The following is a 273,793-nucleotide window of genomic DNA, read 5'->3' as shown; positions in this document are numbered from 1 at the left end:
ACAGGGAACTCATTACCTCTTAAGAGTTCATCCCCTGAATGAGTTGCAGCTGCAAGAACAATTTTATGCTGGACTGAGATCTGTTTCCACACACAGATCCTGCTTCTATTTTCTGGAGCCTCCTAGAGCAAGCCTACACATCCTCCCCCACAGAAGTCATTTCAGTGTTGGAAAGTGTCAGCCCAGGTCTCCCCTTCTCCGGACTAACCACTTCAGTTTCTTTAACAGTTTATGTGTGGCTAGAAAGGGTGTCTCATGGAAGACACCAGCATCTTGCTGTGATTTGCTGAGCAGTTGCTGCCCTCTGCAGCCACGGTCATTTGGGGAGAAGGATGGAGAGGTGGTGGGTAGGGTGAAGATGTAGGAATTGGGAGTCCACATCCAGCAAAATCCCTCACGATAATAACCCCACACTCATCTAATGCTTCACAGTCTATAAGTGCTTCTACAATTGCACTCATTGGCCCCATTTTACTGACAAAGAAATTACACAACTTGGGGGAGGACTGGGGGCAGCTAAGGGCAGAGTTGACCTTGAATTTCTGTCTTCCAGCTCCAAAGATGTTGCCTTTAATGCAAACTGGGCTAGAGAATAGTTTGTCCAACAAATAAGGGTGTGAGCCCTATTAGGTGCAGGCAGTCCCATGGGAAGAAATCCATCAGCCAAACTTCTCTTTCCGTGCAGGGATTGACAGGAAAATATTCTTTCCTTTGGATGTGGATTTTGTTCTGAAACTGTTGATTAATGGAATAGGTATTGATGTGATTGGTCATCAATTAACACCTCACTGCCAGCCACATTGCTTGACTTTCTTAGCAGAGGCTCCAAGGGACAACTTCACCCCATCACTTAAGTTAAGCCAAAAAGGAAAAAAAAAAAAAAATTGAAAGAGGGTGAGGGGCCTCTGGGGGAGGTGAACATATAGTGGCAGGTTTAAAAACCCCATGTCCCCTTCTCAAGTGGAAAACATATGAATGTGGTGAAAATTTTAAGATAAATTATCTCTGATCACATTTCTCAATTGTACACTGGGTAAACATTTACAGTAAATCGTTTGTAAATTTCACCCCTGGAAAAACGACAATGCAATCATGTTCGTTATTTCCTGGCTTCTAATACAGTCTTTGGTGGCAGACTTATATTTCTCATATTACCTTGTTCCAAATGTGAGCTGGGGCAGCTGGCTCTTTTTCTTTCCCTACATTTTCATGATTTATATAAATACTTTTGCCGCTGTATTGTATTTTATTTTTATCCTTTGCATTTTATTGGTACCAAACTACTCGTTCATTTCCAGGGCTCCCATGCGAATATTCCTATTTATTCCATGATTATTTATTGAAAGCTATCTCATGCTCGGTTACTTTGCCACTTTCTTTTGCTTTAAACATTAAACAGATGCAGTCTGTTTTCAAATAATTTAAACAATACTTGATGAGTGAATTTTCCCTTTTGCCCCAGCAGGATTTTGTTTCTTCTGGTCAAAATTGTAACATCTCTGTCTTTGCTGTCAGGTTGGTTGCAGATTACAGAAACGCTCCCATCTCCCACTTGGCTGGTGCTGATGAAATGAGCTCTGTTTTTGACCCAAAGGAAGTTTTTGTACCTGGAGAAAAAGGCAGAGCTGAGAGGAGGGCTCAGATTGTCCAATAGAACTTTCTGAGGTGATGGAAACCCTGTGGTGTCCGATACAGCAGGCACCAGCCATAGTAGCTGGTACAACTGCGGAACAAAATTTTTAACGATTTATTTTAATCACATGTCGCCACACGTGACAGTGTCCATCATGTTGACAGCACTGATCTAGATGGCCCTGCTGAGCGGCTTGTTTGGCTCTGGGAGTGGCTTGCTGAGGAAAATGAACTTCTCACGCACATTGAAGGGCCAAGGTGGCTCTGCTGGTGCAGGGGGCATTGGGGCCATTGCCAGCCCCACCCTCTGCCAGCTCAGTGACCACAAGTAAGTCAAGGAAGCTCTTGGAACCCTAATTTCCTCATCAGTAAAATAGTCATAATAATGACAAATTCACAAGGTACCAAGAGGATGAAATAAGATTAACACAAGTGAAAGTACTTCAGAACAGAGATAACAAAATATATAGAACACTTAGTGGGTAGTTTACATGGATGATCCAATTTAATCGTTATGGTGACCCTTTGACAATATTAGGACTGCAATAATTGTTATCACCGGTCCCATTTTAGAGACAGAGACACTGAGGTTCTATGAGGCCAAGGATGTTCCCGGTCTCCCCCCGGCTAGGAAGTAGCGGTGCTGTTCCTTGGCCCGTGTGCTTTGCCACTGTGCCAAATGACCTCAGCTGCAAACCCTTTACATGTCAGAAATGATTAATCACAACAGTCATTTCCAGTTGCCATAGTGCCTTTTGTCTTGAGGGAGACAGGGGCCAAAATCCGCCGCTGGGGAATGCTGTAGCTTCTGGAGCGAAGAGGCCTGATCACGACATCACTGGCCCCGTGAAGAAGCCGGGGCAGGGCAGCCCCACAGCGAAACCCCCACCCCAGAGTCCTTCCCGGCTGGTCCATCTCCCCTTCTGCTGGGAGAAATCACTTCTTGCCAGCAGCGTCTAAGTCTCTCTTGTTAGGCTCCGGTCTTATTTCGACAACGATGTTGCTGTAAACTGCCTGGCCCCCCATGGTGTCCAGCAGGACTATGGTCTACATTCTCTCGCTGTCTCTGGTGGTCCCCAGGCCCGTGGAGTGGCATCCGAAGTGGTCTCTGGTAAGTTGTGTCATTCTCCACACAAGACTTATCATTCTTCACATCAAAGAATAACAAGTGGCACGTGCAGCAGGGGGAAGGCAAAGATGTGTAGAATCTGCTCATGGTGGCGAGGTCCAAAGCCCCAGAGCCACTCCAAGTGGCAGGTAAGGGGTACCCACTGATGGCGAGGCTGGCCCTGGCCCGTCTGCAGTGACCCCTTCCTTTAGGGACAATAGCCCTGTCAATACACACATGTATATTTAAGCCTCAAATGAGTCTATGACGTCCGAGGCCACCAATAAATCCACGTGGGCTGAGAATTTCATGGCGCGTTAAGAACGAGCCTCCTGCCCATGTCCCCACTTGGGTATTAGATTACTTGCAGTGTGGAAACTGAGCTTCTGCCTTCTTGCTCAAATAGGGGCCAGGCTCAGATTTAAGGAATAAGGAGACACTCATAGAATTAGCCGTTTAAAGATGTTCCCCAACCAAATCTCTATTTATACTTCCAAACTGTTTGTGTACTGAAGGCTGATTCTGCGATTATTTTATAAAAGATTTCACCAAAATCATTTGTGGTTGATTTCCAGGAATCATCCGTCATGTGACCAAATTTTACCTTTAAGTGAAAACAAAGAAGGTTGACTGTGCAGGTGGTGGCTCCAGGCCCCGTGCACTGGGCTTTTCTGAAATACCCATTTCACAGGTCTCCAGTCACCAGCAAGGAGGGTGAAAACAAGGAGTGAAAATAGAGACCTCAGGACATTTGATCTTGGGGCCCCAGAACAGTGGGGCTCCTGAGATGGTAGGAGGTGTGTTGGGGTGTCAGGCAGAGGGCAGGACAGAGGGCCAGTGGTGGAGGCCCCCTTGCTTAGCCGGTGGGCACCAGGCCTTCAGTTCCTCCAGTCCATCCTCCAGGGAGGCTGGGGCTTTGAGTAGCATATCCAGCCCTTCTAGTTTGTAAAGCAGGTTTATTTGCATCATCTCACTGGATGCCCACAGCTATCCGGGGAGGTATGTGTTGTTATTATGATCACATTTTACAGATAAGGAAACCAAAGCTCTAGAAAAATGACTCATCCAAGGTCACACTGCTGGTTAAGAAGCAGAGTCAGGACTCAAATGTAGGCTTCCTGACCCCAACCCACCCATGTGGAGTCATTTCCTGCTGCCTCCTGGGGGACAGTGAAAAGAGGGCATTGGCTGGGACCGAAAAAAGGTAGCTCTGAAGATAGACTCTGAAGCTGCCCGTTTTGTTGCTTTTATGCAAGGTTTGCATCTTCTCAGTGCAGTTCTGTTTGTGCTTAATTTAATTATTTGTAATGAAGCATTTTCACAGCCCTAGTGAAAATACGTGTAATTACGATGTGTAATGATGTAAGAATCCCTGAAGATCCTCACGGCAGCCCCTTCCGTGGGAACACGAGGCTTCCTGCAGCCCACTGCTTCTTTACCAAAACATCCCCCATAATTAGGTCGCATTAAGGACGCAGTGCCCGTAAAATTGGATTGTTTAAAAATAATGAAACTTTAAGCAGAAAAAAAACGAATTTTAACAATTAAAGATTTTCAGAGGGTGATTAAGGGCGATTTTCTCCAGTTCGAACTGATTAAAACGTCACCGAGGGAATCGGGTGCTGGGAAGAAATGAAAGGGGCACCTTCATCCCTATGATGCTGGAGAGACCGTGGTGAGTTCCAGCTCCAAGAAGGGGGCAGCCATGGTGAGCTGCACAGATGGAGTCTCGGAGGCTTAGGGGCTGTGAGGCCAGTTACGGTGTGATTGTGGGTTGAAATATGGCTGCTGTTTTTTGAAAGAAGCCCAACTGTATGCCTTTTGAGCTTTGATTTAAACACTGGGGAAAATCAATTAAGTCCGCCCAAGATGCCCAGTCTGGGTCCATCTCTCCCACCACCATTCCTGTGGCCCTGTCTGACCCCCAGGCACAGCCACCATCCTAACCCACCTTGTTTACAGAGGTATCTGCTCAGTCTCTGTGCCCCTAGACTTCAAGTCTGGGGTCAGAGAGAGGTCAGAAATCTTCCTCACTCCTCCCCTGGAAGCTTCCAGAAAGCTCTCTAGAGGTTCCTGGAAACCAGCCCAACAAGCTGAATTAGGAGGAATGGGGCATGTCTACTTGCTCAGGGAGGGGCTGCTCCTTCTGGCTGAGGTTGCACCCTGATTTGGGGGCCCCCACCTTGCCTTCTGTGGAAGATTATTCTGAGTCCTGAGCACCCCACTCACTGGTCCACTCACTCCTTCATGCAGCGTGATTGAGGGGGTGGGCGCTCTGCCTGCTGTGTGCCCTTATCAGGAGAGGCAGACAGTAAATGAGGGGATAATACATAAAAAAATACTTGAGGATGCCAAGAAAGTGAGCAAGGATGATGTGGGTGAAGGTGGGAGCCAGGTTACAGAGGCCGGAGGCGGGGAACCAGGAGGCAGGAGAGGACCCCAGGAGGGTTTGCAGCCCACGAGCAGGTGTGTCCGAGTTTCCTTCACCGGCTTACAGAACCTGCCCTTTCCTGAGTCAAGAATCGCTCCCAGGGCTTGTGGTGAGCAGGGTCCCCAGCAACCTGCTCCCTTGTGTGGGAGCTGCCTGGAGGGATCCTCTCAAGGATGAGGCCTCCCACCTCCTGGCAGGTCCCCCAAATGCATTCCGCTTGCCTTTCCCTCCCAGTGCCCCAGGCCCTCACATGTGGGCACCCTAGGCTGGAGAGACCAATTCCTCCTGACAGCAGTGTCTCTTGTCACTGTGGATGGGACGAAGGGGCAGGGTCCTCCAGCTGACAGCTCGGTCAAGGAGTGGAGGGGAAGCACCATTACCTTTCTTTCCTCCTGCCTCAGTCCTTTCTGGGCCAGTGTTCCTGGGGCCTCCATGTTTATTATCAAACCAAATGCAAAAAATAAGAAAGTCCAGGTGAATACTGGTGCTCTGGACCACCCAGCCTCTCAGGAAACAGAGCCAGCTTAAGATCGGGCCACAGCTCCCAGGCCTAGCTGCACTGCTGCGGGTGCCCCTTGATTCTGATTTACAAGACCTTTTCAGAACTGTCTGAGCCTCAAAGATGGGGTTGGTTATCATCCCACAGCACAGAGTGGAAACTGAGGCTCCCCGAGAGCACAAAGGTGCTGGCAGATGCCTAGCAGGTGTCAGGGCTGGGCCTGGAGCCCCTGCCTGCCTCTCTGAGACCTGGGGCTGCCGTAACACATTACCCAGACTTGGTGGTTTAAAACAACAGAATTTGTTCTCTGATATTTCTGGAGGCCGGAAGTTTGAAATCAGTATTTCTGGGCCAAAGTCAAGGTGTTGTCAGGGCCGTGCTCCAGGCTCTAGTGGAGAATCTGTTCCTTTTCCTTCCAGCTTCTGGAGGCTGCTGGCCCTCCTTGGCTGTGGCCATGTGGCTCCCACCTTCAAGGCTAGCGTCTTCCATCTTCATGCTGCCTTCTCCTCTGGGTGTATATAATCTCCCTCGGCCTCCCTCTCATAGGATTACATGTAATTGCATTTAGGGCCAGCTGGGATAACCCAGGATAATCTCTCCCTCTCAAGGTCATATCTGCCAAGATTCTTTTTCCTTATAAGGACATTCTACAGGCTCCAGGGATTAGAACCTGATGTCTCTGGGGCCACTATTCAGCCTAGCACACTCTCCAAACCACGGAGGCTGCAACGTCAGTGAAGAGCTTCCAAAACGTCTTCCAGCTTGAGTTCGACTTTGAGTTTAGATCGATTTCTTCAGCAGCTATCCAGTCACGTTGGATTAGGGTCCACCTCAATGACCTCATTTTAAGTTAATTACCTCTCGAGAGACCCTATTTCCAAATACAGTTACATTTGGAGGTACTGAGGGTCGGGACATAAACACACGGGTTTGAGGGGACACAGTTCAGCCCATCGTGTGCCCTTCTCTTTCCCATGTGGCACTTTCCCACATGTCCTTCAAGTCTCAGCTACACTGGGGCACCTCCTCGGTGAAGCCTTCCTGGCATTCCTTTCCTCTCATTAGAGGCCTTCCCTGCAGAACGGTGTTCGCTTTGCTCACACAGTCCTGACAGGGCGTCTCACAACTGCTCACATACCTGTGTGTTCTCCCTCTTAAGCTCAGGGACTAGGGCCACTTCACCTTGGCTTTGCCTCAGTGCCTCTGGCCCAGGGTTTGGCCCAGAGGTCATGCTCACTAGACATCTACATTTGCCAAAAGAAATTAAGTGGCAGAACCCTCTTTTCTAAACTCCGGGCTCTGAAGGCTTTCTGCTTCTTGCCTGTGGTTCCAGGTGGGAGTCTGACAGCTTCCAGCCTCTGGTGTGGCTCTGAGACCCCCAGCATGAGCTTGGGTCATGGGCGATCTAAGAGGCCAAAAGGAGCAGAACATTTCTGGCAACCCATCCTCTTGTCTATCACCTGCTTCTGTATCTGGGATTCTGATTTACTAATAACCCTCCTGCACTGAGAGTTAATTGCCACGGGCGCTTCGGTCTAATTGTCTGCAAGAGGGGAAACAGTAACATTCCCTTAAGTGGAATAAAGCACCAGCCAGACCCAAAGCCCAATAACATGATGATTCAGAAAGTTCTTCAGGGCTCCAGGGATTAGATGTCTGATGCCTTCAGGGCCACCGTGATGCTCCCTGGACTTCACTGAGGCCAAGATGAGTTAGCATCCATGACAACAGGCATGACTGGCAGGTAGGATGCCAGGCAAGTCTCATCTCCCTGCAGGGTTGGACTTTCTACCCACCCCCTCCTTCTGTTTCTTCTCCCCACAGTTCGTGGGGACAGTGATCTGGCTCTGCTCCTGTGTCCCGAGTGACCTCAGGCCAGCCTAGCCTCTCTGCTCAGAACAGCTTCCCAAGGAAGATCATCAAACTTGCCCCGAGCCTTTCCTGGGCTTCTCCAGAGGGTCTAATGAGCCAACACATGCAAAAGAGTGTTGAAAACTGTTGTTTAAGTATGCCATTAAAAATCGTCATGACTGTTAAAAAGCCCCACATAGGATGAGCCATGTGGCTGAGAAAAAGAGACTGGTCCGTGCCAACATCCCAAAGACCCACAGGCTGTGGGAGCGAATCCTGCCCTCTGAGCAGGGGACCAGGCTGCAGGAAGACACTTCCGGTCAAAGCCTCCCTGGCCACTGTGCTCAGTCAGTCCCCAGACAAGGGCTGGGCCAGAGAGCTGGGACCAACTGCCACTTGCCCGCAGGCCTGGAGCCCGGCTCTTGGGTCAGGCCATCTGCATGCAAGCCGAGGACAGATAAGACATTGAAATTTTACCAGCTCTCAGTTATGTGCTTGACATAGAGAAATGGCTGCAATTCTTTTTATCAGCTGAGAGGACAGGCATTAAATGACAAAATATTAGCTGGGGCCTAGATTCACAAAACCGACAAGTTCTGAAGCAGCTTCAAGAAATGTCAACTTGAGAGAGTGGGAAGGGCCTCCTTTTCAGGCAGGCTCTTCCAGCCCCTTGTCCAGGCTTGTATTTATTGTTTCCCCCAATCACTTTATTCATCTGTCTGTTTATCTCTGTCAACCCATTTTTAAAAGATTTTAATTCTTATTTATAGACTGACCTTAATAAACTCTATTCAAGTATTGCAGGTTTGTCACTGTCACGGATGAAAACATTATTAATGGCAGGCTGTTTGACCAGCGACAGCGGCTGCCCTTTAAACCCCTTGCAGCTGACCAGCCTGCAGAAACCCGGCCGGGGAGAGGGGCCGCGGTCGATGAGGTGGGGGTCCCGTCATTAACGCCCTTTCCCATCATCACAGCGACCACGCCTGCAGGTGGAGCGGTCTGCTCCTGCACTCATGAGCAGTCCCAGCTCTCAAATGCACCGGAAAATCCCCAGCAGTGATCCTGGCCTATTTGCTTAAAATTAAGACAGATAAATGGGAGATGGAGGCAGCCAGTGAAGGAGAGTGTGTCTGACATTGCCCAGGGGCAGGGAGCCACTGGGAAGTGTGGGGAGCAACGTGGGCGAGGCTGGGGGAAGTGGGATGCCGGTCCCCTAAGCTCCTCCAATGAGTGGCCATGGCCAGGCTGCCTTGTCCTTAAAAGAAAGCCGCTCCTGGAGAAAGATTTGAAGCTTGGATCCCGCAACCCAGGTCAGGGCCGATGTACCCATCAGGCACAGTGCCTAGGGCTCAAAGAAATGTTTTAATTTTCATTTTTTCTTAAATCAGAAGCAAAAAAATTAATATAACAGGAAAGACTGTATAATAATGAACCCAGCTCAGCTGTTATTTGTCTTAATACCAATGCTGTCATAAAATATAATTTTAAATGTATAAATATATGGCATATCTTTCTATACATGTTAATATATTTTTAAAATTTTTAAGTTACATGTTTTTTAAATTATTATTTTTTTAATGGCGGAAGGGACCCACAAAGGCAAAAGCATCTAGGACCCATGAAATTTCGAATGCAGTCCAGCCACTGACCCAGGCTCCCAGGTGGTTTTAAATTGGGTCAGACATTCTTCCCATAATTTCATTGACAGGTATGCCCCAGTGTTGCCTTCTCTTGTTCCCCAAGATAACAAACATTCCAAAGATGCTGGCTTTACAGGGTAGAAAAACATTGGGTCAAATTGTAAATCAAGGCTGCTCCCAGTTGCCTTAAAATTAGACACTTCTACGTGAACACTTGGACGTTGGACATGCCCTTAACAGACCACAGTCACCAGCCTGACCGGGAAACAGGCTGAGTCCTCTTTGTCACTGGAGGACTAACCTGCTTGAAATAGATGTTTTTTTTCCTAGTGACTTAAAACAGGCTTAACCATTATTTGGCCCCATCTCTCACACCCCACTTATTTTCGTCTCGGGAGAGGCCTGTCTTGTTTGGTGATGTGGTTTGGGTATTGAAGGCGGAGCTGAAGGGCTGAGACACGACGGCTTCCCCAAGCACGTGGCCACGCGGATGTGGGGAGTCCTCCCCGGCCACGGGGCCCAGAGCCGGCGAGGTAAATCATGCCACGTCCCCATTAACGTCTCCTGTTGTTGCAGAGTGGTAATTTTGACAGCAAAAAAAGCCACAAAACTGCATATGCTATTGGGTGACATGCAATTTTAACTTCATTCAGGAGCGAGACCTTTGAGACATTGTTACCTGCGGGAGCAAGCCATAAAACAAGGATGTACAGGGATGTGTCAAATAGAGGCCCTTCCTAAATTACGCCGGGAGGCCCAGATTAATACATTTAATATATTCTGGTCATGAGTGAAGTGCTCACAGCAGAACAACTGCTCCTTCAGCGATATCATTCATGGGAATGAACTACAGTCTCACTGACAGCCTGGAAAAATGCCCCCACTTTTCAAACTGTACAAATGGTGGTTGGACACAGTAACTCAAAACTGGACACTTCATTTCAAGTTTAAAGCTAGTGGCCCAGCCACAAACTATTACTACATCTTCTTTATTTGTGGTCCATGGTTTTGTACTCTTTAAGAATCAAATAAATACTGGTGTAATGGTTAGCAACTGCCAGTTCAACGAAAAATACTGCTAAATTCACCAATAAGTCTTTTTTCCACCCACACAAATTTATGCCCCAAGAACAGAGCCCATTCCTGCCACAGGGTCTGGATAGTTTTTTAATGTAGAGGGAGACTCACTTTAGTGATAAGAGTTTAAACCCTTCCTCCTTTTTCCTTTCTTCTGGCTCATAGATCTAGCGCTGTGAACAGAGGGAGGTAAACGATCAATATATGTAAGTGGAGGCGCATTAACTCCAGCCTTTCACAGTTCGGGGGAACCGGGCAGGACTCCTTCCCACCCCGTTCCAGCTGGACTTGCCTTCTGGAATTCCAGTCCATGCTGCGAATCTTCTAGGTTGGCTGCCTGGGCGTCCACCATGCACTGAGTCCTAGCCAGCGTCATCTTCTTGTAATATTGTTGCTGTGGATAAAAATATCTCCTGTTTTCAGAAGGTCATTTTTTTTAAAAAAAGTTTTAAAACAGCTTTATCCAGAAATTATTCACTTATCACATGATTCACCCATTTAAAGTGTCCAGTTCGATGGGGATTAATAGATCAGCAGATCTGGGCAACCATCAGCACAGTCAGTTTTAGAACATTTTTATCACCCCGAAAAGAGGCCCCAGACTCATTAGCAGTCACTTCCCATTTTCCCTCATCCCCCCAGGCCTTGGCAACCACGAGTCTACTTTTTGTCTCTGTAGATTTGCCCATTCTGGATATTTAAGTTAGTGGAATCAAACAGTATGTGGTCCTTTGTAACTGGTCTCTTTCACTACGCATGACATTTCCAAGGTTCATCCATGTGGCAGCGTGGGTCAGTACGTCATTCCTGCTTATGGCTGCGGAATACACCAGTGCATGGATAGAACAGATTTCATTCATTGGTTGATGGACTAGAGTGCCCCCGAGCATGTAGAGCGCAGCACAGCGTGTATTCATCCACATCTCTGAGGTCTTGTGATACACCCTGAGCACTGTACCCGGGGCTGTTAGTTTCTGGTTAGCTGATGGCCCAACTGTCTTACCTGGGACAACAGCTCAGAATGTGGCTTTCTGCTCAAGGATCTTCCTTCTACACAGATGGATACACCCTTTACGGGGTCGTAACCCTGGGAAAAGCCCCTCTCAGCGAGGGAGGGAAGTTGCTGAGCTGTGCGTTCTTTAGAGATGTCGCCTCGGGATCCCCAGGGTTCAGCAGCCTCATGAAGACCACATGGTGGGGGTGGGGACAAGCTGCAGAATGCAGAGGTCTGAGCTTCAGCAGGGCTCCTCTCAGTACCTGCCCTTGGGTGAGGGCTTGGCTGTGACTTAGCACCATTCCCAGGGTAGAAATCCCATCAGGAGGCAGGTGTGAGTCCAGGAGGGCTGGTTTCACCCAGAAGCCAAAGCAGAGATTCGGGCATGGCAGCCTCTGTTTCTGTGTGTTCCGTGCAGAGACAGTGAAGGCATCACGCCCTGGGCAGAAGCTCCAAGTTCCCGCCTGATGTCGTTCTCCCCCTTCTTCCTTATTGGCATAACCTGCGTTACCTCCAGGCATTCGTATGCCCAGTTCAAGGACTTCATTCCCCAGACTCCCTCTCTACAAGGGCTGGCCAATGGGAAGAAAGTAACAGTTGTTGGGCAAGGATTATGGGAAATCTCTCCTTTAGAAGAAACAAACTTTTTATTAAGAAAGTTTTCAGACACAAAAAAAGGGTAGAGTGACAAGGGTAATGGACACCCATATATATACCTATACTCAGGTTTAATAGTTGTTAACATACCACATTTGCTTCTCCACCCCCCCCCCCCGTATATTAACCAGCCCGTGTTTGAAGTTAGGAAATCTCTTTAAAAGAAACTGACTCAAATGGGAGACAAGTGTCCTTTATCCCTCCTCCCTTTATCTTCTGCTTTCCTAAATCACAAACATGAAGGCTGGAGCCCCAGCAGCCATCTTATGACTCTGAAGCCACCAAAAGGATAGAAGCCAGGGATAAGTATGGTAGAGTGGAAAGAGGGAAGGGTAGGTTGCTGGATTAGGGAGGAAAAAAACAAACTTAACAAAATAAGATATGAAAGAAAGAAGGAAAGAAGAGAGAAAGAAAGAAAGAGAGAAAGAAAGAAAGAGAGAAAGAAAGAAAGAGAGAAAGAAAGAAAGAGAGAAAGAAAGAAAGAGAGAAAGAAAGAGAGAAAGAAAGAGAGAAAGAAAGAAAGAAAGAAAGAAAGAAAGAAAGAAAGAAAGAAAGAAAGAAAGAAAGAAAGAAAGAAAGGAAGGAAGGAAGGAAGGAAGGAAGGAAGGAAGGAAGGAAGGAAGGAAGGAGGAAGGAAGGAAGGAAGGAAGGAAGAAGGAAAGAAAGAAAAAAGGAAAGAAACAAAGGAAAAAAAAATCCCCAAACACCAGTTTACTTTGAATTTCAGATAAACAATGAATGATTGGTTTCATATGTCTCATGCAATATCTGGGACATATTTACATTTAAAAAATTATTTGCGGTTCATCTGAAATTCACATTTAACTGGGCATCCTGCATTTTGTATGGCAATCCTATAATGGGCCTGGGTCTCTGGAGTTATGGAACTGCCAGACAAGCACTGGAGGACTGTCTATCTTCTAGCCCACCCATTTTATCTAATTAATTCATTTAATGAGCAAACATTTAGGCACCTATTATGTGCTTATTCTTGGGCAAGGCCCTGAGAACACAGTCACACGGGCACAAGGGATTCACAGTCTAGTGCATAATATGACTCTTAAGGCAAATACCCAACTACCAGTGAGATGAGTAATAAAAAGGGGGCATGGTTCTTCCCTCCCCTACACTTGTCTGTACTGATTTTTCCCAGGTCCCTGAACACTGGGCTGTTTCCCACCACTCGCCTTTCCCTCATTGCCTCTCATCCTGGAACGCCCTCATCTAACACATCTGCTCATTTCACTTCTTCCACTCATTTGTTCATTCATTCATTCATTCATTCATTCATTCAGCAAACTCTAGTTAAGCATCTGCTCTGCCAGGTACTGGGGGACAAAAGGCCCTGCTCTCCAGGTGCTTACAGACTCACCGATGAAGTCTTCCATGTGCCCCATAGAGGCAGAACTGTGTGATGATGGTGGTGCAGGCACAAGAGGTGAGGAGGAAGGGGAAGGGCAGGCCAACAACAGACTGGGTTCCTGAGGGATTTGTAGGAGCTCACTAAGCACATGAGGTGTGAACACATCAGTGAATGGATGGATGAGTGAATGAAGCTGACCATACAGATGAGGTCATCCCATGTCATGACTGGCCCCTGCCTCTCCTATCTCCTCCGAGAGGAACAAGCCAGATCCAGGGAGCCTTCAGGGTCCCCGCAGGGTGGACAGAGCACTTCTTGGGAGCCAGATAGCATTCCCCTGCCTCTGGCTATGCAGTCATATCCTGAGCCTGTCCTGGCGTAAGAAGCTGGAGTCAGGGCATTTGGGCCACAGCTTTCTCTGCCCAAAACTTAACACTCTGCACAATGAAGCTGGAAGGTCCCTGGGTTGGCACTTTCCCCAGTCCCCTCCAGCATTTCTGGTGCCCTCTAGATCAAGGCTGGAAGACTTCTTAGCCTCTATCCGGTCCAACCACCCACTTAACTGATGAATAAACTCAGTCCCAGAGAAGGGAAAGAATTTGCCCAAGGTCACATTCCATAGCCTAGATGGGCGCAGCTCTGCTGGACCCTCATTCCCTGGCCTTCCAGTCCTACACAGGGTCTTCCTGTGAATCAACAACAGAAATTGTACCCAGCAAAAGTTACTTTTTCTTACTGAAGTATAGTTGGTTTACAATGTTGTACTAATTTCTGGTGTACAGCATGGTGATTCAGTTATATATATATATATATATATATATTCCTTTTCATATTTTTTCATTATAGGTTATTACAAGGTATTGAATATAGTTCCCTGTTCTGTACAGCAGGACCTTGTCATTTATCTATTATATATATAATTGTTAGTATCTGCAAATCCCAAACTCCCAGTTTATCTCTCTCCCTCTTCCCCTTCGGTAACCGTAAATTCACTTTCTATGTCTATGAGTCAGCCTCTGTTTTTTAAAAAAGTTCATTTGTGTCATTTTTTTAGGCTCCACATATAAGTGATTATCATATGGTATTTTTCTCTCTCTGGCTTACTTCACTTAGTATGACAATCTCCAGGTCCGTCCATTTTGCCACAAATGGCATTATTTTATTATTTTTTAATGGCTGAGTCATAGTTCATTGTATACATATTTATCACCCCAGCAAAAGTTATGAATACTACCTTGTGACCAATTGTTTGGGGCCCCCCAGCAGTGGTGTGATCCCCTTACACACAGACCGCAGCACTCTCAGGCTGTAAGCCCCCGGCAGCAGAGCTTGGCGGCCCCCTCCAAACACCAGCCACCTTATGGGATACAGGCCGCCGCTCCAGCAGCCATCCATCCTCCCGGAGATGGCCGGGGCATGCTGGGGACCCTGTTACAGGGGCACAGGGAGGATTCCTCTTCCAGCCTCAGGTTCCTTTCCTCCCTCTGGGGACTCTGACCTCCAATCCAGCCTGCAGTGCTGCGGCCACAAGCAAACGTAGGGAGGAAGCCATGGCCAATTATTCCTGCTGAGGAAAGTGGGGAGGCTGCCTGGACTGAGCAGATTTGGGGTTGCAGCCTGCTAGGGCCAGCATATCCAATTATGTGCTTTGGGAGCCATGACAGAGCCTGGAGGTCGGGAAGTGGCTGGTTCCCCTGGACTTTGGGGGAAAGTGAGGGCAGGGCTGGAAACGCCTTCCAGAGAGGGTAGCCCTGGACTGGGTCTTAGACGATCATTAAGATCTGCCAGGCTAATCCTTGAGCTACTAATGAGGCCAGAGAGGACAACTTCGCAGACAGTGCTCAGGGACAGCGAGAGGCCAGGACGCCAAACCTAGAGGTCCCCTTGGGGTCCACCTTCACCCTAAACCCTCAATAGATGCCAGCTCCTCCAGATGCGGATGTGGCCCAGGTGGCCCACTGAGGATGCTCCAGGGTCCCGTGATGTGGCCGTCCTAGGTGAGAGTGTCTTCTCAGGAGTGCGGGGCATTACCCTTCATGGACTCAAAGGTTAGCTGCCGATTCCACCTTGCCGCCAGTAATGAAGAGCACGGAAGACAGATGGAGGCTGCGCCACTCACAGTATGCTAATTCCGCTAACCAGTGGACCAGGAAATGGCCAGTCATTTGCGCCGCCATCAAGAGTCAGAGATGCTGCCTCAAATCTCACTTGTCTTTAATGCTGTCCCCCTGTTGAGGATCCTCAGAGCGATCACTCCAGCTAATTTCCAGAGATTCAGGCAGCAGGAAGATGGGACCAGTGATGGATTGCGGGCCTTGGACGAAGCCCTCCAGCAGCACTCAGACAGCCCTGGGTCCCAGCAGCGACTGGGTGCCCTTAGGCCAGTCCCAGCACCTCCACCCCTGTTTCTGTGCCCACGAGGCATCCATCTCAGGACTGCGGCCAGGACCAAGAGGCAGGCGGGCTGCTTCGAGGGTCATAAGGCTCCTGTAAAAGAACAGAATCGCTATGGTGGCCAACGGGCTTTTCTGAACTCTCTGCCGGTTCTCAGCCCCCAGGTGGCCCCTCTCCTTGCTCCTGTGGTTAGTGGATGAGGGTAGGGTCAGAACACTGCCTGGTGTGTGCAGAGCTGTTTTCAGATTCTGTGACATGCCTGAGGCCAATCCGGGGGCTGTCTTCTTGGCTGCCATTCAATCCCTCGGGTGTCCAAGCCCTAAGCCCCAGTACTTCAGGCTTGAATCTGGTCCTCCTGGGCCCCTTTCCTTCCAACCACCAGTGGTCCTTTGCTGTGGGGAAGTTACCCATACTGGGAAAGCCCTCCCTGCCAAGATAACACAGACCTGGAGAGGCTGGGCCCCCCTGGACCGTGGGGGTGAAAGCTCTGGGGAACTGATTCATCTGTGTGTGTCTGTGTTTCACTCTCACTGGCAAAGGTATGTAAGCAACGGAGCTTTGAAGCTCTGAGCCCATAATATAAAAATGTACGCCTTTGACCTGGTGATCCTGAGATCTCACCTGGGGTATACAAGGTCCATTCATCCCAGGAGAAGAGATGCTAGCAAAGGTCCACTTTAAATGGATCTGTGTTAGACAAGGATCTCCTTTTAGTAAGTGGTGAAAACTAAAGAAGCTTGATGTAGAATTTATTAAACTTAAATTTGTCTTAAAACTTATAATTTGTATTACAATGTATTAAAGTTAATTTACCTTGTTTTTTTTTAAGCTAAGGCCATTTCTGCATCTGTAATCTTTTGAGCAAAGAATGAATTGAATGTTGATTTGGGGGTATAAATTTTTCAGCACACAAATCATGAGATGGCTCACTCTGTAGTCATTCTTTGTGGTTGATTTGCATGGTCTTACCAAGTGTCATTTTTGCAAAGTTATCCAAAGGCGTCATGCATTTTCACAGAGGCACATCTTAATCCATGGCACTCAAATCATTCCCTTTAGAGAGCCTGCCATGTCATCACCCTTGCACTTTTTTCCCCTTCAAATCAAGAATCCTCATTTGTCAATGGCTTTGCATAGAATTCGAATGCTGCTTCAGCATTGTTTTCACTTCAAGAAATCCTGTAACTTCAGGCACAATTTGCATATTCACTTCACAATCAATTTATACTTTGCAATCAATTTACACGGGTTTTGCATAGGTGAGAAAAGATGGATGCTGGAGTTTAGGGGAAGGGGGCGCTGGGTGGGCATCACATTTATATAGGTGGTCAGGTCTTTAGCGAACGATGTTACGATGACTCACTTCCCTAAGGAAGCTACGTGACTGGGGGACTCAGGTACTGAATCGTAGAATAACGAGGACCCATGTGTGACGCTTCTCCTTCTGTGGTTCCAGATCCTTCTCCTGACAAGGAGTCGTGGGGGACACATGCTTCATCTGCCTGGTCTCCTCTGGTTCTTCCGGGACCACACCTGAGACATCCTGGTAGGGGACATGAGCTTCTGAAAAGGACCGGCCAACTCTTAACACAGCAGAGATCTATCAAAAAGAGCTCCAGATTTAACTGTAACCTCCTTAATTTGGGTTCCAGCAGCCTTCTCATTCCTGGACAGGGTGTAGGATTCAATCTAAGATGACACTTCCCTGCCATTTTCCCTGGGGGCAACAGGCTGCAAGACCCAAGGAAGTGGTGAGAGGTACTTTGGGACATCCCTCTTTTTAAACACCAGTGGTCTTCCAGATCTTAAATCATAATAGTAACAAGTAAAATGTATCAAGTTCTTACTGTGTGCCAGGTATTGCTGTGAACACATCACGGGTATTATCTTATTTAATTCTGAACACCCTTTTAGTGTTCCCCCCATTTTACACCTGAGGAAATAAAGATATAGAAAGCTGATTTTCCCCCACCCCCAGGCTATACAAATGATAAATTGCAAGTCAAGATTTGAACCCAGGCAGTCTGACCCTAAACCTCATACTTGTAACTAATATTGTGTTGGAAACTAACCTGGGTTTTTCTTCTGGGTTTGAATAACGCTGGGGAGAGTGGGGACAGAACTGAGGTGTTATAGGATCATGCGGTCCCATCCCACGTTTGATAAGGGAAGAAAACTTGCCAAGTGCAGCCCCTAAAATCAACAACAAAGTGCACTATGAATCCAGGGTTTCCGAAACTATCAAGCATCCTTTATGTTTAGTCATGAATCCATTTTGAAAATTCTATGTGAAATTCAAGAAGCTGCCTTTTAGGAAAGTCATCCCCGGAAAAGCTGTTGTCCCTCAGCAAGGGAAGTATTTTCTCAAAGACGCCTCATTTCTTGAAACTAATAAAATAATTGGGTTGAACATGTTCAATGCAGACTTTCCCCCACCAGTGAGCTCTTTTATAGCCACTGAAAAGTCACTTTTTGGGGGGCTCATTATCCCTCAAGATCCCGTGCTGCTCATTTGCATATGAAAGAGGAAGTTCATAAAAGCCCTTTCTTATTTTCTAACATGAGTTCAAATCAGGGGCCATTATCACCCTATAGAAAGACCCAAATGGCATATGGATCATTCTGGAGAAGGGGGTGAGTGCCTTTTAAGAGAATTGTTTTAGTTTTTGCAGGAAATTAATCAGAGGGATGGGCTTTGTGGAGCGGGGAGCAAATCTAATCTGTCCTTTATTCGAATTTGCCTTGCTCCAATTCCTAGCAATTGTAGACAACATGCTCTTTTGTTCGGGAGACACTTGTTACATGCATAATTAGAGACTGCAGTAGCTGTGTTTAAAGAAGAACTGTTTTCCAATGTAATGTGTGATCTTGATAATAGTATTTTCATCAAAGGTAGCAATTACATTCATTAAGCTGGGACTGGCGTGGCGGCAAGGAAATTAAGTGGAAAGTGAATAAAAAGCTCCCCTCCCCCCCCATGTTATCTCCTTCTCTTTATAAGTTTCAATGCACCATGGTGAGCTGGAACTGGGAAATACACAGTGCATATAAAAAAATAAAGTCCTCCTTAACCTTTCTGAATAATGACCCTGCGGATGTCCTAGGGACAGCAGCTATAGATGCACTTTTCAAATTATAGGGCTTTATTCTCCCTTAATTTCCTATGCAAGTTTTAAACGAGCTCAACATACGATTCAGGTCTTTAAAGGCTGCAGGGCTCTTTAGGATTAATTCACTGATCTTCGCACACATAAATTAATAGTTTTGTGTTCTCAAAAAAAAAAAAAAAACCACAACAAGGCATAAATCAACCAGTTTAGGAGAGAAATAAAGCCATTTGCCTATTTTTAAGTATCCCTAACTACTCATTTTGGCTTCCTTATACTTTAATTTTAAAGATCCTGTACATGAAGTCCACACATGGGGGTGGAAACACAGGACAGGAAAAGAGCCCCCCAGTTTCTTGAATTTCACTGTGATGCTGTGAGAAATTTATTCTGGAAAAGAAAAAAAAATCCCACACATATGTGTGTGTGTGTGTGTGTGTGTGTGTGTGTATTTCCTCCAGGCAGATGCTCTATGTCCCCCCTTCCCTCACAACACCACCCTGGATTAAAAGTCCTGCTTGAAAAATGTCCTTGCAATGCCTCAAAGGGCTTGATGATTTCAATTTTATTCAACAGAGCACAATGATAGGCAGGCATTTCTGGGCAAAAGCAGATGGAAACATGCCACCTCCTATCAGCACCCTTGCTCCAGCCAATGTTTGACCTGAAAAGCTTTCTGAGAAAATGAAACCAGTCCACAAAAATCAATTGGGGACCCCTATTTCTTGTGATTGGACATGCACGGCTCTGCGGCAAGAATCATTATCTCTGAATTGATTGACCCAAATGTCATGCAGATCATCTTGGAGTGGGAAGCCAGAGAGCTTGAACGGCCTCCGCATTTTCTGCTGGCTGCACAGCCAGATGCGGCAGCGGCCTTGATGGCCCACCTCTACACAGGCGGGTCAGGGTGTTGTACCCTTGGCTAAGGGAGTTGCTACGATTTGAGAAAAAGAGAGACTTTAGAAGTTTTTCAACTTTACTTTCTGACCCACTCATTAGCAGTTGATTTGACCTTATGAGACAAGGGGATTGAATGAGGAGCCGGGAGACCCTCTTGTGGTCCCAGCTGGTAAGAAGAGCTGATGTTTGTTGAGTGGCTTAGTGTCTGCCAGGTCCTCTGCTGGGGGCTCACACGCATTGGATACCTCCCAGCGAGACTTCAAGGGGAGCGTTAGTTATTATTTCCATTTTATAGTCAAGAAAACAAAACGTTAGAGAGGGCCAGTGAGCCACCTCGGGCTGTCCAGCTAAGAAGTGGGGGTGTGGACATCCTGCAGTCGGGGATCGAAGACCAACCCTTGGTCATCAACGGGGTGATCATGGGAGCAGGAGCTGCTGCCTCTGGTCTCAGGTTCCCTGGACATAAATAAGTGGGTAGCTGACAAAGCCCTAGAGTCCCAAGCAGCTCGCCAAGATTTTTCAGAACTTCCAAGTTATCTTGTCAAAACATCTAGTTGCTTGGTGGGGGAGCCTCCTTTGAAAAGCCATAGGTAGCCCCCAGAGCAGAGAGAGCAGAGAGAGGACAGAGCCAGGTGCCCAAGGATCCCAGGCAGCTGAAGATCCCAGGAGGTGGCGCAAGGACAGGTGGTGGCTGTGGATCTCGGTCCCCCAGCTCGGGTGAGCAAGAAGCAAACAGCACACTGAGTCACAACGTTTGGGGGTGTTTCCTAACAGTCACCCCCAATTCCCCTCTACCCCGGCCCTCTCTCCTGCGAGGGGGTCGCTCTTCTGGCAGCAGTAGATCTCAGCTCAGTATGACAGCTTCAGAGTTGCTTTTGGTTCACAGAACAGCTTAGGTTCTTAAGACTTGGCCCTGTTCGCTTCAGCACTGCAGCTCCATGTCCGTTTTGAAGCTCCTGGGTCCTGACTCCCAGCAGTGCCGGCTCTCCCTTGGCTTCTTCCTGTTTCCCTCTGCTGTTGGGGTTGGCTGTGGGTTGGGAATAGAGGAGGGGGAGACTGCTGCCTCCTACGGTGGCTGGGCAGGTGCTGTCCCCTCCCTGACTTTGTTTTCTAGCTCCTTCTCTATGTGCATGTTATGCACGAGGGTTGGCTGTCAGGAGACTTGCTTCCTGGGCCTTGGCCGGCGGGGGGGGGGGGGGGGGGGGGGCTTTTGCAAAAGGGGCTGCATTTTAGCAGGGGCTCTTTTGCATTCTCCCTCCAGGCATACCTCTTTGTCTGCAAGGTAAAAATTCTATAGAAAGATCGTACAACACCATCTCACCTAACCCCCTGTGCCAACTCTCAGGCCTGGGGGCACAAGCAGGATCCATCTGCCTTAACTTCTCAGAACCAGGAGCTCAAGATGGGGTGGTCTTGGCCCTATCTCTGGGTGCTGTCCTTGTAGGGTCCTCAACTTTGGCCCTGGGGAGGTAAAGCCCCCTCCCCTCCACTCTAGTGGGCGGTGGTGAACTTCCTCTCTCAGCCTGTCCACCCATCACACGGAAGATGGTTTACTGAACTGATGCCTCTCTGAGACCTGGGAGGTGGCTGGTCCCACTCCTGGGGGTTTGCTGAACTCAGTATATGAGGTGCTTATGTATGGTGACCTTATAATTTATTCCCCAAATTAGAAGGCCTTTTGAAAGTGAAAGATGGCACTGTTAGTAATCCTTCTGAGACAACAGGCATAAACTGGGACTGTCCAGGGAAACTGAAATACGAGATGCCTGATCCTCGAGCACCTTTGGGCAAGCTCCTGTTCTGGAAAAGGGAAAAATCACACCCCACACCCTCCATTCCATCAATCAGTGCGACATCAGCCCTGAGCCCCATCAAGCAAGGTGATAGGATACGCAACTTTGTTCAGGGCTCTTCGCCCTGGGAGTTCTGTTTGGGTTTGGGGCTTACGCAGGGCCAAAGCGCCTCCGGCTTGTACCACACCGCCCGTCTCCACCAGGGAGGTCTGTTCTCCTAGCCCCAGGCACTTCCTTCGGGTCAGCTCCTCTGCCTCGTCTGCGACCCGCTTGTGGTTCAGCATCCTTTGTGAGGCCAGGGGGCTCTGCCCAGCATCCAGCCTCCTGGTGGCCTCTGTGTCTTCTCTGACACATATTCCCAGGGTGCTGGTCTAGCCATCCATGTGTGGGACACGCAGGCCTCTCCCTATACTCCCAACCTGGGGACATCCCTCTTTAATTTGGGGCAAATTCATTTGGGGCAACTCTCTTCAAGCCTCATTCTCCACATTGGACTTAGGTTTCTCCTTTCCTTCAAATCCTGTTTTCCGCTGAAAACAGGGACGTCAGTCAGGAAGCGCTGCTACCAGCCTTGTGGGAGGCACGGAGTGCAGAGACTGTGTGAGCAGGGGGAAGAGGGGAAACTACCAAAAAGACCGCCCCGCCCCCGAAAAAACACAACCCTCCTGAAGTTGATCTTCCCACGCTGCTTCAAAGCTGGAAGTTCTTGGAGACCAGTAACGTTTGCTTGGCGAGATGCTCTGGGCTCATCCTGCTCTTTTGAGGGAGCAGCTGCTAGGCTTCTGGAGCAGCACGGATCTATGGAACTTTCTGCCGTAACTGAAATGCCCTATATCCGCCCGGCCCAGTATGGCAGCCACTAGCCAAACGTGGCTAATGAGCACTCGAAACAACTGAGGAATTGGAAGTTTTAATTTAATTTTAAATAATTTAAATAGCCACGTGTGGCTAGTGGCTATCCTATTGGACAGCACGGTTCTAGAGAAATCACTAAAGGGGAGGGAAAATAACCCAACTTTTAATGTAAGGTTGTCTCAGGCTGCTAGATGGAAAATGGCTTGGATACGGGGGAGAGTGGATGTTAGAAGCCAATTAGGAGGTGACTGCGCTGTTCCCGGAGAGAGATCATGCTTTAGATTGGACTAAGATGCTGGTAGAGATGGACAGATGTACACACATTAAGAATTATTTTGGAAGTCGTACTGGTGAAGGAGGCCCACTGGTTACTGGGCTTCCGCACCCCTCTGAAGACCACATTTGTAGTTAAAAGGACCCACTCTCGATGGAACTCATTGCTGAGCCATTCATTAGTCATCCTGGAGCCCCTTGACAGCGGACACGTCTTCTTTCAGAGGTGGATGCCACCGGTTACCGTATGTACTGGGTTAAATAGTGTCTCCTAAAATTCATGTCCACCCGCAACCTATGAATGTGACCTTACTTGGAAATAAGATCTTTGCAGGTGTAATCAAATTCAGGTGAGGTCGCACTGGACTAAGGTGGGCCCTAAATCTGTTATGACTGGGGTCCTTAGAAAAAGAGGAAATTTTGGAAACAGACATTCACATAGAGGAAGGAAGGCCATGCAACAATGAAGGCAGAGATTGGAGTTGTGCTGCCAGAAGCCAAGGAAACCCAAGGATTGCCGGTGACCTCCAGAAGCTGGAAGAGGCAAGCAGGATTCTTCCCTAGCACCTCTGGAGGGAGGCTGGATCTGCCGACACCTCGACTTCAGACTTCCAGTCACTAGAACTGTGAGAGAATGCATTTCTGTCGTTTTAAGACACTCAGTTTAGGGTATTTTTTTATGACAGCTCTGGGAAACAGATCCACAGAGCCAGCATCCCTGATTCCTTCCTAGTCACTAGACTTTGTCCTGGTAAATACCCCTCCTCCTGTAAAGCCGTGTACCTGAGGAAGCTGACCTTTCCGGAGTGGGTGCTGTTGACCTAAAAGTAATCCTACCTTCTTGCCACGGATGCTTTTGGAATGGGTATGTGACCTCTAAATTGACCAGGAGGAGAAGAAGTCTGTGGAGGGCTCTGCTTCCATCATTCCTGAGAAGCTCTTCTGCCCTTGGACACTGTTGTGTCTGCGGTGACGTCTGCAGCTGCAGCAGCCTCCTGGCTATGCAGGTTGACGATGAGGATGGTGTCCACGGAAGGATGGAAGAACCGGGGCCCAATGACCCTGCTGAGCTGCTGAATCAAACAGCCTGAGGCCCCCGGACTCTGGGGTTTCAAGCTACACGAGGTAACTGAGACAAGGGTCCTATCTTCTCCATCCAGGTGGTTTATTAAACTTCAGACCCAGGGAGAGTAGTATTGGCAAATGCCACTGTCCCTTATCTGGTTGATTTTCCAAATGATATGTTAGTGCTCCCAGCAACTCCCAGCTGGCCCCCACTCGAATGAAGACAGTAGTAAAAGAAAGGAAACACGTTTGCTAAGCTGCTATTCTCTTAAGAAAAAAGCACTAAGTAATGCTTCCTATCTGGCCATCCATCCTACAGACGTGTTTTCTCAGCACTTGGTCTCAGCTCTTCTGGAGGCTGGGACAAGTGGGTGTCTTAGTTTGTTCAGGCTAAATTGGGTGGCTTAGAAACAACAAACAACAAACACTTCTCTTGGGCTGGAAAGTCCAAGATTATGGCGCATCGGAGCGGGTGTCTGGTGAGTACCTGCTCCCTCACTGGCAGCCGTGTTCTCACTGCGAGCTCACGTGGCGGCAGGGGGCAAGGCTCTCTCCCTTTTGATAAGGGCACTAATCCTACTCACCCTCACCTCCTAGAGGCCCCACCGCCTAATACTTTAACCCACTTTGGGAATTAAGATTTCAACATACTAATTTAGAGAAACACAAACATTCAGTCCACAGCATATGGGAAAGATTCTTTCTCTCACCCCAAATTTGGTGATTCTACCAAAAGCTTTTCAGGGTTCTGGGTTCTCCCTTTTGTCCCTGACTATCTCAAAAGTTTCTCTCATCCAGTAAAAAAAAAGTGCATCTCCTAATTTCAGAAGTCCTCACAACCGACCTTTTTATTTTTAACTTTTTTTGGGGGGTGGGTAATTAGGTTTATTTTTTTTTTTAATGGAGGTACTGGGGATTGAACCTAGGACCTTGTGCATGCTAAGCATGTGCTCTGCCACTGAGCTATAACCTCCCTCCACCCTGACTTTTAATTCCCCAAACTTATTTCCATATATTTCTTGTCCCTTTCTCCTAATACTTTGTCCTCCTTGGGTCTAAATGTACTCAGTGCTGATGAACTCAGGCTCAGCTGCAGGCAAACCTTCAGATCACCGCCTGGAGTCTCTCATAGCCCTTGCTCCAGGCCCAGTGGGCTTCTCCAGGGCCAGGACTGTGGGAGGCCTTCCCTCTGAATGTTCTTCTCGCTTCCCTCTCCCCAGTCCCCACAGGTGGCATCACTGGGCATTTCCAGACTCTTGCTTGCTTCCTGAGGTTGCCTCCTTGATTGTTCTTATGATTTTGGCTCCCTTTTATCCCACATCTGAAAGCCAGAACCTAACAGTCCTTGGCTCCTGGCTTCCTCTTATCCTTCCCTCATCAAGAGTAAAACAAATTGGACTCCTTTCCTCAGCGTACCTTCACCCCTACTACCCAAAATGTATCAGCTGCTTTTAGGGTAAAGCTGGATGGGAAAAGGGGGTGGAGCCTCCACCTCCTCTTTGGTCTTGAACCTGACCTCAGTCAAGGCAGAGAAGCAGACGCATGCCTCTCTGCTGCAGACCCCACATGCCTGCTTCACACACTGGGAAGGGCCAGGCCAATATCCAGCTGTTTTCCTTGTGTCAGGAACCAAATCTTAAATCAGAACTGATAACCTATATGAAGATGTGGCAACAGCAGCAGTTTTAAAACTAGATAAAAGATTAGAGCTTAACTTATTTCATTACAGCTCCAAGATTTGGGCGAGGTGGCACAAGCATTTCAGAATGATGGATTCTGCAAGTATGGCTAGGACTATTCTTGATGCTTGAACCACACTCAGACCTGGGCAAGAGGGGCTGCTGCCTGGAGGCCTGCATTTCATAAACACACATTAGTACCTGTGTTCACTGGGATTCGGCACTCATGCTGGCCCAGTGTGATCTGAGCCCTGACTGTGCACTCTCATGACTAACACCTTTTAAGCCAAGGAAGGCGTCTCCATCTCCTCTGCCCTAATGCCTGAAACCCTTTTAAAGGAGCCTGCATCCTGACATGGACAGCATCAGAGAAAGACAGCATCAGAGCAAGATGCTGCTTTAGAGGTGAGGAGGATTTGCTTAGGGAAAAGATAAATTCCCTAGCTCGTCCAATCCTTCCTCTTGGGTAACAAGAATGCAGCAGATTTGCATTGATCATTTGCAATGACTAAGTCAATTTGCAATTAATCAAATGCAATGATCATTTCCCAAAGCACCGAACTTCCCTTTGCTGGCTCTTCTTTGCATTCCAATGGGCAGTTCCAATCGGCAGTTCCAGAAGTTTCCATGAATTGGCAGAGCTTTCCAACAGTTTTACATGATGGCTGACATTTTGTCCTATTAATAATTCACATGTCTTTTAACTTGGATTATGTCTGTAGGTCTGGATGTAACATGCATGGCATGTGACACCAATTCATTATGTCAGCTAATGGACACGGAATGCTAGACTTGTGAGCAGTCTCTTTTATTAAGAAGTACTTAATAACTATTCCAAATCTCAAAAGTTAAAAATTGAGTTTAAATAACTTTAATGTTCAAAATTTATAGTTAGAATTTTATTTTGCCTTTTAACATTAATAATTTTGCATATTTTAAAAGAAAAACAACTTTTAAAAACAGAAGAATTAAATCTTAAATTTTTGTATTGACTTCAATTAACTTTTTTATAAAAATGCATTCTTATGTACATTTCAAATAAAATTTTTTTTTTAAATTTTGTGGATTATAGTGATTACACATAAGCTCATGTAGAAGGTACAGAAGTAGAGATTAGCAAACAGAAAAGCTAGAAACAAGAAATAGAAAATCTTCAGAGAGGTGGTCCGTTTAAATTTTTAAAACTCCATGGTATCAAATGAGCACAAAAAAGACACTATACAGGGCGAAGGGTGTAGCTCAGTGGCAGAGCACATGCTTAGCATGCACGAGGTCCTGGGTTCAATCTCCAGTACCTCCATTAAAAAAAAAAAAAAGACAAGACATTACACATTATTTAATGAAGATTTAATTACAGATCAAAACAATGAAAATGTGTATGAAAACCATTCTCATCAAATCCATAGCATGAGAAAGTTTAAATCCCTGCAATTTCACCCTTTTTATGAATCAAACAAGCAGTTACTGGTTAAAACAATAGGACCACAGCTGGGCCTCCAGTGGCAGGCTGAGCCCAGGCCCAGGGACTTCGGGGCCCGGCTGGCTCGCCTTCAGGGGATGTTTGCAGAGTTGCTGGCGGGGCTGGTGTTCCCTCCTACACAGGACATGCTGAAACTACCATAAACAAGCCACCAACTCGGGAAGTGGAGATAGAGGAACTAGGGACCAAGAAATGTTACACATTAAGGGCACAGGACATTTTCAAGACAAGGGAAATGAGTCTTCAGAGAAATAAAAGCCTGAAAACCAAACTGGCCAACCAACTAACCCACCCACCCACTTTCTTCTGGACGTTAACAAGGAGGCATGAGGATTTCCTTTGAAGAGATATTCCTTTCACGTGCCTGTGGAATATTCTGACTTTTGCACTATCACGTGTAACTCTTTCCTCTGAGGGGCCGGTGCCGAGCACTGTGGTATTTGATCTGGACTCAGCTTCTCCATCATCTGTATTAGCAGTCAGAGATGATGAAGTAAACTGGTTTTGGAATTTTTCTTCTTCTGAAAGCTGCCCTGGATTGTGGAGGCCCGGGAGAAACTTCAGACCTGGAAGTCTGCTGGAATGAGGCCCACATTTGCATAAACTGAGGGTCAGCTGAGGTGAGACGTGCTATCCGAGACAGCATGGATGCCCACACCACATGGCGTCTTATCTTGTGAGAACCTGACAGTAGAGGAACAGAGCCTACATTTTTAACGTAGTGTTAAAAAAAAAATATCCAGGCCTTTCTATGTCTGGCCACTGTTTTAACATTGGCACTTATCCATCTGAGCAATCCCAAGACTTCTTGCCCATTGGACAAGGGTTGTTTCAGTCTCAATACGCCCTTTATTACAAAATACACTTAAAATGAGCTCTGCAGCAATCAATAAGCATATCCTTAGCTTTTGTCTACTTGGAAAAATCAATTGGGCTGAAAAGACGGATTATTAATGTGCAAAGGAACTGTACGTACATTATACGATAGGTTTCTGCCGTATGACCCTGTGCAAATAAAGCAAGACTCAGCGACCAACCACTCAACCAGATGTGCTCCCTTCGCACTCCCCAACCCTCCTTACAACTCTGGTACTACTTTATTGTGTTTAAGGCTTCAAGGTGTTGGGGGTACTCAGAAATTATTAGATTTTAAAACACCGGATCTAAAGGGATTTATCTTTGCAGCAGTATCTTCATTAAGTCTCTCACTAATAAAGGTAAAATCTCATTCACATGAGACCCACCGGGCCTCCTATTTTGGGGAGGACTGCAACGAACACTTTGCCCTGAATAGCTTTTGGTTCCGCAGAACCAGGTGCATTAAGCTGGTGCAGAGCCAGCCCCTCAACAGCACCTCAGCAGAGTGACTGGGTCACCTGTGATGAGCGAGGCACCCCTGGACTTGGTAGGAGGTAGAGGAAGGTGCCCACCCCTCTCTTTCGGCTCCCCCCTGTATTAGGTGGGTGTTTGGGGAGTTCAGGGTTGGTGAGTTGGTCCTGCTATACTGGGGCGCTGGGGACACTGAAAAGGAACATGGACTTTGGGGCTGGAAGCATCTGAACACTCAAGTTTCCATGTGTGATGAAAATGCTCTGGGGGATTTTGACACAGACAGAGTCCAGGCCCCAGGCCCAGTCATCCGGCTGGTAAATCAGGAAATCTGCAAGGACCTCAGGTAACTGGGGACAGAAGGCCCAGGAGAAGGCTGTTCCAGTCTTCCCGAGACCTCCACCTGTCTTTAAGTCCCCAGTAACTACGTGAGACTCCCAGGTCTCCACCCCTCACCTTAATCCTCCTGCATTTTAGACAAAAATTTCCAAGAGCCTGCGGGGCATCCTGCCGGGCAGATCTGAAAATAAACGACTAGGCATTCTGGGGGTGGTATTCCAGTGTCTGCACTTAGTTACAGCTCTCAAAGTTATTTTAAAGCACAGTGAGGACACTAGTATAGAGGACAGAAGGGGGCAATGGTGGAATCTTGATAAATGGTAGAATTTCCACTTAAGGGAAAAGAAACCCGAAGGGTCAGCCAAAGGTAGGAGGTATTTGGCCAAAAAGCAAAGGAAGCAAGAGGGCCTTAGAAGAAGGGTATCTGAAATTCCAGGATGCCTGGAATGGATATAATCAGTCACCAATTAAGGGTGAAACAGTAACTTTTAAGAACACTGTTTACATCCACTGACAAAAGTGAATGCCAAATAAAGAGAGATTAAAGCAGCAGCCTGAGGACGAGGGGTTGCTGGGGAGGTAGCGCTGTGGAGCAGAGGCTCATTCTTTAAGGTTGGGGAGATGAACACTTCTGCAGATTGAAGGAGGAAGCCAATCGGGTAGACAGGCGACACACAAAACTAAGAGAGAATAATGACCAAGTTCCTAGAGGAGATCCTCTCTTGTTTTTTTAGTGTGATACACAAACAGACTGACTTACCAACTTCAGTGAAATCTGATTTAAGAAGCAGTAATTTAATCAAGGGTAGGCAAACTTCCCAAAAGGGCCAGATCATAAATATTTTAGGCTTTGTGGGCAAGAGGCACAATTATGTACATATTTATGTACCATTTAAAGTGTAAAAAAAAAATCCTTACTTTGCAGATCATAACAGCAACAGGCAGTGGGTCGGATCTGGCCCACAGGCCCCAGTTTTGCCCACCCAATTTAAACCTGGGTCCTTGGACCTGAGTAGAGGTTTTGAACTTTCTTCTTTCCTGTCCAAGAAAATACTATGTTTGAATAACTCACGCCAAATCCCGTAAAATCAAATCACAACTAAAGACAAGATGCTAATCTCAAGGCCATGCAGATGGTCCAGCCTGTACCCAAGTGTGAAAGCACCCACTCGGCAAAGCAAGACGTTACACCGCTTTGTGTGGGCAGGTATTTCAACGTGGTCAGTGCTATTTATCCACAGAGGTCAAACCTTCAAGGGATCAGGTGTCAGATCCCTTTTTGGTCCTCTCTGTGCGGGAGTCTAGTCTCTCGTGTGACTGAACGGAGCTGCCTACATGGCTGTGGCTATTTGAGAAAAGCAAAAAAAAAAAAATCAGTTAAAGGGAAAGTGATGCACAAAAGGGAAATTTTTCAGTAACCCTACATGTAGCTTTTATTTTATGACAATTACATAATATTGTAAAATTATAAAAATTCAAACACTGTGGATGATGCCAATGGCCTCACCTCCGTGGCTGCCTTCTGACCCCCAGTCCCAGGCCTCCAGGGCACTCATCAGTGTGACCATCCTTTCCAAGTTTATTCTAAGAATTTATACACATGCTTAGACTTACAGAAATATATAGATCTGTGCTGCTCTGCACAGATATTATGTGATTTGTTATTTTCTTAAACAATATAACTTGGTGATGATTTAATCTCAGAGCATGGTTCTTCTTCTTTTGAACTGCCGCGTGGGATAGTGTAACGTGTATGCCCCTGACTTATTTATCCTCCTACCTGGCCATTTCTAATTTTTCACTACTACAAACTAAGCTGCCCTGAGAACCCCTGACATGCCTTCCTGTCCATCCTCCCAGAGGCGCTGGCCAGACAGTCGAGTTTCCCACACTTTTGCCGACAATTTGTAATTTATATTTTTCTAATTAACTAAGGTTATTTAAAGTTACGGTTAGCTTTTTGCATCCTATCTTTTTGTTATTTACTTATCATTGTGTAAGGTGAATACTGCCTGTAAGTCTGTCTTTTTGGAATTGTAGAACTTTCCTTTGTGGCAAAATTCTAAATCAGACAATTCATTTGCATTTGAAAAGAAAACGTTTTCTCTCTGTATGTATCAAATGTGTTAATTATGCTGCCCAAATCCTGTCCGTTCTTACCATTTCCTCCGGGACTTGCTGATTTCTAGGTCAGAGGCTGTGATTACAGCTTTGTCACTGTTTCTCACTGCATTTCTATTATTTGTTTTGCTGTATATAGTTCCCACCTGTTAGGGACATAAACTTCATGAATATTGGAACTTCTTGGTGAAGTCTTCCTGTTTCATTATGAGATACCCTTTTTTGTCCTTTAAAATTCTTTCTGCCTTTAATTCAGTTTGATATTAACATTGCTACTCCTGCTTTCCTTTTAGTAGCATTTGTGTGGGTTTTTCCTTCTCTTTCCTGTGTTGCTTTTTTAGGTGTTTCCAACTTTATGTAGCTGGAACTTAAATTTTCCTTTTGTTTCCATCTTAATATCCTTTTTATTTTTAATAGATGAGTTTAACCCATTTATATCTCTAAGTACTACAGTGTTTGGCTATATTCCTACCTTATTGTATTTGATTTACCATTTCTTTAAAGAAAAAAAAAAAGACAAACTCCCATGCAGGTAGGTTTTTTCCTTTATACGGTGAGCTGCCTGTTGGATGCACCAATGAGAACTGAATAAAGACACCTGACAAAATACATTTTGATAAGCATCTGGTCTTACTCATCTTCGCATAGCAGCCTGGAGCCCACAGCATCTTGGACCGCTGGTCACAGTGACTGCTCAGCACATGTCACTGAATGACAAACAGAAACAGGGACTGATACCTAGTTTTCTAAAAGAATGTAGGAAATAAGGGGGAACAGATGGGCTGCAATCTCTTATGACGTCAGATGATAGCATTATCACTGAACAAAAGGTGCAACAATATAAAATTTCCCAAAGTCCTACCATAAGGCACAGGCGTAACAATCAGCTAGGTAACAGCTACACCGTGAAGATGTGCTCAAAAGAGGGGACCTCTCGAGTGAAGAGATGCTTATTTTGCTTAAAAGAAAAAAAAAAGAGGGTCCTCTGGTAAAACTTTATTTAGCATCAAGAATTTAAACTTGGTCTACATTATAACACTGCTTCCCTGAAAACGAAGAAAATTGGCTTACCTGAGAGGCAAGCCGCCAGCCTGGTAAACAAAGCTGCTGTATCTACCTTGCAGGAGGAGCCCATGACTTTTCTACTTCTTCTGTACGTATAACAAATACTTCTGCTTTGTCAGAGTAGCAAAAGTCTCCAGTTACTGCTTTATTTTTTTATTCTTCACAGAATACTGACTCTGTAACGCTGATTAGTCTGATATGTGCCATCACAACAAAAGATTCACTTTATGAAAGTTCAGCAAAAATAGGTCAGCAAGGACATAACTAGTATATTTATTAAAACACATCATACCCATAAAGCCAAATGATCAAACAATCTTTACATCTGACACACGAGCTTCATCCTAGGAGAGCTAGTGTATTTGGCAGGTGATTAATATATGTAAGTAATGACACTGATCAATCTTAACACTTCTGAAATGTTAATTCTTTCTCAGCTAAACCTAAAATAAATCGGTAGGAGTACTGAAATATAACAAGGATGAAATCCAAAATTTGTTGAACAGAGACATTAAATAGTAGGAAGCGCACTGAATCGGGAGCCAGCACACTTGGATCCTTGTCTTCTCCTTGTCCCTGGATGGATGACCTTGGGCAAGCAGTGTGGCTACATAAATCCTTCACTTCTAAAATGAGAGAGTTGGCTGGGTGGTTCTCTACAGTCTTTCTAGATTTAACTTTCCATTATTCTAAAATCTTTGGCACTGACTCATTTTTGTGTTGTAAAATGAAATTTCTAACAATACTAACTGGGCAGTTGAGTCCAGCTCTGACGACACAAATACGACTTGGTGCTTGTGTTCAAGTCTCTTCCTTCTGAGCTTGTGGCAGCCCTGTCCTCAAACTGACAGACAATAATGACAGGCTTCCAGAGGTAAACAAGCTTGTCCTCCACTAGACACGAACTCCAGAGAGTTTTTACAGACTCCCAGAGTCATGGTTATTAAGAGAAGCTATGATGGAAGAACTACAGGGAAAACTCGCATCCTCTTTGGTAAATGGTACAATAACACTACTCATTAACAGGAGAACTTTTATTAATTTTCAACTGTTATTATGAACATGAATAAAAAATATAAACACAATTAGAACTGTATCAATGTGAATATAAATTCAAGGTCCAGATGTGCATGGGAGCCTCCTTCACGCTGCTCATCTGAACACGAGGTTTGCTGTGGTCTCACATGTTTGCAACTGCAGGGGAGGAAGCTGGGGTTCTTTTTACTAAAGTTGGCTTCCACTTCATTATCTGAAAAGTTCACCTAATTCTCACATAATCACAGAAATTAAAGATGTCCAAGCCCTGCTTTAGGGCATTTCATCTATCCCCTACTTTCCTTATTGGATTACTGTCTTTTTGTTCTGAAAGACTGAATGAGTGGTTTCCATCAGCTCCCTACCTGAGAGTCAAGCAGACTTTATCTCTTCTGATGCAAGGTCTGAATTTGTCCATATTTCTTCTTAATATTTTAAAGTAATTCCTTTTTCAATTGCATTTACACAATTCTGAATATCTAACTATGATTTGCATTATAGAAATTAACCCAATTCAATAAACATGAATGTGCAAAGCAAAATTACTTTGAAAATGTCAAGTTTTTTAATAAACATTACCCTTTCATTAAAGTACTAACATGCTTCCTATTCAACAGTAGTGATGACTTTAAGCAACTGTATGAGCCTAAACACATTATTCAATGTCTCTAACCTGTGCCCCCTTTTTAGAAAATTTATTGTCCACCTCCGTCCAGACGGGACTCAGGGCCAGTACCCTGTGGGTTCTTTTCTTCTGATTGCGAATCCCCCATACTGAAGAAATGGCATCACCAGCTATATATTTTGCTGAGCTTTGCCCTTCTACAATTTGACTGAAAAACCACAGATTTATTTTTGTCATTTCTATATTACCAAATATCCTTTTCAAACTGCACAACCCCCCCAGCCCCCATTCCTTACAAGATTTCCATATACTTCTTTATGGGGGCAAGACACTTCCTCTTGAGAATCAATGAACCAAAATATAATTTCTGAATTACTATTCATGATAGAGCCCAATAACTAAGTTTGAGAAAACAGTATTCCATTTAAATATAGAAACTGTATCGTTGATAAAATGAATATTACAATATTGAATATATTTTGATTATTAAACCAAAATATTTAAACTTTATACTTGAAAATTAATATAGAGAGACTTGTTTTTAAAATGATCTGTTGAAACCATGAAACACATCTTTCATACAGGTCAATTATAGTAACAAATTATATCGCTTTCCTTTTGTAAAATAATGTTTTCTTCAATTATATGAACCACAGAGTTATACCCTCATTTTCTGCTCATTCTCCAAAATTTAGAACTAAAACTTCTAGATTTTTCTAAATAAATTTTTATCAGTTTCTACCCAGTATAACAACTTAGAATTGACTCTGTCCTATAGAACCGCCAACCACCACAAACATCTGACTGATGCACAACGGTGGGAATATAACACGGCCATGTCTGTAACACTGACACAGAGCGAAGCTTCCGTGCACCCTGAAGCTAGAATGACAATGCATATAGAATTTTAAAAAGTTTTAGAGAAAACACGGATGTATTTCTTCCCAAATTCTAAAAATGACTGCCTGTGCCTAAGTTAAGCAGATGAGAAAGAAAAAACAGAAAAGGTCTACCTCAAGATCCAAGATGGAGGGGCCTAAATAAAGTCGTTCACTGTCACGGAGGCGTCCACCCCCAGCAAGGCACAGTACTTAACACTTTACACCAGAGACATGGGGGGGGGGGCGCCCGCATGGCTGTCAGTATTCTCTGTCGATACACTTTGCAATGGTGTTCAGCTGGATATTTGAAGCCCCTTCATATATTGTACCTTAAACAAAAGGGAGGAAAGAAACAATTAGGAGTGGAGCCATAGCTAAGGATCTATATAAGGAACAGCTCCACAAACATGACCTCTGCCTTTACTGTAACTGTTACCAGGACCATTGTCCAGTGTCCCCCGAATATGGTGCTATTTGACAGAGTAATTTTGCCTGAGAAATAACAATTTTCTATTTGGTTTACAGATTTCCAAGGTCAGTATTAAACAGCTGAAGTATTTCCGTTCCTAAACTATCAATGCACAAGCCGGGATGGCTCCGCAGGACAGGGCCCTCTCACCACTGCTGTGTTTCTCTCCTCCCACCTGGTGGTGGTGCAGCGGGACTTGATTAGGCTCTCAGCTTCTAAAATTAGAGCTGACCTTCACAGAACAGCATTAAACTGATCAAAATATTAACATTATGTAAATCAACTATACTTCAGTTTAAAAAAATCTTTGAAAAAAATGAACATTTTTAGTAAAAGAAAAATTAAGACAGATTTTGCTGTGGTCTTACTGAAAAGCCTTTAAAAGGCCTTTAAGCATTTAAGAAGGCAATTTTAACTTTTTTAAAATAAAAATCTATTTTTTTGAAGGAAGAAGTTGGGGAAAAACCCAACCACAAGAAGAGGAGAGCCAATAAGCATAGTAACTGAAGAGATTAAAGCTGCCTTTGCTTGGGCACCAGTAATAAAAAAAAAAATCAAATACAACAGCCTAAAACATCCACAGAGTCAAATAAAAGAAAACAAATGTAAAGAAAATCTATTTACCAATCTTTGCATCTCGGAAGTATTTTTCCACGGGGTAAGTTTTGATGTAGCCCACTCCTCCCATCCACTCGATGCATTTATTAGTTACCAGGCCTGCAATCTACCAAAAACAAGCAGCAAGTCACACGCTGAAACCACGTAACTCATGTATTACAAACACTCTTGTGGAATATTCTTAGTTACATGGATTCACTGTTATTGGCAATTGGAAGGATTGAAGTTATTCTATAAATTAGCATCTTTAGTCCCATTCTCTACATCATTTATGTCAAATATGCCATTAACTCACAAAATTCTTATTTTCTTAAGAAAATTAGGATATTTGTTTAGACTCATAAATTTGTTGACAGGTATCATTTATTCAGCAAATATTAACCAAGGGCTTTCTTACACCACCCACTCTGCCAGCCACTGGGCACACAATAGTGGGGGGTGGCCAGTCACTGCCCTTTGGGTCCTGGTGGTTATTCAGAAGAGACAGACATTGAACCACAGTCACAGAAACTGAAAACCTCTATGGGGCAAAAAGAGCTTGCTAGGAAAGCTGACATGATTTACATGGGGGCTAAGGGAGGAAATTTCAGCTTAGCTGAGAACTAAAGGGTGAGTTAGGGGACATTTTAAGCTGAGGATTGACATGTGGAAAGGCTTCAAGGGGATTCTGGGTTCATCAACCTCACGGGCCCGAGGGCCGATGGGCGGGGATTAGGGTGAGCTGTGAAAGGGGAACGTAGGGACAGGTGGGCTGCATGTGACTGTGGGCAGTTTGAATAATGTACTGGTGCCCAAAGGGGACCCCAGGATAATCCCCAGAAAGTAAAAATCTTTGTTACTTCACAGCACAGGGGTTTGCAGATGTGACTGAGTTATGGACCTTGAGATGGGGAGATGCTCCTGGACTATGTGGGCAGGTCCCCTGTAATCACAAGGTCCTCATAAGGGAAAGAGGGAGGCAGAGAAGGGATGTGACCAAGGAAACAGGAAGCAGTCAGATCTGAACACACTGCACTGTTGGCTCTGATGATGGAGGAGGGGCTATAAGTCAAAGTAAGTAAGTAGGCTCTAGAAGCTGGTAAAGAAAAGGAAATGGATTCTCCCCTAGAGCCTCCAGAAAGGCAGCTCCGCTGACACTTTAATGTTATCCCAGTGAGACTCACTTCAGACCTCTGACCTCCAGCACTGTGAGATACAGAATTGTACTGTTTCAGGCCACTAAAATTTTGGCAATTTGTTAAAAGCAGCAATAAGAAACTAATAAAAAGGTCCCGTGTGCTATGAGAAGCTGCTGAAGGGTTTAAGGCTGGAGAATGGCATGGCCTCATGGACACCCTGAAAAGGGACATTGGATTGGAAGAAGAGACAGGGACCAACAAGAGATTAGAAGGTGGCTGCAGTGGTTTGGTAAAGAGACTATGCAGCTTGGACTAGACAGGCAGTAGTACCAAGGGAGAGGAAAACTTAAATTCAGGAAACATTTAGGGGTCGGATCGTGGGGCCCGAGGGAACGGAGGGCACTGGGAGGACTCTGGTCCGTGACTGGTGCAGTGGGGTGAGGAGCACAGCAGAAACCGGATCTCTTGGCCTGGAACTCAGGAGGGAGGCTGCGGCAGAGGATGAAATCTGGGCACTGAAGAGGTTAAATGAGTATCTGAAGCCACGGAATGAGCAAGATACACTGCCGAGGCTGGGAAACAGCAGCCCCAGGATGAGGCCAAGTTTCAGCCAAAGTCCAAAGTGTCACATACAGAATGTACAAGTATGAGCAGGAAGCACTAAACGCACAGACAGCCTCATCCTGGTGTGTTTTATTTCACATTATCTCCACAGCACTCACTGCCCCAACTTGAAATCATGGCTACAACGCTGTCGTTCAGATGAGGCTCGTGCAGGGATTCAGGGTGGCTGTTTGACCTGAGCTGGAGACTTGGTTTCCACTTAAGATCACATGAAAACACAGATCTCACAGAATTAAAGCATCTTCCTACGGCAGCCTTACTTTTTTGCATTTCTGGTGTAGGAACTGGAAGGTCCATGTTATTTTACTTGAAAAACAAATGCTCAACCAACACTCCTAAATCAAAAGGTTAATAAATATCTTAAAAAAGAGACTGAATTACTTTTTTTTTTTTTTTTTTTTTTACCTCTGATGCATAGTATTTGGCCATAGATGCTTCTTTAATGAATGGCCTTCCAGCTTCCAAAAGCCTAGCAGCATTGTACGTTAGCAATCTTGCTGCTTCCAGCTGGGTGGCCATATGAGCCACTTGGTGTTGGAGCCCCTGTAATATTCAGGCCCAAGTTAGAAAATTATGGTTTCCCAAAACACAGCTCATCATCAAAGTCCTGCCTGGATATGGAACACTACTGACAGATTCGAAATATATCCACCCCACCAAATTCACATTCATTTTGTAAAAATGGTTTAAAATCTGCAATCTAAAATAAAATGATAGTACATGTATTCCTTCTTAGAAAATTTTCAAATTCATGTTTATAACTGTCAAGATTTAAAAAATAAATGATCACAAAAATGATCACAAAATCAGGCTTAGAAATTAACTGCTATACTTAATAATTATCAGCCTGTTTTACGATCAAAATTAAGCTTGAACTAAATCCCAGCAAAGCAAAAATTCAAAGATATTTCTTATTTGCTTTAATTAAGAAAACCTTAATTCTGCACACAGCCTCAAGGCATTAAAATTGTAAGCTGCAAAGTAATGAAGGGATATTGGACATTTCAGTTTTCTTTAGCTTTATTAAAGTGACTCCACTGCAATTTCTATGAACAGGTAGCAGTTTCTTTAGGGTTGTAGAAGACACAAGAATAACTGTTTAAAAGAAAAAACTCAAGAAACAGTTGCCATTTTGAAATTTTAGATGGTGATTAGGCACACATTAAATGTTAGAAAAAAATGAGTGAATTGGTGAGAATATGAATATTAACAGTTTATAGTTATAAACAATTTCCTGGAAATACAGGCATAACTAAGTGTATTATAACCTAAAATGTGTCTACATATCCATCTCCCTGGATATTTACTGAGTTCCTACTATACGCCAGGTGCTGGCTTGAGTAATGGAGACACCACATTGAAACTCACAGTCAGAGTTCCTTGTTCTCATGGCTTATCTAGTCCAGCAGGGAGAACAGACTGTTAAATAATTATGATGTTGTGTGATGAATGCTAAGTCAGGGTACCTCAAGGCAATTACTCAGTAATCTCAGAGATGGCCTTCTCTAAACAAAAAGAGGGATAAGCTGGAGAAAAACAGATTGCTCGCAAATATCCTAATAGGACTCTCCACTTTTTGCAGTATTCGATACACACAAAAAAGATGATGCTACATGTATATAGGTTATGAAGCAAAATAATAAACTGAATACCCACTAACCCATATGTAGAGCAAACTCCGTCCTCCTTATGATTTGTCTGTTTACTTTATGGCATCATTTGAGGAAAAGAAAGTTGGTAACCAAATTCACCAATCTTACTATCTTTTATGATTAGTCCTTTCTGGCTGTTGTTTTCAAAATCCTTGCCTAAACATGAGGTCATAAAGACATTCCCCTATATTTTCTCCTAAAACTTAAAATTTTGCTTTTTACATTATACCTTTAAAACTTATGAAATCTATTTTCTGTGTATGGCATGAGGTAGGGATCCAATTTCATTTTTTCCACAAGGAGAGAAAATTTCCACTCTGTGATCTGCAACACCATCATTGTTATACATTACACATCAAACTGCCATCTACACATGAGTCTAATCCTGGTCTTTCTGTCAATTTGTCTATTTCAAGAATAGACAATCACTGTTCTAGAACAGAATACGCCCCATCAGTTAATTTGTCTATTTCAAGAACAATCACTGTTCTAAAACACAGTATCACCATTCTAGAAATTGTTTATGACTTCTTATGTGGAATGCAGAAGTTCTAATTATTTTCAAAAAGTACGTTCTTTTGAATTAAACTGACAGTTACCATCTGTCATTTAGTCTACTTACAATACTAGGCACCAGGAGAGGGAGAAAAGTGACTCTGGCACGTCTGGCCCTACGAGGACTCACCATTTCTGAATAAAGATTTCCTAACTAGGTTATAAACACAAGGCCTGACACAAGAACACACTTGATACAGCTATGCGAATAAAAAACGAACAATCAAACACAAAGCAAAAACCAAATCACTCTAATGCAATAAAGTAGTTAGGAAAAATTCTACTAACTTTCATCAAAGCTTCACATAGATACATAAAAGTAATAGTTTTCTTTTAATTACCCACCCTAGGCATCCTGATAAGTGTCATAATCATACCTATTCATGCACCTGATCCCTCTTCCCTCACTCCCAACCCCCGACCCCGTACATACAGGGAAACACTGGTTCCCTTGTACAAAGGAGATCAGAAGCCTCCCTCAAAACCTCAAGGCCTAAAGCTGGTAAGACAAGAAGCAGGATTTGAACTCAGGCAGTCGGACTGCAGACCCCATGCCCTGGAACTTGGAAGCAGTGAGAAGGCAGCGCCCAAGTGCTCAGCATGATACTCTGAATCATAACATAGCCCGGCCTCAAGGACAACTGTTCTGCCCGTGGAGAAAGTCAAGGAAGTCACAGGTACACACCCTGAGGCCTATTCCTTCCTCTCCCATTAAAATCCCCAAGGGGATTCTTTCCACAGCTTTATAACAAAACTCTTCATTAACAGGAAGGTGGGAGAATACAGCACAGTAGAAAGATGCTAATAATTCCATACCTGAAAATCAAATATTCTTTGGCCAAATTGTACCCTTTCTTTAATATATGGAATAGTGTAGTCAAAACATCCTTGAGCCAGTCCCAGCATCTGTTAAAAAAAATTAGAATTTCTTATTTGTTATAAGTTTATACTTTCTAATTATTCAAGTCATACATTCTTTTTACAGGCAAACCAAAAAGTTGAGGTAGAGAAAGAACAGAGATACCAACAAAGTGAGGTGTATGTTAATGACCTTCACTCACTGCATTTATAGAACCTAACTTCTAGTAATTGGGAGAAAATTAGTGATTTCCTATGAAGATGAGGATATTTGATTGCAGCTTGGAGGTACCTCTCCTGGCATGGCTGTGCTTACAAGCACACTTTTTAGAACTCTTCTCCTTTAAGCTTGATTCTCCAGGCACAAAGCGAGCCTTGGAAATTTTGCTCAGAACTGGCCTCAAAGACTGTCAGGTAGGTCCCTCTAGTCCTTCTAGAAGTCAAGTGTGGAAGGTCACTTCTTAACCTTCTACCTTCCTGCCCATTTGCATATGATCAGGATTAATAAGAACTTTGGTGGACAGGGCATCAGAACATAAAAGAGCAGTGTTTCTCAATCCTGGCAGCACATTAGAATTATCTGGGGAACTCAATAAAAAAAATGCCAATGTGGGGGTCTAAGAATTGAATCCAAACCTTCAGCACGGGGGGCTGGGTATGTATGTGTGTAGGGGGGTGAGTGTGTCCTAAGAATCAGCATTCTAACAACTCCTTAATGATTTAACGCACAGCTAGAGTTGAAAACAACTGATACAGAGCATCTGGTAAAAACAACACTTTATACATTTGAAGAACAAATCAGGATGTGGTGACAATTTCAGCTGGACTGTCACATTGTTAACCAACTCCGTATCTATTGAATTAGTCAAGCTCAGAAATTGTTTCTAAATTTCAACATTAGGTAGCTATTAAATCACTATCTAATCATGTCAAACCATGTAGATTTTAGGAAAAGAAAAACAAAATCAGTAGTTAAAGCTTTGGGGGGGGTAATACCCACAAACTTATCAATATTTCTTTAGTGTTCAACTTCTTCTTTAGCCTTCTATTTTGAACTTTCTGGAGAAGAGAATATTATGCTAAAAATTAAAGGACAAAAACTCAAACTAAAACAAAACAAAACCCAAAAAGCAAATACAAGTGAGGCAGGGACTCCCTGCACTTTTGGCTATGAGGGAAGGTGATGTCACTATACCCTTATAACTACAGTTAATAATATGGAGTATTGACATGAAAATTGAAATTATCAGTTGTCAACCAAAAACAGGCTTCTCCATCCCTGTAAAATGTTTTCAGTATAAATACAGAAAAACTAACTTCTTTTCAACTATAGTTTCAAGGACAGATGCCTTCAGTTCACACTTATATGTGCCTCTTTTTCTAAAAGGTATCCACAGTATTAATCAAGAAATAATAACTATCAAACCTTCACTTTTTTAAACTTTATTTTCTGACCTTAACTTTTAATTGGGTTATCAGACAACCTGGAGTAACTGAAGTCTAGACTATGTATTTACTGCTAGAACATCTATAGTATTTATATGTCTGGGAAGAAGGAGGTTTTGGCACTGTAATTTTTAATGCTGCATCTGACCTAATTGAATCATAGAAAACTTTAAAAAGAAGAGACAAGCCAATTCTCTTCACCTAGCATTGTGGAAAACCTTTTTGTTTTGTTTTATTTCTAGCTTTGTGGAAAACATGGGTTCAGTTTTGATTGAAGAGTATTTTGTTAGCAAATTAACAGGAGTAAGAAAAATCTAGAGTAAAACTATAATTTAACTATTCCAATAGCTAATATATGCAACATTCTCAAAAATCTATTAAGTCTTTGAATTTTGGATACTCACTGATTAAAAACAAACATACATCTACCAGTGTATGTAGACATATGCATCTACAAAAATGACATAGTCCATAAAAAAACCCAAAGAACTTACTCATTTTTTTAATGTAGAAAATAACAGTTAATACCTAATAGAAAATTTTAATATACTATATAAAGGGCAAATTTGGTATAAAACTAAATAGTTCTCATGTTATGTAACTATCACTATTTCGAGTGTCACAATTGTCTGATTTTCACATGCCAAACACTAAGCAGCAAATCTTTCATTATCTATAGACTTACTACATAGTAGAACATTATTCATTCTTAATTTTAAAAATTTCAAAATGAACTATATGCTTTGAAAAGTTGATTTAAAAAACACAACATTTAATTTATAATATATTTTAGAAGTTTTTGATCCAGGGATTAGATAATACTTTAATGGTCTCAAAGCAAAAACCTGTTACCACTAAGCCATTGTTTGGTTCTCAGGACAGCATATAACCAACCAAAGTGGAATTTTAAAAAAATCACAGCCAGAAGCTATTCTTTTACCTCCTGGAAGGGAAGGATGCCATCTTGTGTTTGCAAGCTTCCAAACACCCGCTGGTTTCACTGCATTTTTTTTTCCTTTTTACATTTTAATTGACTCACACTGTGGAAGAATCAAGTTAAAGGGCTGAATGTGACTAACCTGTGCAGCAATTCCTATCCTGCCCTCATTAAGACTCCCTATGGCATACTTATAGCCTTGGCCAACTTGTCCCAGGATATTGGCTTCTGGAACCTGAAAAGGAAAATGTGCAGTTATTTCTCAATTTAATTTGATACAATTCACTTTGATTGTATATTTTTAAATGCACATATAGCCCTAATTTGTGTGACATTACTCCAGCATAGTGTTTATTAAGTTCTGAGGAAATTGTCTGCTATTTCTCTGTCTCCCTCTAAACCGTTTCCCACATGCTCTCCGAGGGATAGGTTCACCACGGCATCCTCCAGAGCCCAGCACAGACATGTGCCGAATGAATGAATGAATCTAGAAAAAGGGACTCTCATACAGTTAGTCACATAAACAAATAACACCCACCCACCCAACTCTTATTTGTATACTATAATGTGAGATAAGATATTAGGAATTACAGAAAATACGTAAGTACTTGCTAAAGCAAGGGTAGTAAACCTTCCTTCTGTTGAGACTATTACCCACACAGAAATCAGCTGAGGCGTGTGGGGGTACATATGCATGTGTGCACAAGGGAGGAGAGAGGAGGAGAGAAGAAATACGTTAAAATGTTCATTCATACTTTAAAAAAAATCTAGACTAGAAATAATAAAAAAAATACTTAGCTTTATAATGTGGGCAGTTGGGAGGGAGAATGGGTAGAATGGAGAAAGAAAAAGGAAAACGGGAAGAGAGACAGACAGTGGGGGTGAAGTAGTGGGGCTCACATGATGTCCATAAGGACACCCCATGAGCACACACACAATCACCAATAAGTGAAAAGATCACGTTCCACTGGGTGATAGAAAATCCATCACATCCTGTCCTGTCTATGTAAAGTGTAAAGGCCTAAAGTATAAGCCTTCTGGTTTTAACATAACCTCGTTTTGTTGTTTTTTTTTTAACATTCTCAGCCCTAAACTGGATGCGGCTGGTCGTCTTCCACTCTCGCTAAGCAACGTCGCCACCTTGTGGCCTCAGTGTGCCAACCTCACACTTCCTCCTCAGAAGCAGAGTCTGGTGCACAAGCATCAAGTTTATAAATTATGAGATTAATTCTCAGAGTGGCTCTTGAGGCCAGCTGCTGGGCAGAAAGGTTACTAGACTTTGCCTAAACTCTTGTGGCCAAACTTTGGTCATGACCCAACCTAAGAACATTGTTCAGGAGTTTTACAAAGTACTCTCCTAGGCACGCCTAATACTTTCTCACACACCTGTAGTTCCAGGCAAAGCCTATTTGACATCAGTCTTTTCCTGGAAATTCTAAGATACTTACCTTGACATTTTCAAACGTTAAAGGACAGGTAGAAGACGCTCTGATTCCCATTTTGTTCTCCGATTTCCCGATATGAAAGCCCTCAGTATCACGATCTACCAAGAAGCAGGTAATTCCTCTATACCCCTGAAATGAAGATTTTAAATTCTATCACCACTTGGACTGACAAGATCCCTGTTTCCAAAGACGTCAAAGTAAATAGAAAACTAAAAATGGACTTTAGCAGTAAATATTAATGAACTCAGAACTGCAACATGTGTACTATGAAGTAAGAATGATGGGAGGGGCTTAAATTCAAAATCCAGAAACTAATGATTTATTTTATTTTTTCAGAAACCGTTGTGGCTATTAACGTTATTAAGTGACACTAAAGTATACCTGGTAATAAGAATTTCATGTTTTTAATCTAATTTAATCACGTATTTTAAAGCTTCAAATTTTAATTCATTAAATGTTACACTAGTGAAAAGACAAAAGGTGTCTTTACCATTTTGTTATACAACTAAGTATTCTTAAAAATGTATTAAATAGGCAATTATGTTCTTCATTATTAAACAGAAAATCTGAAATTCTATAAAATTCAAGGCTAGCTTCCTATATAACAGATTAGGAGATTAATTAATGGTCTTCCATGTAACGAATAATTATGTCAGCAATATTTGTTTTAGGCGATTAGTAAATAAGAACATAGAAAGATGTCAGTGGTCTAATCTTCGTAGTGCTGAGGACAATGAAGAATTTAAGACTAAGTCCTAAAAAGGAAATGGAAGTAGGAAAAAGAAATGAAGAGAAAAGATGAGGGAAATGGGAAGCAGCTTTTTTTTTTTCAAACTTACAAGGGAAGGGTCCACATTTGCCATCACCAGGAAGAGTCCAGCATCCTCGGCATTGCTAATCCACATCTTTGACCCATTGATGACATAATAATTTCCCTTTTTATCAGCTCTGGTCTTCAAAGCAAATGAATCACTACCCGCTCCAGCCTCTGACAGGCAGAAACTTCCTACCTGCATGTGCAGGGAAAAAATTCCAAACTATCACTATATTTATACTCTGCATAACAAATACTCACAGCAAAACAAACATTTGTAAATCAAGCCTTTAGCTACTTCCAAAAGTCTGTACTTATCACAATAGTGATGGTATTCTGACAGTCTTATTCTCCAAAATATACCCTACTATTCGTCTAAGGCAGATTTAAAGACCTAGGCAGTAGAAAGACATCTCAATGTAAATGAAACAACCAACGAAGGTATTAGAATATATAATTGGCACAAAAAAAGAAACAATTTTATTGTCTGATGATTATTCTCTAAATTCTCGAGTTGCAAATGAGACGCAGAACATTAATTCTAGCAGCATTAATTTATTGAGCATGGCTTGAGTAATTAATGGTGCTGTGCTGTGGTCCTGGATAGAACAGCCAACAATGCAGCTGCTTTTCTCCTGAAAACACCCTAAATTTAGAAAAGATCAGATCCATTTCAACAACTCATCTCTACTCACTTGTTCCGTAACTAGCTTGGGCAAATAGGTAGCCTTCTGCTCTTCTGTTCCAAGTTTTCCAATCATCATGTTAATTAACGAGTTCTGGATGTCACACATCAGAGCTACAGACGCGTCAACTTTGGCTAACTCCTCGATCACCAGCATACAGGAAAAAAAGGAAGCTCCTGTTCCTCCATATTTTGTGTCAACTCCAATACCCATCAGCTACAGGAAAAACAAGGAAACGTAGGTGAAGAAAGCTATTTTTATGTGGGAAACTTTCCTGCAAGAAGTTAAGAAACAATCTGTAACCACATACGTTCTTAATTTTTAAATTGTTTGTATATCTTATTTTAATTTGGTACAGCTCTTTTCCTTTTATAGGTAACAACAAAATCTATAACAGAAACTAAATTTGGAAAGGATAAAAGTACATGCTAGAACTATCATTTGTTTCCTTTTGGGATCTAAAAAATAAAAACGAGAGGTAAAATGTTTTGAAGGATGACGGAATGGAATAATGAGAAAATATGTAATAAGGAAACTGAAGAAAGCAGTGGGATGTCCAATTTCATTTGGCACAATCTCTTCTACTCAACTCAGGCTCCTCTACCTTGACCCTTTCAGTGCAGATAATAGCTGAATGACCTCTTCTTTGGGGCCATTTTAGCAAGTCCAGATGGTCAGCAGACCACATTTTGTGGTGTTTCCTAGAATCACAATAGGCCAAGGCCCAAAGTGTCGGGTGAACATGGCCAAATTCTGGCAAGCCTTTCCAGTAACTGTCTGACTGTTCAGTAATTAGCCCTAAGTCTGGAACGTGAAATGTCCACAATACTCCATTTTTAAGTATCCTCATTTCATAAAAAAGCACATGTGTACATGTAATTCAAGACCCAAAACTGTTATTGGATAAAAGCATACTATTTCTATTCTCTCCAGACACTATGGAATCCCACTGTGCTGAAGCCTGGGTGTGGCAGCTATGTTTTAAAAGCTGATGGGAAGCTGCGCTGCTATGAAGGTGGAACCACAAAGGAGGAGGACTGAAATGCTGAGAGAACCAGAAATGAATGATGTTCTACGAGGAAGAATTCAAGGGTAGGGGTGTGCCTGAAGACTGAGAAAGCCCTGACAACATCTGACTGTAACATCTTTAGTAGTCATCTGAAGACACTGCTTCCCGAAAAAAGGCATCAACTTCTCCCACATTGGATACACTGTCTTTGTCAGCTATTACGGAAGGCGACCTCCACAGAAGTGGGACAACAGAGGTCAGGAATCACACGTGGTTGATACAGGATGTGCAGGATGTGCAATAAAGCAGATTCTCTCGGGGACGCTCCATCCCAGCAGGAGCAGGGGGTGGAACTGGCCGGCAACTCGCTGCTGCAGATGACCCCCACTGCGAGCACTACCCCCTTAGGAGAACGGTATTCAAACTGGGGTACCCCAAGACCTCTCAGGGAAGCCTGGGGGTTCTGCACACAGAGAAGATGAAACCTGGCTGAGAAGTGGACTCAGAAATGCTGTGTGACCCACTGTGGGTCCACGTAAGATTCCATTTCCCCAAGAGTTTTCTTGTTGAGAAGGTTGGAAAAATCACGACTATACGTGGTATGTTTAAAAAGCTGGGCTCTTTAAAACAGTAAGAAATGAAACATTTAAATCGAAAAAGCTACTTTTCAAACAAGGACAAGATTTAAGCCAATGCCTCTGAACAGGAGCTATTAGTTCTGGGATATCCCTAGGATTACAAATAAAAATTAAGCATCACTTCACACGTACAGAGAGGGGGGAGATGGGAGAGCACAGTGATTTTGAAATGCTCTCCTTGGAGCTCCTATGCTGATGACCTCTCCCTCTACCCACAGCCAGAACATTCCTACTTTTATCCACTTTATATATATCGTGCTTCCATTAAAGGGCTTTTAAAAAGTTGGAAATCGGTTGCCCTGGTTAACGTGGAATTCAGATACTGCCTTTTGCTTCTGAGATGTCCACATACATAGGTATCAGATTAGATGCTCTAGTGCGAAGTCTTACTAAGGTGGGGTTTCTTAACCTTGGCGTTACTAAGGTGGGTAATTCTGTCTTGGTAGGCTGTCCTGGGCACTGCAGGGTGTTCAGCAACATTCCCCACCTCTACCCCACTAGATGCCAATAGCACATCCAGTTTAGACAACCAACGTTTCCAGACATTACCAAATGTCCCATGGGAGACAAAACAGCCCCTGGTTTGATACCACTGCTCTCAGGAAATCACTCTTGCTTCTAACCTTTTACTTAAAAAGCACAGTATTTCTAATTTAACATACTAATTCAATTTAAAAAATCTTTAACAAGGATCTCAATCTAAAAGAGAATATAGATTATTTTGACTAGGAAATGAAGAGTTAATTATAGGCCTAAATATAAATTTCTAAATTTAAAAGTATTCATACATTTTAACACTGGAAAGTATTTATAAAAGTTTGAAATTGGAAGAAGCATTAATTACATACCCCTTGTTGAAATAATCCTTGTATTATCGATTTTTCCATTTTTCCTTTTTCATCCATTTTTGAAACCAAAGGAGCAATTTGTTCCTGGGCAAATTTTTTAACTGTGGGGGAAAAATACGAATAAGTCTTTCTTTTATTAATATGACATGTATTAGTTTTTCAAAAAAATGTTTTAAAATTAATGTCAAAAATTCCATTCACAAACTTCGATGAACACAGCCACCACTCATGTCACACGGCATGGGATTTCATATGACCTAAGTCATGACCAGAGGACTGATGAGGCGAAACTGAGAAGATTACCCACCTGTGTCCTTGATCATTATCTCCTCATCTGTAAATGTTTGCAGGGGAGTGTAGGACAGTTTATCGTTTGTCGTTCTGAGTAGAGCTTCTGACTGGGAAGATTTTAGGACACGGGGAGGATTTTTCCAAGACAGGCAAGTTGGGAAGTTTCTTCTTAGCTGTGAACAGTCCCCAGTGAATAGGGAACACATACACATAAGGTAAGTAAAGTACTGAAACATCAGACTCCTTGGGAATAACTATAACCCATTCTTATAACTTCTTTCACCAAAACAAGAGATTAAAGCGGCACATTTTAAAATTCACTATCTTGTGATCAAAAATACAAATTGACTTGTTGCAGGGAGGGTATAGCTCAGTGGTAGAGCAATGCTTAGCATGCACTGGGTTCAACCCCCAATACCTCCATTAAAAACAAAAACCAAAACAAGTTGGCTTGTTAATATCTATCTCCTGTATCCGGCAATGAGCTGTTCTAAATAAACAAATTTCTCAGATAATTTACTTTTACCTTCAAGGAAGTACAAACTTTCTAGGTGGAACTCGTTCTTAAAATGTCCCATTTCTCCGCTTTCTTGGTAGGGAAACCTGACAACAACAGGGCTGACTGACCACCGTGAGGGGCGTTCTGCCGTGGGGCAGGCTGCAGAGCGCCCTGCCTGCCCGGAGTGGCTGCAAGCAGCTGTGCTTTTGTTTTTTTCAGCTTCTCATTAGTAAGAGACAGGGCAGCACACGGGTTAAGAAAAGAGTCCGAAAGAACTAGTTAGTTTCAAACCCTAGCATCTGGTATCTATTGACTATGTGATCTTGGGCAAGTGGTTTTTAACCTCTCAGGTAAAATCTCTCAGACTTAGTTTCCTTCCCTGTAAAATGTGAATAATAACCTTTTGGAGTTTTCTAAGGCTTAATCAAGCAATTCACATAAAGGGTTCAGCCAGTGCCCACCACAGAGTAAGAGCTCAATAAAGGGTAATGACTATCACTACTCTGACCCCTAAGAATACGGTAGTAGTGATTGTAACAGAAGCAGTCGCAGCTGTAATGTAGTTAAATTGCAAAGCTAACTATTCTTGTCATTAGTGTGTCTCCTTATTGGAGTGTCCCAAATCCTCAACTTGACAATTCAAATCAGCAATGGATTTGCTACAATTTTGTTGAAAAGAGAAATCACCCAATTTCAAAAGCTTGTTACCAATTTTATTTTGTAGAATTCTAGTACAAGGGAAACAAATGAAGAATTAAGTCTTTTCCTGAACATAAACCAAAACCAAAAAAAAAAAAAACTGCTAAGTGAAAGAAGTTGGCCACAAAAGACCATATATTGTATGAAACTGTTTATTCGAAATTTCCAGTACCGACAAGTCCACAGAGACAGAAAGCACAGCAGTGGCTGCAGGCGCTGAGAGTGAGAGTGAGGAGTGACTGCAAAAGGGTACCAGGATCTTTTTGGGGTGATGGAAATGTTCCAAAACGACGGTGGTGGTGGTTGCACCTCTCTGCAAATTTACTGAAAACCACTGTATTATAGTCTCAAAAAGAATGAACTGTATTGGTATGTAAATTATACCTCAATAAACTTGTTCAAGAAATTAGTGCTTTCCTTTTACCCCCCAAAAATTAACAGAATATACTGAGCATCTGCCAAATGCCTGAGAGCATGTGCAGGGACAAAGTTCAGCTCCTGAGAAGCTGATGGTATATATACAAGGCCTAAGTCATGGAACAGGCAAGAAACAAAGCCAAGTTTTGCAGGATTAAAAAGCAAATGGAGTAATACACTGCAGTACATTTTCTCAATAGTCCTGAGAGTACACAGAAAAGTTTATGGATAAAAAGAGGAAAAAAGAAACAAGAGTCACCACGTTTGAAACCACCGTTAATCTCTCCTATGTATCAGTCAATCTTTGCAGTTTTGTGCCTAAGAGTAGATGTATTCTGCTCCTGATTCACCTGAGAAAAAGAAACACTGGCCAGTCAGAAGAAAACGTGTATTATCTCATTTTTTCTAGTTGATTTTGTTTTGAGAATTAGGAGACAGTTCAGCGCAAATTTGCATGGAACACTTTTTTCTCATTAAAAGACAGCTGGGACGTGAAAACTTTAGACTGGAAAGGAGGAAGGGGAGACACGAAGTACTGTCTTCTTCCTGATGAGACAGACAGCAAGAATTAAAAAGAAGGACAAAGAGCAGAGGGGTAAGAAACCCAAGCGTGAAGGGGCTGGGGGCGGCAGGTGTAGCTAAGAAACCACAGGGGAGAGAGTGATCCGGAGCAGCAAGAACAAAGAAAGAATGGGAAGAGGAATGGAGTTCTGGAGAAGGAAGAGAAGTGTGGGTGTGATTTTCCTCCCTGGCTGGTGATGGAGTCTTGGATGAGGCCCTTTATATAGGTAGATAGATAAACAGGTAGGTAGGTAGGTAGGTAGGTAGATAGATAATCTGAATGAATGAAAGAGCGGGTTAACCAATCTCCACAAAAGCTCACAAAACTTGTCTATTACATTTCAAAAGCTGCAATACACTGCCCACATTTCTTACTTCTAGGGGAGATTTACTTCACTAAACCCACTGCAGAATGCTTTGTGTCTCTTAGTCGATGTAACACCTTTGTACCGAAGTTTATCTTTAGCAGAACGCCCACCACTGAGAAACTTAAGAAGCCAGTGGGTCTTACAATACCCATTTTCCCCTGCTGACACAACTGTGACCTCCTTAGTCTCAGTCATACACTGACAAAGTGTATGACTGTTCAACACACAGCAGTTACTTTAGACACAAGATAACAGGCAGATGTCCTTTACACAGTACGACGTGGAACACAAGCGTGGGGTGAGCCTAGGGAAGATGCTCATCGTAAAACACAGTGGCTATCTATGCTAAGTGAATGGAATCCACTTTTAACCAAAGCATTGAAAGACAGCACCTATTCTTTTTGGCAGAAAAATAATTTCCCTTTAACATGACAGTTTTTAATAAAGGAAATGTTTCCTTGCCTTGCCTTTAACCACCCAGACCAAGGTTTCAATGATTTTCAACTGTCCCCTGCCCTTCAGTGTTGACCTCAGCCTCTGCAGCTTTGGTGCCCACTCCATCAAAATGATTTTCCACAGTTATAACCCATTGCACCACATCATCACATTTTTTTGTATAGAGCAGCAATTGCTACTTGAATGGAATAATGGTTATTTATGCCTTGCCAAATACTTTTCGAAGTTTGAGTCTGATCCGTTTCTTACTCAACTGCCCAGAGTTCTGTTGCACTTAGAAGTACTGACGATCAAACCTGGGGTCTGCAGACCCTTGTGGATAAAACAGCAAAAGTTCATGAATCTGGATGAGGGGGAAATATATTTTTATTTCACTGGCCTCTGACTGAAACATGGCATTCCCTCCAGTTATGCATGTAGGGAACAAGTGACAGCGGTGTTGAAAGAAATCACAGCAATCATCAAACGACAGCTGAAATAGTGCTGGTGCTCATCGCTACTTCCAAATTACAGCCACTATTCCAGCTCCTGCCAAGTCTTACTTCAGAAGCACATATTCCTATAGCACAATTTAAAATATTTTTATAACTTTTATGGTAACTGATTTCCTTTGTAGTCCTATACATTTTACCTTACACATTTTAAAACTTGAGAAAAGGTCTATAAACTTGTCTAGATTGCTGTCTACTTTTCACCCACGGCACAAAAAAAGGTTCAGCATGCCTGACTACTGAGCGTTCTGGTGAATCTTCTGCCAAACTCATCAAGCCTAGCCGTTATATTCATCATAACCCTTCTCTGTTCTGTTCCAGCTAATGTTGCTCCAAACATTCTTAAAGTGCTTCAAATCGAGAAGCTTTCATATGTATGAATGAATGAATAAATAAATAAATAGAAAAGGGGGGAAAAACCAAAACAACAACAAAAAACGAAAACAAAAAAAAGGAAAAAAAAAAACCTATGTATGAAAGGTAAAAAGGAAGACACAGGAGAGAAGTTGTACTAAACTGCAAAAACCTACCCTGGCTTTTCTAGAGGACACGTTCTGACAGAACACAAGGGCTTCATACCACATCCTGATTTGCATTGGTTCCCACCACGTGTGCCCCGCTGGCTCTTCCCATTGTGTGGGTCTGTGAATGTGGTTTGTTTTTTCATGGTTTGACTCCATTCCAGCACCAGAGTTCACAGGGCTCATTCTAGCTGACTTTTCTTATTGGTAACTTCTGACAATGAGAAGCCTGGCTATGACTCACCGTCTAAGGTGAACTTACTTTTTGAAACTTAGTACACATATACATACCTCTGTGAGACTCAGATCCATCAGAGCACAGTGCTTGTGTCCAATCCTGCCTTTAGCCTTACGGCGCTCAGTCAAAACACTGTTTCTGAAAGTTCTTCCTTCCCCACGCAGCTTCTCAGTGTGGCTGGGTGATTCACTGGTAATGATTCTGTGGCCAAGTCCAACAAGGGAGGATCTTCCCCACACCAACAAGCAACTTTCCAGCACCACCTGGGCGTCCTACAGTCCAACTCAATTCTGACACTATCTACCTGGAGACAGCTCCAGACCCGACTGGTTAAGGACTCAGCTTCACAAGACTGCCTACACACCAGACCCCCTCATACCAACGGCAAGCCCAGGTTGTCACCTGTGCTTCAGACCCACTGGCTATAGATCAAAAGTTCCCAGAAACTTCTCCTTGGGTTCATTTAATTTGGTAGAGAAGCTCACAGAACTTAGGACATTTTACTTTGGGGATTATTGCTTTGTTACAAAAGGATATGCCAACTAAAAATTGGCACTTGCCATCTGCTTCTATAAGGATTAGGTCATGAGCTGCTGCGGCTGCCGAACTTCAACACGCCCTGAAGGAGTTCAGGGTAGAGATCAGGAACTAGGCGTTCCGTGCTCTGGAAAACCTGGTAGGTCAGGTCTTCACATAGAGATTTTCAGATTTTTTATGAGCCCAGATTTTTGCGACTCTTCACTAGAAAAGCACTGAAATTATTAACGATGACATCTGCTCCTGTGACTAGCAGCAAGCGTCTGCCTAAATGCGTGCTTGACTGCACATGCCCCCTCGACTAAAATCATATATAATACTGACATTTCACCCGCCCCCACCTCTTCGGAGCAGTCATGCAGAGCTATCTGAAATGCTGTCTCCTGGGCTATAGTCCACATTTTGCCCCAAATAAAACTTAACTCACAACTCTCACGTTGCGTGATTTTATTTCAGTCGACAGATACTACTCAGGAACAGCCAGACTGTCAGCAGACAAGATGGGGGACCCTGGAGAGAAAGAACCAGGCGTGGCTTTCTTGACATAAGAAAAGCCATTTTGACCTAAGCCATTCTGTGATCTAAGGCTGGCTACAGTGCTTACCCTAGAACAGGTCTCAGTAATTAATGATCTTAACGGAAGTGAGGGAGTGCAGGAGCAAAGGAAAAGGAGTCAAGAAACCACAGCTCGGTGATAACACAGTCCTAGATTCTCCTCAAGGGATGTACATAACAATCTGACCCACATCTTTGAGTTGTTCTGCAGGAACTAAGGTCCAGACCCAGGTGGAGGAAGCTGCTGACCTTTTCTGACCCCCGTGACTCCAGTCAACTAAAGCTTGGACTTCTGCCCCGATTCTATGCTGAATTCTCCTCTGCTCAAGCCCCTTCCTGAATATACACATACCCTTAGTTTAAAACTTCCCCAATTTTGCTTCTGGGCAGACATCACTTTGGGAAAGATCCCTGGAGTTCTCCTTACTTACAGCAAATAATAAATCTTTTCTTCTCCAGATCCAGGTTGTTTTTTTTTGTCTTGACACTCACCAAGAGGCACACTCAGTTTTTTGGGTAACAAGGTGAAGAGATGTGTAGGGCAAGATATGGGGACAGGGCTCAAAGCTTCCTTGTTCTTTCCAAGAAAACCACTCTCACAGCACCTCAATGTGTTCACCAACTGGGGAGCTCTGAACTCTGTCCTTTTAGATTTTTCTGGGGGCTTCATTACATAGGCATGGATTGATTAAATTGCTGGCCAGTGACCAGATTCAACCTCCAGCTCCCCTCCCCTCCAGGAGGTTGGGGGGAGGGGGTGGGACTCAAAGTTCTAGCTCTCCAATCACATGGTTCATTCCCCTGGCAACCAGGCCCCATTCTCAGGTGCTTCCAAAAGTCCCCACATTAACAGAAACTCAGGGTGGTTGAAAGGGGCTTGCTGTGAATGACAAAACACCCACTTAATCTTTATGGCTCTGAAGTGATTTCAGAAACTGAGGACCAGAGACCAAATATTACAACAGAAGATGCTCCCATTGCTCTTATTGCTTAGGAAATTCCAAAGTTTTAGGAACTGTGAGTCAGGAACTGTGGAGAAAGACCAAAATATATATTTATTGCTGAAGAGAAAAACCACAGGTCCAAAATGGCATCACTTGTGCTAAAGTGCATGACACCAAATCTAGAACAAATACTGACCTAACTGCAGTTCTGATCCTCCTGGCTTGTTGTTGGAATCTTAGTCAACCAGTTTTGGCATTTTCTGGTCAGCACTAAAGGGATAATCTGACACGTGGGCCCTCTCCACCCCAACCCAACAAAGATGCAAAGTGCCAGATAAAAAAACTGGTGACAACTTCCTCCTCCCAGACCTCCTGGCCTCAAACGGCCCTTTCTTCTCCTAATCACTTCCTTGCCCAACCCTCTTGCTTTTAAAAAACTTTCCATTTTGTCCAACTCCTAGGAATGACCTTCTGTTTACTAGACTGCCCAATGGATAATAAAGCCAGTTAGATCTTCAAATTTACTCAGCTGAATTTTGTGTTTTTTAACATCATTATATATCACAACATTAGAACTTTGTGGGGCCAATTTGAGACAAGAGGGAAGGGGGCAGGGCACCGCCACTCAAGGAATGACAGCAACCAAAATGGTGGAAGATTCACCTCCCAGTTGGCCTTGAGGATTAAGAGGTTTAATTTCTAGTAGACCTTGAGCTTCATTATATGCTCGTTGTAACACTGTGATCAAATAACACACCCACAGATGCCATGACAGCCCCAAGGCTAACCACACCCTAGCCATGAAAGAGCCCACCGAGCCCAAGGCTTTTCTCCCCTTGATCTTTTCTCATTCTCTCCTCTATCGCTCTATCTCTTCTATCTCTTCGGACTCGAGAAGATCCACCAAGGCGACCACTCAGACATCCAAATTAAGACCACGTGGCAAGTAACCGGCAATCTGATTGGGTGAGCTTCCCCTCCATGGCTCTTTGAGCCCAATTCCACCTCTCTACCTGGTGTTGGTCTGGTTCCAGGATGTTGGAACTGCAAAAGGGGGCCCAAATTAGGGGACTCCGGGAGTTCCCCTTTAAAAATTTGCAGCCTGGCCCTCCCTGATTGCCCTCAGGGCACATGGCCTCATTGCATCCATAGGAGGGAATGGCGGGCGGCACTCCCTTTTCAGATCACGGGTTTTGCACCCCTGAACAAGAGTTACCAGTGAGTGCTCTGTTCACAGGTCGCAGGTTTTTTGTACCCCTTGGTGGGGTTGCAGGTTTTCTCACCCTTTGGTGGGGACCAAATAAAGAAGACCTGTTTGCCTTCTGTATGACGTTGGCCAACTCAGCAAGTTCTTTCCCAAACTATCAGTAAACAAAAAATAAAACCAGAGACTAAATTCCCTCTGTTTCCAGAGAAACCTTAAAAGATGAGATTATTAATGAATTTACTACTTTTTCAATTGTGCTAATTACCTGGGTCCAACACATCACCAGGTACTGGGAATTTCTCTGACTCACCCCCCTTTTCAGGGAAATCAGATTGGTAGCAGAAAGAACAGTTAAAATAGAAGTCAGGACACCTAGTTCCAGACCAGGATTTGCATATTCCAATGCCTGCAGGGGCCAGGTGAAGGGAGCACTGGAACATAATGCAGTTCCCCACTGTTAAATGGACGGTGGACTGAGTCTACACCATCCATCAGTTTACAATCCAGTATCTCCATAAACTGGCCCAGGCTTACTGGGCTGTATCTTGCACTTCTCAAAAACACGTGCCTCTGCTTTCCTTGGGTTGTTCCCTTTACTCTACATGGCACAAACTCTGCTTGTACTTTTTTTCTGACTGGACTTAAACATCGCTTCCCTTCTTTTGCCCCAATTCTGAATAAAGCATGTTTGTCATGAAGTCTCCTGTGATATCCTCCACTTATTCTCCTGTTGCTTTGCCTTCACTCAGCATTCACCCAGAATGTTCTGTAATGTGCTCTAAAGGCTGAGACTTGCACTCTCTTGTACCTTCACTCCCTCAGGTGTCCCATTCTCATTTGTGGCTTTGGCGATCACCTGTATCTCTAGTTCTTATTCTTCTGCTGGTTTCCAGATCATCTTCCTGCCCGGCTTCCAAAACTCTCCAGTAGTAAGTTTTACTGACACTTTTTAAAGTCTAAAGTCTAAAACAAAATTAATAATTTTCCTTCTGTCCCCCCTAAACTGCTTTTCCTCCAGACATTCCCATCTTTGCCCATCACTGACCCAGTCAGTGGAAATGAAAATGTGGAGTCCATGTAATTCCTCCACCTCAAGGTAATTACCAACTCTTCTCAAATCTTCCTTTATTAGTACATCATCCTCTCTAACCATCAGCGGTATCACCCTAGCTGAGGGCCTTGTCACCCCACAGGTGAACTTCTGAAATGGTCTAAGTGGGATCTGTGCTTTTGAGTTCTTTCTGCAAGCTACTGACTATTTATCTTGTAAAGCCCTTTGGCAAACAGCACCTCAGAATCTCAATGACTCCTGGGGGAATCCTGAAGATCAGTTTCTACAGTCAACAAATTGGATGTGGCAAATAGGTTGAGAGAGCGTTTTCTACCAGGTTGTAAGGAGAACGGGCACCTTTTCCCAGCCTCCTGGAGCACACATCAGTACAGGTCTACACCAGCGGTACTCAACTGGGCCAATTTTGCCTCAAGGGGACATTCGACAATGTCTGGGAAACTCTTGGTTGTCACAAATCGGGGTGCCAAACATCCTACAATGCACAAGACAGTCTCCCACAGCTGTGAATTATTTGGCCTCCAATGTCAGTAGTGCCAAAATTGAGAAACCCTGGTCTAGCACTTAGGAAAAAAGTAATCAAGACAGTGTGATTTAAGGGCTAGTATTTAAGGATCCTGAAAGAAGAAAAAATCTTAAGGCTGCCAGAGAAGATCTTCACAGCTGGTCTTCCAGGTACCAGAGGGAAAGAAGGATGGTAAACAGATAAATTTGCATTTGCAAAGAAATGCTGTCATTTCTGTACTGATGAGTGATAATGAGAGAGGAAGATAAGAGCACAGCCTTTTCGGAAAAGGACGGTGAATGGTAAGGCGCTGGGGCCTGAGTCCAGGAGGATAAAAACAGGTTCGCAGGAATAAATAATTCATTTTACCTCTGTTACACTAAGGGGTCCACTTATTTGCACAAGACTAGAAGCTCTACTATAAATTTAACCCTGTCTGCTCCTGTGCTTTCTTGCAAAAACTTCTCCTACCTTTCTTTTCCCTCACAGAAACACTCCCTATTCCCAGGAGCCTCCATGGAGCCACCTGCTGATCAAAGTTTGATGATTTCTAGAAATGATCAGTGATCCTGAGACAAACCCTTTGGTCCTTTTGTTATAAAAGCAACTCACCCCTTCTTCTTGGAGAGCTGGCACTCCCCCCCCCCACCCCGCCTTCTCCCTTGTGCACAAGGTATCTCTTTTAATAAAAAGCTTTGCTTGCTCAAGAGTCTTGTGGACACTTTCTACAGTACTGCTGTTCAAGAATCTGCAAGGGGCTTGGTAACGAAAGTGTTATAAATGCTTGTATTTAGTAAACAAAAAGGGCTCTTATCCGTGACTGTGGGCAACTCTGTTTGGGCTACACTCACTGCTACAGGAAAAAGCAAAGACCTAAGGTCTTGCCAATTGTATTCCTTCCATGCCTCTGCAAACTCACCTCATCAGCTATCCTGGCATAAATATTCCTAAAACAAGCAGCGTATATTCCTAACTCTACACCTTTGCTCACACATCTCTTCGGCCTGGAATCTACACCCCTCTGCTGCTTTACCTCAACCTAAGCCGTTCAGTTCAAACCCCACCTCCTATATAAGAGCATCTGTCCAAGCTATTTATTTAGCGTTGGCAATACCTCAGGCACAACTTCACGACAGCTGAGTCTATGCTGGGCACTATTTTAAGTGCCTCACACGGATATACGAATTAATTTAATCCTCACAACAACCCTGTGGTATAGATATTCTTATTCTCCCCATTTTACAGATCAAGAAACTGAGACCCAAAGTGGTTAAGTAACCAGCCTAAGAGTGTAAGACTAGGAAGTGTCAGAGCCTGGGATCAAACCCGAGCAATCGTCTACAGAACCCACGTTCTAAATCACCATGCTACAGGCAACATTCTGTGGATCTCATTTGCTAACTTATGTAAAAGAGCTCTAAAAATTACTTGCAGGATGGAAAGCCATAATAAAACCAACAAATCCAAACAAAATAGGTCTGCGAGATCTCTGAGGAAGGGGAGGCAGTAGTGCATAAAGGTTACGTTTTAGACTCAGACCAGAGTTAGAACACCAGCTCTATCACCTTCTAGGCGAGTGACTTGGAGTAAGTCACTTCATCTTTTTCAGCATCAGCCTCTGCATCTGAAAGATTAAACTACTTTTTACGATGGCTGTGAGACTTAAAGGAGATGGTACAGTAGAGCAAAAGGATCACACCTGCCACACAGTGTGTGGTGAATAAATGCTGGCTCTAAAAGCAAAGACTCAAATTGTGAAATGCGGTGAACTTTGCTAAATCCTTACACAGCAATTATGAAATAGTGTTAAGCAATAACCATAAAAATCTATTTCTTCGGGCTAATACACTATTATAATTTTACAAATTCCCTTAATACCCCAAGATTGTACAACAACCAAATAACATTAATTATCTCTAATGAAACAAAAAGAGCCCTGCCTCTGGGCATCAGACTGAAGCAGCTGCGAACCTTTAACTCATTTAAGACAAATGTCAAGAAATATAAAAAGTAAACAGCCAGCAGTGGGAAAGTTCCCAACAAAGTGTATCAACAAACGGGAGTGTATCCAAATCTGTGGAGTTCTAGAAAGAGCAAGGGGTGAATGTTCGATGTAATGAAAACCTGACTCAAGAGCTGGCCAAGAATCAACAGGTTGTGTAGGTAAGGAGAGCAAAACTAAGTACAACTTCTGGATACTCCTGGCAAGCAGGTTTCAGTTCAAGTTCTAGGAAGTGGAATAGGAATGGGTTCCCCTGTGCCGTGGTGAGCCTGTCCACGCAAGATGCTCAAATCCCAGCCATGAGATAAGGCGCGGAGGAAACCCTCTTTCCCGCGGCTAAGTCCTACCAACTCCGAAGTCCCTTCCTAACTTTGGAGAAGGGTCGCAAAAGGGAGGCCAGGGAAACACTGCGCAGAGTAAGACTGTTTTAACAATCTTTTGGAGGGGCGGCTGGGCGGTGAAATGTAATCATTGGGGAAAGACAGTATGGGAGAGGTGACATCTCTCGCTACAAAATGCCTCCAGATTCGAGACTCGGTGGCTCCTAGGGCCCAACGGCCTGTAAAGGGTATCTTGCAGCTGTGGCTCTGCACGGAAGGTGACTGACTTCTCCACCAAAAAAGCTTCTAGACCAGCCCCCAGCTCCCTGCTCACCAGCTGCCACGCCACTCCCAGGCCTCCATACAGAAACTAAGGCCGGTTAGGCCAGAGACCTGTAGACAGGTCGGGATCGTGGCCCGTCCGCGGTGAAGGGTCTAAGAGCGATCCGACGGAGGGAAGTAAGCGCCTGCCAGGACGTGGAGCGGACGCCCGGGTCTCGTTAGGAAAAGACTCCTCCGCCGGGGCCAAGGTCGTCCGGCACCCCCAGGACGCCCTCCGCGAACGCACTCACCAGCACGCTGCAGCGCAGCAGCCGAACCGCAGGTCCCTCCATTAGCGCCCCAGAACAGGTGTCGCCACAGACGCCGCGCTCTTGTTACTGGAAGCCTCTGGGCCGCAGGCCAAAGCCTGAGAAGCGACGGGGCGGGGCGGGGCGGGGCGAGATGACAGCCCCGCCCACTCCACCTCCACCCCACAAAACACCCCCCTTGTCCCGCCCCCTCGTACCTACGGAACCCCAAGAGAGACATGCAGCCCGCTCCCCGCTTTCGCCTTACGCCCTGCTCACGCGAGAGTTGGGAAAGGCAGTGGGGCGGGAAGGGAGCAGGAGACACAACAAACATGGCGGCGGCGGCGGTGACGAAGGCGGCCACGGCGACGGCTACAGCAGCGGCGTTGAACAAGGCGGTGGGGGTTACTCGGTGCGGCTGTCAGGTGGTAAGTCGCAAGTTACCCGCTCGGATGGCGGTGACACGGCTGAGCAGAGGGTTTAAGAAGGAGCGGCGGGAGGTGAGAGCCGGGTGTTCGCGACGGGCCGGCTGACTCCGCCCGGGACTCAGCCCTAGCGGAGGGTCGGGCGTGGTCGGTCGGTCGGCAGGGTCATGACCCAGGACCTTCCTGGCCAGAGCGCGGAGGGTACGGTGTCCGGCCACGGGAACCCTGAGGGAGCGGTGCCTGCGGGGGCGTCGCCGTCGGGGAGGTCCTAGGAGGCTCCCTGGTAGGGAGTTGCCTTTCGCTCTGACAGGTGGTTGTGAGAGGGGTCCCCGAGCTTTGCGTCTTCATCTGGGCCCGGAGCCAGGGGATCAGGCTAGGCGAGGGTCTCCTAGGTGTTCCGAATCTTGGTGAGGAATGTCTCCAAATCCTGTTGAGAATGCCGCCCCGACGCCAGTTCCGGACTGCTCATTGGGAGGACTTTTAAAACCTCTGGCTTTTATCTAACAATCCTTCCTGGATCCGTTTGTACTGCTTGTGCAGTCTTAATTTGGGGGAGATGTGAGGTTTCGGGGGGGTACTTTGCAGCCAAGAACTGTTCAGATTCGTGAAGGATTTAAGTCTTTTAATAAACTGTCCGGAGTGTGAGTAGCCAAGCGACGCACCCAGTAAGTGCTCGTTAACTGTGAATCTGAATTGAAGTGAAACCAGTTCCAGCTGCCACTAACCACGTGGCCCGTTTAGTGTCCGCTTAGTGTGCCGTTCAGACCCAAAAGAAGAGTGATAAGTGGGGGAAGAAATAAAAGAGCTTTACATTGTGAGATCTAAACAATTTCAGTTTAGAAGAAACACAACTTCTTTAGAGCAACTTTTTAAACGTCTGGACTAACAATTTTTAAAATTCCCTTTAATTTTAACTTATGTCGTGCATTTATCCTAGCTACAGGGTAATATAATCTTGGGAACTCGTTACAGCGAATTGAGACGTTTGGTGGTTTTGGTCTCTAGGGGCCCAACGTGTTTCCCAGAAAACCCTGAGTGTTTTGGGTTGCGATAGAGAGCATAATAAAGATAGGGATCAGATGCGCCCGTACTGGGCGTGCGTGGTGGGTTTTCTTTTTTAAACCCTTTCCCACAAATGTTTCCCTTTGGGGATAGGCTCAACATTGTTTTTATGCAACTATTGCTGTTCAGCAATACTAAGCCTGAGCCATTTAGAAGTGTACTATGGACACTTGAAATTAATAACTTGAATTTAGAAAGACATTAAAATTTTTGCCAAAAATGAAATCTTAAGAAATCCACCTGGGTGGGGGGAAGATAGTCACACCAGTGTGTGTTACTCTTTGGTGATTATTTTAGGAGCTTTTGCTGAAGTGAACCTGCTGCTTTGTTCACTGATTATCTGTTAGCATAATTTTCTTTCCTGTTAATGGTAAGATTGGCGCAAGTTGGTTTATTAGCTTGTTAAACTTGTAGATGCTAATTTTTTGTCACAAAGCTTTTGATTCGTGGTGTGTTTTTCTTTGCAGACTGCTGTATGGCTTTTCAATTTTAGTTGAAATTCCCTCCATGGCCTTTTGGAGCCCCTTGGTGTGTCTCCAGAGTAAATTTTTATTACTCTACATTTCATCAATGTTGGAGTGGCAAGAAAAAGGAGGAACTGATTTGGGGTGAAAAGGTTAGATTGTGTAACTCCTCATTTATTTCTTCTAACTTGTATTTATTTATGTTGTTTTACTTTTATATTATGTTTTCTGACTTCTCCAAGCCTCATAATGTTGCTTTTTGCCTTCAAAGAATTTGGTTTTTGACAGTCCTGTAATCAGAGGAAATGTGTTCTAATTCTTTTTGAAGGTGCTTGTTATTCTCTGTACAAACCAAGCTGTATTTATCAGACTTCTCCATTGATATGTGTTCTGTGGCTAAGTAAATCATTTAGTGACCATAATTATGCTATAAAAGTAAACACATCTATTGAACTGCAATCACTTTATGTGTGTAGGACTGCCGAAACCCCAAGCTAACTAACTGTATAATGAAGTTAGTTGCTAAGTCAACTACTTGATGTTTAATAACCCTTCTCAGAAATGGTAGGTGAATAAAGTAGATCCTACTATTCCCTAATCATGTTGGTCTCAAAATCTCCCATACCTTATAAAAAAGATAAACTTAGGGAGGAAGGTAGCTTAAAGAGCCTCTTCTGGTTCTTATAGTACCTCTGTTTCATAGATATGGTTGTCTTCTAATTTGCATCATGATGCCTCTATTTTAAGTTGTTAGCTCCTGGTTAAGAGAGGGGGTGTATGTATTCATCAGCCACTTCCCATTTATGAGACTACAGAAGATCCGAGGACTTGAATATCAGAAACCAAGGAAGGTTGAAGATAAAGAGGTTTTTGTATCCTTTTCGGATATCAGAGCTTATTTCTCAAGTGATGCTTTCCTTCATTTGCATGGGTAGCCTCTGATTGTTTTGAAAGAACCTAATTTGTGAGCTTTGTAATGGATAATTTGGGAGAGCTGTTGGCATAAAAATAATTTAGGTGCATTCTAGCCAGTTTCTGTATAGACATGTATATATACCCCGTGGAATACCATACTAAACCAAGCTCAACTTTAATCAGAGTAATCACAGGGAGGGCTCAGAAATTCTGCTGTATCATAAAAAGTGATAATCATAAAGTATGGAAATGAGAGCATTATAGTTGGCTGCTTCCTAAAGTAGATTTTTATGTTAAATTTAAAAACTTTTGCAGAATATATCAGTGTCTCAGTGGCATCTCCAGAAGTCAGTTAATTTGTGGAGTTCTTAGATTGAACGTTCAGTCCTGAGGCTGATTACTTTATTAAAGACAGGAAGATGGTTTGGATACAGAATCTTAATTTTTTTATATTGAGAAGTCTTCTGTGGTTTCCGAGTTAATTATTTTTCTGTTTATTGTCCTTAGAAATACTGACTTGAGATGGAGAAAGCTGGGTTTTGAACCAGAGACTCCATTCAGATTTAGGCATCTTTCATTCATGCTCATCTGTTCTGTAGACTAGAGCTCTGCAAGGGCCTGTAATGCTATGTGTGGAAGTGGGGGAATGGGGGTAGGACAGAGGTGATGTAGGTGAAGTGGACATAAAAATGCTTAGGGATGGAATGACAATTTTTAAATCATTGCAGAATGTTTGCAGTTATAAACCATACCAATATATTTAAAACTCTAAGAATAGAATTTCTCTCATGTTTACAGTGTTATCTTTTCTTTTTTCATTGGCATCGTTTGTTTTTTTTCAAGTCCATCACGCGTTATGATTGAAAATCAACACAAAATTTATAGCAGAGAACACAGTGAAATTTATAATGTGACAGTGTGATAACAGCCAAGACTGTCAAAATATGCCAGTCGTCCTCTGTGATTAGGTTCATTTGTGTTCTTAAAACTTGAGATGCATGTATAAAAATACCAGTTTCTTCTGCTTAATGGTAATCTTGTGAATTTTTTTCTGCTTAGTCACATGTACTGTAGCAGTGTTTTGCTTTCTAATCAGGATTTGGTAAGATTTATCTTGCTTATTGAAGCCTATCGAAGTATATTCAGATATTTTACAGTGACAATGTCAGTTTTCATTTGAACTGATTAAGTGATGCTCAGTTGCAATGAAATACCAGGACTTCTTTCTAAATTACAGCTTTTAGAACACAGATAGTCTGTAGGGCCTTACAGCTTTTATAATTTAAAAAACAACTTCCCAGATCCTACTTTTTTTTTTTCTATATCTCCCAATCCTTTTACCTTTTATTACTTTTTTCCTTTTTATATTATAGGTGGGACGTCTACCTGCAATACTGTGTTGAATAGCATTTTTGTCTTGATTCTAAAGGGAATGCATCTAAATTTTCTCCATTGTGATGTAGATTTTTGGAAGCTATCCTTTACCCAAACATTCTAAGTTTGAATAAATAATTACTCTGTTGTTTTCTTGCAGCCGGTGTTGCCACTGATACTCGTTACTTGATTGTTTTTCTAATGTGAGTGGGTTGGCTTTTCTCTCTAGAAAGTTTTATATTATCCTCTGTCTTTGAGATTGTTAAATTTCACAGTAATATGTCTAAGTTTATTTTTATTATTATATATTCTATTTTGCACTCTGTGATCCCTTACAGACTAGATTGAAAGGGATCTTTAATTCTAGAAATTTCTTGATCACTTTTTTAAAAAAGCATTTCTCTTCTTTGTTTTCCTCTGTCTTCCTGGAGTACATTCTACATCTTTATCGGCTGTATTTCTTGCCTTTTTATGTATTCTTATATGTTGCTCCCCATCCCTGTATGTTTTGAGGGTTTGGGGGGATTTTTTTTTTTTTTTTTTTTTTTGGTTTAAAATATAATGTTATAGATTGTTCTTGATTTTTTTATTTTATTCTTGATAATTGCTGATTGGCTCACTTTTTTCCTAACCAAAGAGCATATTTTAAAGGACAAACAGCAGAATCAACTACACAAGTCACAAAACAAATATTAATACAATGATTAGGAAGCATAGAGAAGCACTTCAAGTAAATATGGTAAAATGGGAAAAAACAACTGAAACAAACTTGTTTAGAAACCAGCAATAATTTTTAAAATTGAGAAAGCTGAGCCAGGCTAGACCAAGTGATTTAAAGAGGAATTCTAAAAGAGTAAAATAAGAGATGAATTTGGGAAATCACAAATTGATTTGGGAAATTGCAGATTGGGATACATGAATGAGACTAAGGTGGATCATGTTCCTTTCATTGCAACTAAGGAACAGCTACATAAAATGACATAAGGTGTTCAGTCAGTGATAGAAAAAAGGAAAAACCTTAGAATCTGGGACACTGAGGAGTTTCACAATCCCAGTTATAACCACTTTTAGCTGCAGAAATAGCTACCCTTATCTGAGAACATACCGTAAGCCATATATATCTCTATCAGTCTGGGACCAGCAAACCAGGGAAACCAGCACCAGCCCTGCGCTCCTTCTGAGCTCCTCAGGCTCTTGCTGCATTACGTAGTACAACAATTTATAGTAGCTACACGGTCAAGGGTTGGTCTATTTCCATTAGATTTCTAGGAAAGTCAATTAAAGTAGAAGTTTGGGTTCTTAAAACATTGATCAAGCTTATGTTAATTGGAAAATGTGCTTTCCTCTCATTTCCACAACCCCACAGTTCTTGCCACTGAAAAATTTAGGTTGAAAAGGACCCAAAGTAGTCTAAACATTCTTGAAGAAGAAAAACATAACTGGCAGGATTAGATTACTGAGATACTAAGATTTTTATTATTGACACTGGTGGTGTTAGTGTGAGGATGCACGAAAGTAGACCATTGAAACAGAACAGACAATCCAGAAATAGAATCACATATATAATCACCTGATTTAGAAAGGTGATAGAAAGTCTGGTGGAAAAGGTCTGGTTTATCAAATGCATATTGCTTGGACAGTTAGCTATCTCCTTGGAAAAAAGTATATTTTAACTCTTAACTCACCATACACAAAGCTCAATTTCAGATAAAAATATGGAAGATTAAAAAATTATAAAGCTTTTAGAAGAAAATACAGGAGAACGTCTTCTAGTAAGATAGGCAAGGACACGGACAACTCTAAATGTGAGGGGGAAAATGGGTAAATTTTTATTAAGAAATTCTGTTCATCAGAATTTACCATTACAAAAGTGAAAAGGCAGCTAAAGAGTGGGAGAAGATACTTAAAATACACATAGCTGATAAAGAACTTATATCCAGAATATTTATAAAGAACTTTTATATTAATTGGAACATGATGGACAACGTAATAGAAAAATGAGCAGAAGACTTGAACAGATACATCACTGGGTATGAAATGGAGGGTATGTAAGTGGCTAATTAACATTAAAAGTACACAGCTTAATTAGTTATTAAGAAATACAAACTAAAACCAGTATGATACCACCATCACCCACCAGGATGGCTGAAATGGAAAAGGCAAAAAAATACCTGAGTGTTGGTGAGGATGTGGAGCAACAGAGCTCTTGTTCACCAACTGGTGGAAGTGTAGATTGGTATAATCACTTTGAAAAACTCTTTGGCATTATCTAAAGCTGACTGTGTGCATACCCTGTGGCCCAGCAGTTTCGGAAGTCAGGGTTGTGAAGCCCTCACGAGTACACATTTAAATATTATTGTTCACCAGTTTATGTATGTCGTCTTTAATTCACCAGGAAAATTATAAGATATTTAAAGGCAGGGACCGTGTCCCCTTGTAGTGCCTGGCACATAATAATCTTTGTCATGTTGTTTTAATACGTACTGTATTTTCCTAAATAGTGTAAAATAATTTCATTTTTTCCACTGTAGGCATAACGAACTGTAAACTCTGAAAAAAACAAAACAAAAAAAAAATAAAAAACAAAGATGGGTGAAAAGAAACCAGAACCTTTGGACTTTGTGAAGGATTTCCAGGAGTACCTGACTCAGCAGACGCATCACGTGAACATGATTTCCGGATCAGTTAGTGGGGACAAAGAAGCAGAGGCTCTTCAGGGAGGTAGACTCAACTTAATACTGTTAAATAATCAACTTTTTATAAATGCATTAATGTTTGTGTTTAATTATCCATAGTGTGAAGCTCACTATTCACTAATGTGAATCGTACCATTTTTCCTAGAAAGATACGGGCAGTTTTTTTTCTCTTTAAAACATGCCAGGCTTTTGCTGAGGGAGAGTAAAGCTCCCTAAGGGCCTCACGTGGTCCAGAGAGGCATTGTGGTCTTGTGGGAAGGTTAGGGATTCTAAACACCCTTCCTGTCCTCCAGATTCTGTTAGCTAATGGTAGACACAAGGATCCCAAAGTGGGTCCAGCTTTATCACACCAGGGATTTGGCCTTTAGGATCTGAATTAGATCTGAGACAAAACAGGGCTTTTTGTTTCCTTTCTTCTTTTAAAATGCAGAGGGCTGACCATGTTTACTCACCTAGGGAGAGAAACTAGAATAGAGAAAAGCAGTGACCTACTTGAGCCTGCTGCAGACAGACTGTCTAGTTTGCTTACCACATGCAGGCTGGAATCTGTTCCTGAACTTAGGAAGCAAACTGCAGCCCACAGACCCCATCTAGACTGCTGTTTTTATATGACCTGCAAACAAAGAGTCATTTCTACATTTAAAAATGGTTGGGAAAACACCAAAAGAAGGATGTCATTGACACATGGAGATTACATGAAATCCAGATTTCCACATCCATAAATAAAGTTTTATTAAAATAGCCATGTGTATTTCCCTTTTTCCCATAGCTGTTTCTGAATGACAGCAGCAGAGTTGAGTAGCTGTTATACAGACCACGTGGCCCACAAAGCCTCTCAGACCCTTAAAGGAAAAGTTTGCTAACTCTTGACCTAGCTGATCTAAGACCTTATACTCCTTGTAAGCCTACACTGCTACCTCCTGAGGATGGAGTAGAAGTGCTTTTCCCATCAAACTGTAGGAATAAAAATTTCCCTCCAAATACTCTGGTATGCAGATTCCTGGACTGAGATTCAAGAGGCCAGGGCTGTAGTCCCCACCATCTGTTGGTTTTCCAGGTCATGAGTACTTGCCTCTTCAGTTTCTTTATCTACACAAAGACAGAGTGGATTAGATTAAAAGCAAACAGCCAAACATTTTTGTGCTCTGAAATTCTTACAGTTCTAGCATTCAGAGGTATCAGATACAATATTCTCCTTTATGTGCTTAATTAGAATTTTAAGATCCTAAATGCAACCCAGAATCCGGAACATGTGTAAGCTGAGTGGAATAGTACAAAACTCAACAATAATTGCTTTAGATTAAATAGAGTTAGGATTTGGGAAGATTATCATGATTGCCCATTATATTTGTAGAAGTGGCTGGAATCTTAAATAAGTGTGTCTGCCATCACTATTTTTTCCCCTTTGTCTCCTTACCTGTCAAATAAAGATAAGATCCTGTTTTCTTCCTCAAAAGCATGTTAAGGAGTGATATAATTTATATGCTAGTAATTTGAGATCCCCCTATAAAAGGCTTTGAAAAACAGAATATAATGCTGTGTTTTTATAAAATTAAGCTCAGTTCGGAAAGTCTGTAATTTTATGAATTTAACTTTTGTGCTAAGTGAACTGTCAATTTATGAAAGATTTTCTACCATTCAAGACTAAATTGCTAAATTGAGTTGACTCTGAGATGCATAATTTCTTTTGCTATACTTTGTTTATAGCTGGAACAGATGGTGATCAAAATGGACTTGATCACCCATCTGTTGAAGTTTCCCTGGATGAAAACTCAGGAATGTTAGTAGACGGGTTTGAAAGGACCTTTGATGGGAAGCTCAAGTGTCGGTACTGCAACTATGCCAGCAAAGGAACCGCCCGGCTCATTGAACACATTAGAATCCACACAGGTAACAGAGAGGCGGCTGGAGAAGGCATTTCTTTGTGGGCAGGAAAGGGGCCAAGGAGGGCAAGTAATATAAATAGTTGTGATAATTTAAAAGTGAAGATTGGTGTTAAGGTTTGACTAAATGGACAAGTGACTCCACTTTTACAAAGCAGTAGCACAACAGCATACAAGGAATTGGGGCCCCTTGTAGAGCTTCCCCTTCCTTAGCCATCTTCCTTCTTGATCTAAATAATCTCGACATCTGTCTGCTTCTCGGGTTGGGTAAGTCAATGCTGAAGACAGTATGAAGCGATAAAATGTTTTTATCTTTATCCTTACTGAGTATGTTTTAGTTGCAGACCAGGGAATTTTTCTATACAGTTGCAGACTACGCTGCTAACCCTCAGATCTCACCTTAGCCATTCCTCTGCAACCTTCCTAACTACGCCCTGCCCTGGCCCAAGGCCAGGTCAGGTGTCCCTCCTGCCTGCCGCACAGCTTCCTGTGCTGCCTCGTCACAGTGCTTCCCGTGCTGTGTTCTGGTGACCTGAAAACCTTGAGGACAGGGATTGTGTCAGGGCCATCTGTGCCCCCAGAGCCTAGCAGAGCATCTGACACATAGTAGGTACTCAGTACTTATTTGTTGAATGAATGAATGAATGACTCCAAATCTCATATTCCCATTGTTTATTTTACATATTTGGGCCATCTCCAACTGAGTGCACTAAAATTGTCCCTCTGGCAACTGAAGAGGAGAGGAGGAAGGCAGAAGTGAAGTACTGGCCATTGTGAGAGGACATTTTGCATAACTTATACTTGAACTAGGAAGCCTGTTTCAACTTTGAGCTTTCTGTCTAATATAAGGACTTTTTTTAAAAAAAGGGTTTTTGTATTTTTTTTCCTGAGAAGTATTTGTGTGCTTGTGAATAAGTGTTCATGTGTAGATGTGTACGTGACCATATAACTCTGGGGTATAACTTTGATAATACCATTACGTAGGGAGTATTATTGTCAGTTGTGCTGTATCTTCTTTCTCCAAATTCCAGTTGAAGCCATAACAGTTTTTATACTGTATTGACTAATGGAATATATCTGTACATCTCAGAATGTTCCTGATGAGTTCTTAAGCTTTAAGTTTGCAAGTTTCTTAACAAAGTTTAATAATCGTTTGTGCAAACATGCATTTCGGAAAAGCATTTTATTTTGATCAACTTCTAAATCTAATGAATGGACAAAACATGAAACCTTTCATAAATGAGCAACTCTTGAAGTTTCTCCCCCATTTTTCTTTTGAAACAGGTGAGAAACCTCATAGATGTCACTTATGTCCATTTGCATCTGCTTATGAGCGTCATCTGGAAGCCCATATGCGTTCCCATACAGGAGAAAAACCATACAAATGTGAACTGTGTTCCTTCCGCTGCAGTGACCGAAGTAACCTGTCCCACCATCGAAGGCGCAAGCATAAAATGGTACCAATTAAAGGTACTAGGTCTTCCTTAAGCAGCAAGAAAATGTGGGGGGTTTTGCAGAAAAAAACCAGCAATCTGGGCTACAGCAGAAGAGCGCTGATCAACCTCAGCCCGCCTTCCATGGTGGTTCAGAAGCCAGACTACCTGAACGATTTTACCCATGAAATCCCGAATATCCAGACGGACTCCTACGAAAGCATGGCAAAAACCACACCAGCGGGTGGCCTGCCAAGGGACCCCCAGGAACTCATGGTTGAAAACCCTCTAAACCAGCTCTCAACTCTAGCAGGACAGCTGTCCAGTTTGCCACCTGAAAACCAAAACCCCGCGTCGCCTGATGTAGTTCCCTGCCCTGATGAGAAGCCCTTCATGATGCAGCAGCCCTCTGCCCAGGCAGTCGTTTCCGCCGTGTCTACAAGTATTCCTCAGAGCTCCTCTCCCACAAGCCCTGAACCTCGGCCATCACACAGTCAGAGGAACTATAGTCCGGTGGCAGGTCCAAGCAGTGAGCCCAGTGCCCACACAAGTACTCCTAGCATAGGAAACAGCCAGCCAAGCACTCCAGCTCCAACCCTGCCAGTCCAGGACCCGCAGCTTCTGCACCACTGCCAGCACTGTGACATGTACTTTGCCGACAATATCCTTTACACTATTCATATGGGATGTCATGGGTATGAAAATCCTTTTCAGTGTAACATATGTGGATGCAAATGTAAAAACAAGTATGATTTTGCCTGTCATTTTGCAAGAGGGCAGCATAACCAACACTGATTGAAAACAATCACATTTAGCTTTACTTGGTTTTGCCTTTTTGTGTTTTGTAGTTTACCGTTGTTTTTCTGGGGGAGAGGGGTGGGGGACTCATCCTTAATAAGGTGTCTGCTAATTTGAAGTTTATACATTATAGAGTATAAATTTGACAGTGGAAACAAAATTTCTTTTTCCCCATAAAAGCCTGGTCAAGGTCATTTATGTATTAGAACAGTTGGACCCATTGGTGTCTTTTTTTCCTTTCATTTAGACATTTGAGAATTGGAGTGCAGTCATAATTTTGCATTTATGATCCATGAAAACTTCCAGACCGATAGATACTCTTGGTATTTCATATTTCAGTATCTACATTGCAGCTAGATGTTATTTTTGCCATAATTTCAAAATGGTAGAATAAATTACTTTCTCTTACAAAAAAATCTGTTACAGCTTATTTCAGTGTTTAGTAGAATTGCTTTTAAAATTGCCCTTAATGGAAAACTATTTAGTTAACATAGCTTAGCTGAATCAGTAGTTTAATTTCAACTGATAACAGTAGAGCAATTTCAGTATAGTAAATCTTTCTTTTTTCCACAAGGGGAAATGGAGAACATTTAATTCTTTTAAAATTAAAGTTATAAAAATATGAGTTAGAAGTTCTGAAAAAAAACTTAAGACTTTAAATTGAAAGTGGAATTTAAAATACCTGCTTATTCAATTTCTAGTTTAAAGACACATCAGTTTTCTTTTAGATTCTTTTTATTATACTTGTAATTTATTTTAAAAACCACAGGTAAATATGTGAGAACTCTAGAACTATTAGGATTATCTATGAAGATGCCTTTTTTCTTTTACTTTGAATCTTTCATCTGAATCTTCATTCTGTGTAACACATGAGGTTGATAACTATGGAGAATCTTATTTCTTCTATTCCTTTGATGACCAAAGAGGTACAGTGGAAGTCATCCATCCTAGCAAATGTAGTCTTTACAAAAAAATCTGAGGCTTCCTTTTCCTGCCTTCTATCCCATTTATTGCCCATAACTTTCAAGAAAAGATAGCTATAGAAATACATGGGAAAAGGTGACGGTGAAGTAGCATTTACAAAAATGAGAACATATGTCCAAATGAATTCTGGTCTCCTCTTCAAAACTGGCTATTTAAAATATTTTCTGTGAATTCAAGTTGTAATGCCTATTTGCAGTTTTACTAGCCTTTCATGTATAACAAGGAAACTGTATGGAAACTGATTGGATCATCGCCTTAGTAGAAGAGGATAAAAAGCATAAAAACAGATATAAAAATGCAGTTAAACATGATATATAATTTGTTTAAAAAAATAAAACTTGCTATATAAATCTAGATAAATAATTTTGACTAGGAGGCTGTTTTTATATTGTGTAATAACTAGCTTACTCCGAGGACAGCTTGGTCAAACAATAAAATATATTGTTACTAACTGTTGGTTTCTGTGTACTTTGCAAAAATTTTGTTTTTTTAATTTGGTTCAAATCTTGAAAGTGTTACTAATTGGCTTTTTAAAAGAGAATAGTCTAACCATTAAGCATTAACTAAGAAGGACCTCTGCACTTACAGTAAATGAAAGGGAAATACTGATGGTAAATGTCCACAAAAACCCCCAAGTGCCAAGTTAGTGGAACTTCTGCCCTCCCTTCCAAATGCTAGAAAGCCATTAAAATGAATTCTTGTGGTTTAATATCCAGTCTAAACTGGCCTCCACTGCATTGTTCAAAGAGCAGCATCAAGGAGTTTCTCCAAACAACTACAACCCTCTCCTAGTGGGTCTGAGGTTGTGAATGTAAAGCCTGCAGTCTGTTCTGCTCTGTCGCCTAGAGTGCTTGCTGCTCAGGTTAGTTTTACTGCAGCCATTTCCAAATGTGTAATTTGGTCCAAGTGTATATTTATTGCCAGACAGAAACAGGCTGCTGTCATTTGGAAGCTTTTGCAGTTATTTTTTTTCTTCTATTTTATTCAAATAAAAGCAATACCACAAAATAGAAAACGAAGGTTTTCATTAAACAAAAAGGAAGAACTCTCATGTTAAAATCAGTTTATTAGCTGTATATTCTGGGCCAAATAGTGACAAATACATTTTTTCCCAACAACTAAAGATAGGTGTTTTGAAAGTGCATTTTAGTTTAAATAATTTTGTAATTACAGACTAGAATGTATAATTTTAAAATTCCTATGACTTAAAAGAGCACAGTTGGTATTCCAAAGGTATCAGTGCTTGAAAGCTACAGTTAATTCTAAATGCACTAAAGTTTTTGAAGCAAATCTACCTTAAAAACTTTTTTAGTGTTCTATTTTTAAAAATATTTAGGATTTTATTTAAATTTTCTGTGAGTTAAATTCTGTATTGGAAAGATGTTAGTTATCTTCCATTAAGTATTGAGTATGTTTCTCCCATTTTATTTTTAATCAAATATTTTATAGAAATGAGTTGATAAAAGTTTAACATGTACTATTTATAATACTTTGTTGTTAACAGGCAATGTTCTGAAACTAAATTTATTTTTGTTCAGTGAACATAAGTTTAGATTTTTAAAGTTGGTAGATAATTTATCTCCACTAATATTTTTTTAAGAAACTGTGAAGAGATTAACAGGGAATAATTTTATTTCAGATTTTACTAATATAGTATGGAGCTACAACTTCTTGAAGTTTAAGTAAAGGCTAGACTTTTACTTTGAAAAAAATTTCACTGGATATATTCCAGTGCTATTTCATTTTAGAAATGTGTTTGCCATTCATCTGCAGAATTGTCTGACAAAGGGAATATTACTTTAAAAAAAAATGTTCAGAGATAAACCTCATTTAAGTTCTACAAAAATATTTATCAAATGGATGTACTATTTTTTAAAAAATTCCCTGCTAAGGACTTTTCATTAAATAGTCTTAGAGGGTATATGATTTCTAGAACTTGTTTTTGTTAATATGTACTTTGATGTAAAGAACATATTTTGTATGTAAAACATAAAACTTGAGTATGGTTGCAAAACACACTATATTGTTTAGGGATTCCAGAAAGCAGTTCAATGCTGAAATAACTAGTATGTAGATCATATTGTGAATGAAGCTTTGCTTTTGTAATATGTGAATAAAAAATAACACTTTCTAATGATCTCGATTTTTTTTTTAAAACTAGGATCCAATTAGTTTTATATATATATATTTTTTTTTAATTGAAGTATAATCAGTTTACAATGTGTCAATTTCTGGGGTACAACACAATACTTCAGTCATATAGAAACATACGTATGTTTGTTTTCATATTCTTTTTCACCATAAGTTACAAGATATTGAATATGGGTCCCTGTGCTATACAGTATAAACTCGTTTATCCATTTTATATATACTAGTATCTGCAAATCTTGAATTCTCACCCCCTTCCTCCCCTCCCCCCCGTAACCATAAGTTTGTTTTCTATGTCTGTGAGTCTGTTTCTATTTTGTAAATAAGTTCGTCTTTTTTTTTTTTTTTTAAAGATTTCACATATAAGTGATTTCTTTCTCTTTCTGGCCCACTTCACTTAGAATGACATTGTCCAGGTTCATCCATGTTGCTGCAAATGGCATTACTTTATTATTTTTTATGGCTGAGTAGTATCCCATTGTATAAATATACCACAGCTTCTTTATCCAGTCATGTGTCGATGGACATTTAGGTTGTTTCCATGTCTTGGCTATTGTACATAGTGCTGCTATGAACGTTGGGGTGCATGTGTCTTTTTGAATTAAGGTTCCCTCTGGATATATACCCAGGAATGGGATTGCTGGATCATATGGTAAGTCTATACTGAGTTTTTTAGTAATTTTCCAGTTTGTAAGATACTAATTTTTTTAAAAAGGTCTTATGGCTACATTGGTTTGGATTTGTGGAATGCCTCACTCATGAGATCTGTTGCATAGTTAAAAACAAAAACAGTTCCATTATCAGCATCTTGTCTCCTTCCTAGCTGCTTCTCTTTATTTAGGATGTGACCCCTGCCCCGCACCCACCCTCCAGGTGTTCTGGCACATAAATGAGGAAGGCTGCTTCTGATGCTTAATTATGCATGTCACATCTGACAAGTGACTGACTGAAGTAATTTCTGTTATGACAAATGGATCTTTTGGAATAATTTTTTTTTTAAATAGGTCTTGGCAATTCACTTCATTGGCCTAGCAAACATCCAGTGCTACAGCATTGTTCTCATTAGTTTGCAAAATCTTAACCAAAATATGTATTTGATTGGAAATTCAGAAGTTTTAATGCTGCTTTGAAAAATATTTCTGTACAATGTTATCTTTTTCATAATGAAAAAAAGAAATAACATCTGATAAGTCAATGGTTTCACGAAAGCACAGGTACTTTTTGTTTCCTTGTCTTAGGTCTTCCAAAAACTCCGCTTTCAGCTTGTTAAGTTCTTCTGCTAGAAGCTTCAACTTGTAAGGAAGCAGTTGTTCATCTAAAATAAAGATATTCCCAAATTATTTGTGTAAATTAAATCAAGCTGGACTGTCTGATAACACCAGGAAATTAATCTGATTACTTCAGACAAATCATAATCAATCACAATTGAGTTGGTGTAATAAGTGAGCAGAAAAGACAAACTGGAAAGGGATTTTTTTGTTGACATAAAATAGTTGACTTAACAATCTTATTGAATTAACAGGCTGTCAGGCAAAAAAGCAGTGCTAGAAAATGATAGTTTGGATTTGAAGCTGAAGTTAGAACAGTTGTCCAGCATTACTTTCTACAATGATGGAAATGTTCTATATCTGCCCCATTTAATCCAGCAGTCACTAGCCATGTGGGTTGTGTGACTGAGAACCAAGTTTTTTTGTTGAACACTTAGAGAATTCACATTATATACAATTTATCTGTTTCAAAAACAATTCAGTGGTTTCAGTATATTCACAGATATTCTCAATGATTACCACAATTTTAGAACATTTTTATCATCTCAAAAACCTGTACCCTTTAGCTATCACCTGCTCCATTCCCCCTCTCCCTGCCCCAGTCCCTACGCAACCACTGATCTATTTTGTGTCTCCTAGATTCCCCTGTTCTGGACATTTCACATGACTGGACTCATGACATATGGCCTTTCATGCCTGGCTTCTTTCACTTTGCATGTGTTTTCAAGGTTCATCCACACAGTACTTTGTTTCTATGGCTGAATAATCCATTGTATGGATAGACCACATTTTGTTTTTATCCATTTGTCAGCTGATAGACATTTGGGTTGCTTCTACTTTTTGGCTACTAGGAATAATTGCTATAAGCATTTTTGTACAAATTTTTATATGAATATGTATTTTTATTTCTAGGTCTCAAAGTAACTATAGTTAATCATCTGAGGAACTGCTAAGGCTGTTTTGCAAGGCAACTGCGCTGTTTTACATCCCCGTCAGCAGTGCATGTGGGTTCTGATTTCTGCACATCCTCACTAACACTTGGACTTTCTGGGTTCTAGCTGGCCTAGTGGGTGCGCAAGGGTATTTCACTGTAGTTTACATTTGCGTTCCCTGGATGACTAATGATGCCAACCATGTTTTCATGTGGTGATTGGCCATTTGTATATCTCCCCTGGAGATACTCCAGATTCTTTGCCCACTTTTAAAATTGGGTTATTTGTCTTTATTATTGATGGTGAGAGTCCTTTATATATTTTGGATACAGGTCCCTTATGAGATACATGGCTTGCGAGTATCTTCCATTCTGCAGGTTGTTGTTGCACTTCCTTGATGGAAGGAGAACAGAATTTTTAATTTAAGTGCAGTTCTAGAATCTAGTATCACCTCCACTCAAAAAATTTTTTTTAATGGGTAGGAAGAGTCAAGAGCGATTTGAGCAGAGCTCTCTTCCCTTTTCCTTTCATGTTTCCTACACCTATTTTTAAAATTCTGATTATGAAACCATTTTTGTTCCAATCCTATTCTTCAGGCTATAGATTGTAACTCATAAGGGAATCGCAAGTTGCAACCAGTGTTTTTCTAAGATGGGATCACAGAGAACACAGTAGAGTTCATTAAACACGTGGGAGTTTTGCACAACTTGTTTCTGTGCACGATTACGTTCAAGTACTGGGCTACACGTTAGGTTACAGAACAAAATCTATTTACAGATCATGGTAAAGGTTGAAAAGCACAATATGGTTAGGGCATTGTTTCTTTTCCTGATGTTCGAAGTTTTTGAAAAGGTAGCAATAATAAATATTGGTGATGCTGGGGAGCACAACAGAAAGCACAGACTAGAATCAGACTTAAGTCTGAGCCCCAAGTATTTAGCAGCTGTTCAGCCTGGGGCAAGTTACTTGATTCCCTCCATTTTCCCATCTGTAAAATTACACTTACCTTGTAGGATTCTAAAGAATATAAACAATATTTACAAGGCATTGAGCATATAAAAGGAGTTCAAGAAATGTTAAGCTGTTATTTTTTGAATCAAATTTTAAATATAGCAAGGAGTTCAATGTTTAAAACTTAAATTGTTTTATAAAACTCTAATTACCACATCCAAGTTCAGACGGGCAGTGCGCTGTGCTTGTTCAGACGCCCTGCTGCATTTACATCTGGCCTCTGACTGCCTCTCACACTCCTTACTTTACCCCCCCAGACTCACTGGCTTCTTTTCTGTTCTAGAACATACCAGACAACTTTACCTGTGGGCTTTTGCACTTGATGTGTCCATGGCCTGGAGTGACCCTCCAGACAGCAGCATGGCTTGCTGTTTCATTTCATTTAACATCTCTGCTTAAATGGCATTTCCTCTGAGAAGTCTTCCTGATTGCCCTTTAACAAATAAGCCCTCCCATCACTCTACACTGCCCTCCCCTGCTTCATTCTTCTTCAGGGCAACAGCATATGTCCACATGTTTATTTATTTGTCTGTTTCCTCACTATGACGTTCTACTCCCTCCCCGCTCCCCAGTATCTAGAATAAAGACTAGTACAGAGTAGCCACTCAATAAAAACCTACTGAATAGATGAATACCTGGTTCCAGAGGTAGAAGTTCTAGTGCTATATAACCAAGTTGCAATATTTTAACTGAAAACCTAATGTAAATTTTATGAGTGAAAGCAAATAAACAACCCGCGTCCCAGGAACAAGAGTAGCAGTGAACAGAATCTTAACTACCCACCATACCTTTTGCTTCCTTCATTGTCTGAGAGACAGCTCTTCGGAGTGTCTGATCGACTTGATGAAGAATATTAGTTGAACAAATAATTCTGTCTGTTTCCTAGGTAATAGACATGGTTATTGGAACAGTTACCTATTTTATAAAAGAAATGGCTAAAGTGTAGGTGATGCATATGTGAAGAGACTAAAAGAAAAGTGAAAGTGGCTTTTCTGTTTCAGTTATTCTTCTCTGGGAGATGGTCCAAATAAAATACATCCTGTTGTAACTTGGGTTCCACGTAGGCAGTATGCTGGCAAATGTCTAAGAATGGGCTCTCAGAGAAAAACAAAATTCGATACCTATCTATAGTGCTTGCCAATTTCTACAGTGTAAATATTCCCATCCTTGCCCACTACAAGCTGCCAACATAATGTCAACAGGCTCTCCAACACTTCCTAAAATTTAGCAATCGGCTTTAACCAGCCAGTGCAAGCTGCCACCGAGCACCACTGCATCCAGGGTAGAGGCTGAATGCTGGTGAGACGTCGAGGCAGTGACAAAGCATCTCTCATATGTTACTCATATTTTACACTCAGCTCAAAAAGATCTTCTACAGAAAGTTCCTTCTCATTTATACTACATCTAAACTGGATGACTTACCTTTTGTTCCACATTGTCCTCCACATATTTTATTGGATTTTCCAAAGCAGTAAGCAATAAATCAGTCAACTTCAGGCTACAAGAGAAGGTAGGATAAAATAAATCCTAATATTACACATTTGTTTTTAAAGAATTTGTGTTTATGAATATAATTCTAGAGGAATAAAAGTGTTATATCCAGAATCCTAAACAGAAGGGGAAAAACAAAGTGACTTGGAAGCCACCTTCTACTTGCAAAATTCAAGTGTAAAAGCTCAAAACAAATAATAAGCCCCTCAAAAATCCCCTCATGGAAGAAATATTCATTTCCTCAGACTCATATCAGTAAGCTTTGAAAAGACATCCTCTCTCTTCCCTCAGTAAGTGCTGAACTTCAGCCTCCTAGAACTTTATGTTCCCTAAAGGACGCTCAGTCTTTATCTTCTGGCTTCTGCTCATTTACTGGATGTGAATTTACAACATTCCCCACTGGACAAGGGGTCATCGAGGGTTGAGGTGGAATTCATTCATTCATTTAACAAATATTTACTGCATATCTTCATATGTGTAAAATATTGCACAACTATGTACGTGCAACTGTGTGCTAAGCTGGGGGTGTAGCAAGATCCCTATCCTCTCTAAGCCTGATCATGTAATGGAAAGAGACAGAGAATTAATCAAATAAGCAAAGAAGAATAATTTCAGACAGCGACAAGTAGATTGGTGAGTGAAGACAGTAAACAAAATGATGACATAAGAGAGTGACAGGGCAGTCTAGTTAACATTCTTCACTTGAGTCAGGACAGTCAGGAAGCCAGCCAGGCTTAAATATGTGGGAAGGTAGAGCGGGCAGCAAACACAAGGGCCCTGAGACAAGAAACAGCTTCTTGTGTTCAGGGAACAGAGGAGGCCAGTCTGGTTGAAAAGGAGCAAGGAGAGAGTGGTGGGATGTGAGGCTGGGGGGGTTCATCAGGGTAGACTGTGTAAGCTGTGTTAAGGAGTTAGAATTTCACACAGAATACAGGCGGTAGCCCTGAAAAAAATTAAAGCCAGTGAACTCACTGAGTTGACTCTCAACCTTAAGATGATTTTTCTCACACAGAAAAGAGCCCAGGTTCTAGAGTGAGGCAGGCTGCCCTGGGTCCAAATCTTGGCTCTGCCACTTACTACCTGGATTTGTTACTTGACTTACCTGGGCCTCCGGTATCCTATCATAAAAGGGGGGTAATTCTATCTCCCCTCAGAGGATTGTTGCGAGGACTGAATGAGGTTATAAAGTGTTCAGAACATGCCCAGGACATATTATCTGCTCAGCAGCTGCTGCCAGTAGTAGCCGCAGCGGTTGCAGCGGTAGCGGCAGCAGCCATGGTGCCGGTGGTGTTAGCAGCATTACTTCACGGAAGCTGGGAAGGGTATATTTGTCACATCATCTTTCAACTTCCAACACGGGGCCACCAGACTTCAGACTACCCCTTCACTGTTATGCTGTGACTGTTTGGATATGGGAGGACAGGTGACCAAGTCCTTAAGACCCAAGACAAAACTGCAGATTATGCTCAGGGTCGGCACTGGCAAAGCTCACACCCGAGGCTCCCTGCAAGCGCTGGCCCTCACTGGTCTGAAGGCTTTGATGAGAACCTTATGTGGCTCCCGTGGAGGATCTCAATGCCTCAACCAGCCATTCACTTCCACAGCCAAACATGTTAAGTATTCCAGAAAGAGCAGCAATCAGTTGGCTGCGTACCTGCCTGCTCAAAGTTTCAAGATATTATGAGAAGTTACAATTAGAAACCTCAGCAGTAGCTTCCTTCCTATACCCTATAAACAATAGTTATTTCAATTTGTTTCTTTTTTTTCTTTAGTATGTTAAAGTACCTCTTATAAGATGCATGGAACCTGTATCCTGGGAACTAAACATTTTGAGGAATGAACTTAAAAAATTAGCCTTTTAAAAACTGCTGATCCCTTCTGAACAACAGTTAGGCAGGAACCAAGGAACTGTGGGGCAATTGCTCTAGAATGGCACTGTCCTCTACGGCATCCACTAGCCACATGCGGCTATGTAAGTAATTTAAATAAGATTTAAAACTCAGGTCGGTGGTAAGTTGCGCTGGCTATATTTCAAGTGCTCGAGGATCAGTCACATGTGGCTAACAGCTACCATACCGGGTGGTGCAAACAGAACACATCCATCATCAGTGAGATTTCTATTAGAAATGTGCTGAGGTGGGGGGAGGGTATAGCTCAGTGGTAGAATGTGTGTCTAGCACGCACAAGGTCCTGGGTTCAATCCCCAGTATCACCATCAAATAAATAAGCCTAATTACTCCCTCTCCTCACAAAAAAGACCAAAAAACAAAAAATAAATGTGCTGAACTAGAACTTTCCAGAACTCCAGAACTCTCAAGACCTATTTCATGAATGAAATGCATTAGACCCCATAGCCACAAGCCCATGGCTACAAGCAGGGTAACCAGAGCGAAGTTTAAGGCAAAGTTAGGACTTGGTCCCAACTCTATAGCTTTCCCTTCTACAAGAAAGTTACTGGGCAACCTATTTGGACAACGCTCCTTTAGCAAGAGTACCAGAGATGTGTCCTACTCTGAACTCCCTGCTCCAACCTCTGGGAAACAGAAGAATTTTAACAACAGTACACATTTGCAAACAAACCTAGGTTCACATCTCATCTGTCACTTACAGTCCCACTGACTCTGGGCAAACTAAACTTCCTCGCTCAGTTTCCTCTTCTATACAAGGGGAAATAGTAATCTCTCTCCAGGGCTGGTGTGAAGGTCAACCAAGTGGACACAGGTAAAGCATTCGGCACAGCACCTGGCGCAGCCAGGAACCCGGTGAAAGACACCTTGAGTAGGATACCTGGCCTCTGAAGAACAGGCTGGACTCTGAAGTGTGAGGCTGTTGTGTTCCCAAGCGTTTTTCTCAGGGTTGGGCCTTTCTATCTTACTTCCCATCAGGTGGATGGTCTCGGCAGGCAGTGGCTGGGGTCTCTGGCCATTCCTCTGTAAACAGGTCTCCAGAGAACAGTCTAAAAAGACCTGGCAAAAACCTAATGAATCTGAAAACAATTCAAAACCAAAAATGAGTAGCGAACTATTTTTCCCAAAATGTGAAATAAACATATTAGACAAATTATCCCGCCTGGAGCAGGAAAGACCATTCGTAATACTGAACATGTAGCTCTGAACATTAAGTAAATCCACATAAACCTCCTACTCCAATTAAATTCTCACTAAAGACAGTAGTGATTTTGGTATGTGAACAAATGTCTCCATGTATAAGAAAAAAAATGTTTTGATTACATTTCCGAGCCAGCTGATAGACTTCATATCTCATACTTTGATAATAAAAGTTGTCATCTAAAATCAGAAACAAAGGTCTGGAAACAGCAGTCTTCGTTAAGAGGTAGTGTGACGGGGCCTCAGGTGCTGCAGAAGATATGAGATCTTGATCCTTCAAGGAGGTTATAAAATCTTCCCACATGGCTTCAGTCCTGTTGGGTGGGGCAGACATCTGACACCCGTTAATGACGGCCAGCAAGAAGTTCTCCAGGTACTTTAACAGTTCCTGTCGAAGCAATTTCCACTGGGATGGCTGCAAAAGATCACAGAACTGCACTTTATATTTGGCTTTGGCCAGTAGGGTGGTCATGGCTAACTGCCACCCTGCCCAATATGATAGTTTCAGAACCATTTGGAGTTCTCTAGACACAACTTGTTTCCTCCTCCTCCATGTCTTTGTATACACCATTCCCTCTGCCTGGAAAGCTGCTCAGTGATGTCAGTCCTCTGTGAACTCTTCTCAGACTCAACCATGCAGAAAGCAGCTCAGATCCTCCCTTGTCTATCATGACATCCTGTTCTGTGAATATTGGGCCTCCACTCTACCAGGGTTTACATTGTTTAGGCATCTCTATGTTCTCACTAGATCAACAGTCTCTTGTATACCCAGTCTGCAGCAGGGGGTCTGGCACCTAATAGTTACTCCAGGAACGTTTATGAAATGACTGAGTAAGTGAATAGATGAAAGAATGAAAAGCTGTTACCATCCAGGAGAAAGGAGAAACCAAAGTCAATATCCTGCCAAAACAAAATAGTCTGGCTAAGATACAGCAATGCTCATTTGCCCTTGAAATGAGAAAAGTTGTGGACAGAAAGAGTATAAGTGGACAGAAAGAGGATCAGCGGACAGGGCCCTGGGTCAACAACAGGATTGGAACGGGATAGGGAAAGATAGAGGAAGCAGGTGGAGGGGAAGAGAATAAATAGCTTGAAATTACAAGTAATCTCGCATTGCTCAAGGGCTGTGGAGAACACTAATACAGTTATGAGGTCAAGGTTGGAGAGAAAACACAAGGACAGGCGATCAGGACCCCTGTCCTTCCTGTCCATGCCTCAATACATAACTGAGATTACAGCACATACAACAAATACAATAACAAAACCCCCTCAAAAGGAAACACAGATAACTTCCTAAAAGGTGAGATATCCTACTAAGAGTGATCGGATGGATCCCATGGCCTTGGTCTGTAGGGGGAGAGTGGAAAAAATATAGTAAGAAAAGTGAGGGGAAAAGCCAGCAAGTACAACAATCCCTATCAACCACTTCCAGCTTTCTCCAGGGTGGTGAAAATACTATCACCCAAGTAAAGCCGGTGCCACCAGGACCCTCACCATTTACTAAGAATGGGGAAATACATAACTTTGCTGGCAAAGTTCAAAATTTTTCCACACACCAAATGTACTGTATTTTTGCATATGTACTTATAGAATGGAATCACATATTTGTATTTTATTTATGTGAATTCATCTATATTTGGCACTAAATGACAAAAATAACTAAAACTTTCAGAATACATCAATCAAAGAGTATTTTCTCTAGAGTGAGCATGAGATGGGCAACGTGAATCTATTCTTCCCCCAGAAGTCTGTTTTCACTAGCTTCTCCAAGGGGATGCATCTCACTCCACTGAGGGTGATCTGGGGGCTTAAAGAGAAGTATGTACTTGGAACGCCAAGTGGATCCCTCAGTCAAAGCCTATTTACCTTATCTGGTGGTCTACTGAGAAACAGCCATCTTTTCCTTTGCTGGCAGAGGCAGGTTTACCCTGAGATGAATGAACATAAGCTTCAGAGGCCAAGCCCTTCATTTGTACAGGATCTATTGTCATGGGAGGGACCCTAGTAAGTACTCTGCTACTTACAGTTTTGTATCCTTTTTTTGGGGGGGGGGGCGGTGGGGGTAGGTAAGTAGGTTTATTTACTTATTTTTTTCAAAATGGAGATACTGGGAATTGAACCCAGGACCTCGTACTTGGTAAACATACGCTCTACCATTGAGCTGTATCTCCCCGCGCCCTATATTCTTTTTCTTAAAAAGGGTCCCCTAAACCGCATGACTTAAAGCTCCACAAAACCTAGATTCGTCTGGCTGGATGTTTAACTGACTGTTTAGGAATTTTTGAAGATTCTGCCCCTCTTTTCAGAACAATCTTCCCAAAGGACTTTTAAGAGGATATTTGACTGGAGGCGGGGGGAGGGGGGGTTCCACTTTGCACGCTGACTTCAGAACGGAACCCTATACTGGTGGTTGTTTGTACTTGTTTTATATTTCTAATCGACTCATTCTGCGTTAAACCAGCTCCACTCTCCTCGAACAGCTGTCTCTCCTCGATCAGGGACCCACGTCCCACACTGGGTGTTATTCAGCGCTTCTACAGCGGAGCTGGCACGTTTCCCTTTGCGCCTACAATCTAGGCCCCGCCCCCTCCGCACTGACCAATGGGTTCGCCTCCTCGAAGAACGCGTCCGGCATGACGTCATCATAGGCGACGAGGCCCACGGCCCAGCCCAGCTCCTGCCGTAACCGGTGGCTGAGGGCACGCGCCAAGGTGGATTTTCCTGCTGCGGGCAGTCCACAGAGGACGCAGAGGCCCAGCTTCCGCGGCCCCTCGCTGCGAACTCCTCTGGCGTCCTCGCCGGCCTTCATGCCGCTGAGGGAGACACGCGACGGCTGGGAACGGTGTCTCCGGAACTGTCCGCCTGTGGCGCACGCGCAGAATCTCCCACCGCTCTGTTGCGCCGCCTGGTGCCGCAATGGAGGAATGGGGGAGAGTCTTCCAATCCAAAAACCTGGCGTGGTCGCGGTTTCTGAGGTCGTCCCCTTGGTCACCAGAACCGCTGATGCTGAGCTTCCTATGAGACGAGTCCTCTAGGCTGGGGAGTCCACGGCGATGCGTTTCCTAAAACCTGGACGTTTCCTAGAGGGTCAGAGACTTGGACTTAATCTTCAGTTAGAATCAGCTTTCCTGCCGACACTTCACACCATTAGGATCTGCGTCTCGGTTTTGTTTGGGTTGGGTTGGTTTTTTTTGTTTTTTTGTTTTGTTTTGTTTTTTGTTTTTGTTTGTTTGTTTGTTTGTTTTTATAATGATGAAGTCCCCTGCCCAGGAAAATCGCAAGAGAGACTTTGAGCCTCTTCCTCCAGCGGTCTTTGGAAGGTCAGTTACGGGTAATCAGAGGAGGCGAAGCTGACAGTCCAACAACTGCGCTCGTCTGCCCCACTCAGATGTGATGGGTGGAACGGCAAACGCCCCGTTAGGGCGCAGTAACATACTTTGCCGGCAGCAAGCCTGAGGGAGTAAGGGCAGGAAAGGAACGACCCTAGACTTCAATTCCAGCGCATTCATGCAGCGCACACTAGGTGTTTTAGTGTTAAAAAGAAATACTAAGTTGTGGAGAAGTATAAAACGAATTCCTTTTGTGGGGATGTGGTTACGCAGCAGGTACACAGTACATTATCTGTTTTCTTTCTCTTGGATTGAAAGTGAGCATTGAGTTAAACATACTTTTCATTTCATGTCATTTTATTATCATAGGCCCAGTGCGAGATACCTCTCCTTAATTTATTATTCTTTTTCATCACTCATGTACACTCACACTGATTTCCTCCCCCTTTCCTAGGCAACCTTTTTTTTTTCTTGTTTAAACATGATTATTTTGTTTGTTTACTTGTAGGCTATTTTTTTAAGAGCAGTTTCAAGTTCACAGCAAAACTGAGTAGAAAGTACAGAGTGTTTACATATACCTCTGCCCCTCAACCCCACAGTCTCTTCCACTGGCAACATCCAGTGTGGTACATTTGTTACAACCAATGAACTACTCATCATTATCTCCCAAAGGCCATAGTTTATACTGGGTTTACTCTTGGTGTTAACATTCCATGAGTTTTGGCAAATGTATGATGACATGTATCTACCATTATAGTGTCATACAGAATAGTTTCACTGCCCTAAAAAAAAAAATCTGTTCTCTCCCTACCTGGAGACTGCTGATGTTTTTGCTGCCTCCATTGTTTTGCCTTTTCCAGAATGTCATATCGTTGAAATCACACAGCCTTTTCAGACTTGCTTCTTTCATTTATGTCTTTTTATAGCTTGATAGCTTGTTTCTTTTTAGCACTGAAGGATATTCCATTGCCTTGATGAATCACAGTTTATTTATCCATTCACCTATTGAAAGGTGACTTGATTGCTTTGAAGTTTTGGCAATTGTGAATAGTTACTATAAACATGAATGCAGATTTTTGCATGGACATAAGTTCTTGACTTATTTGGGTAAATACCAAGGAGCGTGATTACTGGATATTATGGTAAGAGTATGTTTAGTTTTGTAAGACGCTGCCAGACTGCCTTCCAAAGTCGCTGTACCATTTTGCATTGCCACCAGCAGGGAATGAGAATATCTGTTGTTTCATATTCTTGTCAGCACTTGGTGGTGTCAGCTTTAGGTTTTAAATATTCTGATAGGTGGGTAGTGGTATCTCATGTTACTGTGGTTTTCACTTCCCTAATAATACATGATGTTGAGCATCTTTTCCTATGTTTACTTGTCATCTGTACACAGTCAGCCTGCTGTATCTGTGGGTTCCACACTTGCAGATTCAACCAACTGCAGATTTAAAATATTTGGAAAAAAATTCCAGAAAAGTTTCAAAAGCAAAACTTGAATTTGCTCCTGCTGGCAATTATTTGTATAGCATTCACATTGTATTTACAACTATTTACATAGCATTTAACCGTATGAAGTATTATAAGTAATCTAGAGATGATTTAAAGTATACAGGAGTTGTTCATAAGTTATATGCAAATATAGTATGTCATTTTAGATAAAGGACTTGTGCATCTGCAGATTTTGGTATGCACAGGGGTCCTGGAATCAATTACCCCACAGATAGTGAGGGCTGACTCTTCTTTGGTGATGTTTTTGTTCAGATCTTTGGCCCACTTTTAAACTGGGTTCATTTTCTTACAGTTGAGTTGTAAGAGTGTTTGTATTTTTGGATAATAGTTCTTTATATATCTTTTGTAAATATTTTCTCCCAGTCTGTGGCTTTTCTTCTTGTTCTCTTGGAATTACCTTTGGCAGAGTGGAAATTTTTCCTTTTAATGAAGTCCAGCTTACCAGTTACTTCTTTCATGGATCATGTCTTTAAAGTTCTATCTTAAATGTCATCACCAAGCCTGAAGTTATCTAGATTTTTTAAATGTTATCGTCTGTAAGTTTTATAGTTTTACATTTAGCATTTGTCTGTGATTAAATTTGAATTAATTTTTGTGAAAGATAAAAATCCTGTATCTATCTATATATATTTTAAACATATGGTATCCAGTTTGTTCCACCTCCATTTGTTGAAGACTTTTTCCCTCCATTGCATTGCCTTTGCTTCTTTATCAAAGATCAGTTGACTATATTTGTGTGGGTCTATTTCTCGGCCATTTTGTCCATTGATCTACTCGTCTGTTCTTTTCCCTACCACACTGCCTTGATTGCTGTAGCATTACAGTTAAGTTGGGTAGTGTCAGTCTTCTGACTGCTCTTTCTCTTCAATATTGTGTTAGCTATTTTGGGTCTTTTGCCTCTCCATATAAACCTAAAAATAATATTGTTGATATTTACAAAAGCACTTTCTGGGCTTTTGATTGAGATTGTGTTGAACCTGTAGTTCAAGTTGGGAAGAAGTGACATCTTGACAATATTAAGGCTGTCTATCCATTAACATAGAATATCTCTTTTCATTTATTTATTCTTTGATTTCATTCATCAGTTTTGTAGTTTTCCTCAAATAGATCTTGACAATTTTTGTTAGGTTTATACCAAGTATTTCATTTTTAGGGTGTAATGTAAAGCATATTGTGTTTTAAATTTAAAATTTCACTTGTTCATTGCTAATGTTAGGAAAGCAGTTGACTTTGTATGTTAACCTTGCATCCTGCAACCTTGCCATAATCACTTATTAGTTCCAGTTAGTTTTGGCTGATTCTTTTGTATTTTCTACATAGGCAGTCATGTCATCAAAAACCAAACCAGTTTAATTTCTTCCTCCTTAATCTGTGTACCTTTCATATCCTTTGTCTTACTGCATTAGCTAGAGCTTCCAATAAGATGCTGCAAAGGAGTGGTGAGAGGAGATATCCTTGCTTTGTTCCTGATCTTTGTGGGAAGTCTTCTAGGTTCTCACTGTTAAGTATGATGGTAGCTGTAGGTTTTTGGTAGATGTTCTTTATCAAGTTGAAGTTCCCCCCTATTCCTAGTTTGCTAAGAGGTTTTTTTTTTTTTTTATCATGAATGGGTATTGGATTTTATCAAATGCTTTTTCTGTAACTACAGTACAATTATGTGATTTTTCTTCTTTAACCTGTTGGTATGATGAATTACATTACTCAATTTTCAAATATTGAACCAGCTTTACATGCCTGGAATAAATCCCTCTTGGTCATGGTGTCTAACTCTTTTTATACATTGTTGGATTCATTTTGCTAATATTTTGTTAAAAGGAACCTGGATTTTTGCATAAGTTTTCATGAGAAATATTGGTCTTTTTTTGTTCTTTTCTCATAATATCTGTCTGATTTTGGTATTAGGGTAATGCTGGTCTCATAGAATGAGTTGGGGAATATTCCCTCTGTTTCTATCTTCTCAGAGACTGAAAATAATTGCTATAATTTCCTCTTTGAATGTTTGGTAGAACTCACCAGTTATCTGGGACCAGTTATCTTTTTAAACAACATATTTTGGAAAAAAATGATTTTAAAAAATTTCATATTGTTTTGTATTTCAGAATTTCAAAATGAACTATTGTAACTTCAAGTTTAGGTGTCCACTATCTAAAAAGATACGCTTTTTTAAGAACAGGTTCAAAAATAAGCATGTGATGTTGGCATCCAGCCATAATTAGGGTATAACCTTGAATTTGTAAAGCTTTCTTCACAGACCTCAGTCTCACCTGAGGCCCAGAAAAGGACAATAATATGAGATATTTACTAAATATGTGGTTCTCTTAAATTAGCAGGGTGTCAACATGGCACCATTGCATTTAGTCCCAGAGATAAAAGAGTATTTGACAGAGTCCAGGTGGTGGATTTGGGTCTAATAATGGGGCCCAGACCACTTGGGTATGGGAACTATGTCCTGCTCCACACACTCCCTTCTTCCCTCAGCCCCAGGACTATCCACTTCACCATAGGGAAGGAAGCTACGCCTGGCTGTAGTTCAGTGGCGGAAGTATTACAAACCTTCCAGAGTTTAAAACTGTGCTGCAAAATTATTCTCTTCTTGAGAATGATCTTAGAATGCAGTAACTTCTTTCTTACCAAAGAAAGCAAGTGACAACTCACATATACCTGACTCTGAGTTGCTGCCTTCTCTCCAGAATTTATGCAGTCAAGTGAACCAATCTCAAGAGACATTCATGATCATTTTCCCTCACATATAAACACATAACCTGAAGGCACTCAGGTCACTCCTGTTTAGGACTTAGTGTTAAACTCGATTTAAGTCACTATTACATTAGATTGGTTCAGTCACGTGGGCAGTGTCACCAAGTACAGTCTCAGCTGTCATCATTCTGACCCTTCTGGTCCTCAGAAGAGGAGGCTGGGCAGTAATCATGCTAGAGCAGTCACTCTGCTTTGAACTTGGGGTGAGACCGCTTGACTAACCTCAGCTTACTGGTCCTATCCTATCAGCTCTGCCACTCAGGGGCACAGGCAATTGTGTGGGACGCTGGCCTCGCCTAGGTCTCCTGCCTACCACATGGGCTGCAGAAGGGACCCAGCACCCAGTTCCAATTTAGCCTTGGCTAAATCTTCCCATGTTGGAGGCTGTTCATTCTGTTCTCATGAGAGCTTTCAGTTTACTTTGATCCAGCTGCTTGTTCCAGACCTGCTCTCCTTACGGGGAACTGGATTCACCTGGAAGCGAGTTGAGTAGAAAGAGCAATGTGCGACAACTCTGGCTTTAAGTTTCCTGATCTGTATAATGAATGAAGTCCTCAAAAGGGGACTTAGAAAATCTGAGATTCAACCGTCTGATGTCCCCAGTATCTTCAGAAGTAGCCTTTCTCCTCTGGTAACTTTAACTCAGCACTTAAGGTCTTTAATCACTAACAGAAATGGCCAACAGTCTAGCTGCCAAAGCCCAGAATTTCTTAATCACAACAATGGCCATAAAACCTCATTCCTCACCACTTTACCCATCTTCTCTTCACTAATTCCACAGCCAAGCCTTCTGGAACCCCTTTCTAGTCACAAACAGATTTTCAATTTTATGAGACTGACACGCTGCCTGCTGCGCTAAGAGAGCAGATAGATTTTCACTTTTAAAAGGAACCTGAACTGCTTTACCTTAACCCAGACACAGTTTTGCCAGCATGACATTGCTCACAGCCTCTCCAAAATCTCACTTCTACTTGCTGAGAGGATTAAGCAAGTAGCCTAGCAGACATTTATATTTATAAACGCTGGTCTCCTTGGCTGCCACCCACTCACAGGCCTGTGAAAATGAACTTCCTTAATCTACTCTCCAGTGAGGTCTTGTTCTTACCCATTTCAGTAACTCCTCCTCTAAAATTCAGGCCAGTGTAAAATTATAAATTTATCGGCTCCTTTTCTATACTCACCATCAATGTCATTTCCAGTTGAATCAAGTCACCAGCACCAGTTTTTTCTTCTAATCTTCTTTAAAAAAACCTAACAAAGATAGCCTAAAACATGAGCCAGATAATCAAATGTTACCAAGTCTTGAACAAATTTTACACTGTCTAGTGTTTTTCTGATTCCCAAAGATGATTTTGCTCCTGGTTGTGAGGCAGGAAGCAAAGTAAATGCCCTGATGCGCTGAAAGTGAGCGCTCAGACCCAGAACGGTCACCCACCTTGCTCACCCTAAGAACGGCCGAAGTGTCCAAGGAAAGATCAAAGCTACAAGAAGTCCTGCTAAGACAGAGAGGATCTGAATGCTACCAACCTCTGGCCAATAGCGACAATGATGAAACAGATGTCAATTGCTTGGTTTCCTTTATTTGTTTTCTTTTTATTGTTGGATCATGCTTATTTATTTACACATACACACATACATACATACATACTGGGGATTGAACCCAGGACCTTGGGCATACTCAGCATGCACCTACTACTGAGCTGTTACCCTCCCACCAATTGCTTGGTTTCTTAAGCTTCCAGAACAATTTTCTCAGAAGAAAGCAATTCCTAGAGATTTCCAATGAATTTCTGTTTCCTTACTTCCATCATTGTGTTATATGTTTAAAATCATTATAAAGATGTTTAAAACAATCAAATCCTTCAACAGTCTAATAAATGAGCCTTGTATTTAACACTGTGAAGTTATCCATTTAATGTTCACTTGATATTTGTGTACCAAATATTGTGTTAAATGCTGGGGATTCACACATAAATAAAGACATCTGTTTAAAAACTCATAATTTACTTGAGAGAAAGTGAGAAAATGTACACAGCACAGAGATTAATATAACTATAAATTAAAAAAATTTACATTGCCTGTTCACATTATGTTGTATATAAAAGCACAACTATCAAAGGTAAAACTGGTAGAAAAGATTCTACAGCTTCCCCTTAACCTGCAGTCTAACAGTACAGCATATTCCTGGAGGGACTTTAATAAACATACCTCAAAATTCCACAATTTTACACAAAGATGGGTAATTTTTATTAAGAAAAAACCCCACAATATTCAAAATGAGTTGTGAAATATTCTGTAAAATTTTTGCTCAGTTCTTCAGAATGTACAAGTGTCACAAAAACATAGCAAAAAGTAACAAAACACATCCTATAGTTGATTTAGCTTGGTTGCTACCCTGTTTCATTGTTAACTTACCAAGAATTGGTTCACCTAGACTTTAAAACTCTAGGTAAACAATCTAAGTCCCCAAGAATGCAGGAGAAAACAATCCCACAAAATGGGTCCATTATGAAAGTTCTTTTAAACCAGGCATTCTGCAGCTGGAGTGGATTTTTCTATAGATACCATGTTATTCATGCTGGTTACCTTTTCAGTCCATTCTTTTTACTGGATTCATTCACATTAGTGTACATTACTGTAGATCCAAGCAGAATAAGGCTGTTAATTTTTTTTTAACTTGGAAGATAAAACCTATATAAACAAAAGCTCTTTGCAATTCCGAATAGTTTAAGGATGTAAAGAGGTTCTGAAACCAAAGTGTTTTGAAGGATCAAAGGCATGCAGTTAGCAATAAGACATGGTCACGTGCCTCCTACCTCCCTTACCCCTAATACCTATATTTGTATTTTTAAAGAAATCTTATTCCCTAATTATCCTCTTTACTAAGACTCTAGGGTAGTGACGGTGGCCAGAGACAGGGAAGAAACGCACGTAGCAGTAGGGTAGGGCTTTTTTTTTTAAAAGCTGCACACACCCTCCCCTAATAAAACTCAACTACTCTCACCACTTAGAATTAACCACTGTTACTAATGGAAGAACGGCCATCCAATTCTTCTCGTGTCTTGTTGCTACCTGTGTGTGCCTTATAACAGATTCTTACACAGGCAAGGATACTGATTAACATTAGGAAAGCAAAGGCTCATGGGGCAGAATCCAAGAGAGACCAGGTGCAAGCTTCCAGTTGTCCTCTCCTAGTGGAGTTGCGTGGACAACATTTAATTTTCCCAGCAAGGATGCGTGACAACACGTACAGAGAACTGCCAACCAAGGAAGCTCATTTGAGTCTTGGTGTCCAGGGTTTTTATTGGGGGTCAGTCATGTAGGCATGGAGCACCCATGTGCTGACATGAGTTACTTAATCTTTAGCCTCTTAAGAGACCAAAATAACAGAGTGTGGCCCTCATCATATATCACATTGTTACTGCAACCCAAGGTCCCTTGTTATAAAGAAAATTTTATCAAGCAGGATATTCCAGCAGCTTAGAGGATATGACTAGGAGCTGGTCAGGAGCCAGGTCTTTGGAACGTGAGCAAGTTTTGAACCTCCTACACTTACCAAGTTAACCTTTACTGCAAAATAGCTTTAGGATAAGAAGTTGTCACCTAGATGATAATCAGGGATGTGGGCACAGATTCAGCTATAAATCAAAGAGCTTTCCCATCATTTCGTCATTTCTTCAGAAAGGTTGAAGCCAGGCTGTATTGAAAACTGTTTCCTGTCCAACAATGCTGCTAACCAGGACAGAGGTTATAAATGAGGTGGGGCTGGAGAGCAGCTAGGAATGAAGCTGAGGAAAACAAGGAGGGATGTTACTTTCTCTCCCACTTCTTAATTGCAGGCCCAGCACTGAGGCAGGGTGAGAAGGAATTCCAGGCAACCATGGGGCTTGCCAGGACCAGAAAGAAAGGGAAGCGAGGAGAGGAGGTACAACTCAAGTGCTGCTAGCTGGGAGGAAAGTTAAGTTCCATAACCACCTTGCTAGGAAGTATACTCCTGGGTAAAAGGCAGGGCAAATAGGGTAAGAACTCATTCTACTTAAAATTAAGATTGTCAGCATCGAAATTGTCATATTGCTAAATGAATGGGCCCAAGAAAATTAATGCCACAAGTCACTTCTTTATAAAACATACCTTTCAAATATTACTGGCTCATATTCTGAAAACAGATTTGAAATATGCTCCTAAAGAGCATATGGAGCTCTTGCATATTAAGTTGTAATAAACTTTAAGTGACTAAAAAAATTGCATAGTTCACCCTCACAATATTGTTGGGAAGTTTCCAACATGTATTTTATGATTTGTATCAAGGAGGAAAATGGAGCAAAAAAAATCAATTACAATTCACAAGAGTAATTTATCATATTAAAATTGAGGTCAGCTCTGAACCACCACCACCCTAGCCTTGAAGAAAAAAAGCATAAGCTTGAACTTACTACTTTTTAGTTTTGCCTTTTTCTGTATCTCTTGTTTTCTAAGTTTTTTTTAAGTTGAAGTATAATAGATTTATAATGTTGTGTTAGTTTATGGTGTACAGCATAGTGATTCATTTATACATATATTCTTTTTCATATTCTTTTTCATTGTAAGTTATTACAAGATATTGAATGTAGTTCCCTGTTACATTAGGTCCTTGTTGTTATCTATTTTATTTGTCTCTTATTTTGTGATAAAGATGCCACCAACTCTCACCAATCTATCAATTCCATACAACAAAGCTATAAATAAAATAATTACCAGGCATAAAATAATTACTAATCTCAGCAAGCCTACAGATAGTAGGGAACACAAATATGTATACTGATAAAGTGTGAAATCATAAGGGAATCATTAATACCTGACAAAGATTCCTGCTTGGTCTAACGTTATTCAGGCTCCTGAAACTTCTCCTAGGCTCATTTGTGTACTTCCTTGTAAAATCTAGTTTTAACAAGAACACTGCTAAGTCAGTTTAGCAAGATGCCCCTCCTTCAAGTCTGATCACCCTTGATATCTAATCAGCTTCCTCACCCTCCATCATCCCCTAGGTGATGTCTGATAACCCTGGCCTGTCATCAGCAAGAATTCTTTTAGGTTGGTTTAGCCACAATCCTCTTGACCCTTGATGTTTCTCATTAGCAATTTTCTATCCACTGACCCCCACCCTGCTCCTTGGCTACAAATTCCCACTCGGCCATGCTGTATTCAGAATGGAGCCTGGGTGTATACTAAGGTCTTTTCCTCTACTGTATAGTTCTGAACAAAATGTTTTTCCTGTCCAGTTCTAGTTTTTCTTTGACATACCTAAGAAGTGTAAGTGTAGTCCAGAGGAATGAGTTTGATGCTGTAGCAGAGTGGAGATCTGCTTGGCTTTGAATGATGAACAGGATTTTCCCTGTTCCGAAAGAACAGGCATTCTAGCTGGTGGGAAAAGAGGGTGCAAAGATGGGGGAGGTGGAGGGCAGGGAGGTAAGCAGGAGCCAAGGTACAAAAGGCTGTGCTCAGTCAAGAAACAAGCACCAGAGGGAGCACAGGGCAGTGGGGAGGAAGGAATGGAAGTGACTGAGAATGAAGGCTAATGACTGTAAAGAAGCTCCTGGAACTGTTCAGATGAAAGCTACTGCTTGAGAACAGAAGCAGCAGAAACGAAGAAAGATAGGTTTCCTTTAAGAAAGCCAGGCCCTGGTGATTTACTGGCTGTGTGAAAGAAAGGGGGAGACCACAGAAGTCTAGTTTACTGGCTGCTGGTCATTCAGCCCTATTCAAGAAAGTCAAAACCCCGCTGATAATATTGAGCTCACTCCTTAAAGTGCAGATGGGTGTTTCTGAAGAAGAGCCTATTTTCCTTGGGCTGTCTAAAGATGTTAACGTGAATGAAAGTTAATTTATGACCACAGGAAGCAGGACCTATAGGAAAGCAGTACCAATGATGGAGAGAACTGAGAATGAGTCTGGAGTATTCAAAAAAATCTTTGCAAATTAGAACCTTTACAATCAAGGCTTTCGAAACTTTTGATATTGCACTTTTTTAAAATTGAAGTATAGTCGGTTTACAATGTTGTGTTAATTTCTGGTGTACAGCATAATGATTCATTCATATATATGTATGTATATATATATTCCTTTTCATATTCTTTTTCATTAGATGCTATTTCAAGGTATTGAATAGACAAGTACCTTGCTGTTTATCTATTTTATATACAGTTGTATGTCTCTGCAAATCCCGAACTCTGACATTCCACTTTTCTAACTACCTTTTTTCTTACAAAAGATGGAAAAATCATCGGCACAAGCCTTTTCAAAGGAGGATGGGTGGTGGGGTCGGGGATCTACCTCCCGATCCCGCGGGGCATCTAGGAAGTTCCAACGGCTCCCACTTCTTCGACTCACAGGGTAAAGGTCTTCCAGGCCAGCTCAGCTTCTACTTCAGCACAGACCGGAGGCTGCGCTCACCCCGCTCTTCCCGGGGCAGGAGGGCAGACGGCGCGGCGGCCCCGGGACTGCGGCCTGGGCGCCCGAGCTCGCCGGTTCCCGCCGCGCAGCCCGGCGGCACCTGAGAGGGGACGTCACGGGCACCCACAGCTTCCCGGACACCTCCCGCCACCGCCCCACGGCCGCTCGGGGACACCGTCCGACCCCTTCCTGGAGAAGCCGAACTGCCGGCATCCACCCGACACCCTCCGAGGAGGGAACGTGAGAGGGGAGAGGGGGGAGGAGTCAAAAGAGAAAACGATTTAACTGCAAGCCGCGGCCGCGTCCCGAGACTCGCGCACTCCAGAGACAGCGAGGGTCGGGAGGAGGCCCTTTAGGTCGCGTGGACCACGACACCAAACCCACCTAACGACCGACTCCGCTCACTGGACCAACTCTCCCGGTCGTACCCGCAACGGGCATCCACACCACCTGCTATTTCTCTGCTGCCAATCTCGAAAATCCACCGGGTTCCGGCGAGCACCCACCGCGCCTGCGCAGAGCCGAGTGGCTGGACGAGGTGCTGTCAGTGCGCATGCTCCGGCCTTTGGCTCTTCCCCTCACGTTTTGAACCCTTTTGCCAAATCGGGCCGGTATGCGCATGCGTGTCTGCGGCACCTAGTCTCTCCATACCAAGGCGAGAAGCCGCAGCTCTTAAGTTTGGGCCTGGAGCCCGAGAAGGCTCAAACTTCTTCACCTTCCGTCTGTCTGGCGGAAACTCAAGCACTGGAAGAGGGGTTCCGGGCCTGGCCTGCCCTGGAGGTGGCCGAATGGAGACCGGAACCGTGGACGGGCCGCTGACCGGCCGCCCGTCGCTGGCCTCTTCCTGGGATGCCGCATGCGGAGCCCTGGCCCAGAGGCTCCATCTCACCCGGGCTGATCTCGGCGCCCGGGACGCCGACTGGGAGGAGCTGCTGGCGCCGCCTGACACGAGGTGCGCCGGGCCCGCGGGACTCGGGTTGTGCTCTGAGACAGCCCCGCTGCTGGGGGAGCCGGGAGCGGGTCGGGGGCCGGGAGGGGACAGGATTTGGGCCCGGGCCCCCAGCTGGGGACGGGTCCGGGCCTGCGGCGAGGGCCAGGGGACAGGGCCCGAGTGTCCGGAGGGCGGGGGCGGGACCGCGGGAACCGGCGGCGACTCCAGTGAGTGTCGGGCGCTGGGGACTCGGGGCAGGTGACCAGGGAACTGGGCCTTTCACACACATCCCCTTGTGCCCGTCTCGTCGGCTTCTGAGGCCCTTGTCAGAAGCAGAATCGTCTCTCTTATATATAGGAAACACACAAAACCCTCCTATCTACCAAAATAGGCGTTTAAAAAAATTGTCGAACGTCTTCATCAGCTTAATCTTGAAAAGGACACACTTTTGGCCTTTATTCCATTCTGCACGCCCCCACCCTCCCATTCTGAACTATTTTGTTATTCACACTAGCTGCTTAGTAAATTTATTTAACTGGAGAGGCAATTACAGAGAGTTCTTAAAATGTAGAAGTCAAGGGGAAAATAGAATGGAGAGCCCTGATGTCTAAAACATCGTTTCTTTAGGAATTCTGTATTGAGCATTTGTTCAATGCGTTGCAAGGCGCTTGGACTCCGCCGAATGCACATGTAAATGAATTGGATAAAATGTCAACCCCTGTGGTCCAATAAGTGGGTTAGTAATAGTGTTCAGCGAACTGTGCGGTGTAATATCTTCATTTTCTTTGCAGCCAGGACCTGGTGGTTTTGAAAAGGAACCTGAACAGCCAAGATGAAAACCCCTGCTTCCTTTACCTGAGATGTGACCCTGGTGGAGGTGAAGAAATCGTTTCTATTGGCATTTTAAGTTCAGCAAGAAATATGGAAGTATACTTAGGAGAGGAGTACTGTGGAACCAGTAGGGGCAAGAATGTTTGTAATGTTCTGGACAACAGGTTTGTGACCTACGCATGTGCAGGTGTTCTTGTGAAGTACTGTTTTGTTTTCTTCAGCTTTTGCATATTTACTGATTCCCTGATATTAGTGTCAGACACAAGGGGAGAGTAGATAAAAACATACCAATGGACATAGAGGTTTAGCCCTTTAGGAATCTTAAAGACAGTCTGGATGAGCCTGGTTGTTTTTATAAATACAGAAATTGAGAGCTAAAGCAGGAGAGGAAAGTTGGTGGACGGTCATAGCTAGTTAGTGCAAGAGTTTTGTTGGTGTAAAGTGCTGATAAATGTTTCTAGTCTGTTTTCTTTAACTCACAGGCATCTGTTTTCCAAAAATGAATTTGCCAGTCAGTCTGGGACTTTGAACATTTTCTTGTAGGAAACCCATACAGATACCGCATGCGCCCAGACTGCACCATACCGGCACATTTAACCCATTATTAGACTTTCTGATTTTTTTTCTGATTTTTTGTGATGATTCTGTCTGAATCTTTTTTTAATATGAATCAAAATATGAACTGTTTCATAGACTAGGCATGTTGAATATAACAGACATGTTACTGAGCTTTGAAACATGCTCTGTGCTACGTGATTATACATTTGATACCTGATTTAATTCTCTTTGTAGCTAGTAAGTGGCAGATGCCATCTTTATACTGAGTGCAATTCGGAAGGAAGCCCCAACTCTTTTTGCCTCACCAGGAAGACTGACTCTAAGGAGCTGAATGTTGCCGTGGAAACCTTTATTTTTAAATGTAACTGTTAAAAGTGATGATGTATGAAATTTTTAATAAACTAACTCTTTTATTTTTAGTGAACATGAAAAGATTATTTTGTACAAAAATTACCTAGAATTGGAGTCTTCCACACATGCTTGTAAAATAAAGGTAAGTCGTTCCCACATTTTAACTAAATTGAAAACTACAGTTGCTCTTCTACTGTGTGTACTTCTTTTCTGTTTGTTTGGTAATGTACTTAGTCCCATTTCGTCCCTGGTTTTAGTTCAGAGATACTTAGTACACATGTTAAAAAAAAACTCTTTTCTAAAAAATAATCAACATTCTTCTGTTAAAATCTGACCATTTATTAGCCATAATCATGTCATGTCCTATTGTTAATAGAGATGTATTGTACTTTTCAGCCTTGAGAAACTGAATTAAAAATTTTGTTTCTCTTTATATAAAAGTAAAGTGGCAAGAAAACCACAAGCAGTTTTGGTCCCCAAATATCTAAATAGTTAAAAAGACAGAACACAACTAGAGACGTTTCAGACAAGGGCACCACAAAGTTAAAGGGATTTGGACTTGTGTCTTCAGCATGAAAAGTATCGTTAAGGTGAACTTTAATGATGTCGTCAGGGTCTAGGGAAACGGTGCTGAGCTGGAAATCACAAGCCCTGACTGTTAAATGCGCTCTCTTGCTGACGAGCAGAGGAACCCTGGGCAAGTTTCTTCACCTGTTTGGACCTACTTCATGGGTAATACTAGGGGATGGAAGAAAATAAATCCTTGGATTGATTATTTTTATGTCTACAATTCTGTGCTGATTATTGTTTACAGAAGACCACAGAACTGATTGTCTCAAGATGATGTTTTAGGTGGATATAGTAATAGCTTCCAAAGCCATTTAAATAAAGTGACTCGTTATCCAAGAAACATTTGAGTGCCTGTTGATGCCAGATACTGTTCTGAGCACTAGGAGTTGGCATTTATGAAATAAATTGGAATGAAGGCCTCAACGTTGAGAATATTACAGTGGTCAAGACAGATAATAAGTCAATTCAGTGTGAATAATAGGTGCCACGTTCCCTAGTGAGAAAGGCTTTCAGGTTAAAAAGCAGAAGAGGGACAACATGGAGGTTGGAATGTGGGTGTATGCAACTCATGCGCTATTTCCTTCCGTGTTGCTGAGAGTCACGTCTTTGGGGCCACGCTGAGTTTTTACTGAATGGGTCTGTATTCACCTGCGTCTGTGTGATTTATGGGTTTGCTGTGTCTCTGAAGGTGAATGGTGTGTGTAACTGTGCTGTGGGAGAGCCAGGCCGTGCACAGAGTGTTTCATTTAGGGAAATCCTTGGGTCTGTGTGAGGGCTTCTCCTGGGGCAGCAGTGTGTGAAAGTTAAAAGTAATAGTTACTGCTGCATAGCTTTGAGCATTTACTCAGTGATATATACTGGAAATTTTTAACACGTAATCCTCAAAACAACCATGTGAAATCATTTTACTCCTGACTCTGGTTGACATTTACCCAGGGGCATCAAGGCAGAGCCATCACTGAACTCAGGCCTGTCTGCTTCTCAGTCCTGCTTTCTATCCACTCTCCTCCTTTGCTCCCCCACACCACACATGAAATGTCTTTTGGTTTAGAAGCGTTGACAAGACGAGGCAGCATAAAGCATTGGAAAAATTACTGGGATAGCAGCCAGAAGGGCTAGGCTGAAAGCTCAGACTTTGTTAATTGGGTGTCTTTTGACACATTAAATAACCACCTTGACTCGTCTTTCTGTGTGTCAACTATTGAGTTCTCTTAGGTCGTCTTCATATTCCCCACGGCTCTAAATTCCAAATTACTGGCTTATATTTAGTATTTCAGCAAACACTTTGCATGGGATTCTGGACAGTCTTACATTAAATAATGTTATAGCAAGTTGTAGTATGTTAAGATCTCAGATTTTTATAGTGTATCTTTAATTCCTTTAACTGTTAAGTATAACATTTTTTACACATTACACTTTTTTTACACATTACACTTTTTTTACACATTAACCTTTTTATTTTAAAAGGACTTTTAAAATTTACATTATTCTTTGAGTCTTTTTCTGACTGTGAATATTCTAGAGGAAACCTAAAAATGTTCTTGAAGTTAATTTTTAGATCTTGAATGATTCACTCTTCGGAATTAACAAGAAGTGGCCTTAAATGATGATTGTCTTTAATATCATTATTAATTTTGCTGCACTTTTGTATTATAACAGTTGCTCTCCTTTGGGGAAAAGCAGTGTGTGTTCATCAGTAAAGTGGTGGTACACATGAGGCCAGTTTCCACAAATTCCTCCGCAAGCTCTCCTGCTCTAGGATCAAGGATAGACCTGGAGAGGGTCCAAACCATCATGGAGTCCATGGGGTCAAAGTTATCACCTGGAGCTCAGCAGTTGATGAATATGGTTAGATTTCAGCAGCAGGTGAGTAGAAATGGATTTCTTTTCTGATGCCATTAACATTTTTAAATGATGGCTTTTTAAAAGGACATGTGCTGACTTACATTTTTTTCTTTCAACTTATTACTGATTTGAGTGTTACCCTTACGGACTTATGTAAAAACAGCATTTTGTGGACCTACTATCTTTCAAAAGCAATATGTTTGTTACAGACCCCACAGTGTGTCATGAATTCTCTTGCTCATTCATTCAGCAAGTGCTTTTTAAGCACCTTCTCAGAGAATAAAGCACTGTTTTGGTTCCTTTAGGGGCTCAAAGGTCAGTCTGCAGCCTGTCCTTAAGGAGCTTGACGGTGGTGTTGGGTGAGGTAGGGCATCTAAGTGGGGGATGACGAGGGGGACTGGGAAAGCTCATTAGAGGAAGTAGCGTTTTATCTAAACCTTGAAAGAAGAAGGGAGGGTTTGGGCAAGTAGATTTGCAGGATGCCACTGGACAGGTAGAAAACAGCATGGATGAAATCTTCAGTGCTGGAAGGAATGGGCTGTAGGTAGGAAATGAACAGAAGTTCGTTTCTCTGGAGTGGAGAAGGGACGGGGGACTGGGGCGGGATCATAGAGGATTTTGAATGCTGTTTTAAACCTTGTAGGCGTTTTCAACCTAGGTTTGAATAAATTCTAATCCGTTGTTATGCACAGAATGAATCAGTAGGAAAGATGAGTCAGTAGAAGTGGAGGCCACACGAAGGAAAGCAGCTCTCTGTTATTTCCCTCGTCCAGATGAGGGTTAATAAGCCTAGACTTGGACGGAGTAACCTGATGCTGGATTGTGAGATGCGAAAACAGTGGGGCCATTGGGACTTGACGACTAACTTAATGTTGGTATTGTTGGAGAAAAATAGAGTCAAACATGAAACTAAGGTTTTGAAAGTGGTGATGCCAATAGTATACCAAGGAGGGACCCAAGAAAGGAGGTGACTTTGGGAGGAAAAGGAGTTTAATTTGGGGAGTACTGAATTTTAGATGTGAATAAAACCTTCCCTGGGATGCTGCTGGGAGCATTTGGAAACACTGGCCGGGGTGGTGGAATGGAGGGAGGTTTGGGAAGAGCACCCCTCGTGGGTGACAGGCAGGTGGTGAAGGGAGAGACTGGAGCAAAGACCCTAGATGTAGATACGTTTGGTAAGCATACAGGGAGAGAGAATGAACCAGAGGAGCAGAGACAGCAGTGAATAGAGATTCTCCTTGTTTACAATCTAAATGATAATACTGCTCATATCACAGGATGAATGTGAAAGTTTAAAACAAATAGTACAAATGAAAACCTCATGTAACTTTTGTGAGATTTGCCAATATTAATTCAGTACAAGTGTCATTGGAGCAGTGGGCAGACATAGGAGACCCAAAGGAGTTGATGATGATTGTGGAAACCATGGAAGGGAGAGTTTCAGAAAGGACAGGGTCCATGCTTTCCTTTCTCTGCTGCCATCATCTTACCTCCTTACCTCAGGAGGTTGCTAACTGGTCCTCGTGCTCCACTGCAGTCCGTCTCTGCAGTGCACCCAGAATGATCTGACAGGGTAAATTGGACTCTTCCTTCCCCTGTGTAAACCCCCTGACTGCTTCCATCACACTCAGAATTAAGCCAGATCCTTACCCTGGCATCTGAGACCTGGGCCCTCCTTGCCCCCTCAACCTCATCTGCCACGGAGACGCCTTGCTCTAGGCATTCTGATGTGTGTGTTCCGCAGACAGCCAGATGTGCTCCTTCCTGGGGGCCTGTGCACTCTTACCTGTTCTCTTTGGCCAGAAACCTCTCCTCCTGACCTTAGTGAGTCTGCCTTTTTCTTGTTATTCCAGTCTCATCTTAAATATTCCCTTTTGAATGAGACATTCTCCAACCATCCAGTTTAAAATAGCCTTTCCCTTCGAATCTGTATCATATTTTCATCAGAGCCTTCTGGATTATTTTTGTTATTATTTATTGCTCTGTTTATCTTATTAAAATGTAAGCTTTGTGCAAACAGGGACATGGTCTACCTTGTTCGCTTATGGCCCTGTAGTGTATGTCCTTTGAATTATCAACTAAGTACTCCTTGGAGATCTTTAGGGTATCAGTTTGAATAGTGGTGAGATGGAAACCAGATCTGAGGGATTAGGTAGTAAGGAGGTAGTTGGAATATGGAGGCAGGCAGAATGACAGAGATAAGGAGGCTGCCCTTAGTAAAATCCTTTAGAATGTTTATAAAGTAGAGAATACTGGTCCTCACCCATGACTTGAAATCCAGAGGGCAAGATCCAGGAATCAGTTATTATAAATAGGCAATGTAAGGTGAGTCTTATGCATAGTGTATTTTAAGAACAGATGTTTGAGGGGAAGGATCCAGTGAAGATAGATTGAAAACATAAAAACAAGGAAAATTATTGTGTATGTACAAGATTTTGGAGACATTAGAGGGGGTTAATGAATTAAATAAAATCAGTACATGGACTGAGTTTTATGTTTTAAAAACTTGACTTTGGAAAAAAAATGGTATGGATAGTAGTTTGCTTGTTGCTGTTCTTGTTGTTTTGGTCATGTCTTTAAGGATTTTTTGTTTCCCAAAATAATACGCTTTCTTTGCCATGGATTTCAGTCAGTTCAGAAGTGCATTGGGTAAATCATAAGAGTGCTTTCCCAGCTATCATTCTGTTCCCCAGCTTGGTGTTACCTTCTGGCACTTTCTGTCATGTAGAAACACAAGCCCTCCCACCCAGCAAGTGTGTTGTAACCTGTTCCCCACCCCCACCTGTGCTAAATCATTACATGTAGGGACACTTGGGGAGCACCTGAGAAACAGATGATCCAGTTACATCTCCTTTTAAACATGCTAATAAAGGACCTCTTTCTAGTGGGGAGGCTATATTTATGGAACGATTCTTACAGGAGATACCTGGCTCTTTAGGACTGAATATTGTTAACAAACCTGGAATCCACGGAATGTCTTTCTGGAAAGGGTCATGTGAGCCTTGTAACTTTCTGTCGAGTTTAAAGTAGGGATGTTTTGTGGTGAGAACTGGCCGGGGTGGTGAGCACACACTCACACTGTGGAGCCTTCGTGTGTCCCTCGGGGCAGGGCCTGTCCTGAAGGGGAAGGAGAGGACCTGGGAGCAGCTTCCTGGGCTCTCCCTGCTCCACCTGTCCCTTGTGGCTCCTTGTTCTCTGGAAAGTTTTATTTAAGTGATTCCTTATTTACTTGTATTTGAAGTTCAAGTGTGCTGATTGATTTGTTTTTGCTTGAGCAATTCAGAGTAATTGAATAGGAATTCTGTATCAGAGGGCCTAGCAGTGTAGTTGTCATTTAATGTTACCTGAAGGAAAGACGTGCCCCATTTTCTCAAAGAAAATATATTTAGTTATTCAGGATTTACACTGTTTATTTTTCACCTTTGAAATAAAAATATCTTTTTCTCCATGCTTTCTCCAGGTGATATTTGTTTGAATTCTTATTAAAAAAGCTAAAGAAAATCTTTTCAGAAATCTTACAAGATGATCAGAGATAAATACATAATGTTTCAGAAATCTGAGGGTACATATTCAAGTTATTATTTGTTTTGTTCACTGTCTTATTTCCAGTGCCTGAAACAGAACCTAACACAGGGTAGATTTCTGGTAAATATTTGATAAATGAATGAATTTGTGGGTAGCTTATCCAGTAATTCTTTTTTATAATATTTAGAAAATATATGGACTGAGTGTCTTTAGCTATTGAATAATATTTCATCAGACTCTCTCACCAGGTACTGAGCAACAGTGAGAATGAGATGCTGTCCCCTGACAAGTCTCTCTAGCAGAACTCTGTGTTCAGAATTGCTAACGGCTGTCTAGGCTGGGGGCAGATTTGCTTTTCTCCTGTCGAAATACTGGACAGCATAGCAAGAATGTGCCCTGTAGAGGAGACATGTGACCTCCTCTCAGAGGTGAGCCAGGGCTTCTCAGGAAGTCACGCAGCACAGCCGGCTGGGCTGAGGCCACAGAACATAATGGATTATCCTTACAAATTATTAAATCTGAGACAGACAATAGGTGGCTCATTTTAGTCACTGAAAAATGTCACAAGTGTACCCATAGATCATCAGACTCTATGTATGTAACTAGCTAGTGTAACTTCCATGAAAAATGAGTTGCAGAAGATATCCTTAGGTTGGCTTACCACATGTGAAAGTGGACAGGTGACTTTTAGTTGTATGAAAGGTATCAATTATCGTGACTCAGTTGAGAATACTGCATTTTATTACCGTAAATTAAGGAGGCCTTTGTAGTGGAAACATTAAAATATGCCCGTGCAACTTTACGAGGAGTGATATTTATTTCAATATTTTCCTTAGCAAAACTACAGTGAAATGATTAAAAGTCCTGGCTCTGGAGTTAGGTGGCCTGGGGTCCTGGTCCCGGTCCTGCCACTGACTGGTTGTGTACCTTGGCCAAGTCACCTTTAGTCTCGGTCTCCTCAACTTAACAGTGCGACGGTGACGGTAGCCGACTCCGTCTGGATATACTAGGGATCGAGTGAAGGAAGGCGCAGTGCCTGACTGTCAGTCACTCCGGAAGGAGCTGCCCTCATGATTAGTGTTAATATTTCCGTATTTCTCTTGCTTAGAATTGCGTTCCCATTGGAGAGCAGCTTCAGTCGGTTTTGGGAAATTCCGGATACAAGCATATGATTGGACTACACTCCTCATCTACCTCAGGAGCCTTCGCCAAGTCATCCTCCACACCTTTTCCTTTCAGAACTGGATTGACATCCGGAAACGTGACTGAAGACTTCAAAGCTTCCGTTGATAAAAGTGCACAGCCAGCTGGTGGAGGAGCCATCACAAACCTCCAGGAGTGTAAAATTGTGCCACAAAACCATTCTCTTCTTGAGAATGATCTTAAGAAAGCAGTATCTTCTTTCTTACCAAAGAAGGCGAGTGACAGCTCACATATACCCAACTCCGAGCTGCTGCCTCTCCTGCAGAATTTATGTAGCCAAGTGAGCCATCTCCGTGTGGGGCCTACCAGCAAGTGGCAGGAAGGCATCACCGCGCCCGCTGAAGGCACTGCTGGTGTCACGTAAGTACTCAGGGCAAGTGGGGCTCAGCTTTGCTGGGTGGGAGAGGCAGCTGGAGGAGAACAGGTTTTTTCAGAAACTACTGCCTGAAAATGTTTCCAGAGTAATTTTAGGAGCTTTTGCATTTTACCATTAAGACACTTAGAGGAAAGAAATGTTCTGCAGAGTAGAATGTGGAGGAGGTGTGTAAAACTGGAGGCGTGGAGGTGCGGAGCACATCTCAGGCTTTTTGTGGAAGGAGGGTGAGCATCAGGTAAGGGCTGGAGTAGAGTTACATGTGTGGATGGAGAGGAGCTGTGTAACCATATGTCCATGTTTGCCTGATTGTATGAAGTGAGCCTTGTACCAGTGTTCCTTTGTAGATATTGTGTGACGTAGGCCGATTTTGGAGGCATCTACACATTTTTGAGCTCTCAGTTATTTATAGCATATAGGCCCTTACCCCCTGATCGCATAACTTCAGTGTTTTGCCCGCCTGCTTTGAGTGAGGGGTGCCTAAGCGTTAGCATGTTCCCCGTCCTTATGTAGATGTACTGTGTCCAAACATTGCAGTAGACTGGAATTCAGGACTCTGTTCATAGTTCTGGATTAACTCTTTTTCCTTCCTGTTTAAATCTTTAGGCTTAGTTTTTTTCACATGAGTTTTTAAAATGAGGTAGTTTTATTGGTTGAAATTTTCTTAATGTCTCCAACAGCATTGAAATTTGAGGAGTTTAGTACATGATTGGAAAAAAAGGTGGTTCTTATTCTGCATGGAAATGGAAAGGCAGCAGTAGTCTTTAACTGTTCATAGTCTTTATCAATGTTAACTAACGGCTTTAGGATATGGAAGCAAACATAGAAAAACTAAAACAGATTTTAAAACTTCTTCTGGGTCTAGCTGAAGTGGAATATCCCTGTTCTGAAAATCCCTGGACATACTACAGCAAACATACAATGATTCCAAAAGGTGGAAAGAAGTCAGATTGCTTAGGGACTGTGGGGCTTAGCGTTTCTTTATTCCTAGTTATAAGAGTGCCTTTCGTCATAGATGAGTACAGGATTTTGTCAAGTATTTTTTCTTTGGCAATTAATATGAACATACGCATTTTCTCCTATAGTCTGTTGATAGAGTGAATTACATTAGTTTCAAATATTGAACCCACGTTGCATACCTAGAATAAATACCACTTGGTCGTGGGCTATATAATTCTTTTTTATATAATGCTAGATTTGATTTATTAATATTTTGCTGAATATTCTTGCATCTTATTCATTAGAGATACTGTTCTGTATTTTTCTAACACTGTCTTTGTCTGGTTTCATATTAGGGCAATTATACTGGCCTCATAAAATGAGTTCTACATCTTAGAGGAGATATTGTAAAATTTGTGTTAATTCTTCTTAAAATGTCTGGTAGAATTCTCCAACAAAACCAGCTGGGCTTGGATATTTCTTTCCTTGGAACTTTTAAATTACAAATTCAGTTTCTAACACAGGAAAGTTGTCAGTTTTCCCCCATGGATATGCAGGCTTAAAGTAATGCATATTATATCCCAGCACAATACTTTGTAGACATAGACAAGGTTATTTTTAAAAATTATATGAAAAGCAAAAGAGGTAGAATAGCTAAAGCAACCTTTGGAAAAGAGGAATGAAATGGGAGGAATCGCTCTTCCCAATGTCAAGTCTTACACAGGGAGAGTATCCAAGACTGTGTAGTGTGGGCAGAGGGACAGACTCATAGGTCAATGGAACATAATAAAGGGCCCAGAAATAGACCCACACGAATCTACTCAACTGATTTTGACAAAGATGCAACAGCAATTCAATAAAAGAATAGTCTTAAACACATGGTGCTGGGGCAATTGGATATCCACTGGGTAAAAAGTAAAACATGACCTAAACTTCATTCCTTATACAAAAATTAACTAAAAATGGATCATGGACTTAAATGTAAAACATAAAGCTATAAAACTTTTCTAATAATATATAGGAGACAATCTTGGAGACCTAAAGACTTCTGAGATATGACACCAAAAGCAGGATAATTGAAAATTTGATATATTGGACACCATAAAAATGTTTATCTTCTGCCCTGTGAAAGAATCTCTTAAGAGGAATAAAATACAAGTTACAAAGTGGGACAGAATATTTGCAAATTACAAATGCAACAGATGGCTTATATCTAAAATATAAAGAGAACTGTCAAAACTCAACATTTTAAAAATCCAGTTAGGACATGGGGAAAAGACATAAAGAGACGTTTTACCCGAGAGGATGTTCCGATAGCAAATCAGCACGTGAAAAGATGATCAACATTGGTCTCGTGGCTGTTAAGGAAACACGTATTAAACCCACAAGATACCACTTTACAGTTACTCACGTGTCTGAAGTAAAAGTTTAAAAAATGGTAGGAATACCAGATACTGATCAGGATGTGGAGAAACTGGATCTTTCATACATCACTGGTGGGGACTAAAAATGGTACAGCCCCTCTAAAATGTATTTTGGCCGTTTCTAATAGCTAAGATACAGTTACCATGTGAGTCAGCAATTGTATCTCTGGGAATTTATCCCAGAGAAATGAAAACTTCTGTCCACTCTAAAACCTGAGCACAGTTTTTCAGAGGAGGTTCCAGTAATTTGGTAAGGTTGTGTGAATGAAAAAAAACTGTTTAAATTGCACAGTTTCTTGGGGAAGTACGTGGAAGACTACATGGAGAACTTAAAAAAAAAATCAGCATGATCACTCTTGATTTTGAGCTCAGAATCAAAAAGACCTTTTCTAAAGACTTGGTCTTTGAGGCTAGAAATTCTTTCATCTTCATTTTTATATTCTCATTTCAATTGAATGCTTAAATACTTAAAGAATTGAAGAAATACGAATACTTTGGGCATTCAGGATTGTGGTCGTCTGTTGTGTATGTGTTTTAGAACCTGCAAACATGTTGTTAGAAGACCCACAGTGTGGAGACAATTTCAGCAATTTATGTTGGCTGCTGCTTGTACTATAGTTTGGTTGTTTTTGTTATAATATTAGGGATAATTGTTATATTGCTGTTTTTTAAATTTACTTTTAGAGTGGAAGAGCAATCCATTTGTCCACACTTGGAAAAGATTCTTTCTAAAAATATGGAACTGATGGAAAAGAAACTTGCAGACTACATTGATCAGCGCATATGTAAACTCCAGGAGCACACAGATAATAAGATTGCTTTGTTAATGGACTTGCTGCAAAACCCCAACTCCCCACCCTCTGGGATGCCTCTAAGACATTATGACTCTGGAGAAAGACTTTCAAATGGAGAAAGATAAGCACTCAACACGTACTATGTACTACAGATATTTATTACATATTTATTACAAAGCCAAAACTCCCCCAAAAGTTGAAGCAACTATTTACTATCATTTGAGGATTAACATTTACTTACATAAAGTGACCTCAGCGTTCATTAACTATATTTGTTGTAAATAGTACTGTACACTAAGAGTTAACATGATAGGGTCGTAAGTTGTTTTTCTGTGCATATTTTTTCCCTTTTATAAGAAATTCACATACACTTCTGGGTTGCTTAAGTGTTCTGGATTTTTAAGGGTCTGATGCAGTTTATTTGTATTACATGTGTGTTTGACCGAAGTACTCTTAATGAAAAGACCTCGTGTTCGGGGGTATAAAAATGTTTAGAGTATTTTTATTGGTATTGTTTCTTTTTCTAATTGATTGTTTGTAATTGACTTGCAATCTTTAATGTCAGGTCACATTACATTTTTAATTGTTTATTTCAGATAAGAAATCAGACGTGATGTTTGGCATGTTTAAAACTGGTTTACATTGTGGCCATGAATTTTATGTTCTTTTACGTGGTAGCTGTGGATAGAAAAGTGAAAATCAGAACTGACCTATTCTTTCTTAGGTTATTACTTAAGATTTAGTGGTTGATGTAAAATGAGAGAAGTCATCTTGTTTTATTATAGTCAACCCAGAAAGTAGAAGGAACTCTCTCCTTTTCTAAGCTAATACAGGTTCTTCTCTCCAGAGCCCGTTTCTTTGTCCTTAAAGTGTGAAATGCTGGGTTCTACACTGAAGGGTTAAGGCATATGAATCAAGGAGACTGCAGTTCTCCCTGGCAGACTTAATTTTCAGAATTTATACCTATTGTATATGTGTTGTATGGTGATATATTTGCATCTAAAAAATAAATGCATCTGTTACCGACCCGGGCCCTTGGACTCTTTAATCAAGAGATTGGTAAGAGGCTAGAAGAGAATTTCAGGCAAGGCATTATTGGGCCTCATGCTGTGGCACAAGGGAACAGAAACAAGAAAGAGGTACCCTTGTTCGCTCCTGCAGAGGAGCTGCTTGGGTCCTTAAAAGGTAACAGCAGGGGCAGGTCGTGGGTTGGGCGGGAGGCGTGGCTTAGGTGGTCTGCCCACCCTCTTGGTGGTGCTGTGTGCTGGGATCAGGAGCAGCCCCCTGCTTTTACTCCAGACACCTCAGAAGTGGCAGCCGTTTTGTAGCCTATGGTTCATCCTTGCCCCAACTGGGCATGCGTGCAGCTATTTTCAGTCACTCATAGTTTGTATTCTGTTGCTTGAGGAGGCAGGAGACATTTGTCCAGTTGCAAGCAGTCTTGTAAAGGGTCCCAGGTCCCGGCCGACCTCACATCCACTCTGGAAACTAGTTGTCTTAAATGAATAAAAATATTTTCTTTTCATCTCATATTTGTTTAAGATGAAAAAGGATGGTTTACACTCATTTAATATTTTGATGAATTCAGTTCTTTAAAGTGAGAACTAGTATAACATTTGCTCATTTATGAATCACTCTGACCTCAGTGACACGAGGACCTGTGTATCACTTTAATCAGTCTTCTCCTAATCTGTTGCTAACATACATAGCCATTAGAGGTAGCATTTGTTTAAGCGCTCAGGAGAAATGTGTCTCACTTAAAGCCGAACACTTTCGTTAATAAATATACAGCTTTTGATGGTTGTGGTCTGTTCTTGATTCACAAACTGCCTTAATACAGTTATAACTAGAACACTTAAGCTATGTTTTATAAAGTGATTACAGTAAATATTCATGATTATAGTCGTAGAAATAATTCAGATAGGCTTTAATTCTTGATCTTCCATTTCTTAATTTTTCCACATTAATAAAGACCTAAGTTATATTTTATATATGTTAGGGATTCACAGGTATTGCTCCTATATTTATAAATTGCTATACATATATATATATATAATTGCTTTATAAAGATTTTTATTTCTTAAGAAAATGCTGGCTGAATTTGCTCAAACAGGAGAAGCAGACCTGAGGATGTACAAAATCTCTATTAAATTTTGTTTTGTAACTTTCATCTGCGTGTATGCGGCACGCCCAGGAAATCAAGTCTGGGAAATGGGGGTGGCCAGATGCACCTTCAGAGGGGTCAAGTGACCACTGCAGTTTGAGGTGGCTGCACGGGGTGTGTGGGCGATCAGAACGTTAAATCAAGATACAGGTTATGTATTTTAATTTTCACATTGCCTCCCCTTCGAGTGTGAAGTTTAGTGTTTTAGGGCCTAGAATGTGGAACTAGACTAGCTGGGTACTAACTGTGGCCATTCCATTTACAAACTATGACCCGAGACAGCTCTCAGCCTCGCCGTGCGCCAGGGCTCACAGTCCTCAGCCAGCCATCACCTCACTGTCGTCACCCAGAAGCCGCTGACCTCTTTCCAACCGAGGTATTTCAGGTTGGCCAGGGACTTCAGCCACCCTTGTTAGGAGACCAAAGTCTCTGCTTACTGAAGGTGAGAAAAGATGGTTCCTGATACTTTTCCTTCTGGTCTTTCAGTGTCCGGGTGCAGTCCTCACTGGGACTGAGTGTCAGGCTCAGGGCTTTGTGGGTCTCTGTTTCCCACGTGAGATCCCCACGGCCACGCAGCAAAAAGTAAACTGTATTTAGCTCATCACAGAGTAAGCCACCAGGAATTTATTTCCCCAGAGTGAAGTTCGAGGGAGAAAAATATGTACGCTTTCCCTACACAGAGTTCATAAAGGGTAAAAATGTCTTAGGGCCTGAAGAACGATGGTTTTAAAAAAGAAACTAATTGAATGTGAACAAACATACTTCACAATGCAATCTAATGGTTGGTAACTCCACTTGTAGAGGTACAAACCTTCTATTTTTCTTTCTTCTCTGTGGCTGATGAGTGATGTCCCTACAAAAATAGCATTTTATAGGTTTTTAACAAAAATAACACCTGTGTTATTTTAGTCACTGAGGTGTGATTGACAAAAATTGTATATATGTAAGTTTATACAACATGATGTTTTAATATAAGTATGCATTGTGAAATGATTACCAAAATCAAGCTGACTAATGTATCTACCACTCACATACCTACCATTTGTGTGTGTGTGTGTAGTGAGAACACGGGATCTACTCACTTGGCAAAATTCAAGTATACAATATGCATTACTATTAACTTCAGTCACCATGCTATACATCAGGTCTCCAGAACTTTTTCACCTTGTAACTGAGCATTTGTACCCTTTGACTGACGTCTCCCCATTTCCCTGGTAGTCACTGTTCTAACTCTCTGTTAACAATAAATTTGACTATTTTGGGTTCTACATATAAGTGAGATTATCCAGCATTTGTCATTCTGTGTCTAGTTTATTTCATTTAGCATAATGTTATCCAAGTTTATCCAGGTCACAAATGGCAGGATTTCCTTCCTGTTTAAGGGTGAATAATGTTCCATATTATGTATATATTACATATTATATATTCTTTTATATACAATCTATTATATATATAATATATATCACATTATTTTATCCATTCATCTGTTGACAGACACATAGGTTGTTTCCATATCTTGACTGCTTTGAGTAATGCTGCAATGAACTTGACAATGCAGATATTTCTTCAAGATTTTATTTTCTTTGGATATACACCCATAGTGGGATTGGTGTATCATATGGTAGTTCTATTTTTAATTTTTTGAGGAACATGTAGACAGTTTTCCCTAATGGTTGTACCAATTTACATTCCTACCAACATTGTACAAGAGTCCCTTGTTTTCCACATCTTGGCCAATGCTTGTTATCTTTTGACTTTCTGATAATAGCAGCACTAACAGGTGTGAGGCAATATCCCATGGTGGCTTTGATTTGCATTTCTCTGATGATGACTAATGTTGAGCACCCTTTCATGTAACTGTTAGCCATTGTATGTAGTATTTAGGAACGTGTCTATTCAGGTCCTTTGCCCGTTTTTTGATTGGGTTGCTGGGGGTTTTTTGCTATTAAATTGTATGAGTTTCTTGTATATTTTGAATATTGATCCCTTACAGAGTGTGTAGTTTGCAAATATTTTTCTCCCATTTCATTGGTTGCCTTTTAATTTTGGTTTGTTTTACTTTATGTGAATAATTTTTTTAGTCTGATACAGTCCTATTGTTTACTTTGCTTTTTTTTTTTTTTACCTTTGCTTTGGGTGTCAAATCCAAAAAATGTCAAGACAAATGCCAAGGAACTTACCCCGTGTTTTCTTCTAGGCCTTTATAGTTCCAGGTCTTACATTCAACTCATTAATCCATTTTGAGTTGATTTCTGTGTATGTTGTAAGGTAAGGGTCCAGTTTCATTCTTTAGCAAGTAGATATCCAGTTTTCCCAAAACCATTTTTTGAAGAGACTATACATTCTCCATTGTTTAATCTGGCCTCTTTTGTCAAAAATTAATTGAAAAAAATATATGTTTATGTCCGGGCTATCTATTAGTTTCTTTGGTTTTTATGCTAATACATTACTGTTTTGATTACAACAGCTTTGTAATATAATTTGAAATCAGGAAGTGTGATGCCTCCAGCTTTGTTCTTTCCCAAGATTACTTTGGGTTTTGGGGACTTTTGGGACTCTGTACAGATTTTAGAATTGTGTTTTCCATTTTTGTGAAAAATGCTGTTAGAATTTTAATAGGGTTTGAATTGAATCTGTATATTGTTTGGGGATAGTATAGACATTTTAACGTAATTAATTCTTCCAGTCTGTGAACATGGGAATATCTTCCATTTATTTATGTCTTCAGTTTCTTTCATCAGCTGGAAACTGCTGTCTTTGTTAGATGCTTAGTTCTATGTTTGTTCGCTGCGCCTCATCCCAGAGGGAGTAGCCGTTTCCTTCATTTCCTATTTATCTTTTTTACCCCTTTTTAGTAAGTAACCACTTGTTACTAGTGAACTCTTTAATTATTACAACTTCTGTCTTACCAGTACGCACTGCATTGCTTGGAAGCGACCCATCATCCTCTCAGGAGAAACATATTTTTACCTTATTTGTCTATAAATTAAGATCTTTCCTCTTCGACATCCCATTGAATCTTCAGAACAACCCTATCCAGTGGGTCCTACTGCCTGTTTCACAGACAAGGAAATGGGGGCTTGGAGGAGTTAGGTGCCACACACCAGGTTAACTGAGGTGGTGTCAGATCCAGACTTGCTGGCTCAGAGCCGCAGAAGATTCAGACGAGGGGGTGTTCACGTAGGAGGGTCGGATCCACCCTCAGTCTAGTGGGGACCCCTAGGAGCTTTAAGCCGGAGCTCCATAGGGCAGGATGAAGGTCACATCCCTTAGTGTGGCCTCTCTCTCAGCAGAGTTTACTTTCCCAGCCTCACCTCCCTCTGCGTGTCCCACACGTCTGCACCTCTGAGCCTGGGCCGCACCTCTGAGCCTGGGCCGCTTCCTTTGGCTGCTGGGCCTCCCCTCCTCCTCTACCTGCTTAAATGAGGCGCTAAAGCCTTCTCTTCAGGGAGCCTCCCCTGAGCCTCTCACCCCACCACCCCCACATTAATTACTCCTTCTGCTGTGTCTCCATGCCCTTTGCTCCTGCTTCTAATGAAACCTGAATTTTGTTTGACCTACAGGTTTCCAGGGTATGATTTCGCTCCCTTAACAGGTACTTGAGTTTAGGAACCAAAGCTTCTGTGTCTGTACACAGAGCCCTCGCTGAGCCCATCATTTTAGATCCAGGAGGTGCTCAGGTGAATCTACACTGAGATGACTTAAGTGGACTTTGTTGGTTCACTTTCATAGTCCTAAACATGCTTTAGTTTGCAACTGCTTTTCACATCCAATCCAACCCTGTTAGGCAGGGTTCTCCAAAGAAGCAGAGCCAGTAAGATATACATAGATATATAAGAGGAGATTTATTATGGGAATTGGCTCACACAATTATAGAGGCTGAGATATGTCACGATACATCTCCTGCAAGCTGGAGAACCAGGAAAGCCTGTAGGATATGATTTAGTCCAAGTCTGAAGACCTGAGAACCAGGGGAACCAGTAGTGTAACTCCCAGTCTGAGGCCAAAGGTCTAAGAACCAGGGGAGGGAGTATGAGGTGGCAGGGGTGCTAGTGTAAGTCCCAGAGTCCAAAAGCCCACGAAACAGGATCTCTGGTGTCTGAGGGCAGAAGATTGATGTCCCAGCTCAAGAACAGAGAGACTAAATTCGCTCCTCCTCTGTCTTTTTGTTCTATTCAGTTCCTAATGGACTGGACGATGCCCACATACATTGGTGAGGACAGAACTTTACTCACTCTGTTGATTCAAATGCTAATCTCTTCTGAAAACACCCTCACAGAAACACCCAGAAATAATGGTTTGCCAGCTATCTGGGCACCCCTTAGCTCAGTAAAGTTGACCCATAAAAGTAACCATCAAAGTCCACCCTTTGTCAATTGGCACCCATACGCATCTTCTTGAACCATACTTAATCTCCAGATAAAGAGAGTAATAAGGTCATAATTACACCTAACATGATAACTATTCTGCTTACAACCAAAAACACAGTAGTTCCTTCTCCTGAAGGGGAGGTAAGTCCTTGAGTGATGTTTACTATTTTCCTGATAATCCTGTAACTTAAGTACTATGATGTAAAATTAAATACTAAATGCTGATATAAAGTCAATACATCTTATGGGAATAAGAGAGGAAAGAAAACAGGAAAGAGAAGAAATTTGCTGAATATATGTAAATACACACAACGTATTCATAACAAATAAGGAGGAAATATTCATGACAAAGTCCTTGTTTCTGTAACTGATTGCATGGTAGCAGCTGGTGTTTATAACTACTTTCTACTGCTCATTCTGTAGTCAGCGAACCTTGCTGATGTCACAGAAGCACGACTGCGGGGCATGAAAGCCGACAGGCAGGCTGCATTCTTCACAGTGCTGGAGGCTGGGATAAGACACAGTGGTGGAGGTTGTAGTCCCGGTGACCTTGTCTCGATTACTACTGGGTATGGCCACAGCAATGGGGGCTTCGGGGCTCTTAAGAATGTCATCTCAGCCTGTCCTCTGAGTGCCCAGAGGCAGAGACACGCACAGTCTGCAGTCTGCAGCGCTGTGCAATCAACCAGCTGAGGGTAAACTCAGTGAGGTCAGGCGACAGCAAAGCAGCACAGAGCCACTCGGCTGAGAACATTCCACTTGTGAGCTCGCAGCCCCAAACCAGGAGGGGAAGAAGCCAGGATTCTACCCTGCCTTTGTCTTCGCAAATCTTCCTGCCAGTTCCCGACCTCCCCCAGGGGGTGGCCACAGGGCAAGGACTGACCCTGCTCAATCCAGAGCCCCAGTGTCCCACTTAGAGGGTGTGAGCCACTCTGACCCACATCACTCACTTTAATGCGCTGGCTACTTTGTAGTAAAGACAAACGACAACACCCATCAGCACAAAGCGGTCGTCAGTAAGCCGCCACCAATGGCATTCATAACCTTGAGGTCAAACATCTTACACACACCTGGGCAGAGAGGCGCAGGCAAGCAGTGAATGTGGCTCCCCTCCCAACACAGCCACTTAGCAACCTTGATGTGCTTCCTTCAGGGGAGAAGTGAACCCAAACCACAGATCCTCATGCGTGTAAAACACAAATGAGTCTTTCTTGCGGGGGGGGGGGGGTGGCTAAGCTGTCCCAGAGACAGAGAAAAGGGTTTATTTATGAGATGGGACTGAAATGCAAAATCCAGAGAGAAGGAAGGAAAGAAAGTGGGAAGAATTTTTTTCTCCCTTTCACACGCACAAACATGCAGCTGTAAATAACAAACCAGCCTGCACCTGAGCAAATGGTTTTATTCCCAAACACCTGGGTCTTCCTGAAATATTTACTGACAGAGTCAGTATTGACCCCTTGTTGTACATCAAGTTTAAAAATATTATTTTGTGGGAATGATTAAGGGAATGATTTTTTTTCAAAATATGCTGTGTAATGCGCAGACTACACAAACCCATTTTGTGAGTGATTACGTTTTAAGGGAAAAAAGTTTTTAATTCTCCCACTGACAACTGTCATGCCATCTCCCGGTTTAAGGAGATTCTAGGATCCCTTGTTCCTCATTCTGTTTCTCTAGGAGACCCGAGGCCTTTCTGCCCCTTTTTACTCCTAAATCTTCCCAGGAAATCAAGTTCATCTGGAATCAGCCATCTGCTTAATCTAACACAATGAAATTGGGGAACAGTGAGCCAGGAGAGAAGCTTAAACAATTCTACTGCTGAGCATACTTATTACAGTTAAACCATCCAGATCTGGATGAAGGCCACCTGGAAAAAATTTTTTTTTAAAAACCCAAAACTTTAGGGAACAGGATATTTCATCAAACCTGTAAGTTGAGAGAGAGGGATGGAATCACCCCTGTTAGGAGGAATTAAGATTCAAGATTGAAGAGCTCACTTCAGCAGCACAGCCACTGTCCAGCTCCAGCTGCTACACTATCAGGCCACAGGCATCGTGACATCAACTCTCTGGACACCGGCTCTTTCATGGAGTTCTGAATTCTGTTCCACGTGTAGGTATATTTTAGGCCCCATGAAATAGAAATACTATATGGATCACTTAATTCTAAGTCTTTACCTTTTCAAGTTTTATTTCCCTCACATTAAGTTTCAGGATTTGATTGGGAATCAAAAGAAGGTTTAAAATTTCAAATAAAAAATAAGAACAAAAGACAGAAGCGTGGGGAGGTTAAAAACACTCTAACACTTAATGGTTCAGTTATAGAAGACTGGTTAGACTTTGTCTTAGCTACACAGTGAAATAATATGGAGTCATTTACTAGGATTCAAGCACATGCTCACCGGAAGATTTTCACACTTTATAGTTAGATAAAAGGATTACAAAAATGAAAGTTGAATAGGATACCTGTTCTAAGTCAGGTGTGTATGATTTAAGGCACTCAGACCCAGCCAGTCTAGGAATATGAGATGAGGAAGCTCCGGCTGTGGACAAGACGGCTTAGATCCGCTCCTTCCTGCTCTTCCTGCAAAGAGTAACTTCATCATTTCGGGAGGAGGAGGGAACAAAGGTCAAACAAAGGAGAACTCTGAAAGTTGGACAGGAACGCAAACTGGTTAGGGACCCTAGGCCCGGATAAGCAATACAGCATCAGGACAGAAGCGGGGGCCTGGTCCTAGTGTTTTCCAACTCTGAATCTAGCCAACGAAGGTGGCTCTAGGGGGCTCATTTCCCCTGGATTTATAAGCCCAGGCTAGCCCAGCACGGGTGGCAAGGCGGACAGTGTGGGAGCCCCCTGACAGGAAGAAGCAAGGGGATGTGCTCTTCCCCCTCACTGGTCCTGACACTCCTCCCCTCCACTGAGAGGCAGTGGGGTGGCCAGTTGGCAGCCCAAAGGGGATCCCACCATATCAAGTGTCTTTGTCCTCACTGGCCAGAGGTTCCCTTCTCCCACATAGATGTAGCAGGTGGCTCTAGCCTGGGGAATCACCTTCTGCTCCATCAGGCAGCATGGTTGGGGGCCTAGGAGCCCCAGTGGCACCAGAGAAACTAAACAGATCAAAATAGCACAGTAAAGCCTCTGAATATTAAATTGTCATTGGAACCTTATCCCACAAAAGTAGACCAGGACTTGCATTCAAACCTAAGCAGGGTGACTATCTGATAAAATTAAAGATTTTTCAAAGACCTAGTCTCTTAACATAATAGCAAAAATATCCAGGATTCAATGGAAAATCACCTGTCAGACCAAGAACTAGAGAAGTAATATCTGAATGAGAAAAGACAATGAACTGATGCTAACAGCAAGATGAATGAAATGTTGGAATTATCCAAAAAGCATTTAAAGCAACCATCCTAAAAAGGCTTCAGCAATCAATAAGAAATCTTCTCGAAATAATGAAAATACAGAAATGTCAGTAAAGAAATGGAAGTTATAACAAAAGAACCAAATAGAAATTATACAACTAAAAAGTACATTAACAGAAACACACACACACACACACACACACACACACACACACACACACACACACACTGGAATACTACTCAGCCATTAAAAAGAATAAAACAATACCATTTTCAGCAACATGGATGGACCTGAAGATCATCATACTAAGTGAAGTAAGCCAGAAAGAGAAATAAAAATGCCATATGATATCACTGATATGTGGAATCTTTAAAAAAGGACACAAGTGAACTTATTTACAAAACAGAGACAGACTCACAGACATAGAAACCAAATTTACGGTTACCAAGGAGAAAGGGGATGGGGAGGGATAAATTGGGAGCTTGGGATTTGCAGATACTAACTACTATATATAAAATAGATAAACAACAAGGTCCTACTGTATAGCACAGGGAACTATATTCAATACCTTGTAATAGCATATAATGGAAAAGAATATGACAAAGAATATATATACACACATATATACATAAGTATATATGTGTATCTGTATATATGTATATATATGTATATCACAGATATATCTGAATCACTATGCTGTACACCAGAAATTAACACAACACTGTACATTGACTATACCTTAATAATAACAATAAAAAAAGAACTACTGCTCAATATAATTGACTTTGCATGTGACTTCCCTATAGCCTACAATAGGATACAGAAGAGGGACTTTCAGCTGTATTGGCATAGTAATGATGCTAAGAAACACATATGTCACTCTTGCTATTTAAGAAGATAGAGGAGAAAGAGAGAGAGAAAAATTTAACATTTGCTGGACAACTCCTATATACCAGGCCTGTGTGAGGCAACTACTATAAACTTCATGTAAGAAAATGAAATAGACTGTGGTATCTCCAATTGTGGAGATGAGAAAACTGAGGCAAGAAAGATAAGAGCCACTCATCCAGAGTTATACAGTAGGAATAACTGGGATGGAAGGAGAATTCAGGTTTGTCTGTCCTTATGCTTTTTCCTTCAAGTCAGCTTGGTAATGTTCTCGGAGAGCACTTGGAGAGAAAAATGTCAAAATGGTAGAAAACTAAAATTCTGGGCTGCTGTCCTATACAGGGCATGAGACTGTCCTTAAGAGTGAGGACCTAGTGATGTAAGAAAAGGAAGGGGCAGCTAGGAAGATTTGCCTTCACTAGGGAGAGGTGGCCATGGAAGAGGAGTTGCTTCACCTTTCAGCAGCCTTGGATTTCAAATGTCAAAGGTGATCAGTTCTAAAGAAGCAGGTTTTCTACCAAATTCCACATGGGCACAGGGAACAGAAAGATGGAAACAAGGAGAAGGACAAGAGTCCTGGACTCCAGGCACATCCTGCCCGCTTACCTGATAGAGTGGTTGGCAGAGTGGTAAAGCTCCTCGAGTCTGTTGCTGCTTCTCTAGAGTGAATAGATGGTGAATAGATGTTGCATGGTTTGACATCCAATTTGGATGCCTTTTATGTCTTTTTCTTGCCTAATTGCTCAGGCTAGAATTCCCAGTTCTATTTTGAATAAAAATAAATGACACTCGGTATAGCATATCATCCTTTCAATATGCTGCTGAATTCATTCTGCTATTTCTTAAGGACTTCTGCATCAATGTTTGTAAGGGACGTTGGTCTGTTGTTTTCTGGTTGGGTCTTTGTCTAGCTTTGGAATCAGGGTAATCCTGGCCACATAGAATGAGTTAGGAAATGTTCCCTCCTCTTCAAGTTTGTCGACAAGTTCAAGAAAGATTGGTATCAGTTCTTTAAATGTTTGGTACAATTCACCAGTGAAGTCGTCAGGTCTAGGGCTTTTCTTTGTTGGGATGTTTTTAATTACTGATTTAATCATCTCACTAGTTATATGTCTATTCAGATTTTCTATTTCTCTGTAATTTAGTCTTGGTAGAGTTCTGTGTTTCTAGGAGTTTGCCCACTTCTTCTAGATTATCCAATATTTTTGTCCTATAATCGTTCACAGCACTCTCTTGTAATTTTTATTTCTGTACCACCAGTAGCAATATCCCTACTTTCATTTCTGATTTTAGTAACTTGAGTCTTCTTTTTTTCTTAGTCTAGCTAAAGGTTTCCAATTTTGTTGATCTTTTTGAAGAACCAACTTCTGGTTTCATAGAGTAATTACTGATAAGGAAGCATCTCTGTCATTTTGATATTTGTTTTCTATAGTTCTTTCAACTTTTCTATCCCTTATTTCCTGCATTACTGTCTTTTGTGTTCAGTCAATTTTTTGTACTGAAATGTTTAAATTTCTTTCTCATTTCCATTATGTATATTCTCTAGCTCTTTTCTTTGTGGTTACTATGGGGATTTATAATACTAAAGTTGTAATACCCTAATTTTGTGTTTACACCAGTTTAAATTCAATAACATACAAAAACTTTGCTCCTTTACAGCTTCATCCCCACCCCTTTTGGTTTTTGATGTTACAGAATTTTATCTCTATAAATTATGTGCCCCAATACACAAACTAATAATTCTTTTAAATGCATTCGTCTCTTAAATTATGTAGAAAACAAGATCTGGAGTTCCAGGCCAAGTTTATGATAATACTGTTTATTAGAATGATAATCGTTTTTTCCCTTTAAGCATATTAGTCTCTTAAATCATGTATAAAACAAACAGTGCAATTACAAACCATTTTTACAATATTTTACAATAATATCAGCTTTTATAATTGTCTTTACCTTTATTGAGGTCTCTATTTATCCACATGGCTTCAAGTTACTATATACTGTCCTTTTATTTCACTTTGCAGAACTTTCCTGAGCATTGCAGGGCAGGTGTAGTAGTAACAAACTCCCTCAGCTTCTGTTTATCTGGAAATGTGACAATTTCTTCCTCACTTCTGAAGGATAGTTTTGCTGGAAATAGGATTCTCAGTTGTCAAGTTGCTTTTGTTTTTAGTATTTTGAATATATTTCTTGTTTTCAGGCCTCCAAAGCTTCTGATGAGAAGTATTCTAAGAATCTTACTGATTGTCCCCTATATGTGTTGACTTTTTTTTTCTTTTTCTGCTTTGAAGATTCTATCTTTGGTTTTTGAAAGTGTAATTATAATGCATCTTTGCGTGGGTCTCTTTAATTTCAGCTTATTTGCAGTCTGTTAAGCTTCTTGGATGTCTAAATTCATGCCTTTCATCAAATGTGAGAAGTCTAGAGCCATTAATTCTTCAGTTATTCTCTCTGGCCCTTTGTCTCTCTCTTCTCCTTCTGGGATTCCCATGATGTATTTTTTGGTCTGTTTCATGGTATCTCACAGGTCCCTTAGGCTCCATTCACTTTTTTCCCAAATAGAATAATTTCCCTTGTCCTATTTTCAAGTTCATTAATTCTTTCTTTTTCCTGTTTGAATCTGTGTCTGAATTCCTCTAGTGAATTTTTCATTTGTTACTGTACTCTTCAGCTCCAGAATTTTTTTTGGTTCAATTTTAGGTTTTCTATCTTTTTGATATTTCCATTTTGTTTATACATCATTTTCTTCACTTTGTCCACATTGTCCTTTAATTCTTTGAATATCTCTTAAGACAATTGTTTAACGATATTAGTTTAGTATATCTGCCATCAAGTCTTTTCCAACACACACACACACAGGTTGACAGGCACATGGTAGATAAAGAGGCAGATATAATGTAATTCAGATCTTCAGAAGCAGAAGTTGGAAAGATTAATAAGATGAAAGTGAGAAATTAATGTTCATCTGAATTGTTTCTAATACTATAATCATATGTTACTTTTATTATTTTATAAAACATGTGTACTCATTATAATAAAACATTTCTATAACTACAGCCCTACTCACTAGGATTTTAAAGTGTACTTAAATTAATTTTTATAAAGAAGACTATTTGTTTTCTGGTTTACTTTTTAAAAAACATTTTCATTGTTTTCAACAGAAACCTGGACAGTTAATTCATTTGTGCTCTATTTGATAATAAACAGAATGTAATCTACAAAATATATGTGGCATTCTTAAAAGAAAGGGAGAATATTTCTTTTAAAGCACTAAGTTTCATTGTTTCTTAAACCAGTGGATTTTAACTGTACCACCATACTGACACATTAATAATGGCAAGCAAATAAGGAAAAGTATTTAAATTCTAATACATAGGTTTCAGTCTTTTAATTAATTAATGTGAACTCAGAAATAAAGGTTAACAGAATTTTGCTATCTTGTAATAGGTCAAATTCAAAGTCTTATTTCATATTAGTCTGAACTAAAGACTTTATCTCTCTAGAGAGATTTTACCATCTACAAACTGGACAATTCAGTTCAAGAATATTTTGTCATCTCTTTTCAACACTGAACCCTTTATACATTGTTTTGATGTGACCATATTTCTGTTTCAGATGTAATCAAGATGAGCCTTGTAAGATGAATCCTGTAAGGAGGTATTCTGTAAATCAACATACTACAACTACTAGGAGCTGTAAAAACAAAGGGTTCAGCTTGCAGTGAGACACATTTCTCCTGAGTGACAAAAGAAATAATATCTTACAGCTATGGATGTTGTGAATGTCCCATAAATTAGAAAAGACTAGAAAAATAGGCAAATTCTCAAATGGCTATAGTGAAGTATGTTCCATTTACTGTGTCACCTTTGAAGTATGATACAAATGAACAAAAAGTATATAAATTAGCCCTCATTTTAAAGAATTGACCAAAATAGTGAATGAGTGTGAAACTCCTCTTCTCATAAAATAAAACATGTTAAGCAAAGATTAGTTGAAAATAAAATTTTCTATTTACTTAGACAAGTAGTTACCAGAGTGGATATACTTATTTTTTTAAATACAAATACATCACCCTTCTACACACACACAATAGTTATAATTTCTAAAATTTCTAAAAATAAGTCTGCCAGAGAGAACTACAATCTCCTTGATTCATATGCCTTAACCCTTCAATGCAGAACCACGGCATTTTACAATGTAAACATACAGAAAAGGGCTCTGAAAAGAGGGACCTGTATCAACTCAGAAAGGAAGAGAGAACCTGATACTTTCTGGGTTGACTGAGATAAAACAAGATGACTTCTCTCATTTTACATTGTCACTAAATCTAAAATAATTATTCTAACAAGGGAAAGGCTGGTTCTGATTTTTTACTTCTCTACCTACTGTTACACTATACTGGAAAAATAATATTAAAAACCCCAGTGTAAACTAATTTTACATGTGCCAAATACAGCATCTTCTTCATTATCTGGGACAAATAATACAAAATGTAAATCACTGATTTGAATTAAAGGTTCTAAGTCTTAAATATCCAATTCTCCAAAAACAAGTAATTAGAAAAAGAAAAATTATCAAATATTCTAAGCATTATTTTTTATACTTGTAAGACTAAAGCCTTTGTATAAATAAAAAATGTACTTCTATGAAATACACATACAACACAAACTAATGAACTGCATTAGAAATTCTTAAAATCTTAAACGCTTAGCCCAGAAGTATACATAAATTTCTGTAAGTGAAAAATATTGCAAACAAAAATAACTTATGACCCTATCATGATACAGTACTGGATTTATGAGTGCAGTAAAAATGAACACTGAGGTCACTTTTTGAAAAAAAATGGTGATTTTTCAAAGAACATCAAATACTTGATTTTTATAAAGTTTTTGGGGGGTTTTGACTTTGTAATAAATATGTAATAAATATCTGTAGTACATAGTACGTGCTGAGTGCTTATCTTTCTCCATTTGAAAGTCTTTCTCCAGAGTCATAATGTCTTAGAGGCATCCCAGAGGGTGGGGAGTTGGGGTGTTGCAGCAAGTCCATTAACAAAGCAATCTTATTATCAATGTGCTCCTGGAGTTTATATATTCGCTGATCAATGTAGTCCGTAAGCTTCTTTTCCATCAGTTCCATATTTTTAGAAAGGATCTTTTCTAAGTAGAAACAAATAGGTTGCTCTTCCATTCTAAAAGTAAATTAAAAAAAAATAATATAAAATCATCCCTAATATTATAACAAAAACAACCAAACTACAGTACAAGCAGCAGCCAACGTAAATTGCTGAAATTTGTCTCCACACTGTGCTTGGTCTCCTTACAACATGTTTCAGGTTCTAAAACACATACACAACAGACGACCACAATCTTGAATGCCCAAAGTATTCGCATTTCTTCAATTCTTTACTTAAGCATTCAATTGAAATGAGAATATAAAAATGAAGATGACAGAATTTCTAGCCTCAAAGAAAAACAAGTCTTTAGAAAAGTTCTTTTTGATTCTGAGCTCAAAATCAAGAGTGATCATGCTGATTTTTTTTTTAAGTTCTCCATGTATGTCTTCCAAGTAATTCCCCAAGCAAACATACAATTTAAATAGTTTTTCTCTTTTTTCATTCACACAACCTTATCAAATTACTGGAACCTCCACTGAACAACTGTGTTTAGGTTTTGGTGTGGACAGAAGTTTTCATTTCTCTGGGATAAATTCCCAGAGATACAATTGCTGACTCACATGGTAACTGTATCTTAGCTATTAGAAACGGCCAAAATACATTTTAGAGGGGCTGTACCATTTTTAGTCCCCACCAGTGATGTATGAAAGATCCAGTTTCTCCACATCCTGATCAGTATCTGGTATTCCTACCATTTTTTAAACTTTTACTTCAGACACGTGAGTAACTGTAAAGTGGTATCTTGTGGGTTTAATATGTGTTTCCTTAACAGCCACGAGACCAATGTTGATCATCTTTTCACGTGCTGATTTGCTATCGGAACATCCTCTCGGGTAAAACGTCTCTTTATGTCTTTTCCCCATGTCCTAACTGGATTTTTAAAATGTTGAGTTTTGACAGTTCTCTTTATATTTTAGATATAAGCCATCTGTTGCATTTGTAATTTGCAAATATTCTGTCCCACTTTGTAACTTGTATTTTATTCCTCTTAAGAGATTCTTTCACAGGGCAGAAGATAAACATTTTTATGGTGTCCAATATATCAAATTTTCAATTATCCTGCTTTTGGTGTCATATCTCAGAAGTCTTTAGGTCTCCAAGATTGTCTCCTATATATTATTAGAAAAGTTTTATAGCTTTATGTTTTACATTTAAGTCCGTGATCCATTGTCAGTTAATTTTTGCATAAGGTACTAAGTTTAGGTCATGTTTTACTTTTTACCCAGTGGATATCCAATTGCCCCAGCACCATGTGTTTAAGACTATTCTTTTATTGAATTGCTGTTGCATCTTTGTCAAAATCAGTTGAGTAGATTCGTGTGGGTCTATTTCTGGGCCCTTTATTATGTTCCGTTGACCTACGATTCTTTCCCTCTGCCCACACTACACAGGCTTAGATAGAGACTCTCCCTGTGTAAGACTTGACATTGGGAAGAGCGATTCCTCCCATTTCATTCCTCTTTTCTAAAGGTTGCTTTAGCTATTCTACCTCTTTTGCTTTTCATATAATTTTTAAAAATAACCTTGTCTATGTCTACAAAGTATTGTGCTGGGATATAATATGCATTACTTTAAGCCTGCATATCCATGGGGGAGAACTGACAACTTTCCTGTGTTAGAAACTGAATTTGTAATTTACAAGTTCCCAGGAAAGAAGTGGGAGGGTACAGCTTAGTGGTAGAGTGCATGAGGTCCTCCTTTCAATCCCCACTACCTCCATTTAAAAAATAAGTAAATCAACAAATGAATAAATAAACCTAGTTACCATTCCCCCAACCCCCCCAAAAAACCAAAAAAACCCACCCTAGTTGAAAAAATAATAACACCATTAAAAAAAAACTTCCCAGGAAAAAAATATCATGGCCCAGCTGGTTTCATTGGAGAATTCTACCAAACATTTTAAGAAGAGTTAACATAAAATATACACAATCTATTCTAAGATGTAGAACTTATTTTATGAGGCCATTATTACCCTAATATAAAACCAAAGACAATGTAAGGAAAATACTGACGAGTATCTCTAATAAATTAGATGCAAAAATATTCAGCAAAATGTTAAGTCAAATTCAGCATTGTATAAAAAAGAATTATAGCCCATGAATAAGTGGGATTTATTCTAGGTATGCAGGGTGGGTTCAATATTTGAAATTAATATAATTCACTATATCAACAGACTATAGGATAAAATGCATATGTTCATATTAATTGCCAAAGAAAAACTATTTGACAAAATGCTATACTCATCTATGACAAAAGACACTCTCAGATAACTAGAAACTAAGGAACGCTAAGCCCCACAGTCCCTAAGCAATCTGACTTCTTTCCACCTTTTGGAATCATTGTATGTTTGCTGTAGTATGTCCAGGGATTTTCAGAACAGGGATATTCCACTTCAGCTAGACCCAGAAGAAGTTTTAAAATCTGTTTTAGTTTTTCTATGTTTGCTTCCATATCCTAAAGCCGTTAGTTAACATTGATAAAGACTATGAACAGTTAAAGACTACTGCTGCCTTTCCATTTCCATGCAGAATAAGAACCACCTTTTTTTCCAATCATGTACTAAACTCCTCAAATTTCAATGCTGTTGGAGACATTAAGAAAATTTCAACCAATAAAACTACCTCATTTTAAAAACTCATGTGAAAAAAACTAAGCCTAAAGATTTAAACAGGAAGGAAAAAGAGTTAATCCAGAACTATGAACAGAGTCCTGAATTCCAGTCTACTGCAATGTTTGGACACAGTACATCTACATAAGGACGGGGAACATGCTAACGCTTAGGCACCCCTCACTCAAAGCAGGCGGGCAAAACACTGAAGTTATGCGATCAGGGGGTAAGGGCCTATATGCTATAAATAACTGAGAGCTCAAAAATGTGTAGATGCCTCCAAAATCGGCCTACGTCACACAATATCTACAAAGGAACACTGGTACAAGGCTCACTTCATACAATCAGGCAAACATGGACATATGGTTACACAGCTCCTCTCCATCCACACATGTAACTCTACTCCAGCCCTTACCTGATGCTCACCCTCCTTCCACAAAAAGCCTGAGATGTGCTCCGCACCTCCACGCCTCCAGTTTTACACACCTCCTCCACATTCTACTCTGCAGAACATTTCTTTCCTCTAAGTGTCTTAATGGTAAAATGCAAAAGCTCCTAAAATTACTCTGGAAACATTTTCAGGCAGTAGTTTCTGAAAAAACCTGTTCTCCTCCAGCTGCCTCTCCCACCCAGCAAAGCTGAGCCCCACTTGCCCTGAGTACTTACGTGACACCAGCAGTGCCTTCAGCGGGCGCGGTGATGCCTTCCTGCCACTTGCTGGTAGGCCCCACACGGAGATGGCTCACTTGGCTACATAAATTCTGCAGGAGAGGCAGCAGCTCGGAGTTGGGTATATGTGAGCTGTCACTCGCCTTCTTTGGTAAGAAAGAAGATACTGCTTTCTTAAGATCATTCTCAAGAAGAGAATGGTTTTGTGGCACAATTTTACACTCCTGGAGGTTTGTGATGGCTCCTCCACCAGCTGGCTGTGCACTTTTATCAACGGAAGCTTTGAAGTCTTCAGTCACGTTTCCGGATGTCAATCCAGTTCTGAAAGGAAAAGGTGTGGAGGATGACTTGGCGAAGGCTCCTGAGGTAGATGAGGAGTGTAGTCCAATCATATGCTTGTATCCGGAATTTCCCAAAACCGACTGAAGCTGCTCTCCAATGGGAACGCAATTCTAAGCAAGAGAAATACGGAAATATTAACACTAATCATGAGGGCAGCTCCTTCCGGAGTGACTGACAGTCAGGCACTGCGCCTTCCTTCACTCGATCCCTAGTATATCCAGACGGAGTCGGCTACCGTCACCGTCGCACTGTTAAGTTGAGGAGACCGAGACTAAAGGTGACTTGGCCAAGGTACACAACCAGTCAGTGGCAGGACCGGGACCAGGACCCCAGGCCACCTAACTCCAGAGCCAGGACTTTTAATCATTTCACTGTAGTTTTGCTAAGGAAAATATTGAAATAAATATCACTCCTCGTAAAGTTGCACGGGCATATTTTAATGTTTCCACTACAAAGGCCTCCTTAATTTACGGTAATAAAATGCAGTATTCTCAACTGAGTCACGATAATTGATACCTTTCATACAACTAAAAGTCACCTGTCCACTTTCACATGTGGTAAGCCAACCTAAGGATATCTTCTGCAACTCATTTTTCATGGAAGTTACACTAGCTAGTTACATACATAGAGTCTGATGATCTATGGGTACACTTGTGACATTTTTCAGTGACTAAAATGAGCCACCTATTGTCTGTCTCAGATTTAATAATTTGTAAGGATAATCCATTATGTTCTGTGGCCTCAGCCCAGCCGGCTGTGCTGCGTGACTTCCTGAGAAGCCCTGGCTCACCTCTGAGAGGAGGTCACATGTCTCCTCTACAGGGCACATTCTTGCTATGCTGTCCAGTATTTCGACAGGAGAAAAGCAAATCTGCCCCCAGCCTAGACAGCCGTTAGCAATTCTGAACACAGAGCTCTGCTAGAGAGACTTGTCAGGGGACAGCATCTCATTCTCACTGTTGCTCAGTACCTGGTGAGAGAGGCTGACAAAAGTATTATTCAAAATTAGCTGAAGACGGTTCACAAATTTTCTAGATATTCTGAAAAATTTTTCTTGGATTAAGCCAGCCCAAAACTCATTCATTTATCAAATATTTACCATAAATCTACTCTGTGTTAGGTACTATTTCCTATACTAAAAATAAGACAGTGAACAAAACAAATGAAAATTGCTGATTGCTGATCTGTGGATACTATAATCTAGAGAGCAGGGAGAGACAGAAAACAAAGACCGACAATACATCACACAGATGGAGACAGTGATAAACACTGCAGGGAAAATACAGCAGGAAAGGGAATAGTGAGAGCCAGGGAGGTTGGCGGGGCGGGACAGGAGAGCCACCATGCAACTTCTCCCACTGGACTGCACTTTGGAGAAACTCTCTTTATAAGGAAATCTATCGTCTATTAAATGCAATTTTTAAATAAACTTTAAATTACTCCTAAGGGAACATCACTATGTATAATTATATTTACAAAATTTGAAAGTTAGAAAACTCTCCTTTGGTGGAAAGGAGCTTTACTCAATCATTAAGGTAAAACTCAATTATTTTTGGTAGTGGTGTAATTTTAGTACTGCAAAAAAAACTTTGATAGAAAATTGAAAATTCTACAAAACAATAATCACATAAATAGTGAAATTAACCTTAAAATTGTACATCACAATTGATTTGGCAGAAATTTTAATTGGAAAAATGCAATGCAATTAAGGCATTTGCTGTTTTTTTCTGATTTATCATAATATTTTGGTTATTATAAGAAATTCACTGATTATAATAATTAGGCATTTTTCTGAGATGAAGGCTCTCAAGGTAATTATTTTTCACTTTGTGTTAAATATCAATAAATTCACAGGTAAATCTATATGGCAGTGCAGTAAATCAACCAACCTGAGGTGCTGGTGGCTATTCTTCTGCTTCCTTTTGTTTGACTTTATTCAATTCTTAATTTTCTCGAGCTGTCATATGTTGCCTTGCAAGGCACATCAAACCCTTTTAAAAGTAGGCAGAGGAATATGTATAAAATAATTCATACATACTTTGTTTAGGGTCCATGTCATATGTTATGTGAAAAAAAAAAAAATAGAGCAGCCTAAAAAAAGGAAAGCATTTAGGTAGAATCATGTCCATACACTTATATATGTGTACACTTGATTTCATATATGTGCATATATTCTCCCAGATTTCTAAAAAAGTGTTTATCTCTGAACATCTTGTAGGAATTCTGAAAGCATTTTCTTTAACTTTTTAATTATAAAGAATTTGAACAAGTATCACCTTGAAAGGGCAAGGAAAAAGGATATTTTTATTTCAAAGGTGAAAAATAAACAGTGTAAATCCTGAATAACTAAATATATTTTCTTTGAGAAAATGGGGCACGTCTTTCCTTCAGGTAACATTAAATGACAACTACACTGCTAGGCCCTCTGATACAGAATTCCTATTCAATTACTCTGAATTGCTCAAGCAAAAACAAATCAATCAGCACACTTGAACTTCAAATACAAGTAAATAAGGAATCACTTAAATAAAACTTTCTAGAGAACAAGGAGCCACAAGGGACAGGAGAAGCAGGGAGGGCCCAGGAAGCTGCTCCCAGGTCCTCTCCTTCCCCTTCAGGACAGGCCCTGCCCCGAGGGACACACGAAGGCTCCACAGTGTGAGTGTGTGCTCACCCCTCTTCCGCAGAAGGGGCAGTTCTCACCACAAAACGTCCCTACTTTATACTCGACGGAAGGTTACAGGGCTCACATGACCCTTTCCAGAAAGACATTCCGTGGATTCCAGGTTTGTTAACAATAATCAATCCTAAAGAGCCAGGTATCTCCTGTAAGAATCGTTCCATAAATACAGCCTCCCCACTAGAAAAAGGTCCTTTATTAGCATGTTTAAAGGAGATTTAACTGGATCACCTGTTTCTCAGGGTGCTCCCCAAGTGTCCCCATATGTAATGATTTAGCACAGGTGGGGGTGGGGGCAGTGAAGCAGGTTAGAATACATGTGTTGGGTAGGAGGACTGCTATGTGTTTCCACATGATTAAAATTCTAGAAGGACTGATAAAAAAAACGTTGCCTGCCATTCCGGTTCCACAAGGATCAAGTCACTCTCCAGCCAGGGCAGTCGTCCACTGACAGTGCACCCTAAGAGAATTCAGAATGGAGACAAACAGGAACCATTCTGTGCTTTGGATATACTGGCCCCTGGGTAGTTAAGGTGCGTATCTAAGAAAAAATGTCAAATGACGTCAGATTCTTGCATCTTCCTACACATAGAAAAGCACTAAAATCATTAACTTGAGCTGTCTGTTCTCTGTGATTTAACAGAATTCTTTTGACGCTTATACATGTCTTTTCCCAGCAAAACATAAGTTCATATATATCCTGGCTCCTCCCCTACCTCTTCAAAGCAATCTCTCAGAGCTCTCTGACAGGCTGTCTCCAGGGCCACAGTCCTTAGTAAGACCCCCCAAAAACACTTAACTCACAGCTTTTACATTGTGCATTTTTATTTCAGTCGACGGATACTCATCAAGCTGAGAAACAGGAAGAGACTGGGAAAGCACTTTTGCATTTTACCTAATGCACTTGTGAACTGACTGAAACTCGTGAAGAGAAAATATATCATTTTGGGAATTAAACAAAAAGAAAAAACTTAAAGACATAGCAAAAAAGAAAAACTACTTATCCATGTCATTTTTTCCCCCATGGTCGTTTTTAAAAGATAAAAATCAGCCCATAAACTGATTTCAATTCATTAACTCTCTCTAATGCTTCTTAAATCTTGCACACACACAAGTATTTCCTCTGTTTTTAAATTTTTAATCTCCTTCTATCTCCACTGGATCATTCCCCTCAAACATTTATTCTTAAAATGTACTATGCATAAGACTCACCTGGCATTGCCTGTTTATAAGAACTGATTCTTGGATCTCATCCCCAGGGTTTCTGGTCATGGGTGAGGACCAGTGTTCTATACTTTATAAACATTCCAAGGGATTCTGATAAGGGCAGGCTCCTTATCTCTATGATCCTTGAAACCAACCCACTTCACCCTGACTGCCGGCACATTCCAACCACCCATCTACTATCTAATCCCTCAAAATCTGCTTTCTACCTCATCACTATTCAAATCAACCCCTCAAGATCTCCGAGGAATACTTGGTTGATAATACAAAGAGCATATATACTGTATACTTATTAGGAGCCATACACAAGACAGACAGGTTCCTGCTCCCACAAAGCTTATATTTTAGTAAGATAAACAGAATAATACATAAACAACAACAAAAATAGTGAAGAAAGTGCTGATGAAAATATGATACAGATATTGAGTGAAATGCGAATATTTTAAACTGGATGGTTGGAGAATGTCTCATTCAAAAGGGAATATTTAAGATGAGACTGGAATAACAAGAAAAAGGCAGACTCACTAAGGTCAGGAGGAGAGGTTTCTGGCCAAAGAGAACAGGTAAGAGTGCACAGGCCCCCAGGAAGGAGCACATCTGGCTGTCTGCGGAACACACACATCAGAATGCCTAGAGCAAGGCGTCTCCGTGGCAGATGAGGTTGAGGGGGCAAGGAGGGCCCAGGTCTCAGATGCCAGGGTAAGGATCTGGCTTAATTCTGAGTGTGATGGAAGCAGTCAGGGGGTTTACACAGGGGAAGGAAGAGTCCAATTTACCCTGTCAGATCATTCTGGGTGCACTGCAGAGACGGACTGCAGTGGAGCACGAGGACCAGTTAGCAACCTCCTGAGGTAAGGAGGTAAGATGATGGCAGCAGAGAAAGGAAAGCATGGACCCTGTCCTTTCTGAAACTCTCCCTTCCATGGTTTCCACAATCATCATCAACTCCTTTGGGTCTCCTATGTCTGCCCACTGCTCCAATGACACTTGTACTGAATTAATATTGGCAAATCTCACAAAAGTTACATGAGGTTTTCATTTGTACTATTTGTTTTAAACTTTCACATTCATCCTGTGATATGAGCAGTATTATCATTTAGATTGTAAACAAGGAGAATCTCTATTCACTGCTGTCTCTGCTCCTCTGGTTCATTCTCTCTCCCTGTATGCTTACCAAACGTATCTACATCTAGGGTCTTTGCTCCAGTCTCTCCCTTCACCACCTGCCTGTCACCCACGAGGGGTGCTCTTCCCAAACCTCCCTCCATTCCACCACCCCGGCCAGTGTTTCCAAATGCTCCCAGCAGCATCCCAGGGAAGGTTTTATTCACATCTAAAATTCAGTACTCCCCAAATTAAACTCCTTTTCCTCCCAAAGTCACCTCCTTTCTTGGGTCCCTCCTTGGTATACTATTGGCATCACCACTTTCAAAACCTTAGTTTCATGTTTGACTCTATTTTTCTCCAACAATACCAACATTAAGTTAGTCGTCAAGTCCCAATGGCCCCACTGTTTTCGCATCTCACAATCCAGCATCAGGTTACTCCGTCCAAGTCTAGGCTTATTAACCCTCATCTGGACGAGGGAAATAACAGAGAGCTGCTTTCCTTCGTGTGGCCTCCACTTCTACTGACTCATCTTTCCTACTGATTCATTCTGTGCATAACAACGGATTAGAATTTATTCAAACCTAGGTTGAAAACGCCTACAAGGTTTAAAACAGCATTCAAAATCCTCTATGATCCCGCCCCAGTCCCCCGTCCCTTCTCCACTCCAGAGAAACGAACTTCTGTTCATTTCCTACCTACAGCCCATTCCTTCCAGCACTGAAGATTTCATCCATGCTGTTTTCTACCTGTCCAGTGGCATCCTGCAAATCTACTTGCCCAAACCCTCCCTTCTTCTTTCAAGGTTTAGATAAAACGCTACTTCCTCTAATGAGCTTTCCCAGTCCCCCTCGTCATCCCCCACTTAGATGCCCTACCTCACCCAACACCACCGTCAAGCTCCTTAAGGACAGGCTGCAGACTGACCTTTGAGCCCCTAAAGGAACCAAAACAGTGCTTTATTCTCTGAGAAGGTGCTTAAAAAGCACTTGCTGAATGAATGAGCAAGAGAATTCATGACACACTGTGGGGTCTGTAACAAACATATTGCTTTTGAAAGATAGTAGGTCCACAAAATGCTGTTTTTACATAAGTCCGTAAGGGTAACACTCAAATCAGTAATAAGTTGAAAGAAAAAAATGTAAGTCAGCACATGTCCTTTTAAAAAGCCATCATTTAAAAATGTTAATGGCATCAGAAAAGAAATCCATTTCTACTCACCTGCTGCTGAAATCTAACCATATTCATCAACTGCTGAGCTCCAGGTGATAACTTTGACCCCATGGACTCCATGATGGTTTGGACCCTCTCCAGGTCTATCCTTGATCCTAGAGCAGGAGAGCTTGCGGAGGAATTTGTGGAAACTGGCCTCATGTGTACCACCACTTTACTGATGAACACACACTGCTTTTCCCCAAAGGAGAGCAACTGTTATAATACAAAAGTGCAGCAAAATTAATAATGATATTAAAGACAATCATCATTTAAGGCCACTTCTTGTTAATTCCGAAGAGTGAATCATTCAAGATCTAAAAATTAACTTCAAGAACATTTTTAGGTTTCCTCTAGAATATTCACAGTCAGAAAAAGACTCAAAGAATAATGTAAATTTTAAAAGTCCTTTTAAAATAAAAAGGTTAATGTGTAAAAAAAGTGTAATGTGTAAAAAAAGTGTAATGTGTAAAAAATGTTATACTTAACAGTTAAAGGAATTAAAGATACACTATAAAAATCTGAGATCTTAACATACTACAACTTGCTATAACATTATTTAATGTAAGACTGTCCAGAATCCCATGCAAAGTGTTTGCTGAAATACTAAATATAAGCCAGTAATTTGGAATTTAGAGCCGTGGGGAATATGAAGACGACCTAAGAGAACTCAATAGTTGACACACAGAAAGACGAGTCAAGGTGGTTATTTAATGTGTCAAAAGACACCCAATTAACAAAGTCTGAGCTTTCAGCCTAGCCCTTCTGGCTGCTATCCCAGTAATTTTTCCAATGCTTTATGCTGCCTCGTCTTGTCAACGCTTCTAAACCAAAAGACATTTCATGTGTGGTGTGGGGGAGCAAAGGAGGAGAGTGGATAGAAAGCAGGACTGAGAAGCAGACAGGCCTGAGTTCAGTGATGGCTCTGCCTTGATGCCCCTGGGTAAATGTCAACCAGAGTCAGGAGTAAAATGATTTCACATGGTTGTTTTGAGGATTACGTGTTAAAAATTTCCAGTATATATCACTGAGTAAATGCTCAAAGCTATGCAGCAGTAACTATTACTTTTAACTTTCACACACTGCTGCCCCAGGAGAAGCCCTCACACAGACCCAAGGATTTCCCTAAATGAAACACTCTGTGCACGGCCTGGCTCTCCCACAGCACAGTTACACACACCATTCACCTTCAGAGACACAGCAAACCCATAAATCACACAGACGCAGGTGAATACAGACCCATTCAGTAAAAACTCAGCGTGGCCCCAAAGACGTGACTCTCAGCAACACGGAAGGAAATAGCGCATGAGTTGCATACACCCACATTCCAACCTCCATGTTGTCCCTCTTCTGCTTTTTAACCTGAAAGCCTTTCTCACTAGGGAACGTGGCACCTATTATTCACACTGAATTGACTTATTATCTGTCTTGACCACTGTAATATTCTCAACGTTGAGGCCTTCATTCCAATTTATTTCATAAATGCCAACTCCTAGTGCTCAGAACAGTATCTGGCATCAACAGGCACTCAAATGTTTCTTGGATAACGAGTCACTTTATTTAAATGGCTTTGGAAGCTATTACTATATCCACCTAAAACATCATCTTGAGACAATCAGTTCTGTGGTCTTCTGTAAACAATAATCAGCACAGAATTGTAGACATAAAAATAATCAATCCAAGGATTTATTTTCTTCCATCCCCTAGTATTACCCATGAAGTAGGTCCAAACAGGTGAAGAAACTTGCCCAGGGTTCCTCTGCTCGTCAGCAAGAGAGCGCATTTAACAGTCAGGGCTTGTGATTTCCAGCTCAGCACCGTTTCCCTAGACCCTGACGACATCATTAAAGTTCACCTTAACGATACTTTTCATGCTGAAGACACAAGTCCAAATCCCTTTAACTTTGTGGTGCCCTTGTCTGAAACGTCTCTAGTTGTGTTCTGTCTTTTTAACTATTTAGATATTTGGGGACCAAAACTGCTTGTGGTTTTCTTGCCACTTTACTTTTATATAAAGAGAAACAAAATTTTTAATTCAGTTTCTCAAGGCTGAAAAGTACAATACATCTCTATTAACAATAGGACATGACATGATTATGGCTAATAAATGGTCAGATTTTAACAGAAGAATGTTGATTATTTTTTAGAAAAGTTTTTTTTTAACATGTGTACTAAGTATCTCTGAACTAAAACCAGGGACGAAATGGGACTAAGTACATTACCAAACAAACAGAAAAGAAGTACACACAGTAGAAGAGCAACTGTAGTTTTCAATTTAGTTAAAATGTGGGAACGACTTACCTTTATTTTACAAGCATGTGTGGAAGACTCCAATTCTAGGTAATTTTTGTACAAAATAATCTTTTCATGTTCACTAAAAATAAAAGTTAGTTTATTAAAAATTTCATACATCATCACTTTTAACAGTTACATTTAAAAATAAAGGTTTCCACGGCAACATTCAGCTCCTTAGAGTCAGTCTTCCTGGTGAGGCAAAAAGAGTTGGGGCTTCCTTCCGAATTGCACTCAGTATAAAGATGGCATCTGCCACTTACTAGCTACAAAGAGAATTAAATCAGGTATCAAATGTATAATCACGTAGCACAGAGCATGTTTCAAAGCTCAGTAACATGTCTGTTATATTCAACATGCCTAGTCTATGAAACAGTTCATATTTTGATTCATATTAAAAAAAGATTCAGACAGAATCATCACAAAAAATCAGAAAAAAAATCAGAAAGTCTAATAATGGGTTAAATGTGCCGGTATGGTGCAGTCTGGGCGCATGCGGTATCTGTATGGGTTTCCTACAAGAAAATGTTCAAAGTCCCAGACTGACTGGCAAATTCATTTTTGGAAAACAGATGCCTGTGAGTTAAAGAAAACAGACTAGAAACATTTATCAGCACTTTACACCAACAAAACTCTTGCACCAACTTTCCTCTCCTCCTTTAGCTCTCAATTTCTGTATTTATAAAAACAACCAGGCTCATCCAGACTGTCTTTAAGATTCCTAAAGGGCTAAACCTCTATGTCCATTGGTATGTTTTTATCTACTCTCCCCTTGTGTCTGACACTAATATCAGGGAATCAGTAAATATGCAAAAGCTGAAGAAAACAAAACAGTACTTCACAAGAACACCTGCACATGCGTAGGTCACAAACCTGTTGTCCAGAACATTACAAACATTCTTGCCCCTACTGGTTCCACAGTACTCCTCTCCTAAGTATACTTCCATATTTCTTGCTGAACTTAAAATGCCAATAGAAACGATTTCTTCACCTCCACCAGGGTCACATCTCAGGTAAAGGAAGCAGGGGTTTTCATCTTGGCTGTTCAGGTTCCTTTTCAAAACCACCAGGTCCTGGCTGCAAAGAAAATGAAGATATTACACCGCACAGTTCGCTGAACACTATTACTAACCCACTTATTGGACCACAGGGGTTGACATTTTATCCAATTCATTTACATGTGCATTCGGCGGAGTCCAAGCGCCTTGCAACGCATTGAACAAATGCTCAATACAGAATTCCTAAAGAAACGATGTTTTAGACATCAGGGCTCTCCATTCTATTTTCCCCTTGACTTCTACATTTTAAGAACTCTCTGTAATTGCCTCTCCAGTTAAATAAATTTACTAAGCAGCTAGTGTGAATAACAAAATAGTTCAGAATGGGAGGGTGGGGGCGTGCAGAATGGAATAAAGGCCAAAAGTGTGTCCTTTTCAAGATTAAGCTGATGAAGACGTTCGACAATTTTTTTAAACGCCTATTTTGGTAGATAGGAGGGTTTTGTGTGTTTCCTATATATAAGAGAGACGATTCTGCTTCTGACAAGGGCCTCAGAAGCCGACGAGACGGGCACAAGGGGATGTGTGTGAAAGGCCCAGTTCCCTGGTCACCTGCCCCGAGTCCCCAGCGCCCGACACTCACTGGAGTCGCCGCCGGTTCCCGCGGTCCCGCCCCCGCCCTCCGGACACTCGGGCCCTGTCCCCTGGCCCTCGCCGCAGGCCCGGACCCGTCCCCAGCTGGGGGCCCGGGCCCAAACCCTGTCCCCTCCCGGCCCCCGACCCGCTCCCGGCTCCCCCAGCAGCGGGGCTGTCTCAGAGCACAACCCCAGTCCCGCGGGCCCGGCGCACCTCGTGTCAGGCGGCGCCAGCAGCTCCTCCCAGTCGGCGTCCCGGGCGCCGAGATCAGCCCGGGTGAGATGGAGCCTCTGGGCCAGGGCTCCGCATGCGGCATCCCAGGAAGAGGCCAGCGACGGGCGGCGGGTCAGTGGCCCGACCACGATCCCGGTCTCCATTCGGCCACCTCCAGGGCAGGCCAGGCCCGGAACCCCTCTTCCAGTGCTTGAGTTTCCGCCAGACAGAGGGAAGGTGAAGGAGCAGAGCGACTTCCGCCTTCCCAGGCTCCAAACCTGCAGCTTCTTGCCTCTTCTTGCTACCGTAGACACGCATGCGCGTGCGGCCAGAGCGGTCCAAAGGTTCAAAACGTGAGGGGAAGAGCCAAAGGCCGGAGCATGCGCACTGACAGCACCTCGTACAGCCGCTCGGCTGTGCGCAGGAGCAGTCGGTGCGCGCGGAATCCGGTGGTTTTTCGAGGTTGGCAGCAGAGAAGTAGCAGGTGGTGTGGATGCCCGTTGCCAGGCGGACCCGGAAAGTTGGTCCAGTGAGCGGAGTCGGTCGTGAGGTAGGTGTGGTGTCGTGACCCACGCGACCTGAAGGGCCTCCTTCGACCCTCGCTGCCTTTGGAGTTCGCGGGACCCTGGACGCGGCGGCGGCCTGCGGTGGAGTCCGCTTTTCTTTTGACTCCTCACCCCGCTCCCCTCTCACGTTTCCTCCTCGGAGGGTGTCGGGTGGATGCCGGCAGTTCGGCTTCCCCAGGAAGGGGTTCGGACGGTGTCCCCGAGCGGCCGTGGGGCGGTGGCGGGAGGTGTCCGGGAAGCTGTCCCCTCTCAGCTGCCGCCGGGCTGCGCGGCGGGGACCGGCGAGCTCGGGCGCCCAGGCCGCAGTCCCGGGGCCGCCGCGCTGGCTGGAAGGTGGAAAGAGACCAGGGCCCGAGGGGGAGTGCGCTGTGCCGGGTCTGCCCTCCTGCGCCGGAAAGAGCTGTATGAGTTCGGCCTCGGGTCTGTGCTGAAGTAGAAGCTGAGCTGGACTGGAAGGACCTTTACCCTGTGAGTCGGAGAAGTGGGAGCCGTTGGAACTTTCTAGATGCCCCGCGGGATCGGGAGGTAGATGATGCCTCTCTGTCCCTTTCTGTGCACCCCACCTTGTGGAAAAAATGGAGAGTATGTTAAAATAAAATTGTAATGTCAGCATTCTGTAAATTTGGCCTGTCATTCATGTATTGGTTGTACCTTTATATGTGGTGGTTACAAATCACAAGTTACGTTTCATTACAGTATATTTTTAATGCAATTAAAGAATCTTCTACTAAACTTACCTTTCTTTACATAGAGAAATTATAAATGCTTTTCTCCCAAAGGGCTCCAAGAAGAAGTGAATTCTGGTTCTTGGCTTTGTGAGGAGATAAATACACTTCAACATTAGCTGCATGTTGGCTATGGTGCACTGTGCAGGCCTCCAAACCTTGTAATTGCCCAGGAGCGAAACCAAAAAAAGAGCCAGGAGATAGCAACAGAGATGGCAGCCGTTTATTGGATAGGGAATCTTACAAGTCTGAAACAAAGTCCTGGAGCAACACCCCCCTGCGTATGGCAGACAGCAGGCAGAACCCAGCAGCAGTGCTCACTACTCAGGTGAGAAGGAGGCTACCATTTATGGAGGGAATCGATGTCAGGTTGGCTCCTCAGTTACCAGGGAAGCCAGCTGCGGGGACCGGGGCAAGCGTGCAGGTAGTTACTGATGAAGCCTTAGGATTAAGAGGATTAGATAGTAACGTGAGTAGGGTGTAGCTGAAGCAGGGACTGGTTGAGCAGGAGCTGTTCTAAGAACAAAAGGACAGTCATTTTGAGGGGCCCAGCCATACAGTGGTTGTGTGGGGATCCCATGTGGGAGGTGGAGCCCCACTTACTGGGGGCAGGGCACTGCTGACTCCTCAGAGCCAGCTGTGGTCTCTACCAGGCAAATCCAGGTGGAGGAGGGTTAAAAGCCCTAATTCTACAACTCAGTCCCAATGAGAACTGCATGTGGGCACTAGGGAGACCAGAAAATAAAAGCAGAGAATCATCTTTCCCGTTTTCAGTAAGTAGAGGCTGCCACCTAACAAGGGTGGGTGAATTCTGGCTGTGTTGGGGAGTCTCTATGGAAAGAATTCAGCCTTTCCTGTAGGTGGCCGTAACAGTCACAACGGTGATGTTAAAGGCTGATACTTGCTGACTGGTGACAGCGTGACCAGCAATGGCTCTTACATATATTTAATCCTCACAGTGACTCTAAGAAGTAGGCAATGTTGTTATTACCCTCCATGATAACAGTGGAGGCAGTGACTAAGTGGGAGATAGCATAGGGGGGTTTTGAGAACCTGCCCAGAGCCACACAGCTGGTAAGACAAAGGGCCAGGGATAGAACTCGGCTAGTTCAGTTCCAGCGGCAAGCTGTAAACCACAGAACTGGTGTTCCCAAACTCAGCTGTGGAGCTTTCAAACCCCAGATTCCCAGGCAGCACCTTATAATTCATTCATAAGCTCCTGGAGTGGGATTCTGGCTCCAGCGTTTTTTGTAAGTGCCCAGGTGATCCCAGTGTGAGGCACTACAGAGACTTGCTCAGGGCTCCGTGAGCAGTGCCCCAGTTAATCCTGTCAACAACCCTCTGGGGTAGATGACCAGAGAAGTCACTTAACACACGGTCACATAGTAGTGAAAAATGGAGGAGGAATCAAATCTAAGCACCCTGGCTCCAGAGTCCGTGTTCTTTTTGTCTTTTTAATGGGAATGCTGGAGAGTGAACCCAGGACCTCGTGTATGCTAAGCATGCACACTACCACTGAGCTATACCCAACCCCGAGTCCATGTTCTTTTTTTTTTTTTAACTTAATTACATTTTGGGGGGGGTGGTAATTAGGTTTATTTGTTTATCTTTTGGTGGAGGTACTGGGGATTGAACCCCCCGAGTCCATGTTCTTAAACACAGATCAGTAGTTCTTAAAATAAGCTTGCATTCCAGTGAGCTAGGGTTGCTTGATGAAACACAGATGGCTGGGTCCCACCTCTGAGTTTCTGACAGAAGGTCTGAGCTGGTGCCTGGGACTTTGCGTGTCCAACAAGTTCCCGGGACTGCTGCTGATGCTGCTGGCCTCAGGACCACACTGTGCGAGCAGCTGTATCATTATTTTAATAGTAGTTAAATATTATTGAAGTGACATCCATTTGACTCTCAAGCTAGGAAATAGAAGAGAAGAGAGACTTCCAAATATTTTGGAATGGTAATGTTATTAGAGGCAATACATAACGTTTTTGCTGTTTAAATAGGAGATCAGAAGCATAGGAAGAACAAGGGAGGAGGAAATGAACATTTAACATTTGCTGGACACTTGTGTGCCTGGCCTGTGCTAGGCGCTTCATGTTCAGAATATTATAAACCTCATGTCGTGGTATGAAGTAGGCTGTGATAGCCCCATTTTACAGACCAGAAAACTGAAGTCAAGTGATGTTAAAATCACTTAGCTAAAGTTATAGAGTGACTGAGGTAGATGAATTCAGGTTTGTCTACTTGTAGTTTTCCTTCTAAACTGACTTGGAAATGTGTCTTCTGAGGGCATTTGGAGAGACCCTGTCAGAAGGAGCAGAAAATTAAAATTCTGGGCCAACATGTCCAATGCACGGCATGGGACTATCTTTAAGAATGTGAAAGTGGTGATGTGGGAAAGGAAGGGGGAACTGGGTAAATGCTAAGTTTTGCTTTACCTATCGCTGCACACGGTGCATTTAAATGCCCTACCTCTCAAGACTAGTATCTGGGCAGGGGAATTGCAAGACAAAGTCTCAGGACAGCCACAGAAAAAGAGCTACTTCACCTGACAACCACTTCGGATTTCAGATGACAAAGGGGATCAGTTACCAGTGAGAAGATTTGTTATGGGCTAAATTGTGTCCTCCGCAATTCATTTGTTGAAGTCTTAACCCACAGTAACTCAGAATGTGATGTATTTGGAGATTTTAAAGAGGTAATTGAGTTAAAATGAGGGCATTAGGGTCGCCCATCATCCAGCATGACTGATGGCCTTATAAGGAGAGATTGGGACACACACAGAGAAAGGAACACATAAAGACACAGAGAGAAGGCTGCCATCTGATTTTTTGTGTGTGTGCCACTGTTACCCTAACCTTAAAATAGTGTTGACACATAGTAGAAGTTCAATAAACATTTAGCATTGAATTAAAATGAATAGAAACAAAACATTGAATGGAAAAATCCATACAGGAATTAATTTTTACCTTATGGAAAAATACATTGCACCAAAAACTCCCTGGTCTTGGATTCCTCCATTGCTCATTAATGTAACTGTCATCTTGTTTATGGATGAGATGTTGGGGCATGAGAACTGGCACAGACTCTGCAGCAAGGGTCTGTCTGGCCCCTCACCCAAAAGGGCAACATTGTTTTCCAGGCTGTGGAGGGCAGGGCAGAGATGCACCAGTGTGCACATGCTGTCCTAGGTTGCGGGGCTGCAGGTCCCCATTTGCTCCCTCTAGCTCAGCACACACCCAGCCCCAGAGGCAGGGAGCACTAGGGGATAAACTGCCTTGCACTAAAGATGGTGGTGTGACTGGTCAAAAAGGCCTCACCAGAGGAGTCAGGCAGGAGAGCTCAGTGCAGGGCAGGGGCTGGCTATGGGGGCTGGGCAGCTTGGTGACATAATGTGGCTGCTGGTGCTTAGAGGTGGAAGGTGGAGGGAGGGACAGAGTGGCTGAAGGAGGAAGCAGGGAGAGGAAGTAGCAACCCAGGGGGACTTTCTCACCTGCCTTGATTTCACACCTTTTCACTTCCGGTGGCTGATGATAAGATCTGTCTGTAATTACTGTGACGTCTGTTTTCACATGCAGCGGCCATGTCCAGGGAGAAGGGGTTGGAGAAGGAATCTTCAGGACCAGTGAGGATATTTTTGCAATTCTGATTTCGGCCCAGGAAATGAGGGAGAGGCCCTTGGAGACTCCCCAACACGGCCAGATAGCTGCACCCCCTGGTGACAAGACGGAGGCCTTAACTTACTGGCAGTGGGATATGCTTTGTTTTCTGGTCTTTCTAAAGTGTCCAATGGTGGTTCTCATTGGAATTGAGTTGTGGGGTCAGGGCTTTGTGGGCCTTCCCCCCAGGCTGGGCACTGCATCTTGTTTGTCAAGTGGAGACCATAATTGGCACCAAGGAAAGTAGATGGTCCCCCCTCGAGTGGGGTGCCACCTTCCACATGCGATCTCCAGAGAAGCATGCTGCTAATCACACATGACCTTTAGCATTTACAGAGCGAGCCAGCAGACACTGGGGTGTCTGCCTGTGTAAACGTGGGACTGCTGGCCTTAGGATGCAAGTTGTAGTTGGCATTGATATCTTCCTGGTGGCTGTCCCTGGGCTGATTGTTTCTGATAGGCCACTGCAAAGTCACGAGTCATGACGGTTACCAGCGAGTAGTACCCCTTTCAGTGGGACATGTGGGCATTCTGCTTCAGCAGGGTCGTTCCTTGTAGCAGCCATGCTTTGCTTCAGGTCAGAAACATAAGAATTTGAAAAGGCAAAAGCAAGTTAGTGCAGAATCTTGGCTTTTTTTCCTTCTAGCTTGGGGTTGTGGGCTAATAAATAGAATATTCTCAGCCTGGGTGGCTTTGTGTGTCAGTGATGCTTTGCTGTCCCTTTAAATAATTGAGGTTATCTATCAGGTGTTTAATTCAGCACATTGGCTGACGTGTCCCTAGGCACTGTAGAATGAGGAAACTGACAGTCTACAAAGGATCTCCTCTTTCCCGAGGTGGAGATTTCTTGAGCAGTGAGTTTTTTCCTCCTTTCCAGTTGCCTTAGAAATCGTGAGATGGGAAGCTGAATTCTTTGAAGATTCTGGGGGACACCTGACTAGGGGCTGAAGGCCAGCCAATGCATAATTAACTTGGAGCTCTTTTCAAAACACTTCTCACCGTTCCAGAGCAAAGCGGTTGTCCGTGCAGGTGAAATGGGATGGGGATCCTGCTACGTCTCTTGAATCGTGTGAGTTGGGGAGAAAACCTCCCAAGATGTGAGAGACTGATCTGATAGAATCAGTCTTGTCACATTTTGTAGGAGTTAATCCTTTGCATTAGATGGCAGATCCCTGAGCGCAGGGCACAGCCAACTGTGGCATCTTCCCTGTAACGTCCTGCACCGAGCGGGCAGCCAGCTGGGCAGACACTGATGAGGGGAGAAGGCGGTAGTCCACTTCCTAGTTTAGAATTTTTTCCCCGTGATTCTTTGTAACCTGATTTTACAGTCATAATAAAGTTGGGTGAGGAAGGATTGGATAGGAATTTTGGAGACAGGTAGAGAGAGGTATAATCTAGTTCTGGGGGCACATGGTATAATTTGTCCCAGCCCTGACGTTCCCAGGGAGTCCACAAGACGATTGTAACACATGAACTAAGGAAAAATCAAGTACAATTCTCTGAGTATTTGGTTTCTTCAGCATTGTGAAAAAAGAGGGTGAAAGCAATCACATCAACAGTAAAACCGTGCAGCCTGACTTAGAGGAATGCGATCCGCAGGGACGTGGCTGGTTGGCGTGTGCACTCGCCCAGCACCCGGCGGTTCTACCTCAGAATGACCTGGCAGCAGGAGTCACCTGGCTGGCAGTTTGCCCCCGCGAGTCTCCTGGCACAATCCAGAGGTGTGAAGCAGGCAGGATCTGTGAGGAGCTTGATTCCCTCCCACCATGTGACAAAGAGGAGGACTCCACTCTGGGAATGCCGGGCATGGATATCTTTGAACACTATACTTTACTTTTCAGTAGTAGAATTGTTTGGTGTTTGAGCTGAGATAGTATTTAAGTATTTTATAAGTTTATATTTGTACACTTTTCAATAAATGTGTAATTCTGAAGAAATTTTCTATGCCTCCAGTATTTTTTACTTTGTAGGAGATACCCTTTACTTATATAAGTGTGAAACTTGAGGCAGTTATCTTGCAGTGTTATATTGCAATAAAAGAAGATTAAAAAGGGTTGTAAATATTCCAGTGAGGACTATCATTGTGCTGGGTGCCTGAAATGAAAGAGGAAAAGCATCTGAGAACTCAGATGGACGTTTCCTAGCAGCCTAAGCAAAAAGTGAAATCTGATGTTTCCAAATGTGACAAAATTCTTCTGGTGCTAAATTCTTCTTGGAATGTATCAGATGTTCTCTTCCCTTGAGTTCCTCAAAAAATAGATGTCTTCAGCTTGGGCTTTACAAAGACACAGAAACTGTTTTCAAACCTGAGCACTCCATAAAGCCTGAATGCATGTTATTCACTGCAGTCTTTATTTCTCTTAGAGTATAGGATTTCAGTTAGGAAGATCCTCTCTTTGAGGCAGAACCCAACTCTTCTCAGGGCAGTTGCTAGGGCCACAGCAAGGTCCTTGGCTGTGCAGGAATATGAAGGTAAAAATGAGAACCCCGGGAGCAGAGAAGAGAGAGAGCAGTGGAAGGGGCACAGAGACGGGACTTGGACCACGTGAGGGGGGCTCACAGGATTACACCCAGTAGCCTGGGATCTGGGCTGCTTTCTGCCCACACAGATGCAGTTTGCAGGTATGAGGGTGTTTGCAACCACCTGACCCAGGTATTAGTCACAGGATGGGTGAAAGTCCTTGTGAGTGTGAATTGCCAAGAATTTCCCACAGAGAGAAAGCAAGCCCCTGTAATCACATCACAAAGTTCAGCTCACTGATTCTGAACGCAGCTGCCGCTTGTCCTTGGTCACCTGGAGCACGTGGCCCCTGGTTCCCTCAGTCCTAGTAAGTAGTCTTGACCAGTCACGACATGTGACTCGCCAGTGAGAAAGCACTTAGGATGAAACAACAATAACAGTAACCCGCCCCTTTCCCTGATGACGTGCGGCTGGATTTCTTAGCTGTCTTTCAGCTCAGAGCCAAAAGCAAAGCTTTTGGGTAATAGAGTGGGGGGTGCTGGGAACAGGAAACGACACATCATTTCAAAGGGTTTCAGAAAGCTGGTGGGGTGGAAGGGCATTGGGCCCAGGAGGGGGGACTGGAGGGGAAGACCACAGAGCCAAGCCCTAGTTCCTACCCTGCCAGTGTGCTGGGTGATCCAAGGGAGTCGTTCCTGCTCTCTGAGCTTCAGTTTCCTCACCTGCCAAACAGAGTTTTTAGCTGTTGCCTCCTGCTCCTCTGTAGTGCAATTCAGAAAGATATTCCTAAAACACATTAGAAGTAATAAGGCCAATAGTTTAACCCTGGTGACAATGTATAAAATATTCTTATCAATAAATGAAATAATATTGGTCAGGGTTTACTGCTGTGCCCAAATTTATTGTTTCATCTGAATTTAGAGGCTCAGAAGGGGAAAATTCTTACCAGATTGATAAAATCTGTAATTGAGTCATTGTCCATGACATGTGCTAGCACCTAACGGGTTCTAGGCTCTCTTTTTGATACTTGGGGATCCAGAGTTCCTCATGAAATTCACACCCTGAAAAAAGCAAATTTTCAATGTACAGACTAATCAAGTAACTCCGCAGTAAAGTAGCCACAGGAATAAAAGGAAACCAAGAGATGAAGTGGTCAGCTCTTTCCGGAAAAGTCAACATAGCCTGTCTTCTTAAGCTCATTCAAGGCCCTGTCCCTCAGAATAGTTGCTACTTCAATAAGAAGGAATAGAAAAGAAACTTGGAAAAAATTTTTAAGACGTTTTTTAGTGAGATAAAAAGCAGAAGGAAATCCACAGCTAATTCAACTCAAATTATTGTGTTCAGTGAGGCTGAACATAGTCAGTTCCTTTACTCAGGACGAATGTCTGTTCAGAGTTAAAGCAGGAAACTGGAAAAACTTAAGGCAAATGAAGTTCAAATTTTCACAGAGGTACAAGTAAAGGTCATGGATACAGGAGAAAAGGAGCAATTAACATGGAGGATCGGCAGATGGGAATCAGTGAAGATTTTTACAGAGGAGATGGCACTTAAGTGAAGCTTTGCAGGATTAGTATTTTAGCAGATAGGGGAGGTGAGAGACTTGAGAGCCAGCTAGCCAAGGCTCAGAGGCGTGAAATTACATGGGATGTGAGGAAATGAAGCTGGAAAGATAAGTTCTGTTGGAATGTAGGCAGGGCCCCGTCTAAGATGGCACACGCGAGGCGCCTGCGGTGCAATATTAAAGGAGTCACTCACTCTCAAGGTCTGGCATGTGCAGGGTTGGCACAGTGGCCGCAGTCATAAAATAGAGGACTGATGTCAAAATCTGCTACGTGAGAGACTTCTGCTTCTGGTAAGGTGGAGAAGATGTTCCTTTCCTTATGCTTCCCAGTAACTGCAACTAAAACCCCTGAACACATAAAACAAACATGAGACCCTGAGAGATGGAGAGAAGAAAACAGACTAGCTAGTAACCTTGAGATCCAAGGAACAATATGGTGGTGAATTCCCTAGATTTGGATTTTGCCTGCTATCTCCAGGCTTGGAGCTGAAGGAGGTGGTAACCTGGAAACACCAATGGGTACAGGCAAAAAAGCCCAACAAAAGCTTGCTGTTTTCTAGCCGACAGACCAGGAAGCAGGCAGCCTAGAAAGGACAGAAATGTCTGCAATATTCCAGCCAAACATCACAGAAAAAAACTATAGCCTCATTGCCACCCCACAGCACAGACTAAGTGGAGAATACGGACTTCCAGTCTCACCAGGCTGTGAAGAGGTGCCCCCAACCCCGCTCTCTCGACGTTAGTGTCAGAGAAGGCTGAGAAGAGCGGAGACTTTATCCATGGGTTGTAACACCCCTGACCCAACCCTGTGGTGTCAGTGGAGACACTGGGCAGTCTGGACTTCCACCCTCACCTGGTGGAAATGAGGCACCATTCCACCTGACTGCTGGGGTGGTATCAGAGGAAGCCGAGTAGAAATTCAGGACTTCTGCTATCTCCCAGCGGTAACAAAGCTGCCTCCACTGTGGTGTCACTGGAGACCAAGGCATGAGGGTTTTTTTCTTCAGTCTTCACCGTAAGAACCTAATCGAGCTCCTAGAGGTAAAACGCATGACAGTGTGTTCGCTCCTCCCTGTCAACACAAACAAAAAACTCCTGTGCCCCCAGGAGTGTTTTTTTCCCCTTCGAACTAGTCCTCATTCAGCCTCCAGTTCCTCAGTTACCGTAATAGTACTTCTGCCCAAGGCCACTTCCACCCCACGGTGGCCACTGTGATTCTCTGCATTCACCTGTCAACTTTTGGGGATGGCTATTTCCCCTGCGACTTCAGTTCTCCTGTTGACTTAAGACGACTTGTTAATCTTCCATTTTTCTCCTTGTTTTGAGGATGATATGATCATTCCCGAGCTCTTTACATGTTGGAATGGAAACTGGAAGGTCCATTTTCACTTTTATTCATTTTTTTTCTCTTTCTGTTCCTCAGACTGGATCTCAATTGACCTGTCTTCTTTTTTAAACTTTTAAATTTATTTTTATTAATCGAGGGGGAGGTAGTTAGGTTTCTTTATTTATTTATGTTTAGAGGAAGTACTGGGGATTGAACCCGGGACCTCACGCACGCAATCTACCACTAGAGCTATATCCTGCCCCCTTGACCTAGCTTCACGTCCACTGGTTCTTTCTCCTGCCTCCTCAAATCTGTTGTTAAGCTCCTCCAGTGAATTTTTTTCAATTTTTAAAATTTTTATCTTTTTATTGACACTCTGTTGGAGACATTATTTCATACTTTCCTTTAGTTCTTAAGACATGGTGTCCTTTGGACTTATTTAAAATAACTAATTTAAAGTCATTGTCTAGTAGGGCCGATGTCTGGGCTTCAGGGAAAGTTTTTACTGAGTGCTTCCCACCTCTCTCTTTCTATGGGCCATATTCCTTGTTTCTTGCATGTTTTATTTTCTTTTATTGAAAACTACACATTAAAAACAACATAACATGGCAACTCTGGAAATCAGATTCTTCCCATTCTCCAAGGTTTGCTATGGTTGCTGCTTGTTATAGTTGTTGTTTAGTGACTTTTCTTAGCTAATTCTGTAAAGTGTATTCTTTGTTTTGTGTGGACCCTGAAGTCTCTACTGATTAGCTTAGTAGTCAGCTAATGATTGGACAAAGATTACAGTTTTTCATGAGGGGCCCTGTGTGCATGCTGGGGCATGCCTTCAGCAGTATCAGCCAAACAGTTGAAAACTCTGCCTTCGTCTTCATTTCTTGCTTGGGAAGAGCCTCAGAGTCAGCCAGGGTTGAATGCCTAGGGCCATCTCATGTCTTTCTTGAGCATGCTTACAAGTTTAGGTGTGCACACAGTTCTCCAAATGTGCGTAGACTTTTAGACTCCCAAGGATGTTTCAGAGCTGTCAAAACCCCTGTGGACCTCTAATATACGCTTTTCTTTTAAGCTTTTTGGCTATTCTGTCATTTGCCCTAAATATTATCCACTGCCTCAGAGAACCAGGGTATTAAATCTTTTTGCCAAAAGTTTTGCCAAAAGCTGTCTGAGGAGAAGCCTTTGCAGAGTGGACTCTGAGTTAGGTCAAATGCAGATAGCTTTGAAAGCAAGTGAGTTCTTCCAGATAACCATCAGAAGAGTCAGATAGTGACAGTTTGGGAATGAGGCTTTGAAAGAGCTCTACCTCTATTTTGCCCCCTCTGGTGGCTTGCATTGGAATCTTGGCTGTTGAAAATAAGGCCACCACAGAGCTGGAGAGTGAATGAATGATGGAACCATGCCACAAAGCTTGCTGTTCATACTGAGATTCAGTTGTTCCTCTTGAATAAATGTTTCCTGAGCTGCTGAAGGCTTTTAGTTTCCAGAGTCAGAAAAACCTGATTCTGACAAAAAAAAATTTTTTGCCAGATTTTTCATTACTTTTATAGAGGAGAGATTTTCAGAAGTCCTATGCCACCATTTTTGGTGGTATCTCCCCTGCTGTTCAAAGCCTCACCCATGGTTTGATCAGAGCAGCAAGAAATAACCCTTTGTGGTTAAAGTAATTCCCTCATCTAATGGAATTAGCTTTGCTGGTGTGAGAACCTTGAAATTATAGAAACCTGATTTAGAACAGATATCCTATTCAAATTGCTTTTTCAAATCCTTTTGTCAACCGTAAAGTATGATAATATTCTGAAGTCAGTGAACCTATATCCAAATCCTGGTAGATGGCTGCAAGTCCATACTTAATAGTATGTGTTGCTAAAACATAACCAGTCTTCTATAATTGGACTTCTAGATGTATGAGTATTTTTAGATATCAGCCTTCCCACATCACTGTCTTTTTGCTTTATTGAAATCCCAAATTTGCTTTTGATTAACAGTCAGACCTTAAAAGTTTCTCTGAGGAAAAAAAAACCTGACAAGGTGAAATTGAAATTAAATGATTTAAAATAGTATTTGGGCATTTCACATTTCCATTGGTGCTAAAGTTGTATCTGAACATGGAATGGAATTCAGAACTCTGTGAAAGAGAGCTGGTGTCCAGAGAGTTGATGTCACACAGCCTGTGGCCTGATAGGCGCAGAGGTTGGAGCTGGACAGTGGTCCATCCTGTTCGCTCTGGTAGAGACTGCTTCTAAAAGCGAGGTCTTCAAACTTATATATCAATTACTCTTAACAGAGATAATTAGAGTTTTCTTTCTCAAATTAAAGATTTGAGAAATTCCTGATAAGATGCCCTGTTCCCTAAAGTATTATAATTGTATTATAATTGTAATTTTCTTTTACAGTCAGCATACATCCAGCTTTCAAGACATGGATGGTAGTAAGTATGCTTTGGTGACTGGATTGTTATTCTTTGCTCCTGGCTCACTTTCCCCGAGTTTCAGGGAGTTAGAGTAAACAAATTGCTTATTCCACACAAATTGGACTTCCTGGAAAGATTTCAGAGTTAGGAAGAAAGATAGCAGTTGTTAGAGGGGGAGGTGAAAACCTTTTTCCTTTTTTTTGATGGAGGTACTGGCGATTAGAACCGAGGACCTTGTCCATGCTAAGCACGTGCTCTACCAGTGAGCTATTACCCCCTCCCCTGAAACTTTTTTTTCCTTGAAACATATCACTTACAAAATAAATTAGTATGTTTTTAGTATTGTTGAACATAACATTTTTAAAGCCTTCCCTTAATTATTACCAGAGGAGATTTTAAAGCCTGATGTACAGCGAGGAGTTAATTCTGACTTTGAAAACGGACATATTTCAGGAGGCCCAGGTGTTTGGGAATAAAACCATTTGCTCAAGTGCAGGCTAGTTTGTTATTTACAGCTGCACATTACTGCATGTGAAAGGGAGGGAAAAAATTCTTCCCCCTTTCTTCCCTTCTCTCTGGATTTTGTATTTCAGTCCCATCTAATCCATAAATAAACTCTGTTCCCCATCTCTGGGCCAACTGAGGGTCTTAGGCACCCTCTGGCAAGACTCATTTGTGTTCTACATGTATGAGGATCTGTGGTTTGGGTTCATTTCTCCTCCACTGAAGGAAGCACATTAAGGTTGCTAAGTGGCTGTGTGGGGAGGGAAGCCACATTCACTGCTTGCCTGCACCTCTCTGCCTAGATAAAGCTGCCTCTTCCAAAGTCAACATGATAGTTATGTTCTGCATTGGTGGCGGAATCCTGGTGGCCATGATCGTGCTGATGTGTGTTGTCATCTGTCTTTACTACAAAGTAGCCAGCGCATTAAAGTGAGTGATGTGGGTAAGGGTGGCTCACGCCCCCTGAGTGGGATCCTGGGGCTCTGGATTGAGCAGGACCAGTCCTTGCCCTGTGGCCGCCCCCTGGGGGAGGTCGGGAACTGGCGGGAAGGTTCGCGAAGACAGAGGCAGTGAGAGTAGAATCTCGGCTTCTTCCCCTTCTGATTTGGGGCTGCGAGCTCGCAAGTGGAATGTTCTCAGCTGAGTGGCCCTGTGCTGCTTTGCTGTCACCTGACCTCACTGAGTTTACCCTCAGTTGGTGATTGCACAGCGCTGCAGACTGCAGACTGTGTGCGTGTCTCTGCCTCTGGGCACTCAGAGGATGGGCTGAGTTGATATCCTCTTGCCCGAGCTGGGGAGCTCTCGGGGTGTTCTCTCATTCATGGCCTTGGGGATGGTGAGTGGGCCTGCAGGACTGTGTGGGGGGGGGGCTGAGATGTGTGAAAATCCTGGGGGACCTGACAAGAGGATGTAGATCAGACAAGAGAGCATTAAATTTGGGGGAAAGGAACCTTCAGACATGGGAGAGATTCGTTGTCAGAAGCAATGCTGTTCCCATTCTAGGGAAGTTAGACCTGTGAGCTGGAAGGTAAATCCCAGAGCCCAGGGAATGGCTGAATTTGGCACCTCCCTGGTCATGTTCTGCCCTTGGAGGACTTGCAGTGATCATCTGGGTGACCCACACTTGAATTCACTCTCCCTTATTTGCTAACCTGACTTTATACTTCTAGCTGTCATAGGAGAGAAAGGGATTTGGCAGAACTTGGGACAGGGCCGAGCGCTTTAATCTGGGGCTGGTGTCATGTGTTTGATTGGCTCTAGCCCCAGGCTTCCCAGATACCCCTGACAACTGTAGCAGATGGACAGAGATAGAACATTCTAATCCCATGCTCTGTGTATGTTTTTCTTAAGAGCTCCAAAGATACCTGTTTGTTTCGCCTTAAAAAATAATCCAACCGTGGTCACCCAGGACAAGGTCGCTGCGGCCATCACTGCTGGGCCTTGTCCCAATCTCCAATGCTGTGATGAATGTAGTATGTATGCTGGCTTTGATCGCCTGCCACCGTGCTTCTGTGATGTAAACGAGGGACTTTGACTTGAGTGGGCACAAATACCTTCATGAGCAATATTTCTTTCGTAGTAGAATGTTTTATTATTCAAGTCAAGTTTTATACTGTTTACATTATATCATGTACCATATAACATATTTATGTACTTTTGAATAAATGCGATATTGAAAATAATCCTTTATGCCTCCAGTATTGTTGTTGTTAGGTATAAAAGTACTTAAAGATGTGTACTGCTCACTTTGGGACTTGGGGCAACCAGCCTGTATTATTATACGGCAGTAGAGAGGTAGAGTCAAAAATACAACCACTTCTCCAACCCCAGGAAAAAAAAAAAAAAGGATTGATCTTAGAGTGTTTCCAGTTTCAGATCCTGCTCAACTTCCAGAGCAGGTTGGCCCTTCTCCTTCTAAGGGCTTCATTCACTCTCATCCAGCTAATCTGCTGTGGAACAATTGTTACATTGTCTTGGAGGGAAACTCCAGTCAACCCAGAGGGAGAACGGCCAGGTCAGGTATCTCTGGGTTTGGGTTGCCTGATCTGTGTAATGATGGGTTTGAGCTCCGTGATGTCTAAGGGACATTCGAAAACCCTGAGATTCCTCCTCCTGCCATCCTCCAAATCTTCAGAAGCAGATTTCCTTCTTGGATCACTTTGACACTGACTTTTGCTGACTTAGTGTCTAACTGCAAACAGGAACCTCCCGCTGAATGGTGAAGCCATTCGGGTCCTCCTGGTCTCAGCAACAGGCAGGGCGGTGCAGCCCTCGCTGCTCCAGCCTTTCCGTCTGCTCACTTCTACTCTGTCTCTTTCCTCGTGGCCTCTGGAACGCCGTATAATCAGAGACTTTCCATGTGTAACCACAATTTGTACTTCCTCTCAGTAATGCAACCTTTGCTTGGTGAGCATCAGGTTTTACTTAAGGTGAAGAATTAACTCGTAACAGGTGGTTACTTACTAAAAGGGATGAAAAAGGAGGAAATAATGAAGGAAACAGCTACTCCCTGTAGGCTGACAGGGAGAGAACAGTGTATTACTAAGCATTTGGAAGAGGCCACCGCCAGCAAAGGGCTTGGCTGATGGAATCGCAGCACTTGTGTGCTGGTGAAATTTGCCAGAAGGCACGTGGGAGCCGGAGCTGCTCTCACACAGCTGTCCTCGCAATGGCTGAGCAACTCCCTGGAGGGTGAGGGCCTCCGGCTCAATGAGGGCTTTTTTTTTTTTTTTAAAGGCAGTTTCTTTTTACTTATTTAAGAGAGAGGAGGGAATTTGGCTTATTTATTTTACTGGAGGGCCTGGGAGTTGAACCCAGGACCTTATGCATGCTAAGCACACTCTCTACTACTGTGCTATACATGAGACTTTTAAGAGGCAAATTCAAGGCTGCACCTTCCCTGCCTGCCCCAGACATTCCAGCTGGACGTGCCCCCTTGAGTTCTGGAGCACTTTCTCCCTCTCCTGGCATCTACTGCTTCCGGCCTCATCTTAGAAGTTCATGTGTGCCTCAGTTTTCTCTTGTCCCCAGCAGGCCCATGAGCACACAGCCCATTTCCCTCTGAACCCCACCCAGTGGGCGGCGCAGCACCCAGCATCCGGGAGGCCCTATGCAACCACGTTCCTTACATGGGGAGTATGCCTGAAGTCCAGATATCGAAGGGTCCTTGAGGGAGGCAGCATGGAGCAAGGGGTCGTTGAGACACCTCTCTGCTAGAGTGTATATAACATGTGGGCTGTGGAGCCAGGGAGACTTGGTTCAAATCCAACCCTGCCTTTCACAAGCTAGTGCCATTGGGGAAGTTTCTTAATCTCTCTGAGCCTCAGTTTCCTTGACATGAAATGGGAGCTTGCAAAAGTGACGTTGAAGATTATGTAACATAAGATACGCTGACCCCACCGGTCCGGCATCCTGAGATCCTGAGGCCAGGGGTGTGAACCATGCTTGTATCCTGACCGCTAAGCCCGGGCTCCCTCCCTCTCAGGGGAGTGTCATGAGGTCTCTCATTCAGTGATGGTGGTTCAGGGAGTTAGAGGGTCACGTCCATAGGAGCGAGGGAGAGGAGAAAAGCCCGGGGTGGAGTCAGGAGTGGGAATCTGGACACAGCCGAGAGTGAGCGGCCCTTAATAATAAGAAGGGTCCCCACTGTATTTGCATGTGCCCTGCTTGCTCTCACACCAGGATGCCCAGTCCCCACCTGGTACATGGCCAGACCCAGAAGTCTCCCAGCTGACAGGAACTGGGTGGAGCCATGCAGGGACCTCGCTGACTGTCCAAGGTCCTTATGAGCACAGCTTCTCAATGTCACAGGTGCTGGCCTTGCCACTGCAGCACCGGTCTCACCTTGGACACCAGGATTCCTTTCTATCATCTGCAAAATGTAGTGCCTGAGGGACTTTAATTTGCTTGCTTCAGGCTCTCTGGACTTTAAGGGTCTGAAATTCTCCAAAACTGAACGGGAATCTGCACTTTATTTTTCCTCTGATCCTGTGCCATCTCCCCCACCGCCTTCACTGTTCCTAAGAATCACCTCAGTGCTTTTGGAAAGGGCGGCTTCCTGGCTCCCATCTGTTGAAGTACACCTGGAGAGCCAGAACTAGAAGTTCATTCGACTCATTTATTTATTCTTAAAAATTCAGTCTTTTCATTGTCAATACTTTTCTCATTAGGGATTTGCTAAAAGCCATTTTGGAAGCTGTTAGCCTCCCACTTCCTCAGCATGATTCGGATGGGTAGTTAATGGGCAGATGAACTTCTGAAAGTAGAAACTAGCTGCTCATAGTAATTTGGAAAAAAATTTTTTTCTTCATTTGAAGCACTTGTAAGAAACAGATGACAGATGCTAAAATCACTGTTTCATGTGACTATGGATGAAGCTACTCATGACAGATAGCTTACGCTTGATATAAAGATGCCATCTTCATGAAGTTGACCAGTAATTACATTTCATCAACTTCTACTACATACACACAGGGAACTTTTACCAAGACAGTTGTTGGTGAAGGGCATGCTTGTACTGAAACTGACATGTCTCCCTTCAGAGACAATGTCCCTTCTCAGGTCACCTGTCGGATTTTCAGCTCTCAGCACTCTGGGGTTCGCTCCCAGGCCCCACCATACCCTGCCCTCCTCCCTGGGGGAACTGACAATACTGTAGTCTTACCTCATACATGCTATTTATCAACAAGCATGGGAACAGTTTCCTGGATTGAGGGTTCATATTTTAAATACTGCTACTGTATATTTCTTGAAAAACAAACCAAAAATTCTGGCGATGTCCAAGTCTGTTTCTTTAAAGACAACTTTGAGGGTACTGAGTCTAGCACAGGCCTCTTCCTGTAAGATACAGAGATGAGATAAAGTGGGTGCTGCCCTTCTTTTCTGGGAGGATGTGGAAATATGCTAGTCTTTCTTTATGTGCTTTTTAGTCTTTCTGTAATGCTTTGAGGGCCCGAGAAACAGACTGGTAGCTCACAGAGCAGTCTGAGTGGTTCTTGTGATTGTGATTCAGACTCTCATTTGCAAGTTTAACCCCAAATCACCAGGGCCACAGCCCAATTTGTTCCCTTTGAAATAGGAAAATCAAGCTTGTTTTAGTAAAAGACAATGAGTAAATGACATGTTTGATTCAACTGACCAATTATTAGAGTTTAAAAAAAAAGAGCAGTGACTTTCTGAAAGACACTAGTTTATTCTTCATAAGACCCTTGGCAAGATCTGAAAATAAATTCTCACATCACCAAAAGGACAGGATCAAAAAGATTCACTGACTAGCATCTGAACATTAAGGAGATTAAAAAAATCTTCAGGTTGGCAATGTGGTACCGAGAGAGAACTGTCTTAACATTTTGTACAGTTTAAGACAATGATCAAGTTCTTGACGGTGAAGAATTAGAAAACACAACACTTTTAGCTACAAAGAGAGTGACATCCTTAGAAGTTTAGAAATCAGAGATGATTTATTTAGCAACAAACCTCAGAGAGAACCTTTTTAGTTATTTTTTTTACCTGTCTCTACCTGGACAGACTCAAATTTGTCAAACTTACTACTTTGCTGAAGAGAAAAAGACTTTGCTTCTAATTCCTAACAGATTCATGTGAAACTTGGAGAAATCACACAAGGGTCCTTCTTTGATCAGTTCTTTTGTGGATTTCCAGTGGCCCCACCGTTTGGAAATGCTCAGTCTGCTCTTCTGTGGCCTCCAGGGGGCCTGTGCCCCTCTTACCCCACTCTGCACAGCCCTGGGAGCAGTGGGAGGAGCGGTCCCCCACTTTGCACACAGCGACCTTACACTGCAGATAGATCACATCGTAGCTGGTGAGAAAGCTGAACACGTTGAACTTGAACTGGGCTACGTTCTTCTGGTGGGAACGGAGGTTGACATAAGTATTGTCTTTGATGCACCTGATGGGAACAAAAACCCCAGGCCAAGAGGATTAACTTAAAGCATAGTGTGAATTAATTCTGGCTCAAATAATCAGGCTTGCACCCAGACCTCTGAATTCCAAATGGAGTTCTTCCCACTACCTACTTTTTTAAAAAAATAGTTCTATGTCATTTTGTCGCCTTTATTTTTAATTTTTATTTTTTAATTCAAGTACTGGGGATTGAAACCAGCAGCTGCCTCTTGCCCCTCCCCTAGCTTTTGGAAATAGGCGCCATGATGCTTCTCATGGGCTTTAGGCTGCTGTGGCTCCCACTGCTCTGAAGCTGCCTTCAGTAAGTGATAAGTTTTTGTTGTCTTCACACTGGTTGCCAGTTACCCATCCATAGCATTTAGCCCCTGTCAGGGGACAAAGGAGCGATAAAGGCAGAATTCTAACTTGACAAATCCTTTGTTCAACCAAAGGAGCTGGAATAAATAATAAAGGAGCTTAGCCCAGGATAACCCACAAGCCCCTCCACGTAGGCCAGATGCCCTGTGGAATGGGGAATGCAATACAGTCATAAAACTTAAGAGAAGGTAAGGGAGGCACAGATATGAAAGAGTGAGATGGGACAGCAGAGTCCGAGACAGCACGGGCTCTGCCCAGGACCCCTTCCTTCTTCAAGGGAAGTTGTCCAGACTTCCTGTAACTATCTGTCCCCACCTGGGATCAAAGGGTAGGTGAGGGCCCAGCCTTTGTCTCTGGGGCATGATGAAGACTCTTTGCACAATGTTATGATTTAGGACTACACTTGTGAAGACACAGGTCCCCTAAAGAAATGCGACATAAATAGAATGGTCAAACAGAGAGGGTCTTCCACTTTCCTTACCCTTGCCGGATCAAATCATATTTGACAGTTGTAAAATCACCAGGGTCTGGAGAAGCCACACAGGTATCCACAAAGAGCCTCAGGCTGGGATTGGCACTGTGGAGTGTGGCCTGGAGGAAGACCTCTTTCTTCTGGCTGGCGTAGTAGGGCCCCCTGCTCCCAGTATGCTGGGACATGGGCAACTCGAGGAATGATATGGACACATCATAGCTGGCACCCTCCCTTGGGATGTCAGCCCCAGGGATGATTTCAACTGCTGACTGGCCGTCCACCCTGCAGGTGAACTTGAGCTGAGGCACCTTGTGCCGCACAGTGACTCGGCCGGGATGGCCCCGTGTCCGGCCTCTGACGGAGTTGGAGTAGCTGAGGGAGCCGAGGCTTTCCTGGGAGAAGAGAAGAGAGTTGGTGGCCAGTGCCCCTGGCTTCCTACCTAACACTTCTTTCAGGAGCAGAGATCTCCCCTTCATGCCCCCTGCTAGATGCCAGCTTGCTGACAAGCTAGAGGGCAGGAGGCCTTGGGCCTGACCTCTCTGGTACCTAAGGCCATGATGGGGTGATGCAATGTCCTTGCTTCTTGGAGTTTGGGGTACATGTAGAGATCCCCCAGTGTGTGAGCCTGGGCTCCCTCCTTCCCTCCTGTGAGGACCAAGCTGTGGGATATGAGGTGGGGTGGGAGTCCGCGCTGGCTGCCCCATCCCTTCACACATTCCACTCCTCTGCCCCTGGTGTTCTCAGGCCACCACTGACCATCCCCCATTCAAGCTCTTATCCTCTCTTCTGGCTCCTCCTTGCTCTTGACCCAGACTAGACCTGACTCCCTGTGAGCTGTGGGCTTTGCTTTGCTGACCTTCGCCCTCAGCCTTGCTCCTTCAAACCCAATGTGATTTAAAGGGGCCAAGGGGGCACTGAAGGCTGACGAACAGGGGGCCACTGCCCCGGCAGCCTCATCCCACAGCCCAGTATGTCATCCTTCCCAGGGACGTTTGTTCAAGGAAGCCTCGGCCTGTGTGACTCAGATCTAGTGACACTCTGCCTTGAAACCTGCCAAGGTCTGCCCTGTCAGCTTAGAGCAGTGTTTCTCCCTGGTCTGCCTTTTCTTTTTTCTTTTCTCTTTTCTTTTCTCTTCTCTTCTCTTCTTTTCTTTTCTTTTCCCCCACAAGAACCAGTATCTCTTCTATCCCTTGAGGGTGGTGTCACCTTCATGGAGAAGGCACAGCTTAGAAGGAAAGCTAAACTCCAGACCAGGTGGCCCTGCCCCCTTCTAACCAGGACTTTGGGCTTCCCACTGTTCCCCGGCCTGAGTCTCTCCTGCAGGCCCTCCAAGCGGGCTGCTGCCTCGGGGCATCCGCACTGGCTGACGCCCTGCATTGAGCCCTCCTCCTGCTCCTCTGCACCTGCTCCATCTCCTTATTCAGGCTTCAGCTCCTTGGCCAACCTATTCAAAGTGGCTTCCTTCCACCCCAAAGCAATTTCTATCCCCTTCCTTGTTTGATTGCCTTCTTAGTCCTTTTCACTGTAAAGGACTTGTTTGTGTGTTTATTCGGGGCCCATCTCCCCTTTCTTGAATGTAAGAGCCACAGAGCTGGGGCCCTGTCAGTCTTGTTGGCTGCTGTGTCCTCAGCACCTAGAAGGTTGCTCATTTATAGAGTCTGAAATCAGACACAGGACATTTTGGTGACAGTGTTTCCCCTGTGGGTGGCCTGGGGCTGCAGGTGGTTCCTGACTTGCTATGTCCTCTGGCCCCAGCACTGTGGTCAGCACATGAGGTTTGCTGGGGGAGCTGCCCAGCCAGGGCCAGAGAGGACAGTGCAGGGTCCTCCCTGATGGCCTGGAAGCATCTGGGGGCTACTCTTCTCCCAGACACAGGAGGGCTTCCAGCGTGGCTCCTGGGGCAGAAACCTCTGAGATAAAAGGTAGAATTTTTAGAGCAAAGAGGATAAGAATGACTGTGGTCTGCACAACCAAACAGACAAAGTGTGAAGTATGGAGCTGAATTGGTTATTTGCCATCATGCAGACCATTTGAATAAATTCAACCTCCAACAATACCAAGTGTTTTGTGTGTGTGTGTGTGTGTGTGTGTGTGTGTGTGTGTGTGTTTTGGCATTTGTCTAAATAGGGTTGTGAAAGAATAGATGAATGGCATGGGGATCTTGCTTTGGAACAAGTTACATTATTAAATGTATAGACCAAAACAATTTTGTGGTTATATACATTCTTCCTATATATTTAGTATACTTGTTTCCTTAACTTCAATGATATTATTTTGTGAAATAAGCAGGTGGTTAAGGAAAGTGAAATAGACATATACATTCAATTACATATAAACGTCCTGTTATTTGCTTTCCAGATTGGGAAATATAGCTCCCTACTTGGTTATAAACACGGGAGTGAGACTGTCTTCCCCCATTCCCAGCACCATAGCTTGCACATGGTAGGTGTGCACTAATGCTGAATAGAGAAGCATGTTGTGAAAAGTGCTTTGGCTTTGCAGCTAAGAGAACAGCACCTATCTATCAACCCATACATTAGTCCATCAGCCGTCTACACTTGTTACTATGTATTCCAAACTCAGAATGTATCCCAAATTCCCCAAAAGAAGGAAAGCTTCAGACAAATTAGTGAGCTGCTCCAAGTCTCACTGAACTCAGAAACAAAGTCACAGCTTATGCCTTTCCTCTGTCTCTGCTCAGGTTTTTAACAGGTGGTTGAATTTTCCAAACTTCTCTTTTTGACCTCCATCCACAAAAGGGTACCACCACCTTGTCAGATTCATACCTGTCGGATGGTGCCACAGTGGCCATAGGGAATGTTGAAGATCAGGTAGCGCCCTGTGAGTTGGGGGCGACACAGCTCATCATTTAAATGGATGTCCCAGGAGGAGTAGCCCAGCCTCCGGAGGTAGCCTCGGTCAATGACGACTTGGAAGAGGTGAGGCAGGCAGGAGAGCTGGGCTGCAGGAGGAGGAGGATGGGGAGAAACTCACAAAGAGAACCTGGTACACTGGACATGCAGTGTACTCAGGGGTCTGAGTGTTTACTTTCTAAAAGTACCACGGACAGTGCCCTACGTTGGGGCTAGCTCAGCTCTCATCACCCCTTACCATCAACTTGACTTTCTTTATCTATATCCCCTCCACCTTTCCAAAAGTCACAACATGTCCGTGGGGAATCCTACCCACAGCATATGTCCCGTGGGCCCTGAGTCAGAGCCCCTTCTGAGGATTTAAAGGATAGTTCGTTTCACATGTTGAGAACACCTGAGCCTGAACATGTGTCTCTCTGGACCTTTGTATGAGAGGTAGGGTGGAAAAAGAGAGTGGAAGCCGAGGCGCAGGGTACAAAGGAGCTTCTTCCCCAACTTCCTAAAGCTCAGCAAGAGGATGGAAATACAAGAGATCTCAGAGAAGACACAGGAGCTGGCCCCCCTCACAGCCTGTTCTTCCCCTGACAGTGGCTCTCTTAGCTCCCCTTTCCATAGCCTCACACCCAGGAGAGGGGAAGACTTTACCATTGTCCTTGGGTACAACAGAGTCAGCTGGACCTGGTAGGGGAGACAAGGAAAAGCAAATGTCAGCTGTGCAGATGCACTGGGAGGGGGCAATGTAGCCAGCAAGAGACTTGAATGGTAGGCAAATGGGCTCCTTTGATTCAGCTCTTAAAGCTGGAGCATGATGGCATGAAAATACTCCAGGGCAAGGCAAAGGAAGGGCGGGCTCAGGGCCTCCTGATGGAGCTGGAGGGAGGGGTTCTGAAATGTGTGATGCAGTGTTGAGAATATGGTGTCATCAATACCAAGATCTGTTGGAGCAAGAGAACAGTAAATACAGGGCTTTGCAGGTTATAAACACTGTCACATGGGTGAACGCTGCGTGGTGTCCCCTCCTATGCACATGGCATGCTTGGCAGCTCAGGCTGGGGACTATGCGGTCTGTGGCTATCAAAGGCCTCCCGACCCGGAAGCAAAGCAAGAGAGTAACCCAGGGCGGGGGCCCAGGCCAGCAAGCATGGCCAGCCAGATTCACTCGGCCCTGCAGACACTGTCAGCCCCAGACCACTGGTCCTTTGCTTGCTGCACATGATGAAATGGAAACCCGTTGGTGTATAATCCAAGAATGGAAAATGAATTACCATTTTCAGTGGGGCCCCCGGCAGCAAGAGGAATGAGACAGTAAAAGTGAGGATCTGGAAGATAAGGACCCCATAATCCCAGGCAGACTCACACTCCACAGCTCTGTGGGATTAATGTTTGTCTCAAAGGGTCTCAGAGAGCTTTTCTATTTGGGCCCCATTTCTATGCAAAACAAGAGTAACTCCCCCATAAAGGTAAAATGAACAGCAATGATCCCTTGTATTGACTGGTAGAAAACTAAGAATGGAAGAGATAAGGTTAGCTTAGACTTGTTCACCTAATCTTAGAATTCCATCACGCCATGAGATTTCTGTGGGTAAATTTAGGACAGATATAAGGAAGTACAACTCCACACAGAAGGAAGTCAGCCTCAGAATGCCAAGACACATATTTGGTGATAAAAACTATCCCAGGTATATGCTGAATCTGAGATGAGAGGCACACCAGGGGAACCCAGGACAGGGCAGGGTCTGACTTCTGAGGACCAGGTCAAGGTGGAAAAGAGAGTCTGTCTAGCACTGTGCCCTTGCTGGCCTTGTCAGAGGTTGAAGGGAGGCAGGCAAGTCTTACTGATAGCAAGTTCTAGCTCTGTCTTTTTTTTTTTCCCAAACAAATGCAATGTTTTTTTTTTTCCTTCCTTAATTTTTTTTTTTTTTTAAACAAATGACACGTTTCCATCCCCTTCCAGCAAAGGCCTGGAGGAGGGGTAGTTGAAAATGGCAGTCGATTAAAAAGGCAGCAACTTTTATAAAACCAATACGAAGGAACCAGCCCAGGGTTCAAAGCTGAGATGCCACCCTCATGCGGGAACACAAACATGAGTGTGGCCGTCATCATTTTATTACACTGCTGCTCCTTTCTTTGGCCTCATAATCTTTTAGCTGTATTTCTGGACAATTATTGCGCTGAATTGGAATTAGAACTGGTTAATAAAATACCACGCCTGTATGATTAAAACATTTACCACAACGGTTATATAACAAATACGCCCTTGTTATCTTAGAATCTGGGGCCTTTGCCAATCTGAAATTCCTCGAGGTGTTACTTTGAACCTTAGGAATGCTTGGAGAGACCAAAAGGGACGGAGCCTTAGGAACACCCCAGGGAGGGCCTGGCCTCAGCTGGGGGGAGCTCGGGTACCTGCGCAGACCACGCCCGCATCCTCCCCGTGATGGCAGTTGTGCCGAGCCCAGCCCGCGTGGGCGCAGCGCTCCAGCGCATCCTCGGTGCCCGCACAGCGCACGTTGTCCAGCAGGATGGGCCCGGAGCCCGCGCCGAAGCTGCCGCGCCCCGGGGCGCCCAGCGCGCGCCCGCAGCCCAGGACGCGGCACACGACGCGGGCGTCCTTGATGTTCCAGCGATCGTCGCACACCGTGCCCCACACGCCCTGGTGCCGGACCTCAACCCTGCCCTCGCAGCGGCTGCGCCCGCCTGCCAGGCGCAGGGGCGGGTCTGCGGGAGGCAAGAAAGCGAGTCAGCATCTCCGGGTGTCACTTGCCATTTGCAATAGAAAAAAAACACTGAAATGAGTTCTATGTCTGTTTTCTCTCCCTCTCCCCCTACCTTCCTCTCTGTCACACTCACTCTTTCCTCGAAAGTAAAACCTTTATTAACCAAGTCTCTCAAGGAATGGCCATTGTAGGCAGCCTAATTTTCCGGATACTCAAGAACTTAATCTTTAAATAAAAATACTAAAAACCCAAAGAAAACCAAACAAAAGAGGCACCCCCCACCCCCAGAAATCTTTGCTTAGACAATTGTTCTAAAATATGGCACTGCCCTGACTCACCAAAACAAATTCATCCAATGAAATTTCTTTTATTCTTGATGAATAAAGTCAACATTATAACTGTAAGAACTCTATGGGTACAAATTTCCAGTACTAAAGTCAGTCAGTCCGGGGGATGTAATAACATACACCATGGTGACTATAGTTAATAATACTGTATTGCGTACTTCAAAGTTGCTAAGTGAGATCTTTAAAGTTCTCATCTCAAGAAAAAAATTATAGCTATGTTTGATGATGGATGTTAAATAGAATTATTGTGATCATTCCATATATATATAATGTTAAATCATTATGTTGATACCTGAAACTAATGTTACATATCAATTATATCTCAATAATTAAAAAAAACCCCTATATTATGTAACCTAGCTGTTTCATTCCTAGGTATTTACTCAAGATAAATGAAAACATATGTCCACAGAAAGATTTGCATATAGCAGAATTCTCAACAATAGACAAAAACTGGAAATAATCCAAATGTCCATCCACAGGAGAATGGATAAATTGTGGTATATCCACATGATGGAACATTACTAAGGGAAAAAAAGAAATAAAGTTACCAATATATGGAACCACCTGGACAAATCTCAAAAACAATTTGTTGAGCAAAAGAAGTCAGCAAAAGAGCACAATGATTTGATTTCATTTATATGAGATTCTAGAAAAACAAACCTAGTCCACAGTGACAAAAAACAGGTCAGTGGTTGCTGGGGCAAGTGGAAGGGCTTTACTGCAAGGGGTGAAGGAGGGCACTACTTTCTGGGGTGATGGAAATGCCCTAGATCTTGACCGTGGTGGTGGTTACACAGTTGCATACATTGGACAAAACTCACAGATGTGTGAAATTTATTGTATATAATTATACTTCAAAAAAGGTGATTTTAAAAATAAAAGTAATTTAAAAAATAAAGCCTATCTTATGTGGGTGGTGCCAACATAATGTGTAAAATTATTTATCTTCATATAAATTGGCTGCTAGAGAGTATTTTTCAATTTCCTGCTCTGCTCGGCACATAGAAGATGCTCAGTGAATGATAAGAGGCACCCCTGGCGTCAGTTTCTCTGAAACTGAAATATCCTGGGCCAGGATGGCCTCAGCGTCTCTCCTCATCTAATTTGTTGCTGTGGTAACAGAAGAAAGATAACCATTCTTATCTGAACTATGAATAAAGGCATATATCTCCTGAGTGAGGCCTCAGGAGGTGAATTAGGAGCTTCCAACCCCCAAAAGTGTCTGTGCGCACACATCTCTGTCTGCACATATACACCTAAAAGCTATAAAAGTTTTCTGTAAAGAGTAGGAAATCTGAATGAAAAAGAAACACAATCTTAACAGTATTAATGATATGATCATTTTAGTGCTTAGAAACAAACAAAAATTACCAGGTAAAGGGGCCATTTTTTCAGCAACTGAAATTGAAACTGTAAAAAAGAAAAACCAAGCTTAAAGAATGCAGACCCTCGAAGTCACATATTTATATTCAAAGCCAAAAAAGAACCAAACATCTCCTCTGAGTTTAGACACTAATGCTTCTGTTTAGGTTTCTCCTTTGGTTTGGGTGCAGAAAGCAGTCTATTAAGTTTTATTTTCTTGGCTTCAAAATATAACAGGTGGTATTGTGTGCTGTTTATTCTCCAAAATCAACTATTGTTATTAAATGGTCAGAAAAGCAGCTTTATAAATGTACTGAATTTTTGAAAGGAAGAATTTAAAAGCATTCGATTTTTACAGGGGCTGAAAATGAAGAAAACCAAGTCAGATTCCAGAAATATTTTTAGGTAAGAGAAAGATCATGTCTGGGAAGTGTAATTTCATATGAAAATATACAGAAGGAAGCAAGGTAAGAAAAGTAACAGTGGACTTTTCTGATAGAGTATGGTGTACAAATTACCGTAAAACTAAGGGCTAATCTAGCAACAGTCATATGATCATTACCAGGTGATGGTGTCACTTCTGTTGGAATCAGATCTGTGGCTGCCAAAAAAAAAATTTTTTTTTCCAGTGAAAAGCAAGTATTAACATCTGACTTCATGACATTTTACACTGTAGAACTGTAAGTTTATGACAACAAGCCTGTTCCACGAGCTGCGTATAAGAGAATCCACCCTGCTTATTTGTCTTGTGGATTTTCACATTCAGGGGAGAAATGATAAATGAGAAGTTGGTCTTCCACAAGGTAGTTGAACAGTTCCCGTTATGGGCATCTACAATGTTTCACGTAATTTGCATCTCTAATCCTTACAACACATGTGCCAGGTAAGTGTTAATGCTATTTTAGAGATGAAGGTGTCATGATGGAGAGAAATTGTATTCCAGGTCCAGGTCATCAACAGTACGAATCTGTGAGGCCTCAACGTGTACACTCTTCCTACACCCTCTGCCTTTCTGGGGCATACGACGTGGGGCTCACATTCACTTTGGGCTTGATGAGGTGAGTTAAGGATGAGGAGGAAGGAAGGTAATGGTTCAATGGCCATCATATCTGTCCTCATGCTCCAAGAGGCACTTCCTGCAGGAAGTGGTTTTGGCTGTCATGCTTTCATAAAGGAAGTAAAATGTGTGAGTGCTGTCTCATCTGTGTGCAAAGCAACCCAGGGAGCATCAACCAGGTCTACAAAGAAAAGCTCACCTTACGTGATATCAAAAGCCAGAGAGAATCACAAATGAAGGAATCCTTCACAAGTGGAGTCTCAGTGGGAGCAGGGAAAGAGGGAAGTGAAGGATGGAGGGAGGATGGGAGGCAGGAAGGGTGGCAGGTAAAACTCAATATAAGTGAAAAGAAAGCCCTAAACTTTGGTTTCATTGAGTCTTACCTCAAATGTCTTCAATGGAACCAGGAATTGAAAAAAAATTAAATTAAATAGAAGAGAGCAGCAGGCCTCAAAAAGATCAGGGGTTTGGGGAGAATCATATAGATGGATTTATCAGCAAAGCCTGAGAACAGAGAACCTTGGATGTGAGTGAGAGACCCAGCCTTGCCTTGCGCTAGCTCTGTGACTGCTACAGACGGCACTGTGTCCCCTCGAAATTCATATGCTGAAGCCCTAACCCCCAGCATGGCTGCGTTTGGAGACAGGGCCTCTAAGGAAGTAATTAGGTTAAATAAGGTCATAAAGTTGTGGCCCTGATCCGACAGGATCAGTGTCCTTACAAGAAGACACACCAGCGCCCTCTCTGTCTCCGCTAGCATACACTGAGCTAGGGCCCCAGGAGCACACAGTGGGAGGAGGCCCTCTCTAACCCAAAGGAAGAGCCCTCAGCAGACATTGACACTGCTGTCACCTTGATCTGGGACTTCTCATCTCCCGAATTGTGAGAAAATAAATTTCTGTTGTTTATGCCATGCGGCCTGTGGTGTCATGGCAGCACTAGCTGACTAAGACAGTGAACTTAGAGCAAGCCTCTTCCTTCTCTGGGCCTCATTTGCCTCCAAAACAAGGGTTGTGGTTTAGCAGCTTACTCGTCGAATGTGGTCCATGACCAAGAGCATGGGCATCACTTGGCAGCCTGTGAGAGATGCAGAATTCAGGCTCTACCTGGAGCCACTGAATCAGACTCTGCATTTTGGTAAGTTCTCCAGGCCATTCACTTGCACAGGAATACTTGGGAACCAGTGGGGTGGGTCATTGCTAAGGTCTCCCCCAGGGTTGACATGTGATGCTATTTTGGCCTATTTACCGTGTGCCCGCATCTGCCTTCACCACGTCAGAACCATCACCAGTGATGGGGGAGTGGCCTGGAGCCTCCCCAGCCTCCCCTCCCCTCTCTCCCAATCTCTGCTGGGGAAACAGGAAGGGTTTACTCTGGGTGGGCAAGTGCTTGATGGGCTGGGCTTTTTCAGAAAGTCCTCACCAGAGCTACTGAAAAGGGCAGAGAGGTACCTGGTGAGGAAGGTGCTTCGCTTGAAGTGGGAGTTGTATCTGCAAACAAACAAAGAAGAATCAAACTCTGACATTAGGGGAAAGAAAATGGAATTGTTTTTCAGCCACAGTGAGTGCGGGTGGACAGAAAAGTGAATGAAAAGCACCAATGCTATCACAAGCTGGGTCTCTAGTGGGTGCATCTGGGTGTGCTGGACGGGCCACAGAATCACCTGAAACATCACACACACCACCGAGCCGGTGGCAGTGTGGACCCCAGCCCTCGCCTCTCTCACGCACATGATAAAGACCAGTGCAACAAGCAGAAGGTGTTCCGCAGCGGAGGGACCACTCCTGTGTCTGAGGATGAATTAGGAGAACAGGAGGCTAAATTTCTGTGAAAAGACTGCTGGGACTTCTGTTTATATGGGGGCTTATTCTGTAGACAAAATATTCAGCATATATGTTCATTTGTTAAACAGATAGAGGGAGAGTTGACCGTATTTAACGTAAGAAATGTGACAGGCAGAAAACATTACCAGAAGGGGTGTCCACTTCTGCTGAGGTTGAAGCTACATCTGTACAAGCAAAGAAAATAGGACGCTTAAAAATGAGAGAAAAAAATGTTTCCATGTGTCTTTTCATTGAGGTCTACTTTGTGGTCTAATGACCACATGGGCTCATGTTTTTAAATAGAACATGCTAAGTAAGAAGCTAGTCTCATTCATTGAAACGCCATAATGAGAGAGCCTTTACCAGGTAGAGAGGTCCTTTCCATTGAGGCTGAAGAGACAGCTATAGAAAAGAGAGAAGACAAAATTTAAATACCAGTGGAGAAGACTCCTGGGTTTCTGTTTTTCACTGAGGCTGTGCTGGGGACAAAATATCTGTGGAACAACCTAGTCTGATAAATGGAACTCGAAGAGGCACTTACAGGATGGCAGACAGCGTTTTACCTGGTGCGGTGGTCACAGTGGTTGAGACTGACACTGCAGATGGACAAAAACAAGGCAGCAGTAAGACAGCTGTTATCAGGCATACATGCTTCTACAAGACACGGGAGATGTAAAAACGGCACGACTGGCCTGGCTTGTCTTCCTACTTTCCGGACAGGAGCTATGGTGGGCATCTCCAGTCCCCCAGTGTCCCCAGGTCACCCCTTACTCCTGAATTTTCCTTCCCCCTGATCTCTCTCCCCACCCATTGCTGCTCCCCTCAGCTCCATCATTTTGCCAATGCTAATGGGTTGCACTGCTCGTTAACTGACAACAGGTAATTTAATTGGACTGTGACCCAATTACAGGGTTAGAGAGTAGCTAGGATTTGCTTATTTCAGGGACCTGGCAACGGGTTGAAATGCATGCAAGAACAGTACCTGTTGGTTCTACTTTCCGACTGTCATCGGTACCTGCTCCAAGACAGAAAAGAGAACAAGAGATGGATTGAGTAAGATGCCACAAAAGTCAGAAAAGGAAATCAGGTTTTTGATTGTTTGTTTGTTTGTTTTTTTAAGGATCAGAAACATTCTGTTCTGGGCAGCTGGGAGTGAAGTATCAAAACCCACCCATGCTGGTGAGAGACTGGCAGCCCAGTCAGTGCCTACAGGGTGAGGGGGCACCCTCTGCCTTCCAGTCTCCTGATGGCTCATCTAATTGCTGGAAGCGCCAAAACTGAAAGCAAACGGAAAACATGGCATTTACTTGCTTTTGGCCTGTTATGGGGCTGAGGAACTTTAGCCGCAGAGCTGAGGCCAGCCTTTCACACAGCACCGTGGAGCCCGGGCCTGTGTGTGATCCTAGACGCACTCTGCTGCTTTGTCAGTAACCGTGGATGCCGACGGCCTTCACTTTACTCGCGACTGTGGAGTCAGCGAGAGCCTGGAAGCGCTGGCCTTAGCACAGAGCCTGGCATGTGTTTAACACTCTCTGGACACTGGCCCCTAGTCCTACTGAGAAGACAGTGGACTGTCACCAGCACCATGGCATGTCCACCCAGGAAAGGGCTGCCTGGTGATACAAAGCCTCTATTTGATCATCACAACTTTTAAGGTAGGATCTGGAACATTCTACAAGCACAACAATTTAAAAGAAAGAAAACTACCTTAGGGCACACTGACTTTGACTTAAGAGGGCTTGAAGCCCACGGCTCCTTCCTGCGTAACTGGCTTCTCCCTCCCCGGAGGCTGCTCGGGGTGGCGGTGGTGTGACTCCGAGGTGTGGTGCTGTCCCCACACTCGAGGACCTTCTGTGCAGACAGAGAATGCCAAACATTCTAATATGGGCACCTTTTCCCATGTTAGGCAGCTGGATTCTAGGTGTGGCGGCCTTATGTCCTGATGTGCCAGGGATAGCCCTGGTTCATGACTGGTGTATTATTTTATGCCTGTTAATTATTTTAAAGTCCCTTTTAAATTCTCAAAAGTACTGCGACTGAAGGATAAATTACAGTCACCCTAACCCGTATCCACTGAGAGCTCTGGAATGTTCCCCGTATCTTGCTGCAGGACCTAAGAGGTCTGCATAGTAAGTGTTCTGGATGGTTTTTGTATTGAATTCAGCTGGAAGCAGATGGGCTGGTAGTTGTAGTTTGAGATGATTTTGTTCCGGAAGGATTTGCCCGACTGCACTCTCCCTTCCTATAAAGAAGACAGAGTCTGTTGTTTGGATCTCTCTTCTACACACAAAGCCAAGGCAAGACGTGAGGCTTGGCCATCTGTCTCTTCAGCCAGGATGCTCTGGTGGAGGAAGGTGACAGTGAATGGCAGAGCAGGGGGCGGGGCGGGCTGCCAGCCAGCCCTGTTAGTGTCAGTGTGGATATGTCACTCAGGGTGTTGGTAGTGTGGGTGGAGCCTGCAGGGCAGATTTAGAAAGATCTCCTCTCTTAAAGGGAAAGGATCTAATGTCCCTCCAAGGCACACATTCGGATACCTACCACTCTCCCTTTCATCCTGGTGGATGGCGCTGTACACAGCATAAAACCCGGTGCTGGTGATCATGGCGTCACTTCTGAACACTGCAGTCATGATGTTTGAGGAGGAGAGGAAGGTGAGCTTGGTCCCAGCACAAAATCTGCCCATGGAGAGTGAGGCAACTTGCCGTCCATCAAACACTTCAATGAAGTCATAAGGGCACCCATGGCTGTGCTCTAATCTGAGGCGGAAAAGGCAGAGCTAAGCTCCCCAAGGTAATCTGCAGAAACGTCTTACAAAAAATCACACCCTGCATCACACCCAGCCAGAAACTGCCATCATCCCTGCCCTTCCTTCCAACCACACATCTCACTAGGGGACTTCACCCCTCAAGTACTGCCTGAATCTGCCCTCCTGTCCTCCCCTACTCGGACTGGGCCTGGTCAGTCAGCCTCCCATCACCTCTTGCCTGGTCTGTTTCAGGAACCTCCAACTGGTATTTGGCTTTCAGTCTTTCCCTCTACCTTGAGTGTCTCCAGGATGTCTCCTGACTTGTCGTTCAAACTCTGCCACTTCCTGGGGTGGTGGCAAGTGTCCACTAGGGTCTCACTGAGTGAAACTCTCAAGAGCCAGTGCAGGGAGATACGGTGACAGCTGTCAAAGCTCTGAGGGCCTACTGAGTAGGACTCTTCCCTCCAATGCCCCAAACTGCTCAGTTCAAATCAAGTGTTTTTCCTGCATGTTCCATCTAACCTCGGTGATCAGAGATGCTGTCCCTGGCATTGTATCTCAAAAGCTGTCTTCACGCCTTTCACTATCTTGTTACCAAGTATGTGTGTGTGTGTATTTCTTCATAGCACTTATCAACTTATCACTAACTGAAACCGTCCAGTGACTTATTGGCTTTCTCAAGTACCATCTGGAATGCAAACGCAATGAGAGTAGAGATCTTATCTGTCTTTTTCAGCACTATAAACCCATTGCTAGACCAGGACCTGCGCAGAAAGTGGGCTCAATAAATCTATGTTAAAGAACATCAGCATTTACCTAACACAGTGAAAACGTGAGGTAGGCACGTTTTACCTGAACAAGAGTGGCCTCTGACACAGGCATTATAAATGCTCATTGCATAACATATAACACAATGGGCACAATGGCATTAGTACACAGACTACTGAATTTGGAAACCTGTTTGTTGCAGAAAACATCTCTTCCAATGAAATAAGAGCCAAGTGCCTCAAAATGACTCCTTTTTAAATTACGAAGAAGTGCTAACATCCGTGTGTGATGTGACAACAGTGTGGCAGTAACAGGTGACACTACAGGGCACACCTTACACCTTCACTGTGGGTTTCTCAGTCTCAGCACCATCGACACTGGGGATGGATAATTCTTTGCTGCCGGGGGGCTGTCTTGTGAATTGTAGGAATCTTAGCAGCACCCCTGGCTTCCACCCACTATATGACAATGGCGCTCCAAACTGAGACATGTCTCCAGACAACAAATGTCCTGAGGGGAGGCAGAATCATTCCCAGTTGACATTTACTGGAGCAAGTAATAACTAACTTTATGTCCTAAGAAACAGAAAGCAAGTATCGATAAATCTAGACTTAAAAACATCAAAACCCAGAAATCAGCAACTAAGCTCTACCTCTAAGCGACATCTTAAACAGTCTTTCGTTTGTGTGCTCTGAAATGACTGTAGAACGTTTCCACTGGAATACTTCCCTTGAGATTGCAGGACGTATGGGTCATTACAGTTATTCGGAATAACCATTTTCCAGAAGTGATGAAATGTTACTCTGTGCCCCAAAAAACGTTAGAGCTATGAAGTTCACAGATTTGAAATATATGGTAACAAGTCTTCTCACATTGCTTTCAACAAATAAATGGGTGTGGAATGTACAAACAATAAATGTGTTTTGCTTGTAATACATAAAGCTGCTTAACACTAGTCACGTCCTTCCCACTTGAAAGGAAGTTTAGGCATCATGTAAAACTAACACTCCGCTGCCTACCCATTACATTTGAAGGCAGCATTTAACCACTCACATCCTGGACTGCTGCGGCCAATGAACACAGATGGAAAGCAGTGGGAGAGGTCTGGACAGACTGTGCGACAAAGTCAGGGAGAGAGGATGACCCAGATGCAACCCAGTGTAGAAAGATGAAACCAGGGTTAAACGTTACCAGGAAAAGTAGTATTTTCATTAAAAAATTTCTCATCTATATGTATGTGAATATGAATACATATACGTGCATACGAATATGCACTGAAATGGGATAAATTCCTTTAAAAATGGGTGATGTTTGGAGAAAGAAGTAGGAAACCCAATGTACATAATATGAGGAATAAGGGAACTGACGCTATTTGATCTGTAAAAGAAAAACCTTAGAAATAACATGATAGAAATTCTTGAAGGGAAGAGGAAGCAGATTTGTTTTGTGTAGCATCGGAGGGAAGACTGAAGATCAGAAAATGGTCATGGAGAACATGAGATCTAAGTTCAGCTGCAGGAAGAGGCGAGCCCCAAATGGAGCTGGCTGTGAGTGGAGGGGTGAGGTCTTCACATGTGGGTCCCTTGGGGATGGTGTCAGGATGTTCATGGGGTCTTCTCCGATTGCAGAGGAAGTTGGGCTCAGTGATTATAAGACTCCCCAAGCTCAGCTGACCAATTTTCACCTAAAGTGTGAAAGGATCTGTCACATCGTGCTGTTGGCTGAATGTGTGTGTCTTCTCAAAATTCCTGTGTGGATACCTAACCCCCAATACGATGGTATTAGGAGGTGGGGCCTTTGGGAAGAGATTGGTTCATGAGGCAGAGCCCTCATGATGGGATCAGTGCCCTTATAAAAGAGGCCTGAGAAAGATCCCTTGTCCCTCCCACCAGCGAGCTCATGGTGAAAGACGACCACCTAGGAACCAGGACATGCATGGGTCCTCACCAGGCATCAAATGTGCTGGTACGCTGGTCCTGGACTCTCCAGCCTGCAGGACTGTGAGAAGTAAACTGCTGCTGCTTATTAAGCTACCCAGTTCATTGTGTTCTTGCTACAATGGCTGAAATGACTCAGACACTTGGAAAGGTGCCCTCTTGGGCAAAGCATGGATTCAAATCCCATCTGGCCTTTGAAGTGGAGAAAGACAAAGTTGCTTACTTCAGGCTGGGGATGGTCAGCTCTATGAGGAACTTCTCAGCCAGGTGTATCACCCAGACACACTCCACATTGGTGGGGTAGTTTGTTGGATACCAAGGACTGGAGAAGGAGCCCAAGAGACTTGAAATGACTCCCCCACAAGAGTTACTTCCTCCTGTGAAAGCAGATAAGAGACTTGGGGCTGGATTCTCTGGGCCCATCCCTGGCATTTCCCCAGGGATAGAATCCAGAATTCCAAGCTCAACAGTGAATCACAAAAGGGAAAGGACCGTGCTGGTGTTGACATAGTTGTGGCTTGGCGGATGGGTGACTATACCCCTGAGAGGGAGTAAGGGAGGAGGGGAGATGTATAACTGGTAGACACAATCTTAAAACTGCAGGTTAGACTGGAAATGAATGTGGATATGGATGTGGCACGTGTGGGGTGTCCAGCAATAGGGCGTCAATGGTCTCCCCAGCTTCCTGGCATGCAAATCAGCTCAACTGAGATGTAGACAATCCAACCACTTGCGAAGGCTCTGCCCCACCAACTCCTCCCCCTCAGGCCAGAACAGGAGACATCTGTCCTCCTTTTATGAACTATCACCACGATTCCATCCTTTACAGGTTATATTTTCAATGAAAGAGAGTTACCTTGTGGGATAGGTGCTTGAGAAATGGCAGCTGCAAAAATCAAAACCAGACAAAATCAGGCAAGAGCTTAGCATGATAAAAATCATCCTATATGTAAGCACAAATGAATGAAGCCGCCACTACTCTTGAGTCTTAATGCAGAGTGTAAACAAACTCTTCCCTCTATTCTCCCTGATCTGAGAGGCAGCCTCTCCCCTTCTCTCAGTGATTTACCAGGAAATCACAGACAATGAAGTTACATGATTGGTTTTCTGGGTCCTCCAACCCAAGGGTTGTCCTGAGAATGACCACTCATGAGGCATCACCCACAGTAACATCACTTGGCTTATGAGCATGCCACTGTGTCAGTAGAAATTTAAGAGATGCCAAAATGCTGCAAATGCTGGAAACTGGAAAGCTGAGCACCACAGTGGGGAAAGATAGGTTGGACAAGTATTCCAATAAAGTGAGATGGGCTTCTTCCCACAGGCCCGCCTCTGCAACCCATACCAGGGGCGGCGACTTCCACTTGGGACGCTCTCGGAACCTGAACTGAGGTAAGACGCCCCCACTAGTGTCCCTCCAAATGCAGCATAGTGCTGCCAGCCCAGGATAAGGACAGCTACTAGCCACCTTGCCTGGCCCCCAAACACTGCAGGGTGCACCCTGGACCTTCCCCACATCCAGGACCCTACTGAGGGGAAAAAGTGGCAGTAATCACTAGGTAAGTCTGGGGAGGAGTTGGAGGGAGGTGCCCAGGGCACCAGCTGGCAGGGAAGCAGGCAGCTGAGAGCCAGTCCTGGAGAGGCAGGACCACATGTGCTCTGATATAATCAGCTGGAATCTTGAGTTGGGGGGTCACTGCTGCACATCGACTTGGAGTAGGTTACCTGAAGAAGGTGTCCCCTTTCTCTGTTCCTGCTGTGCTGGCCTACAGAGGAGCCCCAAGTGGTTTCACTTCCTACCCCCAGTCTGCTCCTGACCCACTGGGAGAGTTCGACATTCAAGGCATCTTTGCTGACTCGTAGGTTTTCATCTTCTAATCCATATCCCTGAGGCGCAAACCTCTCCCCTTCCTCCCCTCTCCATACCAACCCTCTTCTCAGCCACATGATGGAACCACCTTCCTTCATTCCCCTCCTTGCTCTGCTGTCCAGGGAGGAGCTTTCAGGATGTCATTTCATTTGGGAAATGTGACTCTTAGCTGGTTGTCCAAGTCACTGGTTCTCAACCTTGGCTGCATGTTGGAATCACACAGAGAGTTTTCAATATTACTGATGACTGGGTGTGATCTCAGAGGCTCTGATGGGACTGATCTGGGGTGCAGCTTGGGCAGCAGGAATTTTAAAACCTCCTTGTGTGCTTCTAATGTCTAGGTCACTGTCTACCTGTGTCTCAGTCACAACTGAGGTTAAATTTCTTATTCACTTTGCAGAGATATTGGAAATTCAGTGTCAGACCTACCTGGAGGTGCAGAAATCACATCTGGAGCCCGGTCCCCAGCATCTGCATGGATTAAAAAAGAGATGTGTTTAGGAAATCTAAGTTAAATTTTATGAAGACAAGTGATGGTTTTCTAGTGTGGGCAGACCTCAAGCAGGCAGGCTTCGTGTTACACAAGCGAGAGCAGGGCCTGTTTAGACTCTGCAGAAGCAGCTCTGAACCTGGGAGAGGCTGCAGAGAACAGGACCTGACGTTGTGCAGCCCTGGAGTGTGGGTTCACAATGGAGCCCAGCTCTCAGCATGCTCTGTCAACCTGGCTGAAGGCACGCTCATCTGTCAGGCCACCATCCTTAGCTTCCCTGGCCCTGCTCTGTGCACACACTCCTTCCATCACTGAGATGCTGCTGGCTGAAAGGACCCGCCATGGGAGGAGATGTACCTGAGCAGATGACGCCAGCATCCTGATGGTGACCACAATTGTGATCTGACCAGCCAGAGCTAGGGCACTGGCCAAGGTGGTTCTCGCTTCCTGAACATTGAATGCTGTCCAGCAGGATGTCTCCAGAGCCTGGGCCGAAGTGGGCCTTTCCAGGGGCAGTGATGGCCTGTCCACACCCCAGCTGTCGGCACACAACCTTGGCCTCGTTCAGGTCCCACAGGTTGTCAAAGACGGTGCCCCAGGACCCCTGGTGCAGGACCTCCACATGTCCTGAGCACCATCCTGAGCTGCCCACCAGCCGCAGCTCTGGTCCATCTTTTAAACAAAGTGGGATTTTATTTTTGACTTTGGGGTTTAAGTAGGAAGGATTTCCATCTCCCATGTTGGTGGCTAAGGCAAATAAATGCAACAGCAAAGCCTTAATGCTGTCTTAATTCCATAATATGTTAGGCTTAAGAGTGAGACAGGTGGGTTTGGATCCCAGCTCTACTGGTCCTCAGTTGTGTAACCTCTGACAAGTTACTTCGCCTCCCTGGGCCTCAGTCTCCTCATCTGTAAAATGGACTGTCTAGCAGCATGTATCTCAGAGGGCTGTGGTGACAAGCCAATTGGAGCATGAATATAAAACACAGTGCTCAGCCCCAGCACACTGTGGTTTCTGCAGATCTTGCTGTGTGGTTCTCTGGCTCACAAACCTGGGTTCCTGGAGAAATAGGTTCCTAGCTGTGTTTTCTGGACACAACTTGTGCAAGTGCTTGGATAAGTGTAGATACAGTCCGTTAAAGGTGCCTGGCCACTAGGGTGTACTGGACCACAAAGGTGTCTATGGTTTCATAAAACCCCAAGGAATGGCTATTTCTGGGCCAACAGGCCAGCTGGAATTACCTGCTGTCTCTGGCAGACCCCCTAGGGATGGGTTTCTCCTACTGTCGCCACAGGCTCTTCCACACTGGCCTTCTTTCTGTTTCTCCAACACGTCTAACTGTTTCCTCCCTGAGAGCATTTACCTTTGCCACTCTCCGCCTGGAATGTCCTTTCACGGTCATTCACTGCGCATCACCTCCTCAGCAAAGCTGTCCATTCCTGTTCAATCCACGGTAGCACATCCTCCACCCCAGGCACTCTCTTTCATCTCACCTGGTTCTGTATTCCCAGCCTTACCACTACATGCAAATCATCTTGTTTATTTACTTGTGTCTTGTGCCCTGATCCTTCCTCACTCACCCACATCCACTCTCCTGTAAACTCCATGAGGAAAAAGCACGATACTGTTTTCTGTGTCCTCAGCACTTATAACTGGGCCTAGTGCACAGGAGGACCTCAGTAAGTACTACTGGATGAGTAAACGATGACCTTGAGCCAATGAATGGACTTGGACTTCAAATGGTGGACCTTACTGAGCCTCTCCAAGTAAGGTCTCTAATCTGCCTTTGAAGGTCAAATATATAAGAAATTCCTTTACTCAGAAACCAACATCCAACCCCCAGCCTTAAAATACAACCAGGGAGTTACCACCTGACTTACTGGTGATCTGAAAGAGTTACTGGGGTTCCTGTAGGGACCCCTGAGAATCAGGGGTCTCACAACTGGCAGACAGTACGCTTACTGGGCGCAAACTGGACCTGGCTCTGTTACGACTGCCTATAGGGCCATGGCTGAAGGAGTCCCCAAGCCTCTGCTTATCTGGATGAATCTCTGGTCCAATACAGGCAAGGTGGGAAGTGTGCCAGCTGGTGGAGGGAAGAGAATTCTCGAAAATTTGGCTTTTAGGTTCTAGCACCCTGGACAGCTCCCGGGGGGGCAAGCAGTGTTAGTCGCTGCTGTGGGGAGAAGCAACCTGCTCATTTATAAACAGGCTGCACATCACTGCTTTATTTCAATTGCCCACGTGGCCCTCTTAGTGAAAAAAATCTAGCAGCAATGCAGCAGGGCTTATGGAGCTAAGTGTGTACGGGGCTTTTAAAACTGAATCCCAGCCCTCTCTGCTAACAGGGGAGTTTCTTAAATTAGAAAATTATTGTCTTTTCAAGAGCAAAAACCTACTTGAAGCTTCCTACCTGACTCTCTTTGGCCCTGCTCAATCGCATTGAACTGAGCATAAAAGCCAGTGTTGGTGATCACAGAATCACTCCGGAACACCACAGTTACGATGTGTGAGGAGGAGAAAAACATCACAGCTGCAGAGGCGCAGAATTTCCCCATGGACAGCGAGGCAATCCTGGGGCCATCGAAGATTTCAACTGAGTCGTAGGGGCATCCAAGGATATCTTCCAGCCTGGGCGAAGTTCAGTGCAGGGTTAGTAGCAAGTCAGAGATTCCTAGATCTTAAAGCTTGAAAACTTTGACAATCACAGGTTAAATATTTGAATTATACTTTAAATTGTATATTAATACATAAAGTATCAATTAACTTTTGCAGGTGTCTTACTGTCAGATAAACTCTTACTATCTTTGTCTGAGGAATGTATGAGGCTTGTGGTTACAGTTCAGTAACAGAAATTTCAAAATCGTAATGGTTTTGGCCAATCACAACTTACATGGAACAGTAGGAAATGCACACTGCAAATAAATTAACAGTAAATCCTCCCCAATGATCAGCATGTAGCCAACATCACAACCAGATTTTCATACCTATGTATTTCACAACATTTTTCATACCCAAATTCCTGGGGAGGGAAAAAAAATCCGATTTTAAAATAAAAATGTCAGAAAGTAGAAGAGTATCTGCATTGTGGTAATTACTCAAGGGGATGTGGGTGAGGCCTGATTCTGAAGGATAACTGATAACATGACAGGATTTAGAGATGCGGTTCAAGGTTCTCACTTCATTGTGAGCGATCTGTGTCCTTAGGGTTTTAGTCAACAAAGACAATATGTTTCTAGAATATTCTTCGGTATAAGGCATGTCTGACACCCTGGACTGAGCAACAGTTCAGTGCACATTGAAGAGGGATTTTCATGGCATCTCACAGCATGGCTGTGTTTAGAGCATGGTGTGTGTCCTACACAGTAAGAATGGCATTGTACAGACTCTGCTTACAGAATCTTCCAGAAGACCTGGGTCTCTGACACTCAGCAGGACTAAAGACATAAGCCTTGGGTCAGTAAGTTAACCTCTCTGAGCCTCAGCTTCTTCATCTCTAACTGGGGAGACAAGGACATCTATCTTAGGGCTATGGTGACGCTGGACTATGGCAAAGCATACCAAATACACAGTACGGAGCCTGAGCACACAGCCAATACTAAATCATTGTCAGCTACTACTTTATGTCCTGAAGATAAAAAATGGCAGTGATTTTGGAAATTCTATTCTCTTTACATCACAGATGAGATATTACATCCATGTAATATCTTTTACTTTGTGGCAACCTTTAGAGAATGCAGGGCTCAAGGCTGGAGTAGTTGACTGATGTGTATGGAAAACCTTGTACTGCTTACTTAAAATTTAGATAAAGGAAAAAGAAAGTCTAAGAGGATGAAGATTAGTACCCAGTATATAGCGATGGCAAAGCTGATAAGGAGGATTTTTGTCACATTTTTAGAAAAAAAAAAAAAAAAAAGAAAAGGCATCATAATAGGATTAAGTCAAATATGTTAATAAACCACGTATTGAATTTTTCAAGCTAGAAGTAACTCACTGGGCAGCTCTACAAAATCAACTCAAGCTTCAAACTAGAAAGAGTTTTGGGTTCTTCAGGTTTAACCCCTACATGTCCTCACTAACAGAAATATCTCCATTATGATTTCACAAACCAGTGTTCTTATTTAGATAGACTTTTCTCATCAAAAAGTTTTCTTACTTTAAAGTTGGGATCATGAGCTCTATGCGGAATTTTTTAGCCACATGGATTTCCCAAACACACTGGATGTCTGTTGGGTAGTTTTCTGGATACAGCGGGCTGGAAAATGAGCCGGAGATACTGGAAATGACCCCTCCACAGGAGTTACTTCCTCCTGCAACAACAGAAGAAGGACATCAGGATGTGTCCCCTTGATGTGACTCGTGTGATCCCAGTAGCGACCAGCTCCCACCCAGTGGCCTGGTGGAGTCAGGCTGCAGCCCGCCTGGGTGGACGCACAAGGCTGTCTGAAGAGATTTTTTGCCCAGACATCTCCTGGGAAGGAGAGTCCATGCAACCTAACTCTGGCGGATCAAGAGGTACTAATGTGTGAGAGCTCCCTGCCTTTCCCTCTCCTCCTCTTTCTGGATGAAGAAAACGTCACAGTTGTCCTGTCCGTTACTCTCCCCACCGTCTTTCTAAGTGGAAGGATTCTTGCTTGCTGGGAGAGAGGCAGAACAGATCTACATGAGAGTCTGGGGAAGAGAGACAAAGAGACAGAAGCTGAATGCGCCCTGGGAAGGGGTGAGTTTGAGGAGGTTTGGGGAACAAGAGGCTCTGGAACAACTTTAGGGTCCAAGGAGTTGGAGACAAAGGGAAAGGGGGCAGTGTGGGCTGTTGGGGCAGTTACGACTGGGACCTCCCTTTAACTACTTTTTCATCACTTTTTCTGGGTAGGTTGTGTTTCCTTTAGCTCAGTATCTACTGAGACTGGAACTTACAGGTTTTTGGATTTATAAGATTTAAACAAGTCAAATCTAATTCTGCCATACTACTTGTCCTATTCGTATAAATAGACACACATTTTCACACTCGCATATATATTTAAAGGAGCATGCCACACAAAAAAAGTAGAAAAATTAGAAATCATCAAATTATTTCAGAGGAAATTTGAAAACATGATGTTTTGTTGACCTTGTGCCCAAATTATGAAGTTGCTTAATTCTTTCTGTTCTTCCTGACTACCTCGTAATCCTCCCGGAAACCCACAGATTCCTGGTCTTTCCTACGACGGGTGATGGGAAGTGGTGAGGTGACAGTCAGCCCAGAGTGCTACTGCTGATGGCATCTGTAGTTTACAAGACGTGGGCCTCGTCAGACTGACACGGAAGCCCCCAGGAGTTGGGTGTCTCGAAGCCTCTACACGTGGCAGGGATGATGAGTGGGGCCCGTCCTGGGTGCCCCCTGCAGGGCTGTACCCAGAGGAGGCTGGCTGAGGACGGCCAGGTGGACTGAGCCACATTCTCCTCAAGTCCCTTGTCACCCTCCTACCTACTCTGACCTGGGCAGATCCACGTGCCCCCTTCCCAGCCTGCTCTTTTGGTGAAAAAGTCAGCATTGACAAGCATTAGAAGTACAAATGCAGTGCCCCTCAGCAAGGCAGTGGTGAGGACTAAGGGGCTCCTCCGGCTGAGGCCCTGGCTGGCTTGCCCTGTCCTCTCTGTATATATGCATTTTTATTGAAGTATAGTCATTTACAATGTGTTAATTTCTGGTGTACAGCACAATGCTTCAGTCATACATGAACATACATATATTTGTTTTCATATCCTTTTTCACCATAAGTTACCACAAAATATTGAACACAGTTCCCTGTGCTGCATGCTCTGCCTTCTCTGGAAGGGGCTGTGGCAGGACTGGCTTGGGCAGCAGAGAAGCCGCACCAGCCTCTCAGTGTCAGGTCCTGGGCACAATGCCGGGCATCTACTGTGATGGTTCTCTTGGCAAGGAGTTACCATTTCAATTTAAAACAACAGCTACCTGTCACATGATCCTGAGAAGCTGTGGAAAGACCTAGAAGGGAAAAAAAGGGAGATACTGATGACATCCAGGGAGAAATCGCTTAGCTTCATCTACAAGTTAGCAAAGGATTTCCTGAGAAATCAGTCAACGTACTGAATACTGAGAAAAGTGCGAAGGTGCTGAGTGAATATTCCCTATGGTCCTGTGGCAGACTAAAGGAAGGAAGGCCACAAATGCCTGGACATGATTCGTGTCAAGGCGGGGGTCTAGGTCCCCTCCCTTGCACCTGAGTGGGCTCGGTGGCTGCTTTGACAACAGAATACGGCAGGAGCGATGTTGTGCCTTGGGACACTGGCAGCTTCCACTTTCTGTCTTGGGAATACTGGCTTGCTCGTGGTACCAAGCCACCCTGGAAGAAATCTGACTGCCGTGCTGGAGGGATCATGTGAAGAGATCCTGACACCACCTGGGAAGGAAGACAGCCCTTGGCTGAGCCCATTCACTCGGCTGTCCCTACCAAGACATCAGGTGTGTGAGTGCAGCTATCCTGGACTCTCCAGACCAGCCACTAGGTGATCCTGCTCAATGCTACGTAGAACAGAAGACTCTCGCAGCCCAGAGCCCTGACCCCCAAAACTATGACTTGTAACTAAATGGTTGTTGTTTTAAACCACTATGTTCTGGAGTAGCAGATGACCAGGACTCCTTTCACACGACATGGCCTTCCTCATTTCCCCATCATCCATGTCATTTCCAGCTTAGCCGAGTTACACAAACGAGAAAACTACAGATAAGCCTTGATTTGAACATATACTGCCCTTACCCCAATCGAAGGTCTTTTAACTTCAGACGGCCTTTCTCCTCTCACTCATGACCCCAACACATATGCCCTGCAGGAATACCCAGAACACATCAAGGTCTCCTGCAGCCAAGTGTCCAGAGAGGTGCTTCTGTCAGTGACCTGTGACCTGTGCATGTTCTCTGAGGCTGTGTGAGGACAGCCAGGTGCGTTCAGAGGGAAAGAGATGGTGCTTGAAAATTCTAGTTCTGCTCCTTTCTAACTGAGCTCTCCTGGGCAGGTTTCTTGATCTGCTTAATCCTCTGCTGCAAGGATCGAATACTTATGCAGGAACTCTGGCTTCACACCTGCTGCTGAGCAGATGCTCAGAAATGTCAGTTGCAATGAAACAAAATGTCTTTTCATTTACCTTCAGCCTCATTTCAGAATTTACACTGTATGTGTTAACCTGACTTTTCAAATCTTTGGTTTTTATTACAGATGAATGTCAATCAATCATTAATTTATGCGATCTCTGAAAACAGGCAAAAGATCCCCAAGAGCACGTACTACGGGGTCCTACAGATGAGGGTCAAAACTTGCTTCTCCCATATACTTGCTGTGTGATCTCAGGAAAGTTACATAAACCTTTCGCGTCTCAAATTCCTCTGTAATTTTTTTTTCCAGGATTGTCTTGAAGATTAGCAATAATCTGAGCAAAAGGTCTCCCTTCTTTGTGTTAGTTTTGCCTGGTCTTTGTGTCGCTGGGGCCAATTAACAGGTGCAGTAAAAGACTGGTGGCTAAGAGCGCTGACCGCTTGGGTTCAAATCCACTGGCTAGTCCTGGGTACGTTACTAACTCTGTATCTCAATTTACCTATCTGGAAAATGGGAATAATCAAAGTACTTACCTCGTGGGATTATCATAGCGATTAAATGAGTTACATATGCAAAGGCCTCAGAACAGTGCCTGGTTCTTAGCATTTGTAAGTATTTGATGCTATTGTTGGAGTTAATATTATTATAAAGTTACTTAGACTAAAAAAAAATATCGGCATACCTGGAGGTGTAGGAGGAGGCAGGTCTTCTGCATCTGAATGCATAAAGAAAGGCAACAGGTCACTCTCTTTAGTGAATTCAAAGTGTGGAGGAGGTGGGGTAACCAGGGTATGGGGTGGGGAATGAAGGGGAGAGGACCATGGCCTTTTGGGGGCACAGGACTCAGAGCACTGCATCCTGGGCAAATCCACCCCTCCTCTGGCCTGGTCCTTGTCCTTGGTAAGTGGGGTATAGCAGCTGGGTCAGCTCCGCCTCTTGGTGGCCAGAGCTGGATCACTCACGGTTCCCCTTGCACAGTATCCCCTGGAATACTCATTAGGAGGCAAATTCCAGAGCCTCTTCCCAAACCCAGCTCACTGCACTCTCTGGAGGTGGGCCCTGGGTTCTGCACCGTGACACCCTGGGGAAGGGGGTGCCTGCTAATTCGAGACCTCCTGTGTGCAGCCTGGAGCTGCCCGGGCCAGGGCGTGTGTCTGAGCCCAGGACCCAGCAGAGCAGATGCTCAAGGACTGGTTGACGACAGAATAAGTGAGTGGATGGAGGGAAGAAAAATCCTTTTGGGATGCACAGTTTCAAAATGTCTTCCACCAGCACGTCTGAAACTACTGCCTGAGAGGGGAGGGGATACCTGAGCAGATGACACCAGCGTCCTCGTGATGGCTGCAGTTGTGCTCCGACCAGCCCGAGTGGGCGCACTGGCCCAGGTAGCGCTCCACCCCCGCACACTGGAGGTTGTCCAGGAAGATGTCTCCGGAGCCCTGGCCAAAGTGGGCCTTCCCGAGGGCGGACACGGCCCGACCGCAGCCCAGCTGTCGGCACACGACCTCGGCTTCATTCAGGTCCCACAGGTCGTCACAGACGGTGCCCCAGGCCCCCTGGTACCGGACCTCCACGCGTCCTGAGCACCGTCCTGAGCCGCCCACCAGCCGCAGCTCTGGCCAGTCCCCTGCAGACAGAGACCTGGTGGCTGTGGCCTCTGGGCGCTCTGCTCACTTCCCTTGAGCTGGCTGCACTCCCCACCCCCACGCCACAGTTAGGGATGGAGAACTCGGTAAAAGGTCGGTCAACTAGTCAACCTCTTAGTTGGCAGCTGATAAGTCATTAAGACTGCCAAAACAACACTTAACCTAAACTGTTCACTAAATGAGTATCTATTGGGCTAGGAGTGTATGCCAACCTGTCTTGGCTAAACACTAAAAAACATCATAATTTGCAGAATGATCTGTGATTTCGGGAAGTGCTTTCTTTGTGTGTGTGTGTGTGTGTGTGTGTGTGTGTGTGTTTGCCTTCACCTTTATGATAACTCAGGAAAGAAGAGTATTGTTATACCAGTTTTAAGTACAAGGACACCAACAGTTGGAGAAACAAAGTGATTCACCCCAAATCCCACATCTGCGAAGGAGCAGATCCAAACTCAGTTTGCCTGATTCCAAACATCACTAGTTTTCTTTTTCTCTCTCCTAGTCTACCTCATGGCCTCTAGGATGGCTCTGACACTCCACTTTGAAAATGTCTATTAGGATGCAGTTGTGAGGTTATCAATGATCAGGCCAGGCCATATAAAGAAAAGATACAATCCCACTAGAGGGCACTTGAGAGCCACTCAGACTTTGATGACTCTGAAAGGCACTGAAAAAAATGAACTCTGTTCACCATGGGACGCTAGACCCAAAAGATCCCAAGCGTTCCGAACGGCCCTGGAGAGCTGGCTCAGAGCCAGCCGGACTGCTGCAACCAGATGGACCACTTACAGTTGGTCCAGTTTCTGCCCATGAAACAGGTACCAATGCCGGTAACAAGAGGAAAGGACAGGGAGGGTACAGCTCAGTGGTAGAGCATGTGCTCAGCATGCACAAGGCCCTGGGTTCAGTCCCCAGCACCTCCATTAAAAATAAATAAATAAACCTAATTACTACCCCCCCCCCAAAAAAAAGGACAGTGGGTAAGAAAAGCATGCATTCCACGGCTTACCTGGTCTTGCTGTTACCATCCTGGGTGTTGCTGTAGGGACGGCTGTGGACACAAGAAGACAACTTGAGATAAAAAGGGAGGCCTCGGGCGAGTCACAGTGGCAGTGTCCTGAGATCAGCCTCCATGAAATGCCCAAATTCTGGCTGAGTCCCTCTTCATGTCATCTTTATAATAAGAGTGAGCTTGGAAATCAAACTCTCTTTACATGTCAGTCCTGACCTTTCTCTCGTGTGCAGGATACAACAGAAATAACAGTCCATTCTTTTGCCTGCTCACTGGAAACAGGACATTTAAATTGTGCCACTCTGTGTTAAAGTGCGTTCACAACTAGTGTCCTTCTAGAAAATAGCCATTTCCTTTGCATGTTTCTGCCCCCTTTTTTGGTGGTAATTAACTTTCCATAAATGTGGAGTGTCTGATTAGGTGTGTTTCACTGTCTTTGATAAAAATGAAGGATTAGGAAATCAGACTGACAACTGTCAACAGGCAGTGACCCAACTGCTGACATGTGTAACTTGGTTCCACTATGAATGGGCACCATCCGTGCACACGATGAGTGTGGGCAGACTGTCAGCCACAGCGGGCTTACACAGGAAATAAGGAAACATACATGAGAGAGACCAAACTATGACAGTACGAGCACCAGGAGTGGGCCGGAGAAGGAAACATGCATGAGGAACGAAGATGAAGTAACAACAGCACACGTGACTCACTGACAAGGTGCGGGGTCCGAGAAACAGCCTCTGCAAATACAAGGGAGCCGTTGTCAGTAACTGCTTAATGTCAACGACAGTGACTTCCCGGATCCACCGTGTGACAGTGGACCTCCTCTGTATTTCACAGCGTTTTCCCCAGGCTTGCTCAGTGGGTCACCCTGGCCCTTGCTAAGAGTACAGGAGAGTGTCGTGAACAGCACCTTGAAAAAGGTGGATGCCAGAACTCCCCACGGGCTCAGCCTCTTTCTCTCAGTGGGAAACAGTGCAGCCCTAGCCCTGCGTGACCTTGGGACAATGACTGAACCTCTCCAGCCTCAGTTTCTTCATCTGTGAAAGGGGAAGAACCGTGGGTCTGTATGAGCATTACAGGAGACAACAGAAGTGCTCAAAAAACCAGGCTCTCAACAAACGCCCGCTGTTATTCTGATCACCGTTGTTGTCATCGCCTAACTGCGTTCACTGCACTTCCCCAGAAACCCGTGGCTTAGCTCTGTGTGCCTTCACACCACACACGTTACACACCCCACCTCTAGGCTCACACTGTTTTCTCACCGCTGTGTCCTTTCTCTGTTTCTCTGCTCACAGCCTAGCCGGACTGAAAGCCAAGTCTAAGGCTGGTTCCTGCATTTTCCTTACTCCTTGTAGCCAACGTCTTTCCTAATGCCTTTTGCTGAGATGTAGGTGTGCATTAATGTAGTATGTTCTAGTGTGTTCTATTTGTTTGCCTTAACGTGCTGTTTTCCATTTGTCCTCTAATTGTGTCACGTGCGTCACCCTGGACTCCCTCTGGGTTGTGCATGAGCCTCTCTACGGATGGGATCACACCTTTTCCTGTAGGTCCTAAAACATCCACCTAGTACTAGATTCAGAGTAACTTCAGAAATGGCTTCCTATTAAATGGGTCACCTGCGACCAGATGTTTCTATGAAAATAAACAGCCTGTCATGAAGTTGCCAATTACTAAGCATTTACCATGCGCATCACTACGTGGAGTGCTTTACTTGCATCACTGCAGGTAACCCTCACAACAAACCCAAGAAGTAAGGCTCTCTCATTACCCCCATTGCACAGGGAAGGGACTGAGGCACGGAGAGGCCAAGTCTCTTGCCCAAGGTCCCAGAGTCCCCAGGCAGAGACGGTCTAGCTCCAGGTCTCTTGCTCTTAACCACCACTCTTACCTTTGGTTTCAGAATAATAATAGGCAATAAAGGTTTTCCCTATGTTGTTGAAGCTTCGAAAATACACAAGGGTCATTGTGCTGGAGGAGGACACGTAGGTGAGGTGGGTACCAAAGCAGGTCTTCCCCAGGGACTTTGCTGAGGATGGAGGGCCGTCCAGGATTTCAAAATATTCATTGGTACAGTCAAGGCTGCGGAAGCAAACACCAGTGGGTGCCTCTTAGTCTCCTGGTCAGCAGATCTCAGAGGGAGGTGGTAAAGCAGACTCTGCTTTGTTACTATAAAGAGGCTGGGCCCAGATTACAAGCCTGCCATTCAAACACAGCAGGGGTGCCTTTTATCCCGGTTCTTTTTCTCTCAGACAGACAGCCACTGCCTCAGGGATGGGATTCTACCTGAAAGAGGGAAGGAGTCTGGGGCACCACGTGTACCCCTGCTGTGGCCCTGAGCAGCCCCAGACTGCAGCGGACCTCGAAGCCCAGGGTCAAGGGCAGGGCCAGGCAATTGCCGGCCAGTAGAACATGGCTCCAAGTTCCTAACGACCTCCTGTGCACAGGCTTTCGGCAGCCGACCTGCCCAGAGGGACGTGCACCGCTGCACGTGCACGATGGAATCTGCTCAGCTTGCTTTGGGGAGGATGTCTGATTCTGCTGTTCATTACTGTGAAGTTCTGTCTGGAATGCTAGCATCAGAAAACCATCTTCATGCCTCAGCCTGGTAAGATGTCTGTTCCAAGTCATATTTTGATTAACAAAAATTTAAGTTGTTCCTGAAGGTTAATTTCTGTAAGACATTCACCTATGAATGACATCAACCTTCTGTTTACAGTATTAAAACCTAAAATTTCCTGATTTATTAGGTCTGGGGGGGTCCCTGGAATCTGCACCTTTAACCAGCAAGCTGAAATGCATACACACATACTCTCAGCCTCTCCTCTTTCACACACACACCTGTGCAAAGCATGTCAGATGAATTTCATTTTAATTACAAATTCATAGAAGCACGTGAAAATCAATCATATTTCTATATATTAGTAACAAACATATGGAAACCAAAACTGAAAACAGTATCAATTATGGTCACTCCAAAAAAAAAAATGAAAAAGATACCCTTAGAGACACATCTAACACAACATGTCCAAGATGTGTATGCTAAAAATGACGAACAGCTAATACAAAAAAAAAAAAAACCAGCAAATGCTAGCCAGGATATGGAGAAACTGGGTCTCTCACATGTTGCTGGTGGGAATGTAAAATGCTAGTCACTCGGCAAGAGTCTGGCATGTTCTTAAAAAGCTAGACACACACTTACTATATACAACCACCTAGCAACTGACTCTTGAGCATTCATCCCAGAGAAATGAAAACTCACGTTCTGGCAAAAACCTGTGTATGAAATGTTCACAGAAGCTTTGTGTGTAACAGCAAGACTGGAAACAAGTGTCCTCTGGTGGAGGAAAGGGTTAAACAAACTCTGGCAGCCACACAATGGAATATATCTCAGCAAAAAAGGGGAACAAACTCTTGATAGACACAGCAGCCTGGATGGACTTCAAGCTGAGTGAGAAAAGCGAATCCCAAAAGAATACGTTCTGTGTAATCCCACAGACATAACATCTTGTCCCAAAACGACAAAACCCTAGAGCTGGAGAATAGATCAGTGGTTGCCAGGGACAGTGTGGGGACTGGTCGTGAACATAAAGGATAAAGGGTCCTTCCCTTGTGGTGGTGGAACACACTACCTGCTTCTAGACTGTGGTGGTGGTTACGTGAATCTACACACGGGATAAAATTGCACAGAACCACACACACACACAGGTGAAAAATGGTGAAAACTGAGTAAGTCTGTACTCAAGCTAATGGTACTGTCCTAGTGTCAGCTTTGTGCTTTCCACACTGTTCTACAATTAAGTAAGATGCCACCAATGGGGGACACGGGGTGACAGGTGCACAGGACTGTGTTACTTTTGTTACTTCCTGTGTGTCCATAGTTATTTCAAGATAGAAACTTAAACAAGATACAAAGGACTCTTTCAGTTGACGAGAACCAACCAAGGGAGTAAATGCTTAGAAATTTAAATGGCGCAGGAACTTAAGCAACGTACTTCTGACTTACCTGAGTTTCGGAAACGCCAGCAGTATGTGGTCCGATGTGTTTGCCTTGATTTGCCACACACACGTTATGTTGTCGTGCATTTCATTCCGAGGGGGATTCTTGATCGCTCCAGATGGGTTAGTAATAATGCTGCCACACTGAGCTTTTTCTAAAAGCAGAAAGATATTCTAGAATTGCAGTTTTTTCCATTGTTCACTTCACTCATTTTACAGTTCCTTCCGTTCTCTTTCCTTGAAAGGTTTTACTTTGTGGGGATGTCTTAGGATGGATCAGAGGTATAGTCTAAAACCTCTGGTCAACTTAGGCCATCAGGGCATGAAAGTGTCTGAATTTTGAAGCCGCTCTCACTTCTTTTGAGAATTCTGCCACTGACACATGCTTGCTGGATGGAGGAGTCATCCAGCAGCAGCCCAAACCTTCCTCTCGAATTACTGTGCTGGGTCCTAGAGCCTCGACTTTGTCAGGTCCTCAGCAGAAACAAGCAGACTGCTTCATTTTCACAGCTGAGGCTGGAATGACATGGAGCCTCTATGTATATGAGGACGGCGTGTCCCACCTGCCATCACTTGTAATTTCTTCAAGTTACACTATTGAAAATCCACTACTAAGTGGAAAGAAGTGGCCCTGAGTCATCCACACTCTCCAACACTGATATTGTCTGTGTCTCCCTGTCCATTTGTTTCTCCACCTGCTTGTCTGTCTAGCCATCTGTCCAATATTCAGTCCAAAACTAAAGGCGACACCTGTGGCAATGGCTTCCTCCATCAGATGACCTGGCTGGGTAAGAATCGGATCTACACTCAGCGTGTCACTTAGCTGTGGTTCTTCCCTAGAAGGACGAGCCAAGCGCTCTATGCATTATGTCACGTTAGCCCTTTTTCTCCAAGGGTGCTAAGAAGTGTTCTGTGGAGCTTCTGGAAACCCAGCGTATAGGCGAGAAGAGGGGAAAAAAATGGAGAATGAAAAAGGAAGGATGGAAAAGGACACAGACAGTCAGAGAAGGAGAAAGGACAGAGAGGAAAATGCGCTCCTCACGGTGGAAGCCCTCTGAAGCCATGCCCTTGGGCAGTGCCCCGGCCATGCTGCTGTGCTAATGGCCGCCTGCCTGCCCTTCACAGGTGGTGTCCACGCTGGGACACCAAGAAGGCTGGCACCACTGGATTATCTGGACTTCCTTCTTTGGCTAATAGAAATGGAACTGGAACCATAAATTCATTGGCCTTCGTTACTGGACTCTTCATGCAGAACATAGGCTCAGAGAGTGACTCAGGGCAGCAGTATTTTGCTTAATTTCCTTGAAGAATCACTTCAGGGCTTGAGCTAGACGGTGATGATCAGGGTGGCCAAGGACACCCAAGTCTCACCTGCACCTTTTGTCCCTGCCGCCGTAGCCAAAGGGTGATCTGTCAAACACACAAAGGACATGGGATTGTCAGCTGGGACTGAGATCCACGCATCCACACATGAGCCTCCAAAGAGCTGGTAACAGACAGGCTGTCGGGGCCCCTCCCAGAACTACTGAGTCAGTCTCTGGGGGCGAGGCCAGAGCACGCAGGGGCCGTCCACGTGCAGGAGGGAAGACGGACTGCTCTAGATCTGCTCACACTTCCATGCATTCTTCTCTTGCCACACATGCAAATGAGATATTTTTAAACTTGGGGGTTTACGAAAACTAAAGACGTGAAATTCTGGCTCCTGTAGCCAATCCCAGTGGCCCAAGGGTTGGGATTACAAGGCTTTGATGCAGGAATGGGAAGAGGCACTGATGGACTGATTCCTTTGACCTGGTGCTACACAGAGATGAGTCAGGATCTACGGGTCCTGTGGCTCCTCCTTCCTGCCCCCAACATCTCTCCAGCCAGAGACACGTGGCCTGGAACCTCCTATTGGAGATTCTCTCCGAGGACCAATCCATTCCCATCTGCTAGAGTTGATCGTCCACGCGAGGATGTGACTGAAGCTTTGCCAGACCTTGTCCCCTCAGCTCTATTCACAACTCACCCTCTGGCTGAGAGCTGGCTGAGGGCCAGGCATCTAGAGACCTGGGGGTTTGACGAAGGAGAGAGGGCACTGGCATAGAAAACTCCATCAGCAAGGGAAGCTCTGTGGGGCCAGGGCTGCACCAGGAACAAGGCAGAGGCCAGGAGAGGTAAGGATGAAACTGGCTCACCTAGACTCTGCTTGGGTCTGACTCCCCAGCCACCTGCACCTGGGCAGGAAGTGTCCTTATCTGCCTCTCATCCCTCAACCCCCGCTTACCTGTACCTCACTGCCATCCCCTCGCAACCCTTAGGGCTGACAAACCAAAAGTGCTATGCAGAAGTCTGAGAAATTGAGAATCTGCTTCCAGAGTGAGAAATGCACACTGCGTAGGAGGAGAAGCAGGAAGTGAGGCTGGAGCAAGCGATTTCGAAGGGGCTCTCTCCCCATCTCTCCCACCGGACGGTCAGGTGATTCCACATCTCTCGATCACTCCATCGGCTTGGAGAACAAGACACTACCAATTTCCAGCAGAACCTCTTCCTCAGGTTTTGATAAACCACACCTGTAAACATCACCTTCCCTACCTGTTGGTGAGGCCGCTGGGTCTTCAGCATCTGCAAGAGTGAGAGATGGAAGGATCTGCTGTGAGTGAGTAACATACTGCTTCATTTTCAAGTGTGACTTTTATGCTGTTTTTTGAGAAGGACTTTCTCAGAAAGAGCCAGAGCTGGGCTCTGCCTGGGAACGGAGCGGGGGTTACCTGAACAGATCACGCCGGCATCCTCCTGGTGCCCACAGTTGTGGGCAAACCAGCCGGCGTGGGAACACTCCTCCAGGTGCTGTTCGTCTCCTCTGCAGTGCACGTTGTCAAGGAGGATTTTTCCAGAACCATCCCCAAAGTGGGCCTCGCCCGGGGCTGAAACGGCCCAGCCACACCCCAGCTTTCTGCAAACGACGTTGGCTTCCGGCAGGTCCCAGAGGTCATCACACACCGTCCCCCAGCCTCCCTGGTAGAACAGTTCCACACGGCCTGCGCAGCTCCTGTGGCCGTCCACCAGCCGCACGGGCGCCCAGCCTCCTGGGGAGGAGAAGGGGTCATGGGTGACAGCTGTCCCCCCCGGCCTGTTGATGACTGGCTGCCTTCTACTGAGCTTTCCTTATGTCCCATGACTTCGCTGCTCAAACCCTACATGCTGCCAGGAGGACCCCACGCCATTCCCCAGACCCGTGGCTCTCAGACACCTAGAATGTCATCCTTCCCCACACTGTGTCAGACAACTTGCCTGCGGTGGTCTCTTCTCTGCCATCTTCCCTCACTCTTTACCACATGCCCCTGCAGCTGTGAAGGGCTGGGCCTATCCTCCTACACCCTGGTTCTGGGCTGGCGGCCCAAGATTTGCTCTGGCCAACAGAGCCAATAGGATGTGGCAGGAGCGATGGTGCTGGACAGGCTCCATGGGAACTCTGAGACAGTCACGTGGACAAGCCTGCGTAGCCCGCTGGGCGGTGAAGGACATGTGACCTCGTCACCGCTGTCACCTCAGAGGACATAAGACAAGAAGACCCAGCCTTACCTGGAGGAGCAGAAGAAGGTGGGTGTTGAGCCGCTGGTATCACTGGTGATGTGGGAAGTGGGTTCTCGTAGGCTGCTGATGGGTAAAAAGGGAGGACTGTCATCAGGAAATAGTCGGAACATTGGGAGAAGATACACAGCTGCTTCAAGGGGGCACCTGCCTCCTCCCAGGATCCAGCAGGAATAATGCTGATGCAGGCCAGAGACCTCATATCCCCGAGATCCCCGTTTAGGACAGAACACGGTGTGACTGCATCACAAGGCCGTCAGCAAAAGCAAAGATCATGGACAAGTAGCCCCAAGTGCCCTGCCGTTTGAGTTGGCCATCACCTCTCTCTTTGCTACCCTCTCCTCCGGTGTGCAGTGACTTCACCTGAACATGGCAAGGAAAGTCACACGGCAGTTCCTCGGGACGGAGGCAGGGAGGAGAGCATCCAATCTGAAGTGCTTGAGGAAACCTTTGAGGGTGAGGGAACTGTTCTATAATCTTGACTGCAGTGTGATTACACAAGTGTGTATAATTACCTAAGTTCATCAGACTGGATCTTAACATCAGTGAATTTTATGGTACATAAACTAAACCTTAATAAAAAATAAGATGAAACCGAATGGCTCTGTTGTACCCCTAAAACTAACATTGTAAATCAACTACACTTCAATAAAAAATAAAATTAAAAAAAATAAGATGAGTCAATGGATGAATAGAAGGATGGTAGATCGACTGATAAATTTATTGAGGAGTCTAGATAGGAGTTCACTGTCAAATTCTTCCAACTTTTCTGCACACTTAAAACATTTTCACAATAAAATGCTGGGGGGTAAAATGTCCCTCAATTTCTATTATAAGACCTGCAGCTCTGTTTCTGGATGACAACCTCTTGCTTTCCATGGCATACGCTTAGTTCAGCTGCCATTTCTCTCCTTGTCCATCACAGAATGTCAAAGGCATAGAATTCTAGGGAGCGTGGACTCCAGTGTGCATGGTCCTGATGACATGGAGACTGAGGGCCAAGGTCATTCAGCTGGAGAGAACAGCCAGGATCAGATCCTTACAGCTCAGGGCCCTTCCCTTCTGCACACAGCCTCCCCTAGGTTAGCAGTCGACCCAAAGAAGGAACCTTTGCTGTGTGGCTGCCTGCCAGGCTCCAGGAACCTTCAGGCATTGTCCATTCACAACCTTCCTCAATCCTCTAATTATTCCCAGGTCAATGGAGAGGAACTGAGAGGAAGGGGGGTGGAGAGATGACGTCATGAGGCTGAGGTCACATAACCGAGGGGATTATGTGGCACGTCTGTCTTTTTCTTCTGTTCAGGTGCAAACTCCATGAAAGAAGGGAGGGAAGGGGATTTGATCACTGCTGTGACCCCAGTGCTTATCGGCACAGAGCTGGGACACTGTGGACACTCAGTCAATATCCACTGAGAGAACGGATGAGTGAAAGACCAAAGCTGGGAATCAAACCAGGATCTGACTCTACACCTCATGACCTTTGCAGATCAGGCGGAGTCTAGTGCCGGATGCAGGATGCAATAGGGTCCTACCTGTAGGCGCAACAGCTGTGGAACTGGCACCTGTAACGTGAAGACTGACTGTCTTCACGGGTGAATGTTTACCGGGAAGTCCCACATTTAGGGAGCTGTCGGGGGCAGAAGAAGAAGCAGAGCCCCTGCCCCTGAGGAACTTGGCACTTGCTGGGGATTTGAGACACAAGACCAGACAGCAAATGTTGAGTGTCTCAGGAGAGCTTCGGAAGTCAGTACTCCCCCGGGGGCCTCAGGCGCTGAGGAGCTGCGGGTCAGGATGGGCCTGGAGGAGCCTGAGAGCTTGTCATTCGTGGAGATGTCATTCCAGCCACCAGTGGGACAGAATCAGGAAAGATCGGGGAGCAGTGGGGGCACAGAGTCAACCAGAGGGACACACAGGTTTGGGGAGGTTATCAGGCCCAGATGTGGAGGGCCTGGAATTCCATCGCCCAGAGGTCATAAACTCTAAAGTTCCTGAGGGCCACACGGGTAAGATAAACGAGCGACCTGAGTGGTGGGAGCCGTGTGAACTGAAAAGCTGTTCCATGTCCGGGGGGCAGCTCTCTTCCAGATGCAGCCGGTTAGAAAAGAATCTGCTGCTTTGAGGCTGAACTTCTGCTTGTATTTTTTTCCACAAAGTGTAAACATTTGAATTTTTAGGCCAAATACTGATTTGGCTGAATTCAAGTTCACCTTATATTTTCAAACCAAACAGGACACTTCTGAACTAGGACCCAACCTGTGAGGCATACTCGGCCATCTCCGCAGTCAGGCCGTGGTCGGGCTGATGCACAACTTTGAAGGATCCTCCACAGCATCTTTTTTAAGCCCACACACGATTAGGCTTGGCCTAGGAATGTGAGTTACCACTGATGTGAGTTACTGTAGAACCAGTCTTAAGGTGCCAAAAATGGTACGAGTTTCTTTTCTTTGTAAAGCAGCTGTGCAGTGGCTCCACCAGCATGAATAAGGAAGGATAAATTTTGCCTGATTGTTTTAGTGGTAAATATAAATTTAAGACTTTTTTTCTCATTAGGAGTTCTATACTAAAAAGTCCCAAAGTAGGTTACAAGCCACAGCCAACTCCCCAGTTACCTGGTGATGGTCTGGATGTACCTGGACCTTAAGCAGTTAGGTTTGTGAGAATATTCTCTTCCCAGCAGCCCAAAGGTAGCTTCGAACACACTGCTCCTCCCCGCCCCCTCCAAAAGGCTAGACGTCACACAGACAGGTAAGTGCCCAAATCTTGGCTGAATCATGTTCTAGTTGGGTGATGCTAGGAAGCTGACCTTCTCTGGGTCTCATCTCATAAAGTAAGGATGCGGGTGTGGGGTGGGAGAACAGTGCGTGCAGGCTGTTGTGAGCATTAACAACATTAAATGAAGCGTTACTTATGGGAGAGCATCTGGTTCCCTCTGATCACACTTTGTTCTCCACAAATGTTAACCCCTTCCCCCATTTTCTCAAGGACTTACCTGCGGGGGGCATGGGTGTGGACTGCAGGGCTGCAGGCTCCCTTGGGGCTACGGTTGCAGATCTGTCACCTGTCAGCAGGGACGAAAAGAGGCATCCCAGTAACTAGGACATCCCCTAATCCCAGCTTCAAAAAGACTAAGGTTTGAAAACAGAGCCAGCCTGAAGGTCAAGGTCAAATCTGAATGTCACTTCCTGACTCTGCTCCTACAGAGGCAGAGAGTCCTTGCAGGGATACGGTCAGCAACGAGTGTGGCATCAGGCCTGGGAAGGGGCCAGCCCAGAGCTCAGCCCACGGCGCCCTTCCCCAATTCCCCGCAGAACTAATGCCAACTGACCTGCCGGGGTGGGAGCTGTGGGAAGCATCGCCGGCTCTGTGGTGGGCACGGCTGCTGACAACGCTTGACCTGCAGACGTGAAACACAGAGAGGCCGGTTCACCAAGGCACCACCTCCGCACACGGTGGGAGAGTAAACTCACAACGAGCCCAGAGCCGGTGCTGGACCCAGGTCTGTCCTGTTGGGGTTTCGGTCCGCTCCCTTCCAACACTGGCTGTCAGACCGCGCTGCGGGTGGAAGTTCCTGCTACTCTGAGGATACGCCCTTGGCTTGGCCACTCCAGCTCTCCAAGTGTTGCCCACTAAACCAACTGTGGATTTTTTCCTCTTTTTAAGAGCAATCTAAATGTGTTTTACCATAGGGACATGCAGTCAATTAAACGGCCAAACGTTCTGGTTTCCAGCTAGATCTTTGGTGGCTTTATCTGGGCTCTGAGTAGCCTAAGCCACGTGAGTCTCCATAGGGCATTAAGGCAGCCCTGTTTTCATCTCATGAACTCGTAAAACGGCAATCAAGTATTGTATTGTTTCCTTTGAAAAAAAAAAAGCTTTATCCAGGTATAACTGATACACAAAGAACTGCAAATATTTAATGTGTGCAATTTGTTGAGTTTGGACGTGTGCAAACACCTGTGACATCACCACCACCGCCATTGTGGTAACGGACATCCAACTCCACCCACAGTTTCTTTGTGTCCCTCCTCCCCTCTTTCTTTGGTGAGGACACTTAACATGAGATCTAGCCTCTTAAAATCTGAAGTGCCCAGTATCGGATTGTTAACTGCAGGCACTGTGCTGTTCAGCAGATTTCTAGAACTTGTTCATCCGGTATAACTGAAACTTTATATCAGTTGAACCCCTTCCCATTTCCCCCTCCCCTCAGCCCTGGAAACCACCCTTCTATCCTCTGGTTCTATGAGCTTGACTATTTTAGAGGTCTCATATAAGTGGGATCACGCAGTATTTATCTTGTGTGGCTGGCTTATTTCACATAGAATAATTCCTCTAGGTTCATCCATGTTGTTACAAATGGCAGGGTTTTCTTCGTTTTTTAAAGACTGAATAATATTCCATTACATGTATATACCACATGTTCTTTATCCAGTCGTTTGTCAATGGACATTTGAGTTGTTTCCCTAACTTGGCTGTTGTAAATACCACTGCAATGAACACTGCAGATACCTCTTCAAGATCCTAATTTTAATTCTTTGGGACGTACAATTAGAAGCTTGACTGCTGAACCATATGGTAGTTCTAGTTTTAATTTTTTTGATAAATCTTCACATTGGTTTCCATAGTGGCTGCACCATTTTATCTTTCCAACAACAGGACACAAGATTCTGATTTCTTCACACTCTCACCAACACTTGTTACCTTTTTTATTACTATTAATTTTAATTTTAATAGATATGAGGTGATATCTCATTGTAGTTTTAATTTGCATTTGCCTGATAATTAATGATATTGAGCATCTTTTCATATACCCGTTGCCATTTGTATGTCTTCTTTGGAGAGACATCTGTTCAAGTCCTTTGTCTATTTATTGGGTTATTTTATTTTATTTCATTTTATTTTATTTTGCTGTTGAGTTGTAGAAGTTCCTTAGTTTGGAAGTTAACCCTTTATTAGGTAGATGGCTTGCAAATATTTTCTCCCATTCCATAGGCTGCATTTTCATTCTGTTATTTGTTCCTTTTGCTGTGCAGAAGCTCTTCAGTTTTGACGTAGTCCCATTTACCTGTTTTTGTTTGTGTTGCCTGTGTTTTTGGTGTCACAAGAAATTATTATCACAAGTAACGTGAAAAAGACTTTCCCCTATGTTTTCTTGTAAGAATTTTACAGTTTCAGGTCTATGTTTAAGTCCTTAATATATTTTGAGTTAATTTTTGTATGTGGTATAAGGCAGGAGTCCAATTTCATTTTTAGGCATGTGGATATTCCATTCTCCTAACACCATTTGTTGAAGAGACTACCCTTTCTCCATTTGTGTGCTGGCACCCTTGTCAAAGGTCATTTGACCATTTACGTGTGGCTTTATTTCTGGGTCCTCTATTCTGTTTCTTTGGTCTACAGGCCTGCTTTTATGCTAGTATCATATTGTTTTAATTATTGTGGCTTTATAATATATTTTGAAATCAGGATGTATGATGCCTCCAGCTTTGTTCTTCTTTCTCAAGACTGCTTTGGCTATTTGGGCCTTTAATGGTACCATAGGAATTTTAGGATTGTTGGTTCTGTTTCTGTAAAAAATGCCACTGGGATTTTGAGGGGGATAGCACTAAACCTGTAGGTTGCTCTGGGTAGTGTGGACATTTTAACAGTATCAAGTCTTCCAAACCATGGACATGGGATGTCTAATTCATTTGCACCTAATTTGACTTCTTTCAACAGTGTTTTGTAGTTTTCAACATACAAGTCTTTCACCAACCTCGTTAAGTTTACTCCTAAGTTTTTTATTTCTTCTGACGCTATTGTAAATGGGATTTTTAAAAAATAACCTGTTTGGTATTTTTTTGTTAGTGTAAAGAAATGCAACTGATTTTTGTACACTGATTTTGTGTCCTGCGACTTTACTGAATTTGCTTTTTAGTTCTAGCATTTCCCCCCACCCCGGGTGGTGTGTTCAGGGTTTTCTACATAAAGGACCATGTAATCTGCAAACAGGCAATTTTACATCCTCCTTTCCCATTTGGATTGCTTTTGTCTTTTTCTTCCAGCCTATTTTCTCTGGCAAGGATTTCCAGTATTATGTTGAATAGAACTGGCAAGAGTGAGCATCCTTGCTTGTTCCTGGTCTTAGAGAACAAGCCTTCAAATTCTCACCACTGAGTATGATGCTAGCTGTGGGCTTGTCATATACAGCCTTAATTACATTGAGGTACATTCCCTCAATACCTAGTTGGAGTGTTTTTATCATGAAAGGATGTTGAATTTTGTCAATTGCTTTTTCTGCATCTATTCAGATGATCGCATGATGCTTTATCTTTAATTTTATCAACCTGGTATATCACATTCATTGATTTGCATACGGTGAACCAGCCTTGCATCCCAAGGAAAAATTCCACTAGATTATGGTATATGGCTACTGTGGAGTGTACTTAACTCTGTATGTGGCACATAGAAGATGCTCAGAAAACACTAAGCACAACACTGGCCAAGTCACAGAGAGGCATTACCTGTTGGCCTGAGTGTGGAGTGAAGGTTAGGAGGACCTGTTGTGGGTACAGTAGCTGACAGTCCATCACCTGTAAACAGGTACAAACAGGAACGTTGCTTGTGATCAGGAGCCTCCCAACCCCATGGAGGAAAGGAAAATGTTTGCAACGAGAACATTCTGAAAAGTCAGACTCAGCTGTAACATCTGGTCTCCCATTGGTTTCCCCTGACAAAGTTTTAGGCAGGGAAGACCTCCCCTCCCACTATCTTTTGTCATTTTGTCTCTAAGATGAGGTTTTGGAATGCTCCCTGTGGTCCGGAGATTTGAGCTCACTGAATGCCCATGAGTCCATCCTGGGATCTCTCTGCTGCCACCTCTTCTTTCCCTTTTAGGAAACAACCAGCTTTTGCAATCTTGGAGATGTGGACTTTTCAGGCTCTCCCTAGTCATTTGGCAAATTTACCTAGACTATGTGTTACCTAACAACGCAAGACATATGCAGCATCCCTGAGCAGCTCTCGGTCCTCATTTGCCTCCTAAAATATCAATCCAAGCAAATGATCTCTCTGCCGTCTCATTCTGGGGTCAGGTGAACCAAAGCAGTGTTAAAAATGTCAAAAAGCCATTAACCCTGCAAACTGGACTTTTAGTGTAGAGAACTGATTTGTGGTTTAGTTTTTCAGTTGGTGCTGACAGAGTTGGCCGTAACTTTCAATGATGACCTGCCTGAGCCGTGGCTGCTGCGGGGGCGGGGTGGGGTGGATGGGGATTCAGGTGTGGGAGGACTGGTGGCCACACAGGTGTCCCGGCACTGGGAGCGCCGCTGCCTCCTCATCCTCGTAGGCTCTGTGAACATCAACTTGAGGGAGCCCACCCCACTACCAGCTACCTGATGGGTGTACAAATACGCTGCTTTTTATAATGCTTTCAAACTCTTTGAATCCTTTTCAGATTGATGAATTAACAACAGATTGAACTCCTGAATCAGTGGAATACAATCTGGATTTCTAGAAATAACACCAACAGGGAAAGAAACACTCAAAATCTTAGCTGATGAATGAGCATCTCATGTTGAGAAATGTCCTGCCCTCTTCTATTCTTATCAGCAGTCCTTGCACAGCAAAGAGGAACTGGGTATCTACTATCCCTTAAATATCCTTACAACAGTACAGACTGAGAAAGTGTCTTCTAGAGGGTGACTGGAACCGAAAGCAAATGTAGGAAGCAGGGAGGATCTTACCTGTGGGCATGTACACTGAGGAAGTGGCTTCTGACCCTGGGGCAGGAGTGGGGGCCGGAGGGTCGTCAGCACCTGAGGGTGAAAGATATCAGCAGACTTCTTATAATAAGGCTTATGGTACAAGGCTTATTCAATAAACTGCTTAACAACTGGTGGGAACAGGGGCTGACGTTTCCTGAAGGGGCATACAAGCAGCAACTTCCTGGGAGAGGACAGCCCCTCACCTGCAGAGATGACGCCGGCGTCCTCTAGGTGCCTGCAGTCGTGCCCAGCCTCACCCCTGTGCCTGCACTGCCCCAGGTGGCTCTCGCTACCCGCACACTGCACATTGTCCAGCACTATCTTCCCAGAGCCTGCACCAAAGTGGGCCGCCAGGGGGGCTGCCACGGCCTGGCCACACTGCAGCTGGCGGCACACAACACTGGCCTCGGCCAGGTCCCAGAGGTCATCACACACAGTCCCCCACGTGCCCTGGAAGAGCACCTCCACGCGGCCTGAGCACTGTCCCGGGCCATCCACCAGCCTCACGGCCACCCAGCCTCCTGGGAAGGCACAAGAAGAGAAATGGGGGACTGGCCTTCCCATCTTTGGAAGGTTTCCTTCATCTTTTTAAGTCCTTCATTGGTTATATCCCCATTTTACGAACATACAAGATCACACAGGCTTCATGTCCCCACACAGTGAGAACAGGCAGAATAATCTTCAGTTTCAAGTCTCTTCAGTGAGACTTTATCTCCCCTTCCAAAAGGTGAAACTCTTTCAGGAACTCCCAGAATTCCTAGGTTCTCCTAACAAGCAGCTCTGTTATTCCCCTACCATGGACAGGGACAGAAACACGAGATGTCAGTATCTCTAATGAAACAGGAAACCAGACCATCCATAGGCAGATCACAGCTGAACAGGCCCCATGTCATCCAGAACCATGAGTCTTAGAGCAACTAACTCCCTTTGGTCCCGTAAGTCTTAATGCCTTTACTATGTAAAGGAGACTGAGGACCAGAACTAGCATCTGCTGCTTGGGGGTTTAGTGCCACTAGCTTAACCGTTTCTCTTACTCTTTACAGCAACCCCATGGGGTAGGGGATGGGTTCCCATTTTACAGATGAAGAAACTGAGACTCAGAAAGGTCAAGAAAATCACTCTGAATCCCACAGCTTGTGACTGGGCTATCTCCCACTTAATTCTGCCTATGGTTTCCCTCCAACCTGGAGAAAGGCCCCTCTCCACGCTCCCCATTAGCCTTTAATTTCTCAGGAACTGCTCCCATACCTGCAAGTGGATGTGCCAAGCCATCAGGGGCTGCGGCCAGAGAAGGCTCTGAGAAGGAACAACAAAGCTAGGTCACCATCCATCCGTAAAGTGAAAAGAATAAAGTAGATGCGCTGCTGGAAGGACTCGTTAAAAGACCCTACTGACGCCTTTTGTTTTCTTTTGATTCATCTGAGTCAGTTATTATCACCATCAAACAAGACTGTTTAATTTTTCCCTCCTCTATTATATGTTCATGGAAAACATATCCTTAAATCTTTGGCTCAGTAGAAGTAAAGCTTTAAAAAATAGAAGGCAAATTTAAGAACATCGTATTTAAGAAAACCTAAAGGAAATGAAGGCAGTCTTTACAAATTAGTAACACTGTGTGCTATCATTCATTCAAAATGATGATTCAATGCAAAGGAAGTGCCTGCATTTTAAAGGCTTTATAGCTCAGTCAGAGGCTAGAATGAGTGTACAACTAACTGTGAATGGAAGTGGATGATGAGGGACGTCAACAGAGAGGATGCAAATACAGAGGCTACGTCTCCTATGGAGACCAGAGGATGCTACCTGGAGAAGTGGAGCAGTAAGCTGCGGCAGGACTTCAGCAGGTGAAGGAGGAGGGGAGAGCTCGTTTCAGGCACGGGTACTGGATGATAGCCACTTTGAATTTACACACGCAAGGAGATAAGGGTCTAAGTATTTTAATCGGATTAGAATATCATGGTGGCATATGCATTAATCCCAAACACCTGGATTTCACATTTTCCTTACTCATATTAGGCAGGAAACTTCCCAACAGATGGTACATGAAGAAAAGGGGATTTGGGTCAAGTATATTTTATAAGCGTGGCATCCCATGACTTCCTATAGGGATTTCATAGAGTTAAGTGAATATTAAGGCTCCTAGACATCCTGTAGTAAAGAAACTTGTTTAATTTATTTAATGTAATGTTTCCTAAATTTGTGGGACACAGAATCTGTGCGTGTGATTCATCTTAACACCTCACTGAACAAGTGGTTCTGGGAGCACAGTCTGAGAAACATCTTTATCTGACTACCTCAAAGATCCTGATAGGAGCTGGAAACTCCTAGCAATGTTTGTTATTAAATTCCCATTTTTGTTCTTATTTCTAGAAATATGAAGTAACTTGTAAACTTGGATAAATACATAGAATATACGGTTTCGATGTAAACTCAAAAAAGCTGCATTTTTCATACCTATTGGTGTTTGTTCTTCCTCAGAGGTGATGGGTGCAATTGTTAGTTCAGCAGCTGCAGTGAAAAGAAAACAGCCATTAGTGATTAATGTACAAAACATATCAATAGAAACACTAAAGCTGAGTGGCGGGAGTGCTGCCTGCCCTCCAGACCCATCCCTGGTATCTCTCTGTGAATTACAAGAAGTCAGTTCTAAAGGGCTTAGTGCATTTCCAGCCTAAAGATGCGATTGCTCTAGCCTTGGGTCTAACTCATATTCCACCACATTTTATGTACAGATGAACATCAGTTTCCTGATCTATTAAATTAGAAATGAGATCTGATAACAGATAGGATGAGGTTTATAAACTAAGAAGTAAATAAATTTAAAAAGTTATGATAATATTTCCAATTCAATAAATATTTGATTATTTTGGGAAAAATTAACTCACTAGCGACAAAAATACTGAAATAGAAAAACTTAAAAATAACATTTACAATAATATCAAAAATCATGGAATTCTTATGGACAAGTCTGATAAGTATGTGTAAAATCTGTACATAGAAAAATGCAAAATATTGATGAGATTAAAGTAAAGACCTATGTAAATGAAGTGATACACTGTGTTGATGAATCAGGAGACTCAATCCTGTTAAGATGCTGATTTTCCCCAAATTTATAGACTCAATCCAAATTAAAAATCCTAGCAGACTTTTTTTGGTAGAAATTGACAAGTTGATTCTAAAATTTTATATCTCTGAAAGCAAAAAACCTAGGTTAGCCAACACGATTTTGTAAAAGAAGGAAAAAGAACAAAGTTGGAGCAATCACATTACCTGATTTCAAGACTTACTCTAAAAGCTAAAGTAATCAAGACAACGTGTTATAGGCATAATAACAGCCTTATGAATCAGTGGAACAAAAGAAGGACTTTAGAAATAGACCATGTATTAATGGCCATTCTGTTTTTGACAAAAGTGTCAGAGTATTTCAGTGAAGTTAAAAAGGTCTTTTCAACAAACGGCATTGGCATGATTAGATGTTCATATGAAAAAAAAATCCTTTGAATCATACCTTAACCATGATAAAAACAATCGACAAAAATGGATCACAGAGCTAAATGAAAAACCTGAAACTATGAAACTTCTAGAGCAAAACAGGAGAAAATCTGTGAGACCTTTGGTTAAATGAAGATTTCTTAGATAAAACACAGAAGCACAATTCATTTAAGAAAACACTTTGGTAAATTGGACTCATTAAAATTTAAATTTTCTGTTCTTCCAAAAATACTAAGAAAATGACAAGCTAGGTCATAGACTGAGAAAAAAATATTTTCAAAACATGTATCCGAGAAAATATTTGTTCCCAGAATATATAAAGATTCGTCTTAGAACACAATTAAGACAAACAACTCAGTTTATAAAAACAAAAAGAAGAATAAAATGAAAGAATAAAAGATCTGAACGGATACTTCACCAAAGAAAAGATCCAAATAAGCACATGAAAATGTCCTCAGTATCTTTAATCACTAAGGAAAGGCAAATTAAAACTACAGAGACATCACTACCTCATTATAGTGGAGAGACTATAATGACCAAACAAAACCCAGGAAATCCAAACTGTTGACAAGGACATGGAGCAACTGTAACTCTTAAGTGCTGCTGATGGGCATGACTGATGGTACAGTTACTTTGGAAAATAGTTTGCAACTTGCATGTGAATGTCTTTAGCAGCTTAATTAACAACAGTAAGAAACTGAAATAATATCCATGAAATGGTAAGTGAGTAAATAGATTCTGGTACATCCCTGCAGTGGAACACTACTCAGCAATAAAAAAAAAAAAAAGACAGATGTGTTGGGGGGAGGGTATAGCTCAGTGGTAGAGCATGTGCCTAGCATGCATGAGGTTCTGGGTTTGATCCCCAGTATCTCCGTTAAATAAACAAACAAACAAACAAACAAACCTAATTACCTCCGTCCCGCCCCCCCCCAAAAGGATGGATGTCTGATACATGGAACTAAATGGATGAGTCTCAAAAGCATTATGCTAAGAAAGGAAATCTAACACAAAATGCTGCATATTGTTTTAATACATTATACAATATTCTGGAAAAGGCAAACCTATAGGAACAGAAGTCGTATCTGTGGTTGCCAGGATCTGGGGTCAAGAGGGGGAATCGACTACAAAGGAGCACAAGAGAACTCTTTAGAGTGACAGAAATGTTCTATATCTTAATGGTGGTAATGGTTACAGTTGTGTAACCATTTATCAAATTTCTTTGAACTACATGATGATTTTTACTGTAGATAAATAAAGCTCCTGAATGTGACCCTGCTGCCCCCCAAATGCCTTGCCCCTCTTCAAACCCTCCAGCAACTCCAGGTTCTTTATACGGGGGCTCAGCAGTACAAAAATAAGTCACTGAAGAATGGGGCTAAAGTTTTAAGAACCATAGTATTCATTGTGGGTGCTGATTATCTTGGATGACCGCACGGAGGACACTCTATAACCTAGTGACGTGACCATCCGTGCACCTCCCATCTGCACCATCTGGATGGTGAGGCTTTGTATCTACAGGACTAGTGATGAAATCGCTGCCCCACCTGATATGACGGTCGGTAACTTGTCATCTTCGGCTGAGACTGAAAAAATAAAAATACTTGTTAGAAATTGGCTTCTTTAGTTTGCTCCCATGTGAAACACCAACACTTCCTTCTGAGGAGCGATATTAGTACAAAGCTGCTGGTGTTTTCCAGAGGGATGCTTGTCTCGTGAGCAGAGGGATCTGCCTCCACCATGCACTCTGCACTGTCTAGCGGGACTGTTCTTAACCAAGACCAAAGCTGCCCCAGCAGGGGTCAAACAGCCTGTCCACACATGCACTGCCTGCGTGTTCATTTACTGATTCAAAGAACTTTCCCTGGGTGCCTGTAATGTGCCCAGCACTGCGGGAGGTGCTAGAGATGCAGTGAAGAGAAACACAGATAAAACCCTTGTCTTCTGGAGCTAAGAATCTGGCTCTGAAGGTGATACTGGGCATCACATTGTCCCTAGATCCCTGCGTAGTGAATTCTCCCCGGCCCTGAGCAGCAACTCATCCGTCCAATGGGCTAAAATGCTGTTAAATGGCGCATACGATGTATCACACCCATCTTCCATTGTTTTAACTCACAGCTCAATGACGTACCCGATGACGTGGCTGGGCGGCTAACATCTTCCGGGTGGGTGGAAGTTGAAAGAGCTGATGGGGAAAACACAGTATCAGGGAAGCGACTCTGATATTCAATACTGAGGGAAGAGGACTTGTTTCACCTGTTTCACATTTCCACGAGAAGAAGTTCAGGTAGCTTTATACAAGTTCATTCAACATAAACATTTAAAAAGGAACCAGCGGCCTTGAAAACATTATGCCAGACACAAAAGGCCACATGTGGTATGATTCCATTTACATGAAATGTCCAGAATAGGTACACTTATAGAGCCAGAGAGCAAGCTGGTGACTGCCAGTCGCTGGGGGAGACAAAATGACTATTAGCAAAGCGCAGAGATGCTGCACCTCTTCCCGAGCGGCACAGCCAAGGAGCAAACCCCTGCCCCGGAATGGGGCTGCCCCATGGGCCTGCCGCGAGGCCCGGACGCCCACGGCCCGTGTCTGTGCCTCTGCCGAGCACTTTACTCTAACTCACTGATTGAATCCTCATGCCAGCTCCCTGAAATACATAGCTATCAGCCCAGTTTTCAGATAAAGAAACTGAAGCACAGAGAGGTAAAGACACCCCGTGGGGGTCACACAGGGGGAAAAAACAGAAGGTAGGAGGGAGGGGCTCTCAATCCAGCAGACCAGAAGCTGGCCCCAAGCACCGTCCTGTCCAGTGCATGGGACACGCCGCTCAGGTTTCAGAAGAATCCTTAAGTCACTTAGACATGAGATCTAAGAATTGAATGTCTACCCTCTCTTTTTTCTGACCATTTGGAAGTGGACACACATGTGCAAACTGGGATCAGCGGAGCGGTATTCATTTATTCAAGCACTTACATATTTCCTTCTTTTATGATCATTGAACGCCCACCAGACAGCTGACATTGTTCTCAACACACAGACACTGTGTGTGTGTGTGTGTGTGTGTATGTGTGTTTGGATTGGTGGAGTTGGGGACAATGTCAAAGATGAGAAAGATATGGGTTCTCCTCCAAGAAGCTGATGATGTCATAGAGAAACAAGCAGCCACACACACAATGTACTGGAAAGGAACCAAACATGAGGACACAGAGAGATCCTGGCACCTAGAGAGGGAACAGCTGTCACCAACTTGGGCTGGGAGGGCTGGGCGAGGCACTCTGGGGGCTGAGGCTGGTGCTTTAATGGGTGCCCTACAGGCCACGGGACATGGGGTTTAGGAGAAGTCAGTGCAGGAGGAAGGAAATAAACTCAGGCCAGGCTCAGAGATTAGCTCAGCTTTTCACTCCCAGCTTCCCTCATCTCAGGACATGGATCCTGTTTCTGAACAGGTCACATGTCGAGTCATCTTTTCAGCAGTTAACAAGATTTTGATGTGGTTTAGAGAGAGGAAATAGTTCAGAGAGTAAGCTCAAGGCCTCTGAAGTCAGATTTCTTGTGTTTTCCTTCCACTGACCTTGGGGACACGATTTAACCTATCTGAGTATGAGTTTCCCTGTTCAGAAAGTGGGGGTTATCGAAGTTTCCTCATCTGGCTGTTGGGAGGATGAGATAAGAAAATCCACGGAGGCAGTCGGGACTGACAGGGAGAAAGGCAGTGCCGTCCACCAGAAGCAGAGCATGAGCCTTGGCGGTCACTTAAGTATTTCTGGTAGCTACGTTTGAAAAGGTAGAAAGAAACAGGTGAAATTAATTTCAGTAGTAGATCTTATTTAATCCACTATCTCCAAAAATATTATCAACATGTACTCAATACAAATAATGTTAATGAAGCAATTTTCCATTCTTCCTATGGGACCAAGTCTTTGAAAGATCTGGGGTGTATTGGACACACACAGCAGGTCTGCTGAGCCACACGGACACGCAGGTGGTGTGAGGGCTCACTGAGGGCGTCACCAGTGCTGTCAGAACACGGATCATACGCTGGGACAGCTGAAAAGTTAGGCTTTACAGGCGATGGAGTGAGGACGACACTGACCAGCACAAGGACAAGACACAATGGCCCGTAACGGTGACTACTGCTCACCACCAACCACTAGGAAGAGGCGACCCTTCCTCCTGGGACTCAGGAAAATAATGAAATCTTTCCACGGTTGGCACCCCCAAGACATCAGGCCAGATGCTCTGATTTATTTCTTAAATTCAAAAGACAGGAGGTGACTCTTCAGTAATCTCCCCTTCTCTCTTTCTCAAGCGCGCGCATACACACACACACACACAGACAGACACACAATTCTACCTCTTTTCCTCCTGCTCTCTGCATTTGGGAAGATGTGAAGTGCGGAATCTTGCTTTGTGATGTTCTCTGACAGTAAAACGACAGATCATCACACAGAAAGTGGAGCTGCACGGTATGAACTCCAGACCCTCACAGGCTTCTCTTGAGCCTGTCTCAGAGGGAACATTAGAAGTGTCCAGTGATGGTGGCACAGCCACCAACTACCATGACAGTGTAACGCAGGAGCTGTGATAAATTGGGTAATTGTGGTGGGGGTCCCAGGAAGGGGTCCCGGAAAGGGGGTCCTACCTGATGACGTTAGAGGCGTCAGCAGAGTCGAGGCGGCAGGCAGAATTGTGATAAAGAAACACTGGTTAATGGTAAGTAACTGCTCCCAGTGATGGGAGAGAGGTGTGGCCAGCCAGGGGCCCCCTGTGAGCTCACAAGATGTAATCTGCCTCCACTCTGGAGTGACCTCTGCGAGGTGACAGACACGCTAGCTCATCTCTGAGCCACTGATTCTAGGGCCTGTCAGACCCAACCATCCCTGTCCTCTCTCTCCCAGACTCGATGTCCACCTGCAGGTGTCTGGTGTTTGCTGACACTAATTACATGTTTTGAGTCTTAATAAATATTCTCTGTTAAGAGTTGATTTGGTGGTCTGGACCATCAGGACCCCCTGGTATTTTCAACTCACTTGTTCTGCTTATTTTGTTTCTCCATCTGTTTTATTACTGGCCTGTCTCTGAGTCGGAGGTGCTGCCCTAGCAGGAAACCACCCCACGGCCCCACAGTGTCCCATGTTCTCTCCGGCTCTCCCGACACGACTCCATGCTGCACCAGACCACGGAAATCACTTAATGATATCCATAAGAAATGTCCAGTGGGTGAACGGCCATTGCTTATCTCTTTGCACTGACTTGGGTAGATGCCTGCCCTCTTCTGTCACACTTTTATTCTCTCAGCTTGCTGTCTGGGTCACCATGTTTCAGTGTATGTCCTGAGTCATGTGTCCATTTCTGAGCCACTGGGCAGTAGCAGCTGCAGAACTATACTTCATAAGTAAGTGTGAGAGTCAGAATACTGTTCCTGAAAAAACGCCCACGTCCTAATCCCCAGAACCTATGAATATAGTACATTACGTGGCAAAGGGGAACTAAGGCTACAGATGGAATTAAGGTTGCTAATCAGCTGCTAAGGTAGAGACATTATCCTGGATTATAGATGGCCCTGATGTAATCACAAGTGTATTTAAAAGTGGAAACAGAAGGCAGAAGAGAGTCAGAAAGAAATTTTGAAGACACTACACTGGTGGCTTTGAACACAGAGAGAGAAGGCCATAAGCTAAAGAATGCTGGTGGCCTTTAGACAGGTAAAGGGAAGGAAACGGATCCTCCAGTAGAGCCACCAGAATGAACACAGCCTGGCTGACCCCTGGGTTTTAGCTCGTGAGGCTCATTTTTTGACTGCTGACTTTGAGTCACTAAGTTTATGACAATTTGTTACAGCAGCAACAAGAAACTCATACAATAAGCAAATATTCCATGAGATCAAATGACACTTCCTCCAAAGAAAATTTGAAACTTGTCATTTATAAAAACTGAGACATTTTGAACACTCTCAGAGCAACAGCCAACATGAAGCTTAAAAACAATGATAAAATCGCTATGTTCAAAATAGTTTCCAGTATTTTTTCAAAACAATGGCATTATTATCTCTCTTTATTTTGGAAGTTAGTGAATCGACTGGGGCAACACCCTGACAATCACTCCACACAAACTCCATTATGAGGGGCAGGTTACAATGAGGCGCTCAGCAAAACACCGCATCTCTTCCATGCATTTCTCTCCTGTATTTGGACAGGTAATCAGAACTGTGCCAGGGAAGACAGCACAAAAATGTTCTCTTACCTGACAATACGGTTGCTGAATTTCCATCACCTATTAGGTATAAACAAATGGAAATATTTCTTATTCAATTAAATGCAATAACCTTCATCTCACCTACCTGTTGATTTTTACCAAATCTATAACATGACAAGTCAAAAACAGGAAATGCGAAATATAGTGAACTCCTGGTGAAATACAGTCCCTTGGGCATAACAGGCTCTTGGAAGGATTTGCTGACTTGATTGATTTGCAGGGACCTAGAGGTAACAGCTTTAACCTGTGGTACTGGCTCCATGGAACGCCACCCACAGAGCAGGCCAGTCACCACTGGTGTTCAGCCTGTCCGGCACGGTGGCTCCCAACTGAAAACAAGGCAGGATGACCATGGCAGGTCCACATCGGAGCTGTCTTCTCAGCCCATGTCTCCCTCAGGGTCCACTGGCCATTATACCTTCTTCCTGAACTTTCAGGAACGTTTCTATGAATCTGCTATATATAAATATATATCTGGGACAGATTTCAAATGACTGGTAGTAAAATATATGTATCTGCATTGCAAGACCAGAAAAATAGAAACACAAAGCTAATGCCCATATGAATGGAAGGGAAATAGGTAGAAAACCAACCAGCCAGCCAGCCAAACCCTTCGCTAATTATTGGACTGATCATTCAGTTAATCTCTGCACTTCCTGGAACTGGAAGGGAGACAAGAATCACGATGCACGATGAAATTCTCATTGCCCGAGAAGTGGTCTTTTCCTTAAGGAAGTTACTGTTTTTGTTTGAAGATCACTGAACATTTTAATGACTAATGCCTTGTCTTCAACAGCAACTTTGTAAGAGAGGCAGAATGCTACCATGTATCTGTTCTTTTTCATTTATTAATAATAAATAAGTATTTATTTAGAACCTATTATACACAGGAAAGGTCCTTGGCTCTGAGATAAACAAGACAGACAAAGTTCCTGCTCTCACAAAACTTAGATTCTGGGAAGTGGGAAGGGGAGGATACATGATGAGCAGGTGAACAAAAGAAAAATATAAAGACCATCGCAGATGGTGCAACCGCTACGGAGAGATAAACAGCAGGTTGATAAAAACCAAACATGACTGACAGGGAGCCTATTTTGGATCGAATATTCAGGGGAATCCTCTCTGAAGGGGCAACATTTTAGCTGACACCTGATGACAAAGAAAAAATCTGGGAGAATGACACTGCAGTTAGAAGGAGGATCCAGTACAAAGGTCCCAAGGTGGGAACCACCTTGTCAGTTGCAAAGGATGGAGAGAAAGGCAGTGGGGAGCTTGGTGCAAGCCGAGTGTTTCCTTGGTGGTCAGAGGCGCAGATAAGGATTAGGTCACGTGGGGCTGCACAGGCCACAGGAGGGGTTTGGATGCTGTTCCAAACAGAGCAGCCTTTTCAGGGTTCTGAGTACAGGGGAGTGGTCTGACTTACAACTGACCAGCCTGTTCTAGTTTCTGTGACAAAAACAGATTATATGTGGATTGGAGGGGGAAAGACAAGAGACAGAGACTTGGAAAGCTGCTGCCATGATGAGGATGACAGACGACGGGGTCTGGATGACAGAGGACAGCAGAGCTGGGAGACGCTCATGGGTGTAGCATGTATTCCAGAAACAGAGCCAGAGAATGTTCTGATGGTGCTGGACGTGTGGAGTGAGGAAAAGGGAGGAACAGGGATGGCTCCAAAGACTTCTGATTTGAGAAACTCACTAAATGGGAAAAATATGTCCATTTTAAACACTGGCTCTCCATCAAAGCCAAGCAAGGTATCACAATATCTAACAGATGGGCAGCTGCGCTCCTCGCCGACTTCTCGGCCTTGAGCAAGCTGGTTCTCTTCTCTATGCCTCGGTTTCATCATCGGTGTGGTGGGAATGACAACGGTACCTACTTCATAAGGCTGCTGTGGGAAGTAAATGTCATGCATGCAAAGTGCTCAGAATTAACTAATTCTTTAGAGCAGGGGTCAGGAAACTAAAGCCTGTGGTTGAAATCCAGCCTAGTGCTCGTTTCTGTAAAGGAGATTTTCTTGGAACACAGGCATGGCCGTCAGTTCACAAATCGTCTGTGATCGCCTTCATGCCACCGGAGCAGCGCTGAGCAGGTGCTGCAGCGGCCGTCTGCTCCACCGAGCCTGAAATAATATCTGGTCCTGCACAGAAAAGGTCTGCTGAGCCCTGGATCAGGGAATTAGGTAACTAATAGTTCTGCAGGTAAAGGTCTTTAAACAGTGCCTCAAACATCACTGACGCTCCATCAAAGTCACTCTTCTTAGTCTATGTACATCTCATTAAACCCCAACAAAGCACTGCCAAGTGCGTGTTTTTATCCCCTTTTTAAAAAGGAGAGTAACTTGCTTGCCCAAGGCCACACTAAATAAATGGCAGAGACGGAACTTAAACTCAGACCTTCTGCTGCCAAATCCATCATCTCTCCCTCCTCCCACAGCTCACCTGGGCTCATCTACATGCCTGTCTTTCACATGTTCCCACTGGGTTTACAAGTCTCAGGACTCACAGGTTTCTAGACACCAATAAACTGATGATTCATGTACAAAATATGTAATATGTTCTCCCCTCCAAATGTGGCTCTGCATTTCCGACCAAAAAACAAAACAAAACTTTTAGTTTTTAAACAAAAGGAAAATATGCGTCAAGTACTGCCAATTCAACATGAAAATACTCCCTACCTGGTGGCAGCAGCAGTGACTCCACAGCATCCTGTGCAGAGGGAGGGGCTGAGACTTCAGCACCTGTGAGGATGTAAAGTATTCGTTCTGAGCCCACATAGCGGGAAGGAATGTATGCTGAACTGTTGCATAAGCTAAACAAATAATTTACCAAGCTTTTCCCTTCACATGGCGATAGCAATAGTGCTTTTAATAGCAATTCCGCTGAAAAAAATGAAAATACCAATACTAGAGAATAATGTAAAACCCTCATGATTGAAATGAAAATAAACTCTTGTGGAGGGAAGAATGGTCCAACAGCATCTGCAGCTTAAATCATCGTAATGGCTCAGGAATGTGGAAACGGAAAATAATGGTTAGTCAAAAAGCGGCAGTCCAATCCCTCCCACTACTTGTTCCTTTTTTTTTTCCCCTTTATGATCCACCTTTTACCCACCCAGGTAGCCCATAGAATGAAAAAGTTCAGGTTGGCAAAATAAAAGCATGAATGGACCCCACGTGAGCTTTAAATACTCAGTCTCTGTTAATGTGTGTGGAAAGAAAAGATCATTTTAGAAAAGGGTCCATCTAGAGATGCTTCAATTAAATATGAATTTTAGAAGGAAAAAATATGACTCCCCCCAGAGACGAAAGTGTTGACGCTCCCTGCCTTAGCTGAGATGACTTCAGTTGGCCAGCAAGCATGCGCTTGTGTCGTGGTGCAGTGTGTCTCATACCACGTTCCACCCACTTGTGGCTGGGCTGTTTCCACCCAGAGGACTGCAGTATCTCAGACAGGAGGCAGACACTCATCACACACACAAAACAGTAGAACCCAGTGGCTGTACAGAACAGCCTGCTTGTATGGAATTCTGAACCAACAACTCAACTAACAAAACAAGACAAAGGCAAATCAAAGGGAAAAAAAAGAGAAACAAAAAATAAATGATAACAAACCAAAACACACAGACAGACACACCCAACATCTGAGCTGTTTGAACTGACTTTAAAAACTTATTGTCATATGGATAGCCTTTCTGGCCGAATGCAATTTGAAGTTTTAGCAAATAACCAAGTTCACTGCTCTATTTCCACTAAATCATTTCCCAGTTGGCACACGCATTTATGCCTTTAGCATTGGTAGTGTGGTAAATATTAGTCACATGTTGGGCCGTGCTGGGTGAATTCATTTGTATGGCTAGACCAGTGGCCCTCAATCAGTGGCAATTTCCCCTACTCTCACCTTGGGGACATTTGACAGAGTCTGAAGACGTTCTTGGTTGTAATAGCTGGTGGGGGGTTGTTGTTCAGTGGGTAGAGGTCAAGGATACTGCCAAACAGCCTACAGTGTGCAGGACAGCCCCCATCACCTCTGAGATGTATTTTCAGTAGTGAAAGATACCAATTCATTAAAGGTGACACATTTCTGGTTTAGTATAAATTGAAGATGTTTTCTAGATGTGCATGAGTGCTGGCAAGTTAAGTTTTGAAAATTGTTTAAATATGTACTATTAAGCCTACGTTTAAAAAAGTAAAGCTGGTAAATCGGGTCTTTGTCATTTGCTTAAAAAAAAAAAGAAAAGAAATGTAAATTAAATGTGTTTGGTGCATTCTTTTCTGAAAAAAAAATTATGCGGCCCTGACATCAGTAGCGCTGAGGCTGAGAAACCCTGCGCCAGAATGACCATGGTAATTATTAACTGGACTTGAGATTGGCAGTCCCTGACCTGGACTCACAGTCAACAGGACAAAACTCAGTGCTATTCCAATTTATAAACTCCTGGTTTCCTGACCTTCATTAAACTGCAAACTTCTACTGGAAAAACCTGATCTCTGATGCCCCACAGTGTTCCAAAGGTCGAACGCGCTCCGTGAGTGATTAATGTCACCGCTGACTGATGGGGTCTTTTCACCAGTCATTTTGAAGCCTAGTCCTTGCAATGGAAATGCCAATGTCTTCCACTACGTTTGTCTGTATAAAATCCATTTCAACATCTTGTCGCTAGAAAATTCCTGTGCTCAAGTTGAAGCTCTCAAATTACAAATGCTTTTTCACTTTTGGTTCATACAAGTGGTCAGAGATGGTGAGATGTGCATCCCAGGAGGGAGAGGTGACCGTTACCTGAGCAGACGACGCTGGCGTCTTCTCCCGGACCGCAGTTGTGGAGGGACCAGTCGGCATGAGGACACTGGCCCAGAAAACTTTCTCTTCCCGTACAGTCTACCTCATCCAGCAGAAAATCACCTTCCCCGTCACCAAATAGGGCCTCCCCAGGGGCTGCGAGGGCACGCCCACAGTCCAGCTGCCGGCACACCACGTCGGCGTCATTCATGTCCCACAGGTCGTCACACACCCTGCCCCACCGGCCATGGTAGAAAACTTCCACACGTCCGGAACATCTGTCTGACCCGTTCACTAGTTGCAACTGTGGCCAGTCTTTCAAAAATGCAAAAATAGGGTGTGTTAGGAGAAGGAATCTATTCTGCATCAACCCCTCTGTTTAGCCACTCAACAAGGGTTTACTGAACACATGCTGCGTCCCAGCAGAGAGCCCTGGGGTCCTGTGGTTCAGAGAACAAATCTGTCTCTTCTGCCATGGGGTTTAGAGTCTAGTTTGAGGAGACTGGAGGAGGCAGTCACATGATTCCAAAATTAAGTTTGAACTTACAATTCTGCAAAGTGCTAAGAAGCAAATGGGGAGATGCTCATAATGTTTTGAGAGCATAAGGGGCTGGGGGTTCCAGGATATCTTTTCTAAGAAGTGATGATGGTCCTGAGGCTTGGAGGAAGAGCAGGAAGGAGGTAAGCAGACAAAGAGGGATGGGGGAGAGGTAGTGCCTTTCATGGCGCGTTGGGAAAAGGCAGAGATTTATGAACGAGGCAAAGGCATGGAAGTCTCCAGGTGACACTGTTCTGTTTGGTAGTATTTGTAAAGCTGGAGTCCTACTCACCACTTAGAAGCACATGACCCACCAAACCACATCACATGAGAAGTCAGAAAACCCTGACTCACCACCAGGAAATGGTGTTAGGACCTCAGCGTCTAGGAGCAGAGAGAAAGAAATGAGAACGTGCCACAGCTGTGCAAAGTCATCCACCCAAGTCTCCTACCGTGGAGTAGACACTGAGCTAAGGGCTGCCTCAGGGAATATATTAGGCAGGTTCTTTCTGATCGGTGGCAAGTGAGAGACTGATGGTCCATTGGGGCAGCTCAGAGTCACTCACACGTTGTTCTTTTAAACTGGATCACTTGTGAAAACATGCCTTCTGCCATGAACATGCCAGAAAGGCAAATGGTCAAGCGTTTACAGAAGTGTTTTCCTCTGTCACTCATAAAGGGACTGCTAAGGAAGAAAGCTGTTAACAGCTCAAGTTAACAAGAGAGAATGAGCTTCTCTTCGTTCATCTCTGAATGTGCTAAATGGCTATGGAGAGGTGCTCAGTGCCCCAGGGCCACACATCAGGTCACAGGCACTAGCGAGGTGTCTGAAGCTAGGATTTTCTTCGGTCTGGTTTTACTTCAATTACATCCTTGAATGATAATTTATTAAGTCATATTCATATTCTCACTTCACAATTTTCTAAAAAACATTCAGGCAATGAGAACAAAACAGTTTGGGGAGAAAATGTTCTGTCCATGCTTAAAGGCCAGGAAGCAACTGTTTTTTCCTTTCCTTTGCTGAGCCCTTTTGATTAAATTCACTATTTGTCTTCTTCCCCCGCCCCACCTCCTGCAACAGGTTATGTTGGCAAATATAATCAGAGGACTGGGGGCATCCGTGGGTGTTCCACTAAAGATATACTAAAGTGTGATTCTTACCAAAAGCTCCTGACATTTCATATTCATATTCTGTGAGAAAGAAAAGAAAGCTGAATGTAACTTGAGTCTATTAGAGATATTAAAAATTCTGGAATACCCTGAACTTGATGGAGGCGTCAGCAGTTGTCCCACTGCTAAGACCCCGGTGAAAAAGTTCAACCTGGAATTAGTCTTTTATATGATTAATCCAAAAAGGAATATGGGAAGGAAAGACCTTTTGACTATTTTCAATATTTCGGAAAATACCAACATCTTGATCCTAACCCCATACTCAGCAATAGCCTGGTACATTCAACAGGGGTTGGTTTTTCTGTTTCTCAACCTGCAGCTGGGGTTGGAGACACCCAATCTCCAGGCTAAACAGATACATCTTCCTAAGGTATTTAAAACATTATTTTCACATTAAAATAAAGTGGTTTTATATTAACTTGGAAGTCAAACACCATGTGACTTTTTAAGACAAAAGGATTTCAAGGAGAAGGGTCTGTGCTTGGGGAAGGCAACCCTGGGCCGTGCTCCTGGGGGCACGTGTTTGAGAAACGTGGGAACTGGCTACCCTGCTAACATTGGTTCTCTCACTCATAGTCAGTCACTCATCTCCCCAGTTAACACACAGCAGCTTTCTCTCAACATCACTGGAGGAAGAGCACTTCAGGAAACAAAACAAGGGTGATGTGAGTTTCAGTGATGCAGGAAGGTGGGTCTGGAGGCTCTGGTTTAAATAAATTAGGGCAGCTGCCTCTGGGGAGCATGCCAGGCTTCCTTGGGGGCAAGTAGGTGAGAAGAATGAGGTCACCAGCAGAGCATCAAAGACAACTCTGAACGTCTGTACATTCTGTTTAGGCTCAGGGCAGTTTTTTTTTTTTCCTGAATGTAGGCATATTTGGTGGAGGGGCCTGAGCACCAGATGCAGAGTCCAGAGGCTTGAATATTTGCCATGTGACTTTGGTTGAGGCACTCGGCCCTGATTTAACCTTGTTGCCGAACCTCAGTTTCCTTATTTGTAAAACAGGGATCGTAACACAAACCCCCTGAGTTGTGTAAGGACAGAGTGGGCCAATGGATGGAAGGTGCCAGAAAACTGTGACGTGCCCCGTGACCTGACTGCACTCGCACTTCGAGGCAGCCTTTCAGGCAAAACCACTCAAGACATTCAATATACCTGGACTTGGAACACATGGAGTGCTAAGATTATAATAAAGATTCAGAAAGGCTGTCAAAATACCATATTTGAAAGAAGTTAGATTATTCCTCTCCCCAGAAAAATGACGGAGTAAACTTAGTCAACTTTAATCCGTACAGGAATTATTGGGAAAGTATCTGGACTGAGGCTGACACTTGAGGAAGGAGCTGTAGAAAACTTTGCCTTCATTAGTAAAGCAATTATTAATTATTAACCATCAATTAATTATAACTGAATAAGTCCCTATTAAAATGAACAAATTCAACCACACATGCCTAATTCTAAAGCAGGGTTTCTTTTTTTTAAATTATTTTTTAAAAATGTGTTGCACGATTTTTATGTTTATTATCTATTTATTTATTTTTTGAGGGGGAGGTAATTAGGTTTACTTATTTATTTATTTATTTCTAGAGGAGGCACTGGGGATTGAACCCAGGACCTTATATAATGCTACACATGTGCTCTACCCTCCCCACTTAAAGCAGGGTTTCTTAACATCAGCACTACTGACACTTCAGGCTAGAAAATCCTCTGGGGTGGGGGCTGGTCCGCGCACTGTAGGGTATTCAGTAGCATCCCTAGCTTCCACCCGTAAGATGTCAGCAGCACCCCCTACTTGTGACAATCAAAAATATCTCCAGACATTGTCACATGTCCTGGGGGACAAAATCACCCCTGCTTGAGAACAACTGTTCAAAATTTATACCTGAAAAGTGCTTTAAAATGGGCTCTACTGATTGCTAACTGGACTAGTCTCAGCCCCTCCCTCTCCCCCAAAGTACTTGGCCCAAGGACACGCTGCCTAAGAGGCTAGCAGAGTCCTCTTCCCACTGGCCCAGGCTGCCTGGAGCACCCAGACGAGGCAAAGGTGACCTCTGCCCAGTCCTGCCTGTCCTGAGGACTCACAGGAAAGGATCTGGAAAGTGTCTGGCATGGTTCGACAGTAAGGTAGGTCCCAAGGGTCCAGGAGGTTGAGGGGCCAGTGCTGCCTTTACCCTGCAGGCTGGGGGTAGGCCTTGGGAATTGTGGTTTAATGGGCCAGAACTCTGCTCCACCCCCTTAACCTGCTCTCAAGACAGAGCCGCCTGCAGTGGGAAAGGTCCCAAAAGGGCAGGGTCTGGTGTCTGCCATCACCAAGAGAGGTGAGTCTAGTGCTGAGTGACAGAGGCTGGCACATGGAAGAGTCTGAAGTCAATCCCACGGTTCAGAGACATGGTGTCCGCTGCTGGGTTGCCAAGTCCTCTGCAGTAATATTTGCTGCATGAACGTGTGCTTGGCTCTTGGGCGCTTGGTGATGGCTCAGGTCTTGCTTCCTGGCACCAAAGATGTGGGGGGAGTGAGCTGGGAGTGGGAGAGCAATCTCCCCCCAGTTCCACCAGAACCAAGGCTGCGGAGCAAGGGGACGGCTTCCTCTGGCTCCTGACTCGAGTTGGCCCTATCACCCAGTCAGTTTATCAGAGCCATGATGGCATGGTCTCCAGGAGGTAGATTTCCTCCAAAAGCAGAAATGTCAGGTGCAGCATCACTGGAGGAGGCCTGCTTCTCCGGCTATGGAAGGACAGGTCAGTAGATCAGAACTAACAGGTGCTTCTTACAGCAGTGCAGTGAGAGCAGGAGGACAGCCGTTGTTCTGGTTGGTATCACTTCTGCTGTGTTCGCTAAAAGCCAAATGATGTGCAAAAAGCCACATAAAGAGGGAGAGGGAGTGGGAATCAGAGAAACATCAATCAGGGAGGCCAGCTGCACTTGCAGTGCACAGGGCCCCTGGCTCAGAAGGGCCCTGCTCTTGCTTTAATGCTCTGCTGTCTTGAAATTCTTAATAATTTTTGAAAAAGAGACATTTTTATCTAGGACCTGGAGTTATGCAGCCAATACTGCAACTGGGCTGATTTTTTTTTCACTTCAAACCTAAAATGTTCCCCTAGAATGATTACCTCTAGCTTCTCAAATACACACAAGAAGATTGGGGTTAAATTTAGGGTGCCCTGGTGTTTCAGGGAGAAACTGAGGAAACGACTGGGAAAAAATGAAAAATCAACTCCGAAAAGAGAAAAAATTTACCCGAGCAGATGACACCAGCATCTTCCTTGTGCCCACAGTTGTGGGCGAACCAGCCGGCGTGGGAGCACTGCGCCAGGAAGGCCTCAGTCCCCGAACACTGCACATCGTCCAGAAGAATGGGGCCGGAGCCCTGGCCGAAGTGCGCCTCTCCAGGGGCAGAGACGGCCGCCCCGCAGCCCAGCTGCCGGCACACCACCTGGGCTTCACTCTCGTCCCACAGGTCGTCGCACACCGTGCACCACACGCCTTCGAAATACACCTCGACGCGGCCCGAGCACCTTCCAAAACCTTCCACGAGCCGCACAGCAAGCCAGTCTTTGGGAGAAACGCAGCCCCCAGCCCCGACCAAAGCGCTGGTGAATGGAGTCAGCCTCTTCCTCACCACCATCACCCCCAGAAAATAACCGCTGTTTATTAAGGGCCATCTGTGTCCCTGGCACTGGGCTAAGCTCTTTGCAACCGACATCTTTTTAAGACTCACGCCTACCTCCCCGGGTATTACTGGCCCCATTGTGCCAGGGGGGAAACGGGTACGGATAATGTCAGCAGCTTCCCGGAGACCCCACAGGCAGGAGGGGCAGGCAGGGACCCCCAGCTCATTTCGGTTTCTCCTGCTTGGTCCTCGGGCAGGTCTGTGCAGGGCCCTCCCCGAAGGGTGGTGTCGTCCACCGGACCGGTTCCAGCCGGCCTCGTGGCGGGAAATCTGGCTTCGCTTTGTTCTTTTCAAAAGTACTTCCTGCTGGATCCGCCCACCTGCTCTGGCAAGAATACCTACATCCCAGAAGATGGAAACTCTCGGGGTCTGGGCTCCTTGGTATTTTAGCTTAAGACATAGCTCCTGATTCCTGGAAACTTCGCACTGCGTCACTGTCAGCATTGAGCTGAGGGTATCGGAGAACGCACGCGCACAGCGGCGCATGCGCGCTCCCTTACTCTCCCCCCACCCCTCGCCCCGCACGCTCGCCTGCGTAAGAGTCCCAGAGGCTGCTGCGCTCTTCCATGAGCTGCCACGCGCGCTTCACCTCTCCGACGACTTTGCTTCGACCATCCATCTGGCTGGCTCCCCATCATTCCCAGGGACAGGTAGGGTGGAGCCTCAGAGCACCCAGCGAACTCTGAATTTGCTTCCCAGCTCGGCCACTCACCAGCTATGCTATTCGTATGGATCCCTAACCTTTCACTCTCCTCATCAGCAAAGTGGGGGCGGTGATAACAGTACCTGCCTCAAATACATATAAGGTGCCTGGCACAGTCGAACCCCGAGGAGCTCGCTGTTTTTATTATTTCCACTTTACCGACGAGTAGTTAGAGAGATGAGGAGACTAATACAAATTCCCACTGCTGGCTGCTGGGGATTCCCCAGGAGATTGGCTTCCTGTCTTCTCTGTGCCCCAGAGAAGTGCTTCTCAAAGTATGGCTCTCCCACAACCCCCCTCATTTGAATCTCTGGGGAGACGGATCCCTGGAGCGCACCCCGTGACTGGGAGTGGGGTGCACAGTTTTGCACGTTCAGCAAGGCTTTTGGGGATGATTATCCTATACCCCAGTATTTAAGAGCATCTGAAATAGAGACACTTAAGCCAGTCTTTAATGTATAAGGGCCATGAAATTAGATAAAGATCCAAGGACATCCCTGTCTTGTTAAGCAGAAATAAAATTTGGTGCTTTATTTCCGGGGATGAGCAGCCTGCCCTGCTGGATGGGGACCATCCATTCCCAGGGGCTTTCCCACCTTCTCCAAATCCTCTGCCCTGCAGGTGCCACCCCTCACCTTACTTGAGGCCCTGGGCATCGTCTGGTGCCAACTCACCGTCTCTCTGCTCCACAGATGTGACTGGTCTGGGGCTTCTCTTAAGGAGTCTCTTCCACGGCCTTTCTTGGGGTCCTCTAACATTCCCCCTGGAGCAAACTGAGACACATGAGCCATGTTAGAACCTGGGTATTCAGAACACGGAGAGAGAAAATGACCTCCCAGCAGGGATCACAGCCTGGCATCAGACAGCAGCTTCCTGAACCCACTGACTCACAGGCCTAGCAAAGTGGGGCCTGGGAATCTGAATGTTTGACAATCCAAGAGATTCTGTTTTGTGGCCAACTTGGGAATCCATGGGTGGAATTACTTTTCCTTAAGTTCATGCCCTGGGGAGTAGCAGGTCTTATAACTATTCCTTTTAACCAGGTAAGTGTGTTTACCAGCTATTCCAACTTTTTGTCAACCAGTATATTTTATTACATGTCTTTAGCTGTCTGTAGTTAATCTTGAGGCATTTGCTTTCATTAAGCGACAGTTTATGTGTAAATTCAATCATGCTTTTTAGTTTTAATTTGATGTTTTCTAGTATCTCCTGAGTTTGTCTTTTTACAATTATTTCCCTTTTTTGTTCTCTGTTTTTCTATTTTCATTTTTAATATAGATTTTTCCATTGGGGGATTGTTTAATCAATATAAGTTAACCAATTTTACATGTTTGGATTTGTCTTTTAAAGGCAGCTTTGGTAAGGGGTGCTCAACATAAACACAGCAATCTTTTTTTCCTGGTTCTCAGCTCTTTCTGGTTAGGTATAGTGACTTTGGTCTAACCATTACTTTGACCAAATAGGTAAGAAATATCCTCCAAAGTGGCCCCTTTGACAGATTTTTGCATTATGAACCTATCTGCCTTTCAACTCCCAGCCATTTCTTTCAGCCACTGTGAAGTGACGTCATGTTCTGTAGACAGACCACCCGTGGACACAGGCCGTGATGCTGTCGGGGGTCTGTAGATTCACAGTAGTTCGTTTAAACTGGACACATCTGTTGAGGAAGACCTATTATGCTTTGTCAGTGGATAAGGTCCTGGGGCCATACAGAGACCTACAGAGCCTGGTGCTATAGCTGAGAAAAAGTCTATATTCTCTGCACAAGTTGAGCACTAGACCAGACAGGATATAACCCAGTGACTAGATGTGTGGTCCGGGCTACAAGACCCAGGAGAGGTCTCCCTGTGGGGAGGAGAGACTTCTGGAAGTCAACTGAGTTGGTGCTGTTAATACAATAATTAATCCTTATTCAGCACCTACTATGTGTCCGTCATGAGTCTAAGCAATTACATGCCATATGGCCTTGAACAGACTTGAAAATAACTCTATTATTGTTTCCATTCCCATTTTACAGCTTAGGAAGTCAAGGCACGAGGAAGCCAAGTAACTTTCCCAGACCCCACAGCTAATAAGAGGCAATGCGGGGATTGGGGTTCCGGAATCTAGACACTCAGCCACTAAATTACCCAGCCTCTCACGCTTGCAGGTACTCCCTCTCCTTTTCCTTCACACCCCCACCTCCCACCTCCACATCAGGTCAGTTCCTCCACTCACCTTTTCCTTGGTAGGAATTTCCTTATGTCTATACAGAGCTTTCCCTTTCCAAAGCACTGTCTACGCCCATCATCTCATTATAGTATCAAAGAAGATCTCTGATATGTGCTGGTCAGGTGACCTGGATAGTCATTCAAAACAGCAGGATCTCTACTTCTTCCGCCCAACCCCACCCTAGCCATTTTGAATTAAGGTTTTAAAAATTACTTTATGAGTGAAATACTATAATTATTTATTTGTTTGTTTGTTTGGTGGAGGGAGGTAATTAGGTTTACTTACTTATTTATTCTTGGAGGAAGTACTGGGGATTGAACCCAGGACCTCATACATGCTAAGCATGTACTCTACTATTTGAGCTATAACCTCCCCACCATAATCATTTTTTAACCAGTTTCCCTACTTCAGTCTCTCCTCACTAGTCTGTGTCACCTGTCTACACATCTGAAAAAGCCACTTTAGTGTCATTCTCCCTGCCTACCCTGTATCGTCATCATCTACTGGATAAAAGCCAAAGTTCTTAGCCTGAATTTCAAAACCCTTCACAGTCAGATTCCCACCTTCCTTTCCAGCTCCTCTCCTTCTGGTATGTTGTTCTCCTGCCCTCAGAAAGAAGCTCATACTGCCCACTTCGATGACTCTTCTTGAGTTACCAACATTCCCTGGAATGTTTTAACCCCTTATAGCAGCTTGATATCCTAGCCGTCTAGGCAAGACCAATGTCAAATTGGAAACCCTTATAGAATGTTTCCTCACTCCCCCAGCTGGAAACCTAACCTCCCACAGTACTTACATTTAGTCCATTCAGGTTTAACAAACATCACTGAGCACCTACTATGTGCCAGGCATGGGGATCCAGTGGCAAATGATAGTGTCTCAATAACTCATTGGCTTCCCACTGACTTGGGACTACCTGTGTTCATGTCTTGTCTCCTTCACCAGCTTGGAAGGTCCTGGATGGAAAGGACCATCCTCCCTTGGGACCTACTGGGTGCTCACTAAACGACTAGCAGATGAATGAATGGGCTGGGATACCAGGTGGGCCTTGGAAAATGGGTTGGCTAAATTTAGAGGAAGTGGATAACCGAGAATGAGCCATTTTTTAAATACAGGAATCAGCAGGGGAGCCATCTGAACTAGAATGGTGGCTCTGTGTTGGAGAAAGAGTGGGCACAAGGACAGATAAATAGGAGAGACTGATATTTTAGGGGGTTGAATGCTGGGAAGAGAAGTCTGAACTTTTTAAGTGGCAGTGGAGGTACCATTTTGGGTTCTCACTCAGAGAAGAGACATGACAACCCAGTGCAGGGGTGGCTAGAGGTGAGTGAGAGACAAGCACAGGGAGGAAGCTGCAGTGCAGGTGACTCTAGTGAACCAGCCGGAAGACGTCGAGGGCTTGGCCTGTGATGGTAGTTCCAGGGATATAGAAAGAAGGAAGACAAAATGTAAGAAAGTGTTTCTCAAGGTTGGTCCCCCAATGGTCTTTATCAGAATTACCCAAGAAACTGCATAAAATATTGAATCCTTGGCCTCACCCTAGACCTACTGATCTGTAGGATTGTGGTCCATATTTATAACAAACTTCCCAGGTGATTATTATACACACACAAATCTGTGGCTTGATTACCCATGGAAGACAGGAAATGGAAGAGAATGAAAGTGGAGGTTGGCTGCAAGGTTCTGAGGCAATTATGCATTTGAGAGCAGGCAGCTAGCCCTCCAAGCCTGCGAGTCAGGTGCTCCTGACTCACTGGGGAACCTGAGACCTTAAGAAGTTAAGCGACTGTTGGGTCAACATAGCTCCTTACTAGTGGAGTCAGGTTCTAAATGTGACTTCCGTGGTCTCTCAGCCTGAAGGGGGAGCAGGGTTGATCTTTTATGTTTTTTTTTTTTTTTTTTTTGTCTTTTCCCAGCTCTGATGATCCAGCCTGAACTAAATTTTATTTACATTTTAATTCCAGTCTTTCTTCTAAAGCCTGTGATACCAGGCTTGAGTATCTGTGGTTATCCAAATGTGTTTGTGAAATTGGAATCCACACCTAAGTTACACCAGAGGAAGGCATAAAATTGGTCTGTCATTAGGCAGAGTCACAAATCACTGTATATGTGAAGGAAAGACAGGCGTGACTAGCAATTCAACTCTTAATGGATTTTGATATTTAATCAGGCTGAGAATCAAAACTTTCCGGATATCATTTGAGCAGAAATTGAATGAGGACTTACCCCCAGAGTAACAGCAGAAGGTGAAAGTGGGTAAGAGGAAGCCTCGGGCCCTTTTTGGGAACTTTCCCCCAAGTGCAAATAGGCCCCACACTCACATTTGCGCAAATCACCTCCCATGAACAGGTGAGTAAATACTCGGGCAATTCAACAAATACAACACTGGCCCACGGACCTGCTCTTGGGTCGTCTCTAGTGAGGGGCTGTTTCCTTCCCAGCACTTCACTCGTTCCTCTCTTGCAACCCTGGCTTAAGTCCAGGGATGCTATTGAATCCAACAAACATTTACTGGGCACTTTCTGGTGCCAAACTGTGTAGGTGTAGGAGAAACAGGAGACCCGGAGGAGAAGGATTCCCACCACTGTTGGTCTCCTGCTGAGTCTTAAACGTAGATGAGACCCTGCAGGGCTAACAGGACGATAGTGTGGCTGCCAGAAGGTATCCCTTGTGCAGAAACCTCCAGGCGTGCTCAGGAAATCACTCACAGGGAGGTGAGATCAGATGGCAGGTAGGAGGCTGGAGGCTACCCAGCACAGCAAGGCTAGAGAGGTCAGCAGGGCCAGACCACGAGGGGCCTTACACGTCACACACAGGGGTCTGGCTTCTCAGGGAACACAGGCAGTGATGCGGGGGTTAGGCTGCAGGTTAGAAGGGCAATGCTCATGGCAGCTTGGAGGAGGGACTGCGTGGAGTTGGGGCTGGAGACGGGGAGCCCGTCTCGAGGCTGTTGGGACTGCCTGGGCAGGATGTCTCAGGAAGGTGAAGAAGCCATGGGGGAGTAGAGCAGAGGGCGCGGAGCAGCGTGGGGGTTGGACTCTATACGGCAGTCATCGTGGAGCTATCAAGTGTGAAGGAGGCTACAAGGGAGTCAAGGGGACTTCTGTGCATGTCTCCCTGAAAGACGATCAGTCCCCGAGGGTGAGGCCCGGCTTCTCTGTCTTGGCCGCAAAACGCTAACACTTAGCATCAGGCTGCTGTGGAGTTGCCACCTTAGCTGTTAGCTGTGCACCTGCTTGGCTGATCCCCCCAAACCACATAGATATGCACCTTCGGATGACAAAATCCATTCCAAGCTTGCCCTTCCTCTGCAGTGATTTCGGATCCAAGCAAGCAATGGAGCAAGATATCATAGTGCAAATGACTCCCAGCCAAACACACGGGTGCTGTCCCTGATGCTAAGAGCTCTGAGCCACACTCACTGCAAATGGGGAACTCCAGCACCAAGGGCCCAGTGGTACCACCACCACAGGACTTCAGTCGTCGCCTGATACAATTGGTGTGGCGAATGGCTGACCGACTGTGGAGTGGAGCGAGTCTCCAGGAGAGCGATGTTGGCAAACAAGGCAGTTTCAAAAAGTGGTTGTTCGTCCACATAAAATAGACCTCGTTTGCTCTTTGCCACACGTGGGCATCCCAGAGAGGGTGTTCCTGTGGGTGGGGAGGTGGGAGGCAGGGGAAGAGAACTTCCTCGTCCCTGACAGTATTTCAAGCTGTGTTATTCAGGTCTGTTTCCCAAGGCTGTGAACTGGGTGGGTGGTCCACAGGATTGGAAATGGGAAGTGTGACAAGTGGAATATTGAGACAGAGTTAGAAAGGTTAAGTTGGAACAGGTCGTGAAGGCCTTTGAACGCCAGACCAAGGGTCTTAGACTTAACTTTAGAAGTTGGAAATTTTAAAGAAGGGCATGAGCTGATCAGGTTTTTGAAGAGAGGAGTCAGGAGGATAAAACTCAAGTTGACGTGTAGGATGGATTCAAGGATGGGAGAGACTCGGAGTGGGAGATTTCTTGAGAGTTAAGGGGAGAGAATGGCATCCTAAGCCAGGAGGAGATTAAGAAAGGGTGTGGAAGACATTTGGGAGGTGGCCATAACGGGACTGGTCAACTCACAAGGCAGAGGAAGGGTTTGTGAACGGGGAGATGTCACAGCACAGGATTCCGAGTCCACTGACAGAGCCGGAAGGGTAGGCGCCAGTGGTGCTGAGCTGAGGCGGGACTGACGGCAGTGCCTGCAGGCAGGGCAGAGTGTTGTCAAGGTGACAGGACTGGAAAGGCCATTTGGAAAGGTCAAACGAGAGAAACCATTGCTGAAGTCAGAGCGCAGATTAGTTCCCGGAGGGGAGGGTGCAGAGAGAAGGCTGAAGACTTCAGGGAGGTGATGGAGTGAAGCTGGCCAGCGAAGGCACAGCCGAGGAGCAAGACGAGGAGACACAGGAGGCCGCGTCACAGCGCTCAGGAGTGGGGAGGGTCTGGGCACAGTGACAGTGGTCAGTGTGGCCTGCTGTGAAGGGGCTGACCAGACCGAGGCTTCTGGATTGGCAGGGAAAGGCCAGGAGACATTCTGCTTCCAGAGAGCAGCCTCAGAAGGAGCAGGTGCTGGAGCCCGAGCTAGTGTGTCATTAGGAGGTGAGGAGTGAGAAGAGGGGGCCGCGACCACCGTGGCGACAGATGGCTGTGAGGAAAGGGAGTTTCTGGGAGTGGCGGGGGCAGGGGGCTTAACCCAGCCCCTGTCGTTTGATGGGGACAGTGGACGTTTTCTCACTCCTGAGTGAGGCGCAGTGCAACACGGTCGTGACGCGTCCGGGCCTGAAGCCACTCTTCCTCCCAGGAGTTGCAGGAAGGCCCGGGTCTGGGAGGTGGTACCTTGTCCAGGGTGGGCAGCTGCTCTGAAGTGTTCTGGTCTGTTGGTTGGGGGGTTTTGGGGGGAGTATTTGTGAGATAAAGAGCCAGGGAGAGGGGCAGATTTAAGACTAGAACAAGGAGATAATGGATAGCCTAGTGAGAGAGTGGATGGCATTGGGGACAGGGGCCGAGGACAGACAGGGCTTCCTTTGGGCTGGGAACAAGGAGAGAAGGGTGATGGAGCAAGCTGGTATTGAGTGTGTGTGTGTGTGCGCGCGCGCGTGCACACGTCGGGGGAGCAAGCTGGTTTTGAGCATGTATGTGTGCGTGCACGTGTCAGCAGAGGAGAGGGTTGGCCCTCAGAGCTATCACCCTGGAAAGCAGTGTAAGACAGTGTGATATCTGCTGAGAGTTTGACCGGGGGTGAATGAGAGAGCAGGGCTGCCGTGGCAGCTGTTGGATCTGATGCCACCATATCCAGTCCGACCATGGTGCCAGGAATGGAAGCCCAGGGTCTGAGAACAGCGAGGGCAGGCAGGGCTGAGCGCGCTGGCAGGGTCTGTGGGAGGGAGGGAAGAAGACGCGCTTGCGGTCAGAGCGTCAGGCCTGGCGGCAGAGCAGGTACGGCCCCGTGGCTGACGGGATTGTAACTTGATCACAGTGTGGTTTTCAGGGACTGTTATAACTGTTTAACTTGGATTGTGTTGATCATATAAATTTGACACCAGGAAACAATCACATTTTCAGAAAGAGCTCTTCTTTCTCTGGTGGTCAACAATCTGCCCCTTGTCCTCACATTTTCCGTGTGACTCATGCTAATGTCAACCGAGCTCCCATGGTCTGCAAGTTCCCCCAAATCCCTTCCGGTATTGGGGCGTCCCGTGCTGAACCGCAGTTGTATTTCTGGGTGACTGTTCCCAGAAGGGCTCACGGGCCCTGTGGTCTGTGTGACTTGTGCAGTCAACACGAGGAGCCTGTTGAAGCCTGTAAGGCCGTGTCGTATCACGGATCCATGCACTTGCCTGCGGACTGGGGGGTGATGTGCACGTCCTGGGGGGAGGATGAGCGCAGACACAAGACTGGAGAAGGGGGCACAGATGAAGGAGGGCCAGGGAGTCCACAAGAAAGTGGCCCCGTGTAACTCACAGTTGGAATTCGTGTCTGTAAGATCCACTGAGCCTCTCGGACATCCTGAGATTGGAAGTAATGCTGGGGAAACAACCCTACACTCCTGTTGCCTTTATTTGGAGCAGATCTGGTAAGCGGACATCAGGAGAATTTACAGACGATTTGCAAGTATTCTGCTCATTGTTTGTTCATTATTTATTCAGATTATTTACAAAGTGTCCTCCATTGTGCCAGGAACTCTGCTAAGAAATGGGTCCCCAAGGGTAACAGTGAGTGCCCTGAGGGTGGCAAAGAGCACTAGTATTTGGTGCTAAGTTTTCAAATATCAAGGAAAGCAAGATAAGGCAGAGGAGGAGGAAAGACAATATTGTTGTAACTGGGTAATCAAAGTGCCCAGTTTAGTGTAATAAATGGCCCTCGTTTGGGCTGATTTTTCCACTGATAATTGTGTTTTCAGTGTTAAGAGAGGAGAGGGTGGGAGCAGAATTGAGGCTAATTTTGGCCCCAGGGATCCATTATCTACTGTTCTCAGTACATTATTAAGTAGTTCTCAGGGTGCAGTGTTAAGGGAATTACTGAATTTTATGGTGGTGGGTTTTGTTTTGTTTTGTTTTTCAGGTCCCAGAAACCATTGAACAGGCTTATCCCATTTGTTGGGAGTGGTCTCTCCACTTCTCCCTCCTCACAACTGTCCTAAATCCTTTGAGCACCTGATTCCAAACAGACTAGATCAGAGTCCAGTTCTGCTTCCCAAGAATTGCAGTGCACTTCAACTAAGACCCTGGGGGCAGAACTCATTGAGATTCATTCCAGATTGTTCCAGGGATCGCTTTCAGCCTTGCCTGTAACTCGGTTCCCAAAGCCCATACCTTGTTACTTTCAGCACTGTTGAATTCAGCATCATCTTCACCACAAATGGAGCAAATATGAATTTAAATTTTGCATTTTCTCAGAAGTTTCAGAAAGTGTTACGCTTCAGAAATCCCCATTATTTCCCCACATACATTTGGTCTAGTTCATAAATCCCCGGAGCACCTACCAGCATAGTATGGATGCTGGAAGAAAAGAACCGTTTGCCCGCTATGCATGTTGAAAATACTAAATCTGTTACTTGAAACCTACCACGGAAATACTGAAAGGGGGAAATTCTTGGTTTCGTGGGGGAATGGAAACATCATGGTAAAATGTTATAATCTGAATCTGGTAGTTTATGTTTTCATCTCCCCTCAGTTTACAGTACACAGTTTAGAATATACAGCATCTATAATAAAAGTTAACATCGAGCGAGCAGTTTCTGTGCCAGAGGCACTCTTCCAAGTAATTTACAAACGTTATTTCATTGAATTTCCTCCACAAGTACAGGGAATTATCCCCTCTTTTATGTGAGGAGTAGCAGTGTGGAGAGATGAAAAAACTCGCCCAAGTTCAGATGACCAGGAAGTGCAGAGTTAGGGCTTAAATTATGCAGACATTTCTGGCGTTAAAGCCATATTCCCAAACTCATGCCTTGTCAGACATATAAAGGAGAAATAAGGCCCAGGATCCCAAAGGAGTCAAGAAATCACTTAAACCCTTATTAACACCCCAGTATGTTTTAATAAATGTTTGAGCAGCTGACATAAATGTATCTTTACAATTACTTGTGGAATAAAAAAATTTGAGGATAAACTTTACAGTCAGACATTATTCTGTGGTTGATGAGTTGTTTTTCTTTATTATATGTGTTATACTATATATAATATACTATATATAATAAATATATTATATATAATAATTATATGCCAGCTATTTGTTGCTCAAGTGTATTTCCAAATTTTCATTTGTTAGTCTAAGTGGGAAAGCTAAGTAATAAAGTACTTTAATATTTTCCCCCAGAGCCATAAAATAACAATAAAAATAATTGAAATTATATAGATATTTTAAGTTACCTTAGTTCCAAATTAAATTAAAATTCCCTTAAGAGGACTAGATGTGGAGTACAGATTAGGACTAAGAATGTAAAATTGGTATAGAAGATACAGATTTTCAAATTAGAAGACCTCACGAGTCAAGTCCAGATAGTTTTATGTCAAGTCGAATATCCCAGGCTACGATATTATTTTACTGTTTTCAACTCCATTCAGCAAGAGTAAAGAAATCATGACAGTGATCCAATACCTCTAGTACTAACCATCAATATATAAGCCAGAGAACATTTTCAGAACCCTTATTTAATCATCTTACAGACAAGTAAGATGATTAAATCCATTTTAATCCATTTTTTATCGATTTCTCTCCAGAATTTTAAAACTTCTTTATCCATTTCTCTCCAGAATTTTAAAAACAGAGACATGCTGTTAAAGAAAAAATATTGGCTAGTCCCTTGCCCACAGAAACTAAATCTTACAGAAAACATTTGATCCAGTTTCCTTTAATCAATCATGATTATGCATTCGATGACGATTGTAACGTCTCGACAGTGGTTGGATTGCATTAAACATGGTAAATGCTCTATTTAATGTCTGGATTTAATCCTAAACTTTCTGACAGTGTGCTGGTGAACTAGATACAAATAACCCTACTTTCCCTTTCAATCTTGGAATAAGGTAGGAACAAAGTGGCCTACGGCGTCAGCTGCGTTACCTGCTTCTTGTAGAAAAACAGCCTGGAAGAGCAGCAGCCAACGGAGGAGGGTTTGGCAGCCCATGATGGGGAGGCTTCCGGCTGCTGGGAAATGTGGAGTTTCAGCTTTATATGCTCTCCAGGCTCCCCGGGGTGCGGGTGGGGGCGGGCCAGTGCAATCTGATGCTCTTTTCGGGCTTGGGTTGGCAGACTTTTAGGGCACCTTGCTATGGCATTTTGTGTGTGTCTGCTATAGGCAAATGGTGAGTCTACTTATTGGAAGCATTTCAAGGAACCGTAGGAAGGTGAAATCAGAGCGAGGAAAAGATAAGTTGTGTGCGGACGCCTGGCTAGGCTGGTGGGACCCGCTAGTCCATTACCGGGAGGCAGAGGCCACCAGGAGCTCTAGATTTCACTGAAGGCATCGTTTCTTTGGCCAAGCGGCAGTTCCTAGCAGGAGCAGCTGCTGAAATCTATTCATCTTTCAATGCCCACATCTGCCTCTCCTCCTTTCTTGGAGTTTCCCCTTATTTCCCAACTGCATCCTCGAATTACCACAATGCCCACTTGGTATCTCCCTTACAACGCTCAGTACATTCTGCCTCAATTATACTTATCAGCGTTTTTCTCTTCTTCTCCCCATTAGCTTCTGAACTCTTGGAGGGAAGGACTTCTCTTTATATTATTTATAATCCTACTTATGCTGTTGCTTACTTGTAATTTGCTTTGCATGATGCCTTGTGCTGAAACACCTGTTAAACTTTGAAGTGCTCACTGATACCTGATGTTCTTCACATTATCGCTTCCTTAGTGGGCATTTCCTCTCTACTTAGATCATTGGCTTATGGTAGCAAATTATCCCATATTCTCAAAGAATTCTCTGTTCTGAGCCTTGGGATACAATGGTCTTCTGACAGAGAGCACATCTTCTGAAGCTTGTGTCTAACTCTGTGTCCCTGTGGATAGAATGGAACCGTAGAAGGGGCAGGAAGGTTTGGTAGACTCAGTGGGCCCTGGATTGTGAGAGGGAGGTGGAAAAAAGTGGGTTTTTTTTTCCCAACTGAATAATATTACTTATCACGACCGCTCTGCAAGTTGGGTGAATCCAGTGTGTTGGTCACCATGTCCTGCAGGAGCGGCTTCTGGGCTTTTCTGTGTACAGGACACCGAAGATCGGTCAGGTCCCCACCCACTCACGACGGCAAAAACAGGATCATGCGTAGGGGGCGGGGGAGAGTTGTGGCTGGATCTCAAAGGGCCTGGACCTGGTTTTCCTTGTTGTGGTTTCGGGGAATGCACTCAGCTGCACTGGCCTTCATTTCCTCATCTAATAAAGTGAGATAATACTATCCGTCCGCCTTTAGAAGATTTGGGGGATGATTCAGTCAAATTAGGCATAGATAAGAGATTTGTCGGTTTTACAACCAAGAAGATAACTCTTTTTTTTTTGTTTTCTCATTTTTTTAACTTTGTTTTTTATTGATTTATAATCATTTTACAATGTTGTGTCAAATTCTAGTGTAGAGCACAATTATTCAGTTATACATGGACATGTATATATTCATTGTCACATTTTTTTCTCTGTGAGCTACCATAAGATCTTGTATATATTTCCCTGTGCTATACAGTATAATCTTGTTTATCTATTCTACAATTTTGAAATCCCAGTCTATCTCTTCCCACCCCTCGCCCCCTTGGCAACCACAAGTTTGTATTCTATGTCTGTGAGTCTATTTCTGTTTTGTATTTATGCTTTTTTTTTTTTTTTTTTTAGATTCCACATATGAGCGATCTCATATGATATTTTTCTTTCTCTTTCTGCCTTACTTCACTTAGAATGACATTCTCCAGGAGCATCCATGTTGCTGCAAATGGCATTATGTTATTGGTTTTTATGGCTGAGTAGTATTCCATTGTATAAATATACCACAAGAAGATAACTCTTTTTCAATAGATGTCCTTGTGACAGAGACTTAGAGTTTTCCTGACAATCTCAGTGCCATGCAGTCACAGAATAAAGCCAGTCAGCTTTAGCCAAGGCAGGGAAAAGAGAGGCATGGAGGGAGAGAGAATGTTACAGAAACAAAAGTAACTATAGCTGGTCGAATATTTCACAGACCACAAGTGAATCTCTGTTTGTTTTCTTATAACTCAACCACTCTTTGGAACCCCATTCTCTCCGAACGTCAATGGCCAGCCTGGGAGGGCTCAGCGATTTCTGGAAATAGCTCTAAGAAGGCAGTGGTCTTCAAGTGAGCGGGCTGCCGTTTACTGCTGTAATGGGGGAGAGTCCGACCCATGCTTCACATCTACTCTTCCCCTCCCCCTCCCTCTTTTCTTCCCTCCTTTCTACCATCCTCCCCATAATACCTACTGAGTACCTGCTACATGCCAGGCTCCATCCCAAGGCACTGCAGTTACATCACTCAACAAAGTGGACAACATCCCCTGTCCCTGTGGAGCTCTGTGTTCTAGTGGGACAAGACAATGGGTATAGATCGAGTAAGATCTTACAGCATGTCATTGCGGATAAGCAAGCACTTTGGGGAACAAGAAAGCAGAAGTGGGAGTGAGGGAGGGAGGAGAGTCACTGGAAGCAGGAAAACTGACTAAAAGAATAAACTAAATTTGAAAAGGGGTGTTTGCTACATGAGTAAAGTAGAATAATAGTCATGTAACTCCTTACGTTTGCCTAGTATGTATTTATCACTCTGAGTGTTTCACATTCATTATTTCATTTTAATTCTTTTAATAGTTCTGTGAGTAAGCAGAACAGATGGTCTCACCTCCATTTTATGACTAGGGAAACTGAGGCATGGAGAAATGGGCTGTCATTCCCGAGAGTGGCAGGTGAGAGAATGAAGCTGTAGGATTAAGGACTCAGTTCAGTTGGGTCTCATGTTCTCTGTCTCTGTCCTGAAAAAGCCACAGGAGATGGGCGAATATTCTCTCTCTAAGATGTATTAGAATTGTATTATAATTTCTGGGATTGGCTTTAATGTCAAAACTCTAGGTAGATACAACTGCAGTGTATGGTGGTCATGTTACATGGCTCTACCAACCCCGCCACTTTCCACCCCTCTTGCATGCCTGTGCCCTGCCCAGCCTGTGAAGTAGGTGTTAACCTTGCGTCCCAGACCAGCTGTATAAAGAGATTGTACTGTAGGTATTAATTTTTTTAAGAAGTTAAGATTGTAGTCCTTTGGTGATAGAAAGATGACCTTTCTGTAACTATATTTTCTTTGACTGTCATTTAATCACCAAACAGCTGATGTTATGAACATGAAACGTGGACTTACTGGATCTTTAAACTTTTATTACTTCAGAGATGTTTGAAATCAAATAGAGCAGAGATCGTGTTTCCATGACAAGTGGCAAAGTCACCACTAAGGGAAGATGACCTAAGAACTACTTTAACTGGCCCTCTGGAAAAACTTTTTTCTCAATAAATAGTAATTTCAGGTATAATTCTAATAAACCTCACAACCCTAAGCCTATTCCTACATGACGAAAGGACTCACCAGATGAAATTATAATGATGGTGAGCAGACATTATAGAACTGACTAGGTCCAGAATGACTAGATCTCAATTCAAAATGGGATAAACTGGCTTGCTCTTTTTTTTTTTTTTCATTCATTTTTTGAGCAAAAAGCTTGCTTTCCTTAAACAAGAAAATCTAATGCATAGGTTTTAAGTCACAGAAAGTTTTTAGGCTATAATATTCAAGGTTTTCATCAAGGATATATACATACTCTGATTCACTACAGCTTGTGCTCTGCTGGATGTGGAAACATTTTTATTCCTTTTCTGGTCCCTCATTTTTTTTTTTTTATTCCCCACTCTCCACTTTTTCATCCCCAGCATCTTTTTTTTTTTAAACTTAAGTTATTTATTTATTTATTTTTTAGTTGAAATATTGTCAGTTTACAATGTTGTGTCACTTTCTGTACAGCATCATGTTTCAGTCATACACATACACACATATATTCCTTTTCCTGTCTTTTTCATTATGGGTTACTACAAGATATTGAATATAGTTCTTTGTGCTATACAGTAGAACTTTATTGTTTATCTATTTTATATATAGTAGTTAGTATCTGCAAATCTTAAACTCCCAATTTATCCCTTCCCACCCCCTTTTCCCCTGGTAACCATGAGTTTGTTTTCTATGTTGTGTGTCTGTTTCTTTTTGTAAATAAGTTCATTTTTGTGTGTGTGTGTGTGTGTTTTAGGTTCCACATATAAGCAATATCATATGGTATTTTTCTTTCTCTTTCTGGCTCACTTCACTTAGTATGACAATCTTCAGGTCCATCCATGCTGCTGCAAATGGCATTATTTTATTCTTTTTTATGGCTGAGTAGTATTCCATTGTATATATATACCACAACTTCTTTATCCAGTCGTCTGTTGGTGTACATTTAAGTTGTCTCTAGCATCTTGAGCTTCTGTATCACAGTTATCTTTTTTTTTAAACTTTTTTTATTGAGTTATAGTCATTTTACAATGCTGTGTCAAATTCCAGTGTAGAGCACAATTTTTCAGTTATACATGTACATACATATATTCACTGTCACATTTTTTTTCACTGTGAGCTACCACAAGATCTTGTATATATTTCCCTGTGCTATACAGTATGATCTTGTTTATCTATTCTGCATATGCCTGTCAGTATCTACAAATTTTGAAATCCCAGTCTGTCCCTTCCCACCCTTGGCAACCACAAGTTTGTATTCTATGTCTATGAGTATGTTTCTGTTTTGTATTTATGTTCCTTTTTTTTTTCAAATGTCCATCAACAGATGACTGGATAAAGAAGATGTGGTATATTTATACAATGGAATACTATTCAGCCATAAGAACGACAACATAATGCCATTTGCAGCAACATGGATGTCCCTGGAGAATGTCATTCTAAGTGAAGTAAGCCAGAAAGAGAAAGAAAAATACCATATGAGATCACTCATACGTGGAATCTAAAAAAGAAAAAATGAACATAAATACAAAACAGAAACAGACTCATAGACATAGAATACAGTTATGTTTTGAATCTTCTCCTGTGAACTAGATATCATCATAGGACTATATAGTCTTGGAGAAAGTGCCCTGATTTGTAATCTGCAACAGGGAAGCTTCAAAAGAAGCATCCAGGTCTCCACTGTCAAGAGTAAGTGAAGAAAGAACAAATGGGAATTGGTTTGCCCACTGTTCAAACATTTCCATATCCCTTGCATCTCTACTGCTTCCTGTTACTTTTCAGAGTGGCATTCTTTCCTTTCCTCCTGTGTGGGCTGATGCACCACTCAGCCTGATGTCTGCCCCCTGGAGAAGACGGGACCAGGGGCTGACCTCCTTGTACATGTCAGCACCTCATTTGTGAAATACCATTAGGTTCGAGAGGAAATCCCATTGTAAAATTCACAGGCTTATCAACATCTGAAAACTTGATTCTATTCTGGAATATTCAGGGCCCCTAGAATAGTTTCAGCATGTTTCAGAACTGTCTTTTGGAACATTTTTGAACACAGTCACCCCAAACAAGGAACTCCCTAGGCAGTAGCTCTCAACCTGAGCCAGACGTCTGTTATCACCTGGAGAGCTTTACCAAATTCTGATGTCTGGATCTCACACCCCAGATTCTGATGTGATTGGTGTGGCCATCTAGATTTATAAAAAGCCCCCTGCATCGCTGCACCTCCCCAGGTGAATCCAGCGTACAGCCAGGGTCAAAAATCACTGCCGTGAGATCAGTGTGTCCTTCACACTTTACCTCCTCAGCTTTGCCTTCTCCTTCGTTCCGTCAAGCAGGTCTCTCTTCAACTCTTGGTTTCTTTTTGTCTTCTCCAGGCTCTTCTGCTCCAGTGAAGACTTGATACCTCTTATCTAACAGAGGTTGATAGAAACAAGCACACTCTTTTCCCAAGATTAATAATTTCCTTTGAGAATATGGGTTTTATTTGGGTACATTCCGTGTGGAGGAATTTAATGATGGATTAGTTTGCTAGAAATACTATAATAAAGAACGACAAACTGGTGGCTTGAACAACAGAGATTTATGGTCTCATAGTTCTGTAGGATAGAGATCTGAGATAAGTTGTTGGCAGGGTAGGTTTCTTTCTGCAGGCTGTGAGGAAGAATCTATTCCATGAACCTCCCCTAGATTTTGGTGGCTTGCTGGCAGTCTTTGTTGTTCCTGGACTGTAGAAGCACAACCCCAGTCTCTGCCTTCATCCTTACTTGGGATTCTCCCTGTGTTTCTATTTTATCTCCAAATTTCCCCTTTTTATAAGGACACTGGTCATATTGGATTAGCACCAACACTAATGACCTCATTTTAACTTGATTACCGCTACAAAGACTCTAACTCCAAATAAGGTCGCCTTCTGAGGTGCTAGTGGTCAGGACTTCAACATATGGCATTAACTGGATGCTCAGCACGGTAGACAAGGCTGACATCGTCATCAACAGAGTCAGCACATGCAATTGCAAACACAAAATCCTAAATGACAAAGTGAAACCCACCAAAGGCAAAATGGAGAGTCCAAAGCATGCTCTGCTCCCTCACCACCATATTCTGACTTTTCATCCCAGTCTCCACCCTCTCATTCCCTCATCTCTCCTCCTGAGGCAGGTTTTGCCTCCTTGGGGTTATCAGGATGACAAGTGCACTCAGCTCCCTCAGTGCTGATGGATCTCTTGACATCATTGTTTTCAAAGCTCCCCCTCCGTTTTCTTCAACCTTCATGCCTCACAGCTAGTTGGGCTCCTTGGTTGAGTGTGTTCACCTCCTTGATGCCACAGCAGATGTGCCTGACCTCAATTGCCCACCAATAGTGGCTGAAGTTGGACACAGTGACAGCAAAGCTGGTGAAGATGACAGTGACTGCCCTCCCCCAGGTGACCATGCTCGGGGGCAGGGGCTATAGCTGCTCTTGGGTGGACCACAACTGACCGAGGAGGTAGAGCCGAGGTGACGGTGGAGGTATTGGTGGAGGCTGCCACGAGGGGGCCTCAGTGGGTGACAGTGGCTGAGATGGCACAGAACCTCCAGCCTTGCCTGTGACTTGCAGGGGTGGGAGGCTCAGTGCAGGAGTGAACAATGAACCCAGCAGCAGCTGTAAGGCTAACAGATGGCTTTTTATTTTGAACACCACTATTAAAAATAGAACCATTGATTTCCTACTTACAGAGTCAATGGACTGTTGAATGAAAAAGAGGAAAAACACCGCACAGCCAAGGAAGAGCTCGTCCTGCCAATTTGGGATTTTCGACATTGGCCTTTCTGGTCTCTTCCTGGGACTTTGTTCCAAGGCACACAATTGAAAGAGCATGAAATGTACTCTCTCTGGCGTTAGATCCCAAATAAGATAAACTGGAACTCCCTCCCTCTTACTCCACAGGAGTTCTGGTATCTGTAGGAGACGCTTTGCCAGCTAGGGTCTTAAGATAAGATGGTGTCATGTTTGTGTACCATAACCCACACAGTCTTTTTATGCATGCTCAGTTGGGTTCAGCCTTCTCAAAAGAACGAGACTCTTCCTTGGCTGAGTCCCCATTGGGGCAAGGGGTTTACAGGAGAAGTTCAGAGGAAGCCCATCTTTCCATGATGTGGAGGAAGCGTAAGCCTTTAAAAACAACTCTTAAGCTCTACCTCAATTTGTGGAAAAGGCCTGGGTTTCATGCAGACACTTGCAAGCCCAGGGGAAGCCAGCAGGGAAGCTCCAGATAGAGAACACAGCACATTTCCAGGCAGGAAGAGCTAGTTGGGGGCTCTCCTCTGCAGTTTATGAAGCGGATGGGAGATTCCACTGCTAGATGATGGTGATGCCTCGTGAGGTTTCCTGAAACACTGAAGACAGTTCAGAATTGAGACCTGCCAGCAGGGCTGGTCTTCAGCCAGTGCACGTTGCTCTATGTAGTTCTACCATCTTAAAAAGATTGCAGTTCTTTCTTACGGGGCGGGGGGGGGGGTAACGAGCTTCCTGAGCGACCCTTATAACCACTTGGAACCCCAGCCCTTTTCCTGCATTCAGACCTTCCCAGCATCAAGTGTAAACAAAGCAGTAAGTCTGGTCAGCACTCTGATTTGTCCTGTAGCAGAACTGCAACATTTCTTTTAAAAATTACTTTATTTATTTATTTATTTTAACATTTCTAATATCCAGCCTAGCAGAGCTGAATATTAAAGCTGTTTCATCTGGTTTGTTTTGGAAACAGATGCTTTCTAGAACTTTTATTAATATTGTTTAAAATACATATGCATATTTAAATGAGTTAAGGCAAGTATAGTTCATAGAGTGGTGCCTCCTCATACGAAATGCTCAGTGAGTATTAGCTATTATTATTGTTACTTTTGGTGGCATTCCTTTTTTCAGACCAGACCTGTCCTTTAAGGTTGGTGACAGTGGGCCCTGCCAAACCCTTGCTCCCCGTGTTTTCCTGTGTGAATTTCTTTAGCTTCCTGTTCAATTTCAATCTCCTTATCAGACCGATTTGCATCAGTCACAACATCATTTCCTGGGAGGAAATCGAACCTGAGATTATATTGAGATTGGTGCTTTTTTGTTTTGTTTTGCTTTTTCTTGTTTTAAATAGTGTGACCTTGGGCAAGTCCTCGAAACTTTCCCTCCGTAGGTGGCTTCTTTGTAAAACTCCATTAATGGACCTCCTAGGAGAGAATGAATAGTAGTGGTGCCCAGAGATCCCTGCCCCAGTAGCTGTGGGGTCCTGTTGGGAGGGGCAGCCGTGGCCTCAGTGCAGGCTCCTGCAGCTTCTTTGGGTCCTTCCCTGCATCTTCTTTTACAGATTCACAAATGAGACTTCCTGGAAGCCAAGACCGTATAAATGCAAAATCACTCTTATTTGTAACTTCTCACTGCATACATGGAGCTGTTTGTTCTCTGCTTTAAGCGATCTCTCTCTCTCTTTGCAATTTGATTCCAATACAGTTTTCCCCGTCATTCCTTCCCTGCTGCATCTTAGCCACTTCTGACTTTTGACTTCTCTAAGCTCCCGCAGATTGCGAGGGGCTGAGCTGAGGCTTGAATCCAGGACAGATCCCTTCACTGGAGACTGTAGATTCCATATCAAAATGAAGACATCTGAGCTCTTTTCCTTCTTGCTCACTGTGCCTCATCTGTATAGATCACTGCTGATGTGAGCAGGGCCCTGAGCTGACTTAAGGGCCTCGGTCACACCAGCAGCATGGGGTTTCCACTGCTGGGGTGCACGGTGCCTAGTTAGAGGACTAAAATGATTTGTTTTTCCTATTTGCACTTAAAGTTAATCATCTTTTTTTTTTTTAAACCTAATTTGTGTCTAGATGTGGTCTATAAAACAGATAATCTTTTATTATCACTTCCTGGAATACTATACCTAAATTAGACATTAGAGAGAAATGGGGATAGGTCTTAAGAATTAGAAGACTGGTTTATTCTGAAGCATAATGTATCAAGTCTTGGCAGAAGAGGACAAAAATCTATATCCCAAGTTTTTCTGAGCAGCTGACACTGGCTCATGCTTGGACCGCCTTTTATCTTCCCTGTCTCCATTTGGGTGTGAAAAGCAGGTTCAATATCACTTTCTAATACTGATGTTTTAAGTGATAGTTAAAACTTAAAAATTAAAAAGACTACTTAGAGTTTTAGAAACTTTCAGAGTCAAATAAAATCACTATTTTTTCTATGCGCTTAAAAAAGAAAACTTGTCTTGCTTCAATTTGACTAAAACCCAATGTCCTTAAGCATGGGAAGGAATTTGCTAAACTTCACAAAACAGAAAACATTTGTATAAACTGTGAAACTTTGGAGAACACCACCGAGGTCTATTTCTTGGCCTAGGAAGAGTGAACATTCTTTTCTGCTTCCTTATCTTTCAAAATAGTTGACTATTTTCCCCCAGTAATTCCAACATAAGGACATAGTACAGATAAGTGTGTAATTCTTGGAGAAACTTGTGAAAATAAATAAATGAAAACTTTTTTAAGGAGAGGAGTGTCCTGGTAGAGCTTTGGTAGCTTTTACACCTAACGTAGGTTTCTTTTATTTTTTTCATGCTTAATCATCTTACTAGTTGCCTAGGCTTAAGCTAACTCAAAGCCAGGTCTCCATTTACAGGTGCAGTTATTTTTCAGTGGGTCTTCTCTAAAGTCCCCTTCCTCCCAAGCAAACCTTGTTTGTACACAATGAATTGTAGCAAAAGGCCACACACCTACACGATTCTTGGAGAAAGACAGTGAAGACCTGATTGAAGTTAGTGCTGCGGTGGTTTAGTAAGTGTGTAAAGAGTCATCCATAAAATTCTTTATGGGAACCACCCGTATTCAGCCTGAGAGAACTGGGATCCAAACTGAACATGACTTGGAATGTGAAAGTGGAAAAAAAGAAGGAAAGACAGTCTATGCAACCACAGAATGAGCAAGACTTCAGCCTACGTTACAGCTTAAATCACATCTAACACAGACATATATTGCTTTCTAATTCATAATTATTAAAATAAAGATGGAGACTGGTTTTCCCTTTTGAGTGTATCCCACCTGAAGGTAAGGTATTCAGTAGTTCATCAATGCCAGTTTATCACTGAGGTGCTGACAGTACAGTCTTGCACAGGAAAGGAAAGGGTCTTGCCTCCTTGGAACTTACACGGTAATAGGAGAAGAGAGAAAATAAATACGTTTTATTTTTTTTTTTAAAGAAGACCAAAACAAAACAAAACAAAATCTAAAGAGTAGTCAGTGCTATGAAGGAAACATACTGAAATCAATATGTAAAAAGGATTATACTTCATGGTCAAATGATTTCCAGGTTATTCCAGGAATTCAAGGTTGGTTTAACATTTGAAAATCAATGTAATTCATTTAGAAACAGAATATAGGAAAAAATTTGATCATCTCAATAGATGTAGGAAATTTTTTTTCAAAATTTAATACCTACTTATCATAAAAGGAACTTCAACTTAAAGGCAAAAAACTGAATGCTTTTTCCTTATAGTTGGGAATAAGATAATTCTGTCTGCTCTCACTACTTCCCTTGACCCTTATGTCTGCTTTATTCAAAATAAACTTGAAGTGGATCATAAACCTTAAACGGGAATAAAATGGGGACGGAGGCCAGGCAGAATCTTTTGCACTACTTACATGATTATTTTTATGTCTTCTCACTGAGTGTCAAAATTTAAATTCACATAAACTATGTACCTGCTATATGTATGCATACTTTTTAAAAAGCCTGTTTCTAGTCGCCACTTCTCTCCAAAGGCCACATTGTTTTCATGCCATCTTGAAAGGTACCGTCTGAGTGATGTCACATGAAAAAACTCATTAATAATAAGACCATCATTGTGAGCCACAGGGACAAAGAACAAGAATCCTGCCAGAAAAACCTGTTAGCGATGTTAGTTTGCATACAGAGAAGCTGAAGGCTTATTCTCCTTTTGTTGTCTAATATTTTAGACCTGCTGGACCCTGACACGTCACCGCTCAGATAAATTACATTTCAGAGTAACTCAGGATCCGCAAATTCTGTCACAGAGACAATGCAGAGGAGCAGGGAGCAGCCTTCAGTGCTCTTCCTTCTTCTGGTTCCAACTTGCTCCAAATGCCCCTGGGTCTACCCAGTCTCTGTGGGTTCCTGACATGAAGTTATATCCTGGACACAAGGGAGTGAGGCTTGCTCCCTGTCTAGGTCAGGCTGGGAACCAGGAGGTTCAACCGTGAAGTCTGCTCCCCCCGCTCCTCCCGCAGAGGGTAGAGCTCTGGCCCCGGGGGCTACTCTGAAGGGACAGGACAGAGAGGAGCTGAGTGGCCAGACCTGGTGTCTCCAGCTGGTGCTGGGGCCCAATGGCAGGGGAGTGCTCCAGAGAGGCCACTGAAGAGATGCTCTGGGATTCCAGGGTGAAGGGAGCCTCTGTGGGACAGTGATAAATTGTACTCCCTCCTATTGGCAAATCTCATTATGCTTTTGTTCCACCGCGGAAGAGAGGCCCGTGTGCGAGATCAGCCCTGCCCTGCATCTCCGCTGTCAAGCAGAGACCCCTCGCCAATCCTGAGTCACTCCACACTGAAAATGTCTTCAACCTGCCTCTCTTCACCCGTCACCCCTACTGCTCCAGGCCCATGGCAGTTTGCAGAGTCTATTCCAGGCCAAAGATTTGCAGAAAACCAGGGAGGTGAATAAGCTTGTATATCCCTTCCCCAGATTTTCATGCACCTTATGTCTGAACAACCATAGTTTTGCCTCGAAGTTTCTCCGAGCCCCTTGCAGTTAAGAGTCTCTGCCCGGTGTTGCCTGGTACCCTCTTTCCTTCTCCGGTTATAATGTGCATTGTATTGCACGCTGATCTTCTGTAGACCTGTCTCACCCCATTTTGTGAGATCTCCTGCGAGGAAGGGATCCTTCTTGTTCATCTGTGTATCCTCAACATCTAGAGCGTCGAGTGCATGGCATGCTAGAGTGGACGCATGCGCGCACGCCCGCATGTATGTATGAATGTGTGGGTACTAAAGAAAGCACACTCAGAGAAAACGTTCCCCTTACAGAGCACTGCATTTAAGGAGACTGAAATAGCCTACTCTAACACCCCTATGACAAGCTTCTGTACTGGCAGGTTTTGTCAGTAATCTCGATCCTTGCAAAATATGCAAAACAAACATTCAATGGGTAATCCATCCCCTAGAGTGCTTCTGTGGAGAAGAGAGAAAAAAAAAAGTGAAGTTTGTCTAGCAACCAGTCAAGTGTCAGGCTTACCCCATCACTATGTCCTGACCCTAAATGTGCCAGTCTCTGCCTCTGTGTTTGACGGCTCCTCATTGTCGCGGGGACTCAGATCTGCCACTGGATCACATGATCCTGAGTGACCCCTCTTCATCTCTGCTCTTTAACTCTCCAGGTTGAAAGAGCCCCCGGGTGAGCCCTGCGTCTGGTGACCGAGCTGGGACGCACCTCTCAGACAGGGACTGCTCCTGTCCTCTCACATTTTCTTTTTGGTAGTTTCCTTTTCAGATAGGGTATGAAGCAACCCAGATAGGGGACAGAACTCAGAGGTCAGGGACGCATGAGGCACGAAACAGGAATGGAGCCTGGATCCTGCCTAATCAGACCTTTCCCCATCCTGCCCCCATCCCTGTTCCCATTCCTCCCCATCATGAGAAGGAACATAACACCACCACCCTACAATCCTGGCTTGGTGCGGCCCCAGAGAGGAGGGTCTTCTCTCCTCTTTTGTCTGTGTCCAGATTTCACAAGGAGTGACATGCAGGAAGAAGCCTTCCAAATTCAGGAAGGCTGCCCATCCCCTCGTCTCCTGCCTTGTCTGGTTGCAGTGGGACCAGCGGAATCATGGTCTGGTTTGCCCGGCGCCATCTTCACGCCAGGCTAATACAGGAAGTTGTTATTTAAAGATAAGGGAAACCACAGTTAACACCCTCCCTCCATAATCTGATGGAGTCTCGGGACTGCTAAGTCATTTTCGCATTAGCCTCTGGAAAGTTAAGAGGATCTCCAGCCGGATTCTCTGGGGGAGCAGTCAAGCTCAGTGAGCTCAGGCTTTATCCCAGATACAAGCTCAGGCAGGTACTTCTGGCCCCCCGGGGAGAGGGCAGGTTGCATGTGCCTGGATTTAGCAGTGCCTCCAGTGACAGACGGCAAAGAACCCAACACACTCCGCAGCAAAAAGCCGAGGAGGAGAGGGTAATTTAAAAGCTAGAAAGGGATTGTTTTAAAAAGAAAACACTGGAGTGTGAATCTGTAGAGACAGAAAGTTGACCAACAGACTAGTGATTGCCAGAGGATCAACTGTCAAATGGCGTGGGAGAGCTTTTAGGGGGAAATATTTCCAGAACCTAATTGTGAAGACAATGGTATAGCTCAGTCAATTTATTAAAAATCATTGAACTGAATGTCTAAAACAGGTGAATTTTATGGTATGTAAATTATGCCCCAATAAAGCTATTTTTAAAAAATTAAGCTGTTGAGTACGCCGCCTCCTTCACAGGCAGTTGTGGTACTTGTCTCTTCCACGGCTGTTTGGCTGGTTCCTCTGTGGGGAATGCCCACCCCTCCTGCCCACCTGGCTTGTCCTTAATGAGTTAGTGCAGATGTCACTTCCTCCAGAGATGGAGCAACTCAAGCCTGGATTGTTAAGGTGGGTGTGGGAGCGACTCACCAGGATGGAGAGTGCTGGACGTCACGGACCTCAGCCAAGCCCTCCTCCCTGGGACCCCCTTTCCCCTTGGTGGGGGGTCTCACTAAGGGCTGCTGATTCCAGGGTCCTGGCCTCAGGAGCACTCGCCACGCTCCCCCCGCCACCATCCTTCTGCTCAGCCCCAATGTAACCTTAGGCTCAGACCAGACTGGAGCAGTTGAAGCGCAGCTCGCCTTTCAGGGAAGCAGACACAGTCAGTAAAGCGCGTGGAAGTCACAAGGTTCAGCTCCTCCCCGGCTGTGGTCCGCCATGGGTGGGGGCTCCGGGCCTGGCTCCTGGCTCTTGACTTTGCCCCTGGCCTACTCCACGTGTAGAGGCCACCCTTCCCTCACCACCAGGGCCACCTGCAAGAATGGTTAGACCTTTCAAGACGCAAGAGCGTTAAGACCCAGAGAGTGGCAATAATTCCCTCTCCTTTAGTTTCAAGCCCTTCTTCCAGGCGCCCTTTTCTTGCCCGAGGACTGGGCTCGTCCCTGCTGCCTTCAGGGAGGCCCTCCACCTCCTGATCACAGTGCTGCGGCCTCACCTGAGCAGTTCCACCAGGCGGCCGGAAACCAACCCCAGACACGTGCGCTGTCAGGAGCTGAGGGTAGTTTCTGCTCAGTCTGGGGCCCCCTCTTACTCCCCAGCCAGCGGGAGTGAATCATGCCACCCATGGCCCAGAGCTTCCTGGTTCACTTTATAGTGCTAGCTTAGCGAAGTTCTTTTCCCCCCATTCCTCAAATATTTATTTATTTTTATTGAAGTATAGTCGATTTACAATGTATTAATTTCTGGTGTACAGCATAGTGATATATATATATATATATATATATATATATATACATACATACACACACACCTTTTCATATTCTTTTTTATTATAGGCCATTACAAGATACTGAATATAGTTCCCTGTGCTTTACAGTAGGACTTTGTTATTTATCTATTTTATGTATAGTAGTATCTGAAAATCCCAAACTCCCAGTTTATCCCTCCCCCACTCCTTTTCCCCCTGATAACCGTAAGTTGTTTTCTGTCTGTGAATCTGTCTCTGTTTTGTAAATAAGTTCATTTGTATCCTTTTTTTTAAGATTCCACATATAAGTGATATCATACGATATTTTTCTGTCTCTGGCTTACTTCACTTAGTATGACGATCTCCAGGTCCATCCATGTGGCTGCAAGTGGCATTATTGCATTCTTTTTTATGGCTGAGTAGTATTCTATTGTGTGTGTGTGTGTGTGTGTATGTACACCACAACTTCTTTATCCAGTCATCTGTTGATGGACATTTAGGTGGCTTCCATGTCCTGGCTATTGTAAATAGTGCTGCTATGAACATTGGGCTGCATGTATCTTTTCAAATTAGTTTATTCCAGATATATGCCTGGGAGTAGGATTGATGGATCATAGAGTAAGTATTTTCAGTTTTTTAAGGAATCTCCATATTGTTTTCTATAGTGGCTGTACCAAACTATATTTCCACCAACAGTGTAGGAAAATTCCCTTTTCTCCGCACCCTCTCCAGCATTTATCATTTGTCATTCCACAAGTATTTATTAAGTACCTTCTGTGTATCAGGGACCACGCTGGTTCTGCGAGAATAGCAATAAATAAGATAAAGTTTCTGGGCCCTTGGAGTTTACATTCTAATAGGAGGAGTGAAACAGTAATAAAGAAGGCTATGAGGCAGTGGCTCGTAACCTGCGTGGTCAGACCACCTGGAGGGCATTCAAACATCCCAATGCTCAGGTCACACCCCAGACAGATCACATCAGAATCTCTTGGGGTGGGATCTTAATAGCTACACAGGCAGCCAAAGGAGAATTCTTAAGATCTCTTTTCAGCATGAGAATGTGGCATTGGACCATGGTCTCCACTTACTGGTGAGGGCAGGGCCAGCAAAGATCCCCCTACTTGTGCCCCGGTGTCTGTTCAGCTCATCTCCAATGGGACAGATTCTGTCTGGGAAGGGGAGCCTTCCTTGGTGGGCCTGAAAAGAACCCAACAGAAATTCTGGTGGGGAAAAAGAAAAAACACACGTAGGCAGGAATACCAGCATCTTGCCGAAGTTTGATTAAGTCACCCTTCTGGGATTTGACCTTTCCTGGATAATAATCTGTTGCCCCTCTGGCAGAAAAAAGAAACAGAGACGCTGCTTCTGAAACCTCGATGTAGCCCAGCATTTCCCAGAGGTCTAAATGTGAAACAGGCTCCCCTTTTCTCTAGCTTCCACTATTCTGGGTAGACTTCCTCCCAAAGGGATATAGCTGACCTGATCCTAAGCAACTATTTGTAACAACTCTGTCTGAGCTGGAAACTGGATTTTGGATGCAGGTTGGTACACAGCGGGTGAATCCTGGCCGCAAGCCCTCTGGGCTGACCCCATGGGCATCGGTGGGGAGGTGGTATGTCATCTGATTCCTCACAGGGCCCACCAGCTGCCTTTCACACTTTACTGTGCGTGGGATTCACCTGGGGAACTTGACGGATCGCAGACTGATACCAGCAGCCGTGGTATTATCTGAACCATACTTTGAGCAGCACCGGGTGCTGAGTGGTCCCACACGTTGACTTGCAACTTTGTTTCTCTTGAGCCACCAGCATTGGCATCACCTGGGAAGTTGTCAGAGGTGTAGATGTTTAGGTCTCGCCCCAAACCTACCAAGTGCCTCCATTTTAACAAGACCTCCAGGGGGGTTACGTGTAGATCTTTCCAGGAGGCTGGTTTGCCTAGTGCCAATGTCTTTGTGATTTTTAAAACACACAGCTTCTCATATAAAGTCTGCATATTATGCAGTGTTAGAAAGGAGCACCATTCCCATAAACCAAGGGAACCTATCACTGTAGGGAATCTTAGCCCCGGAGAGAGGGAGATGGTCAGCGGGGCTTTGGAGAGCCATCTTTCAATGAGCCGCAAGGTCCACCAGAGGGAGCCAGAGCCCAGGAGGTGACTGCAGGGCCAGGCGTGGCAAGGGGGGATTGCGCACGCACACACACACATATACACACACGAACACACACATATGCACTCACTCTTTAATAGCCATTATAAAAATAAGTTGGAAAATGTACTTAAAGAAAAAAGAGGTGGATGATATGATAGCAGAGTATCATTCCTACCTGGGATAGGAAACAGTTTCTTAAACAAGACATGAAAAATGCTAACCATTGAGAGAAAGACTCATAAATTGGAGTGCAGCTGGCATAAAAGATGTTTTTAAGAAAAGAGACAAGTCAAGAGGAGGAGTAGGTATCTGCAACATATTTTGCTGGCGAAGAGCTAATATCAAGAATATATAAAGACGTGTATATATTGATAAGAAAAAAATGGACAAAAGACTTGAACATACATTTCACAAAGGGTCATCTTAATGGGTAACAGAAAAAGTGTTCGACCTCACTTGGAACCAGAAAAGTGCAAATTAAAGTGACATTGAGATATCACAACATGCCCCCCAGTGTTGGGGGACTCCTCATACATTACTGGTGGGTTGGTGGATTGCAGGGACACTGTGGAACAGAGCTGAGAATTCTGCAGGAAACTGAAGCTACAAACCCTAGGAATCAGCAGTCCCACGCCCAGGTGTACACCCAACAGAAAAGCAGGCAATAACCCCAAGGAAACGTACAGGAATGCTCCCCAAATAAAAACAACCTAAATGGAAGCAACAGAAGACAGATTGAGAAATCATAAGACAATCATGCTAAACAACAATGAAAATGACTGAACTAAAGTCAGGCATATCAATAAAAGACTCTGAAAAACATAATGTTGAGGGAAAAAATGCAGACCCAAAAGAATGCATACCATATGAATCTGTTACTATAAAGCTCAAAAATGGGCAAAACTTTGTATAAAAACTAAAAACCTGACATTAAAAAAACTATTAAAAATTTAAAATTATTAAAACTTAATACATCTAAGTCGGTTTGATGGTTACTTTTATGTGTCAGCCAGATTAGGCCATGTTTTTGTCTGATCTGTTATTCTGGGTGTTTCTGTGAAGGTGTTTTTAGATGAGATTAACATTTAAATCTGTGGACTTTGAGTAAAGCAGATTGCCTGTTGCTCCGTAATGTGGGTGGGCCTCATCCAGTCAGTTGACGGCCCAAACAGAACAAAGACTATGTTTCCTGAGCAAGAGGAAATCCTGCTGGGGGACTTGAACTTCAGCATGGGCTCTTTCTTGGGTTTCCACCCCTGCAGATTTTGGACTTTCCAGCGTCCACAGTCATGTAAGCCAATTCTTTAAAATAAATCTCTCTCTCCTGGTCCCACCCCAAACCTACTGTTGCCATGGTGACATCACTTCTGGGCAGAGCGGTAGGGTGCCCTTTCTCACTCTCCTTTTCTCTGTTGTCTGGAGGGGATAGGTCCTGACAGTGTCACCTTTTTCCACCTGCACCCACTGGGACAAGGCTATAGTTTATCTATATACCTGGAAGTGACCAGGCTCCTAGAATATTCGCCATCAGCCCGCATTCCACTGCTGATGTCTCTCTATATTTCCTTCCAGTCTTTTTTCCCCTCTTGCCTCTTTGTATATGTGCAGCATCCAGATCATACTCCATGTAAGTTTCATATTCTGTCTTTTTTTTCCATCACGTTACATCATGACCGTATTACTGGAAATTTGTCAAAGACTTGATTTTTGATAGGTACATAATATTCTATCAGGTATTATTCATTGGGTTGTTTCATAAATATTTGTTCAGTGCATACAATGTGCCAGGTGTTGTGTGGCTTGTTTAAGGTCACTCAATTAACAGCTGAGTGTTGAACAAATAAGTGAGCTAATTAATAGATACGGGGCAAGAGGCAGTTTCTATACTGCTCAGAGAGGCTTGTGGCTGATTTCCAGGTTCAAAGCTGTTCCAGGTAACTGGTATATTGGTATATATGTTATATATGTGATACAAATATCATATCATAACACTTTGAGAAGCAGCTTTTCCCTCAGTTGTCCCTTCCCCTCCAATGTAGTCACGTATACATTGAAAAGGCTCATTTCCACCACTTCCTCATCTGCCAGGTTCTCACCTCAGGCAACTATTTTTATTGTTTTTTTGGTTTGTATTATTCTAGAGTTTCTTTATGCAAATGCAAATATACATGCTTATTTTTCCCTTTTCAACACAAAAAAGTACCCTGCAATTTAAATACGCATCTTGCTTTTTGCACTTAATATTTCTCAGCGCTATTCCCAAATAAATAGAGGTCTTTTTATTACTCCTTTAGTCCTATTACTCCTATAGAGTATTCTATTGTATGGTTGACGGTAACTCATTAACCAGCCCCCAATTAATGGACGTTTGAGTTTGCCGTTAGGTTTGTCATCTCAAACAAGGCTGCGTCGACTAACTTTGTGGATATTTTATTTTGTACACGTAATTGCTGGGTCCAAGGGTAAATGCATTTGTAACTTTTGATACATATTGCCTAATTACTTTCTATAGGGATTGTACCAATATATGTTTCCACCAGCAACATACTTGACCCCGCCTTTGGGCAGGAACCCAAGATGACTGCTTGATGAGTCAACAAGCTGAGCATCGGCTGTATACCAGATCCCGTGTAAACAACAGCATTGCAAAGAATGAGATGCTCCTGGCACCTGCTTTGGAGCAGAGGGAGAGACAGACCTACTGGACAACAGGTCAATATGTGACAAAGCACTATAGCATGATACAGGAAGGGCTATGAGAACGTGGACAAAGGGACAATGTATTCTGCCAGGAAACCTTCAGAGGAGGAAACAGTAAAACTGGGCTCTGAAAGACAAGCAAGTTGCCAAGGAGGAGACAGGTATTTGAGACACAGGGGGAGCATGCCTAGAAGCTGAGTCCAAGAACCGTGGGTAGAGTGCATTGATGGAGCATGAGGAACTAAGATTGGAGAGGCAAGTGAGTACCAGGGCGAGAGGCTTTAGCTGACTGAGGCTTCATCCCAAAAGAACCGGGCAGGCTTTATGGGGTCATAAGTGGCAGTGACGTGGTCAGATCACCTCCCAGCCACACTCTGCCTGCTCTATTCCTCTGGACTCCAACACACCAGAAGCATAGTCCTGTGTGTCTGTTTCACCTCAGGGGATCATTTAATGCCTTAACTGAGACCTCACAATCACTCCCAAGTAAGCCAGTTATGATGCAAGAAGAGTTTGTGACTGTCCCTTAAGTTCCCATTAAACTGTGTTACAAAAAAAGCCTCCAGGCATTGACACTTCCCATCCTAGCCTATTGTCAGAGTATGATCAGAGAATGGGAGAATGGCTGTCAGAAGACTGGAAAACAGAGGGCTGGAGATTCAAGAGCCCAAGGAAGGATGACCACAGAGGGGAAGTCAAATAAGGACGGAACACCAGTCAAAGTATTCAGTATAAGCCATTCCCTTCAGGATAAAGGCTCCCTGTGCTGCCAAGGGGATCCATGTCCTGCTTCACCACTGGGGTGAGTGTGACGTGTGCTTCTGGTCCATTCCTTTCCATCCATCTCAGAACGAAGCCAACTGGAGGAGCCCACCCTGTGGCCATAGAAACCCTGGTCACAATGGCCCCATCCTGATGAACGTGGAATCACCTTTTGTGAGATTTCCCACTCAAAAAGGGAAAACCAAGAAGACCCTTTCTGAGTTCTAATATGCCTCTCTGTCTTCCAGGATATGGACCAAATTCTACAAATCAGACCCACGCATTGCCCTCGGGAAATACTCCCCTTTGGAAAAAGAGATCATAGTAAGTGCCCTGAAATTTATACACCGGGAGGCCCCACGGAAGCCAGGCAGTTAGGCTAGGGGAACCAGAGGGTCCCAAACCACTAACAGTAGAGATGTAAGTCCCCTGAACAGTCGACTGGAGTTGGCTGAGTCAGCCAGTGGCTTCTGCACTTGCATAGTAAAATCCTGCCTTATCTCAAAGTCCCAAGTAGGACCATAACTACGAGTGACTGAAAGGACAGAAGCTGCCTTTTCCTGAGCCCTTTCCTTATCCTAGCTGCTTCCATATCTATTGTTTTATGGTGGCTTCAAGGTGGCCCTTTTAAGGTCAGTAAAACTCTTTTGAATTCATAGTAGGTAAGAAGGAGAGTCAGGATTTGAGCTCAGGATCGTCTGACCGCAAAGATCTGCCCTCTTTCTCCCTACATGGGCACATTCAGCAATGGAGGGTGAAGGGGTCACTAGATGATTCTTCCTGTGTGTGTCCCCTGCTCCTGTCCCTTGGAGATTTTAACCATCCTCTCCCCTTGGTCAGCGTCTGGGCGGTGTTCACACTGTAGCAGCCAGAAGGTTTCTGACTTACAAGCAAGAGGCAGAACAGAAAATGCTCAAGGAACTGCACTTGCTGTCTTCAGACTACAAACGGGCGATGGAATATAAAAATCAACGTTCCTCTCCTTGTGCCACCTGCGGGCCCCTAGAAAAAATTTGGACGGCAAAGGTGATAGTGCCTGTGGAGGAGCTCAAAATCCCACGGCGAGAGAGGCTGAACATCAGCAAGCACATAGAACGAATGCAGCTGGCTCGAGCCCTGAGAAGTAAGCAGTTTTTACCCTACGTCAAAAGCTTTAGGGGCTCTTCGCCTCTGTCTGGAGGGGGCCTGGGCCCCACGGCAAGGGACAGGGCTGGGGAAGATGAGGATGATGAGGACGCTGATGACTATGGTGATGCCCATCAAGAAAAGAGAGACGAAGAGGAGGGCAAAACCGCAAGACAGGAAATAAAAATGAATGTGATTTTCAAGTCAGAAGAACGAAAAAAAAGTGTAACATACCATCCAAATGATCTAAAGCCCTTCCTCCCCCCCACAAAGAAAGAGCGATCCATCGCTGGCTTAACGAACAGAAATCTTTTGCGCCTAGCCGAGTTCCCTGGAGACCTGATGCTCATGAATCAGGATTTTCTATCGCGGGGAGCCCACCCCTGTGATGTGCCGAAGGCCAACTGCCTTGAAGAAGAGAGTGCCTGGGAAGCGTGCACACGCAAAGTGGTTTCCCATCATCATTAAAGGTTTATTTATTCCCCATGGTAACCAAGTGCCCTGGTCCTTATTACTCCTGCTGCTCTGCCCCAGGTGGCTTCACTCCTTGTCGCCTTATGAGGACCTGGTCTCCAGGGGGCCCTCAAGGTGAGACCTGGCTGCTTGGGCTTCCTGGTTTCAGGCAACTCGTGGATCTCAGCTGCCTCCCCTGTTCCCCCAACAGCCCAGGCTTTCCCAAGATGCAGGCTCCTCCTTTTCACCTGCTCCCATGGGGCTTGTATTGGTTACTTATTTCTGTGAAGCAAGTCACCCTCAGGTTTAGTGCCTTACACCAACAATCACTACCTTAGGTTATCGTCCTATGGGTCAGCAATTTAGGTTGGTCTCAGCTGGGTTCCTCATGCATGGGCAGTCAACCACAGGTCTCTCCTTCTGGGGGTTGACAGCTATCAGCTGGGTCAGTGAGAGTTATGGGCCACGTATTTCCTTCTCCAGCAGCATCAGGAGGCTGCCCTAGGCTTGTTCACAGGCCATTGCAGGAGCCAAGAGAGTAAGTGAAAGTTTGCAAGGACTGTTGAAGCCAAGACTCAGAACTGGCACACCGTCACTTGCCACATTTTGTTGGCTGAAGCAAGACACAAGGCCAGTCCAGATGCAAGGGTGGGTAAATGGACTTCATCTCTTGAAGACAGGAGGTACAAAGTCATCCTGCAAAGGGCATGAACTCAGAGAGGTAGGTATACTCAGGACTGTGACTGCAATCAATCTACCACAGAGTCCCTGTGAGATGGGAGGGAAGGGGGCAGGGCATAACCTTTAAAAGAATGACACAGTCATTGAGGATATATCATAAACTGGTTGGAACCAACTAGGCCCAAGATGGTGGAAGATTCAACTTCCAGCAGACCTTGAGCCTCATTATACACTCATTGTAATACATTAGCTGCTAAATGACACTCCCACAGGCACATGACAGTTCTCAGGCTGACCATGAAAGGCCAAAAAGTGGGAGGTGGCCCAGTTCCTGGAAATGCCCACCCCTTCCCCCAAATAGTTGGAATAATCCTCCCACTCGTTAACATATAAAATTACCCAGCCCCTAAAAACTAACACCCCTGGGCTCCCTTCTGAGTGAGATGGACTACACTCTGACTCTGGGGTGTGTATCTCCCTAAAGTAAATTTGCTTTCACTTTACTGTGGCTCGCTCTTGAATTCTTTCCCGTGTGAAGCCAATGACCCTCACTTGGTGGCCTGTCCCATGGACTCGCCTGAGACCTGGGACATGACCATCCTCTCATGCCACATTTTCCTGCAACACCTGGAGCTGAAGCTGGGACTATTTGTGGGGAAAGAACATTACTCAGGAAGGAGGCTGCCCAGGCCTAAAGGCTAGAGACCTGTTCCATGCCCCTCGCTTCTTGCCTAGGTTTGCAGCTTCTGCCTTCACAGGCAGAGCCAGCCCATTCCTGGCCTCACTTCTGCTGCCTTCCTCGTCCGTGCAGCCAGGCGACCGACACCATCCCCATCACTGAGCGCAGGCAGAGGGTAGGCAAGGCTGTAGCAGGCACCGTTCCTCTGGGCATGACACGAGGACGGTCCAAGGCTCCTCTGAGGTCGGTCACTGCTACTCCCATTCAGGCCTCGCCTCGGCCCCAAGGTGGCAGGTCTAGGAGACGTGCATGAGAAGATGACACGCTCATTTCTTGTCCACATCTGAAGCACAGAAGGACCCCTCGATGAATCACACTCTGTCCTCAGCAACCTGTCCCACAGTTGGAAAGGCCCTGAGCTTGTCCACAGGGGACAGGCCAGCGTTCTTTCTAGATTGCTTCTCTCTGAGGGTTTTCATAGTCGGCTCTCTCAGAACCACAGACCCCTCCAAGCAGAGGGGTTGTTATGGGCAGGAGGCCCACCCTCTCCCATTTTCCAGGGTAACTCCACTGGCCACAGCCACAGGGTAAGAGAAAAGCATTATTTGAAGTATTGTGTTGGTCGATGCCACAGTGATTCCAGGAGATGTAGGATCGTTCCGAAGTCGCCAGTGAAAGAAATCAGTATAAACCAGAGGAATGTGCCAACATCTTAACTGGGGCAAAGCTGAAAATTGGGGAGAAAGAAAATATTTTTTCACATGTTGATATAACTTCCCAAATGGATATAAAATTGTGAAGATCAAAGCAACACATGAAAACGCAAACCAGTTTGAAAAAACACTAAAGCTGGATCCTAAACACTGCTTAAGATCAGCTATGCAGTGTGGTAGAAAGTTCTTTGCATGAGAAGTGAAGAGATCAGTGTTCTTGCAGCTCCACCACCAACCAGCTGTGAGGGGCGGGTAGACCACGAGTCTTTCTGTGACTCAACTTCCTCATCAGCTAAATGGGCTCATGAGCTGGAGGTCCACCGAAGTCCAGCTCAGTAATCTCCCCATCAGCTGGTGTCTGCTCCACCCCCGGCAGAGCAGATGCTGAGCTCCACCCACCCCACCCTCCCAGCCCCCTCTCCTCTTTCCTTCTTTTTCGAGGCGGACAAACATGAAGACGCTTGCAATTAGCATGAGGCCTGGGCTAGGTCTTTGCTTTCTGGGCTGGGCCTTGTTTTTGGGAGCAGCTGCTCGTTTTGACTTGGGGAACAAAGGTGAAAGGAACTCGGAGGTTTGCTTGGCTCCAGGGAGGAAGGGAGGGAGGAGAACCTAGAGCCTTCCCGGATGGCAGCCCTGCTCTCCTCAGCCCTGGTGATGGGAGCTGGCTTTCTTTTGTCAGTTTGGGTCTGATCACTAGTTTGGGGCTCCTGACTCTGCCTGGCTTTCACAGGGCATTGGGGATCCATCAGGCTTTGTTGGCGTAATCAGCCCACTCGGGCCCAGAGCAGAGGGGGTCAATGGAAAACTGTTCCTGGTGAGGAGAGGGCCCACCTCTTGGGTCTTGGCATCTTGGGGCTCTGGATGCCTTGCTGCCCCCAGCCCCATCCCTGCCCCTGCCCAGGACGGCGTGTGCTCAGCACAGAGACGCACCGGACTGAGTCAGGGCAGCTCCGAGCCTGCACAACTCCCGCTTCTTCAGGCCCTGGGACGGATGTGCCTATGACAAGTGGGGTCAAATCCAGTCTTCCCCTCCACCTGGGGGTGTGGGCTCAGGGTCCTCCCTGGGACTTGACTCTCTGAGACCACTGCAGTCAGGCTTGCCCCAAATCCTAAATTTGTCCCCCTCTGTCTCCCAGTCTCAAGGTTTGAGAGCAGGTCTGTGCTGATAGCTTCAAGATGTGCCGAGACCCTGAGTCGGCCTCCAGGGTCCTTCCCACGTCTTGGCGTGTGGCTTCAGTGCTCGCTTGACCCACAACAGCTTACGAAGCACTGATTATCTTGGATGGGAGGGAAGTTAGTCCTCAGCCAGGAAGGGATGTGAAGCCGGACCTCGGTTTCCTACAAGGCCTGGTGAATTCTAGCGGCCCCCACTGCTTGGTGTTCCAAGATGTCTGTGCATCTATCTGTTTCATTAACATAACCAGCGTAGCCCAGTCTTACAATACCAAGCAGAGGAAGCATTCCACATTGAAACATAGCTATCCCACAATATAATTAACCAAAAGAAATTTCTATAAAGCCAATTTAATTATATTAGTTTCTATATACTTTTATCTCAGTTTTATCAACTCTTATACCTTTAATTTTAATTTTCGTTAGACTCAATCAGCAAGTCATTTTTAGAAAGAATTCTAGAAATTTTTCTTTCTTTCCCCTGTCCATTTTATTTAATTCTATATAAAAGTTTCTGGGATCCCCAGAGAGGAGTTTGAGCCAAGGGACTGAGGCCCTTGTTAATCTTTAAACTTGATTAATTGGTCTAACTGTTGCCCCAATTTTTGGTCAAGTATCTCAGTGTAAATTTTTTTCCCTAGCCTTTTAAATATATGTAATTTAAACTGGGTAAACAGAGCGGACTTGTTTGAACTTCAGTGTTGGGGACCAGTAGGGGGTCCCTTTGGCCTTTTTAACTTTACGTAGTATAGTATCAAAACCTCGTATTTTAATCTATAAATGCCCATTTTATTTATTCCATTTTAAATGACCATCTGAAAAATGTTTATCCATTTGGGATAAGTCCCTTATTTTTTTTATCTTGTTAAGAAAAAAAAACTTTAGACTTTTTCTATAGTTTCTATTTTTTGTTCCCAGTTACTCATCCTAATTAACATTAATTATCCCAATGTTTTTATTAGCATCTTCCCATTGAGGGAAGGGGGTACACAAATAAGTCTTCCAAACCGGCTTTTCTTGTTATTTTAAATGAAAGTAGTTCTTAGGTTAACCATTAGATATATATTTTTTCCACCTTTAAATCTGATTGATTTCTCTGGGTACCAATAAAATAGCTGTTTATAATGAGAGCTGTCTAAAATTTTACCAATTTAGAAGTTTTTCCAATTTAAAGGATCCATCAACTGGCCATCAATGAGATATATGTATTTAATAGTAGTGATTTAAAATCAATAGGACAAAGAGACTTCAGCAAGAGAGTGAGGGGTGCCAGCTAAATAGGGTTCAAAAGTTTACTCCCCCCAAAAAGAACTTTGTAGTAAAGGCTGATGCCATGAAGGTTATGATGGCAAAAAGCCTGAAAGAATTGGTAAAATCAGAAAAAGGATTGCTCAGAATCCCAGTCCACTTGCTTGGCTGCCAAACATGCACCATATTTCTACCTTTTGTATGGCAGACACCAATTTTTTTTTTTTTTTTAACACACACACACACACAACACCCAGAGAAAGATAGGACGTTTACATTTCAAAGGCACAGGAAGAGAAAAGGTCCCTCTAGAAGGACTTTCATTTCTGTAAGGTCAGAATTCTGAAAAGATGTTTTTATCAGGCCGGCTTTGGCTTTTTAAAAAAATTTAACTGCATATGCACCAAAAGAGCCCCAGCTTAGTTATTTTCAGGGTGAGAGTTCCTTTAATTCCCAATTAAGTAAGTACTTGTAAGTGCCTACTATAAACTGACATTTATCACCTGCCTCTACAAGGATTGGATCATGCTGGCACTTGCCATATAACTCTGCTTAAATTAAATCATGAGCTGCTGCAGCCGCTGACCTCCAACACACCCCTGAAAGGAGGTCAGGGTGGAGATCAGGAAATGTGCTCTGGGAAAACTAGCAGAACTGCCCTTCAGATAGTTAGATATTTTCAGAAGATTTCATGAGACCAAATTCTTGCGACTCTTCCTATCTAGAAAAGCACTAAAATCATTAGTGGTGACATCTGCTCCTCGTGACCATCAGCAAGCCTCTGCCTAAGTGTGTGTTTGGCTGCGTGGACCTCCTTCACTGAAATCATGTATAATACTGAGATCGCCCCGCCCCTTCGGAACAGTTCCTCAGAGCTCTCTGGGATGCTGTCTCCCGGGCCATGTTCCTCATTTTGCCCCAAATAAAACTTAACCCACAACTCTTACATCGTGTGATTTTATTTCCGTTGACACTAACCAAACAAATTAGCCACCTTCCCAGAAATTAAAATGGCTTTTATCCTTAGACCTTAACCCTCCACTCTAAAAAGAATAGCGGAGAACAAGGACCGGGAACTATCAGCATTATTGTTCCTTAAACTGGACTGCGGGTCAGCCCCAGGGCATCGCTGATGGGCTTCCTGCCAGGGTCAGGGATCGCCCTGGACCCAGATGGTCAACCACATCCCTTCAACATGCAGTCTCAAAGGTCACCTGTGTCAGAATTACCTGAGCAAACAGTAAGACTCCTAACCTCCTCCCAGACCCCTTGATTTTGATGTTACCTAAGATTTGAGAACAGCGTTACTTTTCTGGTTATTGGACAAACGTTTTTTGAAATACTAACAATCTTAGCAATTTTATGAACTTAATAAGCATGAAGTTTGGGGCTGTAGTACACCTGGGCTGGACCAACTAATTCTTCTGATTGATTTTCCTTTTAGAGTTCTATAGAGTACAGAAAGTCCAGATTAAAAAAAACTCCTAATTGCCCCTTATTAACAATTAAGAGTAACAACAGTAAGTTTCCCTAAATGAAAGTATATTGTTCCATCTGTTCAACTCATTATGTCATCAGTGTACTACTTGAGAGTATGATATTTGGCTCTTAGTGTTAGAGCAGGCAGACAGCTAGATATGAGCAGAGAAAGGGGGAAGCAGACCAACCGGCAGGGACTGGGCTGAGGGGAGGGGCACAGGCCAAATGCAGGAAACCATACATCATGTAAACACCAGGGGTCCCTGGGCAGAGAAAGAAAAGCAGGAACCTCTGGGTTGGTAAGTGGTCAGAAATTTTGGGGTGACAAGCGGCCTGGAGGCCAACAAAGAAAGGTGGGAAAAGGCAGGACTATCCAGTGTCCTAATGTAAACTTTTGCTCATTATACCCTCTTTTCAATAAAATTAGCCTTGCAGATTAGAAGTACCCATCATGCACCGACACTATGACACTTCCCATCCAGACTAAATAAAGACAAAAATCCCTCCTCCCTTCAGGAAGGTGGAATTGGGATAAAAATCAGGGAATATGACCCCAAACCCTTCCCTCCCCAATGAATATTCCACCCATTCATTTTTACTTGCCAAAAAAAATTCAGGGCAGCTGCTCACCTGAGCCCACCTGCTCTCCCCTTGAGAGTGTACTATCCATCCCTTAATAAATCTTCACTTTACTTTCTTAACCTCTGAGTCTTGTCTCTGAACTCTGTCTGGGATAGGGCAAGAAACTGGACACAGGTTACATCTACTGGCAACATTTGGAGCCTGATGTTTGAAAAACAGAGGATGCTGGACTTGGCCTGGGAAACTTTCTGGAATCAAAGTTATTCATAATAATAAAGCCACTCTTGGGACATGGTGTTTTCCCACAATCTAAGCGATTGATAACCTAGATGTCAGCAATGTGGTTCTTTTATAACATACTGGAGTAATGAAAATGAATCTTTCTGGCAGATTTTTTTGTGCAGTACATTACTGACACGGTCTAAACTGTGACTAAACACTGTAAATGGTTAACTACAGCATAAGGATGAACACACTGGATCATGTCCCTGCGTTGGATGTTAGGAGGCTGGTATGATGCCTCATGCTCACTTACATGCAAAGGAAACCAGCTTGTTCAGCTAGTTTTAGGCAGCTCCCCAGGAGCTGGGCTTCTGGAACACTAGCCCCGGGCTTGGAGTGGAAGGTGTGAGTTGCTCATGATCGAATGAATGGGAAACTGAATGGTTTCTTCTTAAAAATGACATTGAAAAGCAAATTCAGCATGTAGCCCTTAACTTTTCCTAGATCGAGGATCCATGCTTGTGTAGTGCTCAAGTCTAGAATTGTATGTATGTATGTATGTATGTATGTATGTATGTATGTATGTATGTATGTATTTACTTACTTATTTATTTAATTGAAGTACTGTCAGTTACAATGTGTCAGTTTCTGGTGAACAGTACAATGTCCCAGTCACGCATATACATACATATATTTATTTTCATATTCTTTCTCATTAAAGGTTATTGCAAGATATTGAATATAGTTCCCTGTGCTATATAGAAAAAACTTGTTGTTTTGTTTTAATCTATTTATATATATATACATTTGCAAAGCTCAAACTCCTGAATTTATCCCTTCCCACCCCCTTTCCCCGGGTAACCATAAGATTGTTTACTATGTCTGCGAGTCTGTTTCTGTTTTGTAGATGAGTTCATAGTGTCTTTTTTTTCTTTTTAGATTCCACATATGAGTGATGTCATATGGTATTTTTCTTTCTCTTTCTAGCTTACTTCACATAGAATGATGATCTCCAGGTCCATCTGTGTTGCTGCAAATGGCATTATTTTATTCTTTCTTATGGCCGAATGGCATTCTATTGTATAAATATACCACAACTTCTTTATCCAGTCATCTGTGGATGGACATTTAGGTTGCTTCCATGTTTTGGCTACTGTATATAGAAGAATTGCACTGTATTTTAAAAATTACTATTTTGAATATGCTTCTTGGAAGACTAAGTACATGAAACAGATAAACCAGAGTGTATTCACATTACAGCAGAAGGTTTGTTGGCAGGACGAGCTGACTGGAAGTAGGCGGGGCTCTAGAGGCAAACAGAACTGGGTTCAAGCTCTTGTTCGGACACTTAGTCTTCATGCTGTGCCGCTAGGCCACTTTCTCCATTTCATGGGTCTGTAAAACCTGCCTTGTAGAACCGCTGTGGAGTTCTGAGACACTGTGTAGGACATGCCAGCCCCACGTTGGTCCTTTTCAAACGAAAGTGACAGTGATCTTCATCATTGTCATCATTCTTCAATCTGACTCCATAAAACATTTAATTTTTAGGACTGTACTGGTTACATAAAAGGCCTCTTGCATCCTTATGTTTTGCCAGGCGGGACATATGAAGTCTCATTCATCTCTGTGACCACCTTCCCTCCCCCAGTTGCCTGGGGGCTCATTACCTTGTAAGCTGTAGGAGCTATGTTAGATTACTGTTGAATTGAGTTGAATTATAAATTTTGGCAAAGCCATCTTGACAGGAGGGTGGGGAACTTGGGTTTTTCACCCTTGAGCAGACTATAATTACATGGTTAGACTTGTAAAGAGTCAACAGAGAACATTATGTCTTCTTATTTACCTACAATTAAGATGCACAATGGCTCTTTGAAACATGCGTGCACCGGCATCAGCGCTCCTAGCATTGTGAGGTCTTGGGAACCTGTCTGGATTCCCTGCTTTTTACAGATCAGATTTTGCTGGAGACACCTTTGGCGCCTTCTGGTACCAGGCTTTGGACTTGATTTTAACAGCAAGGGGGATGGCCAGAGGCTCTTTGTAATCACAGTGCTCTTCGGTTCCCAAGGGAGATGGTGAGTGTTTCTCACCAGACGAAGAGCAGATAAGAGGTGGTGGTTAAGCACACGGGCCTGGGGCCACTTAGACCTGGCACTGAATCCAAGCGCTGGGCTTATTATCTGCAGTGACAGGCGACTTACTGAACTTTCCCAAGAGTCAGTTTCCCCGTCTGTAAGGCGGGGGTGATGACACTGGCACTTGTCTCACGGGCTCGGGGAGGACAAATGAGCTACTGCCGCTGAGGTGCTGGGCACGACGCGTGGCACCCAGGAGAGCTGACTGAGGTCACTGCTGTCTGCTCTTCCAGAGCAGGAGGGAGCCCTGGGGTAAGCGACCGACCGTGACTGCAGAGCGTGCCTGCCCGGCTCTGCGCCCTGCGCTGGGGCCTCTGCTCATAGTGGGTGGTTAGATGAGAACATCAGCTCTAGAGCTTGGACGTCTGAGAACCGGATGAAAGCCGTGGGCGCCGCCCCTAGGAGAGCGCGCAGGCCCTGTGTGCTACAGACCCGTGGGGCCCGCCAGCCCGCAGGCCCACGGGCCCAGGCTTTGGAACCCAGGGCTCAGAAGAAATGCATAACAAAGGGGTCAGGGAGCACTTACAACGCGCCACGGAGCACTTACAACGCGCCACGTGTTAAGTTTGGCAGGAGGCAAACGGGCACTGTTACCAAAAAAAGATTTTGTGTGCCTGACGCACAGAGGCCAAACAAGCCGAAACGTTGGAGCAGAGAAAGGTTTATTGCAGGGCCGAGCAAGGAGAACGGGCGACTCCTGCTCGAAAAATCCAAACTACCCCCGTGGTTTTCCAGGAAAAGGTTTTATAGGCAAAATGTGGGGTGGAGGCTGCAGGGTGTGTGACTTTCTTCTGATTGTTTGGTGATGAGGTCACAGGGCGGTGCCCCAGGAGCCCTGTGCTCAGCCTGACGCTGTCATCCTCCCCCAGGGTGGGGGCCTGAGTTCCTGCAGAGGAGCTCAAAGATGTTGTTATGTGTGTCCTTGAGGAGGAGCCAGGACCCTGCCCCAGGGCTGCCCTATTGTTTCCTGACCGGTCCTGCCCTGTCTCTGCATTCCCTCAGGTCCCTGATCAGCAACTGTTTGAACCTGCCCTTTAGAACTCAGGAAAGTCCAGGAGGCTGAGTGAAGCCTATTTCTTACAAACAAGGAGTAAGATATGATATCACTTATATGTGGACTCTCACCAAAATGATACAAATCTTATTTACAAACCGAAATAGACTCAGGGACATGGAAAACAATGTATGGTTACCAAAGGGGAATGGGCGAGGGAGGGATAAATTAGGATTTGGGGATTAACAATACACGTTACTCTATATAAAACAGATAAACAAAAAGGGCTTATTGTGTATAGCACAGGGAACTTTATCCATATAACAATTTCTGATAACATAATGGAAATGAATCTGAAAAAATACATATATGTTTGTATATATATAAATGAATCACTTTTCTGTACACCTGAAACTGACGTTGGAAATCAACTACACTTCAATAAAAAAAAAAAAAAACTTAAAAAAAATGGGGAAAGAAAAGAAACAGGGGACATGGAAAGGACTTCTAGCAGGGAGGGCCCCACAGGGTCGTGCTCCGGGTCAGCACTGGTGGTTCCTACTGCTCACCAGCCCTTGACTCTTTCAAAGCTGAGTGTCCAGTGGGCTGACCCCAGTCTTCTTCCTTGAATTACAGATTTGGCCAAGGTCAGAATCTGGGAGGGGAGCGTCTCTTGGCTGTCTTTCCCAGGGCAAGGTCATTGCTCAGATTACAATAACCATACTAGGGAGAACTGCCTTTACGGCTCATAATTAGGTAAGAAGTGTTTCTGTGGTCAGGTTCAAGCAAGCCAGTCCAATGAGCCCCTTATAGGAAAGGATGAGGCGAATCCCGAGCAGATTAATACACTGTTCTTTTCTGGTGGTCGTTGAAGACATCCAAATAAATTCCTCAGGTGGCTCAGATAAAATAGGATGGAACAGGCGCGGATGGAGGGGAGAATGCTGTTTCAGTCCCTCTTTCCTCAGCTGTTTGCTTGTTTATTGTTCCTCCTCCAGCCTGGAAGCCCCAGGAAGGCAGGGCCCCTGTGCTCTTTGCTCACCGCGCAGTGCCTCGCAACCAGGAGATGCAATAAATATGTGTGGAATAAGTGACGATTCTTGATTCTCAAAGAAGCTGCCGTCAACCAGCAGAGGTGCTGCCGTGGGTCTGCTGAAGGACCGAAGCGCCGTGGAGTGATTTTGACTTCTCCATTGCTGCAGAAAAATGTATTGAGAGAAAAACTGCAGGTTCGTATAGAGCACTGAGCCAGCCAATACATCTTTTTCAAAGTCCTTATAAATTCTGACAGGGCTGACACAGTCAATGCTAATTAAAATGTTCCCTTCGTGGTTATTATGGTCAACTTTGCTTTACTGGCATTGGCTAAATCCATGATTAATTTGTTGTTGATTTCTTGGCCAAGAAAACAACATCCAACTAGGACAGTGTTTTTCATAGGCTCCCTGGCCATCTTGCACCAAAAAAAACCATTAACAATTGTTTTTTTTGTGTGAATGTATCTTATGTATTGGCAGTAGATTCAAACACTGCCAAATAGTACACAGTAAAAGGGGAAATTCCCTTCACAGATTTACATTGCCACTTTCAGAGATAAATAGTCTCCGTATCTTGCTGTTTAGTGATCCAGGCCTTTATGGATGTCAGCACTGGCTGATAAGCCAGGTCACACTCTTGGCAGCGCGGGCCCCGTTGTGAAAGCGCCTGAACGTCGCAGTGAGAACACGGGCCCTGGGCCGCTCTCCGCACTCTGTGAAGTACAGGTGTCTCTGCTCTGTGCTAGGCTTTAGCACTCCCTAGCCTTCAAGCTCCCTTTTAAGAACGAGACAGCAGCACTCAAGTTCTGCTCCGAGTTAACACAACCTGCTTTTGGGAACGCACAGCAGGTCTCTATGAGCACATCCCCTGGCTCCAGGAGCTCACAGTTTGGCTCAGGAGATGAGAAGCGAGCTGATAAGAAATGGGACAATGCCAGATGGCGTACGTGAAATGCCAGATTAGTGGGTCGACGTTTCCTCAGACTCCACGAAAGGTGGCAGCTTGAGGTGGGTCCCGGGGGACGAAAAAGTTTGCAGAGGGAGAGCTGGCCATTGCAAGCAAGTGAGAAGAGGTGAAGAAGGGTGAGGCCTGTAACTAGGATACGGGCAGGCTGGAGAAGACAGTGTGTGCAGAGGCAGGTACATTGGATGGAGATGGCGGAGGGCCTTGAAGGTCAATCTTGGAGGCCTGTCCTGTAGACAATGGGCATGAAAGGCGTCTAGAAAATTTGTCCCGTGGTAGCTGGAAACAGGTCAAAAGCCTAAAGAACTGACCTGAACCCAAAGAAGATAAAACAAAGAGGCCTCTGTATCCATGAGAAATTGCTGGAAGGATGCAGCCGAGGCTCCATCTACAGCCATGGACGCAGTCTCTGCACCCAGGTGCACACACAACTACCCCCCACAGCCACCGCCCCAGCTCTGGCTTGCTTCCAAAGCATCCCCTCTCACCACATGCCTCCTCCCAATTCAGCTTCCCTGACAGTGCTCCCAGGGTGCCCAGGGCTTCTCTTATCTTCGTGACCTTGTCGATACTAATTCTCCTGTCCCAGAAGCCCTCCCCACCCTCCATCCCCACCTCTGCCTCCATCCTACCCACTTTTCCTTCATAGGTTGGCTCAGACATCGCCTTGATACTAATGCTTTTGCTCTGTGCCAATCCCTCCAGCAAGTGGCCTCTCGTTAGTGCCCTCAGAGCCTCCTTGGTTACCTTATCACCCTGTGCTGTTACTGTCTGCTTTATAGGTCTCCCTGTTGCATCATAAGCTCTTTATGGGCCGGGACCTTGTATTACTCAGTTTGAATCCCAACATTTGATTCAGGAGCTGACAGGGAACAGGCCCCTCTATACATTCGTATTAAATGAATCTTGCCCGTTAACTTTCATTTTTTTTTTCCTTCTCGGACTGAAATGAAAGCAAGATGTTGTAGAGGGAAACTTCTAGGATGTAAGGCTAATGAGACCCTGGAACTGTGGTTCGCCAGGGTTTTGGCTGCGGAACCTCAATGTGTTATGAACTCTTAGATAAGAGTCAGATAAACACTCAAGTGCATTTTTGTTGTAATAAAAGATGTATTTTGTGGTGGTGGTTTGATCACATTCGCATTGAACTAAGCAGGGCATTTGAAGCGAGGTGGCTCTTCCCCTGAAGAGTTACGAGGCTTAGCGTGAAAGTTGAGTCTGAGACAGACGTGGACATGAGCACATAAGGGAATATACAATCAGGGCAACAAACATTCTTGACCCAACAGAGATATGGTTGTGAAAGGCAATCACGTGACTATCACATTACCCGTGGATGTTTCTATGGATGGCGTGGAAATTCTGTTGTAATCTTTGGTGCTGTTCTGAGTCTTATTTTTCCAGTTTCTGCCAAAATTCTAGCTGGGAATCATTGCCCTAGAAAGAGTTCCTGAATGGAAACCAGGCCACCGGTCAATAGGTAACAGGTGGTAGCAGGTGGTAGCAGGTGGCAGAGCAGAGATCATAGGACATATTAGTGGCCTTCTTGTCCTCTTAGCCTGATGCCATTTTTTCAAACCAGTGAAAGGATAAAAAATTAAGGACCACCTTGCTCTTGTTTTTAAGAAACTGTCACCATTTGGCAAGTTTTACAAATGTGTCTTTTATTCGGTTAATGATTAAATAGTCATTTTTCAATAGCCATCATTTTTCAGTCATGCCATTCACTCCTAAATAATTTTCAGGCTGATAAGTGAAAGGACACTGAGAATTACAGTGTGAAAACTTTGGCCTTTTCTGATTTACCTGAAACGGCATTTGTTGTTGGGTTTTAATCAGAGTTTGGTGACTGATAGCTCCCTTTTACACTCTTAACACTGTCATACCTGCTTGGTCCGTCAGGGTCTGAGACAAACCTGCGACGATCCCCCACTGTAACTGTGGCTTTATTACTTTCTCCTTACAATTGTATTAGTTTTTGCTTAATATGTGTTAAGGTTATTTTGGTAGATGCAATCAAATTTTGGGAGAATGTTACTTTTATTACTAAGCAGTATTCTTCTTTATCTATATTAATGATTTTTACTATAAGTTATACAATATTTTACTATAAATTAATACCACGATGTAAATTATGGTTTAGTACTTACCCAGTATATATTTTCCTGATATTTCCATGTCATTTTGTTTTAGACACTCCTCTCTTTTTAACTTTTTAAAAATTGAACTAACGTTGACTTACAATGTTGTATTAATTGCTGGTGTGCAGCATAGTGATTCAGTTATGCATGACTTTTATATCCAGGGTATAGCTTGATTCAAAAAATGCAAATGCAAAGTCTGTTCCTTTTAAAAAGTAAGCATAATCTATTTACATTTATTGTGATTTCTCTTATACTTAAACTTATTTTAATTTTTTTTTTTATATTTTGTGCTTACCATCCTTTTTGTTTGCATTTTTTTCCCATCCCTGCTTTTAGTCAGATTGATGAAGTTTTCTCATGTTCCCCTTTTCACCTCTTGCTAATGTGGAAGTTATACATTTGCATTTCTTAATTTAACTCTTAACCTTAAATCTTTAAACTTTATATGTAATTCTATCTTTTTCTGGAAAGGTGTAAAGGTATTCAGTATCTACTATCTACCATCTTAATGTAACAGCAACTGGCAATTTGATAGCTTCTGTTCAATGTATTTATTATGTGTAAACGTGTCTTCAGGCTGTGATGTTGTCACTGCTCACCACTCCTACATGCAGACTTATAAGTACTTTATTGTGGGTATCTATTGTTTCGACTGTTTTATCTTCAAATTTTTTGAGGACAGCTTTCCTTTTGCTTCTGGAAACTACTTTGTAAACTTGAGTGGGAGTTGCCATGTTCTTAAGGATCCCAGCAACTGGTCTTTGCTGATTGGCTAGGGGTGAGCATCAGATCTAAATTAGCCAATCAGAATCCTTCCCTGCTTTTTTTTTTTTAATTGGAGCAGGAAAAAAGAGGGCTTATCCCTTCCAGTCATAGACACTGATGGGTCATGTATGGCCCAAGCTCTGTCAACACGATTTCTCTGATCTGCCGTGGAAGAAAAGGAAGAAAACAGCAAAACACTCCAAGAGGCAAACAGTTGAATGACACTGGCTTCTCAGGAAAGGAAACAGGAGATGACAGTGCAAGATGCTCTGGGAGGCTGTGTGAGCAAACAGGACTGCCTAGGTGACTGAGCGGAACACATAGCATTTAAGGAGGAAGTGGCCCTTTATGGCCAAAGGACGTATGAGTTCTACTTTTCTGTGAGGACCTAAGAAAAGGATTTTGGGAATAGTAATCATTGCCTTTCAAGAAATAGTGGGGCTGGGTGGGGTCAGGAGGTGAGGATGTTCATGTGCACAGGTGTGCCGCCATCTGGAAAAAGACATAGAAGACACCTTGGAAGAGAGAGAGGTGAAGCTGGAATGAGATTGGAGAAAAGTTTATGAAGTTAGAAAGGATGAAATGATAAAGTGAGTTATTCTTTAAAGTCCATGGAAGCGGTCCATGGAGAACAAGGGAAAGAACCATGAAAGATGTCAGGTGGTAGGAGGTAAATTAATCTAACTCGGGGACCTGAGAGATGATGCCACCTATAATATTCAAAGTGAATTTTGAAAAATTTCTGAGTGACAGGTCTAATTCAATATCTGGCTTCCAGCTGAATCTCTTTTTGTTCTCTGCGTGGACTTGTGCCTGTGCGCCTGCGCACATATGCTTATTTAGGGCAACGGGGCCTCTCAGCCAGGCAAGAGGTGATGCAGCCAGAATGCGGGCTCTTCCAGCCCATCCCTGTTTCTGCAGGTCTCGGAGGAAGACAGAGCAGCACTGGGACAAAGGGACACTTCCCTATTTGGGGCAATATTTAACAGGGTTTTATTCTCATGACTTTTGTGCTTCATTTCCTATGCAAAAGTTTGGTTGAAGAGTAGTGGAGCCTTATTTTGTGAATGTCTTTTGAAGCATGAAGGTTTCACCATCTAGGGGTAGTTCAACCACATTCTAGGCTGAAGACTGAGGGGCGGAAAGGTTGGCTTCTCAGTGAGTTCCTTCTTGTCCAAAAATCCCCACTGGTGTGGCCAGCAAGCCAGCTGCCCTGACAGAGGCCCCCTGAATGCACACTCAGACTTGGGTGCTAGTCCCCACGCCCACGATGACGGATGGCTGCCACACTCTGGACACAGCCCCAGGCACGGAGACACAGAGTGGGACTGGTGTGGGAGACTGTGAAAGAGCCCCTCGGGGAGGGTCCTGCTGCAGATACGGGCCAGCAGGAAAGTAATCAGGACAGAGACGGGCAGGTCCCAGTGGGGAGGGCAGTCTCAGTGCTGGCTCTTTGGCAGGACAAAGTGGGAATTCTGAGATGAGACTGCCCGGATCTAGAGGGGGCTGGTGAGAGGGTGGGGACGAAGGCCCGGAAAGCAAGCAAGGCAAAGGGGCGGCTAGGAGACCAGCTGCTCTGGCTCCAGGATAGCAGATCAAAAAGAATGAGGATGACTGACCAGAAGAGCTTGGAAAAGATGGAGGCCCCACAATGTGGAAGGACAGGCCGTGGGCGCTGATGGCTCAGGAGTCAGAGCCGAGGTGACAGAGGGGAGTTGGGCAATCTGTGTTGGCAGCAGGAGCAGGAAGCTGCTTTTATCCCTGAGTGACCTTTGCCACAGTCACTGCCACACAAAGAGTACTCAGTAATCGGGCCCTTGTCCTGGGACTTCCGGGGCACGGCAGGGGCTGTGGTGGGGGCTGCTAGAGTTTGCTCAGTCCTTCTGGAACCTGCAATGACCTGCACAGCTCGGAAACTGCGTGAGATGCTCCCCTTCCCCCACGGCATCCTTGTGTGTTCTGTCTTCCTGTCACACATGTCCCCCAGCTGAATGGTCTGGAGGACATCAGCTCTGCCCCTCCGGGGTGGGGGGAGCTTTTTGGAGGCAGGGTGACCAGCAGGAAGCAGGAAGGGTTGGACCCACTCCTTTGAATTTGAGTATGTGGTTTGATCTCCTTGAAGCTCTGTTTCCTCATCTATAAAATGGGAGGAGGAGGAGGAGGATTGGATGTGACTGTGGTCCTTGCTAGTGCCGGGAGCCTGTGACTTGAGGGGACCTTCAACTCCGGGGGGGCAGTTTCCAAGCCGGGAAGTGAAGGGATCTTGACAACGTGTGTGAAGGAGCCACGCCTTCCTATGGGTTTAAGACTGGGCATTCCTGCCCTCCTGTTAGAAGGACAGCCAATTTGCCTCTTTAATTTTCACTTCTCAGCCAAAATGGAAAGAACAGTTTAACTAACCTGGAAAAGTGAACTAAACCTTTGAGCCACCCAATGCTTCCGAGCCTAATTTACCCTCCAAATCACTAGCAAATGATTTTTCAATGTACAAGTGGGGTCCTGATGGATTCCTCTAAACGACCAATTTCCTTAGTTTTCATATAAATTCCACTCACACAATGTTACTCATGAAGTTTCAAAAACAGATCTATTGTGTAAAGAAAATAGAATTAAGGTCCTTACTGGGGCCATTTTGAGACTCCTAAATCCTTTAGGGAACTAGATGGGAGTCTGTGTTATGATAGGGATCCATTCATCTTATTAGTTTGTAATTTATTTAAAAATTGTATTTGTCCTTAAGAAATGTGCTAGTATTATTGGTACATTGAATAAACATAGTCCATGGTGTAATCAAAGCACAGATTTATTTTTTGTCTACGTCCCTAAAAAATTTAGTCAGTGGGGATAACATCCCCCTGTTTCAGGAAGAAAACCTAGGCTGGTGTTCTTCAGAAGTGCTATGGTTGCTTTAAATCACAAGCCACAGTAT

At 43.8% G+C, this 273,793-nt stretch overlaps 10 protein-coding genes across 12 annotated transcripts; 4 read left to right on the top strand and 6 right to left on the bottom strand.

The window, feature by feature from the left end:
• Window positions 1–31,915: 31,915 nt before the first annotated feature.
• On the bottom strand, window positions 31,916–60,306 carry ACADSB (acyl-CoA dehydrogenase short/branched chain). Of its 2 annotated transcripts, XM_031461930.2 has the most exons (11): window positions 60,169–60,306; window positions 48,224–48,380; window positions 47,917–48,017; window positions 45,431–45,637; window positions 44,761–44,931; window positions 43,925–44,050; window positions 42,619–42,711; window positions 40,052–40,141; window positions 37,434–37,571; window positions 35,293–35,392; window positions 31,916–34,528 (listed from the first exon to the last, which is right to left on the bottom strand). In XM_031461930.2, exons 1-11 carry the CDS (start codon window positions 60,208–60,210, stop codon window positions 34,458–34,460), a joined length of 1,296 nt encoding a protein of 431 aa, XP_031317790.1. In that variant the 5' UTR covers window positions 60,211–60,306; the 3' UTR covers window positions 31,916–34,457. The 2 variants fall into 2 exon arrangements, with proteins under 2 accessions (XP_031317790.1, XP_064344586.1); XM_064488516.1 differs by lacking the exon at window positions 37,434–37,571.
• A 166-nt stretch (window positions 60,307–60,472) lies between these two features.
• IKZF5 (IKAROS family zinc finger 5) lies at window positions 60,473–74,336 on the top strand. Of its 2 annotated transcripts, XM_031461931.2 has the most exons (6): window positions 60,473–60,593; window positions 62,120–62,268; window positions 64,566–64,608; window positions 66,937–67,126; window positions 68,809–68,991; window positions 70,269–74,336. In XM_031461931.2, the coding sequence occupies exons 4-6, from the start codon at window positions 66,994–66,996 to the stop codon at window positions 71,210–71,212; spliced, it is 1,260 nt and encodes a 419-aa protein (XP_031317791.1). In that variant the 5' UTR covers window positions 60,473–60,593; window positions 62,120–62,268; window positions 64,566–64,608; window positions 66,937–66,993; the 3' UTR covers window positions 71,213–74,336. The 2 variants fall into 2 exon arrangements, with proteins under 2 accessions (XP_031317791.1, XP_010974336.1); XM_010976034.3 differs by lacking the exon at window positions 64,566–64,608.
• A 319-nt stretch (window positions 74,337–74,655) lies between these two features.
• On the bottom strand, window positions 74,656–85,327 carry PSTK (phosphoseryl-tRNA kinase). Its single transcript, XM_010976035.3, has 6 exons — window positions 84,756–85,327; window positions 82,280–82,571; window positions 81,837–82,035; window positions 78,981–79,056; window positions 78,347–78,440; window positions 74,656–75,662 (listed from the first exon to the last, which is right to left on the bottom strand). The coding sequence occupies exons 1-6, from the start codon at window positions 84,963–84,965 to the stop codon at window positions 75,463–75,465; spliced, it is 1,071 nt and encodes a 356-aa protein (XP_010974337.1). The 5' UTR covers window positions 84,966–85,327; the 3' UTR covers window positions 74,656–75,462.
• Window positions 85,328–96,775: 11,448 nt separating this feature from the next.
• On the top strand, window positions 96,776–110,553 carry LOC105085763 (ATPase PAAT). Its single transcript, XM_010976036.3, has 6 exons — window positions 96,776–97,135; window positions 97,906–98,109; window positions 98,924–98,996; window positions 101,084–101,290; window positions 105,903–106,357; window positions 109,418–110,553. Exons 1-6 carry the CDS (start codon window positions 96,972–96,974, stop codon window positions 109,650–109,652), a joined length of 1,338 nt encoding a protein of 445 aa, XP_010974338.2. The 5' UTR covers window positions 96,776–96,971; the 3' UTR covers window positions 109,653–110,553.
• Window positions 110,554–122,114: 11,561 nt separating this feature from the next.
• C8H10orf88 (chromosome 8 C10orf88 homolog) lies at window positions 122,115–139,767 on the bottom strand. The gene is made up of 6 exons (XM_031461928.2): window positions 139,470–139,767; window positions 138,496–138,699; window positions 137,632–137,704; window positions 135,340–135,546; window positions 128,763–129,217; window positions 122,115–125,503 (listed from the first exon to the last, which is right to left on the bottom strand). Exons 1-6 carry the CDS (start codon window positions 139,631–139,633, stop codon window positions 125,269–125,271), a joined length of 1,338 nt encoding a protein of 445 aa, XP_031317788.2. The 5' UTR covers window positions 139,634–139,767; the 3' UTR covers window positions 122,115–125,268.
• A 13,155-nt stretch (window positions 139,768–152,922) lies between these two features.
• Window positions 152,923–154,230, top strand: LOC105105852 (protein FAM24A). The gene is made up of 2 exons (XM_064488603.1): window positions 152,923–153,105; window positions 154,018–154,230. Exons 1-2 carry the CDS (start codon window positions 153,005–153,007, stop codon window positions 154,208–154,210), a joined length of 294 nt encoding a protein of 97 aa, XP_064344673.1. The 5' UTR covers window positions 152,923–153,004; the 3' UTR covers window positions 154,211–154,230.
• A 3,994-nt stretch (window positions 154,231–158,224) lies between these two features.
• On the bottom strand, window positions 158,225–165,486 carry LOC135321858 (deleted in malignant brain tumors 1 protein-like). The gene is made up of 6 exons (XM_064488602.1): window positions 165,447–165,486; window positions 164,704–165,015; window positions 162,943–162,975; window positions 162,211–162,386; window positions 159,434–159,816; window positions 158,225–158,581 (listed from the first exon to the last, which is right to left on the bottom strand). The coding sequence occupies exons 1-6, from the start codon at window positions 165,484–165,486 to the stop codon at window positions 158,290–158,292; spliced, it is 1,236 nt and encodes a 411-aa protein (XP_064344672.1). The 3' UTR covers window positions 158,225–158,289.
• A 3,315-nt stretch (window positions 165,487–168,801) lies between these two features.
• On the bottom strand, window positions 168,802–187,903 carry LOC135321857 (putative DMBT1-like protein). The gene is made up of 17 exons (XM_064488601.1): window positions 187,878–187,903; window positions 187,165–187,206; window positions 185,822–186,139; window positions 185,195–185,227; window positions 183,375–183,407; window positions 181,575–181,728; window positions 179,832–180,049; window positions 177,357–177,398; window positions 175,914–175,943; window positions 175,281–175,434; window positions 172,145–172,362; window positions 170,589–170,621; window positions 170,170–170,202; window positions 169,970–170,008; window positions 169,753–169,791; window positions 169,235–169,273; window positions 168,802–168,860 (listed from the first exon to the last, which is right to left on the bottom strand). The coding sequence occupies exons 2-17, from the start codon at window positions 187,181–187,183 to the stop codon at window positions 168,802–168,804; spliced, it is 1,461 nt and encodes a 486-aa protein (XP_064344671.1). The 5' UTR covers window positions 187,184–187,206; window positions 187,878–187,903.
• A 122-nt stretch (window positions 187,904–188,025) lies between these two features.
• Window positions 188,026–208,156, bottom strand: LOC105105853 (putative DMBT1-like protein). Its single transcript, XM_064488600.1, has 15 exons — window positions 208,105–208,156; window positions 207,521–207,559; window positions 204,936–204,989; window positions 203,730–203,777; window positions 202,461–202,532; window positions 201,240–201,308; window positions 198,065–198,133; window positions 197,729–197,797; window positions 194,731–194,805; window positions 193,917–194,234; window positions 193,741–193,770; window positions 192,538–192,576; window positions 191,174–191,321; window positions 189,059–189,249; window positions 188,026–188,048 (listed from the first exon to the last, which is right to left on the bottom strand). Exons 5-15 carry the CDS (start codon window positions 202,468–202,470, stop codon window positions 188,026–188,028), a joined length of 1,041 nt encoding a protein of 346 aa, XP_064344670.1. The 5' UTR covers window positions 202,471–202,532; window positions 203,730–203,777; window positions 204,936–204,989; window positions 207,521–207,559; window positions 208,105–208,156.
• A 46,154-nt stretch (window positions 208,157–254,310) lies between these two features.
• On the top strand, window positions 254,311–257,570 carry C8H10orf120 (chromosome 8 C10orf120 homolog). Its single transcript, XM_010999678.2, has 5 exons — window positions 254,311–254,510; window positions 254,719–254,794; window positions 255,311–256,029; window positions 256,130–256,183; window positions 257,465–257,570. The coding sequence occupies exons 1-5, from the start codon at window positions 254,311–254,313 to the stop codon at window positions 257,568–257,570; spliced, it is 1,155 nt and encodes a 384-aa protein (XP_010997980.2).
• Window positions 257,571–273,793: the final 16,223 nt, after the last annotated feature.

This window comes from Camelus dromedarius, chromosome 8, assembly GCF_036321535.1.
Source record: "Camelus dromedarius isolate mCamDro1 chromosome 8, mCamDro1.pat, whole genome shotgun sequence".
NCBI classification, from domain to species: domain Eukaryota; kingdom Metazoa; phylum Chordata; class Mammalia; order Artiodactyla; family Camelidae; genus Camelus; species Camelus dromedarius.
The sequence above is the reverse complement of the archived record's forward strand: the minus strand, read 5'-3'. Positions and strand labels throughout refer to the sequence as shown.

Excerpts from the sequence above, each read along its gene's own strand:
- IKZF5 (XM_010976034.3), top strand. The coding sequence starts at position 66,994 with ATGGGTGAAAAGAAACCAGAACCTTTGGACTTTGTGAAGGATTTCCAG. Across the intron at positions 67,127-68,808 it reads AGCAGAGGCTCTTCAGGGAG|CTGGAACAGATGGTGATCAA; the intron begins GTAGACTCAACT and ends CTTTGTTTATAG. Across the intron at positions 68,992-70,268 it reads ACACATTAGAATCCACACAG|GTGAGAAACCTCATAGATGT; the intron begins GTAACAGAGAGG and ends CTTTTGAAACAG.
- C8H10orf88 (XM_031461928.2), bottom strand. The coding sequence starts at position 139,633 with ATGGAGACCGGGATCGTGGTCGGGCCACTGACCCGCCGCCCGTCGCTG. Across the intron at positions 138,700-139,469 it reads CTGGCGCCGCCTGACACGAG|CCAGGACCTGGTGGTTTTGA; the intron begins GTGCGCCGGGCC and ends TTTTCTTTGCAG. Across the intron at positions 135,547-137,631 it reads CACATGCTTGTAAAATAAAG|TTGCTCTCCTTTGGGGAAAA; the intron begins GTAAGTCGTTCC and ends GTATTATAACAG.
- LOC105105852 (XM_064488603.1), top strand. The coding sequence starts at position 153,005 with ATGATAGTTATGTTCTGCATTGGTGGCGGAATCCTGGTGGCCATGATC. Across the intron at positions 153,106-154,017 it reads AAAGTAGCCAGCGCATTAAA|TTTCTTAAGAGCTCCAAAGA; the intron begins GTGAGTGATGTG and ends TCTGTGTATGTT.
- LOC105085763 (XM_010976036.3), top strand. The coding sequence starts at position 96,972 with ATGGAGACCGGAACCGTGGACGGGCCGCTGACCGGCCGCCCGTCGCTG. Across the intron at positions 97,136-97,905 it reads CTGGCGCCGCCTGACACGAG|CCAGGACCTGGTGGTTTTGA; the intron begins GTGCGCCGGGCC and ends TTTTCTTTGCAG. Across the intron at positions 98,110-98,923 it reads TGTAATGTTCTGGACAACAG|TGAACATGAAAAGATTATTT; the intron begins GTTTGTGACCTA and ends TTTTATTTTTAG.
- ACADSB (XM_031461930.2), bottom strand. The coding sequence starts at position 60,210 with ATGGAGGGACCTGCGGTTCGGCTGCTGCGCTGCAGCGTGCTG. Across the intron at positions 44,051-44,760 it reads CAAATGTGGACCCTTCCCTT|GGGTATAGAGGAATTACCTG; the intron begins GTAAGTTTGAAA and ends TCTTCATTTCAG. Across the intron at positions 35,393-37,433 it reads CCAAATACTATGCATCAGAG|ATTGCAGGCCTGGTAACTAA; the intron begins GTAAAAAAAAAA and ends TGTTTTTGGTAG.
- PSTK (XM_010976035.3), bottom strand. The coding sequence starts at position 84,965 with ATGAAGGCCGGCGAGGACGCCAGAGGAGTTCGCAGCGAGGGGCCGCGG. Across the intron at positions 82,036-82,279 it reads CTATCAGCTGGCTCGGAAAT|ATTCATTAGGTTTTTGCCAG; the intron begins GTAATCAAAACA and ends AATTGTTTTCAG. Across the intron at positions 78,441-78,980 it reads AGGACAATGTGGAACAAAAG|GAAACAGACAGAATTATTTG; the intron begins GTAAGTCATCCA and ends TCTATTACCTAG.
- C8H10orf120 (XM_010999678.2), top strand. The coding sequence starts at position 254,311 with ATGATCAGAGAATGGGAGAATGGCTGTCAGAAGACTGGAAAACAGAGG. Across the intron at positions 254,511-254,718 it reads TGTCCTGCTTCACCACTGGG|GATATGGACCAAATTCTACA; the intron begins GTGAGTGTGACG and ends TCTGTCTTCCAG. Across the intron at positions 254,795-255,310 it reads CTTTGGAAAAAGAGATCATA|CGTCTGGGCGGTGTTCACAC; the intron begins GTAAGTGCCCTG and ends CCCCTTGGTCAG.
- LOC135321857 (XM_064488601.1), bottom strand. Across the intron at positions 185,228-185,821 it reads CGCTGGTGTCATCTGCTCAG|ATGCAGAAGACCTGCCTCCT; the intron begins GTATCCCCTCCC and ends TTATGCATTCAG. Across the intron at positions 172,363-175,280 it reads CTGACCATCCCCAGCCTGAA|ATTAGAGCACAGCCATGGGT; the intron begins GTAAGCAACTTT and ends TTTCCGCCTCAG.
- LOC135321858 (XM_064488602.1), bottom strand. The coding sequence starts at position 165,486 with ATGGTGTATGTTATTACATCCCCCGGACTGACTGACTTTA. Across the intron at positions 162,976-164,703 it reads TGCGGGCGTGGTCTGCGCAG|GTCCAGCTGACTCTGTTGTA; the intron begins GTACCCGAGCTC and ends CTCCCCTACCAG. Across the intron at positions 158,582-159,433 it reads TATGATTTGATCCGGCAAGG|GTGCATCAAAGACAATACTT; the intron begins GTAAGGAAAGTG and ends TGTTCCCATCAG.
- LOC105105853 (XM_064488600.1), bottom strand. Across the intron at positions 193,771-193,916 it reads TGCCGGCGTGATCTGTTCAG|ATGCTGAAGACCCAGCGGCC; the intron begins GTAACCCCCGCT and ends TCACTCTTGCAG. Across the intron at positions 189,250-191,173 it reads CTGGCGTTTCCGAAACTCAG|CCTTGACTGTACCAATGAAT; the intron begins GTAAGTCAGAAG and ends TTGCTTCCGCAG.